General features: G+C 41.1%; 6 protein-coding genes across 26 annotated transcripts; 4 read left to right on the forward strand and 2 right to left on the reverse strand.

Moving 5' to 3' along the window:
* The first annotated feature begins 8,638 nt into the window (after positions 1-8,638).
* Positions 8,639-100,002, forward strand: LOC134535403 (uncharacterized). The gene is made up of 10 exons (XM_063374477.1): positions 8,639-8,785; positions 18,658-18,829; positions 30,545-30,813; positions 49,256-49,425; positions 60,864-60,926; positions 71,087-71,276; positions 75,905-76,049; positions 83,694-83,837; positions 88,681-88,845; positions 93,360-100,002. Exons 3-10 carry the CDS (start codon positions 30,585-30,587, stop codon positions 95,485-95,487), a joined length of 3,234 nt encoding a protein of 1,077 aa, XP_063230547.1. The 5' UTR covers positions 8,639-8,785; positions 18,658-18,829; positions 30,545-30,584; the 3' UTR covers positions 95,488-100,002.
* On the forward strand, positions 85,489-88,220 carry LOC134535147 (piggyBac transposable element-derived protein 2-like). The gene is made up of 2 exons (XM_063374104.1): positions 85,489-85,520; positions 85,773-88,220. Exon 2 carries the CDS (start codon positions 85,773-85,775, stop codon positions 86,907-86,909), a length of 1,137 nt encoding a protein of 378 aa, XP_063230174.1. The 5' UTR covers positions 85,489-85,520; the 3' UTR covers positions 86,910-88,220.
* A 1,797-nt stretch (positions 100,003-101,799) lies between the features above and the next one.
* LOC134535150 (uncharacterized) lies at positions 101,800-108,884 on the reverse strand. The gene is made up of 3 exons (XM_063374123.1): positions 108,788-108,884; positions 107,449-107,842; positions 101,800-104,151 (listed from the first exon to the last, which is right to left on the reverse strand). The coding sequence occupies exons 2-3, from the start codon at positions 107,607-107,609 to the stop codon at positions 103,830-103,832; spliced, it is 483 nt and encodes a 160-aa protein (XP_063230193.1). The 5' UTR covers positions 107,610-107,842; positions 108,788-108,884; the 3' UTR covers positions 101,800-103,829.
* Positions 108,885-117,032: 8,148 nt separating this feature from the next.
* LOC134535149 (uncharacterized) lies at positions 117,033-119,094 on the forward strand. Its single transcript, XM_063374122.1, has 2 exons — positions 117,033-117,727; positions 118,681-119,094. The coding sequence occupies exons 1-2, from the start codon at positions 117,606-117,608 to the stop codon at positions 118,928-118,930; spliced, it is 372 nt and encodes a 123-aa protein (XP_063230192.1). The 5' UTR covers positions 117,033-117,605; the 3' UTR covers positions 118,931-119,094.
* Positions 119,095-121,587: 2,493 nt separating this feature from the next.
* On the reverse strand, positions 121,588-189,086 carry LOC134535148 (uncharacterized). 14 transcript variants are annotated; one of them, XM_063374116.1, is made up of 11 exons: positions 188,964-189,034; positions 165,871-166,167; positions 163,968-165,168; positions 163,716-163,881; positions 163,047-163,124; positions 162,224-162,339; positions 150,636-150,726; positions 126,528-126,706; positions 126,337-126,447; positions 124,701-124,850; positions 121,588-122,357 (listed from the first exon to the last, which is right to left on the reverse strand). In XM_063374116.1, the coding sequence occupies exons 2-11, from the start codon at positions 166,097-166,099 to the stop codon at positions 122,216-122,218; spliced, it is 2,463 nt and encodes an 820-aa protein (XP_063230186.1). In that variant the 5' UTR covers positions 166,100-166,167; positions 188,964-189,034; the 3' UTR covers positions 121,588-122,215. The 14 variants fall into 14 exon arrangements, with proteins under 14 accessions (XP_063230186.1, XP_063230187.1, XP_063230178.1 ...); XM_063374117.1 differs by having other exon boundaries at positions 188,936-189,021; XM_063374118.1 differs by having other exon boundaries at positions 121,595-122,357; positions 188,951-189,052.
* Positions 189,087-206,106: 17,020 nt separating this feature from the next.
* Positions 206,107-276,055, forward strand: LOC134535152 (PC4 and SFRS1-interacting protein). Of its 8 annotated transcripts, none has more exons than XM_063374130.1 (16): positions 206,107-206,335; positions 215,439-215,517; positions 224,372-224,445; positions 224,988-225,129; positions 229,764-229,925; positions 239,589-239,763; positions 246,061-246,128; positions 251,273-251,360; positions 251,463-251,590; positions 255,005-255,189; positions 260,249-260,423; positions 262,404-262,457; positions 262,634-262,699; positions 262,805-262,928; positions 266,370-266,518; positions 275,585-276,055. In XM_063374130.1, the coding sequence occupies exons 2-16, from the start codon at positions 215,446-215,448 to the stop codon at positions 275,594-275,596; spliced, it is 1,674 nt and encodes a 557-aa protein (XP_063230200.1). In that variant the 5' UTR covers positions 206,107-206,335; positions 215,439-215,445; the 3' UTR covers positions 275,597-276,055. The 8 variants fall into 8 exon arrangements, with proteins under 8 accessions (XP_063230200.1, XP_063230203.1, XP_063230196.1 ...); XM_063374133.1 differs by having other exon boundaries at positions 255,026-255,189; XM_063374129.1 differs by lacking the exon at positions 206,107-206,335 and adding an exon at positions 206,415-206,774.
* Positions 276,056-280,081: the final 4,026 nt, after the last annotated feature.

Raw genomic sequence — 280,081 nt, forward strand, 5'->3', positions numbered from 1 at the left:
GTCCCCTCGGTGAGATGTACAGCGGCCACTGCGAGAGTCCAGCATTGCCTGCTGTGTACTGCTGTGAAAATGCGGGTTTTAAAATTTTCAACAACACCTACGGAGTGACCGCGGCGGTGAAGTGACCAAGGGTCGGGTCTAGAGTCCTCTCCAGTGGGACACAGCGCGTTGTGTCTGGGAGCGCCCGCACTTATTCAATCCTCACTCCACCACGGACCTCTTTGTCTGCTGCTGAGGCAAAATAACACAGTGAGTTTCAGACTTTAGGTTGGAGTCCTTGTGTAGCGTTTATAGCATTCCTTCCTGGGCAGGATGTGTTCGCTGTTGTTTGCAGTTGGAGTGGATGAGCGTGGAAGTATGCCAACCCACAAGACAGCCCGTGTCTCCGGAGAGAGAGAGAGAGAGAGAGAGAGAGAGAGAGAGAGAGAGAGAGAGAGAGAGAGAGAGAGAGAGAGAGAGAGAGAGAGAGAGAGAGAGAGAGAGAGAGAGAGAGAGAGAGAAGAGAGAGGAGACTACACCCCTTCCCTGCTCGAGTGGACGAGACGTTAAATCAAACCATTTCATTTGATTCCTTTCAAAAACACATCTGTGATCTGACTGAAATATTGTTGTCTTGACAACCAAATCGACTTGAAGAAAGCAGTAGGTAGCTCACGGCAGATAGCGATGAAAGCCTGCGCCGCAGCGGCTAGGGGCGATGTTGTCTCGCCGGGTAGTAGCGGCAGTGTCGCGTGCCCTCATGCCGGCTGGGCTGTGGATGCTGGTCACAGCCTGCCCCACAAGTCACTACACTGCCGGCATGCGCGTCGAGCTGTGTTCAGCGCTGACAGCCACACAGCGCTGAAGCTTACACGCATCTCTGCACACGTCTCGGAGATTTAGCAAATGTTGGTGAAACATTGTATGCAGTAGCAGAAACTTACGCAGAATTTCTATTTCATTTCGGAAAAGGAAAATAAAAAAAGGGTTGGGGGAGAAACAATTACTTTGTTGGTGGGGATGATAGATTTGTTAGGATTTAGAATATTATATGTCCACTCTCCACCTCACCCCCCCCCCTCCCCTTTCCCAAATCATTTTACTTACGTCCCTGTGTAATATTGTGCGATGCATTCTATGCTACTTTTGTATTTTTATTTTTTTTTTTCAAATGAAGGATTGAGTAAATAGATTCTGCAGTTCAAGACTTCAGAAATGTGGCTATCATTTGTATTGTAAAAAAAAAAAAATAGGGAGTTTCAGAAGTTAATTTGTTGACAAAGAAGACTTCAAAAACGAACACGATCAACGTTCCTTTCGCGACTGTACCCTGACTGAAGACTGACAGCTGAGTCCTCGGAGCTGACAGTCGGGTGCGTGCTGATAACACGCGTCTGCGCTGATAACGGCCGCGCGACCACGCACAAGGGCTGCCCTGTCACAGCCTCGGCTTCACGCTGCCAGATTCACGAACCACTTTCAGGTTCGGTGCAGCCTGTGAGGTGCGTCAACCATTTCAAGTTTCTCAAATGTATCCTATATGTTTAGGGAAAAATAAACAAAACTTATAAAGTTAAATAGACTATGCGGTACAATTAGCAGAACCCTAAAACACAAGGCAAACAAAACTATGCTTATAGACCCTCTGGTTTCCAAGTGATTTTTGTAGCTCAAAATGTTATATTTTGCTTTGTTAAGGGGCATTAGGCCTCGCTATCTTGCACATTTCATATTTTGATACCGCTTTCAATAAAGCTGCCGTGCTATTTGTTTTGTTTCGACATAGCACAGGACTTAGCTTTGGCTACTGGTTGAAAACAACAATTGTGTTCTGGTGTGATTGATATGATGGCTGTAGTTACCCACGTGAAATTGTGTTATTTCCTCGCGGCACTCACATAGCAGAGCCGGTTAGTAAATATGTGGTTGCAACAGGGGCGCGTCGTTTTGCCTAAAATCGTTTTGCCTAATCGTGTTTCCCCGCCTTCGTTTTGCCTAAAATTAGTTTTTCTTAAAGTCATTTTGCCTAAAGTAATTTCGCCTAAAGTCATTTCGCCTAAAAGTCGTTTTGCCTAAAGTCATTTGGCCTAAAGTTAGTTTGCCTAAAGTCGTTTTGCCTAAGTCATTTTGCCTAAAGTCATTTCGCCTAAAGTCGTTTTGCCTAAAGTCATTTTGCCTAAAGAACATTTTAGGCTAAATGACTTTAGGCTAAATGACGTGTACTCGTTGCAACAAGGTATAAAAGGCTTGAGAGATATGATTTATGCCTTGACATGCCAAAATTTAGGATAAATAGTTAAAAATTAGAATTATAACAAACTTATGAAAAAATACAATATGGAGGGGTCTAATGCATCTTAAAGCAAAGCGCATAATTTAATTGAGTACCTGAAGTTCTTATAGACTGGCTGCGACAAATAGTTTTCTATGTGAAGCCATTGGTTTTAGTTTTAAATTTATTTTTATTAATGACTTCAACTATAATAGTTCCGTATTACATACACGCTCTACCTCAATGAAAACAAATTTCGCAATTTTAAAAGATAAAGAATACAGTTGAAACCAAGATGGCGCATCTCTCCCCTGAACCGTGTGCTGCCATGTTTGTGCCGACCAGCCTGTGTAATGGCAGCAGTGCTGGATCCTCACCAGTGAGGCACGAGTGAACCAAGGCCTCAGAGACGTGGTTCTTACTGATCTACTTGAGGTGTACGAGGAGAGGTACAACTCTAAAGAAAACTTGAGATTTACAAAACAGAGCTGGAGAGATGATCGCCCAACAGTGAAAACGACAGACGAATCGGGCAAGTATTTTGTTGGGATTTTAACTCTGAACGTAGCAAATACTTTTTTTTATCGGAAACATTTGGAAACGGCATTAATTTAATGTAATGTCGATTTCAAGGCTCGAATTCAACCACGTAGTTTATGTGCGGAGCGAGGGTAGAAATGTATTCGGAAAAAAGGAAAGGGTGAGGGTAGCAGTAAGTCTGAATTTATAATTTCTTAAAATATTTAAAGATATTTGACAGTTGAGTTGACGTGGCGACGCCAGACGCGACGGTGAAGCCAGCTTGCGAGTGCCCCGGTGCAGTTCCCACGCTACGCTGCCCCCCCCCCCCTTCTCCCTTGACAGGGCTGATAGCAGCTGCCGCGCTGTTGTACAGGGGGGGAGGGGGGGGGTTACCTGCCCTGCCAGGCACACACTCGCTGGTCGCTGCCCGCATCTGCATACACCGCCGCCATCTTGCACTCCGCCACACGAGTACCCTGTTTCCTTCAGATCAACCCTACTTAGCTCAGAAACACTGAACGCCGAATCACACAATTTAGAAACGTTTTAATTTAAATAGTCATAACTTAGAATGATTATAACTTAGAAATATAACCTTTTTTATTTGTAAATATTTTAGCTTTCTGTATACAACATTAGGTATGTGCAATTTCATGAATGAAACGGAAGTCGATTGGAACGGAAATGTGTAAACACGGTGCTGCCATCTGCGGAAGACTCAGAAATCTCGCAAAGATGGCGTACCCGCGTGATTCATCCGTGTATATAAACTTTCGCAAAAATAGCGGGGGATGAACTAAGCGTATTGGTGCGCCTAAATAAACTGTATGACAGTACAACTACCCTTTCATATTAATGTTATAATTTATATTCACGAAAATAAGTAATTACAACTTCAAACATACGTTAAAATGCTGGCATTACAATTTTGACAATTCTTAGTTAACATTGAAATGTAGGGACACAATGAATTGTTGGCCTACATATATTCGCAGCCATGTTGAATAAAAGAATTTCGTGATGAAATATTTTTTGTTAATTTGTTAATTTTGAATCAACACAGCATGGTTAAGGTTTGTTTGTAGAAAGTATTTACAACCTGATTTTTATCGTTTAAGGAAAAAACAACTATACATACATATACTTAGTTTAATAATGTATTTTAATAAATGTTTCAGGTGTAATATTGTTTTAATGTATCTATTGGACTGGACATTTTAGTTTGAAAAATATTTAAAAGATAGCACAGCGTTCATATTGCCTTAGAGAACTAACAAAATATTAAATATCTTTTACGCCATTTTCGTTCCAACCCAATGTTCCTGGCTAATAAGTTATAGGTATTTTTAACGTTTCGATTATATCTTGCTATGATTATTCAAGCTTACAATATGTATTCCAGGGTATTTTCACTACCATAAAGTTTAATTTGGCACACCAATACGCTTAGTTCATCTCTCGATGTTTACGAAAGTTAATAAATACGGGTGCATGTTGCCCTACGTAGGTCCACAATCTAGACAACCACGGCTCATGGTTATAGCAATTTATGCATGCATGAACATTGGGCTTTAAACCTGTTAAACTTCCATTGTGTTATGCACGCTTATTTCATTTAATACTAAAATTTAACCCTCAACTCGCCCAAACATTATAACTTCTAAAACGCAGGCGATGATAATGGCGGTTAAGGGAGAAATGTCACAGGTTCGGCGTTGAGGCGTTTACTTGCGCCGCGCTCGGTTCTCTGTTGATCGGCTAGTCCTGAGAAATAAATACTTAATACCATCTTGTTAAACAGAATTATAGTTATGTTTTAAAAAGGGGAAAAGTTTTACCATTTTACCCTAAAATGAATACTTTTCGTATATTTATCACACACTGCATAATTTTAAAGAATTCACCGTTAAATTTTGTGTCTGAGTTTCGCATTGAAAGTTTATTTGCAACGTGAGAACACGTGAATTTTCTAGCGACCGAGGTTAGATGTTTATACTCACTGGCGAGTACTGAAATGCTCGCTCGCAATTCCCCCCCCCCCCCCCCCAATCATTTTGTGTATGTTTCTGAAGGCCCTGTTTCACTGTAAAACTGAAAAACTTTCGCTTCCAACACCTTCCAACATTTTGTGTCAAATAAAGTTGGAGGGTTATGACGTCACAGAAAACGCCACTAGCGCAGCCATGTTTGTTTGACAAGTTGGATGACTCGAGTTGCCATATAGAACGTGTTCTTCAATAATGTTGGATGCAATCAGCCAATCAAATGCATGCCTAGCGAAAACGGAAATTACACCCGTTCCCGTTACAACGAATCTTCAAACTGTCGAGGAACACGGGTGATTAAAGAGGTTATAAAAGCGAAATAACTAAAATAATGTTAACATGAATGTCGTATGCGAATTAATTTATGTGTAAAAAGAAAAAAAAAGTTATAACTTAAAAAAATCATTGAACATTTCTTTTTACCAAACGAATATTATTCTGAGTAAAATTGATAAATTGAAAAAAAAAAAAATAAATAAATGCCCAAATAGCGCGACAAGATCAAAAATTTCACGCAGCACTGTGATGCCTTTTTAAATTTCAAAATGAGGTTAAACTTGAAAAGTTTGAGTTAGCTCAGACCAATAATAAACTTTGATAGTGTAGCATGATTTCAAACATATTTGAGGTTATCAGTACAAATTAATTTATGGACACAATCGGAAGCCATTTTCCGTCCAATACTACCTTTCAAACTCTATCGTGAAATATAGTTGGAGACAAATTATTGACAGTATGACAGGGCCTTAGGTTAGGACAGCAACTCCAACCCTTCAATGCTTACACCGAGAAATTATTTCTTTATTACCCCCTCCCTTCCCGGGTACGACCAGGCCTGAGCGCCAGTCCACCACGTGCTACGCCCTCATGCGAGTCGTTAGCACAGCTGCGGGCGAGTGTACTAGTCGCCAGGGTGCATACTTGCATACTTGCATACTTGAATACTTGCACAGCGTGGCCTACTTGTGACATCTCGGCTACAACTTGCAAACCGATCTTTTGATAGCCGAGTGTGAAATCTGTTGTATCATTGGCTTACAAAGTGCATGTCAAGTTGTTTTTATCAACTTCTAATAATTTTAATGGCGTTATAATTATTTAAAGAGCATTAAAAATATCATATATAATTATTTAAAAACTTCAGAACCTTTTTTTATTTATAAAACAGACGGCTCATTAAATAATATCTACAACGCGCTGGTCCGCTAGACGTAGATTAGAAGAAAGTTTCAATTCTTCACAGAGCTAGGTGAAATTAAAACTAACTGGCAGTTCTTCACTTGGAAAATTCCAATCGTTTAAGGTTGCGTGCATAAAAGTAGGTTATTTTTACTTTTGATACAGTACATTGGAACAAGTTATATTTATTATTGTTAAGATTTTAATGATTATTTTGTAAATATTTAAAGAGTAAATAAACACGAATATAAGCCTACAGTTGTTTTTAACAATGAATTTAAGTACTATCATAGACATACATTATGCCACTATAAAAATGGTAAAATATGAAAATATAGATAAAATTATGATTGAATTTTGGCAGTTGTATAGTTCTTTGATTTCAAAACAGAAATTATTTCGAAGAACATATTTCAAAGTAAAATATACCAAATTTAAAAACATTGTCAATTCAAGTTTTATAATTATGTGAACCACGGGCGTCGACGGAGGAGGGGGGGGGGGGGTAGGGGCCCCGGCAACTAAGAAGCCCGGCCTGCCCTCGCAAGAGCGTGACAGTGAAACGGGTTTGATGTACAAACTATGTCTTATTAAAAACTTTCTGTATGTACTATAGTTTTCTGCTTATTACATGCATAAGGACCAACATACGAGCTCCCTCGTGTCTGTTAAAACCCACGTGCAACTCCCAGGCAGCTCGAACCATACCGATTTGCGCCTCTGATAAAAACTAAAAGTTGTGTTCGTTTAATAGTGCACTATTCCAAGTATAAACATATGGCTCCAGGCCGCGACCAGCAGGCCTCGCAGGACGCAAGACGCCCCTGCAGAACAGACGGCTTATGGCGGCTTGTAGATGCGGACTGTTCATGCCACTGGCATTTTGGACGTCTGACATTGGAAATGTTCTCTCAAAACGGGAATTTTCCCCTTTAAATAGTGAAATTTTTATTTTCCGTGGTTTTTTTGGAGATTTTTTAGCAGATTTTTTTTCTAAAACATTACATTTGTGCGAATTTTTCGAATTTGTGATTCATTTTTAAGAATGTTGAGTCATTTTTGGCACATTTTGGCCAAGTAAAGGTCAAAGGTCAAGGTGATACAAGATGTCCGCCGTGACGTCACGATCTAAGATGGCAGGCACCACCACCGACACCACACTCTGAACCCTGGGCCAGTATGTCCATTTGCATACTACTAGAACTACTTATCTGTTCTCAGCGAATTCCTAAATGCTTTTCGTAAACAGACCCTACTCCGATGTTGTCACGTGGTTTGTTCTGAATCTCTGCACACCGTGTGACGTGTGCGTCGTGCAGGCGGGGACTTGGCGGGCTCCAGCAAGTCAAGGTCACGACTATTGGTCATCCTCGATCTTGATCTGTCTGTCCACAACACAGCTGTCACGTGTCCTCTTAGCTTCACACGCGCTCAACACGTGCTTGTGTTGTCATGCAGGTGTCGTCATGCATGGGAGTGGGAGGGAAGAATATTACATTTTTTTTAAATTCATAACCAAACAATTTTTCACATTCAATACTATTTAGAATACAACGAACAAATTCAGTAATTTTCAGCAACGAATGTTGCTTTCATAAGTCAAATCTGTCAACTTTGATTTGTTCTAAACAGTTCAGTTCGAAAATAAACAATTAATAAAGTCTGACTAAATTTTTTAATACTGCAACGTACTAGTAATTTCTTTTATACATGTGGCATGTGAGGTTATGATTGTAACTGATATAGATAATACTAACTTATTAAATGTTAATTAAATAATGTATTCAGTAGGTATATAAAATAGCGCGTGATTGTATCTATTATCAATCACCTCTCGAATACTCCAGTTGCTAATAGTTTATGACTTCTCTAGTTCAATGCTCTCTACTGTTGTGTGTATTTTATTTTCATGGTGATTAAATCAGACTCTCGCGTGTTTTAATATACTAAATATAATTTCTGGTTACTAAATCCTTTTCTTTTCTTTGATTTTTAATTCTAATATATTCACGGCTCTAGCGTTAATGTTACCAACCAAATCAGTCAGTTTGAATTGTGCGTGTTTTCCTTGTAACTGCCAAGGGCGCCGCCATGTTTGACAGGCGACCGCCGCGCTGGTTCCAGGAAACATGGCAGCGCTGTGTCATCTCTCGGGCTGTGTGTTCGAAACGTCAAGTTGTTATATACTTTATTTAATATGTTTCATTGTGATTATTGTCTTATAATTAGTAGTTAATTACTTAACCCTGTCGAATAATTTAGAATAACTAAGAAACACTTACTTACCGGTATTATCTCTATTGTTGTGTTATATATCCATACACAATGTAAATAATGTATTAATTACTAAATTTATAGAGACGTCACAAGTTGACAGGTTTTGAAAATATGGGTCTGTTCTCATCAGGAGAGTGCACTATAACTGCCATGCTATCAGCTGTAGCACTATGTTCGCGCCTGGGAGGTATGCAACTGGCAACACAGCTCTGTGCAGCGGGACTGCAAGCCGCGGCCCGCCAGGCGCAGGCGGGAACAGGTTTGGGAGCGGTCTGGCGTGTTTGTGATGCGGTCTGGAGGGGGCAGGCCCCCTGAAGGGGGAGGGAGGTCGCATTCCACGAGTCCGCCGGCCGGGTTCAACGTGTCGGTGTTCAAGGCCTGGCCGAGCGCGGCGCGCAGCTACAGGCATCCCTCGCCAGTGGGGGTAACACAAGCACAGTGCGTGACGTCAGCTCGGCACCGGCGACGTCTCTGGTGAACAGTCTGCGCTCCGAGAGCCGGTCCCTGACAGGTAAGCCCGGCGCTGTTCCCTGTCGCCTCGCGAGCTCTGGAAGTAGGACGGTCACTTTCCTTTGTGGCTGGCGGATTTCACTTGCAATGCCCTGCCTCGGGCCTCTGTCGTCGCCCTTCCCAGTAGGCACGTTGGTGCTGGTGACCGTGGTTATCGCCTGCAAGAGCGAAGCATCGCACTCGTCAGACGTAGCACGTAAAACAAATATTGCCATAGAAAATTCCTTCTAAAGTATCCCATATCGATTTATGAAATGAAGTTTGGGATCCAGTTGCTGCAGCAGAATCACTCAAATCAGACAAAAGTCAGACGTTGCGTACCGTGAGGTCCCGTGTTCAATGACATGGAAACAAGACTGTCAACTTTGAATTGTTCTAAACAGTTCGCTTCGTAAATGAAATATTTATTAAGTCTGATTAGATTTTTAAATACTGCAACGCTAGTCTGAACTATCACTAGTAATTTATTTTATACGTGTGACACGTTAGAGTATGATTGTAGCTGATATAGATAATACTAACTTATTTAATGTTATTTAAATAATGTATTCAGTAGGTATATAAAATAGCGCGTGATTGTATCTATTATCAATCACCTCTCGAATACTCCAGTTGCTAATAATTGATGACTTCTCTAGTTCAATGCTCTCTACTGTTGTGTGTATTTTATTTTCACGGTGATTAAATCAGAATCTCGCGTGTTTTAATATACTAAATATAATTTCTGGTTACGAAATTCTTTATTTTTTAATTCTAATGTATTTACGGCTGTTGCGTTAATGTTACCAGCCAAATCAGTCAGTTTGAATTGTGCGTGTTTTCCTTGTAACTGCCACGGGCGCCGCCATGTTTGACAGGCGACCGCCGCGCTGATTCTAGGAAACATGGCGGCGCTGTGTCATCTCTTTGGCTGTGTGTTCGAAACGTCAAGTTGTTATATACCTCCCTTTTCTTTCTGCCTACACGTTTAACATTTACTTTATTTAATATATGTTTCATTGTGATTATTGTCTAATAATTAAAAGTTATTAACTTAAACCCGTCTAATAATTTGGAATAACTAAGAAACATTTAAGTACTGGTATTATCTTTATTTCTTTATTTTTGTGTTATATATCCATACCTAATGTAAATAGTATATTAATGACTAAACCTATAGTGACGTTTCAAGATGACAGTTTTTGAAAATGTCATGGGCCTGTTGTAATATCGAACGTAACAAAGGTATAGGTCATTGTTTGAATCACGCTCTTTGGCAGTTACACTTGCAAATCACGAGGCGTTTCTTTCTACGTCACGTTTGGCAACATTGCGAACATGCGAGCACTTTTTGTTCATAGTCAGTACGTCGAGCTTTTCAGTATCAGTTATCAGACGCTCAGATTGTGTGTAGAGAATTGATAATTGCTATTGCAGGAAGACAAATATTGAATTAAAAGTATAATATCTTCAGAATAAATACACATAGCTTGAACGCCTGATAAATGTAGAATGTGAAATCAACCAAACAATTCCCGATCACGAGCCATTATTTACGAACGGGTAGGGCCAACTGCACGCAGGCAACATGCATAACAAAGCTGTGATGTCATTCAGTGAGAAACACTCACCATTTAAGTAATCTATGTCAGGAGTATAGAGACGTGTCCGATCCGCGGACAAATGTTTTCTAGTTTTGCGCGCATACGTCACGTTGGAGGTACTGCAGACGATATTGGAGCATTGGAGCTAATATAGCACGGGTTTTAATGGTAGTTTGATAATACGAATTCTCAAAGTGCAAAATTGTGTGTAATATGGTTACCCAAATAATAGAACCAAAGTGAATTAAATAAAGTATTACCGTCCCTTAAATGAGAGTGGTTAATGTTTTTTTTTTATAGCAACTGATCTTGAGAATTTTCTTTTTGTGTAGGCCTCGGCTTAAACCATTGGGCAAAATTTACTTTAAATAAAAGAATAATATTTAAATGATTGGTTTATTGTTAACTGGCTTTCTAAATTATAACCTTGTTACAATTTTTTATGTAGGATACAGATACAAGTTCATTGTCAACTGAATTATTAGTATTAATGTTTACAACGTTAAATTTAGTCACCAAATGTATCTCATATAGCCACATTAACACACATACACACACTTTTATTATTGTATAAACTTACAATATTAGTAAAAATTATAAGCGTGTCCCAAAGTTTTGATTGGAAACGTAAAACAAATATTTGCAGTAAATTAAATTTTAAGTGTCTGTAATAATAATAATAATAATAATAATAATAATAATGATGATGATGATGATGATGATGATGATGATGATGATGATGATGATGATGATGATGATGATGATGATGATGATGATGATAATAATAATAATAATAATACTAAATTTCCCATTTTCTTTTACACTTTGTTAACAATATTCACTTAATTCACCAGGAAATTTAGCACTCACGAAAGCAAGCTTGTATGTGAGTGCATCTAGTCACTTCAAATTACATGCGGTATTTTGACGATTGTAAACATTTGTAAATGTATAATAACTGAGAAATAAATATATAAAATATAACCTAAGAAACTTTACATTAGTTATATAAAGATGAAAGTTAAAAAGAGCAATTTATTAAAATTCAATATTATGTATAAACAAAATAACGTATAAATTATTATAAATTATAACATTGTTACATGAATAAATGAAAATATAATTAAATAAAAATTAGTATTTAAGTAAAGTACAGGTATAAAGTTATAACAATATATAAAATTTACTTAAATACTAAAGCCATCTCTTCATCAGTTAAATTATGTAGCCAAATATTAACATATTTTTTTCATTTGAAAATAATTTTTAGTTTTTAGTTTTGCAGGAAGAATAACAACAATTTTTGGAAGCAAAAATTCTAAAGATCTCTGAGATATTGTTTTATGAAATTGAGGGATTTGTAAATTTATATTCTGTCTATGCCGTGTAGGATAGTTATGATCTATATAATTTAACTGATTATCCCTTTGATATATATTAATTATTACAGCTCCCTACCAAAAATTTACAACAGAAAACAACAGAAAATACAACAGAACTTTACAACAGACACCAACTGAAATACAATAGGATACAACAGGATTTTCTGTTGTATTTAATGCGGGAATTGGCCGATTTCTGTTGGTTTCTGTTGTAAATCTTAGTGTATTTCAGTGGTTTCTATTGGTTTTTGTTGCAAAACATTCTAATGGATTCTGTTGTTTTCTGTGGGTTTTATTGTATTATGTTGGGTCTTGTTGTTTTATGTTGCAAAGAGTTATGTTGGTTTCTGTTGCATTTCAGTGTTATTCAAAGTATTCTGTTGGGTTTTGTTGTTTTATGTTGCAAAGAGTTCTGATGGTTTCTGTTGTATTCCAGTGTTATCCATTATATTCTGTTGGTTTTTGTTGTTTTCTATTGCAAAGAATTCTGTTGGTTTCTGTTATATTCTAGTGTTTCTCATTGTATTCTATTGGGGTTTTTCATTGTTTTCTGTTACAAAGAGTTCTGTTGGTTTCTATGGCATTTTAGTGTTTTTGACTTTATTCTGTTGGGTTATGTTGTTTTATGTTGCAAAGAGAGAGCTGTCTAGGCTTGTTTAGCCCGCATGATATATACATTTCCCTTCTACAATCGTTCATGTTACAACTTTACATATTGCTATCCTTTTGGATGTTTTGCATTTACAATATTATTTACAAGGCTACGAAACATACTTACACTACACACTTAAAAATCTTCATAAATATTTACAATCATAACATGTCTTAACATAACTATAATACATTGTCTGTTCATATTTTACAACTGCCATCTGGTGACGAGTGGTTTCACTACAATGGCCATGGCCGGAAAATTGTGCCGCGGACAGGACTGTGACCCGGGTTTTTGTTTAAATAAAGAGGAGGTACAACGTCAATCTGTTGCAAAGAGTTCTGTTGGTTTCTATTGTATTCCAGAGTTTTTCATTGTAATCTGTTGGGTTTTTTTGTTTTCTGTTGCAAAGAGTTCTGTTGGTTTCTGTTGTATTCCAGTGTTGTTCATTGTATTCTGTTGGGTTTTTGTTGTTTTATGTTGCAGAGTGTTCTGTTGGTTTCTGTTGTATTCCAGTGTTATTCAAAGTATTCTGGTGGGTTTTGTTGTTTTATGTTGCAAAGATTTCTGTTGGTTTAGGTTGTATTCCAGTGTTTTTCATTGTAATCTGTTGGGTTTTGTTGTTTTCTGTTGCAAACAGTTATGTTGATTTCAGTTGTATTCCAGTGTTTTTCATTGTATTCTGTTGGGTATTGTTGTTTTCTGTTGCAAATAATTCTGTTGGTTTCTGTTATATTATAGTTTTTTTCATTGATTCTGATGGGTTTTGTTGGTTTCTGTTGTAGTCCAGTGTTTTTCATTGTATTCTATTGGGTATTGTTGTTTTCTGTTACAAAGAGTTCTGTTGGTTTCTATTGCATTCTAGTGTTTTTCATTGTATTCTGTTGGGTTTTGTTGTTTTCTGTTGCAAAATGTTCTGTTGGTTTCTGTTGTATTCCAGTGTTTTTCATTGTATTCTGTTGTTTTGCTGATAATTTTGAAGCACATATGTAAAGTCTAATTACCATCACCATGTATCGCGTACATTAATACTGATATAATATCAATAGGTAAAAGTTCTGTATCGCTTATCCAAGATTATCACTTGGCCCTGTTCATTTTGATCCCCCGTAACCTGAATAAAGATTATAATTTCTTTTATACGTCACATTACGTGCTATCGGACGTAACACGTTGGCAATTCGCGCCTCCATACTGCTAAAAAAAATCCCTGCAAGGATTAACGCTTGGGCTTGGGTACACAGTAGGGACTCACATATTTTTTTACATTGCATCAACTAAAACAACAAAGCATAATTTTTTATTTGGATATATTAAAGCAATGTAACATAATAACAACAAACAAAAATTTACATTATTCCCTACTGTGCATCCAAGCCCAAGCGTCAATCCTTGATGCAAGCCTTAATGTTTAATAAATCATATCTATAACCCCTAAATATATATTAAAAGAAATCATAATTCTTGCCAATTTCTTCATTCATTTTCGTAGCAAACAAATGTCACATTCGTAACCTTGCAGTGTGTCCCAGCCTGTACAAAGAGAGTGAGCGATAAAAATGGTTAAATAGTTAATGAAAAATGTATTTAGAGAAATGTTATTATCCAATGGTAATTTTACACTAATCAAACTCGGTAAATAAAATATGTAAACGATAAACAGAAACGTTTTTCTTAAATGCCAAAAATTATTAGGGTAATGCCGATCAGTGGTAAGAAATGTGATCACTGAGATCGGCATTACCCCCGAAGACATCCGCCATGAAACAGGTTATGTACAAGGAAAAAAAAAAAAACAATTATACAAAAATCACTAATGAACAGCAAGAAAAACAAAAAAAAAAAAAAAACAAAACCCAACAGAATGCAATGAAAAACACTAGAATACAACAGAACTCTTTGCAACAGAAAACAATGATAAACACTGGTATTCAAAAGAAACCAACATAACTGTTTGCAACAGAAAACCACTAAACCGAACAGAATACTATGAAAAACACTGGACTACAACAGAAACCAACAGAACTCTTTGCAAAAGAAAACAACAAAACCCAACAGAATACAATAATAAACACTAAAATACAATAGAATCCAACAGACTGCTTTACAACAGAAAACAACAAAACCCAACACTTTCTGTTCCAATATCTTTCACAACAGAATCCAATAAAAACCAATGAATTCAGTGGGCTTTGACAACAGAACCCACTAGAATACAATGATGTATTTTTTTGTGTGTGTAAATTTTCCCCAACAAAATACACTGAAACCCAATGAAGTCAGTGTGTTTACAACAAAACCCAACAGGATCCAATAAAATACACTGAAATCTATTCTGTGATACAACAGGATACACTGAAATTCCTGTTATATTTTATTGGTTTCTGTTGTAAATTTTTGGTAGGGCTATAATAAACAATCTTTTAATATCAAATACATTTAATAGTTTAAAAAGTTCCTTGGATGGGTACATGTAGTTTTTTTTGAAAATAACTCGTAAAATAAGTTTTTGAATTGTTATAAGTGGCTTAATTGACGTTTTACTCATCCCTCCCCAAGCCAGAATGCCATACTGCATTACATACTGAAAAATAGCAAAGTAAACCATTCTAATACCTTCAATAGATAATATTGTTCTTAGTTCAACGAATTTATAAACTTTTATACACATTTATATAATGGTATGATGAAAGCATTAGTAAAAATGGGTGAAATATATATTTGAAGTGTTAATATCCATGCTTCAGAGTAGGTTTTGCTTTCTTGTTATAAGCATTTATTTTGGCAATTTTCTAGAGTTGAAACTCTTCTAAAAAAAAAAAAAATCTTAAAATTGTATTTTTGAGTTACCTTCATTATATTTGATGATTCTGTAAATCGTCGTGTAGAAAGTAACCCATTAGGGGGAATCAGAAGAACCGAAAGACGCCATATTTGTTTCAACACTTGTTGGTGTGTATCTTAGCTCTCGGTATGCAGCATTTGGTGGGTGTTATTTCGTGAATGGAACTAAAGTCAAGGAACTGAAATATGTAACAGACGGTGCTGCAATCTGTGGCGTGTGTGCGAACCAAAGTTCATAAAGCCAAATGAAAACTTTTTACTATTAACAGAACTGTTTAATGAATTTTAATAAGATGTTCAGTATTTTAATAAAATAGCTTGTCGAAAATCCAAAGATGGGATTTAGTATTTTTTTCAAGTCTTTTCCGCTTTAATCGGGGCAATTTCATTCCTAAGGTTTAAAATTTCGCACTGTAAATGGAATGATTCGTTCGATAGTCAACGTAGCTATTCCGGCAGCGAATTATAACGGGCGTGCGGAAACTACGTGTGATTCGCGTCCAGAAATGTAGTTGAAAACACGATTTGCGTATATTTATTAAGCTCAGCATTATTTTAAGAATCCTACGTTAAATTTCGTGTTCGACTTTTGCATTGTGATTGTATTTGCAACCTGATTACACATGAATTGGCTCGTTACCAAGGTTAGATGTTACACATCACTTGTCAGATAACTTGAAAAATCTAATTTAAATAATTTAGAAAATCTAAAATGGTCCGGAAAAGATGTTGGGTACAAGTTATAAACATACACCTCACCGAAACAAAAGACTATTGAGAAATACAAGCATATGTGGCAATGCACGGCCGAAAAAAATAAATTTCTTGGTCATTTAGTTATACGAGGACACATAAATTAAAATAAAAAGTTTCCAGAAATTTCTTAACTTCAAATTATTCTGTATGTAGAGTAATTAACAATTATAATTTAATTTGTGGCTTTTAATGAAGTTACACACACACACACACACACACACACACACACACACACATATATATATATATATATATATATATATATATATATATATATACACACTTTATATATAATCTTCTAAAAAATACAAAATCTATAAACAAAACTAAAATCTAATTCCAAAGTTTATAAACTACGCAAGAAAATCAAAAACCCAAAACGTTCAACAACAAAGTTTTCAAAAACAAAAACCCATTTATAAACTACACACGACGCAAAAAGGCAACGCAAGCATCGAACAACTTTAAACTTCTTGCGTTTCGTCTTGGCGCTTACGCCTTCCTTATTTGAAGTGAAGTGTTCCAAAAACTGTTAAACACGCAGGCGTTATATGCATAGAAGGCTACGATTGTAAGTGTGTCTATATATACACACACATAAGATGTTTTCACGTGTGTGTGAAACGTTTGTATAGTGAAAGAAAAAAACCCTTTGAAATCAAATTATTGACGATTTCTTATGTTTTCATTACAAATATGAATTATCAAGAGAAGCCCGTGGAAGCAAATTTGTTCTCAAGCGTTTTAAAATTTCAATTTGTAGGATTGCAGATGTCTCGCAACTTTCGCGCTTTATAAACGACAGTGAGTTGGCTGCGTCGATGCTCGTCGGGAGAGTTCGGCGGGACTCGGAGAGAGTCGGGGAGGAGGGGCAGACCACCGTAGTGCCGCCGCTCGCCGCTGCGGGCAGCACGTGCTGGCTCTGGCCAGACAGCTCCACAGCTGGCACGTAACCCGTCTCAAGTATCAAGTAGCTAGTATCTTTCTGCCACTGTTATGTCGACAGGGTTTGCAAACCATTTTATTGCCAGTTGGAGAACGTACCACGGGCACCTATCGGAGGAATAAAGAATAAAGTACATGTTACTTAATTTTGAGTCGAGCCATCATCTTTGAAATTTGGGGGGGGGAAATTAAACTTTTAAACTGTAGTCTACCAGCATTAAGAAAAATTCATATTTCGTATAAAACTCACCACAACTGAACTATATACACACGCATTTGCATATTTTACTGCTATTTATGTTTTATATTTAAAAAAATTCAAGTCATGCAGCCTCAACATTATAAATGACCTCTCAACTTTGGATCTTACAAATTACTCTTAGAAAGGGGGAGGGGGTGCCCGAAAATAAATTATGTTATAAATAACTCTTACGTCGGGTGTATACAGTAGCGGATCCAGAGGGGGCTCAACCCCCCTCCAAAAGCATCTGGGTCCACTATTGTTTTAGTGTTTGCCTTGATAGCCTCAGCTGGGTCAAGCCCCTCCCAAACCAAAATCCTGGATCCGCCACTGGGTGTATAAACTACGCAAGGGACGAACACTCAACCACAAAAAAAGTCAAGTGTATCCTATTAAAAACGACATTCGGGCCTTCTATGCACATAACTATGCATATTCTCTTTAAAAGTTTTGCAACACTTCAATATGAAAGGAGGAAACGAAAAACTTAACGCAAACAGTTTAATTTTGACCGACGCTTACTTTGCGTTTTTGCGTCTTGCGTTGTTTTAAAACGGGTATTTAAAAAAGTCGTTATTGAACTTAAGTTTGTTACGTTCTTGCGTAGTATATAAATCCAGCCGTTTGCTATTGCAAGTCAAACAAGGACCGAGTCACCGCAGGTAAATGCTACCCGTCTTGACTGGTTATATGTACTATTCGTCGCAAGGCATTCTGGTGCCCGTAGCTTCGTTTTGAGTTTTTGCAGTTATACCTACTTCTTTAGGCGCGTTATGAAAAAATGATGAGCGAATTTTACGATGCGCACGCACCATCAACGAAATTTTCACAAAATGAAAAAGAAAAGAAAAACTTCATACAAAGAGTTACATACAAATAAAAAAAAAAAATATGTGCTTTTAAATCTTATAAGTACTTTAGTTTTTTATACTGAATAGTGAGCCATATAATTAAAAACCTTAATTTACTGTGAATATTAGTGGTAAAAATTGTGTTTATTAACTTTTTCAAGTATATTTTCAAGTGTATTTATGTAAGTGAGGTTACATTCCAGTATGTATTATTTATTTACATTGTAAATAATAACATTATAATTATAAATAATTAAAATTAATACGTTAGAATTATCATTCACCATATTTATTTTTTCATTATTAATTGAAATTTATCTCGATTAATTTACTAAATTAATAAAATTATATGCGTATTTATGTTGAGTATTCATTTTAATTTTTAAGTTGGATTTAATTTATACCTTACCAAGCGTATACATAATATAAATCCAATATTTTTATGATTTTATTTATTTTTATTATTTGCGAGCAAAATTAAAGTTAGTTTTTTAATGCGTCAAGTAAGCATAACTTATAACGCGCGTACTCGCATCCATTTTTAAACGTAAGTATATGTACTGTAATTGTACTGTTATCGTGTAAAACAAGAGTAAGATTGAATGCCTCTGTTCCCCAGATGTTTCAGGTGCGGGGAGAGAGTGGGGGCTTGTAGGCAGTCCTCGGCGGGCCCTAGCAGGCCCCAGCAGGCCGCAGCAGGCCCCAGCAGGCCCCAGCAGGCCCCGGAAGGCCCCAGCAGGCCTGAAGGCTGACATGCTCAGTTCCTCGGTGGCGGCTGTACACGTGGCCAGGTCAGTCAACCGCGCCATGACTCCCAGATTGCTGTGTATTACAAATGCTCGGAGACTCGTTCGAGGTTGTAATAAACCAACCCTTCACAATTTCATCGCTTAGGCGTGTTCCACAATGACTCGTCATTGGACACGGACCCGTACGGATTGGTTCGGCAATGCTCAGCTCCACCGTTTACGTTACTCCGTGCGACCAATAGAAGCTGAGCATTTCCCCACGGCGGTAGCCATGTTTTTTACATTTTAAATATGTTAAGTATTGTTTCAAGTACAAGAATATGCAGTGTTATATCATTACTTACTTTTATATATGTTTATTTTTATTTTACATGTTTTCTGACCGTGCTGTTAATTTAATTTATCGTAAACCGTGACTTTAAATCTCATGGGTTGCCATTAGTTACGTTTCAATGCTTTGTGCATGCGGCAGACACGATAGTGAAACAGGACTATCCTGCGGATACGTGATGCATTCCGTTTTTACGTTTCCACGTCGTTGTGAGACGGGCCTTACGAGCTGCTTGTTTCCCACCACCACGGTACGGGCAGTGATGCTGCGCATGTCCTCATCTCGACACGCGAAGTACCGTGGGCGACCGCAGCAGAGTCTTCCCTTGTTCGATCGTTGATTCACAACATTGTCCTCTCTTGCATTTCCTACCACGATTCGGACACTCGCGCCGGATGTGTCCCAGTTCCTTGTAGACGAAGCACCGCTGTCATCTCCTTGCTCTCCGAAACTGCGATCCATTCAACAGCTTCCTTAGTGTCCCGAGTATAATCTCTTCGTTAGTATTCGAGCGGCCATTCACTTGGTGGTAAGTCTCTATCACGGCTTGTCTCTCTCTGATACTCGTGTTCCTTGAGGCAATGCAGGCACCTTCAGTTTCCAGGGCGTGGACAAGCATCGCGCATATTTTTGTGGCGGGAAAAAACGAAGAGTTGGATGAACCTCCACATTTCTGAGTCCGTCTATAACCGCACTGGTGGCTAGCTGCTGGCGGAACTCTGTTGGTGCTTCTGGGTAGGCGAGGTGCCGATGTCGGCTTGGAATTATTCGCTGTTGATGTGTATTCTGTGCTGTTGTATACACCTCGTCCATGTGTCGGTCGCCATACCTCAGCTCAAGGGCCTCTACTAATAACCCATTTTCTTCCTGGTCTGTGACTGGTATGGTCTGCAGCAGCTCTAGTGGAGATCCTCGCAGGGCCAAGACGAGTGCCGTAGCCTTTTCTTCCTCGCCCCAGACATTCACTTCTGCAGCTGCCTCGAACTGTCTTCTGTACACTGTCCACCACACCATCGAAGGTGGGTGGCTTGAATTTTGTGTGGCTGCTGGAAGTGCCCTCCACATCTTCGTAGTTACTCTTTCGGGTTGCAGCAGCTGTAGCTTCCTTTATAATCCGACGGCACTCGTCGATCACAGCTTCTATACGCGCTGTTCGTTTGCCTGTTCAAGTTGAATTAACTGCTGTTCCTGTCGGGCAAGTTGCTGTTACTGCTGTACGAGTTGCTGTTCTTGATGTGCAAGGTGCTGCTCCAAACTCTGCACCTTGCCTTCCAACTGCGTGCTGGTTTCATCGATCTTCTTCATTTCTTCTTGGTTATTCTTGATTTCCTCTAACTCGGTATTCACGGCATTCTTCACCTCTTCTTGGCAGTTCTTCATTTTATTGTTTTCATTTCTTCTTGGCTATTATCAGTTATATTCTTCATCTCTTCTTGGTCATTCTTCATTTTATTATTCATTTCCTCTTGGCAGTTATTCATTTCATTCTTCATCTATTCTTGGCCCTTTTTCGTTTCCTCCTGGCCCCTCGCTATTTTATTATTCATTTCGGCCAAGAAAGTTAATATGTTTTGAAGTTCGTCAGCAGCCATCTTTCTTGACCACACAAACTACCAGTCTGTGACTAACATAACTGTCCTCCAATCTCCAGTGTAATTTGTCCTACGAGCTAACCTAAACTTCTACTGAAAACAACACTAACTTTACTACCACTACTACTACGACTACACTCAAAACTAACTATAGTTCTTAAACTAACACAATTCTTAAATAACTAAATTGTTTAAAAATGTTTTATTTTTATATTTTAGTTTAAAAAATGTACACTAAATATATTAATTAAGGCTATCCCACTTCTGACAACAAAATGTTACGACTTATGTGGGGATAACTGGGTTCATAAGAGATAGCCTAATTAATTTTTATTAATTTATAATATTTACATTATAATAAATAAGTGTATATAAATAACGTCCGATCACCAATCATTTACACATAAAAAATGTTTATTCGCAAGTCACTCAATGTCTGTCCAGTTATACAGTTCGCACTCCTCACTGCAGCCAGGCTCGACAGTGGTTCGCCCTGAGTCGTCGCTCGGGAGTCTGTCACCCTCTCCACAGATGTCGCACTTCCCTTCACTCGCGCGGAACTCGGAGCTGTGGCGGGACTCCCGCGGAGGCCGGCGTCGCTGCTTGAGTACTTGGGCGACCTTCTCGAACCGACGAGAGTAGCTGTGACGACCCGATGCCCGAAAGATCTAGAAAGGAGGTGTTCATTCACGCCACTCCGCGCGGAGGCCCGCGGAATTCCCAAGGCCACTCAACGATGGATCACAGCGCCGAGGAAGGACGCTGCGTGGGAAGAGGAAGGGGAGGGTGTTAGCGACGACCTTTGTATACCGGCCAGGCGCGTGTGGCATGTCTATCACCAACATAAATTACGTTAATGACGGCATACCAAATTCCATGTGCAGCGCAGTTCCGGCAGCATGGCGGTGCTGTCTTCATCGCAGAGGCAGTCAATATCAGGCTTATATACTCCTCTGGTCGGATAGAACATTCTTCAATGATGTCCGACCAGCTGGCAGCAATGGCCGCACCTCTGTTGACGTAACAAGCCACGTGTGTGGGGGCTGGAGCATTTCTTATATGGCGTACTGCCGGTTGCCTGCTCCACAGGCGTCAAGCACCGCCAGCAAGGCGTCGGCTAATACTCCCGCATAAACAGTAGGATAAAGGACACAACAAAGATGGTCTTGGGAAGGGGGGGGGGGGTGTTCAGGCCACAACACGGTTATGTCTTTTATGGTTTGCTTGCCTGCACCTCGCGAACCTCACCGCCGCCGCTTGCCCTCTTAACCTTAACTACGTAGTTGCTTGAGCACTCAACTTTAGTACACAAACGTACATTACCACTCTATACTCCTTACTGCCACAGTCTCCAATTTACTGAGTCGTTTCTGCAACCACTGCTTCCACTACCAGTGTATTTCTTGAACTCAACCAGGGTGTAGTCGACGTCACAGGCGGAGCGGCGGAGGGCAGCTCAAGGAGCATGTAAGAAGATCTGGAGTGGACATGTGTAGGGCGAGAGCGAAGCCAGCCGGTGTCGAAGAAGGATTGAAAAGAAAGAGGAGGAGAGCGTATTTCTACTGCAAACACAGCCCCAGCCCACTTGTCCTTGAGGTTTGAGTGGCGCTGGTGTGCGGCTACAATGGTGATTTCCTGTAGCGCATATGGCTGTACAAATCGATGGAATTCCAAGCCGGATGGGTTGCTTTTCACATGTATTAAAGATTTTTTTTTTCATTTGTTAACTAAATTAATTCCCAAAACTTCTGAAGCATCAGAAAAAAGTGGCAAATGTTTTAAACAGAAGTAACTAATCTTCGAACTTTTCGAAAAACCTAAGAAAACTATTTAACAAAGAGAAGTAGTTTCAGTTGCATAATTCTTTACTTTTTTCATAGATTTCCAAAACGTGACGATCAACGACAGATCTGGGAAAAAGCGACAAAGCGGAAAAATTGGATTGCGTCTCCGAACCATGCATTGTGTACAGTGCATTTTGAAGACAAATGGGTCTTAAGAAGCGAAAATCTAACTCGATTAAAGGATGATATGGTGTTCGGTATATTAAGGTTTCCCTCAAAGGAACGGTTTCACAATGCTTTTAAGATATTAGATAAATCCCAACATAAGTTTAAAACATTTCTCTTAAGAGTGTGCTTCGTAGCATTAAAAGACGTGCCTTAATTATTTTGCAAATTTATCATTGTTATGGTGACGATGTCAGGGGTTTTCGTATTTTTTTAGAAATATAGTACAGTATGTATTAGCAACTACGTTAAGAACTGTTATTTTATTCACACAGAGAAAAGAAATACAAAATGCTAAAATTTGGCGTCTGTCTTTTTATATCCTATATAGGCTTGTTATTATATGTGTGTTGTAACATGTATAAAAATGTTAAATATATTCAACAATATTTGGTAATTATATATATTTAAAAACTTTTATGTACGCTACTTGAAACTACGTGAAAGGTTTTCAGTCTATAAAGGCCTATTCTATGATTTTTTAAAATTATTAATTCTTATGCAAACAATTAATAAAATTGAAAGTTTCTTACATTGTCAGTATATGCATAGCATTACAGTTATTATAAACAATTCTCTACCAGTGTTTAGCTAAGGTTTGCATGTTACGTTGGTTGAGTAAGTAGACTGGAACATGAACATGATATTGAAAAGACTTCTAACTTCTACTAATACACGTATATTACAAGAGATTTGTAATAGATTAAATGAAGTAAGTAAGAATTCGTTTTTTATAAACGTTGTGTATGAAATTATAAAATTTGAGAAGTATAATAACAAAAAGAAGTGCGTTACGAAGACATATGTCGGTAGTGTTACCCACTGAAACATTATTCCCACTTCAACTCTCTGTAAAAATAAAAGTATTGGGTTGAATGCGTCTAGAGTGGTATATAAATAAAATTTGAAGCTTCTTCCTAATTTCATTCGCAGGTGTCCCCCACCTATAGTTGCAAACAAAAATTTTTCCTCGATGTTGAAATTTACTCTGCGTATTCACAAAAAAATTTGGCAGTAAATAGGTATTTAATTTTTAAAAATGAAAGTATTCATGTTTCGAAAAAAATATTAAAGCGGTGTGGGGAAGAAAGTTTACAGATAATCCAGTAAAATTTTCAGTTTGATTGTTTTGATAGTTTCGGAGCTGTTGCGAGTTTAGTTTGGAGGATTTTTCCGCCGCGCGAGACAAGTTTGGCTCGTTTTCGTTTTCTTCCAGCGTAGGAAGCAGGGAACAAACGCCGATACCCGGCTTCACCTCGCATCCTTTGCTGGCCTTCCCTTGTCCTCTCCAGATGTATTACTGTATATTAGCTCCATGGGGCAGCTCCAAGGAGCATGTAAGAAGATCTGGAGTGGACATGTGTAGGGCGAGAGCGAAGCCAGCCGGTTGCGAAGAAGGGTTGAAAAGAAAGAGGAGGAGAGCGTATTTCTACTGCAAACGCAGCCCCAGCCCACTTGTCCTTGAGGTTTGAGTGGCGCTGGTGTGCGGCTACAATGGTTATTTCCTGTAGCGCATATGGCTGTACAAATCGATGGAATTCCAAGCCGGATGGCGTTGCTTTTCACATGTATTAACAATTTTTTTTTTCATTTGTTAACTAAATTAATTCCCAAAACTTTTGAAGCATCAGAAAAAAGTGGCAAATGTTTTAAACAGAAGTAACTAATCTTCGAACTTTTCGAAAAACCTAAGAAAACTATTTAACAAAGAGAAGTAGTTTCAGTTGTATAATTCTTTACTTTTTTCATAGATTTCCAAAACGTGACGATCAACGACAGATCTGGGAAAAAGCGACAAAGCGGAAAAATTGGACTGCGTCTCCGAACCATGCATTGTGTACAGTGCATTTTGAAGACAAATGGGTCTTAAGAAGCGAAAATCTAACTCGATTAAAGGATGATATGGTGTTCGGTATATTAAGGTTTCCCTCAAAGGAACGGTTTCACAATGCTTTTAAGATATTAGATAAATCCCAACATAAGTTTAAAACATTTCTCTTAAGAGTGTGCTTCGTAGCATTAAAAGACGTGCCTTAATTATTTTGCAAATTTATCATTGTTATGGTGACGATGTCAGGGGTTTTCGTATTTTTTTTTAGAAATATAGTACAGTATGTATTATCAACTACGTTAAGAACTGTTATTTTATTCACACAGAGAAAAGAAATACAAAATGCTAAAATTTGGCGTCTGTCTTTTTATATCCTATATAGGCTTGTTATTATATGTGTGTTGTAACATGTATAAAAATGTTAAATATATTAAACAATATTTGGTAATTATATATATTTAAAAACTTTTATGTACGCTACTTGAAACTACGTGAAAGGTTTTCAGTCTATAAAGGCCTATTCTATGATTTTTTAAAATTATTAATTCTTATGCAAACAATTAATAAAATTGAAAGTTTCTTACATTGTCAGTATATGCATAGCATTACAGTTATTACAAACAATTCTCTACCAGTGTTAAGCTAAGGTTTGCATGTTACGTTGGTTGAGTAAGTAGACTGGAACATGAACATGATATTGAAAAGACTTCTAACTTCTACTAATACACGTATATTACAAGAGATTTGTAATAGATTAAATGAAATAAGTAAGAATTCGTTTTTTTTATAAACGTTGTGTATGAAATTATAAAATTTGAGAAGTATAATAACAAAAGAAGTGCGTTACGAAGACATATGTCGGTAGTGTTACCCACTGAAACATTATTCCCACTTCAACTCTCTGTAAAAATAAAAGTATTGGGTTGAATGCGTCTAGAGTGGTATATAAATAAAATTTGAAGCTTCTTCCTAATTTCATTCGCAGGTGTCCCCCACCTATAGTTGCAAACAAAAATTTTTCCCCGATGTTGAAATTTACTCTGCGTATTCATAAAAAAATTTGGCAGTAAATAGGTATTTAATTTTTAAAAATGAAAGTATTCATATTTCGAAAAAAATATTAAAGCGATGTGGGGAAGAATGTTTACAGATAATCCAGTAAAATTTTCAGTTTGATTGTTTTGATAGTTTCGGAGCTGTTGCGAGTTTAGTTTGGAGGATTTTTCCGCCGCGCGAGACAAGTTTGGCTCGTTTTCGTTTTCTTCCAGCGTAGGAAGCAGGGAACAAACGCCGATACCCGGCTTCACCTCGCATCCTTTGCTGGCCTTCCCTTGTCCTCTCCAGATGTATTACTGTATATTAGCTCCATGGGCAGCTCGCGAGGAGATCCGGCAGCGCTGCTTCTCCCGCTTGAACGAGCTGAGGAGGGGTCTATATGCAACCCTGCAGACAACTTCCATTCATTTGTTGAAATATCCGGCCTGTACAGCCGGCTTCGATGAGCGCCATTTCTGCGGGTTTGATTCAGCATATTGACCGCGCAGTATAACCACTGCTCAGTCAGGTTTGATTTTTGTTTTTATTCCTAACCTAACTAAAACTAAGTGTATTTTGGAGGGGTCCGGGTTAGGGAGGGACCTAGGTGCGTCTCAGGCCGAAGCCTATACGCCTAGTCATGCTGGGATTAGCCATGCAAGGAGAGGGTCGCATGCATCATGTGCTAGGAGGGGATTGGCCAGCCATGGCAGCGATTGGCGCCATGACTAACTCCCCTCACTCTTAAATCTAGACTATAACTAGAGATAGGTTGGGCCCAGGTAAAACCTGCATAGACACAGGGAAAACCCTGGGCACATTCATGCGGGATGCAAATTGGCATGCATTACGTGTAGGAATTTACAGGAGATAGAGGATGGTCTGGATGAAGTGTTGGACAGAGTAGAAAAGAGTCTACCATGCGGGGGTTGGGCACTTGGACTCGTGGTCCGCTTTGCTAATTGTCCAGTACTGGATTTAGTGACCAGGGACGCAAGCGCCCCTGGTGGTGAGTGGTTACACTGACCACTCACTCCGCCGCCAGTCAGCACCTAAAAAACTAAGAAACTAAGACAGAAAAAAGATAAATGACTTACAAACTAGGCATTTCGTTACGAAATATGCAAACACCCAACTCAGGGATGGACGTGCAGTGCTTAAGGCCGTTGACTGGTTGCCAAGAACTCCAGTAAAATATGAAAAAAATTGCCTATCTAAATGAACGGATGTATGACAAGTAGCATCTTCTGAATTTTCATTCGAATTTGGCCGTATAATTCACCTTTGTCCCTCCAGGCTAATGACACACCTTGCCGACCCTCGTCAACACAGCTGGGTGCTTCACTAATGGGGATTATCGTAATCCCCTGTTTGAAAAGAGGAAAGGAAGCATCTCATGCTGCTTGTCCTGGGGCGAGTCGAGGTGTTATGGGGAGCTCAGGAAAAACAAATGGTGGAATTTGTGAATTCAATAATTTAATTCAATAAGTTATAGATATCAAAATGCTACACAGAATTTAAAAATAAATACTTTGATATTGCGAACTCTGCAAAGTGGTTCATATAATTAAGTTTTCACAGTGCCATATGTGTTTATTTTCTCTTGCTTGTTTGATAAACTTCTCCGTTGAACATGCCTGTAAAAGGCGTCGTACACATTCTATGTGCGACATCATTTGAAACTAGAAGGTCTTTTAAAAATAAAACCGAAAGTTCGCGCAGCGAAATTTAGGCCCTGCATAGTCTGCCTGCCGATTTTGCAGTAAAATAAATCATAAATAGTAATGGAAGGCAACGCATACGTATATTTATTTATGTAGGGCCTATATCTACGCGTATTTACAGTTCACCTTCGGTATTTCTAGCATTACTGAGTATGTCTCCGTGCATATCTCCGACAAAAACAAGTTATTGTTTGAACGCAGAATCCCTGTGCGTAGTCGGGAAGTCACGTGGAGTCACGTGGAGTACACATTTGTACCACAAAAAAAATTCATTAATGGGGTTGGGATTTCTAATTTATAAATGCATCACAGTTGCTTATAATAAAAGCGTCGTTTTTAAGGTCATCCAGATATTTTTCGTAAGCCTATCTGTAAATATTAAGCGTGTGTAAGTATCGTTTAAGAATAAAAGTAAAGATCAGTACTTAAATAGACCCCAAATATATATATATATATATATATATATATATATATATATATATATATATACACACACACATGTATACTACTTGAATAGTTGAAGTCGTTTATGTTTCATTGCACATTATAGGCAATTGACTTCCGAAAGTTCAATTTGAATTTAAAGTGAAGACATTGAACAATGAAGCCTTCCTTAAATCCACAGTCAAGTTAATGACAACGTAGTTGGTTTGGTTACATCTTGTTGTTGTATATGTGTACTTGAACGTGGGGAAGGATACAAATGGGCAGGGACGCACTAACTTTCTTGAAGACTTACGACGAGCGAGCTACATATCAATATCCTACTATTAAAACGGCATTGTTCATGTTATAATTTGCTATTTGAATATGGAAAAACATCGTTTTCTAACTTTACGTTACAAATGAGACTTCTGTTAATCAAATAATGAGTGTATTAAATTAGTGAAAATACACAAATTAAGTGAGGATTTTTTTTTGTCTCGTGAAAAACAGTTTTAAATATTTAATACAATAATTTATTCAGAAATTAGCTGCCCTAAAATTTTGTACGGACGGAATTGCGATTATGCAATAGCACGGTGCATTTAAAAACCACATACAATAAATATGGGCAACGGTGTTATTATTTTATGGTTCAGTGGAGTAAAAAAATAATTTGGAAGCTGAATGAAATGTACAGTATGCAGCATACATATAATCTTTGCAATATTATTTTAACCTTTTATCATGATTATAATTACACAAATATATAAATATATATAATTATGTAATTCTTATAAATTTGCATTTATACTGATATTGTACACACATTTATAATACGAGCATATTTCAAAACGGTTTCGAAGGTCACCATAATGAGCAAGAAATTTCTTCGCTAGTAAATTTCCCTTTCGGTAAAATTTTTATGGCTTCGAAATAAAATTAAATACTCCAACGTATAACAAAGTGTGTAAAAGTAATTTTTAAATTTTTTTCATTAATTTTTCTGTTAAAAAAATTACTGTTCATTCCTGCAAGAAACATAAATCCTTTCTCTTACCACAGACATAATCTGAGCGTAATAAATAATTACGTAGTTTTCTGGCTGATTTACCTACAATCCTTGCTTTGCGCAATTAAGGTGAAATCATTCAAACATTGCAAAATAGTTTTCTCACTAACCCTACAATAACAGTTATGTATATGTTGTCAGATAACACGCAGGCCCAATGTATTAACGGTTTGTAAGCAATTTTTTTATTTGTCTGTACGCTCACTCGCCGAAATTGCGTGCGTAATCACACTTAATCTGCTAAATATAATAAATATTTCATTTCTAAATAAAGATACGAATTCAATGTAGGTATTTTAATGAACACTACTTACTATGCTTAAGTTTGGAAAAAATCCTACTTTACCAGTCCCTAGTTAAAAGCTATGACTATATATTTTTTTTCCAGATATTTAACATATTGTTTACCATATAATATTAATGATACATGTTTTCAATCATATTTAAGTCCGCGACGTGTAGATAAAGCAGTTAACGAATGTTTTGCTGAAGTTGTGATTCCTTTGGCTATTCATTATAACTGGTTTATAATCAGTGGCACACAAATTGCACACAAAGTCTATAGTAAATTACATAATTTTATTTGCATCGTCAGTAACATGGTAATATACACTCATAATTTGGTGGCCCACACTGAGATGATATGGTATACCAGTTCGCAAAATCTGCTTTAGGGTCTAGTATTCAAACTGAGTATTTGTCAAGAACGAAGGGGGGAAAATATACCAGAGTTTCGATGCCGTAGTGAGTCACGACCTACAAACTGTAAACAGCTCCAGGAAGGCATTAGTATCGCCCCCCCCCCCCCCTTCCAGGCGCCAAGGCAGCTACCTGACAGCTTGCCTCCCTTCCTTCCCCCCTCCCCCAACTAGCCATCGCTCATCTGAGATATTTGCCCCTGCACAAATTATTTCAATACAGCAAATATAACATTATAGCTTTCCTATTACAGATAGAGAAATGCGGTCTGAAACTTTTTTGATCTAAATAATTTGCATAATATGCCTTAATATTCATTTTATATATAAAACGGGCAGCCTGTTTACTATAGGGTATTGAAAAATGAACAAGTCATTTAAAAACTAAGTGAAAATGTTATTTAAAAAGTGGGTATTAACGCAAGTGTATACCTGCATTATCTGCGTTTTGGTTTTTATTTCACCTTTTCATCTTATTTATTTCCTACATAAAACGTACTTTAGTTAACATTGATTTTCCTATACTGGGAAGATGCCAGCGCCCAACCATCCAACAGCCTTAAGATAAAAATAAAATAATAACTATAAATATTATTTTTTGATTTTTTTTTTAATATGGGCGGGAGTTCCGAGGATCGCTGAGGATTGCCGAAGATTACCGAAGTTCCCCGACCCCGACAGGCAACGGCCCTCGTGCGTGGCGGGACAGTATCACATTTAGCAGGGGCTCACATGTATTTATATTCGGGTACACGGGTACCCGTTACATATTTAGAGTGAAAGGAGATAATCATGGAAGCAACATGGCTAGCCAATCCCCTCCTAGCACATGATGCACACTACCCCTCCTGCATGGCTAAAACCATGCATGATTAGGCGTATATGCTTCGCCCTTAGACGCACTTAGTCTTCCCTACCTGGACACTCCTAAATGCTCTAGTTGAAGTTAGGTTAGGAACAGACAATGCTTGTTGCGTCAGTGTAGCGGGAGCAGTGCTCGGACCAGAGAGAGAGGGGGTGAGTAAGGGAGCGGTGGGCGCAGGTCGCCGCAGCAGGCGGCCCCCTCGTGACGGCTCCCGGACATGGCGAGCACTGCGGGCAGGGACCCGCCCCCGGCCGCCCCCGAGCCGCCGCTGCACGACGTCATCATCGAGGCGGTGTGCGGGGGCGGCGACAAGCTGGAGGAGGCGGCGAGGGGCCAGCCGCCCGCACTGCCGCCCCGCCCCCCGCCGCGGCCCCGACAGCCCCCGGGGGCGGACCTGGTGGAGCAGTGCGCGCCCACGCCCGACGGGGGCGGAGCACCGCCCACAGGTAACCACGCCCCTCCTGCATGTCCCAGCTCGCCACTCCTGCATGTCCCAGCTCGCCGCTCCTGCATGTCCCAGCTCGCTCCTCCTGCATGTCCCAGCTCGCCCCTCCTGCATGTCCCAGCTCGCCCCTCCTGCATGTCCCAGCTCGCCCCTCTTGCATGTCCCAGCTCGCCGCTCCTGCATGTCCCAGCTCGCGTCTCCTGCATGTCCCAGCTCGCCCCTCTTGCATGTCCCAGCTCCCCCTCTTGCATGTCCCAGCTCGCCACTCCTGCATGTCCCAGCTCGCGTCTCCTGCATGTCCCAGCTCGCCGCTCCTGCATGTCCCAGCTCGCCCCTCCTGCATGTCTCAGCTCGCCCCTCCTGCTTGTCCCAGCTCGCGCACCCTGCATGTCCCAGCTCGCCCCTCTTGCATGTCCCAGCTCGCCGCTCCTGCATGTCCCAGCTCGCCCCTCTTGTATGTCCCAGCTCGCCGCTCCTGCCTGTCCCAGCTCGCCCCTCTTGCATGTCCCAGCTCGCCGCTCCTGCATGTCCCAGCTCGCCGCTCCTGCGTGTCCCAGCTCGCCTCTCCTGCATGTCCCAGCTCGCCGCTCCTGCATGTCCCAGCTCGCCGCTCCTGCATGTCCCAGCTCGCCCCTCTTGCATGTCCCAGCTCGCCGCTCCTGCATGTCCCAGCTCGCCCCTCTTGCATGTCCCAGCTCGCCGCTCCTGCATGTCCCAGCTCGCCGCTCCTGCATGTCCCAGCTCGCCGCTCCTGCATGTCCCAGCTCGCGTCTCCTGCATGACCCAGCTCGCCGCTCCTGCATGTCCCAGCTCGCCCCTCTTGCATGTCCCAGCTCGCCGCTCCAGCATGTACCAGCTCGCCGCTCCTGCATGTCCCAGCTCGCCCCTCTTGCATGTCCCAGCTCGCCCCTCTTGCATGTCCCAGCTCACCGCTCCTGCATGTCCCAGCTCGCCGCTCCTGCATGTCCCAGCTCGCCCCTCCTGCATGTCCCAGCTCGCCCCTCTTGCATGTCCCAGCTCGCCGCTCCTGCATGTCCCAGCTCGCCCCTCCTGCATGACCCAGCTCACCCCTCCTGCATGTCCCAGCTCGCCGCTCCTGCATGTCCCAGCTCGCGTCTCCTGCATGTCCCAGCTCGCGCACCCTGCATGTCCCAGCTCGCCCCTCCTGCATGTCCCAGCTCGCCGCTCCTGCATGTCCCAGCTCGCCCCTCCTGTATGTCCCAGCTCGCCGCTCCTGCATGTCCCAGCTCGCCGCTCCTGCATGTCCCAGCTCGCCCCTCCTGCATGTCCCAGATCGCCGCTCCTGCATGTCCCAGCTCGCCCCTCCTGCTTGTCCCAGCTCGCGCACCCTGCATGTCCCAGCTCGCCCCTCTTGCATGTCCCAGCTCACCGCTCCTGCATGTCCCAGCTCGCCCCTCCTGTATGTCCCAGCTCGCCGCTCCTGCATGTCCCAGCTCGCCGCTCCTGCATGTCCCAGCTCGCCCCTCCTGCATGTCCCAGATCGCCGCTCCTGCATGTCCCAGCTCGCCCCTCCTGTATGTCCCAGCTCGCCGCTCCTGCATGTCCCAGCTCGCCGCTCCTGCATGTCCCAGCTCACCCCTCCTGCATGTCCCAGATCGCCGCTCCTGCATGTCCCAGCTCGCCCCTCCTGCTTGTCCCAGCTCGCGCACCCTGCATGTCCCAGCTCGCCCCTCTTGCATGTCCCAGCTCGCCGCTCCTGCATGTCCCAGCTCGCCGCTCCTGCATGTCCCAGCTCGCCGCTCCTGCATGTCCCAGCTCGCCGCTCCTGCATGTCCCAGCTCGCCGCTCCTGCATGTCCCAGCTCGCCGCTCCTGCATGTCCCAGCTCGCGCACCCTGCATGTCCCAGCTCGCCCCTCTTGCATGTCCCAGCTCGCCGCTCCTGCATGTCCCAGCTCGCCGCTCCTGCATGTCCCAGCTCGCCGCTCCTGCATGTCCCAGCTCGCCCCTCCTGCATGTCCCAGCTCGCCCCTCCTGCATGACCCAGCTCACCCCTCCTGCATGTCCCAGCTCGCCGCTCCTGCATGTCCCAGCTCGCGTCTCCTGCATGTCCCAGCTCGCGCACCCTGCATGTCCCAGCTCGCCCCTCCTGCATGTCCCAGCTCGCCGCTCCTGCATGTCCCAGCTCGCCCCTCCTGTATGTCCCAGCTCGCCGCTCCTGCATGTCCCAGCTCGCCGCTCCTGCATGTCCCAGCTCGCCCCTCCTGCATGTCCCAGATCGCCGCTCCTGCATGTCCCAGCTCGCCCCTCCTGCTTGTCCCAGCTCGCGCACCCTGCATGTCCCAGCTCGCCCCTCCTGCTTGTCCCAGCTCGCGCACCCTGCATGTCCCAGCTCGCCCCTCCTGCATGTCCCAGCTCGCCGCTCCTGCATGTCCCAGCTCGCCCCTCCTGTATGTCCCAGCTCGCCGCTCCTGCATGTCCCAGCTCGCCGCTCCTGCATGTCCCAGCTCGCCCCTCCTGCATGTCCCAGCTCGCCCCTCCTGTATGTCCCAGCTCACCCCACTGCATGTCCCAGCTCGCCGCTCCTGCATGTCCCAGCTCGCGTCTCCTGCATGTCCCAGCTCGCGCACCCTGCATGTCCCAGCTCGCCCCTCCTGCATGTCCCAGCTCGCCGCTCCTGCATGTCCCAGCTCGCCCCTCCTGTATGTCCCAGCTCGCCGCTCCTGCATGTCCCAGCTCGCCCCTCCTGCTTGTCCCAGCTCGCGCACCCTGCATGTCCCAGCTCGCCCCTCTTGCATGTCCCAGCTCGCCGCTCCTGCATGTCCCAGCTCGCCCCTCCTGTATGTCCCAGCTCGCCGCTCCTGCATGTCCCAGCTCGCCGCTCCTGCATGTCCCAGCTCGCCCCTCCTGCATGTCCCAGATCGCCGCTCCTGCATGTCCCAGCTCGCCCCTCCTGTATGTCCCAGCTCGCCGCTCCTGCATGTCCCAGCTCGCCGCTCCTGCATGTCCCAGCTCACCCCTCCTGCATGTCCCAGATCGCCGCTCCTGCATGTCCCAGCTCGCCCCTCCTGCTTGTCCCAGCTCGCGCACCCTGCATGTCCCAGCTCGCCCCTCTTGCATGTCCCAGCTCGCCGCTCCTGCATGTCCCAGCTCGCCGCTCCTGCATGTCCCAGCTCGCCGCTCCTGCATGTCCCAGCTCGCCGCTCCTGCATGTCCCAGCTCGCGCACCCTGCATGTCCCAGCTCGCCCCTCTTGCATGTCCCAGCTCGCCGCTCCTGCATGTCCCAGCTCGCCGCTCCTGCATGTCCCAGCTCGCCGCTCCTGCATGTCCCAGCTCGCCCCTCCTGCATGTCCCAGCTCGCCCCTCCTGCATGACCCAGCTCACCCCTCCTGCATGTCCCAGCTCGCCGCTCCTGCATGTCCCAGCTCGCGTCTCCTGCATGTCCCAGCTCGCGCACCCTGCATGTCCCAGCTCGCCCCTCCTGCATGTCCCAGCTCGCCGCTCCTGCATGTCCCAGCTCGCCCCTCCTGCATGTCCCAGCTCGCCGCTCCTGCATGTCCCAGCTCGCCGCTCCTGCATGTCCCAGCTCGCCCCTCCTGCATGTCCCAGATCGCCGCTCCTGCATGTCCCAGCTCGCCCCTCCTGCTTGTCCCAGCTCGCGCACCCTGCATGTCCCAGCTCGCCCCTCCTGCTTGTCCCAGCTCGCGCACCCTGCATGTCCCAGCTCGCCCCTCCTGCATGTCCCAGCTCGCCGCTCCTGCATGTCCCAGCTCGCCCCTCCTGTATGTCCCAGCTCGCCGCTCCTGCATGTCCCAGCTCGCCCCTCCTGCATGTCCCAGCTCGCCCCTCCTGTATGTCCCAGCTCGCCGCTCCTGCATGTCCCAGCTCGCCGCTCCTGCATGTCCCAGCTCGCCCCTCCTGTATGTCCCAGCTCGCCGCTCCTGCATGTCCCAGCTCGCCCCTCTTGCATGTCCCAGCTCGCCTCTCCTGCATGTCCCAGCTCGCCGCTCCTGCATGTCCCAGCTCGCCGCTCCTGCATGTCCCAGCTCGCCGCTCCTGCATGTCCCAGCTCGCCGCTCCTGCATGTCCCAGCTCGCTCACCCTGCATGTCCCAGCTCGCCGCTCCTGCATGTCCCAGCTCGCCGCTCCTGCATGTCCCAGCTCGCCCCTCCTGCATGTCTCAGCTCGCCCCTCCTGCTTGTCCCAGCTCGCCCCTCTTGCATGTCTCAGCTCGCCGGAGCCAGAGCAATTAAAAAAATTATTCCACATCAAACTTTTTTTTAAGACAATTACGCAGATTATAATTCTTTCACAAATAAATACACTTGAGAAAAATGTTATGATACACTGGAAATTCATCACGAGGCAGCAACTTTTAATAATACTATTCGATGCTCCACAAGTCCTCTTCGAACGAACAAGAAAAAATGTACATAAATGAATTTTACAAAATTACTCCGATCATTATTCCCAGCTGAAACTAGGGCTTTTCGAAGGTGGTCCACTCGGCTCGAAGTCCTGTAGGAGACATCCAATCCCGGGTCTGTGATGAGTAGTTTTCCTGCGTCCACTCGCCCGCCGAGTAGCTCTCTCCGTCCACTCGCCCGCCGAGTAGCTCTCTCCGTCCACTCGTCCGCCGAGTAGCTCTTTCGGTCCACTCGCCCGCCGAGAAGCCTTCTCGGTCTACTCGCCCGCCGAGTAGCTCTCTTGGTCCACTCGCCCGCTGCTCCTCGGTCCACTCGCCCGCCGAGTAGCTCTCTCGGTCCACTCGCCCGCCGAGTAGCTCTCTCGGTCCACTCGCCCGCCGAGTAGCTCTCGGTCCACTCGCCCGCCGAGTAGCTCTCTCGGTTCACTCGCCCGCCGAGAAGCCTTCTCGGTCTACTCGCCCGCCGAGTAGCTCTCTTGGTCCACTCGCCCGCTGCTCCTCGGTCCACTCGCCCGCCGAGTAGCTCTCTCGGTCCACTCGCCCGCCGAGTAGCTCTCTCGGTCCACTCGCCCGCCGAGTAGCTCTCTCGGTCCACTCGCCCGCCGAGTAGCTCTCGGTCCACTCGCTCGCCGAGTAGCTATCTCGGTCCACTCGCCCGCCGAGTAGCTCTCTCGGTCCACTCGCCCGCCGAGTAGCTCTCGGTCCACTCGCCCGCCGAGTAGCTCTCTCGGTCCACTCGCCCGCCGAGTAGCTCTCTCGGTCCACTCGCCCGCCGAGTAGCTCTCGGTCCACTCGCCCGCCGAGTAGCTCTCTGTCCACTCGCCCGCCGAGTAGCTCTCTGTCCACTCGCCCGCCGAGTAGCTCTCTGTCCACTCGCCCGCCGAGTAGCTCTCTGTCCACTCGCCCGCCGAGTAGCTCTCTGTCCACTCGCCCGCCGAGTAGCTCTCTGTCCACTCGCCCGCCGAGTAGCTCTCTGTCCACTCGCCCGCCGAGTAGCTCTCTGTCCACTCGCCCGCCGAGTAGCTCTCTGTCCACTCGCCCGCCGAGTAGCTCTCTGTCCACTCGCCCGCCGAGTAGCTCTGTGTCCACTCGCCCGCCGAGTAGCTCTGTGTCCACTCGCCCGCCGAGTAGCTCTCTCCTCACCCCACAGCGCTCGACCCGGACTGGTGAGGCGGGAACAGCTAGCAGGGACACCTCAAGAAGCCCCTCTGGAAGGCTCGACCACTTGGATGAAGACTGGCCGCGGTTCTCGTTTCTTGACTCCGCAGCGAGTCTAGGCTCCACCTCGCGCACTCCTTCACAACTGTCTTACTTTGCGAACGTAACAACACTATCAACACCATGTCAACATGGCCAAAGGGACACTGCACGCATCAGTACACAACTCGTTGATCGTTAGTTATTGTCGATGTTTGGTACTACTGTCTGTACCCTACCTGCCCGTGATCAACCTGCCTCGTTGCCAGCTCGTCGCTGCTATTGACATACTTGGCCCCTTTATGCACCAACACTCTTGGCTTACTCCCTCGACGAACAAAAGATGTCAAATCGTTGGCGAGTCTTTTAAAGTACCAGGTGCTATTATGACAGCTAGCTGGACCCAAATAGGTCGAGCAAGTTTTTTGCAACTTACTCGCTGAGCGAGTACCAACTTGCCAGAGCGAGTTGAGTAAAACTGTCCTCGAGCGAGTTACCTTCTTACGCTGCAGCACTCCCTCTCATCGCCGCTGGTGCTTCCTCCGAGCTCAGTGGCAGGTGAAGTCTCTGTCACCCCAAGCCTCAGGCAGCATGGCGGCGAGACCTCACTCTCAGCCTCGTGCTGCCGGGGTCCCATGTATACCCTGCAGCTCGGCGCCCAGAACGAACCACGACGATCCCGCACCGAGCAGAAGTATCGCTCCGCGGAGGGAACTACTTGCTAGTCACATGACTGGCGCACAACCTTCTGACGCCCTTCGTCTTTACAAAGGGAACGGAAAGCGGCATCCCCTGTACTCGCTCTCTAATAAAAAAAAAAGCTAATCTAAAAAAATTATTAAACTTAACTTTTCTCTCAAAGATGGAGAGCGCCTATCAAAACAATCCACCAAACCAGTGCCGAGCCAAAAAGGTCAAATTAACTTAAATGCAAAGTGATGATTTGATAAATAAAAAAAACCTTAAGATTTAAAATTGGAAACATCCTTTTTATACAAAAGTTTTTACTTGAATGACAAAAGCGGTATATCTTGAAAACATGACGGTGACCTGGTAAAAGCTACACATTAAAAAAGGTAATTGATTTTATAGATACCAATAAATAATTTAAATATTACAACTAAAAATAAAATACACTATAGTCATTTTAACACAACAAGTGTTTATACCTTTATGTTATTGTAAATTGAAAAGGCCTTACAACAATTTATACTTAAAACCATCTAAAACTAAAATCACTACTAAAATAAAGATCATACTAAATGTTCTTTGGAGGAGAAAAGGGGGGGGGGGGGTTGTTTGCTATGTATATAGAGTTTTTCTTTATAATCGACTGCGCAAAATGTTCAACTGATAATTGTCCGCTGTGAGGAAAACTGTTCACGTAAGACGTTATTACAAACACGTAGCTGCTGATGTGCGTCACACACTCAGTTCGACGGCTGGTAGGCTCTCGGGGGTTGACAGGACTTGCGGGCGGCAACACGGCACATGCCTGGGTGGCTGCGACCTTGGTACGATGTACACGATGTGCATATCGGCCCTCTCTGCGACTGTTGCTTGCTGCACCGTCAGAGCTGTGCTAAGTCCTGCTGCACGCCGGACTGCTGGCTGCTAGTGCTCTGCTGTGTGAACCTCGAGTCCTCTGAGCTAGTGACGTAGTGCCTAGATGTGCGCGAAAGTCCAGTCCACGTCTGTAACTCGGCGGAATTTAACAATCATTCCAGAGCACCCATTATAATTATTACCAGGATTTCTAATCAAGCTGTATTTATTTATATTCCACATATCTTGATGAGAAGCCTTCAGTATATGACAACAATGACTCTAACGATTGCAGTACATGTGTCTAATAGTGTAGTATGACCAAATAAGTATGGCACATGCATTATGTGATTAAGGAAAAAAACAACAAAATAACATTGAAACATATAAAATAATTTACGAATTATACATGAAAATTAAATCCTAGTGTTTCAAGAACCAGATTCGTCATAATGGTTTTTATTAATATAATTATAATATTAATATAATTCTGAACATCCACATAAACTTGAAATCTTAATATCAGTTTGTATGTTGTTCAGGTTGCAGTGATGATATTTTTGACCTCCATGAAGTTAATGTTTTTCCAATAAAACAGAGCGGAGAACACAACGATCTTTCCACAATTTTCGTTTATGATAATTTTAGCAGCTACATCGTGGGGTGTGTGTAATTGTATAAATATGAATTCACCAATTATTACGATAGGACTAATTATATGTATTCACACTAGAGTGAACATCTACCAGTCACTGGGTCTGATAATCGCTCAGGTCTCTACCTGAGAGACAGCACCGTAGAGGGCATGTGACAGCCTGTGACAGCCTGTGACATGGACTTGTCGGGTGAGCTGCCGGTATTGATCTGCGCGGTCAGGTGTGCGCGCAACCTCCCGGATACCCACAGCTCTGGCCACAAGTGCCGCGATCACCCAGTGTCGGGACTGCGGTATGCTGGATCACCCAGTCATGCAGGTGGTAGAGTACCGGCTGCCCCAGGAGGCGTCCGTCCTGCCGCACGGTGAGTGTCCAGCACTGAGCCACTGCTGACTGGAGCAGGTATCCTCCAGTACCGCGGTCAGGAGTGCGGGATGCTGGGGTACCCAGTCATGCAGGTGGTAGAGTACCGGCTGCCCCAGGAGGCGTCCGTCCTGCCGCACGGTGAGTGTCCAGCACTGAGCCACTGCTGGCTGGAGCAGGTATCCTCCAGTGCCGGGGTCAGGAGTGCGGGATGCTGGGGTACCCCATCATGCAGGTGGTAGAGTACCGGCTGCCCCAGGAGGCGTCCGTCCTGCCGCACGGTGAGTGTCCAGCACTGAGCCACTGCTGACTGGAGCAGGTATCCTCCAGTACCGCGGTCAGGAGTGCGGGATGCTGGGGTACCCAGTCATGCAGGTGGTAGAGTACCGGCTGCCTCAGGAGGCGTCCGTCCTGCCGCACGGTGAGTGTCCAGCACTGAGCCACTGCTGGCTGGAGCAGGTATCCTCCAGTGCCGGGGTCAGGAGTGCGGGATGCTGGGGTACCCCATCATGCAGGTGGTAGAGTAATGGCTGCCCCAGGAGGCGTCCGTCCTGCCGCACGGTGAGTGTCCAGCACTGAGCCACTGCTGGCTGGAGCAGGTATCCTCCAGTGCCGGGGTCAGGAGTGCGGGATGCTGGGGTACCCCATCATGCAGGTGGTAGAGTACCGGCTGCCCCAGGAGGCGTCCGTCCTGCCGCACGGTGAGTGTCCAGCACTGAGCCACTGCTGACTGGAGCAGGTATCCTCCAGTACCGCGGTCAGGAGTGCGGGATGCTGGGGTACCCAGTCATGCAGGTGGTAGAGTACCGGCTGCCCCAGGAGGCGTCCGTCCTGCCGCACGGTGAGTGTCCAGCACTGAGCCACTGCTGGCTGGAGCAGGTATCCTCCAGTGCCGGGGTCAGGAGTGCGGGATGCTGGGGTACCCAGTCATGCAGGTGGTAGAGTACCGGCTGCCTCAGGAGGCGTCCGTCCTGCCGCACGGTGAGTGTCCAGCACTGAGCCACTGCTGGCTGGAGCAGGTATCCTCCAGTACCGTGGTCAGGAGTGCGGGATGCTGGGGTACCCCGTCATGCAGGTGGTAGAGTACCGGCTGCCTCAGGAGGCGTCCGTCCTGCCGCACGGTGAGTGTCCTGCACTGAGCCACTGCTGGCTGGAGCAGGTATCCTCCAGTGCCGGGGTCAGGAGTGCGGGATGCTGGGGTACACCGTCATGCAGGTGGTAGAGTACCGGCTGCCTCAGGAGGCGTCCGTCCTGCCGCACGGTGAGTGTCCAGCACTGAGCCACTGCTGGCTGGAGCAGGTATCCTCCAGTACCGTGGTCAGGAGTGCGGGATGCTGGGGTACCCCGTCATGCAGGTGGTAGAGTACCGGCTGCCCCAGGTGGCATCCGTCCTGCCGCACGGTGAGTGTCCAGCACTGAACCACTGCTGGATGGAGCAGGTATCCTCCAGTGCCGGGGTCAGGAGTGCGGGATGCTGGATCACCCAGTCATGCAGGTGGTAGAGTACCGGCTGCCCCAGGAGGCGTCCGTCCTGCCGCACGGTGAGTGTCCAGCACTGAGCCACTGCTGGCTGGAGCAGGTATCCTCCAGTGCCGGGGTCAGGAGTGCGGGATGCTCGGGTACCCCGTCATGCAGGTGGTAGAGTACCGGCTGCCCCAGGAGGCGTCCGTCCTGCCGCACGGTGAGTGTCCAGCACTGAGCCACTGCTGACTGGAGCAGGTATCCTCCAGTGCCGGGGTCAGGAGTGCGGGATGCTGGGGTACCCCGTCATGCAGGTGGTAGAGTACCGGCTGCCCCAGGAGGCATCCGTCCTGCCGCACGGTGAGTGTCCAGCACTGAGCCACTGCTGACTGGAGCAGGTATCCTCCAGTGCCGGGGTCGGGAGTGCGGGATGCTGGGGTACACCGTCATGCAGGTGGTAGAGTACCGGCTGCCCCAGGAGGCGTCCGTCCTGCCGCACGGTGAGTGTCCAGCACTGAGCCACTGCTGACTGGAGCAGGTATCCTCCAGTGCCGGGGTCGGGAGTGCGGGATGCTGGGGTACCCCGTCATGCAGGTGGTAGAGTACCGGCTGCCCCAGGAGGCGTCCGTCCTGCCGCACGGTGAGTGTCCAGCACTGAGCCACTGCTGACTGGAGCAGGTATCCTCCAGTGCCGGGGTCGGGAGTGCGGGATGCTGGGGTACCCCGTCATGCAGGTGGTAGAGTACCGGCTGCCTCAGGAGTCGTCCGTCCTGCCGCACGGTGAGTCTCCAGCACTGAGCCACTGCTGACTGGAGCAGGTATCCTCCAGTACCGCGGTCAAGAGTGCGGGATGCTGGGGTACACCGTCATGCAGGTGGTAGAGTACCGGCTGCCCCAGGAGGCGTCCGTCCTGCCGCACGGTGAGTCTCCAGCACTGAGCCACTGCTGACTGGAGCAGGTATCCTCCAGTGCCGGGGTTGGGAGTGCGGGATGCTGGATCACCCAGTCATGCAGGTGGTAGAGTACCGGCTGCCTCAGGAGGCGTCCGTCCTGCCGCACGGTGAGTCTCCAGCACTGAGCCACTGCTGACTGGAGCAGGTATCCTCCAGTGCCGGGGTCAGGAGTGCGGGATGCTGGGGTACACCGTCATGCAGGTGGTAGAGTACCGGCTGCCCCAGGAGGCGTCCGTCCTGCCGCACGGTGAGTCTCCAGCACTGAGCCAATGCTGACTGGAGCAGGTATCCTCCAGTGCCGGGGTCAGGAGTGCGGGATGCTGGGGTACCCCGTCATGCAGGTGGTAGAGTACCGGCTGCCTCAGGTGGCATCCGTCCTGCCGCACGGTGAGTCTCCAGCACTGAGCCACTGCTGACTGGAGCAGGTATCCTCCAGTGCCGGGGTTGGGAGTGCGGGATGCTGGATCACCCAGTCATGCAGGTGGTAGAGTACCGGCTGCCTCAGGAGGCGTCCGTCCTGCCGCACGGTGAGTCTCCAGCACTGAGCCACTGCTGACTGGAGCAGGTATCCTCCAGTGCCGGGGTCAGGAGTGCGGGATGCTGGGGTACCCCGTCATGCAGGTGGTAGAGTACCGGCTGCCTCAGGAGGCGTCCGTCCTGCCGCACGGTGAGTCTCCAGCACTGAGCCACTGCTGACTGGAGCAGGTATCCTCCAGTGCCGGGGTCAGGAGTGCGGGATGCTGGGGTACACCGTCATGCAGGTGGTAAAGTACCGGCTGCCCCAGGAGGCGTCCGTCCTGCCGCACGGTGAGTGTCCAGCACTGAGCCACTGCTGGCTGGAGCAGGTATCCTCCAGTGCCGGGGTCAGGAGTGCGGGATGCTGGGGTACCCCGTCATGCAGGTGGTAGAGTACCGGCTGCCCCAGGAGGCGTCCGTCCTGCCGCACGGTGAGTGTCCAGCACTGAGCCACTGCTGACTGGAGCAGGTATCCTCCAGTACCGTGGTCAGGAGTGCGGGATGCTGGGGTACCCCGTCATGCAGGTGGTAGAGTACCGGCTGCCTCAGGTGGCATCCGTCCTGCCACACGGTGAGTGTCCAGCACTGAGCCACTGCTGACTGGAGCAGGTATCCTCCAGTGCCGGGGTCAGGAGTGCGGGATGCTGAGGTACCCCGTCATGCAGGTGGTAGAGTACCGGCTGCCTCAGGTGGCATCCGTCCTGCCACACGGTGAGTGTCCAGCACTGAGCCACTGCTGACTGGAGCAGGTATCCTCCAGTACCGCGGTCAGGAGTGCGGGATGCTGAGGTACCCCGTCATGCAGGTGGTAGAGTACCGGCTGCCTCAGGTGGCATCCGTCCTGCCACACGGTGAGTGTCCAGCACTGAGCCACTGCTGACTGGAGCAGGTATCCTCCAGTACCGCGGTCAGGAGTGCGAGATGTTGGGGTACCCCGTCATGCAGGTGGTAGAGTACCGGCTGCCTCAGGTGGCATCCGTCCTGCCACACGGTGAGTGTCCAGCACTGAGCCACTGCTGACTGGAGCAGGTATCCTCCAGTACCGTGGTCAGGAGTGCGGGATGCTGGGGTACCCCGTCATGCAGGTGGTAGAGTACCGGCTGCCTCAGGTGGCATCCGTCCTGCCACACGGTGAGTGTCCAGCACTGAGCCACTGCTGACTGGAGCAGGTATCCTCCAGTACCGTGGTCAGGAGTGCGGGATGCTGAGGTACCCCGTCATGCAGGTGGTAGAGTACCGGCTGCCTCAGGTGGCATCAGTCCTGCCACACGGTGAGTGTCCAGCACTGAGCCACTGCTGACTGGAGCAGGTATCCTCCAGTACCGCGGTCAGGAGTGCGGGATGCTGGGGTACCCCGTCATGCAGGTGGTAGAGTACCGGCTGCCTCAGGTGGCATCCGTCCTGCCACACGGTGAGTGTCCAGCACTGAGCCACTGCTGACTGGAGCAGGTATCCTCCAGTACCGTGGTCAGGAGTGCGGGATGCTGGGGTACCCCGTCATGCAGATGGTAGAGTACCGGCTGCCTCAGGTGGCATCCGTCCTGCCACACGGTGAGTGTCCAGCACTGAGCCACTGCTGACTGGAGCAGGTATCCTCCAGTACCGCGGTCAGGAGTGCGGGATGCTGGGGTACCCCGTCATGCAGGTGGTAGAGTACCGGCTGCCTCAGGTGGCATCCGTCCTGCCACACGGTGAGTGTCCAGCACTGAGCCACTGCTGACTGGAGCAGGTATCCTCCAGTACCGTGGTCAGGAGTGCGGGATGCTGAGGTACCCCGTCATGCAGGTGGTAGAGTACCGGCTGCCTCAGGTAGCATCCGTCCTGCCACACGGTGAGTGTCCAGCACTGAGCCACTGCTGACTGGAGCAGGTATCCTCCAGTACCGTGGTCAGGAGTGCGGGATGCTGAGGTACCCCGTCATGCAGGTGGTAGAGTACCGGCTGCCCCAGGAGGCGTCCGTCCTGCCGCACGGTGAGTGTCCAGCACTGAGCCACTGCTGGCTGGAGCAGGTATCCTCCAGTGCCGGGGTCAGGAGTGCGGGATGCTGGGGTACCCCGTCATGCAGGTGGTAGAGTACCGGCTGCCCCAGGAGGCGTCCGTCCTGCCGCACGGTGAGTGTCCAGCACTGAGCCACTGCTGACTGGAGCAGGTATCCTCCAGTGCCGGGGTCAGGAGTGCGGGATGCTGGGGTACCCCGTCATGCAGGTGGTAGAGTACCGGCTGCCTCAGGAGGCGTCCGTCCTGCCGCACGGTGAGTGTCCAGCACTGAGCCACTGCTGACTGGAGCAGGTATCCTCCAGTGCCGGGGTCAGGAGTGCGGGATGCTGGGGTACCCCGTCATGCAGGTGGTAGAGTACCGGCTGCCTCAGGAGGCGTCCGTCCTGCCGCACGGTGAGTGTCCAGCACTGAGCCACTGCTGGCTGGAGCAGGTATCCTCCAGTGCCGGGGTCAGGAGTGCGGGATGCTGGGGTACCCCGTCATGCAGGTGGTAGAGTACCGGCTGCCCCAGGAGGCGTCCGTCCTGCCGCACGGTGAGTGTCCAGCACTGAGCCACTGCTGACTGGAGCAGGTATCCTCCAGTGCCGGGGTCAGGAGTGCGGGATGCTGGGGTACCCCGTCATGCAGGTGGTAGAGTACCGGCTGCCCCAGGAGGCGTCCGTCCTGCCGCACGGTGAGTGGCCAGCACTGAGCCACTGCTGACTGGAGCAGGTATCCTCCAGTGCCGGGGTCAGGAGTGCGGGATGCTGGGGTACCCCGTCATGCAGGTGGTAGAGTACCGGCTGCCCCAGGAGGCGTCCGTCCTGCCGCACGGTGAGTGTCCAGCACTGAGCCACTGCTGACTGGAGCAGGTATCCTCCAGTGCCGGGGTCAGGAGTGCGGGATGCTGGGGTACCCAGTCATGCAGGTGGTAGAGTACCGGCTGCCTCAGGAGGCGTCCGTCCTGCCGCACGGTGAGTGTCCAGCACTGAGCCACTGCTGACTGGAGCAGGTATCCTCCAGTACCATGGTCAGGAGTGCGGGATGCTGAGGTACCCCGTCATGCAGGTGGTAGAGTACCGGCTGCCTCAAGAGGCGTCCGTCCTGCCGCACGGTGAGTCTCCAGCACTGAGCCACTGTTGACTGGAGCAGGTATCCTCCAGTACCGTGGTCAGGAGTGCGGGATGCTGAGGTATCCCGTCATGCAGGTGGTAGAGTACCGGCTGCCTCAAGAGGCGTCCGTCCTGCCGCACGGTGAGTGTCCAGCACTGAGCCACTGCTGACTGGAGCAGGTATCCTCCAGTGCCGGGGTCAGGAGTGCGGGATGCTGAGGTACCCCGTCATGCAGGTGGTAGAGTACCGGCTGCCCCAGGAGGCGTCCGTCCTGCCGCACGGTGAGTGTCCAGCACTGAGCCACTGCTGACTGGAGCAGGTATCCTCCAGTGCCGGGGTCAGGAGTGCGGGATGCTGGGGTACCCCGTCATGCAGGTGGTAGAGTACCGGCTGCCTCAGGAGGCGTCCGCCCTGCCGCACGGTGAGTGTCCAGCACTGAGCCACTGCTGACTGGAGCAGGTATCCTCCAGTACCGCGGTCAGGAGTGCGGGATGCTGAGGTACCCCGTCATGCAGGTGGTAGAGTACCGGCTGCCTCAGGAGGCGTCCGTCCTGCCGCACGGTGAGTCTCCAGCACTGAGCCACTGCTGACTGGAGCAGGTATCCTCCAGTACCGCGGTCAGGAGTGCGGGATGCTGGGGTACCCCGTCATGCAGGTGGTAGAGTACCGGCTGCCTCAGGAGGCGTCCGTCCTGCCGCACGGTGAGTGTCCAGCACTGAGCCACTGCTGGCTGGAGCAGGTATCCTCCAGTACCGCGGTCAGGAGTGCGGGATGCTGGGGTACCCCGTCATGCAGGTGGTAGAGTACCGGCTGCCTCAGGAGGCGTCCGTCCTGCCGCACGGTGAGTGTCCAGCACTGAGCCACTGCTGGCTGGAGCAGGTATCCTCCAGTGCCTGGGTCAGGAGTGCCGGATGCTGGGGTACCCCGTCATGCAGGTGGTAGAGTACCGGCTGCCCCAGGAGGCGTCCGTCCTGCCGCACGGTGAGTGTCCAGCACTGAGCCACTGCTGGCTGGAGCAGGTATCCTCCAGTACCGTGGTCAGGAGTGCGGGATGCTGGGGTACCCCGTCATGCAGGTGGTAGAGTACCGGCTGCCTCAGGAGGCGTCCGTCCTGCCGCACGGTGAGTGTCCAGCACTGAGCCACTGCTGACTGGAGCAGGTATCCTCCAGTGCCGGGGTCAGGAGTGCGGGATGCTGGGGTACCCCGTCATGCAGGTGGTAGAGTACCGGCTGCCCCAGGAGGCGTCCGTCCTGCCGCACGGTGAGTGTCCAGCACTGAGCCACTGCTGGCTGGAGCAGGTATCCTCCAGTACCGTGGTCAGGAGTGCGGGATGCTGGGGTACCCCGTCATGCAGGTGGTAGAGTACCGGCTGCCTCAGGAGGCGTCCGTCCTGCCGCACGGTGAGTGTCCAGCACTGAGCCACTGCTGACTGGAGCAGGTATCCTCCAGTACCGCGGTCAGGAGTGCGGGATGCTGAGGTACCCCGTCATGCAGGTGGTAGAGTACCGGCTGCCTCAGAAGGCGTCCGCCCTGCCGCACGGTGAGTGTCCAGCACTGAGCCACTGCTGACTGGAGCAGGTATCCTCCAGTACCGCGGTCAGGAGTGCGGGATGCTGAGGTACCCCGTCATGCAGGTGGTAGAGTACCGGCTGCCTCAGGAGGCATCCGTCCTGCCGCACGGTGGGTGTCCAGCACTGAGCCACTGCTGAATGGAGCAAGTATCCTCCAGTACCGCGGTCAGGAGTGCGGGATGCTGGGGTACCCCGTCATGCAGGTGGTAGAGTACCGGCTGCCTCAGGAGGCGTCCGCCCTGCCGCACGGTGAGTGTCCAGCACTGAGCCACTGCTGACTGGAGCAGGTATCCTCCAGTGCCGTCGTCAGGAGTGCGGGATGCTGAGGTACCCCGTCATGCAGGTGGTAGAGTACCGGCTGCCCCAGGAGGCGTCCGTCCTGCCGCACGGTGAGTGTCCAACACTGAGCCACTGCTGACTGGAGCAGGTATCCTCCAATGCCGGGGTCAGGAGTGCGGGATGCTGGGGTACCCCGTCATGCAGGTGGTAGAGTACCGGCTGCCCCAGGAGGCGTCCATCCTGCCGCACGGTGAGTGTCCAGCACTGAGCCACTGCTGACTAGCAGGTATCCTCCAGTACCGCGGTCAGGAGTGCGGGATGCTGAGGTACCCCGTCATGCAGGTGGTAGAGTACCGGCTGCCTCAGGTGGCATCCGTCCTGCCGCATGGTGAGTCTCCAGCACTGAGCCACTGCTGACTGGAGCAGGTATCCTCCAGTGCCGGGGTCAGGAGTGCGGGATGCTGGGGTACCCCGTCATGCAGGTGGTAGAGTACCGGCTGCCTCAGGAGGCGTCCGTCCTGCCGCACAGTGAGTCTCCAGCACTGAGCCACTGCTGACAGGAGCAGGTATCCTCCAGTACCGCGGTCAGGAGTGCGGGATGCTGAGGTACCCAGTCATGCAGGTGGTAGAGTACCGGCTGCCTCAGGAGGCGCCCGTCCTGCCGCACAGTGAGTCTCCAGCACTGAGCCACTGCTGACAGGAGCAGGTATCCTCCAGTACCGCGGTCAGGAGTGCGGGATGCTGAGGTACCCAGTCATGCAGGTGGTAGAGTACCGGCTGCCTCAGGAGGCGCCCGTCCTGCCGCACAGTGAGTCTCCAGCACTGAGCCACTGCTGACTGGAGCAGGTATCCTCCAGTACCGCGGTCAGGAGTGCGGGATGCTTAGGTACCCCGTCATGCAGGTGGTAGAGTACCGGCTGCCTCAGGAGGCGTCCGTCCTGCCGCACGGTGTGTCTCCAGCACTGAGCCACTGCTGACTGGAGCAGGTATCCTCCAGTACCGCGGTCAGGAGTGCGGGATGCTGGGGTACCCCGTCATGCAGGTGGTAGAGTACCGGCTGCCCCAGGAGGCGTCCGTCCTGCCGCACGGTGAGTGTCCAGCACTGAGCCACTGCTGACTGGAGCAGGTATCCTCCAGTACCGCGGTCAGGAGTGCGGGATGCTGAGGTACCCAGTCATGCAGGTGGTAGAGTACCGGGTGCCTCAGGAGGCGCCCGTCCTGCCGCACAGTGAGTCTCCAGCACTGAGCCACTGCTGACTGGAGCAGGTATCCTCCAGTACCGCGGTCAGGAGTGCGGGATGCTTAGGTACCCCGTCATTCAGGTGGTAGAGTACCGGCTGCCTCAGGAGGCGTCCGTCCTGCCGCACGGTGAGTCTCCAGCACTGAGCCACTGCTGACTGGAGCAGGTATCCTCCAGTACCGCGGTCAGGAGTGCGGGATGCTGGGGTACCCCGTCATGCAGGTGGTAGAGTACCGGCTGCCTCAGGAGGCGTCCGTCCTGCCGCACGGTGAGTCTCCAGCACTGAGCCACTGCTGACTGGAGCAGGTATCCTCCAGTGCCGGGGTCAGGAGTGCGGGATGCTGGGGTACCCCGTCATGCAGGTGGTAGAGTACCGGCTGCCTCAGGAGGCGTCCGTCCTGCCGCACGGTGAGTCTCCAGCACTGAGCCACTGCTGACTGGAGCAGGTATCCTCCAGTACCGGGGTCAGGAGTGCGGGATGCTGGGGTACCCCGTCATGCAGGTGGTAGAGTACCGGCTGCCTCAGGAGACGTCACTCCTGCCGCACCGTGAGTGTCCGTGCTGCTTGGACACGAGAACATTTCTGGGGTACCGATCGTTGGGACGTAGTGAACCTGTTAGACGTCTCCGGCTGGAAAAGGTTACGTGCAGCCCAGTGCGATATTGTGGTTGAATGTTTCGTGGGAAGAGCCTGAAGAAACTCTGCTCGTCCCACCATGTCTGTGAGCTGAGGCATACCGCTTGGCTAGTTAACAAAGGCTACTAGGATGGTTCTCACTCCGGTCAAATATCACTCACGTTCTTCTAGGACGAAACAGTTTTTTGTAGTAGGTAAACGGCCAGTGATTTGCGCCGATGTAACAATTCTCTTCAGCCTCCTGTAAACATTAAATGAAGAATTTTTTTTTATTCAAACCGAACCGGGGGCACTTCCACATTGTTCTCAGCCTACCCAACCAACATGGCTTATCACTACGCGTGCCACCACTACAGGACAAAAAAGAACTGGAGTCAAAATGGTAGGAGACTCGTGGAGGCCGAGTCGAAAACTTTTTAAGAAGATGAGTTTTTTAATTGTGGCATTCTAGAATCTATTACTGCCAAAGAGTTGAATGACTTGAACACTTTATTTAAACAGAAGCGGTGGCCAAGTGGTGTCAGTGACCGAGTGAGGTTATGTTGCAGTGCTGCGGCACTCGTGCTGGCTGCGGAAGTACGTGTTCCTGTGCACGGCGTGCGGCGGGTTGGCATCCCTGCTGGGCGCGCTCTTCCTCACGGTGTACTTCATGCTGCGCTCCTACACCTCTTCGCTCAGCTACTTCGAGACCGTCCCCACCTACGTGCCGGCCGCCATGGTCAGTCCGCTCACCACAACCAATAACATTCAATCTCATGGTCATGTACTTGTTCGCATGCCACATTTCCGCAGACGCTTCTCTCTGATGTCTGACTGGGTTGTTCTATCAGGCTGTTTCATTAGTTTCTGTAGCAGCTTGCCGCAATCACTTGTCTGTTGCGCCTGGTTCACGTGATCCTACGTAGCATGCAGCAGGGTAGATTGCTATAGATATTTATCTTGGTTTTACTCGAGAACTTTTTACAAAAGAGTGATAAATGATATATTAATTTATTTGCTATATTTTTAAAAAATGTCACCTAAAGTTTTAAACTAAACCTGTTATATTCAAGTCTTCACTTTTACTGTTTTAATTACATTTTCAGGTAGGTACTTCGTTTTCCGTTTCAAAGCAAATTGAATGGAAAACATATTAAACAACATGCTGTCCAGTACAAAATTATTTAAACATACTATTTATAAAAGTGTTCTATAAATAATTATTTTCATTCAATTTTACAGTTTTGTTTTACCTACTCCTCATGCTTCTCATTGACGAATATTGTTCATGACGTCGGATGCTGACTCAAGTTCGCCAGCTCCGGTCAGACTGTGCCATCAGCACCTGATGTCACGGGTCACGTGAACCAATCAAATGCCTTATCCGCATCAGATCCGGCACATCAGTTAGACAAGTTTGCACGATTGTGGCAGGACCTCTAGGAGTTATACTTCTAAGGCAGTACTAAAAATCTACCTGAAACATTTTAAACACTCATACAGTAGATATTTGTTTGTATATATGTTTTTGTTCAAATGACTTAAATCAGGCTGTAAATACTTACTACAAACAAACCCTAACATTAAAAGCGGATGCCCAAGTTTGCATGATTACATGTAGCTATGTGAAGCTGGTTTATTTTCTTCAGCTAACGTTTGCAACATATTGGTTAGACATTCAAAACATTGGCTGAAGTGTAGTGTTTGAATTGTGGAAACAATTTTGAAATACTTTTTTTTATGAAAGTAACTGTTTTTAACGATGGAGATTCTAATTTATATTTACTGACCACTATCCGCAATGTTTTCAACGGAACAATATGGCGATGGCTTGGTTATAAAGTGACTTCAGCAACGTCACAGCATATCGTCTCTGACAATCCCAAACGCCATGAATATAACAGTAAAAATTTCATAATGAAATTCTTTTATTCAACATGGCATCAAATTAATGTAACAATTAATTATTCCGGTAATAACTGTCAGGAGACAGCATGTTGTCTGTCACGACAACTGGGTGAGTTAGGAATAACTCAATGAAAAGAGCAGATGCGTTGAGCCAAAGACACGTGTTTATTCATTAAATAAGTGAAACAAACTCGAAGATATTACATACTTAGGTCAACAAAATTGGCTCTCACTTCACTAAACATTATACGAGAGACTGTGGCTGTTTGCCGGTCCTCGGGAGACACTGTAACACAGTTGGAGCTCAATTTGTGTACAATTAACGTCCATTAAAGCGTTATTTCAGAACGTTTTTGAACACTATAAAAGATAAAATATTTAAAACATAAATACAAAATTGTAACATTAAAATCATTTAAACTTTAAATTTATAAATTGGAATACTATTAAAGTGCTTAATTTAAAAATTTGAAAAATTTATAGCGCACTATTTTACATCATAAAAGATTAATTCCATTCTAGTAATGTAGTCAAAATCACAAAATTACCATAGATAAATTTATAATGAATTGCCTGAACATAATCCACGTAAAACTCTGATGTTACGATGAGAATGTTAACGCCACACGAATGCATATCGTAACTTGCCTCTAATAAGCCCGCAGTTGGCTGCCACTCCAGGCTCGCCCGATGACTTGTGTTGTGGAACAGCGAGTTGGCGAAGCACGGACTCCTCTTCCCAGCTCGCCGATACGAGTCTCCAGAACACTCAGTCGCAGTTCCGGCAGCATGGCGGTGCTGTCTTCATCGCAGAGGCAGTCAATATCAGGCTTATATACTCCTCTGGTCGGATAGAACATTCTTCAATGATGTCCGACCAGCTGCCAGCAATGGCCGCACCTCTGTTGACGTAACAAGCCATGTGGTGTGGGGGCTGAGCATTTCTTATATGGCGTACTGCCGGTTGCCTGCTCCACCGGCGTCAAGCACCGCCAGCAAGGCGTCGGCTAATACTCCCGCATAAACAGTAATAAATAATACCCTGGACCCCTCTTGGCCATTGATGGCCCTGCCGAGGTATCAATTTTATTTTTTAAAATTTATTTAAACATTTTTATATCTATTTAATTAATGAAACCATTTGTGCTTTTTGACAAGATAATTTAAAAGATATTATGTAGCATTTAGTTGGGTTGGAAATCCCCCTGAGGTGCACCCTGGGCGGAGAGCATTCGGCCTTCGTTGGAAACTCGGTTGTTTGGCTTGCACGGAGCCCACCGGGAGGCTATTGCCCGGGGTCCAAGCCCCTCGGAACAAAACACATGTATTGTTATCAATTACATATTTTTGTTTAAAATCAGAAAAATAAAAAGAATATAGAAAAAACATCAGTTATAGAAATATAAAATATCAAAATTATCGAAATCATTTATAATTATTGACATTACGAAAATCCAAAGACAGTATGATATAAATTCTTATTTGATTAAATTAAATAGTAAAATTAAGAGTTGTTATATAAAAATAATAATTATAAGGGCATATATCTATGAATATGTATTTGAGACATTTTAATGTTATTATAGTTGATTATTCTATTTCAACTAATCACCAATTCCAAACATGAAGAGGCTCTTATCATTTATTAGGTCAACTCCAGTCAGTACACATAAGTCAATCATCTAGATCATCATTTATAGTTTTCATAATGTTTTACACAGTTTTCATAAAATTTTCAGCACACACACACACACACCTACACACACACACACACACACACACACACACCTACACACACACACACACACACACACACACACACACACACACACACATATATATATATTTCATTAAAAATTTCATTAGAGTGTACAGGCCATTCTTCTCCATGTTCTTTCAAAACTTCCTTGAGGTTGTTACGTTCTTGTACAAAAAAGGGACAGTCATACAATATATGATACGTTTGCTGCTGTCCCGCACCGCATCGGCATTGGTCTTCATCACTTTTGTTTACTATGTTCTTCAAGTAATATTTCATTTGGCTGTTGCCTGTTATTAGAGATATAACCTCCTTACAAAAATAGATTTTACTGGCATGCCACTCATTAAGGTTCCTTATGATATTCTTGATATTAAATTTACCTTCACTATTACCTTTGAATATATATACTGTATAGAAGTCGCCAGCCCAGGTTAACATTTCTAATACAGTTTTGAGGTAGTTGGTTAATTCACCGCCGCAATCGCCACCATCTCTAGGGCATCGACTTGTGGTGGTCCCTAGCGGACAAGTCTCGAACTCTTCAAACACCCCTTCCCCCTCCTGTTGAACGACGTTGAGCTGCAGTGAATGATGGATGAGGGGAGCGGGGAATGACAGCGGGCGACAGCGCTGCGCTCTAACGTGTAAATAACAACTAAGACGATACAGGGCGTTACGGCAGCGCACTGCAGCGGTGAAGTTCCCAAGCTGCTCATCATAAGCTTCTGAAAAACGTAGAGTAAATCCTATCCACTCGCGACTTCTATACAGTATATATATTCAAAGCTATTACTGACTATTTGAATCCATTCTTGTTGACTGTTTTCTTTCAAAAATTGTTTAAAATGTTTTTCGGACACTGGTTGATCTTTGTTCCTTAGGGATTACAAAAACTTTCCATTAACTAATTTAGCTGTATATTCAACTCTTCCTTCAACTAGGTAATGTTCTGCCTTGTTTTAAGTTATAAACAATATTCCTATTTTTTATGCTATATTCAATAGGTATCTCCTTATTAAGTACACGAGTAGCCATATATTAAGTTATTGAGCACATTCTTGTAATTTTGAATAAAATGCATCTTTGTGTTGCTATATGTGTTGTCAAGTCTTAGAGTAAAAACTATAGTGGCATATTGAATTGTATTAATACAAAGTGTCATATATATTATTTTCTGTTTTTATTATAATTTTTCATATTCCATATTTGCTGTCTTAAATAGAAGAAAGTTTTTTTTTTTGCTCTTTTAGTAATATATTTAACTTGTGGCAAAAGTTTAATTTAGAGTCAAAATAAGTTTTTTTAGGTATTTATGATTTTTAACAAATTTAATACTATTATTGTTATATTTCATATGAGGAGGTATTTTATATAGGTCTCCCTTAACCTGTAGTGCAACTGTTATAGTGGTTGAAATTTCCAGATCATATCTACTCATCCATTTGTAAGTAATTAAAAACACTTGATGATATATTATTTCCAACTCTTTTCTACTATTGCCTTGTATAATTACTGCTGAGCATCAGCAAACGCAATAGATGTGGCTTTATGATGTTGTGCACCCTCATTAAGGAATTTATCCATGACTAAATTCCACATAGTGGGGCCCAAAATGAAGCCCTGAGGGCAGCCTCTATCCTTCTTTCGACTAATGGTGAAATTTTCCTTTGTGATCTGCAGTTTTCTTCCACTCAAATAGCTCCATAAGATTTTCTTCATAGTCGTTGAGATTTTTAGTTGATTTAATTCTTCTTTAATATATTAAGGTAGAAAAGGCATTACTAATGTCCAAAAATATCACTATATTGCATATTTGTCCTCTATGTTACTAATGATTTCTAACAGTTCATTTATTGCTTGCTCAGTGGTGATGTTCGGTCTAACACCAAATTTGAATTTGTGTAGATATTCTTGAATATTAGGATTAATTCTTTTGAGAATTAATCTTTCTAATAGCTTTCCCATTACCGGGAGTAAACATATAGGTCGATAATAGTTGGGATTAATTTTAAATTGTTCTGACCTTTATATAGAACAATTTCAGTATTGTTCCAGATACTAGGGAAGATACCATCCGTTAAGCACCACCTATTCATAATATATGTTAACTCATCTTTTATCTCCTCATAAGTATTTTTTATAACTTATGATGTTATTGAGTCAGGTCCAGGTGCTTTATTATTTCTTGAAAGTATAATATTGCTTCTTGTATTTCTGCAGTAGTTATTTCTTATTCCATATCTTCAGTTATATTATTAATTGGGATTTCTCTTGTTGCTGTTTTGTCAACAGGAAGTAAAATATCAATAATTTTTTTTATAGGTTTCTTGTATTCCTGTCGTAAATTTATTATACATTCTTATACTGCTTATTGGTTCAGTTCTAAATTTTTTTCCTTATGAATTTATCTGGAATGTTCCAAATATCCCATTTTACCTCTGCTTTAACAAACTCTTGCCACTTATTATTAGTACAGTAAACTCCCGGTATACCGCGCCCCGATAGATCGCGGAATCGGGTATATCGCGGGTCAAACCATGTCCCCCAATCAGAAATGAATAATAATAATAATAACACAGTAGAACCTCGTTAATTCGTGATGGTCGGGACCGAGATAATCACGGATTACCGAATTTCACGGACTAGCGATTAAAGCCCGGAAGGGCTTGTCAAGCTTCTCAGATACCGGCGTGCAGCTGGGTTAAGGCCAAGGTCATGTGACGTAACATCTCCCGAGGCTTACTGCGCCTTGGCAGCAGATGGATAAAAAATAGTAAACTCTCCATTATTCGTGTTAATTGGGACCCGCCGATGCCCGGCTAATTAAAATCCTGTAAAAAAAAAAGTAATAAACCCGGATAATCCGTTCACTGTAAAGACCGCCTTCGAATTAGTCTCGGCTTAAAAAAATACGGCACTGCCTAGCCATTAGTTCACGGTCATTTACAACAGCCGAAGAGAGAAAGATAAGATCGTGCTGACCTTGCACCCTCCACCCTCCACCCTCCCCCTCGTACAGCCGAATGCCAGCCAGACACGTCACTCGCCAGGCGCCTGCCGTGCGTTGGCGGGTGGAAACAAACAAAGGGAGACGGGAAGCAGAAGTCAAGACATCCCCCTCAAGTTTAAAGAGTGACAAATGTGACAGCTGAAAGGGGGACGACACAAAGGGTCGGTACAAACAGCGTTGCAGAGTTTGGCGGCCCATGCGAAGGCTTGCAGTGTTTGCCGGCCGCCGGCCCGCGTGACGTTAATTTTAAGCGCTGACAATTTTTACTTCTCTTTTTTTTTCTGCACTTTTAAATCGTCCCGGATTATCCGATTCCCGAATTAGCGCGTCACGGATTAACGAGTTTCTACTGTAATAATAATGGAATAAATGATTGACAGCCGATTAGGATAATTTTGCGTTGTAACTCACAAACTAAGCATCGGGCAGAAAAAAGCCTAGGCGTAGAAAATGTCCGCAGTGAAATTCTAAACAAGATATCTCCGTACATTATTTCTCTATCTTGTAGTGTTTTCAAATTATGATCCAATCCAGACCAGTGTTATTTTCTGAAACATTAGTTCTTAACATTTTTTTTAACCCACAAATAAATCATCGGACAGGGGACCCGATAAAGCCTACCGTCCAGCGACATTATCCAGCGTGACTCGGCTGGGGATTGATTTTGGATAGGTTTGGTTGACGGCAAGCGCTGGGAGGGGAGAGGCGAGCCGAGAATATGCGACCAAGACACCCGGGTAGATGGGAGGAGTGGAATATAAGCGCCAGTGATGAGAGGGGCGATTAAGCCGAAAGGGGGAAGTCTGGTGACCTTGAGTAGTTCACTCATGTCCGTCTGCACACTTCTCGTGGTCATGTGTGTTGACAAGCGGAGACATATAAATGTTTTGTTACAACTTGAACCTACAGACGTAATATTATTCGTTGTATTATACACGTTCATCTTTTTACTTTGGTATAATGTTTTAACATTAAATAATAAAGTAAATCAGCTAGCGTAATTTTAATCTTTGCCGAGGAATTCCCAGTGGTCCAATACTTACGTGAACCATACTGTACCACGTTTGCCGTGAGGTAGTACACAAGCCCCGGAAATGTTTACGTGTAGCGGCCTCCCGACCTTTAACCAGAGGCTGGGGAATATAACACTTGCCGATCCGAGCCACATACACTCAGCAACTCGACACAGCGTTTGATGGAATAAGTAAAGACAACGTTTAACAGACTTTTTAATACGGCGCCACTGATTGCGCTAAAATTATTTTGGCGCAATTTTTGTATCCCACATGTGACCATTTATAATTTACTGTAAGCATGGATAACAAAGTTTAACCACTTTACACGATAGACGATTCTTTATTTTATATTGTACGAATGCTAGAATAGTTTTTCACGTATCTGCTGCATACTTCTGCAAAAGACACGCTATTTGTAAGTACGTAAATCTAGAATTTTTATTTTGTCAATCAAACTCGGTACTTTGCGATTCATATTCGGTTTGAAGTATTACTATGGCCTTTCTATTTAGAAGACTTTGACCACAAAATCGTGTGTAACCGCACACACTGCACTTACTTTGTTACGGACACTCAGACGAAGCAGATTCTGTGGCTGACACCACGAGACTGGCAGCAGCTTGTGTGCCGCACGTGTGTATGGCGGCGTGTGGCGCGCTCGTAGGCCGTGCGACAAACTGTGCGCGGCATGCGGAAAAATAAAAAATAAAATTCAACATTTAATAATTATATTTACAATTTATTATTTTTATTTTTTCACCCGCGTTTAGTGAAAACTGCGGATGCAAAGTCCGCACAAAGGCGGGCCGTCTATACTGTGCGTGCTTGCCGACCTATTAGAACACAGGCGGTGTTTTATGCCTTTTGACCTTGGTCACATCGAAACATCGCGGTTATGCAACAACGCGGGTAAAAGTTATGTCCCCCGACAACCGCGTTAAATAGGGAGTGTACTGTATATTTAATAATTAGGTAACCAGAAGGAAAAAGGACACAGCACAAGGGGAAAAGGGAGGGGGGGGGGGGGTTACAGGCCACAACACAGACTCGAGAGGGATTCCCCATTTCAGCTCACACATTTACATCAGAGCTGACATCATGTGATGCAAACAATTATAACAATAATGCAAGTGTTTTTTCACATTTGGTATTTCATTTTATATTTGATGTGTTCAAATTCATCTTGTAAGGACTCTAGAAAAGTGCATGTAATCCCAGTAGTAAATTTTAATGCTTAACAGGAATTGTTTTAGTTCAAGTCCATGTTAGTCCCCTTATTTCTGTTATTGTAATCTGAACTTTCTTGAAAGTTTATTAAAAGGACAGGTTGAATACAAATATAACTACTAAAATAAAGTAAAATTATAAAAAACTTTCGATTTTTTATCAGATCATGTTTTCTGAACACTAAGACAAAAGTATATTTATGTACAGTATTTCTTTTGTAAGTTATTACCCATGCAATAATTAGTATTTTATTGTTATTTGGATTGTCAGATGACATTATATAGTTTATTTGTGATGGGAAGCCTACTATTCACAAAGTCTTCCATCACACCCGAATATTTACCTTCGTGTAACTTGGGTGGCCAAATAGTTGCGAAGTTTACCGAAGTTCGCAGCTTGCTCGGAAAGATGTTGAGGTCGTCTTTCATAAGGCAACTACAGAGACTCAGTGTTAGAGGCGGTCATCTTTGGTCTCGTGGAGAAGGGACACACTCCCAGCCAGCACAGCAGTTCGCCGGTAAAATTGACTCGTCACTGTGAAGAAACCAAAAAAATCTAACCCCACAAAATTGTAATATTCTGCTCCTTGAGGTACAAAGCCTCCAATGGTTCAGATTTAACACTGTAGTCGCTATAATACAGCAGCAAAAAAGATACATCGTGAAGCGTCTTTGAGGTTTGCAAGGTGATTCGTTCAACATGAAATGTGCAGTAAAGATCAAATATCACACTCACATACATAGTTGTTACTTCATAATCTGTGTGTTCTCTCGTGGCACAGACACTACTCAACACATGGGGAGATCCACACGGAGCCCCAGACATAACGAAAGAAAAGGTGTAAAGAACATTTGGATGACTGTGACTATAACATCAGTTACAACAAGCAATCGTCGAGGACTCTGTGAGACTGCCGGACTACCGGACTGTTCGCAAGGACTACAGACGCCGCTTCCATTACGCGGAGCGGAAGTCATGTCGAAAATAACACTTATTTAAATATGAAATGCTGCCAGTCAGTATCTGGGTGGTTGTAAAAGAACAAATAAATCACACTTGAATTAACAACGCTGTCCGTATTGCTGCCTAGGGTGTTCAAACCAAAACAGCACGGGGTGGCCGGCTATGACGTCACAGGGTGTGCTCCTACAGCGGCAGGCCTGGGCTTCGTACACTGATCAGGGCAGAACCACGTCAGATTTGCGAATATTGAAAGTAATAAATTAGTTATGATAATTTTCTAAATTTATAATTAAAAATAGAATGTAGGCTATTTATATCATTTACGATTTGGCATGTACTTTAATGAAAATTTACATTATTTTTTAAATTTAAAATGAAGTAGTGAGCCATTTCCAAAACAGATATCATACAAATTTATTGTAATAAAATGGGCACTAAGGGGTATGCCTACACGGTTCTGTCATTGTTTTTTATAACTACTGAAACAAAAAGCACTAAGTGAGACATTGCCTTGTGCCCAGTCACCTCTGTGCACTGTGCAGCGATCAGCCATGTAATATTTCCATAGTGCTATGAGACTAAGCTGTGGTCTACAACATTATTTAAAAAAAAAAAAAAATGACGATGAAACTTAAATGCTAGTGGTTTCATAGACATTCAGTCTGGAATATTTATGATATAGCCTTATGTCTACTTTGGTCATCTTGAAGGGCTTTAAATAAATAATTATTCACTCATGCTTAATATCGTGAAAGTGGAAATACTGCAAAACGGATTACAATTACACATTTTAGTTTCTGAATAAACAAGTATTTCAAACACGATTCAGTGCAATCTTGTGCCAGCTAAGTATTTTAAAGAAAATAGAAAAAATTAAAATAGCACATAACATTATTTATCCCTTAGTTTACAACTTTGAGTCAATACAATCTCATTAAATGAAAACTCATATATAAAATTATAATAACAATGTACATATAAAAACCCTTAATACTTCTCTTAAAGTATTATTGATACATAACTTTTATTCATAAGGTAAGCAACAGTAAATAAGTTATTGTTTTCACACCATAGGCAGTGCATCTGGGCATCCTGAGGCATCTCTGTAGCTATGTCTACTCAACACCCGACAATTAAAATAGAAGGTTTGTTTTACTCACAGTATCTTTTGCTCTCTAGGAGTAATAAAAATTAGGACCAAATAAACTTAGATCAAAAAGTGTTGATAACTCTCATATTGGTAGAACAGAATGACTTGTGGTTTATTTTTACTTTTTTTTTACATGGCACAAGAGTAGATGTCTTGAAAAATACATTTGCGAATTAAGATTCATCTGAAGTCGAAACTGTTTAGGCAATACTTGATATCGTGCCACAAATAATGAGAGCTCAATCAAATTATGTTGTATGTGTTTTAACAAAAGATCGTCAATACGGATATACTCCACATAACCTGTAATAATGAAATAAATACATGTTAACATTGTGAGTTGTAATGAGATACGTAAGTTATTCATTTCCCTAAAAATCCCAACAGACAAAACTTTAAGAATAAGAACAAGCAGATGACTTGCCCTCGCAACTCTTCCTCGAGAGGAGGAGGAGTATTGAGGGCATGTCCTGAGTGACCTGAGTGACCTGATGACATGTCCTGAGTGACCTGAGTGACCTGATGACATGACCTGAGTATCTGATGGCATGACTTGAGTACCTTTATGGCATGACCTGAGTGACCTGAGGGCATGTCCTGAGTGACCTGAGTGACCTGATGACATGTCCTGAGTGACCTGAGTGACCTGATGACATGTCCTGAGTGACCTGAGTGACCTGATGACATGTCCTGAGTGACCTGAGTGACCTGATGACATGTCCTGAGTGACCTGAGTGACCTGATGACATGACCTGAGTATCTGATGGCATGACTTGAGTACCTTTATGGCATGACCTGAGTGACCTGAGGGCATGTCCTGAGTGACCTGAGTGACCTGATGACATGACCTGAGTATCTGATGGAATGACCTGAGTACCTTTATGGCATGACCTGAGTGACCTGAGGGCATGACCTGAGTGACTTGAGAGCATCTTGCTTTCTTGAGTAAAATGGCCATCCGCCATACTGTTTCCGGCAAGTAAACCGTGCAAGGACGCCCCGAGAGTTAATAGGTCAAAAAGATACTTTGATTAAAACAAACCTAGAGTGTCTCTCTCTGGCTGTTTTGTTTGTAAACAATCATGTGTTGATGCAAATGCGATCTGATACAACGTTGTGGTTGTGGTTGTGGTTGTTGCAGTTGATTTCCACAGGCATGATAGTCATGTGCCTTGCTGGGAGAAGGAACCGCTTCGGCTACCTGGTGAGCACCTTCGCCCTCATCTCCTCTGATGGACTCTTCACGACTTCTAGGTTGCAATCTGTGGATATTATTAGCTTTTTTCTTGCTCAAGTTATTAAAGAAGTGATTGATTCGTGTTTCAAACTCAACAAAATTAGCGAAGTGCCTCTCCAGGCAGTGATTAGCTGAGGATGTCGTATGCAGTGTTCGCTCATCCGACAAGAAACTAGCTCAGAGGGTGAGGTCCGCATGGCTTGTCACCACTTCCAGAGGTCTCGGGTTCAAGTCCCGCCTCAGGCAGTCCTTCTGCACATGGGATAGGCAGGGTTAGTTTGTGATTCGTCTCCGAACAAGGTTTGCAGCATTAAAGCAGGGATGTTAAAGAAACTCAGATATGAAAATATCAAACACTCTTTTATAAATAATTGGTGTAACAAATATGATAAAAATTATACTGAAGCAAATCATATTCATTAATACTTCACATAGGTCCTTAATTACAACTTCAATGAAAGTTGGTAGATTGGCATCCACTGTTTCCGCACATGCTCTAACCAGCGCCAGTGAGCCACCAGCCGCTCCTTGGCCTCCGAGCCGACCGCCTGCCAGCGACGTTTGTTTGCTCAGAGATATTCATTCAGTACGATATTTGCTGTTTACTCACTTCACAGGTACATTTCCATTACAAACCTATTATACTTCTTTCTATAGAGCACTTTATTACAACTTGTTTTAATACCATTGTGCTGTACATGAATTTTTCTTTGTTGTTCCTTTTAAAATTATATTGACATTCAATTATCTTGCAAATCACTAATCCTGGCATTCCATGGTCCTGGACTTGTCAGATCAAAGATTTTTTACTGTACAAGCATTGTTACATAAATTGAGCTATAGTCTGCCTCACGCTTAGACTTCAGTAAGAGTTGATGGCACCCACTGTTGCCAGATTGAACCATCCGGCTAGTTAACATTACAATTATTTTTTACACCTTCATTAATTGTAACAAGTATTATTATTTTTTTAAAATTTCACTATTTGTTGATTTTTGAAGACCATAAAAAATAGGATCTTTTGACAGTATTATTAAAGATGTGTAAATACTGAAAAAATAAATAAATTATGAACATTAATTATTATTTCACAAGAGAAGGATTTTGTGGTGGTTGGTCACTATCAATAATTATGTTGTATGGGCAAACACTGTCAAAATGTTTAATATTAAGTGACATCAAATATTTGTTGTCAAAAAAATATTTTTAAAAATATATCAGTTAAGGCTAAGATCCTGAGTTTCTCGCGAGCGGGCAAAGACACGCGTAGTTATCTTTGTCCTCAACAGAGCGCACTAGCAGTACGGTTGAACGATATAGCGACGCGCGGAAAAAAGAAGGGGGGTGGGAAAGAGGACGCTGTTCTCAGAATTCTTATCGCCCAGCGGGGTGTCATGTTTACGACCGGTCTGGAAGAGGGGGGTGGAGAAGGGTGTACTCTTCCTCGGTGAGCATTTAGATTTCCAATCCCTTTGCCTCTCTGTCCCTTTCACACACATCCATCCAAGACTACTCGATCCTCAACAAAGCGCAAGAGAATAAATATTACTATTTTTGGTACATTTCAGTTAAAACCCGTACGTAACCGAGTGCAACCCAAGGTAATTATAATAAATATTAATTTGGTGCACTACACATATACGATATACAAATTGTATGTTTTACTGCGGTGATTATGTGGCCAAAACTATCAAGGTTTTGTATCTTTTCCAAGAACGCTCGTTCACAGCTAACTGCTACATTCAAATAAGTTGGCCAGTAATGTAGTTTTCCTGCCCCCGTAAAAAAAAAAATAATAATTTTTAACTGTGTACTACAAAGGTTTTGCGCTCCTACATATTTTATTTCTTTACACATTTTGTCACAGGTGTGTGCGTATGTGTATTACACAAACAGTTGAACGTTGACCATCTAATAGCATGACGTTATGTTGCAAAGCGGTATTATTTGCTATATTTGATATCTCATTAGGACTGTATTTTTCTTTGCAACTATATATACAGGTGAACTTTTTATACTATCGGAGAATATTTTGTAGCTGAATAACTGTCTTCAAAATATTGCAGGTTATTGCATTAATTTTAGTGTTTTAAATGTATTATGTTTTTAAGCATGTATACATGAGGCTAGAGCTAGAAAAATGTTTGGTTTCCGTTTTTAGCTGACCTGCAGCTTATGGCTTTTGATTACACTTCCTTTTTTTATATGTGATGTTAAAAAACGATGTTATTTGTAAATGTCCTGGCATCCGTACTTCTTGTAAAAAAACATAATCATATTTTCGAAAAATAAGCTATCATTTAGTAATTTATTATTGCAATATAAATACGTGTGTATGCCAGTCGCGTCTGGCGAAATGAGGAGCTCCTTCACGCTATCCCTACTGGTGACGTCAAGCATCACTGGTAGTTCGTCTTTTATGTATGAACTGGAAGTCAAAGAGGCTCGAAATAAACATCAGTTGTAACTAATAATAATAATAATTTATTCTGAAAGGGCCACATACTCGAAGAATCGCTTTCTCTACGCAATCAAACGTGTTGGAAGTAAAATATCTAAGGAGTAGGCTACACGTCATAGGTTGTATAAGAATATTTCGGAGGGAGCTACCCAAAGGATATTTTATCAAGCATACAGATAAAGTGATATTTTAAGAGTAGTAATTTCCCCCCCCCCCCCAACACCACCCACAAACTGACGGATTTATTGACACATCCGTACATAAAAAAACACTGCTCCAGAATCTGCACCTGAATCGTCTTAGTGGGGAAAAGGTGTACATAAATTACGATCACTGACTGAGGTTATACAGAAGGTAATCAACCAGAGTAAGTGATTAGGAGCAAGGAATACTAATCCAATAAATATGCCATTGATATAATTTAATGATAATTTTTACTCACGTTTTAGTATTTGATATTGCTGAATAGCAAATTTACATTTTAAAATATTATAACAATGAAAAATTGCGAACCAATAAATATTTTTTGCTGAGTGTATAATTTGATTATGTCTTAAGACAAATAGAAACTAGATATTATGAGTACAAAATATTTGTAAGTAATAAAAATTTACATAATAAAATACTTACATTCATACAAAATACAAATATTTTTCTTAGATATACAAGTATAACTTCAATTCATTTTCGGCCAACGAAAATAAAGTTATGCTTTGGGCCCTGATAATAAATAATACCTACATAATTACATTTTCACTTTTCACCAAAAGTACATGAGGTACAAAAGTCAACAAACCTTAAAACACAATAAAAATATACCCGGTATACATTATATTTTAATACAAACACCAATACAATACTAATTTTAACTGAACATTTTTTGGAGGTATGCATAATTTTATTAAAATTAATCAGAAAGTAATGCAGTTACATGTTTACAACCTTGCGTACTTCACTTGCCTTTGACGAATCCGGATATGTTCAATGTTTAGCCAGCCGAAAAGGATGTTTGGATTTTATTTTTAAACACATGTGAAATTAGTCCTTTCTTTTAACACTTCATCGCTGTCACGTGAATTTAAGGCATCTTACATTATTATTGTACTTTTGTTTTGTAGTAACGATCGGTAGGCTAAATATATACATGTGTTTGTTGAAACTTCGTTTTAAACATCCATAAATTAATTTTGTCAATTTATTTATTGATACCAGTAAAATACAAAATAAATGATATTTATTTTACGACCTCTTAAATTATTTAAATGATATATAAAATATGACCAATTTTTTTTCAAATGAAGACGTATTTTCAACTGGAAGTACACGAGAATTACACAGATACATTTACTTGCGTATTGCATAGCATACTTCACGTCCATTTCTGACAGCCTTGCGAAGTCACTTCCAAAGTATCTACAAGTATATTCTTCAGGCGAATTCGGACACGGCATTATAATCTTCCATTATATCTAGAAGACGTGTTCTTACATTTGCTTGGAGTTTTCAATTATTTTTTTGATATAATAAAGGCAATTTTAAAGTTTAGCTCCATTTCAGAAACACTTACGCAATATATTTGGTGGTTCTCTGCAAGTGTATTTTGTGTTTTGTTCTATTTCGATAATAAAGTCAATCTGAATTTATTGCCTTTTTTTTCAGATTTGTTTATACATTAGATGTATATAAATATAAAAATGTATGTAACAGGATGAATCTAATATGGTTTGAACAGTTATCTATAATGACTTAGTTGGTTTGTTCATTAAAAGCCTTTCTTTTTTACTGTACAAGTTGGATTCCTTTATAACTCAAAATAAATTATCACGTAACTAAAAAAATGAATAAAAGAGCAAACTTCTGTTAGTATAAAGGTGTTAATTTTATGAACATAATGTAATACAATTTGTTCTCTAGATAAGTAGATTTAGAAGTAAGACTTCATATTACAGTCGTTACCGTGGTACGACTTCTGGAAAAGTTTTACATATATATATATATATTTTTTTACAGAAGGTACCGGAGCTTGCAGGTTGCGCAGTAAGTAATTGTATCGTTTGCGAGAGTTCTCTGTTGGCAGTAACACCTATGATATATGTTTGATGTTCTGTTTCCAACTCATCGTTAAAACTAAATTTTACAGACTGATTATTATCCTTTGATTTAAAATCTAAGTTATTTACAGTGTTTAAAATATGCTTTCTTGCGTTTAAGAATATTTCGTATTGTTTGTATGATGTTTGAGTTACCCGCAAGATAATGAGATAGTTATTTTATACTGCTTCTTTTGCGTTTTTTTTTAAATTTTAGTCTTGACAATAGGGAATGAATTATTCAGGCTGTGCTAAATAGATAGCTTATGCTTTATGTCATTAAGATCAAACTCTTCTGTTTTTGTGCATTGTATAGTATTCCTAGTTTAGTTAATTTATCCAACAATATATTTATACAGTCAAGGGCTTAGATGCTTTATAAAAAAACTCAAGTGATTCATAATCAGTTGCCGTGTATAGATATAATTTGTAGAAAAAAAGCAGTATATGTTTTACTACTTAGAGTTGATATAAAACCATGTATAAAATTTGAAAGTATTTTGTACTTTTCATACTTAAAATTATCATGCAATGTTCAAATATTTTTCGATATAAGTAAGGACACATGTATTTAGCGAATACATCTCGTGTCAGGCTATTTCACACATAACTGTAGCTTTTTCCTTAGAGGTTTGGCGAATTGCGGGCGTGCAGCAGTACGGTAACTACGTCCTCATTGGCCCCGTCAAGTGCGGGAAAACAGCCTTCACCGACCACAGCCAATAATTACAAGAAAAATCTACAGTGTTTTGTAAAATACCTTGACACGAAATGTATTCGCGAAATACAGGTTTCCCTAGATATAAGACGTAATTGCTCTCTGACGATAATTTTCTTTACTGGTATTTGGCAGGAGAATAGTTTTTGTAGTCTTGTGATATCCATTATGAAAGAATTCCAATAATGGAATATGTGTTTATTATAATTAATGGAGAAGTGTATATACTATTAACAAATGGATCATTAAAAATGTGAAAAGAAATTATAAAAAAATACAAATTAATCTACTGCACATAAATCACAGATTTTAAAAAACCTAATTTACTATAACATTCAAAATATTACAGAGCGTGCCATGTAGAAAACACGGACGCATGTTGTTGTCTAAATTAAATAAATAAAATACAAGTCTGCGGCTTTAAATATCAAAGAAATAAAATGTTTCATAAATATTCAACGCTTGTGTAAGGGTACAACCATGCATTACACTGATAGGACATATTTTTTCTAGTACATCATACTGATTCCTAACCAGACACACATATATAAGTAATTTGTGTTACACTTCAATTAATTTGGCCATGAATTAAACCTGATAAATAAACAATGCAAACAAGCGAAACTCTACAGAGTATCGTCAAATAAAACCTGGGCCAAAAGTAAATCAATATTTTAGTGCTCAATACAATTCGAAGGAAATGGAAGATTTTTTGTAGTATTATAAATGATCATACAAGGATTGCTGATTTGGTTTTGTATTAATTTTGAGCGTAAAACTACCCCGAAAATATTGAATAAATTTTTCAGTTAAGCTGCATATAAACTGAACTGGTTTGCTAGCTGTCTTGCCATCGTAAACATGACTATGAGTCTGATTGGCCATGTTGGTGATAGGCACGATTTTCAAGGCAGTCTCCCGATATTATATGAAATGTGTTTTATTTTTATACAAAATGAAGCACGAATATGTTTTATATTTCTTGTGTGAGATACCAGTTGCAAAGACTTTGCAGTTTGATTTTATGGGTAGTGAATCAGTGGTATAACATAACTTCATTTTTTTTTTCCCGATAACATCTTTTTGACATTAGTATAATTTAATCACTCGCCAAGCAAAGAACCTTATTTTTTGTAGTCACGAAAAAAATTGTTTGTTTTCAATATCAGCTAATAACTTACTATTGCTTATGTCATCAAATACATTTACAGTACTGTTCAATTTGTACAAGCATGAGAAGTAAACAATAATTTCTGCAACAACGTTCTTCCGAAAGAAGGTATAAACCGATTTTAAAGGTGCGTCCCTATTTCTTAATTTTATTTTTTGACGTGACAACGTCTAATAAATCGATGAACGCCGGCTGCACGCACGAAAAAGTGTCCCACTACGGATGTCCCACTACGGATGTGTCCTATTTGCTCATTGTATGCATGCGTGGCATCTCTCTTCATGCTTATTGTAGGGCCTACGCATGCGTGGCATCTCTCTTCCACTCGATTGGAACGACCATCGATTTGACTTTTCAATCATATTTTCGTCGTTTGAATTATTAATATTATGTAATTTAACAATTGTCCACCGATTTTCAGCACAATCGGTACAGTTATTTAAAAGTAATGTTGAATATAAAAAATACGTTTTGAACCAACAATGGTGTTTTACAGTTACACATAATAATTCAAATTACAACTGGGATCTTTTGCACAATGTTTTAAAAAATATTGTAACACATTATAAATAAGTTTGGTGTATTTGGGATGCGTATTTGTTATAAAATCGAGTTATAAAAACGAAATAATATTATTCCCTTACCGTGAACAAAATTTTTATAAATATATATATATATATATATATATATATATATATATAACATCTGAAACTGTTTATCATCGAATATAGCCTCGTGGGTGAGCGGTCAACGGCCCTATCTTCTAATTGTAAGGGTTGTCAGTTCGAATCCCGACAGGTGCGAAGCTTTTTTTGTACTTGTAAAAATAAATACGGTGCATGTGACATTTCAAAAGTAATAAATATATTTGAATAATGAATGCAAATATAAAGTAAATTTATTAATTAAATTGTACAGTTCATTTCACTCCTTTGTATCCATACAAAATAGTGATAATTCAATAAAAATGATTCAATTTTATTCATAAAAGTATGCAGAGGTAGATTTTAGCATACAAAAGATAGAAAAATTTAAAAAAAAAAATTCTTCCTCAAAGAATATAATATTTTTAATGCCTAAATGGTTTGGTTGCAAAAACCTATTACGGCTCAGTCTCAGGCCGAATATGATATTTCCTTTTCTTCTGGATCCATTTCATCAATGTTTTGTTATGACGTTGTCACGTTAAACTATCGTCCGTAAACCGACTTTACAGACAACCAAATTTTTTTTAGTAATTAGAAAATAAAAATCGGTACTTTTCCGAATTTACTCAGTGAGGCTGCGACCCAAATTTCAAGTTTCCAGCCCTTTTGGTAGTGGGTTGGAATTTTTATAGGCCAGTGTGTGAGCGAGTGAATTACTTTTTGCATATTCGAGCAATTCAAAACTTAGGCAATAAAGTTTAATTATAACAATTTCACGTAAGCTAGAAAGCTCAATCAATGGCTGGTAAAACAATAGAATTTTATTTCATATAATTCTAGATCAATTTCATCTAAGTATAACACACCCATTTAAACTCATTTTATATACATAATAATTTTACTTCAGCAAGGTCTTCGGTTTCTTGTAACACAAATAAAATTACCTAAAAAAATTACTGGACATACTTACAAAAGTTTTTAGATTGTAATATTTGCCAAATAATTTAAATAAATCTAACTGCAAATGTCAGAACACAATATAAAGGTCTTTAAAATTGTATTTTGGAAAATTACCTGAATGTTTATTTGCTAAAACTCCTCATTTCACTTGTTCAAAAGTATTTAAATGTATGTATACATATGCGTGCGTGTGTGCGCGCACTTGGAACTTATGTTTCTTTGATCATTTATAGTTGCAAATAATGTAGCGGAAGTTAAATTGAAAAATATATACCTAATTCTTTCTGGCCAATATTTGTTTACAAACATAATTTTACATGACCCCAGAAGAAAAATAAAAAAAAAGAAACGCCACTGCTTTGTAATTGTGTTTATAACGAACTTGTGTAACTAACGAAAATGTTTAACTGCTCAAGGTTAGTGATACAATAAATGCTTGGGTAGTGAAAAATCTATTGTTAAAAACCAAAGGTAATTTTAAACGACTTTTAGTTAACCATTGTTCAACGACAGCATCGAGAGATTGGCCCTTATTTTTGTATCGTTATATACATAACTAAATCATTACGGGAGGAAGTTGCCATAGGCGGCTGGTCCTTCAGTTACTATTTTTTTTTAAACATCTCTATAGAGTTGCAATAGTAACTATTAATATTTTGATCATAACTCATTTATGTAACATTACACCCAGAGGTATAGCCCATTCTACCAGAGCTAAAGTCGAGGTACAAATATAATTAAAGAAACACAATTAAATAAATATAACTAAAGAAATATAATTAAATAAATTTATAGAAAATCATTGTCATTTTGCAAATAAATTTTTTTTACAATAATTGAAATATTCTAATAAAATCTTAAACATTATTTATTTGTCTTGAATGTACGATTCTTGAATAGAAGTATAAATAATAATTTAATAATTTAAATTGATTTTGGAAGTTATATTATTATATGAAACCATTTTGCTATTATTGTAATACACCGTGATTGCAGGATTCATTCATGTGTTAAGGTAAAGAGTCATATCAAAATACATAATGAAGTCACTAAGATAACATGTGAAATAATGTTGTAATGTGCGACGTTCACGTAGATGCCCGTAAACGAAACAGGTTAGATATTATAATCATATTTAGCACTTAAGTATTTCCAAAATAAGTTTTTTTTAAGACGCCCAACTATTATAATAAATCTCTACTAAAACAATTCAGTAATTGTAGTTAGATGATTTTAAATAAAAAATATTCTATGAATAAATTTGTCACGACAAGTGAAGAATATTAATAATAATTTACATCACTGAAAAGCTGACAAATATATCTATAGAAATTGTCGACAACGTGAGACGGTTTTCAATTCATTGATTACTATTGCTGATACTAGTGTTGTGTTTTGACCGTTTCGAAGCGATAATATTCCCGCCTGAACTCCTGCGATATTAGAGCCATCTAGTGAGTAAACTCGGAACTAATCGGAGCTCTAGCGGCAAACTGTTGAACTCGTTCCTTTCATCAGCGGCAAGTGACAGTTAAATCACAGTATTTAATACTTTGATTATTTAAATTCTGTACGTTGTATTAAAAAAATTACTAGACAGAATTGTTCATTGTACCTCCTTTAAGTTGTGTGCAAAGTAACAGCCGTGTACCGTTAAAATATATACCTAATATTTAGTTTTGAAAATTTCAAAATTAAAATTAAATAAGAAAGCATTTTTTGAAAATTTTTATCGTCATATTTACAAAATTCAAAGTTTTATTTACAATTCTGTCAAGTATGTATTTTTTATCTACTACGATATTCATGGGAGAAATAATTTTCTTGGAGGCTGCAAAACTAAGGATCTTAGCCTTAAGTTTCTTTATGAGTAAGAATTGAATATTTTCATGTAAGGTAATTAATGAAATACAAGTAAATGTATTTTCAAAACATACATTCCAAATTTTCCTTTAAAGTGTATAAGTATTAGAAAGTACATTTACAAATTTCCTTTGCTGTAAAGTTGCGCTTGTTGCGGTTGTTCTGTGCGTACGCACGGATGGGCGAGCAGCGGAGTGCGCAGACGCGTGCGTTGCAGATCAAGGTGTGCGGGGGCTGCTGCCTGGCCTGTGCCGTGCTGTGCGTGGTGGTCACCATCACCACCACGGTCATCCACATGAGCCGCCTGCAGACCCTGCGCCAGTGCGTGTACACCCAGAAGACACAGACCTGCACCTGCTCCTCTGTCGACTTGGACGCTGTGGTCAGCCTGGAGACGGGCAACGAGGGTGAGCTATCTGCTCTTCTCTTTCTGCACAGGAACACTTATTGTACAAACAATCATTTCATTTTACATTATATCAATGAAAGATGGAGTTTGTTTGTAGCTCGCGTACATGCAGACCGTAGAGCCTAGAATTTTGGTACTTGGTTCCCCTCAGGGGCGTAGCCAGGGGAGGGTTTTAGGGGTTCTAACCCCCCCCACCCCCTTAGCCATTATTTTTTTTCTTATCTGAAAGCAGGTTAGCTAAAAGCCTGGGTGTCTTACTGCTATCACCGGCTACTGCACTGGAGGGGAAGAGTAAGCGAGCCCTACCGATTCTCCTTCCCTTCCCCTACCCCTGCCACGAGCAGAAGCTATAAGGTTGTGACGGCATGACGGGTCCCAAGTTTTCAAATATCTTACACCTATTGTATTTAACCAGCGCGATAATTATAAGCAGGTGGTGACTGGATAACTCTCCAAGCTAAAGCTAATTGTTTCCAGGAATAGGCCAGTTCTGCCGAAACCCAACCATTTTAATTCCTTTTTTTTTTGTATTGTGGAGCTTCAAGCATGATTTATGATTTTGAGTGGGACGTGGACAAGGCACTTGGATTGATTAAAATATCTTTAATTAATTTCTTAATTCATCACTCAAACAATTTTTTTATTAAAAAATTAATATTTTTACCATTACAATATTTAAAGTTAAGTACCGAAAACTGCTCAAATAGCACTATTTTACACCTTAAAATCCAAATTTTTCCGGGGGAGGACCCGGACCCCGCTGTAATACGGTGGGACCATGCTTCTTAACCCCTCCCCCCCATACACAAATCCTGGCTACGCTACTGTTCCCCTATAGGGAGTTTGTTTGCACCTCCAAACAAATTTTCAAAAAAATTGATTTAGATTTTTGATTTAATTTTGCTAGTGATAGACAAAACATATACTCAATAATCTCCACGGCAGTGGTCAGGATTGTCAGTGCTTTATTTATTTCCTGGCACCAGCCATTCAGCCATTACATTGTGGGTGTGTTGTTTATCTCCTGGCACCAGCCATTCAGCCATTACATTGTGGGTGTGTTGTTTATCTCCTGGCAACAGCCATTCAGCCATTACATTGTGGGTGTGTTGTTTATCTCCTGGCACCAGCCATTCAGCCATTACATTGTGGGTGTGTTGTTTATCTCCTGGCACCAGCCATTCAGCCATTACATTGTGGGTGTGTTGTTTATCTCCTGGCACCAGCCATTCAGCCATTACATTGTGGGTGTGTTGTTTATCTCCTGGCAACAGCCATTCAGCCATTACATTGTGGGTGTGTTGTTTATCTCCTGGCACCAACCATTCAGCCATTACATTGTGGGTGTGTTTATCTCCTGGCACCAGCCATTCAGCCATTACATTGTGGGTGTGTTGTTTATCTCCTGGCACCAGCCATTCAGCCATTACATTGTGGGTGTGTTGTTTATCTCCTGGCACCAGCCATTCAGCCATTACATTGTGGGTGTGTTGTTTATCTCCTGGCAACAGCCATTCAGCCATTACATTGTGGGTGTGTTGTTTATCTCCTGGCACCAGCCATTAAGCAATTACATTGTGGGTGTGTTGTTTATCTCCTGGCAACAGCCATTCAGCCATTACAGTGTAAGTGCTTCATTTCTTTTCGGATCTCAATCCAGTCAATCTGTAATGAACTTTTCCATCAACAACATAGTTTATGTTAAATAAATGTGCATTTAAAGGCCTTTAGAAGCTGTTGAATCCAAGATGGTGTCTTTGCTTGATTTTTATTTTGGTTATCTCAGTTGTAAGAATTTTTTTTTCATAAATTGATTTCCCAAATTTGTTTTATTTATTTTCTGTTTGAGAAAGTGCGGCAGTAGATACAAGGAGAGGCATGCATAATACGTAAGCAGTGAGAGTGTTCTGCCTGTGGACTTATGTAGTAAAGCACGGATTCATCAACTAGTATTAAATAATAAAAAAAAACAAATGTTGAACTGGCTTTCTACATAATTTCTACCCACATACTCCTCAGGACCTGGGTTGGAACACCCGTCCGGCCAGCCTGGTTTCCCCTGGCTTCCTGTAGTCACTCCAAGTCCTGGCCGAGTCGCTTCTAAATTCCTTCCACATGTCGTCTCTGATAACATTCCTTGATGAACAGCCAAATCTTGTAATAATTTAATTTATTTAAAATTATAAATATTTTTAGTTTTAATTGTGTGTTTAAGTTCAGGGTATAAATGAATTAATCATAATGCTTATGAATAAATTTGAAGCACCAACAATGTAATGGTTGAATAGATAGTGCCAGCAGATGAACAAAGCACTGACAATGATGACATAGCCGTGGAGATTATTGAGTATATGTAGAGAATATCACTAACAAAATTAAATAAATAAATCTAAATAAATTTCTTTTATATTGTTTGTAGGTGCAAACAAACACCCTCTGGGGATCCGAGTGACAGAATTCTAGGATCTAAGGTCTCCATCTAAGCGAGCTACAAACAAACTCTTTCTTTTATTAATATAATAGACATACCTATAAAACACAAACTTATTTAGACAAATGGTCATGAGTCATGACACTGGTGTGATGAGGGAACGCAGGGCAGGGCCCCCACATGGCCGGTGCTACTGTTGCTATGGCAACGGGGCCCATGGGTCTAGGGGGCCTGCGAAGGAAAGAAAAAATAAATAAAACTAAAAAAAAGTAGACAATTTTAAATAAATCATAGAAAACAATTAAACAGTAAGGCCTAAATTTAGTTACCGATGAAATATTACACCAGAGTAATATTATTCGGAATATGCTGTGCTTACAGAACGTGTCTGAATCTACAACTGTGAGTAACAAAACCACCACCAATTGATGTGACATCATGTTGACAGTGCAGAACACTTACACTCATTTATTTTCCATTATTTAAAATAAATTTACGTTGACAATCTGTGGCGCGAACGTGTGTCTCTGTCTATGACTATTACAACTGCGTTTGACACAGTTAACACGTCACAGTTACTTATATTTGAGTAATTACAAATGATAGTACAGTGTAGTGTATGTTAAGGGTAATGTATGTTAAATGGCTGGCAAAGTATGGTGGTTGGCTGTACTCGTGTACGATTAATACCAAAACTGATAACATTAAATAATTAAAGCAATATCAAATGGTATTAATTGTATTGTAATATTATAATTGATATAATTTCAACACATAGATATGTACAACACTGAAACTGAAAATTATTGATCTGAATAAATTTGACTAGGAAGATTAGGTTCAGATTATCCTAACGTTGTACCAGCTTTTAAATAACCTACCAAATACAGATAGCCAGACATGAATGGATTTGGGTCCAGTTTCGATACTACACCGTCATTACTGAATTATCAAGGTTTGCAACTACCGGTACCTACTAGCTCAATTTGGGGTAGGGCAGGTTCTTCGGCCATTCAGGACTGCTGGGTAGATCGGTGTATGGTCGCAGGAACTTGTAGAAAGGGACGCTGCAATAGAGTTCTAATCCACTACGACTGCCGTAGGCTACGACTCATTGACTGGATCGGCGACACCAAAATGGTCCTGAAAAACGTGGTACAAGGAAAGTTCTCACCACGAGATGGTAGGAATCAGATGTAGAAGTCGCGATGCTGGAAGCACTCGCGAAACGCCTAGTATGTCGTGTTAAGGCGTATACCCTGTATTCTGAGGTAGATGAACTCAGAATTCTCCTATCTGAATACTCCGTTTACACTGTAGTATCTAACTATCGTAGCGGACACAATCTTCTTGTTTCCTTTGCGGGCACCAGGTTTTTGGCAACACATCGCAAGGGAAACGTCTTCTCTCGAACATGGCGTCTTAGAATCCTCCCTCTATTCCTTCCTTTTCAACCTCAACTTCCCCGGATTGTTGTAGCAACCAGCGAGCTCGCAACTAGCAGGAAGAAATACTCAGCAGTTGTAGTAAAATCCAATGTACGGTAATTAAACCTGTGTTTAACTCATGTAAAGCTTGCAGAAAAAGGAATAGGCGTCCAAAGAATAATTAAATGAAGACAATAAATTATTAAACTGCTGCAATTTCCAAAGACTAAACATACTGGCTGGCCTTAGCTATCCATATTAGTGTGATTGCTGGTACAACTTATAATACAAATACATATTTAAATATAATAATTAATTTACAATAAACATGAGATAATGAAATCAATCTGTAAACGGTTGACTGTTTACAAATCGAAACGCTGACTTAAAATTAGTTTTAATGTGTTTTAAAAATAATTGAGAAAAGGTTAAAAAATATATAACTAAAACATTGTACATAAAGAAAATTTTTTTTTTTATCTCTGTTAGAAACAAAATAAGGGGGGGGGGGGGCACTTCATGACTTCTAGCAACGGGGCCCACATAATGATGTGGGGGGCCTGACGCAGGGTGAGTGTTACCCACAGAGCCTAGACAGGTATGCCGCCCCTATAGCTACACATGAGACACTAAAGCAAGGCAGTTATAAAATGGGTGAGTGAAGGACAATAACAGCTACCTGAGAAAACCCTTCAGGCATGGACTCTTGCTGGACTGTGGGATCTAATGAAGGTGTATGTGTTTCTAGACCAGGGCATGTTTGTATAGGGGTGCACTACGTGTTCAACTCGATACCTGACTGCAACGTGGTACACGGCGCGCTCTACTCCTGCCTGCGTGCCATGTTTGGACTGTCCGTGATCGGCATCATGGTGTGCCTGTTCTCGTGTATGCTCGTCTACCAGCTGCTGAGGTAAGTGTGCCCTGTCCCTAGACCTCCACTATCTGAGCCTATTCCAGCCAGGAGAACATTCTGCTGCTGAGGTAAGTGTGCCCTGTCCCTAGACCTCCACTAACTGAGCCTAACCCAGCCAGGAGAACATTCTGCTGCTGAGGTAAGTGTGCCCTGTCCCTAGACCTCCACTAACTGAGCCTAACCCAGCCAGGAGAACATTCTGCTGCTGAGGTAAGTGTGCCCTGTCCCTAGACCTCCACTATCTGAGCCCATCCCAGCCAGGAGAACATTCTGCTGCTGAGGTAAGTGTGCCCTGTCCCTAGACCTCCACTAACTGAGCCTAACCCAGCCAGGAGAACATTCTGCTGCTGAGGTAAGTGTGCCCTGTCCCTAGACCTCCACTATCTGAGCCCATCCCAGCCAGGAGAACATTCTGCTGCTGAGGTAAGTGTGCCCTGTCCCTAGACCTCCACTATCTGAGCCCATCCCAGCCAGGAGAACATTCTGCTGCTGAGGTAAGTGTGCCCTGTCCCTAGACCTCCACTAACTGAGCCTAACCCAGCCAGGAGAACATTCTGCTGCTGAGGTAAGTGTGCCCTGTCCCTAGACCTCCACTATCTGAGCCCATCCCAGCCAGGAGAACATTCTGCTGCTGAGGTAAGTGTGCCCTGTCCCTAGACCTCCACTAACTGAGCCTAACCCAGCCAGGAGAACATTCTGCTGCTGAGGTAAGTGTGCCCTGTCCCTAGACCTCCACTAACTGAGCCTAACCCAGCCAGGAGAACATTCTGCTGCTGAGGTAAGTGTGCCCTGTCCCTAGACCTCCACTATCTGAGCCCATCCCAGCCAGGAGAACATTCTGCTGCTGAGGTAAGTGTGCCCTGTCCCTAGACCTCCACTAACTGAGCCTAACCCAGCCAGGAGAACATTCTGCTGCTGAGGTAAGTGTGCCCTGTCCCTAGACCTCCACTATCTGAGCCCATCCCAGCCAGGAGAACATTCTGCTGCTGAGGTAAGTGTGCCCTGTCCCTAGACCTCCACTATCTGAGCCCATCCCAGCCAGGAGAACATTCTGCTGCTGAGGTAAGTGTGCCCTGTCCCTAGACCTCCACTAACTGAGCCTAACCCAGCCAGGAGAACATACTGCTGCTGAGGTAAGTGTGCCCTGTCCCTAGACCTCCACTATCTGAGCCCATCCCAGCCAGGAGAACATTCTGCTGCTGAGGTAAGTGTGCCCTGTCCCTAGACCTCCACTAACTGAGCCTAACCCAGCCAGGAGAACATTCTGCTGCTGAGGTAAGTGTGCCCTGTCCCTAGACCTCCACTATCTGAGCCCATCCCAGCCAGGAGAACATTCTGCTGCTGAGGTAAGTGTGCCCTGTCCCTAGACCTCCACTAACTGAGCCTAACCCAGCCAGGAGAACATTCTGCTGCTGAGGTAAGTGTGCCCTGTCCCTAGACCTCCACTATCTGAGCCCATCCCAGCCAGGAGAACATTCTGCTGCTGAGGTAAGTGTGCCCTGTCCCTAGACCTCCACTAACTGAGCCTAACCCAGCCAGGAGAACATTCTGCTGCTGAGGTAAGTGTGCCCTGTCCCTAGACCTCCACTAACTGAGCCTAACCCAGCCAGGAGAACATTCTGCTGCTGAGGTAAGTGTGCCCTGTCCCTAGACCTCCACTATCTGAGCCCATCCCAGCCAGGAGAACATTCTGCTGCTGAGGTAAGTGTGCCCTGTCCCTAGACCTCCACTAACTGAGCCTAACCCAGCCAGGAGAACATTCTGCTGCTGAGGTAAGTGTGCCCTGTCCCTAGACCTCCACTATCTGAGCCCATCCCAGCCAGGAGAACATTCTGCTGCTGAGGTAAGTGTGCCCTGTCCCTAGACCTCCACTATCTGAGCCCATCCCAGCCAGGAGAACATTCTGCTGCTGAGGTAAGTGTGCTCTGTCCCTAGACCTCCACTATCTGAGCCTAACCCAGCCAGGAGAACATTCTGCTGCTGAGGTAAGTGTGCCCTGTCCCTAGACCTCCACTATCTGAGCCCAACCCAGCCAGGAGAACATTCTGCTGCTGAGGTAAGTGTGCCCTGTCCCTAGACCTCCACTATCTGAGCCCATCCCAGCCAGGAGAACATTCTGCTGCTGAGGTAAGTGTGCCCTGTCCCTAGACCTCCACTAACTGAGCCTAACCCAGCCAGGAGAACATTCTGCTGCTGAGGTAAGTGTGCCCTGTCCCTAGACCTCCACTATCTGAGCCCATCCCAGCCAGGAGAACATTCTGCTGCTGAGGTAAGTGTGCTCTGTCCCTAGACCTCCACTATCTGAGCCCAACCCAGCCAGGAGAACATTCTGCTGCTGAGGTAAGTGTGCCCTGTCCCTAGACCTCCACTAACTGAGCCCATCCCAGCCAGGAGAACATTCTGCTGCTGTGGTAAGTGTGCTCTGTCCCTAGACCTCCACTATCTGAGCCCAACCCAGCCAGGAGAGCATTCTGCTGCTGAGGTAAGTGTGCCCTGTCCCTAGACCTCCACTATCTGAGCCCAACCCAGCCAGGAGAACATTCTGCTGCTGAGGTAAGTGTGCTCTGTCCCTAGACCTCCACTATCTGAGCCCAACCCAGCCAGGAGAGCATTCTGCTGCTGAGGTAAGTGTGCCCTGTCCCTAGACCTCCACTAACTGAGCCCATCCCAGCCAGGAGAACATTCTGCTGCTGAGGTAAGTGTGCTCTGTCCCTAGACCTCCACTATCTGAGCCCAACCCAGCCAGGAGAACATTCTGCTGCTGAGGTAAGTGTGCTCTGTCCCTAGACCTTTCTGCTGCTTATGTAGCCCAAGCCACTGTTTTACTTTCCTAGTATTACAATGTCCATTTTACAGATCGCATATCTGTGGTACGTACTGAATTCTTTGAGAAGTATTTGTTTCATTTGCTGTGTTCTGAAATATGTTTGTGGTACTCAAAAACACCAAGATATATCTATAGTGAATACAAATTTCTTCTTTGATACTAGAAGTATGCTTTTATTTATTTTATTTTTATGTTTTAACTAATTGAAGGTAGCCCCTATGTGTTATGTGATCACTTAAGAAGATTTTACAAAAATTTTCTAGTTTTTTTTAAATTCTTTTTGAAAAGTGAATAATTCACTGGTAAACTCTTTAATAGGTACTTGTTTATCTTGTAGTGATTGCCATATACAATAGTCAAAACTTTTGGCCTGCAAAGGGTTCAAGTAAGAAATAACTGAAAATGGAGTTTTTTTTTAGTCTAAATCACACACATGTATAAATAATCTTGTTCCCTCTCCTATGAGCCCATACAGCCACCAGGATGACTAGCTGCAGTACCCAAATTCACACCATAACTATTTTTTTTGTAGAAGATGTAGGTCTTATATTTTGTATTTATAGGTACTAATCAGATGAGACAGTAATCATCAGGGCCATTGAGAAAATGAAAAAATACCTGGGGTCAAGTAATTTTGTCAGGCCCCTTAACATGATATTTAATGTACAAGTTTTTAAAACCCCACAATTTTATTTATTTTATTTATTAATTAGTTTACATTTTTATGACATGCTCACCGACTGTAATAGAACTGAACGGTGGGCACAGACATACTAATGATCAAAAGAAACATTTTCATAAGGTAAACAATGACAAACGAGATGAAGTCGGCACCACGTGTAGGTGGGCACTACTTCCAGGAAACTAACCATGCAGGTGGGCACTACTTCAAGGAAACTAACCATGCAGGTGGGCACTACTTCCAGGAAACTAACCATGCAGGTGGGCACTACTTCCAGGAAACTAACCATGCAGGTGGGCACTACTTCCAGGAAACTAACCATGCAGGTGGGCACTACTTCCAGGAAACTAACCATGCAAGTGGGCACTACTTCCAGGAAACTAACCATGCAGGTGGGCACTACTTCCAGGAAACTAACCATGCAGGTGGGCACTACTTCCAGGAAACTAACCATGCATGTGGGCACTACTTCCAGGAAACTAACTATGCAGGTGGGCACTACTTCCAGGAAACTAACCATGCAGGTGGGCACTAATTCCAGGAAACTAACCATGCAGGTGGGCACTACTTCCAGGAAACTAACCATGCATGTGGGCACTACTTCCAGGAAACTAACCATGCAGGTGGGCACTACTTCCAGGAAACTAACCATGCAGGTGGGCACTACTTCCAGGAAACTAACCATGCAGGTGGGCACTACTTCCAGGAAACTAACCATGCAGGTGGGCACTACTTCCAGGAAACTAACCATGCAGGTGGGCACTACTTCCAGGAAACTAACCATGCAGGTGGGCACTACTTCCAGGAAACTAACCATGCATGTGTGCACTACTTCCAGGAAACTAACTATTCAGGTGGGCACTACTTCCATGAAACTAACCATGCAGGTGGGCACTAATTCCAGGAAACTAACCATGCAGGTGGGCACTACTTCCAGGAAACTAACCATGCATGTGTGCACTACTTCCAGGAAACTAACTATTCAGGTGGGCACTACTTCCATGAAACTAACCATGCAGGTGGGCACTAATTCCAGGAAACTAACCATGCATGTGGGCACTACTTCCAGGAAACTAACCATGCAGGTGGGCAGTACTTCCAGGAAACTAACCATGCAGGTGGGCAGTACTTCCAGGAAACTAACCATGCAAGTGGGCACTACTTCCAGGAAACTAACCATGCAGGTGGGCACTACTTCCAGGAAACTAACCATGCAGGTGGGCACTACTTCCAGGAAACTAACCATGCAGGTGGGCACTACTTCCAGGAAACTAACCATGCAGGTGGGCACTACTTCCAGGAAACTATCCATGCATGTGGGCACTACTTCCAGGAAACTAACCATGCAGGTGGGCACTACTTCCAGGAAACTAACCATGCAGGTGGGCACTACTTCCAGGAAACTAACCATGCAGGTGGGCACTACTTCCTGGAAACTAACCATGCAGGTGGGCACCACGCACAAGGTGTCGTAACATAGGAGCAGGCACCGCACATGAGCAGGGACCACAAAAAAATTTTAAAAAAGGGGGTAGTCTGTAAAGTCGGTTTACGGACGATAATTTGAAGTGATAACGTCATAAGAAAACATTGATAAATAATTGCATACTTTTTAATTTTCAAATATTATTTAAAGATTTTGCCAGTTTAATTTAAATAATTTGTTTGAATATAATCACGAACAATTATTTAAAACCTGTCTTAACCTGTTTGATATTATAGAAGCTTTTCTCGCACGGTAGTTGGCCGGATCATGTACGCTCGGCTCAGGCGAAACGTGACAATTTTTCGTGCGTTTAGCCGGCGTTCATCGATTTATAAGACGTTATCACGTTAATAAACATATATAAATCACAAATGTGTAACAACATACAAGCCATAAACTACAGTTTAAAAAACTAGGACAAACACATATGATTAAATATTTAACAAACATAGTTAATTTAAAATACAAAATTTTGATCTAATTTATTAAATTTTAACATCAATTATTAGATTATTTCATTGTCGTTGTGCTCTTCTCATAAACAGGGTACCCTAACTAATTTATGTAGCTGATAATGTTTTAGACTTTTTATTTTGAGTAAGTACCTAATATGTTTTGTATGGATCATATTTGTTCAATATCAGAATTTTTAATGTTATTTCAAATTTCTGAACAGTACCTATCTTAATTTTTACCATCTAGAGTTAGGTAAAGTATAAAAATGGAATCAATATATGAGGCATACGAAGTTATGTAATAAATTTAAGTTAGGGTTCTACTGGAGTTGGAGACTAGAGAGTTGACATGGAGATTAAAGAACAATTTAAGTCCAAAAGGACACCAAGATCTTTTATACTAAGTGATATAAGGATCTGACTGTTATCTAGGTTATAAACATACCTGATTAAGTTAGTTTTTTTAGTAAAAGATACAATTTTAGTTTATATGGTTCAGAGAAACAAGATTAAGCTTACACAAGCTATCAATTTAAATAATATAATATTGAAGTAGGTAACACTGATTTAAAGAATACCTATACATTTCTGTAGATTTTGTGGTCATTGGCAAACAATAGGCCAGTAATGATAGAGTACCTGAACTATATTATATATATATACACACACATATGTGTGTGTGTTTTTGTGTGTTTGTGTGTATGTGTGTGTGTTTTTGTGTGTGAGTTTGTGTGTATAATATAATCAATGTTTTTAAAAAATTTTCTTCTTTAAAATTTGGCAAAACCATTAAATAATGAATTTGGTATATACAGTAGAACCCTGTTATAATGTTCCTGCATATAATGTTTTCCTGCTTATAATGTCATATTTTTAAAGTCCCAATATTTCCCCCATAAGGACAATGTATTTATTTCCTGCATATAACGTTCATAAATAGTGTAATTTCCTGCTTATAATGTTTGCTTTCTAACATTCAATAAATGTGGAAAAAATGTTTTAAAACCAAATTATTCCAACACTTACGATAAAAAGTTTCCTTTATGTATGTTTATGTTTACAATCACTGCCATACAATACATGAAGTTTGTTAAAATACAATTTTATGCAATATACTGAAGGTACACAATGTTCATAGTTACGTATCAGTTGGCACCCTTAGTCAACTCTTCTCTTCCTTGCCATTCCAGTGGGTATTCAGATGCACGTACATAGTCCTATGATATTTAAGTTGCCAACCATTGAGCGAGGGCATAACTAAAAGTGTTTTCTATTGCTTACAAATAATTTATTTTTTCATTCATACGTAGGAACCCCAAATTAAACATTTTCAGGTGGTTAAGGAGTAGACGTTCTTACTCTTAATGTTGTCATCATGAATCGTGAGACAATTTTACAAAAAATGTGTCAGTGTATCTTTAAAGACAAACAAAATTTAACCAGGGAACAAGATAAAGTTGAAAAACTGTTGGCTTGTTTCAGAAAATTCATGTATCAAGTATACTATCTTTGGTTTTAACATTAAAGTTGTTTACATAGCTTGGTGAGTCCATTGGTACAAAGCTCGAACATTGTTAAGTGCTAAATTGAGATTTCCTGCTTATAACGTTTTCCTGCTTATAATGTTTTTTTATGGTGCTCCCTTGAAAAACATTATAACAGGGTTCTACTGTAGTCTATGAGATTCAATTTATTTATATCACAATAACCTTAGACATTTTACAATTAGAAGGAGAAACTTGAGGTTTTATTTGTGTGTTAAATATATATTGCAGAAGCGGTATAAGTAATATGAGCATTGTTTCAAAATGAAATCGGTATACCATCAGGGTGTGCTGACAAAGTAATTTTTAAGGATTTAATGCTCCTAGGATCATACTCTCAGAAATGAATGAAAAAAGGAATTGTGATGGGGATAAAGATTGTTAACATTACCATAGCCATAACTGTAAATGTTAACTATGTGCATCACAGTACTTGTTACAGTTTTCTTTCAATTACTTATATCAACAATATACTTGTGATATTCGTCCTATCAGGGTGAACCCAAACGCAAACAATAATCTCAACACTCAATTTTCCCCCTCGATGGCTCTGATAATTGTATGAATTTTTAAAACGCTAGCCCTTTGCTTTGAGCATGTACAGCACAGACACTGACTACGTGACCACGTGACTGTGCTTGTTGCAGCCACGAGAAGAAGAAGATGTACTGGGAGCAGCTGGAGATGCGGTGTCGCTATCTGTACCGGCAGCAGCGCGGCCCGCACCACTGCAGCTGTTGCGACGAGTGTCGCTACCCGGAGCCCTTCCCCTGGGAGCTGATGGAGGACAGGTGACGGCCACACACCTCAACGAAGGCCAACAGATGCCTACACATCAGTTTTATTTACATTCATGACATTTCCATTAGACGTTTCTTTTCTTGTAGATATTTTATTTTCCCTAGTTGAGTGTCGTGTTGCAGTTTACGTTCGTGTAATGTTTAACACATTAATAATTTGCTTCTTCATTCAATCTTTATTACTGCTAATTGCGTTACATTCATTCCTATTACATCTGTTCCACACTTCCTCACAACGTTGTGCAGTGCATTGCCAACTTCACCACACACTATGTCCCTCACACTCTCTCTGTCCAACCTTAATACTATACATATACCACAGTCGTGTTTCCAATTTCTGTTGTCCCTGTTTGAAGGTTATAATGAGACTGTCTTATTTTTAATTTTTTTTAATATGGTAGTATTTGTAGTATGCCCTGGGCTCGGATATTTGAACATGGATCACATGGAGAAGTTCAAGACTCCAATTCGCAGTAGAACCTTTATCAGAAGATACCTTTCTGCTTGGAGATCAGCAGAATGTCACTGACATTAGCTTTCTGGTTTCATGGATTGTCTTCTTCATGTTGGGAAACATGTATTTTGTTATCTTTATGTAGGTACATTTTAAATGGAAAGGAATTAAAGTGAATTGGTTGATGGACTTTTACTTTAATTAAACCCAAGATAAGTCTCTAGGTACATGTATTGGAATATTACACGTTGGGACCTCAGACCAAAATTATTTTGTTAAATAAGGCAAAAGTTGGTGCAAAATTCAGTATTAAAACAGAAGCAGTGCAAAAAATTGTACAAAAAAAATTATATAGGCTTTGTACATATGTAATTCAGTACCTACCTAGCAAATGTAATTTATGGCTTTTATAACCTCAAAATTTGTATTTGTATTCTGAGGCTTATGCATTAGCACTTAAGATTTTTTTTTTTTTTTCATTTGTAAAAACAGTTTTAAGATTTAGAAATCATCAAAAATCTAGTTTAACCTTCATGAAATTAAAAAAAAGCTAAAATAACTTTAAGTTAAAAAATGCAGACACATGGGTAGGTTCTAAATATAGCAGTATATACAGCAAACTCCTATTTGGCATAAACAGGTTACAACCTACACATGTAATAAAAACAACTAAATCAAATGTAAAAGGACAGGGGCTAATGTAATAGTACACATTGTAAGATGTCTTTTCATGTATTCATACCATGAAAAAATATTTATTAGTGTAAACTATAAAACGACAAAAATGCAAAGTGTAAACAAACACGAGGATATGTTGATTTTGTATAATTCTCCCTTTTGTTCTGATATTTTCTAGGGGGAAAAAAATTTTCCACCACTTGTAAACACATTTTTTTGTATGTCATGTAGGTAATAAAAAAAAATTATGTACAACCAGATAAAAATATAACATGTGTATAACTTCTCTTATTAACCTCTTACTGCCTACTGTATCATATATGATACATACCAATTTTCTCTCAGTCTTTACCTACAAAATGGTGCCAGCGTGTTTATTTTTACTTTAATACATTTATTAAGTACATATTCAACATTAAAAGGCATTTACTGCACTCTGTGGGCGTTTCTGAGAATTATTTTTTGTATGAATGTTCGCCATATTTTTTGTTACCACTGTGTTTGGAACGACAAGAAATAGTATTTTTTTGTTATGTTTGAAGGTAAGATATGGCTGTAAATAAATATATTCCTTTTAGTTTGATACATTTACCCTAAATTTAGTATATTTTAGTTTAAGTATTCTTGTACTGGTGTTTATTACATTGTTTTTGTTGTATGTATCGTATTTGTTACAACAGGAAACAATGGAAAAAGTATTGAAAATTATAGGTTATGTGTGTTTTGTTCAGTTATTTATTTTTATTAGTACTGCTTATGTTATTTATCACATATATTTATTTCTGTTTTTGCAGATGGAGGAAAACACAATTTCCAGGAAACTGAGAACTGATTTTGCTGTCCCTGAAGATAGCGATGATAGTGATTTAGATGACAGTGATGCCGACCCAGACTATTTACCTAGTACATCTGGACAGCAAAGACAAGCCCTTAGGAGTACATCTGGTAATGTATTGTCTGATAATTCTGATAGTTCTGACGTTAGCAGTGATGAATCAACTCCAGTGGGTGCAACAACTGCAAAGATAGCTCAGTCATCACTGCACTGGGAAAAAGTTTCTCAAGAAAACAGTGAAAAACAATCTCCATCATGTAATTTACGTGAGGTATATAGTGAGGTGGAATCCCCTGTTTACTATTTCAGGATGTTTTTTGATGAGGATGTTCTGGACAATATTATGGAGCAATCTAATCTGTTTTCAGTCCAAAAGAACCCAAACAGACCTTTGAATGTGGATACAAATGAAATTGAGGTGTTCATGGGTTCATGCATATTCATGTCTGTTTTTGGGTTACCTCGGTCTCGCATGTTTTGGGCAAACAACACAAGAGTTGAGACAGTTGCCAATGTTATGCCACGTGATCGTTGGGAGTTTATAAAATCCTGTGTTCACTTCAATGACAACACGAAACTGCCATCTCGAAATGACCCGAATTGTGACAGGTTATTCAAAGTTCGCCCTCTAGTTGATGAAATGCAGAAAAAGTTCAAAAACTTGCCTTTACGTCAGATGTTGTGCGTAGATGAACAGATAATTCCCTATAAGGGAAAATCTGCTCTAAAACAGTACAATCCAAAAAAGCCTCACAAATGGGGGTACAAGGAATTCATCTTGTCTGATTCCAATGGCCTTGTTCACAATCTTGAAATGTACACGGGGAGTATAGCTCCGGTTGAAGGAATACCTGACATAGGCCCTAGTGGAAATATAGTTTTGCGACTGCTGGAGAATGTTCCCCGACATGAAGGATATCTATTGTACTGCGACAATTGGTTTTCGTCCTTGAAGCTGTTTTCTGTGCTCGCAGAAATTGGTATTGGAGTTCTTGGTACAATCAGAGTGAATCGCTTTCCTGGCCTGCAGTTCCAAACTGACAAAGAAATGAAGAAAGAGGGAGAGGAGTATTTGACGAAGTTGCCACAAAAGTGAATGGTGTAGAGATAAGAGCAATAAAATGGTTCGATAATCGGGGCGTTACGCTGGCATCAACTTTTGACTGTGCATACCCTCTAGGAGAAGTAAAACGTTTTGACAGGAAAACCAAAACTGAGGTTACAATACCTTGCCCAAAAGCAGTAAACACAAATAACACTTTCATGGGCGGAGTTGATTTGCTTGATGGACTAATCTCGTACTATAGGATTCAGCTTCGCTCAAAGAAGTACTATCACCGTATATTTTTCCATTACATAGACATGGTATTAGTCAATGGATGGTTGATGTATCGTAGACACTGTGATGTACAGAACTTCAGTCACAAGGACCGACTGGACCTTTTGGGGTTTCGATGTGAAGTCGCATCAGCTCTTTGTAAAGAAGGCAAGTACAAAGGGAAGAAAAGGGGCAGGCCTTCTTCTGATTCACTCGAAAGACAATTCGAGATGAAAAAACGAAGAGGACCAACAGCACCTATGCCAGAGTATACATCAAGGCGAGACCAAATAGGTCACTGGCCCAAAATGGAGATCCAGCGCCAAAGGTGCAAGTTCCCAAGCTGCAAGGGCCTAACTGCTGTAAAATGTGAAAAGTGTAGTGTACATCTGTGCTTTACTACCCAGAGAAATTGTTTTAGTGAATTTCACCAGTAAAAATGTTTGCATTGAAAATCAGCAACAATGAACTTACTATGTATTTTATTTCTGCAAAATGTCAACAATGATTGGAGTTTTGTATTCAATTATATTGTTGAAAACTGAAATAAGTTCCATGGCAATAATAGTTTCTTGTAAAGCTCTATTGCTATAGTTGGTTTCTAAATAATATGTAAATATCTGTTTTTACCAACCAGGATCTTGTTCAATATTTATGTTTATGCATGTTCAGTATTGCAGTTGTCTTGTAAAGTTATAATGCTATGTTTATTAGTTAGGTACAACTGTGTAAATAAAAACATGTAAAATAATTTTGTTACTGACTATAAGAGCTTTTGTGTGGAAGTGTGTTGTATGAGTATTGCAGGCTTTTCGTAAAGTTGCATAACTATTACTTTGTTTCGAGCTATGACTATATTTGCATTTTATAATCTACTGTAATAATCTGCATTAACAAGTTTTATTGTTAACCATACAAAAATATTGGTTCTTGAATAAAATATGCTTTCTGTAAAGACTTATTCTTATAACTGTGACTGTGTAACAATTGAAATCCAAAAGACTGATAGTATAACATTGTGGCCTGGTGTATCATATATGTTACAAAGCTGAATATTGTATTAAATATGCTTCAATTTGTTTGATATTATATGTGAGTGTTATTTATATCCTAAACAAAATGAAAATCATGACAAAAAATTTTTTGGCTTTATTTTTCATAATTCAGGCATTAAGAGGTTAATGCCATCCTTTCCGTTTCACTAAATAATCAAGATATAAGATGTACAGCTGTATAACTATTGTGTCACAAATCTATGACATACCATGTGATGTTTACAGAAATTAAATTGATCAAAACGTGGAAAAAGTTGTACCTATTTCAAGGCAAAATTTTTTGTTTTTTCAAAAACGTAAAAATTTAGCAAATAACTTTAATATATCCAGAATTCCAAAGTTTATTTAAATTTCAAACTGCGCAATTTTTTGGGTGCCTATTTACAGCATCTGCATTGGCAAGTATGTATGAGCACTCCACTCTTTAGCACAATAGCACAAAGCCAGCTGTGGTGTTGGACAGTGGCTGAGAGCAAACAATGGCATTGTTGCAGCCGCTACTGGACACCGGGCCGCGTCGGCAACTTGTACTCGCCCAACCCGGGAGAAGAGGGCTCCACTCGTCGCGCTCCTTCTGGCTGGAGCTGGCGCCGACTGCCCTGGGCACGCGGGACGCCCCCTGCAGCGGCCAGCCCCCCCACCCCCGAAGCCTTGCCCAGGTACCACTCTCCCAGTAGCTGCCGCTCAGAACCTAGTAGCTGGCAGGCCTGCCCTGGGCACGCGGGATGCCCCCTGCAGCGGCCAGCCCCCCCACCCCCGAAGCCTTGCCCAGGTACCACTCTCCCAGTAGCTGCCGCTCAGAACCTAGTAGCTGGCCGGCCTGCCCTGGGCATGTGGGACGCCCCCTGCAGATGCCAGCCCTCCCACCCCCGAAGCCTTGCCCAGGTACCACTCTCCCAGTAGCTGCCGCTCAGAGCCTAGTAGCTGGCAGGCCTGCCCTGGGCACGCGGGACGCCCCCTGCAGAGACTTCCCCCCTCCCGCGCAGCCTTGCCCAGGTACCACTCTCCCAGTAGCTGCCACTCAGAGCCTAGTAGCTGGCAGGCCTGCCCTGGGCACGCGGGGCGCCCCCTGCAGAGACTTCCCCCCTCCCGCGCAGCCTTGCCCAGGTACCACTCTCCCAGTAGCTGCCGCTCAGAGCCTAGTAGCTGGCAGGCCTGCCCTGGGCACGCGGGGCGCCCCCTTAGGCAGACAAAGCCACCTCCCGATCAGCCTTGCCCAGGTACCTCTCTCCCAGTAGCTGCCGCTCAGAGCCTAGTAGCTGGCAGGCCTGCCCTGGGCACGCGGGGCGCCCCCTGCAGAGACTTCCCCCCTCCCGCGCAGCCTTGCCCAGGTACCACTCTCCCAGTAGCTGCCGCTCAGAACCTAGTAGCTGGCTGGCCTGCCCTGGGCATGTGGGACGCCCCCTGCAGATGCCAGCCCTCCCACCCCCGAAGCCTTGCCCAGGTACCATTCTCCCAGTAGCTGCCGCTCAGAACCTAGTAGCTGGCCGGCCTGCCCTGGGCATGTTGGACGCCCCCTGCAGATGCCAGCCCTCCCACCCCCGAAGCCTTGCCCAGGTACCACTCTCCCAGTAGCTGCCGCTCAGAACCTAGTAGCTGGCCGGCCTGCCCTGGGCACGCGGGACGCCCCCTGCAGCGGCCAGCCCCCCCACCCCCGAAGCCTTGCCCAGGTACCACTCTTCCAGTAGCTCCCGCTCAGAGCCTAGCAGCTGGCAGGCCTGCCCTGGGCATGTGGGACACCCCCTGCAGATGCCAGCCCTCCCACCCCCGAAGCCTTGCCCAGGTACCACTCTCCCAGTAGCTGCCGCTCAGAACCTAGTAGCTGGCCGGCCTGCCCTGAGCACACGGGACGCTTCCTGCAGCGACTTCCCCCCTCCCGTGCAGCATTGCCAAGGTAACACTCTCCCAGTAGCTGCCGCTCAGAGCCTAGTAGCTAGCAGGCCTGCCCTGGGCACGTGGGACGCCCCCTGCTTGACCCCCCCCCCCTTCCTCAGAGCCTTGCCCAGGTACCACTCTCCCAGTAGCTGCTGCTCAGAGCCTAGTAGCTGGCAGGCCTGCCCTGGGCACGCGGGACGCCCCCTGCAGAGACTTCCCCTCTCCCGCGCAGCCTTGCCCAGGTACCACTCTCCCAGTAGCTGCCACTCAGAGCCTAGTAGCTGGCAGGCCTGCCCTGGGCACGCGGGGCGCCCCCTGCAGAGACTTCCCCCCCTCCCGCGCAGCCTTGCCCAGGTACCACTCTCCCAGTAGCTGCCACTCAGAGCCTAGTAGCTGGCAGGCCTGCCCTGGGCACGCGGGGCGCCCCCTGCAGAGACTTCCCCCCTCCCGCGCAGCCTTGCCCAGGTACCACTCTCCCAGTAGCTGCCGCTCAGAGCCTAGTAGCTGGCAGGCCTGCCCTGGGCACGCGGGGCGCCCCCTGCAGAGACTTCCCCCCTCCCGCGCAGCCTTGCCCAGGTACCACTCTCCCAGTAGCTGCCGCTCAGAGCCTAGTAGCTGGCAGGCCTGCCCTGGGCACGCGGGGCGCCCCCTTAGGCAGACAAAGCCACCTCCCGATCAGCCTTGCCCAGTTACCTCTCTCCCAGTAGCTGCCGCTCAGAGCCTAGTAGCTGGCAGGCCTGCCCTGGGCACGCGGGGCGCCCCCTGCAGAGACTTCCCCCCTCCCGCGCAGCCTTGCCCAGGTACCACTCTCCCAGTAGCTGCCGCTCAGAGCCTAGTAGCTGGCAGGCCTGAATGGGCACGCGGGGCGCCCCCTGCAGAGACTTCCCCCCTCCCGCGCAGCCTTGCCCAGGTACCACTGTCCCAGTAGCTGCCGCTCAGAGCCTAGTAGCTGGCAGGCCTGCCCTGGGCACGCGGGAAGCCCCCTTAGGCAGACAAAGCCACCTCCCGATTAGCCTTGCCCAGGTACCTCTCTCCTAGTAGCTGCCGCTCAGAGCCTAGTAGCTGGCAGGCCTGCCCTGGGCACGCGGGGCGCCCCCTGCAGAGACTTCCCCCCTCCCGCGCAGCTATGCCCAGGTACCACTCTCCCAGTAGCTGCCGCTCAGAGCCTAGTAGCTGGCACGCCTGCCCTGGGCACGCGGGGCGCCCCCTGCAGAGACTTCCCCCCTCCCGCGCAGCCTTGCCCAGGTACTACTCTCCCAGTAGCTGCCGCTCAGAGCCTAGTAGCTGGCAGGCCTGCCCTGGGCACGCGGGGCGCCCCCTGCAGAGACTTCCCCCCTCCCGCGCAGCCTTGCCCAGGTACCACTCTCCCAGTAGCTGCTGCTCAGAGCCTAGTAGCTGGCAGGCCTGCCCTGGGCACACGGGGCGCCCCCTGCAGAGACTTCCCCCCTCCCGCGCAGCCTTGGCCAGGTACCACTCTCCCAGTAGCTGCCGCTCAGAGCCTAGTAGCTGGCAGGCCTGCCCTGGGCACGTGGGGCGCCCCCTGCAGAGACTTCCCCCCTCCCGCACAGCCTTGCCCAGGTACCACTCTCCCAGTAGCTGCCGCTCAGAGCCTAGTAGCTGGCAGGCCTGCCCTGGGCACGCGGGGCGCCCCCTGCAGAGACTTCCCCCCTCCCGCGCAGCCTTGCCCAGGTACCACTCTCCCAGTAGCTGCCACTCAGAGCCTAGTAGCTGGCAGGCCTGCCCTGGGCACGCGGGGCGCCCCCTGCAGAGACTTCCCCCCTCCCGATCAGCCTTGCCCAGGTACCTCTCTCCTAGTAGCTGCCGCTCAGAGCCTAGTAGCTGGCAGGCCTGCCCTGGGCACGCGGGGCGCCCCCTGCAGAGACTTCCCCCCTCCCGCGCAGCCTTGCCCAGGTACCACTCTCCCAGTAGCTGCCACTCAGAGCCTAGTAGCTGGCAGGCCTGCCCTGGGCACGCGGGGCGCCCCCTGCAGAGACTTCCCCCCTCCCGATCAGCCTTGCCCAGGTACCTCTCTCCTAGTAGCTGCCGCTCAGAGCCTAGTAGCTGGCAGGCCTGCCCTGGGCACGCGGGGCGCCCCCTGCAGAGACTTCCCCCCTCCCGCGCAGCCTTGCCCAGGTACCACTCTCCCAGTAGCTGCCGCTCAGAGCCTAGAAGCTGGCAAGGCTGCCCTGGGCACGCGGGAAGCCCCCTTAGGCAGACAAAGCCACCTCCCGATCAGCCTTGCCCAGGTACCTCTCTCTGTAGCTGCCGCCTCAGGGGAAGACTAAAGACATACACGTGGCTTATGAACTCTTAGTTGGTGTTTACTTTGTTTTATAACACTATTTTCCAAAACCTTAATTTTTACCTTTATGTTTACTGAACAATAATTCAATTCTTGAAATCACGTAATTTCTTTTATATGATAAAATCAATGGTTATAAATAATTGAGTAAAATGTTTTGATGAGTTGAACAACTTAATTTTTAACAAAGGCAAATATTCCATGGAACTAAGATATCCTTTGGCTCTCCACTTTTAGAGTAGGTATGGAATGTTTATTTAGTTAGTTTTTGATACTCTTAGCCTAGTACCTACATTATTTTAGCATTATTAATTATTTTCAAACTCACTAAATATTTGAGTATTTATGATAAGCAGATGTGGATTATTCACCAGCACACAAACATGATTATAAAAATAACTCTTTTTTACTTTTCTGTTTAATGTCATTATCAATTTTTATGAATAGTAATAGTTTAATAAAACATGATTATATATCCCTAAATTCCAAAAGCATTTACCAGTTTGAAAATTTTGATACTAAAAATTCTGGTTCCAAATATGAAAATACCCTTCACATCTGATTCTCATATTTCTGTATGCAATCTCTGGTATTCACTGCAGTCTCTCTTTATTCCAGGAATAATCCTGTGACCTCTTCATAAGCCTAAAATGTAGAATTCACATGTAGTGAGTATGATTCTGAATCCATTGTTTTATGTACGTATTTTTTTTTTATTAGTAGGTTCACTATTGTAGCCTAACGTATATTGGTGATAGTATCCTACTTACTTGAATGTTTGTGTCAATGTACGTCCTCTCTGTTAAATGTACGTAATCAAGTCTGTAGTATCATATCCTACTGATGGGACCATATTTGTTTGATAGGATCACATCCCTTTGATTATATACCTGCAAGAAATGTATTTTTTTTTTTACTGTATTGTGTATCTTAACTGTAAAGTACATTTAATGTAACCACTTGATCCTTTATGTTTTATGTTTACACAAGGTGAAGAAGACAGGTGTTCTCAGAGAACCAGTGTCTGGGGAGTGAACGATTGAGGAGAGTGATGTGCCGTGCGTGCAGGGAGACTCCGGCGGTGCAGCGCAACACGGCCAGCAGCCCAGACAGCCAGTACGGGTTCAGCAGCCAACCCGCGCCTGCCGAGACGGCAGACAGCGCAGGTGGGCGGGGCGAGCCACGCACCCCACAGACACCGCGCCCCTTCGTGACGGAGGGCAGTGCCAGCTACGGCCAGAGCTACTACATGTGGGGGCCGCCACCCCCGTACTCCAACCCCCACTCGCACTGCGGCAGTCCCGCGCGCACGGCCGCCCCCGGGCTCGCACGCCTGCACCACCACCACCACCACCACCACTGCAGCCACGGCGACTACCGGCACCGAGCCGCCCGGCCCCACTTCGACGACTTCTCCTCAGGGGAGGGCGTGGTGGGGCCCGACGACGAGAAGACGGTGCGCCTGGAGAACTACGTGAACACGGGCGAGGTGCAGGTCACTGCCGGCAACACCACCGGCGACAACACCGACTCCTCGGAGGGCAAGGAGCGCCTCAATAACACCCTGCCTGCGAGGAAGGCCAAGAAGAGGATGGACATGTCTGCCTTGAAGACCGGCAATTTCCCGTACGGTGCGGACAACCAGGGGAGGAGTCTGAAGAACTCCCCCGGCCACTTCGCGGGCACCAACTCCGACCGCGGCGTGCACGGGCTGTGCAACCAAGGCTGCCGGATGGGCGACCGCTGCCACGACCAGCTGATGATGGATGATGGCGAGCAGTTCCAGGTCTCCTTGCCGCTGAGCGTAAACGTGGCGAGGACGGGCGAGGGCTGCATGTCGCCGCGTGCACGGTACGTGGCGCACCTGCAGGGGCACGAGGTTCAAGGTCACACGCTGTGCGGCAAGGTGGAGCCCACCGAGTCGGAGGTGTACTTCGCGGACGTGTCGTCCTGCTGCAATGTGTCGGTGCGCAATGACGGGCAGGACTCATCGCTGTACGATGAGGCGGTCGACCCGAGGAAGCAGCGGTCGGTGAGCGTGGCCCCGGGGACGGCTGAGGCTTTCCATCACCATCACCACAGGCAGCTGCACGAAGCCTCGCACGGCAGCACGCCCGGCACGGGGCACCATCTGTTCCAGCAGTCCGTGCTCATCACGGACAAGGATGGCCAACACAACCATCACCACCACGCCATGCTGGTCGAGAAGAACATCAACAATGCAGATCTCTCCGGCAATGCATTCAACTACCAAAGACAATCGTCTACGCGAGGGCGCTTACAGTACCCGGTTGCATTTCACGAGCACGTCGGGGAGCATGAGTCCGTGACGGAGGAAGAAGTTGCGGAGAGCGTCCACAGGAAGAACTCCATCCACGCCTGCAGGGAATTCATGGAAATGGATATCAGAAAGGGCGTCGGCATGACCTGTCCACGGCCGGACATGTCCAAGGACTGCTTGCAGCACTTGACGCTGGCCACGAACTGTCCCGGGAGTGATGCAAGCGACGGTAACTTCATTTCCCCCATGTCCATCTCCACTCCGTCGTCTGATGGATTTACCAAAGAACAGAGCGGCTGCAACAGCAGCTACTACAACAACCAGAACTCCCCAGACATGACACCGTGTCCAGCGCAGTCTCCGGGTGGCCCCCCTAACACCGTGCATAGAAAAACCTACGAGCAGAACAGGCTACAGAACAATAACTTCCAGAGTGGCGCGAATTGCGATTTTGCGCCGTTCTGCGGGCGAGACCAACTGTTCCTTGCGCCGGACGCTCAGTACGAAACAATAGCGCAGCAGCCACGCCTGCGCGATATGAACGGGAACGGGAGCACCGGGTGTACAACCACGGCAATGTCCCCGGGCCGCAGGCGACCACACCCAGCGCTGCGCATCACTGCGGGAAACAACAACGGTGCAGAGAGCCTGTACCAAGCAGCGACCAGCACGGAGGACGAGTCGGAGAGTCAGCAGCCACAGTCCAACTGCTACAGCGATGCCACCATGGACTCCGGCTGCCACAGCGGCTCAGAGTTTGCTGCTAGTGCATCTCGCACGCCCTGCGCCCAGGAGCCAGAGGAGGGCGTGCCGGTCTCAGCCATGCGCTCTGTGAACGTGTAGAGTGGCGTGCGTGACTCTGACTGCTGCCACAGTGGCTCAGAGTTTGCTGCTAGCGCTCTGTGAATGTGTAGAGTGGCGCCCAGGAGCCAGAGGAGGGCATGCCTGTCTCAGCCATGTGCTCTGTGAACATGTAGAGTGGCGTGCGTGACTCTGACTGCTGCCACAGTGGCTCAGAGTTTGCTGCTAGCGCTCTGTGAATGTGTAGAGTGGCGCCCAGGAGCCAGAGGAGGGCATGCCTGTCTCAGCCATGTGCTCTGTGAACATGTAGAGTGGCGTGCATGACTCTGACTGCTGCCACAGTGGCTCAGAGTTTGCTGCTAGCGCTCTGTGAACGTGTAGAGTGGCGCCCATGACTCAGAGGAGGGCATGCCGGTCTCAGCCATGCGCTTGAGTTACAAGAGGTTGCGAGACTGGACGTCAGCCACAACTCAGCGTGTCATGGGCGGACATGATGCAACAACATGTGCTGGAATGTTATCAACTTTCCTTACCATTAGATATCCATTCCAGCAACTGTACTCACCAGGAGTCGGAAGTGAGATACCAACGGCAGGAAAGCACCACGAGGCAGTCTGGTAGCTGTACTGTGTGAGGCCTCACACTTCTCCAGGTCCAATCGCTACCCCACACTTAGGTGCTGACTTTGTGACGTAACCTCTGCTTCTGTCGTGAACCATACAACTAGGTGTATTACATATAACATTATAATTAAATATTAGTTAAGTGAATAGTGCAGCTAAGTATCAACCATGGTAAAAGAGATATACTTGTCAGTAGTATTTTTTTTTTTTTTTGATTTAATGGTACAATACCCAAAGCATAGAAGCCGTTCACCATTATGTGTATTTCAAATTTAAAACGGAGGCAGTCTTCACAAATTATCATATGGCCATGATAATACATACCAAAGTACTTTAAATTTTCCTGGTACACACATAAAGGGATCTGTAAATAATCACTGGGTGAATAGTTCATTCATCACTTGGTAAAGTCCAAATGCTAACATAAAATTACATGCTGGTTTTAGCTGGCTACAAGAACAACAAATTGTAACACAATAGTCTAGATCGCTTTTAATGTTGACTGCCATCTATCGGCATTAGGGGCAACTTCCCGAGTCCATTGACTCCGGTATGCCTGCTGATGGAATTTTTAATTTGATTGAATTTATACTTTACCAACCGTATTTACAATATCACTCCATTCCTTTTATTATTGTATTTCTATTAATTATTTGCTTGCAAAATTAAAGTAAGTTTTTTATCATGCCAAATAAGTATAACTTGTAATGCACGTACGTAAGAACACACACCATAAGGGAGAAGTGTGGGCCCCAGGTGCTGGCCAACGTCGCCACGCCACTGGTCTCCAAGGACCTCAGTGGTAACCGCGGTGCAAACAAGTGTCATGGCTGATAGTAGGCTGACCTGGCCACAGGCTGGATGCATGTGATGATGATGAGTTTAAAAATGTTGTGAACCACAAGATTTATTCACCAATATTAAAAGATATATGGAATGGGACATCTTGGAAATACGTGTTCTGCGACTGTGTACTACGGTGTCAGCGCTAGCTCTGAGGAGAAGTGCTAGTTTCTGGTTTTGTGTTTGGATGTGTTGGTGTTCTGTGTCCGTAGTGGCTTTCATCATGACCGTGACTAGATTGGTAGTCTGGCTTCTTGTCGGGATTTGTAATTTGCAATATAAATTTGTGTTTTGTTTCTTAGTGAACTAAATGCTGTGCCCTAACCACTGCTCGTTCTAAGTAATAGTAAATATGTCATCCATTCCAAGCTGTTTCATGTGTTAATGGCATTGTAGTTTTTGCTGTGTTAGTTCTATGTTCATGATTTGTTAAAGCAAGGCTGGAGTTAGTACATCAGGAGGTGTCAGTTGTGTGATATTACTGTACACTGCAGGTTATTCTGTGAAAGATACCAGTATGAATGCCAATTTATGTATTGAAATATTTAACCACATAAATAAATTTAAACTGCAGCAATCAAGCAGGTTGTAGGTAGACTTCACATACGGAGTTGCTGCAGCTACTGAGACAGTTTCGTTTGACGTAAGAAAACAAGATCACCCAACAAGGCATCTCAGTTTGACACAAGCTTTACTACGTAATACAGTTAGTGTTCTGGAGCCGTTCTATACGTAAGCATGCCGGTACATATGTATTATGTCCTTGTAGGCAAATGAAAGCCAAAATGAATTAAACATTGTTACTGGAGGTATGCTTGAAAGTCGCTGCTGTTGCTACCTGCGAGTGACTTTCGTCCCCACACCCACACTGACCTTGCAGCTTTCAACAGCATCGTAGCATTTACATTTGAACGTAGCCAAGGAGCACCTGTGCATTGAGGAAGGCTCCGGCAACAAATGGTGTGAGCCCAAAATGAAACTAACAATTTCTTTTCAAATATCAAAAGACAAATTATTAGGGCAATCACAAAGTAACTTCCTGTGCATTTAATAGTAATTTAAAAGATAAATAAATTTTTACAACACAACCAATATTACAAAAAATTCATATGGTAACCGTGTATCTTTTTGGTTTAAAAAATTTCTTTAAAAAATATTTTGAATTAAAAATGTTTAAAATATAACACATACATACGTGATAATGTATTATATAGTATACAAATAAATAAGTAAAAAATTATATAGTATGAAAATTTTCAGTATTTTACAAACTATTTCCATAAATAAGATTACTAAAAAAATTATTTCTGACATGTGTGAGCGTACCAACCTAAATTTTAAAAACTATTCCTTTTAACAAATTCACTCAAAAGAATTTTAAAATTGCACGCAATTTAATGGTCTGTTGCGAAAAATCACATTTTCACTCCTGCAGGAGCAAAGTTTAGGATACTTCCCGAAATCATATAAGAGAACACGCTTGAATTTCTCACTAAATTGAACTAACAGTCGTCACAGTCTTCCGACGGTGTCCAGCATGCCGAACGGGAAGGGGCAAGATTTACAAGTTTGTGCAGATGACGATGGTACTCCATTTGCATGTTTGTTACTCACGCCCAAAATTACTGTGTTGCTGAAATAACGAAAAAATATGTACGATAATTAATATGTAAGTGGGAATGGCAGAACCATGCCGCATGCTGTTTGCCGAATGTTTGAAAATTATCTTTCTTTTACATACATCTGTTAGTAAACTGAGTGAAAAGTATTGGTCTATACTTTGCGATGCAAAGCACACCAGTTTTTAATGAGAAGTCATAGTTGGCCAGTAATCAGCGAGGTCATGAGAGAAGCTAGGAACGCACACTTGGCTTGTGCATGTGTGAACACACATTGCAGCTCGTGCTACACGTGCCGTTGGCTGAGACAAGAGTTCTGCCTTACCTTGCAGTTGTTCACACCTGAAACCTCCTTCCGCAGTTTGAATAGTTCTGTGTAATATTACCTACAGTTTGCTAAAGAAGGAAATTATTTTTATCTTGCAATTCAGTATTAGTGAATTCACGGTCATGAATAGAGCTAAAATTAATTAATTTTGTGCTCTACACAGAAATGTGAGATAAAACCAGCTATTTAACAGGAAATATTACATGACGTCACCCTATAAATTGAAGTTTTTAAACAGTAAAATAATTTTGTGCCCAGGGCTTCTTTTGAGAATTAAAATAATTATATAAAAAAAGAAATTGTCAATAATTATATGTAAAGTGTTATTTTCTTTTACTGGTTTAATGTTTAACAAGTGTAAACATGATGTTTCTATGGTCTATGCACATAACGTCTGTGTCTTTAAAATTTTTTGTAACACTTCTCTTAAAGTATGGCCACGGAAAAAGCAAGCCAAAACTCAATGAAATTGGAAGTTGAACAATACTGGCATTGCGGTATTGAACCTTGCGTAGTTTATAAACCAGGCGTTGAACAGAACAGTTGTCATATCTGCAAACAACTCACCACTATTTCCCATATTTGTGACATGGACCACAATTGAGCATTATGTGATAAAAAGTGTTAGTATTTGCTATAGGTAAGTTTGGTCCATGTTAATTTATTTGTTTCATGGTTCATAGAACTGACTGTACACTTATATGTAATTTGTAGGAGTAATTATCCAAAGTACAATACATTTTTTGAATGAAAACACACTAATTAAAAATATATATATTATTGTTACATTTGCAATATTCAGAAAATGGAAAGACTGGAGATTCTAAATTATATTTATAATACCTACTCTAGTGGAATTGTTAATTTATTTTTGAAAAGTATATGTTTGAATACTTGTAAATTGTAAACTCTGTGGTAGTAACTGTTTAATTTTGTGTTGTAAATAAATTACCATTTTCATGTAAAGAGATACATATATTTAAATTTGTCTGTTTACAGGAATATAAGATATTTTGTATATTCAGAATGTTTACACTACCTAAATTAGGACTATATTTTAAATTAAAATGTATCAACATTAATTAAATGTTACTTCTTATGTTTGCTGTTATTAAACTGTCCTTAATAAATAGTGAAATTTAAATACTTGCATTTTTTTTTGTTTTTAAGTTTTTATTTGGTTCTTTAATGCTTTTATAATACCCTGAAAACATAGCACATGCTACAATGCTAATCCCAGCACTTTTTCCAGATAATACCATTTATCACTTGTTTCTAAGAACAAAGCTATTTTGAGGTAATTGTTTATTAATTTATTAATTAAGAACATTTACTGAACAAAAATTAACTTAAATTGTTTCAAAGACAAACATATCAGATCATATGTACTACTCATGAATAAACCTTTAAAGTATAAAATCCATACACTCGTTTTACATTTGGTACTTTTTTGTTGCTGCAACATGTTTGCAACACTGTGAGCTACGCCATACCAGGGCCATCAAGAGATACTATGGGTAGAAAGAAAAGGGTGATTTTTCAAACCCACAAATTAAAAAAAAAAAATTAAAAACGCTAAACATTACTGGCCACAACTGTAAATGTGCCTGTGCATATTGCATAACTTGTAAGGTTTCCAATGAATTAGAATAGCAAAGACTTGTAATATCGTTGCACTCTCAGGGTGAACTCATCGGGCCACCGGGTTCCCCTCCCCCTCCTTTCTCCGCTGGCCTGCGCCACTCATACAAGAGTGTTCCCTTTTAAGAAAAAAAAATTTGGCAATTAATAGTTTTTAGTTTCTTTCACAAAAATTTGCATGTTTTTAAAATCTCTTTAACAAAAACCAAAGAATTGGGTGAAAACTATCTTTAAAACATGGGTAGGGATGGATCTAGGCAGTACTTTGCCTGCAATAAACATACGAGCTATAGTTTTGTGTCCATGTAAATTATTTGCAAATTTTTAAATTTAATTTTTTTAAACCCAGTGTACTTACCAGTGTTATAAAGTATATTTTATTTCATGTACTATATTCATATATATATATATATATATATAATATAATGTTCAAGGTTCCATGGAAAAAAATATGACATGGTACTGCCCTGGGGCCAGTACCATCCACTGATGTAGGAGCCACCCTGTGATGTCACGGCAAGCCATGGCCAGGGTTGTCTCTTAAAAATTTTGCTTTAAAACTTTCACCAGCAAGACAGGCAGCATTATATATTCCAGTACAATTTAAATGTTCTCTTTTAGTCACCCAGAAACAGACTAGCAGAATCTAATATTTGAATTAGTGATGATGCTGACCCGGAGCACGGAGCGGAAGCCGTGTTCTTGTAACCCTTACTCCAGTCTTATGGGACGCACCGCAGACACTGACCTTGTCTCACGGAGCTCCCACCACTGCCTTGCCTGATGAATAGTAAACACTAGTTCTTAAGTATTGTTTTTAACCTCATTTCTTATTCTGGAGCTCAGTGCACATCTCACCGTATGCTTTTTTGAGCATGGGGACTACCCCCCCCCCCCCCCCCTTGCGGGGCCTACACCCCTACCCCCCCTTCCCCCTTGCAGTTCTTCGCCTTACACCATAGGGCATGGAGGGCATGCACTACGCTTACGGTACGGCATGTTCTTCAAGTACCAGTATCAGTACATGTATCAGCCGTGATGTTTCAGATCAGGAGTAAGTCCTATCATAGATATACAAGTTACAGTTTATAGAGAAGAGTAAATTTGGGGCTGCATTAAAGCAGACATGACTACTGACATGGTCCCGGGCTGCGCCCTTCTGAGCCCGATGTGCCACCACCTCCCTCCCTCCTTCCACCACCACCCTCTACGACCGCCCGCCGATGTGACGTCAGTGCTCCGCTCCCGAGAGTTGCCGAGCGAGGACGAACGGGCAGTGAGTCGCAAGCGCTGCGAGAGGAAGGAGCTTCATGCATCTGTCATCGTTCTCCGGTTGTTTTGAGTGCTACAGGGGGAAACGGGCCTCGCCTCGGCCCTGAGGACAGAGTAGCCGGGTCCACATGCCCGTCATACATGTGGTGGCGCCCTAAACTTCTACGAGCACTTCAACCCCCATTGCGGTAGCACTACTACCCGACGCGTGAGTTCTGTCGACTCAAACCATTTTCCTGTCCCAGAAAGTGTTCACTGAGTGTCTAGCCTAAGGGAATGTCCACGGGCCCGGAACACGTGGGTCAGTGAGGGTTCAGGCTAGGCTGCATAGCATTGTTCTCCAGCGAGGGTGACATGCATCTGTGAGCCACACAGGCCACACCTGCTGAGAGGGTGCACTGGGCAACCACATCCAGCCACGACACTACGAGAGACACCCACCACGTCTCCGCACTCCGCAGGAGACCGGCCCATATCAGCATTTACATGCAACATGTAACCCAAATTTTATGGTTTGTAGAGATTAAGATAATTATTAGTGTTTTATATTTTGATGTATTCATATTGGAACAACACTTAAAGGATAGTAATTTCTTTCAGAGCAGATTTTATTTTGTGATACAAATAATAACAACAGTCGTACAAATGTATATTGGTGGTACAATTAATTACAATGGTCATCACGTTCCAGTGATAAATAAAGACACGGATGATGTTGAAACTCTGTGACCTAGGCATTTGTGTTTGGATTGCCACCCAGGCAAACCACAGTAATTACAACTTATAGCTGTCTGAGGGGGTAGGTTCTGAAACAACACAAATACCTACATATTCCTCTCTCTGGTTCAGGTGGCACGGGAAGCTGCCTTAAACTGCTTGTGTTCACATCTTTACTGGCTGTTGGCAATGTGGCCATTGCTGGTTGTTCTTAGCTCAAAACAGTAAAAAAAATACATATGTGAGAAAACTATTGTCCAAGTATTAAAGCCAAAATTAAGTATAGGTACATAGCCTTTGACTAAAAATATTCACAAAAATGCAGAGACCATTGAACACACTAGTAGAGCTGTGTTGCTAAACCAATTGTCATTGTTTATTATATAAATTAATTACTCAACAATTACTGACATGCTGTAAAAGTCTTTAACTGGTCATGAACATAGAAATTGGACTGAAAGCAATTACAGCCTGACTGAAAAGTATGTTTCCTGAAGAAGCAAACAAGACTTTAGCTGACAAGAGATTTTAGTCATGTGAAGTTCACAACAAGACTTAAATGCAGCAAAAGCTCTGTAACTTAAAAGCAAGTCTTTGATTACATAAAAACCTTACTTAATTATTCTTACCTGAAAGTCCACTGAAAAAAGAAGCTAGAAGAAGGTGTGACTTGAAAATCATTGTTACTGGAGCTGCCCAAAATAAGTTACATTAAAAAAATACTGATGTCCTCTGTGAGAAAGTAGTACACATGGGCACCAAAGTATTTTAAATCACAGTGATACAGATAATTATTGGCACCAGCACTAAGTAACGTACAGTACCTTCAGGACTGATTGTGCTAGCGGCAATTGTACATCGGTACTACTTCAACTGGTTTCACTTTCCTCGGCACTATTTCGATCATGCAAGTACGAGACAGTTAAAATCATTTTGGGTTGTTTTCCTGTCAACTTGCTTTCCGCCCCAGATCTGGCGCGAGAGCACTTTTTCAGGGCTTCAATCCACTCGCTCATCACTCATTCATCCGCTTGGCTGCAGTGCGGCCCCAAGGCGGCGGCATCATTTGAACCGAGACATGTCTTTCTTCCCACCAATCATTCTGCCGTCCACTTGACTCGGGTCTGAAGCAGGACCTTCGATGCTCTGCTGGACCGTTGTACTGATGTCCACCTGCTGACTACTGGCTTTCCTGCAAGTGAGTGTCATCAGAAACGAAACTCTCATTGATTTGGTGGTATATTGTTTTGTTGTTCATGTGGTGTCTGAGTAATGTGTTGGTGTCATTTGGCACAGAAGTTTAGTTTCCTTGCGGGTCTGCTGGTTTGGCTTCTAGGTTGGTTAACCTTCCACGCTCGGCTGGAGTGATGTCTTGACGTCCAGCTGACTCGTGGCGGGATGGTTGACGGAGACCGAGTCGTAGGCGGGCGGCGGGCCGCGGGGGCTCGGTGCGTGCACGCCACAGAGCGGGGCCTTGACGGCGGGCTTGTGGTGCGTGGTGCCGTGGTGGTCGCTGAAGGAGCGTGGCGCCTCCTCGCGGCGACCGCAGCACGCCAGGCGCCCCCTGCGGCGTGCCACCAGCAGCACCTCTCCCACCACCCCGAACACCACCAGGCCCAGCATCGAGTACAGCAGCGCCAGGTAGTCGTAGCCAATCTCGTTCCTGCGCACACGGCTCCGCCTCGCAACACACTGTGTATCTACACAGCATTTTCGACAGCGTGGTTCACAAGTGCAACTCATGTTTCCACCAAGCAAAAAAAAATTGTCCAACATTGTGATAATTCTAAATCATGAAGAGCAAAGTTCTCAGCTTTGGTGAGTTACAGTGAAGGCAATCAAGGAAAATAAGTAAAAAAAAAAAGGAGGGGGGGGGGATTGGGGCCTCGTTGATCTTCGAGACTTTTATCAATGTCTGGGATAGCCCTGACATGACGATATATGCAGACCACGTTTACAGTTATTGCCATGTTAACATTTATAGTTTGGTTTTAAATTGTGGGGTTTGTAAAGGTATACACTAATTGACGGGCAGGGATTACGTGGTGGTACTCGGTTACTCTCGACAGCTCTGGTGCAGTTAAATTAAATGTTTGCAATCAACTTTCAACCATCATGGCAGTCATAAAGTTCACAAACTTTAACATAAACCTTTCGTGCCTCATACATTTTCGAAATGACAAATGGACTATTGTTGGCTGGCTCTGTATGCACACAGTTTTGCAGATGGCGCCTACCACCGCGAAGTCGTAGGGATGCTGGACACGTGGCGACCATTACGAGCGAGGACAAGGCACAGTTCACTCAGTAGTAGTCTAGGACAGAACTATGCTTACGCTAGCCAGGGAACAACTTGGTGTAGTCCGAGCTGACAACTCAACAGCGCGCCTTACAACTCTTACAAGCAGGAGCCGGGGGGGATGAGGGGGTAGGAATATAACTTCTTGTCCCATGTTTGCTTTCAAAGGCTTTCCTTTGTTTGGTGGTAATGCTAGATTTCTAAAGAGTTTTTAGGATTTTTGGAGGCGGGAGGGTGATGGTAGTTATTCCCCCCTACCCCCTGCATTCGCACTTGAACAAAGCTCGTATCAAATATACCCTGTCCTAGGCAGAGTTTATAAACTACGCAAGAAATTGAAGAACGTGAGACGCAATAAGTTCAACATTTTCAAAAACTTTGACGCCAACCGCCGGTGCTCCCTCTGGTCCGCAAAAGTCGTTATATGTCTAATTGTTCAATAATCATATATTGTGAAATATGTCATTAAGTCCAAAACTGGCCGGATCTGTTTTCCCGCGCTACACGTGTCGAGGCGCGAGGCCGCAGGGCGGTCTCGAGTTCAGTTACCGTCGGGAGCTCGCAGGGGTCGGTCGCTCCGCGCGCGCAGAGCCCTCAACTTTCACGCTACATCCAAGTCTCAGCAATAGTGTAAGTTCTTCAAATCCTTTTACCAGCTCTGCGCCGACCCCACTCAGTCGCACGTCTTTTCGTGCGACTCTTTAACTAATCCTTTTTATCCCAACAGGGAGCTTTGCATTTATTACGAAATTTCATGTCCAGAGTTTAAGGACAGCGTAATTAGGTTACGCAGTTTTCGGCTCCAAAGCCAAGTAATCGTTATCGTCGAAGACTCTTAGCAACGTGTGTCGAGTTCTTACTCGTTAAATTACGTCTCTTAACTTTCATCGTATGTAAATGTGTAACTTGTAACGTGCAATCTAACCGAGTAATAACTGATTAATAAGTGACTGTAACGTGTATGTTTCCATCTTACCGGGTCTACGTACTTTTCAGGACTTTAATATTTTGCCACAGGTTAGATTGCAAATAACTTTGGAACATTCGTTTGCATGTGCCGTTTTCCATGTTAACGTAAATGCCTGCATACGCTGTTGCAGCACAGTAGCTCCGCGACCATCCACCGCATCTTTCACGTTGATAATCGGCCACTGTGTTAGTCCGAACATACCACTTTGCAACCTATCCTGGTTGCGCGCACCGTCTACGCATAGAGACTTGCGTGCCGCAGCGGTCAGACAACAGACGCGGCCAGTACTTGGACCAGTATATGTAACGGTTCTTAGTAAAGTGCAGTGTCGTGTCAACCAGTTTACTATTCATTTATAAGGCGTCCTGGGTGGCCTGAACAGCCCAGGTAGATTCCAAACCGCGACGCGCTCCTGCCTGCAGCCACGTTGCCGAACCCCCGTTAAAACCCCCGAGATCACTTTTTAAATTAATAATTACTTAAAAAACTTAGACAGGCAGCGGGAGTGGCGTCAACTTTACTTGTATATAAACTATGTACAACGCAAAACTGCAATGCAAGCATCGGCCAACTTTCAACTTCTTGGGTATTGTTTTTTTTTTTTTTTTCGCCTTCCATATTTGAAGTAATTGTTCTGAAAAATTGAACACATTGGGTTCATGAATGGAAGGCAACAATGTTGTTTTTAATATGTAGGTACATTACAAACAATATAATAAAAGAGAAATTAACTTTTTTGAAATAAAATTCTCGATTTCAAATGTTTTCACGAGTTTTATCCAAATACTAGCCTAATGTATCCCTTAGCTAAGCTAAAAGCACATCACAGTGGATGCGGGCATCTATGCGTTACTTTCGAATCCTAAAAAGGGATGCAGTGACATCCACATGTGTCCACTTCGAGGCTTCTAGGAGTGCGACACTCGCATCCATTGATGCATCCCAACATCCATTAGCTTCGGAATCGTTTTTTATTTTTGTTTGTATATTAGTTAGGTTTTTTGCATGAGATTTGTTTACAATGTTATAAGCGTAAGGGATAACTCAAACAGAAACAAATGAAAACGTTAATAAAAATTACCGAAAGGTGAACTTTAAACTTATAGGTATATTAAATGCTCATTTTAAGTATTTTTAGTATTTTGTAATACATAAACTTTAAATTTTGATTGCGAAAATTTATCACTGCTACGGTACATAAATTCTTTTTTTATTGGTTTTATTTATGTTTTGCTGAATATTCGTAGATATCACTAAACGGAATGTTTCCATGCACATTAGTACTCCCAATCCTCAACAGGTGGTGCTAGCAGTAAAAGTAGGTATGTGATTACTATATATCCATTAGAAATGTGTCCTTTCTACATTGCGGCTGAATTTGCTAAGGGACGTAGGGACGTATGTACCGAGGACGCCTCCCTATGTATTCGGACACAGCTATGATAAATATGAACTATCAAAGGAAGCCCGAAGGGAACAAATTGGTTTTCGATAGTACCTACCTAAATCAATTTTAAGTTGTAAGGTTGGTAGTGTCTTGCGACTTTCGTTCTCTGGAAAAGACCACGATGTGTTATATTATTGCGACAGAATAGTTTTTAAACTTGGCTTAACCTCTCCTGTTCCCACTGAAATACGAATTAGGCCAGTATATTATTAGGTAAAACAATAGAGAGCGAGCGGTGGCTTGCCTGAGGCGGTAGAGCAGCAGCGGACAGCAGCAGAAGCACAGCAGCAGGATGATGACGACGAAGGAACACGTGACACATGGGAAGGCCAGTTCCAGCGCGCCCAGGCCGTGCCACGAGACCACGCTGTCGCGCGAGGCGGCCATCTTGTCGACCCGCGCCATGCCGTCGTCACCCCGGCGGGGTCTAGTCGCGCACTGCGGCTCTCCCGACGCACTGTCTCTCCCCTCTCCCGCTACCAGCTCGAGGACAACTGCCTGTCGCGCGAGGCGGCCATCTTGACCCGCGCCAACCCCGTCTAGTCTCGCACTGCGCCTCTCCCCTCTCCCGTTACACGCCTCGAGGACAACTGACCGCAGGCTAGTCAGCTGGTCGTCTGTGGAACTGGGGGAGACACCTGGAAATTCCCCGGGCACGATGACGTGCAGAATGAAGCAGGAAAAAATTATTTTCTTGGTGGCAAGGGCGCATCCAGCTCAACACCAAAGAGGGTAATTTTTCAAAATTTGACATTTTTCAAAAGAAAGAACATACTTCGTTAAAAAAAAAAAAAAAAAAAAAAAGAGAGAGAGAGAGAGAGAGAACTTGTAATTCAGTACATTTGATTGAAGTGAAACCTCTTTGGTAGTTCAAACCTCGACTCGTAAGTATATTGTAAGGCGTAAAATGGCAGAGAGACAGACAGAGAGAGAGAGAGAGGACAATTTTCTAAAGTAAAACTATTTTCCACTGCCAAGTTTTAAATTACGTTCCTTTAGCACTATAACCACTGCGCTACAAAGACTGACATAGAGGTGTAAGGAGAATATATATATACATACCTATTATATTGGTTGTAATACCAATACTCTTACGCATAGGTACGAATATACTTTTCCTTGTACGGTGCGCTTAAATAAGTATAACTTCAAAAATCGAACATGTTTATGAGAATTAGTTACAAATTTTATAAATACAGCTCTCCCCCACAACCCTCCTTCTTAGGAAGGGTGGCAGCTTTTTTCCCTTGCCCTGGATTCGCCCTTGCATTTCAGACTGTGTTTTAAAATCTTTTAGCTCTGAGAGTACAGCGGAGAAAGACCATTTGTTATCCAGGCGACACCGCAGCAGATGTGCCGCCCATTAGTTCTACTGATAAAGTAGCAAAGTTAGTTTATCAACTGGTTAGCTATTGTTTAGTAAAACGAATCTTAGCTGTATGACTGTATAAAAGCTAATATGTCATACGCTTGTTTAAAAGCTAAAAATGATCCCATGATAACATTCCTGGACGGTATTAGCATTAAACTTATTGATAACCAAAAATTGGTTTATTATTCAAATCAACTCCTTTACTTCTTACCTCGATCCTCTAGACTGTCTCGAAATGAAACAGCGTATTCTTCCTGAGTATGGACTTGTTGTCCGAGGCGGCCGGCAACACGTCTCTTCCTGGTGGAGTGGCCTTGAACCGCGCTACAGTCGCCGCTGCGGTGTTATCCCGCTCGACCTGGCCCAAGGCTGTGCGTGACGCGCTTCTCCGAGGTACAGTACTGTACATAGCGCGCCTCTCGGAGGTACAACAATAGGCCGGGCGCGCTTCTCGGAGATACAGCACTGTGCGTGGCCCGCTTCTCGGAGGTACAGCACTGTGCGTGACGCGCTTCTCCGAGGTACAGTACTGTACATAGCGCGCCTCTCAGAGGTACAACAATAGGCCAGGCGCGCTTCTCGGAGATACAGCACTGTACGTGGCCCGCTTCTCGGAGGTACAGCGCTGTGCGTGGCCCGCTTCTCGGAGGTACAGCGCTGTGCGTGGCCCGCTTCTCGGAGGTACAGCGCTGTGCGTGGCCCGCTTCTCGGAGGTACAGCGCTGTGCGTGGCCCGCTTCTCGGAGGTACAGCGCTGTGCGTGGCCCGCTTCTCGGAGGTACAGCGCTGTGCGTGGCCCGCTTCTCGGAGGTACAAGGGTGTGCGTGGCCCGCTTCTCGGAGGTACAGCGCTGTGCGTGGCCCGCTTCTCGGAGGTACAGCGCTGTGCGTGGCCCGCTTCTCGGAGGTACAGCACTGTGCGTGGCCCGCTTCTCGGAGGTACAGCGCTGTGCGTGGCCCGCTTCTCGGAGGTACAGCGCTGTGCGTGGCCCGCTTCTCGGAGGTACAGCACTGTGCGTGGCCCGCTTCTCGGAGGTACAGCGCTGTGCGTGGCCCGCTTCTCGGAGGTACAGCGCTGTGCGTGGCCCGCTTCTCGGAGGTACAGCGCTGTGCGTGGCCCGCTTCTCGGAGGTACAGCGCTGTGCGTGGCCCGCTTCTCGGAGGTACAGCGCTGTGCGTGGCCCGCTTCTCGGAGGTACAGCGCTGTGCGTGGCCCTCTTCTCGTAGGTACAGCGCTGTGCGTGGCCCGCTTCTCGGAGGTACAGCGCTGTGCGTGGCCCGCTTCTCGGAGGTACAGCGCTGTGCGTGGCCCGCTTCTCGGAGGTACAGCGCTGTGCGTGGCCCGCTTCTCGGAGGTACAGCACTGTGCGTGGCCCGCTTCTCGGAGGTACAGCGCTGTGCGTGGCCCGCTTCTCGGAGGTACAGCGCTGTGCGTGGCCCGCTTCTCGGAGGTACAGCGCTGTGCGTGGCCCGCTTCTCGGAGGTACAGCGCTGTGCGTGGCCCGCTTCTCGGAGGTACAGCGCTGTGCGTGGCCCGCTTCACGGAGGTACAGCGCTGTGCGTGGCCCGCTTCTCGGAGGTACAGCGCTGTGCGTGGCCCGCTTCTCGGAGGTACAGCGCTGTGCGTGGCCCAATTCTCGGAGGTACAGCACTGTGCGTGGCTCGCTTCTCGAAGGTACAGCACTGTGCGTGGCCCGCTTCTCGGAGGTACAGCGCTGTGCGTGGCCCGCTTCTCGGAGGTACAGCACTGTGCGTGGCCCGCTTCTCGGAGGTACAGCACTGTGCGTGGCCCGCTTCTCGGAGGTACAGCGCTGTGCGTGGCCCGCTTCTCGGAGGTACAGCGCTGTGCGTGGCCCGCTTCTCGGAGGTACAGCGCTGTGCGTGGCCCGCTTCTCGGAGGTACAGCGCTGTGCGTGGCCCGCTTCACGGAGGTACAGCGCTGTGCGTGGCCCGCTTCTCGGAGGTACAGCGCTGTGCGTGGCCCGCTTCTCGGAGGTACAGCGCTGTGCGTGGCCCAATTCTCGGAGGTACAGCACTGTGCGTGGCTCGCTTCTCGAAGGTACAGCACTGTGCGTGGCCCGCTTCTCGGAGGTACAGCGCTGTGCGTGGCCCGCTTCTCGGAGGTACAGCACTGTGCGTGGCCCGCTTCTCGGAGGTACAGCACTGTGCGTGGCCCGCTTCTCGGAGGTACAGCGCTGTGCGTGGCCCGCTTCTCGGAGGTACAGCGCTGTGCGTGGCCCGCTTCTCGGAGGTACAGCGCTGTGCGTGGCCCGCTTCTCGGAGGTACAGCGCTGTGCGTGGCCCGCTTCTCGGAGATACAGCACTGTGCGTGGCCCGCTTCTCGGAGGTACAGGGCTGTGCGTGGCCCGCTTCTCGGAGGTACAGTGCTGTGCGTGGCCCGCTTCTCGGAGGTACAGCGCTGTGCGTGGCCCGCTTCTCGGAGGTACAGCACTGTACATAGCGCGCCTCTCAGAGGTACAGCACTGTGCGTGGCCCGCTTCTCGGAGGTACAGCGCTGTGCGTGGCCCGCTTCTCGGAGGTACAGCACTGTGCGTGGCCCGATTCTCGGAGGTACAGCGCTGTGCGTGGCCGCTTCTCGGAGGTACAGCGCTGTGCGTGGCCCGCTTCTCGGAGGTACAGCACTGTACATAGCGCGCCTCTCGGAGGTACAACAATAGGCCGGGCGCGCTTCTCGGAGGTACAGCAATGTGAGTGGCCCGCTTCTCGGAGGTACAGCGCTGTGCGTGGCCCGCTTCTCGGAGGTACAGCGCTGTGCGTGGCCCGCTTCTCGGAGGTACAGCGCTGTGCGTGGCCCGCTTCTCGGAGGTACAGCGCTGTGCGTGGCCCGCTTCTCGGAGGTACAGCACTGTGCGTGGCCCGCTTCTCGGAGGTACAGCGCTGTGCGTGGCCCGCTTCTCGGAGGTACAGCGCTGTGCGTGGCCCGCTTCTCGGAGGTACAGCACTGTGCGTGGCCCGCTTCTCGGAGGTACAGCGCTGTGCGTGGCCCGCTTCTCGGAGATACAGCACTGTGCGTGGCCCGCTTCTCGGAGGTACAGCACTGTGCGTGGCCCGCTTCTCGGAGGTACAGCGCTGTGCGTGGCCCGCTTCTCGGAGGTACAGCGCTGTGCGTGGCCCGCTTCTCGGAGGTACAGCGCTGTGCGTGGCCCGCTTCTCGGAGGTACAGCACTGTACATAGCGCGCCTCTCGGAGGTACAACAATAGGCCGGGCGCGCTTCTCGGAGGTACAGCACTGTGCGTGGCCCGCTTCTCGGAGGTACAGCACTGTACATAGCGCGCCTCTCGGAGGTACAACAATAGGCCGGGCGCGCTTCTCGGAGGTACAGCACTGTGCGTGGCCCGCTTCTCGGAGGTACAGCACTGTGCGTGGCCCGCTTCTCGGAGGTACAGCACTGTGCGTGGCCCGCTTCTCGGAGGTACAGCACTGTGCGTGGCCCGCTTCTCGGAGGTACAGCACTGTGCGTGGCCCGCTTCTCGGAGGTACAGCACTGTGCGTGGCCCGCTTCTCGGAGGTACAGCACTGTGCGTGGCCCGCTTCTCGGAGGTACAGCACTGTGCGTGGCCCGCTTCTCGGAGGTACAGCACTGTGCGTGGCCCGCTTCTCGGAGGTACAGCACTGTGCGTGGCCCGCTTCTCGGAGGTACAGCACTGTGCGTGGCCCGCTTCTCGGAGGTACAGCGCTGTGCGTGGCCCGCTTCTCGGAGATACAGCACTGTGCGTGGCCCGCTTCTCGGAGGTACAGCGCTGTGCGTGGCCCGCTTCACGGAGGTACGGCGCTGTGCGTGGCCCGCTTTTCGGAGGTACGGCACTGTGCGTGGCCCGCTTCTCGGAGGTACGGCGCTGTGCGTGGCCCGCTTCTCGGAGGTACAGCACTGTGCGTGGCCCGCTTCTCGGAGGTACAGCACTGTGCGTGGCCCGCTTCTCGGAGGTACGGCACTGTGCGTGGCCCGCTTCTCGGAGGTACAGCACTGTGCGTGGCCCGCTTCTCGGAGGTACGGCACTGTGCGTGGCCCGCTTCTCGGAGGTACAGCACTGTGCGTGGCCCGTTTCTCGGAGGTACGGCACTGTGCGTGGCCCGCTTCTCGGAGGTACAGCACTGTGCGTGGCCCGCTTCTCGGAGGTACGGCACTGTGCGTGGCCCGCTTCTCGGAGGTACAGTGCGACGCACAAGTGGACCGCGTCCCGTAGCCCGCACCCATGCCATCCTGTACGTAATGCATGCTAACTCCAAGGCGCGTGTTACGTGTTTACTACTTTATTCAATATTTACACGAAATAATTTTAGGGGCTCACATAGTGAGGGGAGTCTTTGTGTTCGTGAGGCGGGATGATAAGTGCGACGTTCCTTGGTGCTTCTATCGCGGTGTCGCCTCTAAGCGCTAGGCTGTGGACTGGCGCGCAATCTTCTCGTCATGCATAGGGCGGAGAAATGAAGATAAAGGAGAAAGGAAAGTCTCTGTAGTGATTTCAAGAATCTGTACCAGAATTACTGTAAATGATTCTGAAAATACTTGTTTCAGCCATTTTCACTTTTCTAAAAATACAGTTTGAAAATGAAATACGGAAACAGAACTACTCATCCGCCCTCAGAGCTTTTCGTAAACAAATACCACTCGCATATCTTGAGCAGTTTTTAAATCGTGTGTTTCTTTCTGAAGTTATGCACACCGTATGTGTGCCCGGGTAACTACTTAAGTGACACAACGCTCATGAAATAGAAGAATCGGGTCTGTTGCAATTTTTTTTGCAACAATTTCTGCTTAAGTCCAAATTTTTCTATTTTTTGAGTCGTACAAAAGTCGATGGTACTGGCGATTTTATTGAATGGTTGAAATATATTAAAGGTTTATTTATTTATTTTAACTTGGTGGCATAAATGTTTCAAGATTTCAAAACTTCAGATCTGCAATTTAGTTGAAGTTGATTTTTGGTTTTACGTTAAAAAAAGAGGAGAGTAGGCCTATGAGGAGGAGAACATTAACCTATGTGCTTATTTACGAAATGGAAATGCCTGCCGCGGATGTGGTCTGGTTCGCTCGTCACACAAGGTAGGGCTTGGGGGGGGGGGGGGGGGGGGGGGCAGGAAGCCGTGACGCCACCTGACTTCCGGACAGCACTCGGACATCCTGACTGCCGCGGAGTTAGGGCTTCTCAGGAGACGGCATGCCGTGTGTCGAGATGCAGATGAAGTCACTTCTTAACCTCGCCATCGCCATATTGTTCCACTCAAAACATTGACAAAGTATGAATTAGAATCTTCGTTGATAAACACAGCCACTTCTATTAAAAAATGGTATTTAAAACTGTTGTCACAATGCAAACACTACTCTCAAACCAATGTTTTGTACGTCTAACCAACATGGCGCAAATAATCTACTAAAATAAATAAATTAATTAATCCCTTGTTACTATGTAACCACGCATACGTGGCCACTCCTGGCTGCGTACGAACTGACGTAAACTCTCTCTGTCTTCCATACACGAGGCTATCATTGGCTTACAGCTCACCAACAGGACTGTTAGACTAAACTGATTTAAACCATTCCAGGTTCGTTTGTTTACAGATCAGTTGAAAGGAGCGAGAGACAGAAATGTTCCACAGTATCAACAGATAAGCTTTTGTAGGTACAACTCACTTCCAAACTAATACATAAAATATAGTAATGGAAAAATCCCACCAAAAAGGTAGAAATTAGGTTATTTTAAAAAAAATTCGCTTTAACTCCTATAATATGACTAATATAAAATCAATTTAAATGTATTAACTCGTAAGAGTAATACCAAAACCTTTTGTCAAATTAATTTTTGATACGACCAACCATAACTGCAAGGGGTGGAAGAAAACAAGAGTTGAAGGACAAAAAAAAATCTTAACTCCCTTATTATGCACGCTATAAAATCCGTTCAAATTTTTTAACATAATAAATGTTATCTAAAACTTTTGTCTGAAACAATTCCTGCAAGGAGTTGGAAAAAAAAGCGTAGAAAAAAAATCATAATGTCCATGCCATGTACACTAGTAAATCTGTTATTATCCAATGTTAAGCCTTACTATATTATCTAAAACAGTAGTATGTTAATGTCGGTCCGAACCCTGGGTTCTGGGTGTGGTGGCGGTGCTGATTTCTGCTATCTTGGATTGTGACGTCATGGCGGCCATCTTGGACTCGAAATTCCTCACAAATTACTCAAAATTAATAGAAAAATCACTATTTCGAGGAGAAGTTCATAAGCGGGCAGAAGCTGTTTTGGTAATTTTTGTACTTTCTATTTTTTAATGTATTTATTTTATTAATTTTTTGGGTTAATTAATCTTCAGTTAGGAAAATGTGCGTTAGTTTTCTCCGTGTGCTGCAGGATATTTCTGACAAGATTGGTGTTGATGTTCTCGCGTGATTTTGATTACTCATAGAGAGACTTGCTGATATTCTCCGAGTGTTTCTGGTTATTCTTGAGAAAACAATCTATTTTTGTCGTTTTGAGAATAGCAATTTTATTTAGAGTTTCTTTAACTTAGTGAATTTCTGTTACCAATTCAGCACTTACAATATATATTTTTTATATTTTGTGGAATTCGAACAAAAGTGATTCATTACCAGACGATTGCTGTGTCTTTCAACTGAGAAACACTATCATGTAAGACGGACTTTCTTCTCCTTGATGTCTAGCGAAACCCTCTTGCGATCAAAAGAGACAAGTGTCTAGCGGCAGCACCACTACTTACTGCAACTGGCTGCAAATGCCGAGCCTTTCCGAAGTTGGCCGATCGGGAGCGCCTACCCCCTGGATGGTTTTTTATTTTTACGCGCGCGTTTTTTCTCCAGTATAAAAAAGCCACAGACTGTTTACCTTTTTGGGAAACCTTCATTTCACAGACGAGAGAGCCACACCCGAAGTTCCCCGAAGTTCATGCTAGCTTTTTTTTCCGTACCACACAAAGTGTATTTATTTGGGTGAAAAAAAAAAAAAAAAAAATTCGCGGACATTTATTCTCCAAATGTGCGGGTTTAACTTATAAGATGTAATTTTTAAAATTAGCAAGAAGTAATTTAAAGAATTATTCAGTAGGTTAGCTACATTATAAATACTTTAAAACATTGTGGATGGTTGGTTATATTAGGTTAGTATAGCTACATTTAAATTACTGTAAAATCATTTTATGGTTGCTTAGCAAATAACTTTTCAATATGTAGCCATCCAAGGCTAGGAAACCTTTTACATGATTTCACAGTATCTTTAATGTAGCTATCCTAACCAAATCAACCGTCCACAATGTTTTAAAGTATTTATAACATTGCTAACCTAACCTAATTGACCATTAGTTAGCAAGAGTTGTCCAAAATAAACATTCACGGACACACGGCAAACGAAAAATATGTCGGCGGCCGCACCAATGTATAGATATATGTTAATGAATAAACGGCAATTTGTCGTAAACGTGTTGGAATTTCGTATCTCCGCAAGTTGTATTAAATAGAGGAATTTTTGTAGCACAAAATAAAAGTATTCCCGAATTTTTAATATTATTTACAATGAACAAAAAAAAAACTGAAGATGCACGATCTGGCGTTTGGCTCTCTCGTATGTGAAAAGAAGGCTTCCCGTGCTTTTCACTACACTGGTCAGTGTTTGACGAACCTAAGTAAACTAAATTGTAAAGACTACGGTAATAACATTTCATATGCAAGTGGTTCTCAGTATTGTTTAAAGTTTCAACTTTCTTTTAAAGTAATGTTTTAAATATTATTCAATTTACTAAAATAAAACTTTAGAAAACAATATGCTTTATAACGTTTTTTTCACCACACTGGTCGGTGTTTGAATTAAATTGCACTAAATTGAAAATACTTCAGTATAGCGTCAGATCCTGCATTAACATCATTGCGCTCGCTGAACGTCCGAGCACGCCGCCGGCCCCGGAACGAGCGTGAGCGGTGCGGCATTTGCAGCCGGTTGCAGGAAGTAGTGGTGCTGCCGATAGACTTGTTCAAAACAACGTCCCGCATCCCACAAAAAAAAAAAAAAAAAAAAAACACAATGAAACAGGTGGCGCCATCTGTTGTTGAAAAGCAAAACTACTTTCGCAAGTTACTTGTATTAAATAAATAACTCTCGCTGATGAAAAATTAGCAATAATAATTATATTTAAGTAATTTTTCAAATTTAAAACACTTAGTTTGCATCTGGCATTAGTCACAAAAGCTAACATGTATCCTGGTTCGTTGCCTGTAGCCGTATCAAAAAGACGTCGCTGTAGATACAGCAGCAAATAAATTACCTTGACAAAAATGCTAGACGTCATTAGAGAAGCGAGTGTATTTTGGGTCCTTGCCCAAAATCATTATTAATGCAGTCACCGCGGGACAGTCATCAGGCCAGTCGGACAGCTCGCTGGTAAGGCGGGGTTCTGCTCACGTGACTGCAGAGGCTGGAGCAGAGAGCATGTCCTGTCTGCTGTGACCGCAGCTTCCTGCACCAGTCACCACGGGACTGACTCCCGTGGCAGTCATCAGGCCAGTCGCTCCCTCAGGCGCCAGTTGTAGGCTAGGTGCTGTGTTCGCCCGTGCTGTTGAGTAGTTCATATTATCTGTTTATTAGTATCATCAGTGAGTTCGTCTTGTCAGTCACAGTGTTGCCCAAGGTGGTTGTTTTTATTTACTGTTTTTGTTCTAGTAGTTGTCAGCCCATTGTGTAAGTCTGCAATACTGTTCTCTGTGCTGTCTACCTATTTTTCTTTGTGTGCTCTGGTTTTCTCTATTTATATAGTGCAAACTAGCAATCACGTGTCCAAAATTATGATTTAAATCATCTGATTACAATTGCACAATTTAGTTGGAGGAATAGCTTACTAAAAACCATTTCCACCTTAGTGAGAGTAAATGATCCAACTATTAGTTTCTATGTCTCAGCAATAATTACAGTTAGTTGGGGTGGAGGAATAGTAAAAAATAAAATGTTTCACTAACATCTGAAGTAGCTGAGTAGAGTGACCACCTCCCAGCCGAGGACTGCCATGGAGTGCCTGCTGACGCCGTGGTGTCTGTGCTGGCGTGCCCGCGCGGGAGAAGCCAACTGCCCCGGACCCCGGCAGGGGTCAAGCACCCCCGCGTGCGAGGCTGCACCAGGGAGCACCAGGTGGGTTCACACCCACAATTACAATATTAATCTACCGGCCAGATGTGTTTGGAGTTAGAGTTAGCATTTGAAGTTGTAGACTGGCCTGCCATGTTGTCATCCACTCCTCGCTGCTCTACCAAACATTTCAAGAAGCAATATCCTTAGGGGTGGGAAGGATAATGATCTCTTCATTACTGACCAAAAGATTGAACAAGAGCTGTATACTTGAATCTACACTAGTTCCAGGAAACATATCTACTGTGGCACTTTACAATCAAGATTTGTTAAGTTAACTTGGTCTATTGATCATTTATACAATTTCTCACTCAGCACTTTCTGAATCAAGATTGGAATGTACTCAAAACTCTTCAAAGAATCTAAAAAAAAAAAAAAAAAATTAAGACCATAAATAAGCAATAGTAATACAAAAAAAATTAATTTTTGAAAAAATGTTTTTAAAATTTAAGAAAGTTAAGAGTTGCATTGAAGTCCTGTGCCACCTGCTGTAAGGCTCCAGGCAGTAGTTCAGCAGCCGTGATCTCAAAGGGACGACTAACAAGAATGCTTCTCTCTACTTGCTGCTGTATTGAAGCCACTAGCTCTTGGAAGCTTGGTGCTACTTCTTGTGGCCTCGAGTGGAGCAAAGAAGTGCAGCCCTGAGAAAACACAGGGAGAAATGAAATGTGCAGCACCCATTGTTTCATAATCTTAACACTGCTTTATTCTCTCCTACTGTGCTCAGCGGGGACTAATTTGGAGAGACATATTGCCCAGAAATGTTCAACAACCAACAATCTCCAAGTCGCTCTCTGTGGATAAACTGTGCAATAATACCTAACTTGACAGGTTCACAGGGAAGGCATATATATATTTCAATGTCAACATTAATTCAGGCTCACTCCAAACCTAATTTAAATGTTGTATTATTACTTCTAAGTGAGGGTTGTAGCTAATAGTGACTCCGTGTTCAGCGAGGCCCGGAGTCTGCACACGGCAGGATCCACGACGGACGACACGGACATAGAGACCATGTGCGACCGGCTGACCGCAGTGCTCGAGGAGTCCTTCAGCCACGCTGCCCGCCAGAGAGACCCACCTGCTCCGCTGCTGAGAGACACATCCTTCCAGGAGCTGCCCCGCGGCCAGCCCTTCGGCTCCTACCTGCACCTGGTGGAGGTGCAGACGCCTCTGTCGCCGCGAGAAACTCCTCTGCCGCAGTGACTGGCCCCACTGTGCACTCGTGTCGCGACCCTAACCTCTCCATCACCACACATGTGGAAGCAGAGAGCAGTGTTAATGAGCTCAGCTGGAACTTTACGATCTGTAAAGTCTGGAAAGATCAGCTTCTTAGATTTTATGAATTATCATTTATTATTGAGAAATAAGGTTTTCTTGAAACTTATTTAAAACTTAATATTTTCATGTACATATTCCTGCTTATTTTACTTAAAACAAATTGGTAGCGCAGTGGTCGCAGATTTAATTTATACCACTTCACATCAACTGGTTTTATTGGAGTGGGCTTGTATTTTGTATGTATGTACTGACGTCCCTCGGCTTCTGGTCCCTATTTCCCCGTTTACTAGAAATTCCTGTTGTGCCCGTACTGCTCTCGTCGGAGAGGTGTGGGTCCAGGCCGACGTGGCCGGGACCGGGGAATACGGGACCTGGAGGGAGGGTGAGGTGAGGAGGAAGAATGATAGGCAGATTTAAAGGACCACTCGATGTTAACAGTTCCACGAGCCCCTTTATTGTAATTCTGAGGGCCTGCCGCGGCCTGGCGGATCCGTCGCGGAACGAGCGCCCTTTCCACGAAGACCCGAACTCCCGAAGACCGTCTCGTGCAACCAGCTCGTCTCGACACGAACTAGATATCCTCCCACGTAACAAAGTTCCTGATTGCAAACTGCTCCACAAAGGTGTGTGACACGTGCGCGGTTCTTTACGTAACAGACTCGTAACGACGGCGAAAGTTCGGCGGTGTATAACTACGCTTACGCGTCCTATGATGTTCGACTCGTGACGTAACTCGTAACTCATATGCTCAATCGTGTGAGCGGCACAGCGAAGGCAGCTCAGCTGCCGCAAAACCCGTACAGTGGCGCTGTCGCCGGACCGCGAGCTCGGTAGACGCGCCTCGCGATCAGCACGGAGCGGCGTGCACGTCTGCCGCTGAACGAGTCCTGAGTGACACTGCCCTTCCCCGCCCGCCAGCGGGCCGAGACCCACGGGCCGCGGGGGAGGGGAGGAGAAATCGGCCGGCGTGGGAGAGCGCCACCCCTCGCGACGCGGACGAGCGCCAGGCCGCGATTACATATTAACACTGCGAGACATTTGCGAAAATTACAAGATCAGACCTGCCAACATTCAAATTTAAAAAATCATGAGGTCCTCGATAAACATTTTCAGGCCCATAAATACAGGTTAGATTTAAAAAACAACAAATGAGAATCTTTAAATTTAAGTGACATTCCTGTACATATGTGGTCTCTGCTTCAAAATTTATTTCAACAAATTATAGGTTGCAGATTTAATTTAGTTGTAATTTAGCGCTGTCGTGTAGTGATCATGCAGGGCCGGAACTAAAAAAAGATGTAAAATTACGTTTCTGCTCGTGTAACACTATTATCACTGTTCACAGCAAAATTAATTTTTTTTGTTGGAAGCAATACACTTCACGTGTTAGTTATGTTTTTTTGTAGCGACATGTTTCATAATGTCTCCTCTTCCACTATGCGAGATAGAAAAATCAGCACGGCACACGCTACAAAACGCAAAATTGCTTCCTTTACGTGACTCGAGTATTGATGGAAACTCGTTTCTGTAAGCTTTCGTAAAACTTGTTTTGTAACTTTTACAAACAAAATCTTGGGGCCCCGAAAAAACGTGAGGAAACACTATTTTGGCGTGAGGGCGTGAGATGGACCTTAAAATCGTGAGCCTCACACCAAAATCGTGAGAGTTGGCAGGTCTGCAAGATTATTTACACAATAATTAATACATTACGGTTACATTATTTACACACTTATTAAAATTCACGACCATTTGAAAAAAATATATACAACACAGAATTATTTACACACTAACAGTGGCCCACTGGCATGCTAGGGCGCACGCAGGTGCGTCCCTGGCCGATGCACTACACTGATGGTGCACTGGGGAAACAGACTCCCTCAGGCCCGCGTCGGTGGCCAGGTACGGCCTCTGCATCTGGGAGGGTACGACTGTCGTCAGTACGTAGCTGGCAGCATCACAGACATGTGACGATGTCATGAAGCATGCTGGTCACAAAAACTAGTGTGGAGAACGATAACCAGCAAGCCACCATGTGGTTCATTTGTAGCATTTGGAAGAATGCCAAGTTCCTGTAGCACTGCTGTGATTTACCATACACCTTTCATCTTGTAAGACAACAGAAAAATCTGTGGCAAAGGTGATGGACCATGTATGTGTTTATTGCTGTAAGTGTTGATAAGTCTTGAACTCTGAAGAGACTAATAGATTTTACAAATAACTTAATTATACATGCATATGTGTCATACAAATAGTATATGGTGAGTCATGTCACTGGAAACCTAAGAGACAGTTTTATTTTTTTATTAAGTGTAAAACAATATTATATATATATAAAACATAATTTATAAAACTGGTAATAAAAATGTAGCACTTATGTAGCATTTATAATGGTATTTTACAATTTAAAGACAATTTTAACTAATACATTTATTTCAAAAATAGCATTTAAAGTGTAAATTAAATGCAAGTGTAAATGGAGATTTGGAAAACCACAATAATCCTTAGTGGTATGTAACCTTTATCTTTATTTTAATTGTAATTGCAGTCAAACCAGGAAAGAAGGAAAAAAAAATTGTCAAAAATGAATTAATTATATACTTTTTAATAAGAAATGTTTAATATTACAAATAGTTTACAACTGTGAATGATACAATGCATCAAATAGCAAATATAATGATTAAATCTAAAATCCAACCTGTCACTGAAGTACCTTTGGAAAGTTATTGGAATTACCAAATAGCAGAGCATTTGTATTCCTTAAACTATAATAACACACATCACTTAAAGCCTCTTATTCTCATCCATTAAAAAATATGTCTGACTCAACATCAAGTTTAAGAGTACCCAATGGGAACTAAAAGTTATGATTAACATAGGTACTTTAAAGGTAAGTTTTTTGGTTTTTACAAAGAAGTGACAATTTCTTATTCATACTGTATATACATAACATTAAACATGTTTTTTTCATCAATTATACAGAAGATTGACAAGATTTTTCACTCTGCCATTTAACATCATAATAAAAAGTGTAAACTTGAAAATGCAATGCATCCTGTTCACATAGTACTTAAAACTAACTGTAATCACACTCTCATTCATGTAACAACAAATCTCCTTCGAGTATCAACATTTTTGTATGTACACACGAGTCCTAAATATTACAAAGGCACAATCTTGAAGACTTGTTTCTAACTGATCAGCTGAAGGGCCTCAAACGTGCGGCAGAAGCCGGGTGGGGTCGCTCTTCAGCTCCAGGCCCGGGTTGCGGGCCGTCACCTCCGCCTTGGCGCGCGCCGCGGCCGTCTTCACCTCCTCGTGGTGGACCACGCTGTCGTTGGTGAACAGCGGGCACCTGCTCACCACACACACTGCTTCTAGCTACACACCAACATGGACATTCACCTGAACTACCTGATCATGTCTTTTACTATGTTTCTCAATCTCTATTTTACGTTTTTATTTAAAAATCCATACAATTATGTACTGAGAAAATTAATTTATTTAGTTGCTATTGCATATTTTTATAGCTAAAATGGAAAAGCGAAGACAGTAAAAAAAAGGTAGGTACGTGCCGAGATTCAAACACTCAAGTCGAGTGGGGGTAGTGGCTTGAGCTCGACTCAACAGTAGAGTTCCTCATTCTTCACACGACAAGACTTAATATTTTTCTTTTAGTTTGATACATGACATATGCAATGCACATAAAATCACGTACCACTATTTTGCAAACACTTCACAGTATATGATATTTACATTTTCACAGTTTTCTTAAAGTACAATTAATTTTTATAAATATACTGTCAGAAAAAAGAGAAACATATATTCCACTATCTATGTCTCGAAACACAAAACTAAAAAAAAATAAAATATTTTAAATCTGTAATTTACATTATTTTCTACTACAGTGGCAATAAATAGAATCACAGTTCAGCTACAAAAACACAAAAGTGTTACACCAGTATTGTGATTTTTCGAAGAAAATTAAAAGTAATACTGAGTTAATTCTTTTTACATTTTTGTTTTTGGTAAAGTTACAGTCTATGGAAATAACTTTGGCATAACCATTTAATGATGTTACAAAAAGTACTTTGTTAAGGTGTGTACAGCAGTGATGTTTAATTCCTCATAACTGGTGTAGTTACCCCGAAACATGGGTTAGTTTAAGTGAAAAGTGTGAATTGCTTGCCTAGTGCCAGTCCCAGGTATCAACAGTAGAGTGGGGGGCAGTGACAGACGCAGACAAACATCTCATGTATTCGCTGCTGACAGGAATATCAATCCGTCCAGTTACCAGAGCCAGGGAAGGCAGACAAAACTACCAGGACAACAGAGAGAGTAAGTTCTGCCAACTGAAAGCTGACTCGGGTTGCTACTTGCTGGGCGACTACTGGAGAATCATCGCTACTGAGCGAGTGGAGACGCGCTGGTAACCACGAAGAAACAAGATGAGACTCTTGGAGACTAAATGTATAAACAGAGGTGTAACTTTTCCCTGAGAGAGTTATTAATGTATGCTAATCAGAAGTTGAATAACATTTTAATAGTTCCTAATTTTGTAGTGTTCTGCAGAATTGAGCACATTAGCTTTAAAGGCAGTTTGATACCATTTGAACTGAAGTTGAGTGAGTTTCATACACAGGTATCTCTCTGTTATTAAAATTTGTTTTTATTATTTGAATCAATGTAAATTAAAGTTAAATTATTTACAGTTTTTTACATTTAATAATGTGTGCAGTTATGTAGGATTGATAGAGAGACTGTGAAATGAAGGAGCAGTCTATGTCTAGCTCTAATTGGCACAAGAGTACATATGATTGTCATTTATAATGTTGCGGGTGTAATTATGAGCCTCGCAAAGTGGACAGAAGGAACCCCTGGTGACAGACCCAACGTCAAGACTTCAAAGCTTGCCCTCCTGGCAATGCCTCGTGCAGATAATGTCACGTGATACGCACGTGACCTGTTCTGGAAGGTGAAGGCAGTTGGCACCAATGAGTATAAATACGGCTCCCCGCGAGCAATACAGGGCAGACGCACCAACACACCCAGAGAGTGAGCCTAGACCACTGCCACCGCCCTGCAGGACGTCAGAGCACCGATGTGTGTTTGGTAAGACAACGGGAGTGAAGGATCTTGCTACGAGTGTAACAGGAACAGCGAAGCAACACTGGCCAATGAGACGAGCTGCAGTCATCACAGAAAGTGTCCTACAGGTGTTCCTCGCCGCCAACAGCGAAGACCGAGTCTAGTGCTGTAAAAGGGTGAAAAGCACTACAAGGCAGACTGGACAATGGGAGACAGCAATTCGCCGCGCGCCCAGGACTGGACGCTACTATGCACACTTTGATGCGAGTGACCACTGCGACTAGTCCCTACACTTCCAGCGTATGAACTAAGGCTTGACGTCTGCTGTACATCGAGATGATGAGGGATGGGAGAGAACTGATGGGATGAAAGATTGGAGAAAACACACCATCTCATGTCATCGTATGGCGGGAATTGAACTCGGATCTTCTCTGAAGAACTGATGGAATGAATGGGCGGGAGAAAACACACTGGCTCACGTCATCGTCTGCCGAGAATCGAACTCGGATCACCTGATCACTCGACCACTGTTTCTTGAGAAGGACTCAAACCCGCGAGGCCTCGTGTGGGAGGTCGGACGGGGATGGCACATGGCGGTAGTGGCACGCACTTGTGGAATTCACTGCCGCCCATGCCGTTGAAGTGCGTGTAATCACGCACTGTCTTACGGCAGAGGTAGCACATGATGGCTCCGCACGGACACACCATCTTGTTGCAGCCGTCCGACTTGATGAACTTCTTGCTGCAGCTGTTGCACTTCCTGCATCACACAACATAGCTTCCCATCACGTGACATGTCACACACTCCTGGAATTATTATTATTTTTTTAAATATTAAGTTGTAAATATTTTTTAGTTTTGGTTCTGCATAATAAATTTGGTCTTTATATTTGATTCTGTCTGATACAGTCTGAAATATGTTCCCTCAAGGTTTGTAAGCGATCTGCTAAACACCAGGGTTCCGAGGTTCTACCCGCCTTCAGGAGCGGGTAAAATCCAGCAACATGTAAAATAATAATAAAAAAATTGTTAAAGGATAGTTCAGTGGATCTGAACCGCAACACAGATCCACCACTTTACTAATATTTTGATATCTTAAGAGTAGAGCTGGGCAGAATCTCAGTTTCCCTCAAAAAACCGGGAAAATAAATTTCCCGAAATACTGGATGGGAAATTACTTTTCCCCGTTTCCAATTTTATTCTGCTAGTATACAGGTCCACGTGTCAAACTTATTAAAAAAAAACTAGTTTCAAAGAAATCACTGCTTTCTAACCGCAATTTCAGTTGCGACCACGATTTCAGTAGTAACAGCATTTGTCCTCGCAACTCTTATGTCTTATGACAACATTATATATGTAATAACATGTATATCATGATGCAAGGAAAAAATTAATTAAATTTGTTTACTGCCGTGAAGCACTATTACTACCTCGGCCACGAAAGAGCTAAATAATGCTACGTTAAAAAGATAAAAAACGAAATAAATCGGAAAACTACTGGCAAAGAACATGCAACAAATGTTTCATTTCCCAAATTAAATTTTTATTGCAATAAACACCACCATTACTTATAAACAACTCTTTATTAATTTCCTCCAGTCAAATGTGACATTCTGCACATTCTCCCATTTCCTTATCATTTTGAATCATTTTAGCATTTTTCAGCAACCACAGATGATTGCAATTGGAAACCTCCAATAAAAATTGCAATATCATTCTCACAAAAACACACTTATTCAAAACACGAGCAAATGTACGTGCAGGTTCACCAGCCTTGGAGATTGACGGATTTGTACTACACAGCGTTGCCATGCTTTCTCAACACACATCTATTGAAAAACTGTGCATGGATTATATTGGTGAAACAAACTGCATATTTGCTCTTGATGAAAGTCTTTTAGAACTCTAATTCAAATTAGATTATTTCCAACAATTTTTAACATGCTTAGTTCTAACATCACAACTGTAATACGAAACAAACTTTTTACAGCAGAAAAATCATAAATTAAAAGTTAAAACATTTGGTTGCAAAAAGCAAACACTTGCCTTTAAAGCCACAATCTTACACTACTCAATACTATAATATTAACCAAAACTACGTAAAAACCTTTCATTAGCACTTCACTTGATATAATTAAACTTAATAAAATAAATAATAATTATCTGTCCTTAAAAAGTTCAATGTCGTGGAACAATAATTACAACACGTCACAAATAAGTTTCGAGACATGCAGTGCGCTGCCCACCTGATCACAGCGTCGGTCATCCTATCCTCTATTTCCGTCCGCATCTTGGTCTCCCCTTCCTTCTCCACCTCACTGCAGCGCAGTGGGATGTGGTTGGGCTCCTTGCAGTACCTGCACACGCCACACTGGTGCTAGTCCCCCTGCTCTCCGGGCACGGACCGCGGGGAGGGGGGGGAGCACGCCGCGCTCACCTGCACGTCTCCTTGAGGCACTCGGTGTTCTCGCACACCAGCACGCTGAGGTCCGGCGGCAGGATGGCAGCGTACTCGCAGAAGGGGCAGCGCACCAGGTCCTGTATCTGCGCCGACTCCACCTCCTGCAGGGAGCGCTGCTGCACCATCCTCGTGAAGAGCGTGTGGTTCAGCAGCGACTGTCGCAGGCACACGCCACGTCACACCATGCCCCCGCTAACACACCAACATCAACGAAAAACACAGCAACAGTGCAAGTTTCGTTTGCAGCAAGATAAAAAAAAATGTTTGATGTCTAAAACTATTTGAGTGGAACTACATTTTGATACTGAGTTGAGTTGACAGTCTCGGAGAGCAGATGAGTACTTTAGCATCAAGTGATTAGCAATCAATCAGTAGCGTCAGGCATGGTTCTTTTACTCGCCACTGTCATAGTGATGATGTGTCTCCGTCACGATGGCTCGGTTATGATGGTCGCGTGAAAATGCGAGGACTGATCCCATCATAACTCTCCCATCACCGCTACAGTGTTGTACCTAAGAAGGCTTGGAATTCAATAATATGCAGAGGTTGGCAGTGAATTTGCAGGAAGGATTTTTTTTGGCAGTTGGTGTATCTGCTAGTAATTTAAAGCCAATAGAAACTAACATAACAAAAACAAGACTATGGAAATTCATATAACTTAGGTTTGAAGTTTCTATCAATTATATTTATATCATTATGCATTGTATACCTACTGGGTTTTGGTGCAATGTAAGTTTTATAGACAATTATTTGCACCGCAATACATCAATCGGACCCAGAATATAATGAAATCATTTAATCGGTTATGATCATTAAATACTATCTAATAGGCTCAATAAATGTTTTGAATAACTGTGGAAGTTTGTAGTTTTTAATATGACTACATTATTCAGCCACCTACTGAAATAAGTTGTCCGTTTCTTAATTTGGTTTTCAATGGTCATTTGTTACTTGTAACATTATGATAAAACCAAAAACAAAGTACTAAATCTCTTGCTACTCAATGTGAAACGATTTTAGACTTACTGCTTTAATAATAATTGGATTATTTTCATTACCAGTTGAAGTTAGCTTGCAGATTTGAAAGAGAAAAAAACCATGTCCCGTTAAAACTGTTAAAAATTAATGCTGTTATTAACTTACATTTTGAAGTGGCTTATATAATTTTTTTTGGGCACTACAAGTATTATTAAACACTGTTTTGTACCCCAGCTCACGTATTGGGCGGATATGCTATTATTACAGTAAAAGCCCATTATAACGTAAATTTATAACGGCGCCAAAAGTTTATGTTATAGCGAATTTTCGTTATAGCCAAAATTTAAAAAAAATCTTATTTTTGTAGCATTTTTAAAATATATTATTTTCTCATTTATTTTTACTATGGAAATTCACAACAAAAGTAAAGGAAATACACATAAAACTTACTAAAATAACATTTTTAAGCTATATCAGCACTTCCCGACTGCGAAATGAGACCGCGTGGCCGTGATAAGGCCGTCACGCACAGCTGTTTGTTTACATGGAGACGGGCGGGCGAGGTCACGCAAGGTCATGCCGGCCGCTTCCTGTCGCTTTGACCGCAGCTGGTTTGCTGGAGACATGTGCGCTAAGCTGATGATATCGGGTGCATATTTGCGGAGTTTGAAAACTTACTAACAATATGTAAACTCAAAGATGTAGTGAAATTTATTTTAAAATTTGTCACATTATTACTCACATTGACACAACATATGAAAAATATCAAACACAAAAAAAATTTTAAAAAGTCTCTACGTTGGACAACCATACAAATTATATAAAATAATTTTCCGACAATTGGTCAGTAACACAAAGTTAAAAATCACTTTTTAAAAAACGAATCAATTTTCGTTTGCCTTGATTTCACTAGACTTTCAGACAAAATAAATGACTGGACCTCTTGGAAGTTCATCAAATCTTTCGTCGAAGCATTTGTATGCTGATAAAAACAACTGATTGTGTCGAGTGCCTCCATCATTGACGTTTTCGACGGAACAGATATGTCACTTGGTTCGTCGTCATTATTGTCATCATCTTCAGACGCCGCTTCGTTTTGATTAGAAGAGACGAGCTTGACAAGTTCCGTGTTCGTCAACTCCCCGCACACGTCAACATTATCATCAGCCGTGACAAATTCGTGGAACGTGCATGGCACATGCCGTTGTTCAGCAAAGGTAGGCCAAACACCAGGCTCATCTGCTGAATCATCCGGCAATGCATCGTCAGATGTAGAAGCATCAGTTTCACACTCACGGAAACCTGCATGCCCGAAACACGCAGCTATCACTGTCGGCGTGATCTTCTCCCACGAAACTGCCATAGCCTGAATAACTTCCAATACGTTCCACTTGCAGACAGTTTTCCCAGCAGCAAGTTTCCTCATCACCACGTTCACAAGCATCTTGCGAAATTCCCGTTTCAATAAATTAAACACACCCTGATCCAGGGGTTGCAAGATGCTAGCACAGTTAGCTGGCAAGAACACCAACTCCACATTTTTCAGCTGAATGTCTGGATGTGCCGGACAAAGATCGATAAATAAAACAACTTTACGATTTTTCATCCCCATTCTGGTGTCAAAGCTGTGAAGCCACTGCGTGAAGAGCTGCGACGTCAGCCATGCTTTTTTGTTTGCTTCGTAAACACATGGAATGTTGTGTGCACCTTTAAAAGTCCTGGGATTCTTTGACTTTCCAATAACAAAGGGCTTTAACTTGTCACTTCCGTCCATGTTTGCGCACAAAAGTATTGTCAGTCGTTCCTTGCTTCGTTTTCCCCCTTTGCAAGGATCATTCCTTATTGCCAAAGTCTTGTCAGGTAGTAAATTATAAAAAAGCCCAGACTCGTCGGCATTATAAACCTCGGAAGGTTTGTACCTATCCAGTATCGATGCAAGAATAGGTTTCCAGTTGTTGACTGCTTCTTTGTTGACACTTTCCGACTCCCCAGAAATTTTGTGCAGTGTTATTCCTCTTCTTGCCTTAAATCTGTTCAGCCAACCATCACTGCATTTGAAGTCTTCGTCAATGTTCAGTTTTAAGGGTTGTTGCACAGCTTTAGCCTTTAACATAGCACACCGGCAACCAGAATACCTCGTGCGCGATTTTGGGAAAACCATGTAAACAAGGCTTCAAGATCATTATGTTTTGCAGCACGTAATTTTTTTGTTTTACCTGGTGTGCAATCTTTTAAAGCTGCAGCCTGGATTTTTTCCTTATTTTTCAAAATAGTGAATAAAGTAGATGGAGTCAAACCGTAGCGTCTACCAATTTCACTTCTGCTGACGGACGGATTTTCACTCTCTTGTAAAATTTTCAATTTAGTAGATAGTTCGAGAGATTTTATTTTTTTATCCATGTCTGAAGATAAGTACGTAGTTACACGTGTCGCGTATAATTAGACGTAAACAACAATGCGCATAGTGCCGTACACTGAAACTACACCGTACGCAACGCTTACGATGCGTGAGACGAGTTATGCTCATTTACGGGCTACAGTCTGCGTGATTCTAAATAAGTAATGCTCGCAGCGGGGCCCTGTCGCAGTGGGTCAACGACACTTGCTTTCGTCGCCGCGAGGCAAGCTATGCTCGCTGTGGGGCCTCACCTTGTGTGGTGTTGCCAAAACAGCCACATCATGCGCATTGTTTCATTTGCCAGACACGTGGAAGTGTGCGAAGCTGTTTCTCATTTATTAAGGAAATTGCAGATGTTTTCTCATTGTTTTAGAGCAAAATTACAGGTGTTTAATCTATCGCTATAGCGAAAATGAGCGCACGCTGCATTCGTTATTTCCGAAATTTTTATCCTACGCAGCATATGCAAAACTGACGGTGCCGATGGCAATTATCATTATAGCGGACTTTACATTATAGACGGTATTCGCTACAACGGACTTTCACTGTATTTATTTAGCACTTGAAATCTTGAAACAGTAGAACATGTAATTGGTGTTGTTAATTCATTGCTTAAATATAACTTTAAGAAACTGTAGTACACATTATTGTGACTGCATTGTGCAACAACCAGAAAATTAGATGAACAAAAATACCTTTTTCTGAATTTTATTACTTTCTTTTCACAGAAGCCTCTACTTTAAAAAACTAAAATTTTAATATTAAGGATAAACACAGAACCTCTTATTTCTACGTGAAACACTGTTCCTAAATAGTTCCGTTTTATCATACTCCAAAGTATTTTTTGGAAGCCTTTGTGTATAATATATGTGGTAATATGCAATACAGCAGGAGCAAACCTAGCCCCCTATAAAAGTGTGGAGTAGGCCAAACTTAAAAGTCACTAAATCTTGGGAGGAAATGTTTAATGTTTAAAATGAGATAAAACAAGGGTGTAAAATAGCCAGCAGCATTCTGGTGTATTTTCAACCTTATCAGTTCTCATATTCTATTTTTACGAGTGAAAATATATTATATCATAAGGAAACCCAAAGGAAATTTCCAGTATTAAATGAAAGATACGTTGTCGCTGTATGATGGGGTTAAATACACATTATACGTACAACAGGTATGTCATAGTGACGACATCTTAACGAAAGATGATTTCCAATCCATTCTCGCTTTTAGTGGTGAAGCATCATACCAATAACGTTCGCTCTGCTGGTGGCACAGACTAATCAGTACGTGTTTTCTGTGATTTGTTAAATTAATGTTTGTAGAAAAACTGACATGAAAGATTGAGTTCAGGACAATGTGCTATCACCAGTTCAAGTCCACATATATAAAATAGTGTTAAATTAAGATTTTAAAATAATTTTAGTCGAAAGGCAAAATATTTTTGTTTGAAATAATTATCATTAGAATTGATAAATAACAATAAAGGTTGTTAACAGTTCTGATAACTTTCCAGTTATTTTTGTTTATTCTCCGTTCACTCTTAGCTGAGTTCTGAAATAAACAAACACCGTCGTATCACTGCGCCGCGTCAGCAAGTGATAGGCTGACTTCATCTTGTGCGCCAAGCACTAGTTGCAACACAACACACTTCAGTACAGTCGGTGCTAATAAAATAACGGAAAAGTAATATAACAGGAAGCACCGTAGCACTTTGTTCAGCGTAGGTGGTTCATTTGCGAAGAAAAAACTATGCACTTTACGACTAATAGCTGTCTTCACAAAATCATCACAAGTTTTGATAACAGGAGATTCACGTTTCCTTTTCTTCCCGGGAGTTGTTAATGTCCCAGTGTCCTGTAATTCTTTCCTTGCACGATGCACACTGCTCTTCGAAACACCCGTAAATTCCGCAGTTAAACTCGCGATATCGTTCACACGACAATCCGGATATTTTTCGGAAAATGTTTTAAAAACATTTAACACAATAGTTTTCTGTGCACTTTTCAAAGGCTTTCCCGTTCTGTGCTTTACAAAACTCGGTCCGGCGTCAGCCATAACAAACCGTGCGCGCGCGAATCCGAAATACAATTGTTGTGCCTGGCATAGAGGTGGGTCGAAAAGTATCATCCTGATACATTGTCACTGATACGCGCCTGTATCAGGCTCGGCAAACGAGTACACTTGAAAAGTATCAAGTACTTTAGTATCAGTTCAGAATTCGCCTGAAACAACACCACGGCCAATGTGCGCAGAACCCGATCGCAGATGACGGTCACTTGGGCGGAGCTTGTGAAAGGGGAGGGAGCAGGAACGACGAATAAGGGATAAAGAAGGGAAATAATGTAGGGGAGGAAGCGCAGGGGAAGGCGTTGAAGGAGAGGCGCAAAGCGAAATTGTTACGAGTCGTTTGGTTATTGTCCCACATCAAAGTACGCTCAGTGCGCAGCGCGTGCACAGTCTCGTTCAATAATAAAACTAATGAAATTTTAATATTAAAAAGTACATTAATACAAGATATAATATTTATATTTGTGCACCTAACAGCTATGAAAATGCAAATAAATTCTCAGTTGACACTAATAACAGATGTAATCAACATATGGACTTTTTTTTTCCGAAAACAATTAGTAACTAGTGTTTTCATACATTAAAAGATTACGATTTTATCAAAAATTAAAAATAAAAAAAACAGATACGTACATTAGTGAACATACTATATCAATGTTACGTTTCAAATGTTTCTTCAGATTAGTCGATGATGATTTATAACTCAGTTTTTGTTTACACAAATTACAATTAGCAAACTCATTATTTTCCGTGAAAAAATTCCACACAAATGAAGTCTCTTTCCTGCACTTATCCATTCCTTATTTCACTATAAAGATACTAACTACAAAGCATGACAGCCCGCAACAATGTACATGGTGGTAATTAATACACGGCCAGGACGAACTGCAGTGAATGTTGACCTGATTGATACTGGCTGTATCAGGCGGGTATGAGAGTAACAGAAGTAGAGAATTACCGGGCGTGATGAATAATGTATCAGAAACACAGATACCTTTTTACGCTGGTGATGACGGCATGGAGGATGTGTACCCTGTAACGAGAATGCTGATACCTTGTCGCTTCCTGGGACCGCTACTGCTCTGATACAAAAGTATCAGAGACTTGTAACTAGGTACATTACTGTATCAGTATCAGGTTGGAACAGATACCGAAAATTGCTGTAACAACCCACCTCTACTGGCATCAACTGTACACTGTACACGTACACACTGCGTCTGCTAACATAATTGTAAGTAAATACATGCTGATACATTAAACTATATTGGATATTAATGGTGAAACGCTATAATGCTATAAAACAACAATTGTTATAAAAAAGGCAGTGTAAAAATACTTGCGAATGGTACGTAACCAAGGGACTATTTCTTGCGCACGAATAATGTGCGCGGTGGCCGGCAGCCAATGAAAATGTTTGTTTACAAGAGGCTTTGTTTATTCCAAAACTCAGGTAAGAGTGAACGGAGAATAGTAACTTTTACATTAAGTTGGTAACCAAATTTATATCCTTTTTTTGCTATTTTAATTTATTTTTGTACATTTTTGGAAATGGCTATTAAGATTTGTAATTCAACAATAACTTTTTTATGAATAAAATGTTTTTGATATATTTTCAGGAGTGTAAAGTTTTGTTATAAAGAGACTTTGGTAGTTAAAACAGTTATCGGTAGAATGTGTAATGTTTGCTTTCAGGTGTTCTCAGAATGAGCCACGACGGGACTCTAGAAACAGCATGGCGACGCTGCAGCAACTTGTGTTTTGACCACCGCAGTGGACGGAGCACAGAGATCCGACTGCCGAGCGCGGACGACGACAACCTGTGCCGCCTACATGACAGAGTGGAGTCCCGCACTGCCATGCAAGGGAGTTGACTTAATAGCATTATGCCTCAGCAGCTGAAGTTTGATTGTTTTGGTAGATTAACATTTAGTGGTGCTTACGAAAGTAACATTTTTTGTGGTGCAAAATGTTTTTGGTATTGTACTTGCACTTTTTTACAACGGACACGTCCATACAATATATAGTTTGCGGAAAAAAATGCAGCAAAAGATATGAAGGAAGCAGAGGCACCTGAGAGCGTAAACGTAAAGAGGTAGTAAATCAGGGTTCATACACAAATTGAAAAAAAAATTTCAAGGACAATTCCAGGACATTCCCAGGACATTTCACACATTTTCAACATAACATTTATTTGATTTTATGTTGTAATCGATAAAATGGCAAGCACTTAATTCAAAGATAAACACTAATAATAATAAAAATGCTGTTTTTCAATATTTTTCCAGGATTCTGAACTACAACAAAACAATTATTACCCTTTTTTAACAGTTTTTAGACAGTTTTTCAATCTCTTCACTTAACTTTGCGACTTAGGCTGCTGATTCAAATGATTATTTTCCTGTATGCATTAGACTTTGAAATAAGAGTGAAATCAATTCTTTTCTCAGCAAGTAATGATATTTAGGGACCCCAGAAAATGGTGAACCGTGAAATACACGAAATACCGCGAAATTGGGCACAATTTCACTGTTTTCACGAAATCTGCTATTTTTCTCACAAAACACGAAACTTTGCGCGCAATTCACGTAATTTCCGTTACCAAGAATGTTTACATTGGTCGGATACTGTAAATAATCTTACTATTGATTGTATTGATATCGCGTAACAAAATCGATTGCAGTTCCAACATGGCGGCAAACGTGTATATTTACGTTGCCACTATGTAGCAGCGTTACGAACACAATTTTTGTGTAGTTGGTATTAGTTCTCAAAAATTCTAGCGCACAGAAGCGAACACAATATTTACGCTTACATAATAGTTTCATTCTGGCCGAACACAATATTTTTTCGTGTGCGTGCCACTACGGCATAAATGTTTTTACGGTGCAGCTTGCAGTAGTGTTTTTTTTATGACGTCTCGGTTACTCGGTATTAATTTCCAAGCATCTAGTTAGTAGTGCTTATTTTCGTGTTAAGATGCAGAAAATAGTTACGGTTTTCGATCGAGAACGAGAGATGAAGCAGGAAGGATTTTATATATTTGATGTTAAGGATAAGATAATAATGTGTAAGTTCAGACCATACATTATTTTAATTTCCAAACATAGTAATATTACAACACAATTAAAAAAAAAAAAAAAAACATTTGGTTAGAAACAGATGGAATAGAACAGGCTAGGGGAACACAGGGTTGCTGTAAAGGAGACAAGACCAAGAAGAAAACTAGAAACACTAAAAACTTTTTTTTGTTTGCCAACTGAGTGCATTTTATGTTTAATATTAAAATAATTTTAATATTAATTAATTATTTAAAAAAATTTGAAGCAAAACAATCCTCGTTTGCCAATTTAAATTTTAATTTAATGTATCTCACCAAATTTTTACACCGATTTAAGCACCGCTTGCTTATTTTTACACCGATTTTTTGCACTGCTTTTGTCATTTTTTTACACCGAAATGAGCCAGTTTTATTTACCATTTTCTGGGGTCCCTAATGATATTGAATCAGCTTCTTTATTCATTGAATCAATTGATTTCTCAATTTGCAGCTTCTTCTTCTTCAGTTCTTGGACAATTTATAACATGTGTGACCTCTTTCTACTACTTTCCTCTCTAGATGTTTGTTTCTTTTGTTCATCCAAAAAGTGCTGATAGTGCATTCTTGATGATCTAGCATTTTCCAACAGTTCTTTACTGAAAATAACATCACTTACTTTTTTATCTTTAAATTCATCGTACACAATCCTCATTGCTACTACAGATTTTTCTGTTAAATTTTTCACAAGCTTTTCTCTGTTGACGGAGAAACCACGTTCTACAGATGCTTGGCCATGAGACAGAGTCAAAATAATTTTAAATACTTTCCACAAATCTGCATACTGTTTGTTGTCCAGGAAATACTTACAAAAAAAGAATCTAACCTTTGAGTATTTCTATCAAAGTTTGTAAACTGTGAAGGATCTGGTGACACTTCTCTGAGGAACAACTTGAACTGTAGTAAAGTTGCATCACACACGCCTGCACTGATCAGTTTTCTATTTTCAATTGCTGAAGAAACTTTTTAAATGTTTCAGTGGTTTCAGTTTCATTTCATAGTAGAGTTCTAGGGTCAAGACACCTGGAAAATCTCACTACAGGATATTTCAATGGATTTTTATCTTGAATTCTTTTAACCAATACTTTCAATAACTGTAGACATTCAGATTTGAACACTAACACATCCTTGTCTGTGACTTTCTTTTGTGTAACACACATAATCAGTTGTTTTAGTTGTTTTCTTGTTGCAAAACCAGTTTCGATACTCTTCGTAAACACTGTGTTATCCTTGCTATTAGGATCAAGTGCACATAAATATACAGTAAATTCTCTCTAGTACATCCCTCTTGTTAACGTACAATCCAGTATAACGTATAAAGCTGCCGGTCCCTTGAAACGCCATGCAAATGAACAGGCATAATAAATATATAACGTACGTTATTCAAAGCCCTGGACTGTAATTTCTCGTTAATACGTATTGTTTTGCCGATATTAATACACATAATATTAAACATTTTCTCATTTCATTCACAATTCTATAGCTTTGTTTAACAACAGGTCTTGTGGAAATTGTTTACAGACATTTTCTTTATTTCGTTGAGTAAAATGGCAGTTGCAGTGCTGGTAACCGTGTGGATATTGTAACGCTGCCCTTATTTATTATGCACTCTCAGGTTTCATTAAATCATGAAAACACTTTGAGGGTTCTTGTTGCTGCTCGCGGCATTGAGTCGACTTTCTTATCTCAGGGTTCTCGTGGGGTTCGCGCCGCGGAAATTAAATAAAAGGAACTAGATATTTAAATAAAATAATGTTGTTACTGGCATTATTTTATTTTATTCAGGAAGCTTTCACTTTCAAATAGGCACCACGCTCGATCAGTCAGCTTTGATTGTTTCTGTTTTACATCACGCGAAACTGAAATAAATATCTCTACCGCCAACTTCAGATGATACTCCGTTAAAATAAAAGGAACTAGATATTTAAATAAAATAATGTTGTTACTGGCATTATTTTATTTTATTCAGGAAGCTTTCACTTTCAAATAGGCACCACGCTCGATCAGTCAGCTTTGATTGTTTCTGTTTTACATCACGCGAAACTGAAATAAATATCTCTACCGCCAACTTCAGATGATACTCCGTTAGAGGGCGTCCCGATATTACGAGCCACGGTTAACAAAAAAACAAAGAAAAGACCTCGTCGAATCCGTGCCAGTCTCTTTCGCCATCCTCCATTTTCTACCCAAATTCCACCCTCGCGCACCAAGCCAAACGCACTACTTTTGAACCCTTCGCAAAATTCTCCTTTAAATACACGATTATGCTAGGCGCACTGAGTAGTAAATTACACCTAAATCACTCTGCCATATCGGACGGTGATTGCCACCAATCACCTGCTCCTCTTATTAAAAAAAATCCTTTTTTCAAAAAGCCTCCCCTCGAGGCTCGGTCGCGGAGTCATACTCACTAAACAAAAATTCTCCCTTCGCCTTCTCGCAAACCTCCACAGCCAACCAGCGACGAGCACGCCGAAACAGTTATACGAGCCGCGTCGCCACACAATTCTAAGAAACGCTGACCGGACGCACCGGTGCCAGCCTGTCGCGACTAATAGAACCTTTGTCCCAGATTGCTTAAATTCAAAAAGAAATTCCACATTAAATATGTCTAAAACCGCGGAAGTTACAGAAATTTACTAAGAGAACAAAAATGTACCAAAATAGATAAGCTTCAAATAGATACCCGACAACCTATATTTTACTTTTAATCTAACTTACGTTAAATTTATAAATTACCTAAACTCTGCTCCTCCATTACCAGTGACGATCGCAAATTATTTAAAGGCACGTTAAATAATGACTACAAAGGGTTCAAAAGTTATCATGTTGAAAACAGATTAATTATGGCAAAAAAAAATGTTAAACTTTCAAAGCTAACCGATCTTTTTCATTACTTGTCACTTTAAACAAATTACAATTATTTTACAAGGTACACCAACTTCAAATATTTATGCTTTTCTTCTGCGGGATCAAAATTCCGACATCTAGGCATTTATTTGCTTGCTTGATGCGTCATATGTTCTTCAGGCAACCATACTTCACAAACGCATCAATTTATTGATTTAACACGTTATGATTAAAAATTCAAAAAAAAAATAAAAAATATACATGTAAACATATAGATATTTATATACTTTACTTAGGTAGCGTGGGCCACGAGATGGTACACCTTACAACCCCCCATTAAATTTATACAAGAAATTTGCATCAAAAAAAAATTTATGCTATGAATTTAATCTTATCCATAAGGTTGGCAGTACCTAGTGAATGCTTGTCAACAAATTCGCATTGACTTGGTACAAAACGCTAACATATACACAATAAACAACACTAAATCCACCACTTCATTATCATATAGTAAACACCTGCAACACATGTTAAATTTTCTCCATGTAATTCCAACATGTAGTTGGTGAAACACATCCTTATGTACAGTACATTGCTATAGCCACCTAACTTCACCCTACACAATAAATCTCACTTGAGCCAGATTTAACAAACACCCCAATGCAAAAAAAAAAGAGTTACATTATTAGGTACTATGCGATGCTATGGCACCAACGGCCACATCGTTGTTCGCTACATTCATCTCTCGCATCCCCGACAAGTACTTTACCATCACATCTCAACAACTTATACATGACATTTACAATATCGGTTTACAAGCAGCTTGGATCTTGAAGCTTTATATACCTCTCAAAATTTTTGCCAGTGATATTAGAAATTCTTGGTGTTATGCAAAACATTTTAACATTTAACTAGGTACTTATGTGTGTATTGTCCATAACATTTACAATGTAAGATCAGATGTTAATTCACTCAATTTTAGTTTCCCTACCACATTTACCTAATTTTGCTTGTCTTTAGGGGTTACACAACTTTAATCTCACAAATGTAGGTATTGTTTACTTCATCTGATTTGGATCACATGAACTTCAAATTACATAACATACACTCACACTTGAACAAAATACCAAATATTTGAAATAATGTACTGTGGTGCCCTTATACAATTACTTATAATAAACAACTTGTTTTTCTTACTTAATACATCATTCATATGTTAACCTTATTTAATCTTGCCTTGCTTTATACGGTCTAAAAAGGTACTGATTGTACCTTCCCTTGATCTGCCCACTGTCAACATTTATTAGTTCCCATGCATTTTTACCAACTGAGCGGGAGATGCGATACGGGCCGTCAAACAACAAAAATAATTTTTTAGTCTGTCGTTGCAGATAATCACTGGACTCACAAACCCTGAGCAAAACTAAATCACCCACACTAAATTCCGAATATGGTTTATTCTGCTGCTGAGCCCTCTGAATAGCCTTGTGCTTTAACCTCAACTTAGCCTCTGCTATCCTATCAGTTGCTGTAGGGTATGTATGTGTAGGAAAGGTGACACCCTTAGCCAAACCATCTCGAGAAATCTCCTCTGCTATCAGTTCCTTTGGGGCAAATCCTGTACTAAAATGCACATTGGCGTTCATAAACTCATTGATCACTGGTATAACCTCAACCCACTTGCTATGTTGAGCATGGCAATATGTGCGAAGAAGCCTACCAATTTCCCTCATGCACCTCTCACTAGGGTTGCCTTGAGGATGCCTAACGGAGCTGTAAATGACATCAACCCCTATCCATGCCAATTCCCACTTCCACAAACCTGCGGTGAATTGTGTGCCGTGATCACTTAGAATTCTTTTAGGTGTACCAAATTTAGGACAATAGTCATTCAAAAGTTTATTGACACAGGCAGCTGCGGTGGCTCTCTTAAGAGGATAGCAAATAACAAGTTTCGAAAAAACATCCAATACAACAAAAATGTATTTAACACCTCCTTTAGATTTAGGCAGTGGCCCATAGATGTCTACAGCTAACAAGTCACCAGGTCCTTCCCAGGATCGGTTAGGAAACTTGGCCTTCTGGCATATATCGCACACATCTAACACCTTTCTCACTGACCTTTCCATATTTGACTAGTAATAGCTGTTACTGAGAAGCCAGAAAACCTTCTTCACACCAAAATGACCCGTTGTGTTGTGGACATGTAAAATGAGTTTATCAACCAAATTCTTAGGGACACAAATTTTCCACCCCCCAATTTCCAAATTCTCCCTACGAAATAGGATTCCACTATTCAAACAATACCATTTGAGGACCTTGCTCACCCTTGGGTCAGTTACATCTCTGTCAGGATCTTCTAAAATCTCAAAAACTAAACCTAGTACATCATCTTCCCTCTGTTTTACGCTTATCTGCCTGAATTCAAGCTCGAAATCTCTGTCAGCTTGCAAATCGATTTTTGCTATTAGGAAACCAGGCCTGGGCTTATTCTCTAACATGACTCCATTATTACTGACCACTGTCCTACTCAAAAGGTCTGCATCACAATTATTTTTACCTGAAACATACTGAATCTCGAAGTCAAACTCCTGTAACGCCAGACTCCACCTGGTCAACCTACTACCTAACAACTTGCATGAGTTTAGAAATGCTAAAGACTGGTGGTCAGTTAGTATGATGATTTTTTGTCCCAAAACCAAATTTCGAACCTTCCCTAAACCCCACACAACAGCTAGACACTCCCGCTCTGTTACCGTATAGTTCCTCTCAGCAGCATTAAGTGTTCGACTAAGAAGGGCAATGATCTGTTCATCTCCCGCATCACCCTTCTGGTACAATTTCACACCTAGGCCATAGCCTGAAGCATCACAACTCATATAAAAGGGCCTCCCGAAGTTAGGATGATGTACTACACACTCCGAAACAAACAAAGCTTTTGCCTTCTCGAAACAATCCTGGTGGTATGATGACCAGTTCCAAAAACTATCCTTCCTGAGCAGATCCAACAAAGGTGCCACAACATCTGAAAACCTCTCTGCGAACCTCCTATAGAAATTGCAAATACCCAGAAACCCTCTCAACTCCCGAATGTTCTTAGGCGTTGGGTACGAATGAATGACTTCAACTTTCCTAGGGTCAGCCTTTATTCCTTCCGAACTCAAAATAAACCCTAGAAATTCAACTTCACTTCTCAAAAATTTAGACTTGTCCAACTTAAGTTTCAAATTAACCTGCCTAAGACGAACTAGCAACTGCTCCAACCGTTCCATATGTTCAACAAAAGATTCGCTAGTTATGACAATATCATCAACATAGGTTTTAGCAAACGAACCAACAGCAGGTCCCAAGGATGCTTCCACTGCTCGATTAAACTCTCCCACGCTATTTGTCAGGCCAAACGGCAACACACAGAACTGGTATGATTTCCCCTGATACAGAAAGGCTGTAAATTTCCTATCTGCAGGGTGTAGTGGAACTTGCCAAAAACCTTTAGTCAAATCAGTTGTTGTGATAAATTTTGTTCCTTGAAATAACGTAAACAAATGATCAGGTTCCATAGGACTTTCTCTGTCTGGAATAATTCTAGTGTTCAAACCACGAGCATCAAGACAAACACGAACACTACCATCTTTCTTTCGAACGCAAACCAGCGGGTTAACAAAAGGGCTGTTGCAACGTCCTATAATTCCCTTCTCCTCCATATCAGTTATCTGTTCGTGGACTTCTACTCTACAGTGCCACGGGATGGGGTACGTCCTCTGTTTGAATGGTGTGCTGTCAGAAACAGGAATCCTGGCAACATACTCTGTGGTAAGCCCTGGCTCATCCGAAAATACATCACCATATTGGTGCAGCAACCGTCTCAGTTGTGCTTTCTGCTTTTCATCCCCTACATCACAATCATCAACAACCGCCTTCACTTCACCATCCCAATCCTGGGTAGTAACTTTGTTTACAGTAACATGTGGTGTGGTGTCCATTAGTTTGCATAAAGCGACTTTACTGTCCTGATAATCTGATTCACCATTTAACAGCATCCTAATTGATTCAACCTCAAGTTTAGCATGAGAGTCATGGTGCATCATATTATGCTCCTTACCCCTGATCCTTATGCAGCCCTTAGTAAAATCCATAACAACACTGTTCTCCAACATGAAATCCAGTCCAATAATCATCTCTTTGGTTAACTGAGGAATTACCAAACAAACAGCACGATAAACTTGATTACTAATTTTAAATTCAAGAAACACTTGTTTGTTTACCTTCCTGGCCTTGCCTTTAGTTGCACCTATCACAGTCACTTGGGGCACTGGAAGTGTAGGAACAACATATCCTTGCTTATTTAACTGTGACACAAAGCTGTCTGACACACCACAAATTTCTGAACCAGAGTCGAAAAGAATGTTAACATGTTCACTACCTATGGTACAAGTTAATTCAGGTATGAGTCTACTACTTTCAGGCTCCTCCACTTCACCGAGCAAAAATTCTCTTTCATCAATAAAGACTGCAGCCGTCATATGTACCGGTCTACCAGTACCACCCACTTTCCCAACACGGCTGCTACAGTTGGGAGTGGCTATTAGTTTCCCTGGTTCTCCCTGACATCCTGTAGCTGTTCCCTCCTAAGTGGTCTCCCATCTCTGTTCTCATTCCTCTCATTCCACTGCCTTCTATTCCTCCAATCACCATTGTTTACTGGAAAACTATGCTGTTGTCTCTCACGGCTCTCCCGAGAGTCATGTATGTCTCTAGGTGGTACATGATAGTGGATACTGTTGATGTTGCTCCCCTGAGCCTTTCCACATTAACTCCCTGCCTTCCCTCACACTTCCTAACCTGTCTAGCTCCTTCAACACCTTACGCAGTTGTTCCACTGTATGTATTTCCTTCCCAACCAATGCTGCTTGCACTTGTGTGGGTACCTGTGAATATACCAGTGTAGTTATTTCATCCTCACTCAAAGGGTTATCATAAAAGCTGGCCCTCTCCACCACTAGACTCAAATGTTGTTCTAAACGACCTATCTCGCAGCGTCCCTGATACAATTTAGCGCGATCAATGCCCTGAATCCTACCATCCCAGTATTCTTCAAGGAATGCCGTCTTGAAATTTGCAAATGTACTAATTCGAGGTGATGATAGAGACAACCAATTCATGCTCATCCCACCAATGGACCTTCTAGCTACCATTAATTTTTCTGGCTCAGTACATTCAAAAACAGTAAAAAACTCCTTTAACTTGTCCAAATGTTTCTTTGGGTGTTCATTCTCTGATCCATTAAATTTAGGTATATCCTTGGGTGTATACATGGAGTTTACCCTAATAGCACCCCCCACTGGTCGAGCTCGTAAATCATCCACAGCCTTACCCTGCATGCTCAGTTGTATTTCTAAATCTCTTATTTTTGGTACTACGTTCTGAAGAATATCTACACTATCAACACTCAATTGTTGCTGCACCTCCTGACGAATAGACAGTTTAAGGTTATCACCTAACTCATGTGTTACAGCTTCCTCCACTGCAACAAGCCTTTCCCGTAACAATTCAGCCTGTTCACTTTGCGAGTGCACTGTAATTTGCAAACATTCTAACTGCCTACTTGTGTCTTCCCGTTCCCGACTTAGTGCACAAACAAGAGTATGGTTATGCTGTACTTGTTTTACAGTTTCCTCATGTCTCTGTTCAAAACTCACCAGCCTTTCGGTTAGTGTGCTGAGAAAACGATCCTGTTTTTCTAATAAAATCGCAGTCTGCTCTGCTACTAGAGCCGCAGTTTGCCTAGCCAACATGTCACAAAACGAACCCGTCAACTCTACATTTCCTATGGCAGTAGGCAGATCACTCGGGCTTAACGTTTCATTTACAAAATTTGGTGTGCAGCTACTTAAATCTAACAGGGCTTCTGCTGCCATTACCTTAGGTGTTGCCTCGGTCATCTTACTATTTACTAACAGATTTCACGTCTGCCAACCTCAGCTAGTGTACCAACTTACATGTACTCGAGTTTAAATTAACAAATAACATGCCCACTCTACCAACTTAGACACTTTACAAAGGTAAAAAAAAAATTCATAATACCTGTTTTTCCTATTGCCCATGCCCAGATACCTGACTAAATCCACGCGGCCAATGTCTTTGGATGTTGCGTTGTCCCACGTAACGTAGCGATGGTAGGAGATGCGTCAGCCACGCACTTTCTTACTGCGGCAGTATGTCACGATACACGTGACCGCCGGCACCGTTTTTCCGCTGGGTTGCCATCTGCTTCTCAGTAAGAAGAGTCCTGCGATGGCGGCTGTCATCTGTTTCTTATCCGCAGGAGTGAATTTGGCATCTGCTTCTTCTCTTCAGTTCTCCCTTTCCGCTCCGAGCAACTGTTAGTTCACTCAGCCACACGTTGTTGCGCCATTTATGTAACGCTGCCCTTATTTATTATGCACTCTCAGGTTTCATTAAATCATGAAAACACTTTGAGGGTTCTTGTTGCTGCTCGCGGCATTGAGTCGACTTTCTTATCTCAGGGTTCTCGTGGGGTTCGCGCCGCGGAAATTAAATAAAAGGAACTAGATATTTAAATAAAATAATGTTGTTACTGGCATTATTTTATTTTATTCAGGAAGCTTTCACTTTCAAATAGGCACCACGCTCGATCAGTCAGCTTTGATTGTTTCTGTTTTACATCACGCGAAACTGAAATAAATATCTCTACCGCCAACTTCAGATGATACTCCGTTAGAGGGCGTCCCGATATTACGAGCCACGGTTAACAAAAAAACAAAGAAAAGACCTCGTCGAATCCGTGCCAGTCTCTTTCGCCATCCTCCATTTTCTACCCAAATTCCACCCTCGCGCACCAAGCCAAACGCACTACTTTTGAACCCTTCGCAAAATTCTCCTTTAAATACACGATTATGCTAGGCGCACTGAGTAGTAAATTACACCTAAATCACTCTGCCATATCGGACGGTGATTGCCACCAATCACCTGCTCCTCTTATTAAAAAAAATCCTTTTTTCAAAAAGCCTCCCCTCGAGGCTCGGTCGCGGAGTCATACTCACTAAACAAAAATTCTCCCTTCGCCTTCTCGCAAACCTCCACAGCCAACCAGCGACGAGCACGCCGAAACAGTTATACGAGCCGCGTCGCCACACAATTCTAAGAAACGCTGACCGGACGCACCGGTGCCAGCCTGTCGCGACTAATAGAACCTTTGTCCCAGATTGCTTAAATTCAAAAAGAAATTCCACATTAAATATGTCTAAAACCGCGGAAGTTACAGAAATTTACTAAGAGAACAAAAATGTACCAAAATAGATAAGCTTCAAATAGATACCCGACAACCTATATTTTACTTTTAATCTAACTTACGTTAAATTTATAAATTACCTAAACTCTGCTCCTCCATTACCAGTGACGATCGCAAATTATTTAAAGGCACGTTAAATAATGACTACAAAGGGTTCAAAAGTTATCATGTTGAAAACAGATTAATTATGGCAAAAAAAAAATGTTAAACTTTCAAAGCTAACCGATCTTTTTCATTACTTGTCACTTTAAACAAATTACAATTATTTTACAAGGTACACCAACTTCAAATATTTATGCTTTTCTTCTGCGGGATCAAAATTCCGACATCTAGGCATTTATTTGCTTGCTTGATGCGTCATATGTTCTTCAGGCAACCATACTTCACAAACGCATCAATTTATTGATTTAACACGTTATGATTAACAATTCAAAAAAAATAAAAAATATACATGTAAACATATAGATATTTATATACTTTACTTAGGTAGCGTGGGCCACGAGATGGTACACCTTACAATATTAATTTCATTTGTATAAAAAAATGTCCGCTTTTTGTGTGATTGGTGTAGCAACATAACATTTATGCGGGATAATCAAGAGTTATAAATAAAAAATGCTTAACTTTTTCAATTAAGAATAAAAGATTCAATTATAATATTTATCCTACAAAATGCGTATTTTCGCGTTTGAATTTGTAGCAATGCATATTGGCCAATGGCGGCCATATCTGGCTAAGTACATAAAACGTGGATTATACGATGGCCAACGACTACTAATGCGTTTTTTGTTACCGTTTGTTTTCTGTTACGATGACCTAACCTATAATTTGTTTGTAAACATCATTTCAGATTGACATCTTTCACAATTGTACACAAATGTAATACGTATACAACATTTATTTAACAGATCTAGTGGCACACAGTTTCTGACGCTTGTGAACATTTTGTGAAGTTTCGTGAATGTAGTAATTAGGCCTACAATAAAAAAGCCATCAGGTTGTTGAAATTGGCGCGAAGTGACAAATTATAACATTTCTTCTGGATGAACCCAATATAAAGTACACCGCCATTAAGTAGTGTGTAATATTCTGGTCTCCTCAAGTACTTAATAAAGGGAATTTACTACCTTGTGCACACTAGCTGAGAACTTACACCCCAGAATCTAATGATAATATCCAGTTGATCTCGTTGGAGAACTTTATTAACACTTCCATCAAAACACACCACAAAGAATTGTGACTTACGAACACAGTGAACAAGCCTATTCTTGATGTATGGAGCTATACCAAAACACAACAAATAGGCATTCTTGTCTGCTCAACAAGAATATTTTGCTGCAATAGAAAATATGGTGAAAATATTAACGCTGCAAAGAAACACTACCAGTAAAAATCACTTAAACATTTTCGCGGTTAATTAAGCAACGGCTTATCAACATATTTACGTACAGTAAAAGTCCATTATAACGTAAATTTATAACGGCGCCAAAAGTTTGTGTTATAGTGAATTTTCCTTATAGCCAAAATTTTAATAAATCTTATTTTTGTAGCATTTTTAAAATATATTATTTACTTGCTTGTTTTTACTATGGAAATTCACAACAAAAGTAAAGGAAATATACATAAAACTTACTAAAATAACATTTTTAAGCTATATCAGCACTTGCCGACTGCGAAATATGAGACCGCGTGGCCGTGATAAGGCCATCACGCACATAGTGGCTAAGCGCACAGCTGTTTGTTTACATGGACGGGCGGGCGGGGTCAGGCAAGGTAATGCCGGCCGCTTCCTGTCGCTTTGACTGCAGCTGGTTTGCTGGAGACGTGCGCTAAGCTGATTTTATTGGGTTTTGCGGAGTTTTGAATACTTACCAACAATATGTAAACTCAAAGATGTAGTGAAATTTATTTTAAAATTTGTCACATTATTACTCACGTTGACACCTATGAAAAATGTCAAACACAAAAAAAATCTCTAATTACGTTGGACAACCATACAAATTATATAAAATAAATTTTCCGTCAATTGGTCAGTAGCACAAAAATAATCACTCGTACAGACCCTTGGAAAATAACACAAAATTAAAAATCATTTTTTAAAAAACGAATCAATTTTCGTTTGCCTTGATTTCACTAGACTTTCGGACAAAATAAACGACTGGACCTCTTGGAAGTTCATCAAATCTTTCGTCGAAGCATTTGTATGCTGATAAAAACTACTGATTGTGTCAAGTGCCTCCATCATTGACGTTTTAGACGGAACAGATACGTTACTTGGTTCGTCGTCATTATCATCTTCAGACGCCGCTTCGTTTTTATTATAATAGACTTGCTTGACAAGTTCCGTGTTCAACTCCCCGCATACGTCAACATTATCATCAGCCTTGGCAAATTCGTGGCAACAGTAGGCTAAAGACCGGGCTCATCTGCTGAAGTGTGAGACGAGTTATGCTCATATACGGGCTACAGTCGGCGTGATTCTAAATAAGTAATGCTCGCAGCGGGGCCCTGTCGCTTTCGTCGTCGCGAGGCAAGCTATCCTACGGATAACACTACCAACCAGTAACTCAATTTCATGACTAAAATTAACATGTCACCGAGTACAACTTTGGGATATAATTTTGGAGAAAATAAGAATATTAATTCCTATATTGGGCCGAATGTGAAAGTAAATAAAGATAAAATCATTTACGTGTAGAATGCGGCGTATATAAACACTTTTTTTAATACCTTCGGATCCATTGGAAAGAAAAAGGAAAATATCAACTTGAAAGCTTTGCAGCTGTAAATATATTTTTATGATTTGTGACAAGAAGGAAACTGTGATTTTTTTGTTACGAGTATTACTAAAAAATTTATATAAAAGTTAGAATTATGTACAGATCTGACTATAAGTAAATAATAATTTACTCATTTTAATGGCTTTAAAAATGTTTTTACTAGTATCTCTTTATTAATATATAATGTTCATATTAATTTTGATCATTAATTTTGGGAATCCACAAAAAAAATCACATTGGTGAAAACACCGAAATGAAAAAAAAAAAACAGCTTTAAAGTGCAAGTTCGTGTATTATGCATTTTTAGTTTATAGATGAACGTCTACTTCACGACATGTTATCTATGAATTTATGTTTGTTTACAATACATGCTGCACGGACGGAGAATTTACTTCAGTTAAAGGAAACTTAAGTTATTTAATCAAGTGTTTTACTGTAACATACTGTGTGCTAAATAAAATTTCAAGGATACTGATAAAATTTCCAGGACAATTTACAATTATTTGCGAAATCCAGGACATTTCCAGTACTGGAAACAGTTTTTTGAAATTCCAGGTTTTCCAGGACGTGTATGAACCCTGTAAATAGGACAGCATATTTTTGTCACAGAGTTTGAGACTGCTAGTCGAGTGTTTCGACGATGAATTTTTAATGGCAAGAAAGTAGGCAATATCAGTAATGGGTCTTGAAATATACATGTATTATGCGCATCCAACGGACTTTAAATTCTTTAACTCTGAACTGGTTTAGTACAGTTAGCATTAGAGTCATGCGAGAATAGGCTTTTTAGGTCGAGTCGAGTTCGAGCGAGTATTCAAGAAATGTTTCGAGTTCGAGTTAAATTCAAGTCGAGTAGTAAAATCCAAAATATCCATTATTTATATAAAACTGTCATGTTTAAAGACCAGCAAATATCAAGGCCCTATACCAATCTTGGGTGTTAGGATTCTCATTGCTGCAAATATATTCATGGTCTTAAATAATTTTGTTTCTTTTTAAAATGCAGAGTACCGTATAAACCCACGTACCACCCGCCCCCGGGTAAGACCCGCACCCTTATTTTTAGAATGTCATGGTGGGAAAAAATGTTTTTTTGCAAATTTACATGGAAAAAAAATAATTTAGTCGTGATTTCTTTTCCTTTCAAACAGTAACAAATCGTAAAGAATTACCAAAAAAGTACTATGCTACTTATTACAGCCTCGGCATTCGTGTTAAAAGTGTACAGAAGGCAGGCAACTGCAATGTGGCAACATCGTGCGAGTAGAACGTGGCATTGCCGCGCGCGATCGAGAACAACACGCCGTGTGTGCACGTGACCTTGCCCAGCTCCCAGCTGTTTACAGTTACAATCTTCCGCGTCCATTATAGTGCGCTAGGCAATGACCTTGTTCAAACAAATAAACGATAAAGCACGCGAGTCCTAGCCACGCATAATAAAAACTATTTTTATTACATGCATAATAAAAAACCTTGGCATATTCTACATAAAAATATAAATTAGATTAACACAAATACTGCATTTATTTAGGCTTAAATAAAAGTGACGTATAAAATCACACAGACAATAATATTAACAAAAGAATACACCCACGCCAAGTTCACGAGCAATTTGCAGTGCCTTTAGCGAACACATTTCCGTGCTTACAACGTACCCGAATTGCCGTTTGTCCTGTATGTAGTCGTAGAGTTTTTCCTCTACCTCCGGAAACTTTGCTATCGCACCACGGAACGCACATCTGTCAGCACTGGACGAAAGCAGTTTGTCTTTACTTTTCCTCCAATCCCTCACACATGATTAGTCGACATCATATTTTCGCCCAGCAGCACGGTTACCGATTTCTTCCGCTTCACAGATTATTTTTAATTTTTCCACAGCTGTGAAAGAACGTAACTTTTTACGATTCATTACAATACTTGCAGCCAACACACGTGTAAAACCACTGGGTACTTTGCAAATGAGGATAGGACAGTGCGTGGGAGCGTACGTTTGTAACCAGCGAAGCTGCAGTGTGACAACGCTGTGAGAAATGTGACCTTGACTATCTGCCGCTTCCTTCCCATCCTTTTCCCCTCCCCCTCTTGACTATCGCAGCAACCACCAGTCGCGCCGGCGTTATTTCGTCACCGTGCAAAAATGGCCCAAGACCCATATAACACCCGCACCCTACTTTTTCAAACCTGATTTTTTTTAAAAAGGTGCGGGTGGTACGTGGGTTTATACGGTATTATTAAAATTTACTTGTTAACCAAAACAAAGTATAAAGGCATGTTTTAATCACTGACACCGAGCAAAATTTTATTCAAAACCATAGCATAAGTGGAAAAGTATTTGTCAACATTATTACCAGCCACCTAGCTGCAGGGTATATTAAGGATTTCCACTGTTCCAGGAAATTTTTGTAGCCATACAATAAATATAAACTTTTTTTTAGAATAGTTATACTGTATATATTTTAATATACATGCCTAAGCCTGAACATAACTCAATATTTAAAAAAAAAATGAATTTCTAGTGTTTGTCTTTTTTTAAGCAATGTTAAGATTTCAACCATCTTGGTGCGAGGTTGGTTGCAGAGACCGGGGTAGGGACATGGTGATCACGCACCTCCAAGGTCCGTGTGCCGAACTCCGCGGTGCAAGAGTCCTCCAGGCACGGGAACGTGGTGAGGCCGTCCCCGATGCGCGTCTCTGCACTCCTGACACGCACACACCACAGCAACACATCATTACTCATAGAAATTACATCATTTTGTAGTACTTTGAATACTCTATACAAACCTCATTTTTGTATCACATGTTTAATAACTATGAAGTTATACTATATTGCAATCAATCCCCAGGTACAACTGGTGATGACTTCCCATGACACAAACCTAATCCCTGCTAGGGATATAGGCAGGAAGACCTGTGGGGTCCAGATTAAAAAAAACACACAAGACAGATTAAGAAAATTAATTCAACTTAGCTACATTAAGTTACACACAGATTATTTTTGAAGGATTACTGTAATCCTACACTAATGTATTTTCTCTTCCAGCATGCCTCAAACGTAGAGGCGGCGGGATTTTTTTTTTTTTAATGCCGATGTAAGCATTGAGAATACTTGCATTACAGTGAAACCTCATTACAAAGTACCTTACTATTAAGGATATGTCACTTTAAAGTAAACTTTTCAGCTGCCGAAGGAGTTGCAGCCATCTGACCCATGGTTCTAGAACAGCTTTGGTAGAATAGTTTTGTTTGATAGCCTTGCACAGCTGCATGTTTAGACAATGCATCCAGGTAATTTGCAAGAGTACCACCTCTGTTTTACAACTGTGAGCTGTCGAAGACGACTGACGGTATAACCAAATATTTTACAAAATTCAAATTTCCTTGTATTACAATGGGCGATCTCAGCAAAGATTTTCTCTCGTAGTTTGAAATCTTTTTGACAGATTAATGAATTTACACTTCATATGTTTGTATGAAAACAGTGTATTCACAAACAAAACCAGTTTTCCTATCTACAGAAATATACTGATTCAAAGACCATGAAAATGACCAAACTTTGAACATGAGACAGATCATACAACTTTTAACAATAAAACATACTTAACTTTATAACTTTATTTTTTGTAAATCAATTATTACGTAGGTAATAATTTTGTGAAAAATGGTAAAATTTATAAATTTATTATTTCCAAATATTGGTGCTCAACTGATAATTTTATTTTATATATTTAAAATTATTAAACGTTGCATGTATGTAACTTCTTTACTACAAACTCAGTAATTTAATTTTGATTTGCTTCTGTAGAAGTTGTTGACGATTTTTTTTTTTTTTTTTTTTTTTTACATTTAGATGTAACCAATAATAATATTCCTCTTATTTTAAACTTTAGTTGTACAACATTTCACCAAGAAGTACCAAAATTCAACTTTAAGGGGTGGGAAAGGGTAATAAAGATGGTTTTTAGGAATCTTATGTAGACAGTGACATTCCTCTTGTTTTAAAGGTCGAGAGCGCAAAATATCATCAAACTCTGAATAAAACTTTTAATTTGTATAAAAAATGTAAACAAACATAAACTCTTCTTTAAATGTATGTATATACACAAATTCACATACACCCAATCAATCATTTTGAATACCGTATTTAATCGCATAATGTCCGCCATCGCATACAGTCCGCACATTTCTTTTTAAATACTTGAAATGGAATTTTTAAAAATCTGCATAAAGTCAGCACCAGACAAAGCAACCTTGGCCACCCCTGAAAGGCACAGTAACGGGATGGAAAATTACTGACGCTGTCAACAATGCTTTGACCTTGAGTTGTTCATTTCTCCGGAGCGGTCGCTGAGAGGGTTTGTAGTGTGGTGAAATCGTCCGGACTCAGAAACTCGCATTCCACTGCGCAGCTGCCTGCGACGTCACGCGAGTTGCAAGGGGATGGGCTATATATAGCACAAGCCAGTACACGTCAACTCACACTACGTCACAAAGTAGGGGAGGTAGCGGAGAAGTGGTGGGGGTACATGCGCACGGTTGTTTTATACACACAGTGGGCAAGGGACAGGGAGGAAGGCTCGCCGGCGCCGGCTAATGCAGACATTAGACATCTGCCCCGTGCCGTCAGTGGCCATCTCAATGAAAGATTAAAAAAATATCTTTTCACGCAAAGCATTTATTTTGTGAAGGCTGGCTGTGGCTTCTGAACGTAAGAGCGCACACGCGAGTGAGAGAAGAAAAAAAAAAAAAAGAGTGGCGTCTTCCACTAATCGCCGGCACCCAATTATCTCGACACGTCTCATTTCTCACGTCCGCTGCTGAGGGTCGCCAGTCACCAGCGCTCTGCTAGTAAACTAATTATGAGAGAACAATTTTTTTACTCTACACAAAACGTAAAATTTTGAGGAAAAATTTTTTTTACGGACTTTACCTCATAATGTCTGCACCCCATTTTTTTTTGTCAAAAATGTAGCCAAATTACTGCGGACATTATGCGAGTAAATACGGTATATTTATGATTCATTTTTATTGTCAGAAAAACTTAATGTTATGTATATGCCTACCTAGTGTAAAGTAACCAATACAATGTACTGACCTATGTTTTTAAAGTTATTATTACAACATTTACTTAAAAAAATAACAAGTAATAATATGGTTTTCTTCAATTACGGTGTTAAAATGTGATAAGTCGTAAAAGAAAAGAAAAATTTTTTTGGTGGTAGATTGGAATTTGAACCCAAGAACTTTCAATTATCAATTACACACAATACCACAATGCTAATTACAACAATCTTAAATAGCAGTAAAATATTGAGCTATTAATTTTGTAATAAAAAATTAATTTACTACTATTTCTTTGTGTGACTATTAAGGTCTGTAAAATTTATTCCAGAATATTTTTGCTATCACAGAGATTTATTTGGTACATCGATACGCTGGTATTCATGTAAGAGAATATAAAAAAGGTTATTGCCGGCACATGCAGATGACTTCGGCACCAATGCGCCATAAGGGGCCCACCTCATCAAGGGTGTATGTGTGTTAGTGAGGTGGGACGATAAGCGCGACACTTGGTATTTCTAGCGCGGTGTCTCCTCTGGACTGGCGCGCAGTCTTCTCGTCGTCACAGGACAACTGTGAAATTTGAGCAGTGACCGAAACATTATATGGATGAGCAATGAAGATAAAGGTGTAATGCACGTCCCTTAAGTACTTTTAAAAATCTGTACTGGTTGTTTTACGCCTAAACATTACAGTAGAATCCCGCCGATGCGACCCCCCTCTGATGCGTCCATTCCGTTTATACAACCGTTTTTTGAGAAACCGTGAAAAATTTGAGCAGAGAAAGTCTGTTACACTTTGTTGGGCACTGTGTGTTCACGTTTATCTTGGCGAGCGCTGTACTGTAAGCAGGCAGGCATACAAAAGACGGCTAAAAATAGATACCACCCCTCTAGACTGTCCACGCTAGCTAATACCGGTAAACTGCGCGCATCACCTGATAGCATCTACGTGCGCGTCTATTGCCGTCCCGTTTGACGATTGTGACTTGTTTTAGAATTTACCCGGACTCGTGGATTCGTGAAAATGAGTATAAAGCGAGCCAGTTTGTCGCTAATGAAAAATTATGAGATTATCCAGCAAGTGGATAAGAAAACAATTTCCAAGACGAAGATAGCACAGCAATATGGCATTACGAAGTCTACTCTCTTCACGATTCTTAAAAAGAGAGAAGAAATTATAAATGCAGTACAGAAGGAAGGCAGCAATTTACAAATGAAAAATTTGAGGGGCGCGAAGTATTAGGTGCTTCAAGTGTGCATGAGAGATAAGATAAAGAAGGTGAAGAGGGCGAGACCTGCCAGCCAATATATTTGTGGGAGGGGGAGACAGAGATAAAAGAGAGCGAGCCCTGCAGTAAGCGGAAGTGGTCAAGGTTGACATTTACCGTCACACTCTCGCTAGCTAACGATGCTGCTGGTCGCCAGCCTCACACGCACACACGCACATACGTGCGCGCGCCGCCGCCAGACAGTGGCGACTGGCGAGTAGATGCGTGAGCAGCCAGCAGTTCCGCTCTCCTTCCCCTCACTTACCCGTCCACACGTTTTTTTTCTCCTTTCTTTTTTACGCTGTGAAGGGCCGTGGAAAAGATAATTGCTTGAGCTGTCAAAATAAACATCACTGACTGCAACGGCGGGAGCGCATCCTGTCGGTCTGTCGCTGTGATTATCTACTCCAAAATATGTCACAGCATTAATTTCAGGATAGCATTGTTCTTATATCTTTCGTTTATAGCCGAATGTTTTCTACCTGATCCACACAAGTTACTTCGCCACGTTTTGAACGAAAATAACAACCAGCCGGCTAGCATAGCCGAACTCACGTGACGTGAATTCTCTTAGCGTGAGTACAGCGAAACCCCTTATTTACGTTACCGTTATTTACGTTTTCCCGTTATTTGCACTATATTCTTCAGGTCCCGTTTGGTTCCCATATAGTCCAATACAATACTTTCCCGCGAATTACGTCTCAAAAATCGAATCAATCCCGCTATTTACGTCACGTAACAACCATAAACAACCAGAAAATACCGTGGAGCTAGTAGGCAATGAACATTTTAAATAGCAAAATATACATATTTTATAACATGAAAAGTTGCTTTTATTTCTAAACATGTAATAATTTAAGCCTAGGCGTGTAAAAGTACGAGTAATTATAGCAGGAGACAATCTAAAATGCACGAGGGAAAAACGTAAACTCATGAATGTACAAACATGGCTGCTTGTAAGTTCCGATACTGTATTTATGTCACAACTTAGCCGAAATACTGGTACGAGACATAAACTTCACAAGATAAAATGAGCGGTGTCTTGGTAACTGTTTTATACGTCTTTTATAATTTGGGAAGTGTTGTACAGTTGACGCCATATTTTTTAAACTAACCATTTATTTCTGGGGATCGTAAATAATTAATTATTGGTATCAAGACATCATGATAAACGTAAACTTGAACATGTCACGGCAGCGAGAAAACTGGTGCGTATACCAATAAACTGGTATTAGAACTGGATAAAATTGGTACACGGGAGGTGGAGCTTATATTTTTTTCCGCTAAGCTCGCATCTATTGGTTGGCGGCTGATGGCGTCATGAGTCTGGGCGGAGCATAGAGTGCGCATGCGCCGCCGCGTCGTTACAGCAGCTGACCGAGTACAATGACCTTTCTCCGCGTTTGGCGCGCTATTGACGGTAAATATTCAACAATTTGCGGCCTTTTCTTAAAAAATTTTTTACTGTGAGCAATGTGTTGAGGGCTGATCGCGCATTGCCGGTGATTTCGAGATGTTAACTATGGGCGCCACCACGTGGAAGGGCACGTGGACCCGGCGGAGTCTCTCACTCAGGGCGTGACGTAGCCCAAGTGGGGACGAGTTACCAGCCCTTTCTATCCTAGCTACCCAGACCTGGCCCGCTCTAGGCGTCGGGCACGCCACACTCCTAGACTCACTCACCACGTGATTAAATAAGTACTCACTTTATATTTATTCTCCAGATTTAATTTCACTAACACGTCTCTCTACACGCCCGTTACACGTTACACATTACACGGTTAAAAAGCCTGAGGCACGAATCGGTTTAGGTGAGGGCATGGTCCACACACGTGGCCATGCTGCAAAGTATACTTATTACACGGTGATGAAAAAAACTCGACTGAGACAATTAATTAATTAAACAGCCCGCTGACCGAGAGCTGCCCCGAGGATGACGAACGAAAGCGATTTAAAAAGAATTAACGATACAGAAATTACTTGGTCAGTGATGAACAAAGGTTGAGGTCCCCGGGGTGCTGGCGCGTCTGCTCTCGGTCAGTGATGAAGATGGACTGGGGTGAGCTCATCGCTCGCAGGTGGCAACATGGCGCCCTTCGCGCCAACACAATTACCGTTACTGTATTCTACGACTCCGTGCCCCGGCGAAAGTTGAGTAAATTACAGATAAACATTAAAAATATATAAAAATTACTGACAATGGAAAGTTTGTTACTATTTACTTATTTAATGATAATTCATATAAAAGCATTCCTATCCTCGTCCAAGTCCGTGCCTGTTCGGGTCCGCCCGGGCAACGTCTATAGTTATTTAAGGTAACCTATTTAAATTACAGAAAACACAAGTAAATTGCACAACACTGGGGCAAAGACGAATGAAAACAAAAAGGGTTTACAAATAATATTAAAACGTAGCAAATTAGGGGTGCGGCGCACTGCAGCTAAGCGCCCTCTTGCCGGGCTAGACACACACGCACACACGCACGCACGAGCGGGAGGTTTGAACTGAAACGGTGGTTGGGCGGTGTCATATCGGGCTCAAAGGGGCCGCAGGCCCGGACGACGTCAATTGCCCCCTCCGAAAGTAGGCCGATATGATAGCGCCGTTTGACAGATGGTTGGGGGGCGTTGCCTGTGGTGTTTACGTCGCGCACTCCCACGTGGCAATGTTGATGTTTATGTTTGTGCGGGCAGGTGGCAATGTTGACATGACGGACGGACAAGCAATGTTTACACGATGGAAGGGCGAGCAATGTTTACATGATGGCGGCGAGCAATGTTTACAAAATGACAGTTGAGCAATATTTACACTATGGAGGACGATACACACGGACAGAATGGGCGCTGGCTGACTAACCTTGTGGGTGGTGACCCACCAGTTGTCCCGAGCCCCAAATCTGCGTCAGCTGCGGCTGCGGCGGCTGCTGCGTGTGATAGCGTGGCGGTGGCCAGGGCGCCGGCCGGCAGGGACGGCGGCGGCCAAGGTCAGGCGGCTCGTGGCAGGCGGGCAGCAAGCGCGGGCGGCGCTCGGCACGGCCCGGCTCAGCCTCGCCGACAGGCGGGCGCTTCGCGGCCCGTCGTGACAGACGGGTGACAGGTGTCGAAGTCCGGGTGGTGGTCACGTTCGGTGGTGGGACGGTCGGGCGTCCCGGCGTCGTGGCGTCGACCTGCATCGCGACAGGCGGATGTAGGGAGCTCAGGCGACTCTTCACGGTGCGGCGTCCCAATGTTGCCAACTTGCGACATTTGGGTGGCGTCTCGTGCGGCAGGGCACTTGACCGGTGTTCCGGTACTGCGGCGATCGGCGTCGGAATCGGGCGTCGTGGCGCCTCGGTCGATTCTGGCGTCGTGTCAGGTGGGCATGTAGGCGGCGTCAGCGTCGGCGTCGCGCGCGTCCGTCTCTTTCGGTCCGGTTCATCCGTCTGTGCCTCGAAGCCAGGCGGGCACAGAGGAGCAAATCCAGGCGGCGGGGCGGCGCTCAGGCGTCTCGGCGTCATGGCCCTGGACATCGTGTCGCAAAGCGTCCTGTTTGCGACTGCGCACTCTGGTAGCGGTGACGACGGCCGGATGACGTTGAAGCCAGGTGGTGGCGACAAGGTGACACGAAGCGTCGGCGTCGAATCTGGTGGCGTCCGTGGCGAGTCGTGTGGCGGAGACGATGCGGGTTTCGCCGGAAATGACCTTGGTGGCGTCGGGACGGCGGTTCGGTGCGGTGGCGAGGTCATTCCGGCGTCGGGAGGTGTCTCCGACACGAGGCGGGTGCTGGACGGCGTGGCAGACTGCGGTGGGACGGTCGTTGTCGGGCGTCGCTCGGTTGGCTTCGGCGAGTCAAGCGTCATCATAGTCGGGATGAGTGGCGTCAGGTCGGCGAAACGAGGTCTTGCTGGCGATGATGCGTTTGGACCAGCGTCGGGAGACGTCAGGTCGACGAGAGGTGCCGAGGTTGGCGGCTCCAGGACAGGAGGTGGCGGAAGCGGAATTGTCGGCGTCGGGACGGCGAGCGTCGGCGTCGGGATAAGTGGCGTCGGGTCGACGAAACGCAGTGTGGCAGGCGGCGGCGGGATCGGACTTGTGTCGGGAGACGTCAAGTCGATGAGCGTCGGCACGGCGGGCGTCGGGACGGCGGGCGTCGGCGTCGGGACGACGGGCGTGGGCGTCAGGACGACGGGCGTCTTTGTCAGAGCGGTAGGCGTCGGTAACGTAACACGTGGCGGTGCGGGTGACGTCAGGACGTACCTTCGTGGTGCTGGGGTCGGCGTCGTGCGTGAGGAGTCGGCTTGGTGCGGCGGTGACGTTCCGGCAACGGGCGGCGTCCTTGGCACGGGCTGCGTCGGCGAGTCGAGCAGCGTCTTTTCCGGCGTGGTTGGCGTCGGCGTGAGCGGAGTCGTTTTCGGCGTGGTTGGCGTCGGCGTGAGCGGCGTCTTTTTCGGCGTGAGTGGTGTCGGCGTGATCGGAGTCGGTGTCGGCGTGAGCGGCGTCGGCGTTTCGGGAAGCGTCGAGGCGTGTCGTGGAGGATTTTCCAGCGTCTCTGCCTCGTACTGCGCCTGGGTGGCTAGGTAGGCAGTGCACCGTGCGCACGTGAAGGTAAAAAACTTGCGCAGTACGGTCCATTCACGTTCGCCGATACAGCCACGATGCCACAGGCCGGCACATTCCTGGCAGCGGTATCCCTCGCTACTACCTCCGGGACACGACCTAGCTCCACATTTCGTCACGCCGTGTATGCGGTACTCCGTACAGTAGCCACACTCGTATCCGGCGGCGGTCCTGCCATGCAAGTCCCAACTCGGGCGGGGAAAGTAACACCCGATACACTCGTCCGGATACGGATACATGTCTACGCACGTGGTACTCTGCACACGAACAGTCCTCACGAACACATCAGCACTGTGTTACTTACTGCGCTCGGAGTCCGTTGTTTGTGCGCGGATTCCTGGAAGCGTGCGCTTGGCTGATCACGTGGCCGGCGCGCCAGAGTCCCGCTATGCGCTCCGCGCGAACAATAGTTCCGGCGCGAACTTTAGTTCCGCGCGCTCCGCGTAACAACCGCCTATCTCACACGCTCGTACAGGTCTGGTTTTCGCGGAAGATGTAACTCGCCCCACGCTCTTGGGCGCCATTTGAGGGCTGATCGCGCATTGCCGGTGATTTCGAGATGTTAACTATGGGCGCCACCACGTGGAAGGGCACGTGGACCCGGCGGAGTCTCTCACTCAGGGCGTGACGTAGCCCAAGTGGGGACGAGTTACCAGCCCTTTCTATCCTAGCTACCCAGACCTGGCCCGCTCTAGGCGTCGGGCACGCCACACTCCTAGACTCACTAACCACGTGATTAAATAAGTACTCACTTTATATTTATTCTCCAGATTTAATTTCACTAACACGTCTCTCTACACGCCCGTTACACGTTACACATTACACGGTTAAAAAGCCTGAGGCACGAATCGGTTTAGGTGAGGGCATGGTCCACACACGTGGCCATGCTGCAAAGTATACTTATTACACGGTGATGAAAAAAACTCGACTGAGACAATTAATTAATTAAACAGCCCGCTGACCGAGAGCTGCCCCGAGGATGACGAACGAAAGCGATTTAAAAAGAATTAACGATACAGAAATTACTTGGTCAGTGATGAACAAAGGTTGAGGTCCCCGGGGTGCTGGCGCGTCTGCTCTCGGTCAGTGATGAAGATGGACTGGGGTGAGCTCATCGCTCGCAGGTGGCAACATGGCGCCCTTCGCGCCAACACAATTACCGTTACTGTATTCTACGACTCCGTGCCCCGGCGAAAGTTGAGTAAATTACAGATAAACATTAAAAATATATAAAAATTACTGACAATGGAAAGTTTGTTACTATTTACTTATTTAATGATAATTCATATAAAAGCATTCCTATCCTCGTCCAAGTCCGTGCCTGTTCGGGTCCGCCCGGGCAACGTCTATAGTTATTTAAGGTAACCTATTTAAATTACAGAAAACACAAGTAAATTGCACAACACTGGGGCAAAGACGAATGAAAACAAAAAGGGTTTACAAATAATATTAAAACGTAGCAAATTAGGGGTGCGGCGCACTGCAGCTAAGCGCCCTCTTGCCGGGCTAGACACACACGCACACACGCACGCACGAGCGGGAGGTTTGAACTGAAACGGTGGTTGGGCGGTGTCATATCGGGCTCAAAGGGGCCGCAGGCCCGGACGACGTCAGTGTATGTAGCCCGTATTTGTTATAAACCCTGCCGGTTGCAACTGTATTTATAATTTGGAGAGGCAAATAATCTTGAACAGCCAAAAAAGCAAGCAGAAGAAAATTTCAAATTTATTTTTAGGAAGTAATCAGAAAAACATTTTGGCTTTCATTCTTTTTTTTATTTTTGTCAAATGTGGTAAATTAATAATGGATTAAATACTAAAGTAAAATTTGTTGTTAGTGTGTTTGTACCTGCATTGTAGTATGTGCTATTAAACAAAAGGAAAAAAATTCTAAATAAGGTAAACTGTACTCCTTTTTATACTTTTCCCTTTATTTACACTTTCCCGCTTTTTACACTTTTTTTACGTTGTCCCCATGAAAAGTGCAAATAAGGGGTTTTGCTGTATTTATCGGAACCCATTGTTCGGGGTATGCGAGTCCGAGGTGTAATATGAATTTAAAAAGTTGTCTTTTTTACACCATAGACTATTTGAATATGAAATCTATGCAAACAAAGGCGATTTTTATGTATTTGGATTTTTTTTTTTCGGAAGGGGGACGGGGAGGGGGGGGGGGGGGGCTGGGGAATCGGCCCGAATTCTCTATTGCGACCATTCTGTTTATAAGTCAGTTTTTCCGGAAACCGTTAGGGGTCACATAAGCGGGATTCTACTTTACTCTGAAAACATGTGTTTTAGCCATTTTAACTCTTTTAAAAATACAGTTTAAAAACTTAATCTGAAATCTAAAGTACTTTTCGGCCCTCAGAGAACTCTTAATGCTTTTTGTAAGCAGACCCCACTCGGATATCTTGAGTAGTTTTGAAATCGCATTGTCTTTCCTGAAGCTCTGCACACCGTGTGTGTGCCCGGGTAGGCAGAGCCCTTAAGAAATTTAACTTCACAAAAAAACTTAAGAGCAGTTAGCAACATCGTAATTTTTGTAACCTAACATTGCACTAACTTTTCCAGCCAAAATAAATTATTAAAACTGTATAAAACTGGGTAAAAACGTACATTCAAAATTGCCAAAACACCCAATCGCAAATGCACTAATGGGGTAGGATCAGGCGCTGCCGCTAGAATACGCTGCGTAACGCTGTCTCCCGTTTTTTCAAAGACTTTTCTATATTATCCTATTTGGTATAACGATCTGTAGCAATGTGTGTGCAAATGAAGTCTTCAAAAATTTTTACTTTTATATTTTTTTCCGCAGAAATCTCATTACTGACATCAGTGCCCTAGCACTACAGTACAGCAAATGGCTGGGTTGTTTAAGAACTGTCACTAACTCATAAAATATTAGCATTCATGTCTATCATACAAAGTTAATGAATTTTTTTAACAATACCATAAATAGACTTAAAAACAAAATATAAAAAACAATTAATTAAAAGCTAAAAATATTATACATATGTTCAGTTTTCTTTTCTCAAGCAAAATCATTACCTACTTACATTTCTGTGAGTAAAAGTTGTAGTTCTCTAAGTCTACTATTTGCAGAGATTCTAATGTGAAAAATCATTTTTTTTTTAAATTTGATTATAAAAAAAATTTACTCATAAAAAATTATATAATGGTCATATTGCATTTCTTCCTTCACAACATCCTGGCTACAGCCTACTATGCCTGTTCATTGCACGGCCATGCTGGCACATGCTGGCACGGGACTCGCCTCTTGACGCAGGCCTTGCAGAACAAGTGTCCCTCCGCGCAAGCAGCCATCTCCACGATCTCCAGCTCCTCGTCACAGCAGATGGGGCACTCCAGCTTGGCCTCGATGAACCTCGCCTGCAACACGGCCCCGCGCTGCAACACGCTCCCGGCGCAACACTGGGCGCTGGCGGGGCACGGGTCCACTGCATATTGCGTCTAGATCACTGGCACAAGTTTTGGTGCACTTCTACTCCTGCCGAAAATTACAACTCTTGAACAAAACCACTTCGGGTGCACGACGTGCCACATCTGTTACCACAGATGCATGATTGTAAGGTCATTCCCAAAAACCCAAATACTTCAGTTCAATATTAAAAACTCAGGCTTTATAATGCAAAACAACGTGTGTTTCAACCGTAGGCTTTAGTGGCCAAAGTTTTAAACAACTTCTTGGTTTTTTTTGGATTAAGACTGCATTGAATGCCCAACATTTCAGCTTGACATATTGCAACCATTCTACTCGGCAGATCTCGATTGGCCAGACCACCATCCAAACGGCCACTTGCAGGGACCAATCACAGCTTGGCTGTAATTAGCACTATATAAATACTTTGCCAGAAGACCGGGCCTTCGGTCATTCATTGTCCTTGAGAATGGCTGCTAATTTGGCAAGCCAAAATGTCGAGCATCTTAAGTGCTCAATTCAGAGACACTATACATTCATGGCATTAGTTATCATCAATTAACAGTGCATTCTGGATGAAACAAATACACTAAACAGTCATGTCTGATGCAATTCCAAAGTAATATTACAGCCGGAACGTCCCCAGCGAAATGCTCACCCTGTCCAGGACAGTCTTGCGGAATCCCTCCAGCTCCAGGTACTCCCGCAGCTCACGCTCGTTCATGATGAAGAACACCTGCAGCACGGCAGTGATGTGCCAACACTTCCCCTCCATGTTTTGTATCATCAAGAAAACAAAACCTACCTTTTAAATAAATACTACTGAAGTATAGTTTTGGATTTTGTTTGGTTGGGATGAATTTTTTTGAAAGGTTTAGAAATATTTTTATAAATCAATGTGAACAAACCTGAAAAACTAGTGTAAAAAGAATGGCCGGGTAAGTTTGCAATTTCTCAAACAAAAATTTTAGATTGAACTAAATAAACAGTTTTGCTTCAGTACAGAAAAGGTTTTGATTCTGTATTCAGCAGAAAACATGAAGTTAGCATGATTGTGCTCTCATACACTGTTACTTAAATTAGATTCAACTGATGTTTGCTACTGTGCATGTAAATTTCATGTGCAATTTTGTCATGATCCATTTGGAATATTATTTTTGTAATTAAGGCTATGGCAGGCTTTCTGAAAAAAAAATTAACACTCGAATTCATAACTGAAATGGTTTCAATGATTTGGCGCAGGTTTCCCTGACTGTCAGCGTAGTGTTGAAACCACTAGCCTGTACCCCTGCCACACATCACTGTCCAGGGCTGCCGATGCACGCACCTCGTGGACAAAGGACATGTTGACGTGGGACGGCAGCTCGCACTCCCAGTCGCCCCGCGCATGCCGCCTGGCGGCACCGCTCCACGAGTCTAGCTCCTTGCACGCCAAGGTCAGGTTGTGGTCGCACTTGTCCAGCACCGCCTGCAGGTCCCGGTTCTCCACGCTCCTGCACACAAGCACAGCACAGCCGTGCCACACAAGCGACGAGCAGCAGCCAAGCTGGAGACACGTGAGCACGGCCGTGTGTCTCACCTGTACCGCCGCTGCAGGAAGCCTAGCTCGTGCTGCGCCTCGGCCGGCTCCTTGATCCGGCTGCCGTAGAAGTACTCGAAGGGGTTGGCGTGCCCCTCTAGGAACCCCGGGATGGTGAGCTGGTCCAGTGTCTCCCTGATGAGGCCCAGGGTCTTCTGCCGGCACAGGTAGTCCTCGAACGTGGGGTAGCGGTTCGACTCCAGGCTCTCCTGGACCACCGCCTGCAGCTGGGTTTCATCCCCGGCATACCACTCGCAGATGTCCTTCAGGTAGCTGGGGTCTGCATCCGGCATGAAGTTCAACAGCAGGTTTATCTTCTCCTCTAAGGGGTCGCATTTCCAGGGCGACTCATCGTCCTGCTTGCTTATCATCTTGGCCAGCTCGTAGTCGTTCGCCGTGTCTGGGTCCACTTCGAACAGTTCGGGCGGGAAGTCATCGTCCAACTCTCGCGATGCTTCCGGCAGTGGCATGTCGACCATGTGCGTTTGAACGGGAGCCTCGGAGTCTTCAGAACGGCTCAGGACCTCATCGACACCAGAACCTCTGTCGCTAGGCATCGCAGCTTCATCTGAGGAACACTCCCTTCCTGCAATATCTTGATCGGCAGACTTGCAAGAGCTACAAACAACTTCCACCACACTGTCCGTGGGTAACTCGCCACTTCCGCCCCTCACCTCCAGGACAGAAGACTCGTCACAGGCAGGACCTACCGGGGCGGGGGCCGGAGCAACTTCAGAGACAGAGCAGTCGGACGTGTCAGACCCCAGCTCCAGAGGCTGACACGACTCATTCCCACTCGATGCATCAGCCAGCTTCTCCAGGGTTAGCTCAAACTCATTCTCGGAGCTGACTGCGCATGGAGCCCCGGCAGCATCGTCACAATCCACTATCTCGACGTAGCTCGAGTCGTCGAAGCTAGATTCCGACAGTGATGCCTCAAAGGGGTGAGTGCAGTCCTCCACCTCAGCTGGAAAACCGAGTGTTACATCTTGTTCTACAGGCACCAAGTTTGGGCCCGATGCATTGCCTTCATCACTAGATGCTGATGTTGCTGAGACACACAGTTTCTCAAGTAATCTTGGATCTTCACCGCCTGCAAATGCTCCATTAATTTCCAGGGTTCTCTCTGCAGGGTACACATCACTGGAGACATCTTCACACACAGCAGGCAGAGACTTCTCCATAGACTTATCTTGCAAAACTGAAACAGAAGAATTTTTTTCATAGTTATCTAACGTCAAAGCCTCTACCACAAATTTCTGCAGCTTGCTCACGTTGCCATTTATTTCTTCGCACTTTCTGCGTATGAAGGATGGGTCAGAGTCTGGCAGTATTGTCACAAGCGACAAGTAGTGAGATGCAATGGTTGTTTCGGAAGACCGACAGCTGTTCGCCGTGTCTTGCTGCACGATGCTCCCAGACTCGCGTGCTTGTTCCGGCGGACCATCCCCGTCACGGCCCAGCAGTGGCTGGCTCGCTTCCCTCAGGTCTGGCATCGAGTTGAGAACCTTCTCCTCCTGTGCCTCTTGCCGAGGCCACAAGCTTGGCTTCACGTCCCCTTTACCCGTGCACCCCGCCTGCTCGGGCCTATCGAGGCAACAAGGCGCTGACACGTGGCCGATGTCAGAGGGCAGGAAGTAGGGACAGGGTGCCCCACGGGTCGGTGGCCACAGGGGATACGGCGAAGTGTAGAACGGCTGCAGGTAGTGCAGTGGCACCGGGGGCTGATGCTCATACGGCACGGAAGCGTAGTGCTGCGGTTGTGGGAAGTATCTGGCTTGATGCGGAGCTTGACCGGCAAACCAGCGTTGCACGCTGCCGGGCGTCGGAGGAGCGTTCCCCGACAGCGTTGCGTCACAGGCCTTGCTCTGCGTTCCCTGAGGGGTCATGTGTGGATACTTACCTCTTTCCCTGGCGTGAGAGGCAGAGTTGGCCGCGAGGGGAGGCCCGGGTGCTTGAGGCACCTCATGGTCGCGACTGCCAGTTGCCCCCTCCCTGCCTGTCTCCAGCAACGAGGCCACCGCCTTGTGCACTTCTTCGTCGCTGCTGATGCTCGCACATATGTCCGACAACACTTCCCGGTCCATGTCGGGAAACATTTCAACAAGAAAGTTGAAGCCTCTTCCAGACATCTTGCTCAACTGACACCCCTTACAACCGGACGACCCTCCACCTTGGCGGAATCAGGATGACCCGAAACCTGAAACCACAAGACACTAAATTAATACAGCTTAAGAAAAAACACTATACAAACACTAAAATAACAACTGCAAACAGCTGAAATCTGAAAATGATCTAGGGTCCATAAAAGCCTAAACTATAAAGACTATAAAGTTCCCTCACTCTCGCTCTAGACCATTTCCGTGAGTTTTCCTATTTATGCTGTCATCAATCAGTCTGGGAAGATAACATTCATATACTACAAATACTTATCAAACCACATTTTTACCACAGGTAACATGTCAACCTGACCTCACAGTGCTAGTTTGCACTGTCATGTCCATCAATACTACCAAAACACAGCTGCCAGTCCCTAGTACAAAACCACAATATTTCATCAAACTTTAAAACAATACATTACTGATTATGACCAGGTGACTGTGCTTATCATTAAATTAATACACAGTTGAGTCATTAAATGATCTATTACAAAACAAATAATAGGTTTTAAACTACACATTAATTTGTGATTAAAACACAGACTTGTTGAAAGACATTAAAAGAAACACACAAATATTCAAAATTTATAATCTAATTTGGAACTAATATTTGGTTAGTTTCATGTGTTTTCCATGTTTTGAAGTTCCCTTTTAAATTTCTTTTTGGTGTCCCCATTTCCAGATCTTCCATGTCTGTGGGAACACAATATCTCATAATTGGATGACGAGATAGAATATATTTGAACGGGTGAGATTATAAAAATAAAGAATTTCACTTTTTTGCCAATATGAGTTGAAAGAGCCATTTTGTTCCTTTATTTAAGACACATATTTTAACATGAAAAAGGGAAAGGATCCTTTCATAATTATGCTTGTAAGAGCACATGAAAGTTTTGACTGAGGTTAAGAAAGGAAACATCCCAGGAATCTTTCTCTTCTTATTCTCAGCCCAGTTTAGTTCTTTTTCCTGCCAACAGAACGCTCAGTGATGTAAACACACCTGCTTTTCAGTTGTATGTTGCTTTTGAGGTTATGTTAGTTAAAACGTTTGTGATCAATAGCTATATTTTATTTGTTATTGTGTCATCATTTAATGAGTGTTTCAAACAATGTGTCAGAACAAAGCCCCATAAAAAGAGAAGAGGATCTGGAAATATCACAGAAATAATGAAAATAACAAGATAAAAAGGAAGTGTTTGTGACATGTGAAGGGAAGAAAATGTGCACTGTCAGCTTTAATAATGATCAAAATGGAAAGATAATTCAATCTATTTAAAGTGGTAGACCAAAGAATGAACATCTGATAGGTGTTAGAACGACATGATGTTGAACAGCATCAACCGAAAAGCCCTGATTCAAAAAAATAATTTAATCTTTAAAATACTTTGCTATGTAAGATTCCAACCAAGTAGAAGTTTGCCGGAAAGCTTTCATGAGCTTGCATGCTGTTTCCAATAAGGTGGTTTATCAGCTAAAACAAATTTTAGCAAAAGGCGAGCAACCAACAGTGATTATACATGATAAAAATAACAAAATTCCCCATGATGTTTTAATAAAACTAAAGGAACACACTGATTCTTACCCCAAAAATACCTTCCACAATTTAACTCCTGTTACATATTAAGAGGCTGGGCTGACATGCACAAAGATGCACGAAATGCTGCTAGAAAAGCATCAAGAACTCAAAGACATCGTAAAATATAAGTACTTTTTAATGAATTACTAAGAAGGATACCCACTTGGTAGGCCTCAAGTTGATGTGTGTTCAATGCATTAAAACATAAATACAAAAAATAAATCATTAACTTTGAATTACAATGAAAAGGAGCTGAATAAGGCTCATAAAGGAAAGCAAGTACATTTTCCAAAAAAAAAATAATGAAGTAGCTGAGCTATGCGATAATACAAATAATGTACATAGAATCTGCTTTGATTTTATGCAAAATCTTTCTTTGCCATGCATGCCTGTTCAGGAACTATTTTATTTAAGGAAGTTATAGCATTAGGTGTTTTGTGTCATAGTTTAGGAGATAAAAAATATATATGTTCACCTACCACGAAGGAGTGCCAAAGAAAGAATCAAATGAGGTATGTTCTTTATTGTATGACTATATTTGTAACAGTGTTGACACTCAAATAAAAACTCTATACGTGTTTGACTAGTTTCCCGGGCAAAACCAGAATCACTCTTTGGTGAGATTGTTAGTATCTCTTTACCATTACAAGGCAACTTAATGAAGTACATGTATTTTTCCTCATTGGAGGACACCTGTGACCGAAACTTTGGTGTTATTAAGAAAAGCATGAAACGCTACGATAGGATTTATTCCCCTGATCAATATCATTAGCCCTGCCAAAACTAAGCATCCTTTGTTTTGAGGTGAAAACTGTATTTGAACTTCAAAGACTGGTGGCCAACTTCTTTCAAAAAGACTTGTGCTGGTGTTCAAACCCAACAGCCTTTTAAAATAAGTACCTACAGTCACTTAACATTCACAGCAGCGACATAGGTGGTGAAGAAGACCCTCCTGTTGAAAAGGCATACCATGGAATTGTTTCCATAGAAAAAGAAGAAACTCCAGGATGTTGGCAAAGTGGTTCACTATGTGCTGGAACAATCAAGACATTTTAGAGTGGCCTCCAATAATGTAGTAGGACAATGTAGCAAAGTCGTCAAAAAAACGTGAGACATGTTATGCAGTGCATTCTAGCAGCAGGGCCTGGTCCTACGGTAATAGTGTATTTGTGATACTGGTATTTTGCACATCTAGAATGTTCATTTTCCCTTTCTGCAATTGTGGTTACTTATTATGGCTGAAACAGTTCATGCAACGTTTCGTTGTAACAATTACGATGTTGCTAACTGCTCAAAGTTGCTTTTGAAGTTAAAATTCCTTTGATGCATTGGTGCCGAAGTCATCTGCAAGGACGATATAGAGTAAGGCTGGTAAGTCAACGGTTTATCGATGTTCCACGATTGAACTGCGCGACTCTGCTGCCATCTACCAGTTTCCAAATTACTCTTTTACTGGTCGTGCGATCTAGTGGGAGATTTACGAACTTCGTTCTACTGTCACCGTGGTGGGCTATTTAAATTTGAATTTAGTAGTCTTTATTTTTTTATTGTTGAAATGCTATTTTTGATACATCCATTGGGAATTTTTTTTTTTCCTTAAACAATTCACATGAAATAGTATAAAATCCATGTTCAGTAATTAATGTTAACTGTTCAAATTACAATTTCAAAACTATTTAGTAAAAATGTGTATCATCTCATATTATTTGCTTTTATGCAAATATTATTCCCATAAACGGTTTCCCACATTCTTACCTCACCTTTAATTTTTTGAAAATGTAAGACTTGAAAGATAATATTTTAAAGATGAAACTAATGCATATACTGTGTTATTGGTGCTTGATTTTTACCACAAGTTTTCCTATACATTTTATAATCCCAATTCAAGGTTAAAGATAAAAGTTCTTCTATATCCAAGGTTTACAAACATGTGAAAAATCAATTTTTTTTATATGTTCAACATTTTTGATAAGAAAAAAAAGCACTCTACACGAAAATATGTATCCAAAAATGTTATACAGATACTCACCTCAACCCATTTTACTGAAAATTATTGCAATTGGATAATATTGGACTAATAAATATTCAACACGTTATACAATATTATGGGAGCTACAATGTAATCGTTATATATGACATTCTTTTATGTAAATGTTTTATAAAGATGTCACACCTTTACCTTTCAATGAATTTAATTAAGTTCCACAATTTATAATATTTAACTTTTTAATGCACCGCAATTCACTTTAAAATATACTGTTTGCAATACCAATAAAAGTGGAATATTGAACCTTCTTGTTAAAAAAGTATACTTGACCGAACTATGGATAAAAAACTACAAACAACAGTTGAATATTACATCTTTATTTCTTGAACATAAAGTACACACACATAACACAAAATGATTCAATTGAGAATTATCATGTTGAATGACACATCACTAGAACCATATGAATAACAGCCTATTACGAAAATGCACAAATTATATTACAAATTTCAGCAAGATATACACAGAGCTGAAGTTATTATTTATTTATTTATAACACTCAGAATACACAAAATATTTAAGAAAATCAGGCAAATACAGAGGTCTGAACCAGAGGTGAAACAAATATACTCTACTATTGAATTTACACATGAATGTTTGGTAAATGAAATAGTTACACAAGGCATAATAAGAAGTAGTTAAGAATCATAATAATCACAAACACTCTTTATTAAATGTGATTTGAAATATATAAAAATGTTTTGTTTTACGAGTGAAAAATTGTTTATTAATACTAAAGCTGCAAAGCAAAGGCTGGTATTAAACAAATCAGTTTTGTGGGGAATCACTTGAATATCTGTGTAATGCCTGGTGTTATAACAATGAATGTGTTGGTAAGGTACATGAATTATTTGGTGAAAAATGATTGGAGTTGACAAAAAAAAAAAAATTACCCATACACACTTTAATTTTCAAGTTCTTCAACATCAAAAATGGTAGATTTTCAAATGCCAGCATAAATACTGAAAACACGTTTGCATTGTCCAACACGCTATGATGCAGTCCGAAACATAAGCCAAACTGTTAGCAGGTCGCTAGTCTGTATGACAGTTTCACACTGACAAAATTAAATCTGATTATTATTTAGTGTGCATGGCTACGTGAAAGCAAATCCTGGAAATTTACTCATTAATACATGCATTGTTGCAGATTATATTTATTAATAAAAAAAATTTCACTGAGCAGTGAAGACGGCAATATAAAACTTAGTCCCACAAATCTCGCTTTTCTTTTTTTACAGTATCATATGTACAATATTTGATTTTAATTTCAGTCTAATAAAAACTTACTACAAAATCATTTTATTATTTTAGATTCAATAGAGAACCCTTCATTTCTGTTTATAAAGTCAGCTCAAAGAAATTCATATTACCAGTATCTGCAGAAGGTGAGGTGGGGTTAGTCATTTCAAGTCTACATCGAGCTCTTGGTGGACACCTGGAGTAGATGAGGAAACTGGTATGAATGTACTGAATTATTACTAGAGTTCACAAATGAATGGGCACAGCAGACTCACTTTTAAGTCCCTCCGCAACTTGCCGTCGCAAATACACTCGATGGCCAGGTTGAAGATGTGGCGAGGATGGAGACAATGTTGTCAGTTGGTTGACAGCTGATGGCTGCACCAACTTTTCTCGTTTCTTCTGGAGAGGAGACACCACTGCGTTGGAATCAAAAACTGATGGCACTAAGCAAAGCACTGAGCAAAATCTGAAGTAACAAAGTGATTTGCACAAACTTTGTGTAATATTTCAGAGTTTCGTCGACATCAGTGACAGGTAGAACTCCTGGAGCAAATTCAGTAATAGCTGAAAGCCATTTCAGTATTCTGAAACAAACAAAACAGTTACGTTAGACACGAAACCTTCGATATAAACTTTGAACCTTATCAGTCAAAATAAAGACATGATATAATTACAGTACACTATTTGACTGTCAGAATAACTTGTTCTGTGCAAAAGAGAAAGTAAACTGTGAGATACAGTAAAGTTAATAAAGGTTGGCAATGGTTATTGTTCTACAGCTAGTAAATCATTCTGCACAAGTACCTGGAATTTATCAACTACATACACTGAAAATAGTGGGTTTAAATAATTTGCTTTTTATGCTTGCCATTTCTTTTGAAAAACTAACTTAAAATGTTTAAATGCACTTTTTAACTAAAATGATTGGTACATGATGCTTGCTGTTTTAATTTCGGTCATCAAAAGATCCTGGATGTTAAAAAAACTTGTGATAAAAATGAATTTTGATCACAAGTTGAATAAAAAAAATAAAATTACTCAACATCTGAGATACCTTCTTTGTATTGTGATATTTTTGTTATGTTCAGGATCTGTCAACGTACTGAATTAAAACAGCAAGCATCATGTACCACAGGATCAATTGTACAGGATCATGCCATCAGGATCAAGTGATTGACTGGATACGTGATACGGAACTTTTACCGAGTGATATGATCAGGCCTAATGCTTTTGGACAAAACCATAAAATATCTGATGTGATACCACTTAGGCCTGGACTACAATGGACATAAACACATACATGTTTATTGATATAAGTGTTAATTATAAAAAATAGGAATTTTTTGCTTAGAGTTGTGAGGTAATGTGACTATATTTGGTGACACTCGTAAAAATAACATTATTATGGTGCACTTAAAAATCACTACCAGCTTTTACATATTAAATTGGTTTCATCTCTGCTGTGGCAATTAGGACAGAATCATGACAGATGTGTTCTGTAAAACCAATTCCAATGCAAACTATTTATTTCATGTGAATTTTGTCTTTCATGTGAGAACGTAGCATTGCTTTCACCATTTCTAATAGGCCAAACCTTCTACACAGTATTTAAATGTTAGGGTCAATTCTAATATTTGATCCAGCTTTCTGATTGGTTGAGAATCACTGAGGGGAGATGTAGTGACATCATATAGTAGCGATAAGACGTCAGAATATTGTCATGTAAGTGTGGGAGTTGAAGAGGTTATTGTTTGATGTGAGCATGTTTTGTTGGTAGTGTTGGTAGAGGAATGTTAGGCTGTTAAAGCGGGAATGATGTAGGCCTAATGAACGTTTGGTTAATGAAACGAAGAGAGTTTTGAGGAACAATTATGTACAGTAAATGGATATGGGAGTATAAAAAATAAATGTTATGGATTGATAATAAATGAGGATGTAGGAATAAATGAGGACTGTGTGAGCAGTCCATTAATTTTATTATATGCTACCCGCCGCTAGGTTAGAAGTAAATTTTGCAGCATTTACTATTAGTTGTAGAAATGAATATAATTAGAAATAGAGCACGAAGGTAATTGATCAATACTGCTAAAAGGTGTAATGAGTATAGACGTAGTGTTATTGGTAATGAACACATGGTGTAGGAAAGTATAAAGTATATAATACAATTGTATTGTAGTATTAGATAGCTGTAAAATGTGTTAACAATTTACCTTACATAGCACAGTAATTTTCTTATATAGGTACACTTCATTCACTGCTGAAAATTACTTTACAGCATAAGGCATTTGTTTATTTTAGTTCAGCCAACATATCCGATCTCAGCTTACTGAGCTTAATCAACTTAACCACTCACAAATCCATCCAGCAACCTGAAATCGATCTCTGGATAAATTAGTTTTCAAAAATGATTGGCCAAATTTTAACCAAATAGGCCTAGAACTTTTCTTAATACTATCACCTGCATTATTTTATTTGCTTATCTATATGAATTTGTAGTTAGAATGTATTGCATACAAGTTAACTCTTTGAGGTTAATACCATGTAAACGTATATGTCCATCGTATTCTCGCCTTTACATAAATCTCGGCATGATACCCTTACGAGCAGTATAGATTTTTAGATTAACCTTTCACAACAAAAAGCTTATACACCTATGCCATGTCTTAATTTTTAATATACAGAAACATTTTATATTTCGAAAAATCACTTACCTTTCAGCACGTTCTGGAAATCAGAACACAATAGCATCAGGGTTCACACAAACGTTATTCGCACACTGGGGCACAAAACAATTGTGCTTATTTTTTGCCATGATAATGGCAGTTTTTATGTACAGAAATAGCTATCACCGAAAGATAATCTTAAAGAACTCAGAACAAAGCTCCATTTACTATCAAAATGCTACACTGCCATTCCTCTTCCAACTAACCACGCTTCCACCTGAGGTCAGTTTATGTTTTTAAAAATGATTTTGTTTTACTACAAGGTTTTTAGCACATTCATGTTAGTAGTTAAAATTTTAGTATGCAATTATAATATTCAAAAATAAAAATAAATACAATTTATTTAAAAATACTAGTTATGAGCTTTCATTCAGTGGTAGTTTGCTGCTGCCATCTTACGGACCGCAACTCAACCCGATGAAGGAACCACTCCGGCTATCCAAGATAAACCACCCTGGTCATCTGTGTGTGGCGGCATTAATATATATATATATGTAATATATATATGTAATATATATATATGTAATATATATATATATATATGTAATATATATTATATATATATGTAATATATATTATATATATATGCATATATGAACACTGGGGAACATATCAAGCTTATAAGCCTATCTCTGTGATAGCAAAAATGTTCTGGAATACATTTTACAGACTTTAATAGTCACAAATATTTGCAACCATAAAAATACGTAATCATTTTAGGATTGCATAATTGATAACTCAAGGTTTTACATTAGGATGAAAAAAAATGTATTTAGCAAAGCAGTATTATTCATGGCTAGAAATCACTAGTACATGTGGTCGTATCCCGTCTGTTTCAATTTATATTTTACATTTTCTTATATGATATAATAACAGCTGCTAACTAATTATTTCAATGGTTAAAACCTATTTATATCTATATTTATATAGTTGAAATAAAACATTACATCTTCATTGTAAAATTATAATAAAATATTTCTTAATAATTCTAATAAAAACTTCTTCCATAATATCTTCAATATTAAACTCTATAAAATAAATTAATATTAATAAAATAAACCAAAATTAAATATAAAATAAATTAAAAATATTTTTAATAGTTGGATTATATAAAGACATCTTTCATAATAAAACATATAAACCCTGACCTCCCATAAAATCTTATCAACCAAACTCCCTGTATCGATTAAATTTTAAACAAAAAGATAAATAAAATGAGTACTTTGAATAGTAAAAAAAACTAAATCATATATTAGCAAATAATAAACAAATGTTATACATATAATAATTTTACAATAAATCAAATAAATAAAAATTATTTATAAAATATCCTATTAAAAAACCATAAGAATTATTATTTTCAATATAAAAGGCATCAAAATCAAACAAGGAAAAGGAAGTAATATTCATCTCAATATACAACCACCCAAAATAGAAACTACTAATAAAACAATTATACCAAACAACATAACTTTCATCAGAAACTGAATAGGAAAAAAAAATCCCTATTCAAATAATAAACTAAACAAATTCTATAACAGTTAAACCAACAAAAACATAAAAAAAATTATACGAAATTTTTTTAAATATAATCAACAGAATAAATATCTATAATTAAATCCTTAAAATAAAACCCTGATAAAAAAGGAGATCCACATAAACAACGACTAGCAACAGAAAAACATAGACGTCATGGGTATTGGATTGAACGATTATCTTGACACTCCTTAAATGAATTAATAATAACCCTAGAACACATGAATAATAAAGCATTAAATAATGTGTATCTCAATAAATTAAAAAAAAAAGTTAAATAAAAATACCAAATGATAAAATTGATATTATCAACCGAACTGTCTTAATATAGACAAGGCCATAATACTCTTCAAATCATTTTCAAAATTAGCAGAAAAGCCAGAAATAAATAAAGTAGGTAATTAAGATCTATAAACATATATAGGATTAAATTAAATGAATAAATACACCCCAGCAGTATAACAAGAGTTGCTGAATGTACTAATGATACAGGAGTAGGAGCTGCTATAGCTCAGGGAAGTCAAGGAGAAAACGAAGTTTAAGCACTCTTAGTTATAGCAGCAAAAACAATATACCAATTAATTTAACATCAAAACTAAACGATAAAAATCAATGTATATAAAAAATTCCATCTATCATAGTTAAATATTCAAGCAATAGATATAAAAGTTATTCGAGGCGACGATTATCAAGGGAAAGTTCAAGGAGAGGATATTTTGATTCCGCGCCTCCCGATGATTCCAACGGACTTGCCATTCGATTTTAAACGGCTGCAATTCCCGTGCCTCTGGCCTTCATGATGACGATCAACAAATCACAAGGCCAGTCGTTGGAAATTTGTGGAATTAACTTGGAGTTTCCGAGTTTTGCTTATGGAAAACTGTATGTCGCATTTTCGCGTGTCGGAAAGCCATCATCATTGTTTATTTATGTGCCGAAAAACAAAGCGAAAATTGTAGTTTACCAAAAAGCTTTACATTTGAATGTTAACTGCATTTATCTTTCATGTAAATAAAATACATTGAATTCTTTAAATTACAAACGAGTTTCATTTAATAACCAAACTAAACTCAAACCGTACACGATGCGGCTGAAATTTTCCATCTCAATCAATTAGAGTTGGCTGGTTGATATAAGGATTGATAATCTCTTATGAAGAGTTACAATCAAATTAATTTTAGGTGGTACGAAGTTCACTGGGTCATCGGAAATAATAATAAACATAAACATTCTAAATAATAAAACACTCCATATCAATAATGATAATTATTATACAAACAACACTTATTTCAATAATAACAAGAATTTATAAATCATTTTGATTAATATGAAATATATTATTCTCTTTAACTAACTTGCAATCAACATGACTTCAGCTCTAGTATGTCCACATCCAATAATCTAATTACTTTTCTTAATACCATCTGTAATGCAGTAACAAAAGGAACAGGCTGACGCCTGTTATTTCGATCTAGCAAAACTTTGATACTGTTAACCATTCGTTGTTGCTTGCCAAGTTAGCAAATTATGGGAAAGATTCCACTAATTTTAAACACAGCCATTATAGGCCTAACAATATAATGGTAAAATAAATTTGTGTGTATGTTACTTAAGGTTATAAGGAGCAACTTTCTAACAATAAGTTTCTTTATTCATTATTTAGTTTGGTTGCTATGGAGTTTTCTTGTTTCACAAAAGTTTGGTTATGTGGTATCTTGTCCTTTTTAAACTCACCCATTCATTTGTTATTCTTATAATTTAAAGCTAGTGATAAATCTGGGTGCCAAATATCAACTATTTTACAAAATATTCCACACAAATTACAAATTTCTCCTATATAAGAAATAGATTCATGTTACATCACTAATTTTTGACAGCCATTGTAAATATGGCCATTTGTAAAGTATTGCATCAGGTTGTATGTTCTTAGATTGCCTGCGAGCAAGAAGAATATGGTGCCTAAAATCTAAATTTATTACTTAATTTTTACAGAAATATATTTACTATCTGAAAAATAGTAATGCGTAACAGTACAGAGGATGAGTACAGTGTATTTATGCAAAACATTTTTTTGAGGATGTAGAATATTTGTAGATATGTAATATTTTATAGCTAATAAAAATATGTAGCCTACATATGTTTAGTTCCAGTTCATTCAGAATTAAGATATAAATTATTTGAAAAAAAAAATAATAATAATTCCTACATCAACAGGAAACACAAATGTACCAGACCAATATGTTTTGTTTGGAACCAATGAGAGAATGAAAGCCGGTGACTTATGAGTTTTACTGACAACAGCTGATGTGCACTACTGTCAACATTTAGTGAAGTTTTGTGAGCAGGCAGACAGCAGACTAACACATACTAACAAGGTAAAATATCTTGTTTTACACAAACCAGAGCCTTAATTCCATTTTTACCAAATCTTTAAGAAAAAAGGTATGCCGAACAATACGGTTAACTACACTAACACATCTAGCCAACTGTATAGTGTTCACAATTTTCAAAATACCCATCAATAACTCTAGTTTTCTGAATATTGTAATTGATTACATTGATAACTTATGGAAATGACAACTGTATCGTAATACGAGGGAAGTGGCAGATGGAGAGACAATAAAGCAGCTCGCACAAGATGGGACAATTGCTGCACATTATTGCAGTGCGAAGAACACAAGATGGCCTTGTGAGTCACTTGGGAAGTGACGTCGCTGCCCGAGATAAGACACAGAGTGTCGCAGGAAGTCAGTTCTCTCGTGTGTGTCTGCAGCTGTAAGCTCAGCCTCGTAGTAGGAGTAAGAGGTCCATACACTTACACACCACGTCTTCTTGCACGCTCCACTCCGTCTCATTTCCATCAAGGCAATGGTTCACCCACCGACAATCGTCACTAACCCAAATTTTAATTTTGATAATATATTATGGTATGGGTATCAAACTCTAAATCCCCCACCACTCAGCTGGTCTGTATATAGACTGCGTTGGCAGTAGTAAGCAATCAGTTGCGAGTTGTCTTAGGACAAACGCGTGTTTAAAAGCCTCCCGCTTCCACAGTCCCTGCTGGGTGCAGACCTTATTGAGCATCAGCGTTGTCATTTGTGCTGGTTTTCCCCTCGCCCCTAACACGCCCTCCTCAACTCGGAGGCCGAGCCGGCCACACGAGCGACTCAGCCGCTGCTCTGCTCACGGCCTGTGCTCCCACTAACCTCCAAGACTGTCTCTTACTAGCATTATGTGTATACAATCCAAACAAAACTCTTCATAATGAATTTTAATTTAATATAATTATTTCATCAAAATTTAATATAATTTTGAGCATCATTTATTTTTATTTGACAGCTATGTGTAAGGATTTTAATTTTTGCATCTGAACATTTTGGGAAATAGCAATGGGAGAAATGATAAAAATTCACAAATTAATTTAATTTGAACATAATTGTAATGTTTTTATAATAACATAAATCAGAATCATGTTTAGATGAAACAAGTTCGTTTAAAATTTTTCATATTGCAAAGTTAAAAATACACACAAATACTAACATTTTAATATTAATATGCATCTGTTTTCTTTATAATTAATTGAAATTGAAAAAGTGTATCTTAATCTATATTTATTACTTGATGGCGAGTTACTTTGTTGTATTAGAGAAATTGATAACTTTATCATTAGTCAAAAATACGTTATCCAGCATAATTATAGTGACCAACAATTTAAAAGTGTTGATGAAAAAGTGCTGTGCTGATAGCTAGAGTACTAAGAGTTTACAAAAAATTTTAACAAAAACTATTAGGTCAGCATAATGCTTCTAACAATACAAAATGAATATGAAAGCATTACAGCCAATTTTTGACTGTCGTGTTTAAGAATTGAAAGAAAATGAATACAACAGTTATTTTCTAGCAATTTATTTATTTATTTATTAATATTGTAACATGCCCACCAACAGCTGAGGGCTTTAGCGGTGGGCACGACACATATATACAAGGACAACATATAAACTATACAAACAAACAAATAAAGTTTAAAATATAACTACGTATTAAAAATTAACATCAAAATATAAAATGCATAAAAAGAAATACAAAACATAGACATTATAATGAAATTACTAATTGCAGGCTTACATACAAAAAAAATTTAAAAACAAAAATACATTATATAGCTACATTTTTAGATTAAGATGATAAATTTTATTGAAATTAGAAATGAGTCAAAAAATTATATCATTCTTTTTATGGTATGTACATAGGGTAGATGTTAAAAGGCTGTTAAATTGGGGAATTCTAATGCCAGAATTATCAAGAATGAACTTACAATTCAATTTTGAACAGTAACAGTTTTTAATAAATACATAATCCAGATAGATACGGCATTCAGAAAGAGAATCTATTGTAATCTGAGAGAAGTTTTTAAGTTAAATTATTTTATAAAATTTATTCTGAATGGAATCTAATTTATTGCTATCGGAAGCATTGGTGAATGGTGTCAATAGTTATAAAAATTTTATTGACATATATGAGTAGAAGGATTATCATTTCGATAATATCTTAAAAAGCACCCCTAGCTTTTTTTTTAAATAAAATACATTTTTTCTTATATACAATATTATTAATTTATATTTATTAAAAAAAATTTACACTATTCTTAATTCAAATTTATTAAAATTTATTTTCTATTTTTTGGTTTGATATATTTATAATTTAAAGTGATACTTCTTTATCGACGTATGAAAGAAATTTTATAACAATGTAAAAAAACTTGATAGTTATTACATCAATTTACTATTAAAGTAGATATTCAATAGATATTGGCTGCAGTTAAAATAATATTGATAAATATTGTTTTATCTCAGAAGTGTCTCTAGATGTGGCTCAATTTTTTATTTATTACATGACTTTACTATTAAAGTTAATTTGAGTAGATATTGGGTGCTCTTAAAATATATATCCAATTTAGCGTGTTGAAGAACTACAGTAGTCAATAATTTCAATATCCTGCTATGAAAATCAATATATTCGGGAAGTCATTGATGTTTATTCTAAATCAGCATATCTGATGGGTGACCATCCTTTGTTTGAAAATGTCTCACAAAAAATTTTCTCCCATTTGTTCCAGTCCGATTCCACTGTAAGTTTCATTTGCATGCAGTTGTACCAAACTACACTGGAGTATTCTAAGAAATGTTTTAAAATTTCTATTTTCTTTTTGTCTTCTTTGATTAGGAAACGTTCACATTCTTTGTTGAAATCTTTAATCCACTGGTAAGCATTTTAGTTTCTGCCCGTGAATTTCTCAATCATAAATAAAATCTTTTGCAATTTTCCCTAAATTTTGAGTTTCAGATATATTTTTTTTTCCTTCAAGAAATTTTTCTAACAGTTTTTCCAATTTTTTATTTGATCCACTAGGTATAGATTCAGCACTTTTTGTTTTTTCCTCAATTTCTTCCAGGTAAAAATCCTAGAACTGTAAGTTATGCTCTCTATCCAAATACGTTTTTGATATATCATCTGTCAAACTTATCCATATTTTCCGTGTTTGATGTCTTTTATTTAATGATTTACTGACTTTGGCAAAGTTTGGAGTATTTGTAACTGCTTGGTGTAGATTTTCAGGTTGGTGTTCGAGTGTAATTTCAAAAATCTGCCCATCAGGTGTAGCTATTGAGGTTATGCATATGGTGTTGGATTTCCCATCTGCTGTTGGTTTCACAGCAAAATCAAACTTCAATTTTTCCATGTTTCGTGAAATATTTACAGAAAATGTTGTTTTATAATAATGTTTCACTCTTGGTTAATTGGTAAAATGAAACAAAGACGTAATTGTGTTTCTCTATTTAACGAAAGAAACATTTAAAGCCCTTATTTCAGGTTTTTTTCCCTTCATATTTTTACAAATATAAATAATATTCTCTTCAAGAAAGTATATTGTTCACAATAATCATAACCCACTCTCACTTTTCATTTAATTAAATGTCACAATATTTAGTAGGCTTTGTTTATATCGCGCCAAAGACAAACTGAAAGAAAAGAGTTCGCACATGAACGAAATGGTTTTCTTTACAATGTGTGAACTCTTTTCTTTCAGTTTGTCTTTGTCGCGATATAAACAAAGCCTACTAAATATTGTAAAATTATATAAATTGACAAAAATCTTATTTTGCAAATTGAATAATGGAATAATCTTATCAAATTAGTGTATTGTCATCGGTCCTCGATAAATCTACAAAGTTTGAATGAAATCTGGCAGTTTAAAGTGGGTCAAAATCACACCCAAAGGGCTCCGTTACAAACATACAAACAAACATACAGGTGAAGCTAATATAAAGCGTGTAACAAAAATGGCATCTAAGAATTTTTTCTAGTTGATAATGAACCAAGGAGGGAATTTAAATCTATGTTATTGATGGTATTTAATTTTTTGTTAATATAGTCAGATACTTTAGATTGAATCCTATCAAGCTTTTCAATGTCAGTGTTATTGATGCTATTCCATATAATAGAACCATATTCAAGTTTCGAACGTATTAGTGCTGTATAAAGAGAGAGAATAGTCGATATTTGAGGTGTTGAAGGTGATAAATTTAATTAGACCAAGTATTTTGTTAGATACCGAGATAATGTTTTCAATGTTAAAATAGTTTTTGATCAAGTAAAATTCCTAGGTCTTTGACATGTTGAGATTTTGTAATAGGTGAGTTATCAAGTTTGTATTCATATTGCAACGGGTAGATTTTTCTAGAGAAGGTAATGATAGCAGTTTTTTCCATGTTTAGATTGACCTAATTATTTGTGCAGCAATTAGCCATTTCTGTAATATCACATTGTAGTAGATAGTTGTCATGATAGGAAGTGATTTTTCTATATATCTTTAAGTCATCAGCAAAAAGAGTGCCAATTGAGTTCTTTAATCCAGATATTATATCATCAATGTAAATATTGAAAAGTAAAGGAGATAGTGTGCCACCTTGAGAGATGCCAGAAGGAGTTGGTGGAGATCTGAATTTATATTCTGTACTGAAACATAAAAGTTTCTGTTATTTAAATAGCTTGTTAACCATGATAAATATTTATCACTTAGCCCAATTTTAGAACATTTGCTTAGAAGTATTTGATGATTAACTGTGTCCAAAGCTTTAGCTACATCAAAGTAACAAACATCTGCTTGACCACGTGTGATGACTTCAGAATAAATGGGATTAAGAAAAGAGACTAAGTTTGTCATGGTTGTTTTACCTGTTATGAACCCATGCTGTGAATCGGACAATCTATTATTTACATTAAACGCTAAGTGCTTAAATATTATTTTATCAAATATTTTGGCAAATCCATTTAAAAGGAATATAGGCCTGTAATTTGAAACAATAGAATTTTTGCCCTTTTTGTGTACAGGGATAGCCTTGGCAATTTTCCATTTTTCGGGGTAGATGCTATTTACAATACTCAAATTATATATTATGCTGTAAGAGAGGAGCAAGTATTAAGGAGCAACCTTTGATAATAAAATTTGGTATGTTATCAGGTCCTGTGGACAATTGTACTGATTTTAAGGTTTTTATACTCCATAGGAGTAGACTAATCGAGATATTAGACATAGGGATATTGTATGAACTACAAGGGGAAATATATTGGTTATTTATGTTTTTTGTAGTTACATAGACACTTGAAAAATATTCAGCAAAGCAATTCGCAATTAAATTATTATTATCCGTAATTGAGTCATTAATTTTAATTTTAATTGAGGGATGCTGACTATAACCTTTTCTCATTGTTTTAACATAATTCCAAAAAATTTTAAGGTTTTGCTTAATTTTATTGTTAATATTACAAAGCCAGTTTGATTTATCCCTACACAGAAGTGATTTAGTTTCCTTGCGGTAATCTGCGAATAATGAATACTAAAACAGATTCAGATTTTGGTTATATAATTTATGATAGTGCGATTTCTTCTTAAGAGATTTTATTAGCTGGTTAGAAAACCATAGGGGATATTTTGTAGACTTTTTAATAGTAGTAGGTACATATAATTCTATGAAATCATTCATTGTACAAGTTAAGTAGTCAACCATGGTATTAATATTTTTAGAATTGTATAAAATTGACCAGTCATGGTCCCTAAGAGCAATAAAAAGGCCGAGATAGTCACCAATCTTATAGTTTTTATATGAAGACGATGTATTATTGTTTATTGACATATCATCAAATTGGAAGGTTATCTCTAATGCAGGATGAAAACTATCTTCTTTAACTAGTGGTTCCAGAGCGATGCTAACCAGACATGATTCAATATTAGTGAGACATAGGTCCAAGAGTTGGGCCGAAGGTTGAGTATGATTAAGCTGCAGACCTGCTAACATTCATATTTAAAAAATCATGAGGTCCTCGATACAAATTTTCAGGCCCATGAATACAGGTTAGATATAAAAAACAACAAATGAGAATCTTTAAATTTAAGTGACATACCTGTACATATGTTACATGGTCTCTGCTTCAAAATTTATTTCAAAAAATTATAGGTTTCAGATTTAATTTAGTTGAACATAATTTAGGGCTGTCCTGTAGTGATCATGCAGGGCTGCAACTAAAAAAGATGTAAAATAACATTCTGCTCGTGTAACACTATTATCACTGTTCACAGCAAAATTAATTTTTTTATTGGAAGCAATACACTTCACGTGTTAGTTGTGTTTTTTTGTAGCGACATGTTTCACAATGTCTCCTCTTCCACTATGTGAGATAGAAAAATCAGCACGGCACATGCTACAAAACGCAAAATTGCTTCCTTTACGTGACTCGAGTATTGATGGAAACTCGTTACTGTAAGCTTTCGTAAAACTTGTTTTGTAACTTTTATAAACAAACTCTTGGGGCCCCGAAAAATCGTGAGGAAACACTATTTTGGCGTGAGGGCGTGAGATGGACCTTAAAATCGTGAGCCTCACACCAAAACCGTGAGAGTTGGCAGGTCTGAAGCTGAGTTAAACCTCTTGCTGATACAAAGTTGATTACTGATCTGGCTTCCAACTTAATATTTGATTGAACTATATTTTGGGTATGCAGTTTAGGCCAGTCAATGCCTGGAACATTGAAATCGCTAATAATTATTAAAGAGACATCAGAAATCACAAACTTATCTTCAAGGGCTTCAAAGTATGATGTGAAAGCTGAAGGAGTTGTTTGAAGGGGAATATAAATACATATTCCCAATGATTTAAAGTTTATCATGTATTTTCTATTCCTGGGTAGTCATATTTGTGCGTAGATGTTACATTTTTAAATTTTGTTTATTAACAGCAGTCAGGACACCACCACCTCTACTCTTCAAAGTTAATACAGGGTCCCTATCAGTTCTGTAAATAAGGTAATTATTGTTGAAATAATGAGAATTCAGACTATTATCGGTGAACCACGTTTCAGTTAGACATACTAAATCATTATCACTACGCGAGATATTTTCAAAAAATTCAATTGCTTTGGTTCTCAGGCCTCTTACATTCTGGTAAAATAGAATAAACTCCTTGTTGTTAAGTTTCACACTGAACTAGTGAGAAGCCCCTCCAGGCGCTAAGGAAGAAGTTGGAGCAGATGTAGGCTTAGCAATAGCAGTAGAATTAGATGTGATGTTGCAGGTAGAGGTGCTTAGTTCCTCGGTAGTGGTTGAGTTACTCAAGATTTGTTCTGGGTGTAATTTACCATAGAAGGGGCTTATTAGGCAGCCGCTGGGCCAGAAAACTCTTCTAAAACCTAAACATGGAAGGAGGCATATGAATTAAATTTAGTTTTCAACTTCGTTACTTTAATTTGATCTAAGTTCAGTTCACTTGAAATGTATTCTACAATTTCTTGTTCTTGTACACTTGGGTCGAAACGAGTCACAAAAAGAGCTTTCATTCTTTTAGGTGCTGGTTTGGGTAACATTTTAAGTGTGGAAATGTTACGAATCCCAATTTTAATAGGCGTTTTCTTCATTTCCGTTGAGCGTTTTGTGTCACTGTTATCTCTTGTGTTGGACTTGCGCCTGTGTTCCACTAACGTGAAGGGTATACTGTCGACTCGTTCTTTGACATAGTGTAACATGACGCAGCGGGATTCCTGCTGACTGATAAGTAGGTCACGCGGCTGGCTGCGGTTCCCCGTGTCCCGTTGAGAAATTACACGTTCAGCTGTCTTGTGATTGGAAGAATTCTTAATTACTTGACTATACGTTGTATTATGGTCTTTGCATGATGATAAATGTTCCTTGATTTATATAATTTCTTGCTTAATTTTGACAGTTTCTTCTCTGGAATCAAAGAGTGGCATTTTTAGCACAAGGTTCTCACTTTTTAGTTCATCAACTTTGACACTTAGTGATTTCACTAGATTATATAGAACTTCCATATTTATTTGATCTGACTTTAATGGTTCGATACGCAGATCATACATAGCTTTATCACATGATCCCGACGCATTAGTAGTTTTTTTCGTGGGTGATCGAAACATACTCGGATGAGTTAGATCGTGATTAGTACACGCATCACTTAGGGTCGAGGGGAACCCCAAGAAGTCAAGTGAATTATTAATACTGGTTTGACACAAAACTACCGTAGGTATCACCCGAACATAGAGATAGGTACACGGAGCGCGATTGCACACACATGTCCGTCCGCTTTGAACACACGGCGGCAATGCTTAACTTTATATAAGCAATCCAGCGCCTCCGTTCAGTCAACACTGGGTTCGCCCCTGGTTTATACTTGTTAACCTTTTATACAGTGAAAAAAAACCAACACTTTTAAATAAAATTAATGACAATTTCTTTTGTTTTCATGGTAAATAAGAATAATAAAAATAAGCCCAAGGTAGAAAATTGTTTTCTATTATATAATTATTTTAAGTTATTAAGTTTGTGACATCTGTGACTTACAAGTTTTAAATGACCTTGATTTTCTTGCGTTGGTTGTGTTGGTTGCATAGTTTACAAATCCAGCCTTACATGTGTTTTACACATTATTTATGGTAACAGGTGAATATGAAGGTGTCTGTAGAAGTTTAATGCAAACAAGTAGTGTGTCAGTGCTTTTTTTTTTTGTTTGTGAATGCATAATGTAGTGGTGCATGTGCGTTTTTTTTCATAATTTGACGTATTACCCATTTTGTTATATTGCATTAAAATTCTAAAGTTTCACAGAATTCATAGTTTAGGTTACTTGTGTGAGCGTGCCACTGGAGTATTAAGAGTGAGTCCAACGAAAAGGTGATTTTTTGGCATTATGTGAAATTACGTTTTGCTTTGCCGTAATGTGTAGTATTTTCTAAAAAGGCTAGGTGTATGCAGATCTAGATTATTGTAACCAAAATGAAGGGTAGTTTAGGACTACAACATTTAAAATACGAGGGTTGGAACTTGAATAGTGGTAACACTGATGCAGAGACGCTATGCAACAGAACCAAATAATGTCGCTAATACCACACATTAGTTACATAGCCCACCTACTTTACCTCAGAGCAAATAGACTCTCCCTTCCCACATCATGCGCATGCACACTGACGAGAAGAACAGTCTCGTGTAGCTCGCGGTCGAATGTAGTGTTGTCACGTTTTCAAAACAGGAACGATGGCGTTGGATAAAGATTGAATGCGCCAGAGGTCATACAGCACAATAGTGTCAATAAAGTCTTTGAGAGACTTGCGAGGAATCTGCATTGCCTTACTGAAGCGGCGACACTGTCTGCAGAACACACTCATCATCTTGCAGGACATTGCTCAGCCGCACGCAGCGCACGCTGTGGCTAATTTGTTTGACTGCCGGAGCTGAGAAGTGCTGTATCATCCATCATGCTACACCTTGCGACTTTTCACTTGATTCCTAAAATGAAGGAACCACTTAGTGGCATTCGCTTCAGAAATGTTCCAGAGATTCTTCGGTCAGAAGACCGCTCCATTTGAAATATCAAGACAAAAGGCGCTGCTAAAGGTATCATACAACTTCCACATCGCTGGAAACGGGTTGCACACAATGCTGGTTGACGTCGACCCAAGTGTCGACCCAGCTCTCACTGCCCGTTATGCCACGCCAACGCCTTCTCCTGCCCTGTGTCATGCGTGCGCCGATTTGAGCAGTGCGGCTAGGGCAGGAAGGGGGGGGGGGGCATGCGAGATTCGCACGCGCCAGGGGAATCAACGGTGAATACGTAAAGACTGGACGCTGTGTTACAGCATGACATACCATTGTAAATATTTATTAACATTATTTTTATTGTAAATAATTAATTCTCTCATTTGAAGTGCTTATGTTTTGTTCTTATCATGTTCACTGGGCGACTACGTCACACCCGCCTGCGACACGTCAGGGGCGGCGCGGGACGCGAGGGAGGGGAAGGGATTAGCCGTCGCGCGCCGTGCCGCAGCGCGGAGGTGAGTTAGTCATTGCCAGGCAGGCGCGAGGAGCGGTCGCGTCACGAGAGAGTCGTGCCTCGAGACGGTCGCTGAGCTGTGAGCCAACCAGGAGTAAGTGCATCGCGACGCAGGCATAGGGGCAGCTAGGTGTCAACTTCCTAATTATAGCTTGTTCTTTTATGTGGCGAGGAATAGTGGCCTCTGCGGAGCATATATTTTCTGGCGGGGCATTTAGTACTACAAACAGTAGCCCGTGGCGTAGTGTGTTAGTATCGCGCCACCTTTCCGTGTGCCTCTGAACTACCGGACATAGTACGGTGCAGGTTAGCCAGGGCGTAACGCGGAGTATCAGGTCAGGGGATAAACTCTCGCGTCGCAGCGCGCCAACCAGACTGTCGCAGGCGGTGTGGGGACAGCCCCATGTAAAGAGCCTTGTATCAATAAATCGGGTGATCGTCGCGAACTGGTGGATATTAATTCTACGTCTTAGCTTGTCCCTCCCGGGTCACACTGGCCGAACCCCACTCTACCTAGTACAACTGAGCAACCGGGCGTCGAGCGACGAGGGAGGGCGAGCGGAGCGACGACATGGTGACTACATTGAAGAACAGTAAAAACATTGTAACATGTATCTCTTTTGAATCAGTTGTAAATACATATAGTTGAAACTGTTAAAAGTTCCAAACCTTTGTACTTTTATGTCAGTCAACAAATAAAATCTTGCAAAATAGATTTTTCTTTTTTACTATAATCTGTATAATTATTAAGTTGTGAAAGTTTTAGAAGTCAATCAAAACTGTGTAGTTTATTAAACAGAACAAGGTATGCAAAATTATAAACTAGTTGAAAATAATGTTAGAAGTCAATCAAAACTGTGTAGTTTATTGAACAGAACAAGGGATGCAAAATTATAAACTAGTTGAATATGTTAGGGTAATCTAAAAAATTTCCGGATGATAGCTAAAAGTAGATACTACAGGGCTATAGGGTTCATATTATATTTTGCAAAAAGCCCTTTCACAACATAGTAAAAAAACATGACATAAAAGTACTCTTTTAAGTTTTTTTTCCAAGGATTTTGTAGCGAATACGCCACGACATTTAAAATGTATCCTTGCAACAATAAAATATTAAGTCCCGTTTAAGACCAAATATACAAAATTTAATTAAAACTAAATCAATCACAGCCCGGGAATTACCTCATGCAATTAAAATTAACGCAAAAATTAAAGAATAGGCTTCCAAATGGAACAGTTACAAAATAAAAACTATATTTTAAAAACCATCTAAAATCAACTTAACTATAGCTTCACACACCTTCCACACTTACAATGCACAGTTCACAATAGCAACTCGCATAATATCTGAACGAAGGTTATGCCCCGCCAGATACAATTCGATGTAAAAAAAAAGAATAATGAAAAATATGTGTGTCTCATATTAGCCAAAGAGTAAGGAAAACTAAAACTGTTTTATAAACTAGGCTTCCATCCTATATTAATTTTTTGAGCAGAAAAATTATATTTAAAGGTAGCTAATAAATAATTTGGAATTACGTTTATCGGCATCTCTGATAAAGCTACTGGAATGCAGAACGTCAGGCAGTCTCAGCAAAAGCCAACTATATACTGAATAAGATTATAATAACTTGAAGTACGAACTCTGGGTAATTGAAAACTCGCATGCGTGCCTGATTACAGAGTGCCTCAGTAGCCCGACTCATATGGTGCCAATAGTTTTGGCATGCTCCTCTCTCCAACCAATAAAAAAACCAACAATCGTTAAGGCAAAACAACTTCTGGCACTTTCGTAACCACAAATCCACTCTACTGTCGCCCGGCCCTAGTGTCACCATTTAGGTTGTTGCAAAGCCTGCCTTCTTTTTTTCTTTGATACGACTCAGCGGTCACTACCACTAGAGTGGGCACAGCGCGTCACCTGTCAGACACATGATTAATTAAAATAAGACCCCATGTAGTTCTTGTTTTTCTCAGCTATGAGTACCACATCTCAGGACATCTACCGTATGACCGTTCCTCTCTTTCAAGCCATCTCATGGAATCTATTTTCCCACCCTACGCCAAATTATGAGCTCTAGGCGTAATCTACTGCCATTTTCAAAACTATATGTTAGAGCTTATTCTAATTACTAAGTTTGGCATTCAGCGCCCAGGCTGTAGACCATTCGGGATTTACTGAGTAAGGATGGTCTGGTAAGTTGTCAGGTTTATTACAAGTTTGTAAAAAATTACCCCTCTTCCGTAAATTTTCGTGGCGCTGGCGCCGATTCCTTTTTCTCCTGGGTACACCCCCTCTTTAGTCCATCCCCTTAGATTGCTGCCTCCCTTCTCCACTCGCTTGCTGACCAACAATCTCTGTATGTGCGCATGAGTTTTAGGCTTAGGGAGTGTGCTATGTAAGCCCCTAACTTCATTCGCTCGGAATCTTTTTAATTTTTAAACTTTCGGTATCCCTTTGTTATGAGCATGAAGCAGGACATGTTGTTCCTGAAAGTAAAATTAATACTGTAAATGTGTGGCATGAAATCGCGAAGAGACATGGCATGTGTTTGTTCATAGTTTTGGGCATTTAGTTTCTTCAAAATTGCTGTGGTTGGTCGGCCGGGTCTAACTTCCTCCTTCTTTTGGATTTAACTTTAGTATTGTCATTAGCATGTGTGCGACTTTGAAGACCCCTCGAACCATGTTGTGTTGTGAGATCTTGCATTTGCTAGTCTTTCAAAAGGTACTATATTTTCTTAAGTATTAGCCATGCTTGCCTTTTCATTTGTGTTAGGCCTCTGGTTTGTCATTCCGCTTATTGCATTTATTTAAATGCGTTTTTCAGCACACAATTTAGGATATTTATTTATTTATTATTTATTTATTTACTTGATTTATTTATTTGTATTCCATTGAGCCTTCTTTTGGTAGAAACCATAAGGATATGGAACATGTCATTTACATATTTACAGTTATACATTGCCGTCACCCGCGGTCTCGTGATCGAGACCCGGGGCAGTCCTAGTGTTTTTAGTGGCTCTTAATGAAATCTCCGGCGGGCGCCAGGTTAATTTGAGTATTAACCGAGATGGTCGTGGGTTTTTGCCCCTGCGTGTTCCACTAGGTTCGGCGGCTGTTGATGGTGGAAGGGAGTCCCTGCTTTTAATACGCACTGGCCCTAAACAGTGTAGAGGACTGTTTCCTAACTGTTCAGGGGGCGTCTACGAAATAAAGAAAACATTATTTAGGTGCTGGTTTTTATTCCCGCATCTCACAAAGTGTGGATGGGCACAAGTTACACAATTACACTTGACAAATACGCTGACACTACACACACTCGCACTGAATAATTAATTACGTTTTACTGCCGAAACCCGCGGTCTTGGCTTCGAGAACTGGGCGGGGCCTAGTGGGAAGTGGTGGTGTGTGGGTATGTTCCGGTGGGCGCCAGGCTAGCACAGTCGCTAACCAATGGTGTTGGGCGTGGATACTTTCTGCCCCGGCGTGGCCCACTAGGCCTTCGGCTGTGATTGAATTTAAGAGGGAGGTTTTCGTAGAGCTAGTTATTCAGTGCTGACGTGTCCCAGCCAGAGACCGTAGGTGATGGAGGGTTGTGGGGTTGAAAACCCCCGAGGTGTAGCGGGGTCAGGCGCTACCGAAGAGTTCCTTCTTGTCCGGCTGATGATTTCCCTGCCTGGAATGAGAGAGAGAGAGAGAGAGAGAGAGAGAGAGAGAGAGAGAGAGAGAGAGAGAGAGAGAGAGAGAGAGAGAGAGCAGTAAAAAAAACACCAATCCAATATTACTGCTGTATTTCCCTAGATTTCTCTGGGGTAAGGATCCCACCAGGCCAACATTGCTGGAGTAATATATCCCCCAGCCTGGTACAAAGGTCAGTGGCATACAGTGGCAAAATACAGTTACCCATCTCGGCACACTTCCCTAATTTAACAAATACTTTACAACATTACTAAGTTACACATGAATGCTCATTGGTGCCACAGTTTAATAGAGGCCAAGACACACCATTGTTTAGTCTGTATGTGTATAAATTATAGTTGCCATCTATGGGCGCTGGCTGAACTAACATTCCATAGAAGCACCAGGTCGGAGACATGTACAATGTCTTTCAGACAAGGGTCTGTTCCGGAAAGAGGTGGGTTTACTGGCGGGCGGTTGCAAGTCGGGCTTGAATCGGCCTCCGGCCGGACGACGTCATTACATTGCGGCACTTGCAAATAAGATCCCTACATGGGTTTGGGGGTCGTCGAAGAGTATGAGTGGGTTAACGGCCACTCCCGTGATAAACTGGAACTAGCTTCGTGCCCGGGCTCACCTGTGTGAGTTGCGGGCTCACGAAGGTAATATTAAGAGACAAGTAATTAAGTTTGTAGTCGGCAGGCGTCTGCTCGACGAATTATATTAAGTTCTGTTCGCGGGAGTCGGCCCGGACCGTAAGGTGACTGCGTCGCGGACTGTTGTTGCGCGACGGGCAAAAATTAACGCGGCCGGGTTAAGCTCTGCACTGGAAAAGGGCACGGGGGCACGCAGGGAGAGGAAAAAGAGGTTTTAATGAATTATAATATTTACCAGTATGAAGAATCAGGAGCACAAAAGTTGAAGTCTCCCCGCGGGATAACACGTCCGCCCCGGCCCGTGAGTAAAACTCTACTGCCGCTTTGTGCCGGCTTGTTGAGTTGGGGGGGGGGGGGGGGGGCAGGAAGCGTCATGATGCGCCGAACTTTCTAATGTGTCGTGTCGTTATTCCAAATTTATAATTATAATTAGACATTATTATTTCTAGAACCCTCGTAACTTAATGACATCTGTCTGAATTAGTTGGCAGAAGGCCTATAATAATAATACATAATAAAATTGAGATTAATAATATTTGAAAATATAAAGTCAAGCTGGAGACTGTCTGTCACTTGTTGACTACTCCAGTGGCTATTTGCAGGTGAAAACGGGGAGGTTAATTAGGTTGATTTATGTTGTTGATAATTATTGTCAGAGGCCGCAAGGGATGTTCCGAACGTTTATTAATTGCAGTTTCCCACGGGGAAAACCGCTGCACCCCTACGACACACTTTCACTCTTAAGGGTTGTTTTGATAATTAAAAATCACTTAATTACTCCCAGTAATTAATTATGTATAAGAACTGTTTGGCGGAGTTGTCTTATGGGCGTAATCTGTTTAAACACTCACCGACGTCGACGGCTCGCTTGACTCACGTGACCTGGGCTAGGGTTGCGTTCCATTAGCAGGGTTTAATACTGGCGGGTAGAGCCCAAGCTTTATGGCCTTCGGACGGACGACGACAACATATACATACAGTTTTACATGTACACAGTTTTAAATACACATACATATTTAGTTTTACATACATATAACTTTGATGTAAAACAAACAATGATAATTTTTTTTCAGATAATCTGAATTACAAATATTACAATATTTTTGTTATACATACCCATAGACATGATATGTTGACGCCAACCGCCGGTGCTCACTCTGGTCCGCAAAGGTCGTTATGTCACAACAACACTTACTCTTAAGTGCACCGAACACGCCCAAGCGTGATGTCCGCCGAGTGTGTAAAAGTGCGCCGCGACGAACACCAAGGCGACGACAGCGCCTGGCCGGGTGTGGCAATGCGCCAAATTAAATTGACGTCCCTCGGCTTCTGGTCCCCGTTTTCCCGTTGAAATAAATGTCCTGTTATGCCCGTACTGCCCTCGTCGGAGAGGTGTGGGTCCAGGCCAACGTGGCCGGGACCGGGAAAGGCGGGACCTGGAGGGAGAGTGAAGTGATTGCGAGGAATGTTGGTAGGTTGTCGCAAGCAGAACACGGCATTAACGAATTTCACGAGCCGTCTTTTATTAACGCTTATAAAGTCCTGCCGCAGCCTGGCGGAACCGTCGCGGAACAAGTGCCCTACCACGGCGACACGGACTCCCTGATGACGGGGCGGTTCTCAAATACGTTTCGGCGCGAATCGTAAAGTTTATTAATGCTAGGCTGACCCAGTGAGAGAGGGCCCGAAGACGGAGCGCTGTACATACGCGGCCCGTTACGTAATGTTCCGTGGACGGCGAAAAGTTCAGAGACTCGTAGCACCACGTTCGCGTTGTAGAAACTGCCCGCTAGACACGTCTCCCGATGACTCGTAAGTTAACAATGCTAAGCTGATTCGCGGTGGCAGCTCAGCTGCCGTGACCGACTGCGGACTGAGCGAACGTTCAATCCCGAGCGCAACGTGCGCGGCTCGCGGAGCAACGAACACGTCTGTCTCCGCTCGAGACCAGGACGCGACTGCCTCTCCCCGCTCGCCCGCGGGCCGGCGCCCGCGGGTGGCGGGGAGGGAGGGGAAAATCGGTCGGCGTGGGAGAGAGCTCCGTCCCGCGGCGCGCCAGGCTGCAATTACATACTATGGCGAAACACTTCAGAAAAAGTTATTGAATTATTTACAAAGACATACACGAGACATTAATTACACAGCGAACTTGCACAATGAATAATAAATAAAATAAGTTAATTACACACATTCAAATCCCTTAATCGTTTACAAATATATACACACTGAAATAAAAGATAAAGTCACATAGAAAAACACTCGTTGGCATGCTAGGGCGCACACGGGTGCGTCCCTGGCCGTCGCACACACTGGGGTTCACTGGGGGGGGGGGGGAAACATGCCCCCTCAGGCCCGCGTCGGTGGCCAGGTACGGCCTCTGTATCTGGGAGGGTACGACGACTGTCGTCAAAATATGTAATTATTCTGTCAAAAAAAAAACAACAAAATTAATAACAAATAAAAGATAATGAATTCAAGTAATCATTATGTACAAGTTTTCGATAATCATATATTTTCAAATATGTCATTTAAGTCCAAAACTGGTCGGAGCTGTTTTTCCGTGCTTCACGTGTCTTGGCGCGAGGTCGCACGGCGGTCTCGCGCTCAGTTGCCGTGGGGTCTCACAGGGGTCGGTCGCTCCGCGAATGCAGAGCCTTCAGATTTTGTGCCTAATCCAAGTCTCAGGAATAGTGTAAGTTCTTCAAATCCTTTATTCAGCTCTGCGCCGACCCCACTCAGTCGCACGTCTTTTCGTGTGACTCGTTAACTAATCATTCTATCCCAACAGGGAATTTCGCATTTATTACGTAATTTTCATGTCAAGAGTTTAAGGACAGCGTAAATGAGTTAAGCAGTTTTCCGGCTTCGAAGCCAAGTAATCATTATCGTCTAAGGTTCCTAGCCGGCCTCGTGTGTCGAGTTCTAACTCGTTAATCTACGTATTTAACCTTCATCTAATTTCAATGTGTAAATTCTAATGTGTTGAAGACAGTCGTCGTACCCTCCTAGATGTAGAGGCCGTACCTGTCCACCGACGTGGGCCTAAGGGAGGTATGTTCCCCCCAGTGCACCGGCTGTGAAGTGCTACGAGCAGGGATGTACCCGCGTGCGCCCTGGTACGTCAGCGGACATCAGGGGTGTTGTAAATAGTTATGTTTTGTATACACATTTTAAATAACCACAAGCCTCCACAATTATATATAACTCTTACGTCTGGTATAGTGTATGTAAATTTTGTGTAAATAATGAGTTTCTCTTTAATCTGTAACTTATTAATTAATTCATTTGTGTTTGCATTTCATTAACTAATTACTTTTTATATCGTTGTAATAATTCTTTAATTCGTTCGAGTGCTATGTTAGTCATGTAAACGCAGCCTTGCGCACCGCGAGGCGGGCCTCTCCCACGCCGGCCGATTTCCCTTCCCCTCCTCCGCGGCCCGCAGGCCTCGGCTCGCTAGCGGGCGGAGGAGGGCAGTGGCGAACCAGACGCAGAGACGAGCAGACGTGCGCCCGCTCCGCTCGGGAGACGCGTTTCTTAGCTCTGAGTTCGCAGTCAGTGAAAACGTCATGGGACTGCCTCAGAAGTCGAGCTGCTCTATATCAGTATTCGTTGTACCGCTGGACTTTTCTAAGACATTACATATCGTTTCGGGACTTTAGTCACATACGTCATAGGCCGTGTATGTGCCTCTTCGAACCGCCGAACTCTCTCGGTCAGCACGTGTATTTACTGTACCATTTCCGCTTACATGACGGGTCGCGTACGTGCTGTGTAGCACTGCTGAACTTTCGTAACCGGTACGATTCGCTACGGAGTTACCTTCTCTGTCTTTTCGGGTCGCATCTTGAGGCCGAGACTTATTTCCGGGAGTCCGGGTCGCGGCGGGGAGGAAGCTCGTTCCGCGACGTGCCGGCCAGGCTGCGGAAGGATTCTTTACGGAATAAAAGGGGCTCGTGGAAATGGACATCATCGCATTATCCTTGGTACCATCTACCGTTCCTCCTACCTACGTAACGTTCCCTCCAGGTCCCGTATTTTCCGGTCCCGGCCACATTGGCCTGAACTCACTTTCTCACCGACGAGAGCTACATGGGCAAATCAGGACAGTTCACCACAGGAAATTAGGGACCATAGGCCGAGGGACGTCAGTGTAATCTAACCACGTCATAACTGTGTAATAAGTGACTGTAACTTGTATGTTCATCTAACCGGACCTACGTACTTTTCGGGACATTAATGTTTTGCACCAGGTTAGATTGCAACTAACTGTAGAACATTCATTCGTATGTGGTTTTTTACATATTAACGTCAATCTATGCATAATCTGTTGCAGCATAGCAACTCCGCGACTATCCGCCGAAACTTTCACGCTGATAACGGCCACAGCATAAGTCCGCATATACCATTTTGCAACCTATCCTGGTCGCGAGCATCGTCTACGCATAGAGACTTGTGTGCCGCGACAGTCAGACAACAGATGCGGCCAGTACTTGGACCATTATGTGTAACAGTTCTTTATAAAATGCAGTGTCGTGTCAATCAGTTTACCATTTATTTATAAGGCGTCCTGGGTGGCCTGAACAGCCCGGGTGGATTTCGGACAGCGACGCGCTCCTGCCTGCAGCCACGAAGCTGAACCCCCGTTAAAACCCCTGAGATCACTTTGCAAATTAACAATTACCTAAAAAATCTTACACAGGCAGTGGAAGTGGCATCAAAGTCATGCAATTTCTTATATTTATTAAGTAGGAAAGAAAAAAAGCAGGATTTAGGTTATTAGGATATTGTTGTTAGGCATTATAGCTATACAAGAGAGTCTAGCTGTAACCAGAATGCTTCCCCTCTTTCTGCAGTATAGTCCATAAATTCTTTTAAATTGTAAAATGGATTGCATACAAGTGTATTTTTTATGGAAGCTTTAAATTTGTCTATGCTGCTGATTTCCATTATTTTGTAAGGTAAGCTATTAAATAGCATTCTGCTAATGTGCTCTATTCCTATTTCAAATTGAGTAGTGGTGTGTTGTATGGGTCTCAATATATTGCAGCCTCGAGTATTATGTTGATGGATATCTTTGTTTTGACGTCGTCCGACAGAAGGCCACCCTAAAGCCCGACCTGCAACTGCCAGTATCCGACCCCGTTAACAGAACGTGCCCCTAGCCATGGCCCACCCGAGTCAGACGAGCGCCGCGGAACTTAGGTATTATCAACGCCCTTAACTTAATCGGCAAGACAAACCGAGTCATGTACACGGCAAATTCACTACACTTTAATGAATACGCCACTTTGAATTAACAACACCGTGCAACACAAGTGCGATGTAGGAGTGCCCGGGCCACTCATGTGTAGTTTTTTACTAAAACAGCTGTGAGTGCTCCCCTTGCGGCCTTCAGCCTGATTTCAATAGTGTAATATGTGACTTAACTAACACCACCCCAAATTAGCATTTAACATTCGCCACTGGAGCAGATATCAAGCAACGAACAGTCTGCAGTGTGACTCTGATAATTCAAACTTATTTTATACAAACTTATTACATGTCATTTCTAATATATATATATATATATATATATATATATATATAGTTAATCATTAAGTTTTATTGTGTGAATTTAGAGCCACTTGCTTTTTGTTATTAATATAATTTTTTACGAATAACGGAACTTTAGAAACTCTGGCGTGACAGGGAGTTCACCCCTCCCCTCGCGCCAGGGCCAGATGCCAGTACAGCGCGACTCGCAGACCGGGACGGACGCACGTCGCACGGGGAGCCATCATCTCTTTGTCTTCACTGAACTTCCTTCTGGTAAGTATAGTCCAACCTCGAAACCTTTTTAATCACTCCCCGTGTGCGCCTGGTACTTTTTCCGGTGTAGGGCCTATCCCAGCCGCGTAAATAATCACACTCCCCGCACAACACATTGCGCCGGGCAGTGCAGCATACGGCGACTCAAATTAAACTCTCTCCCTCAACCTCAACTGGCGTGAGGACGTAACTTTAGTAACGGCGCGTCAGAGCGCCCAGTGTTTAATTACAGTGTACTTTATGTAGGGAAATCGTGTGAATGTAATTGCAAGTGTAATTTGCCAACATAATTAAACGTCCACTCCGCACACTCCGTGCGCGGCATGTAAACGACAGTGCAAAGACGTGTACATTATTTCTGAACCTCACCAATCTAGTTAGGGATCAGCGTCCTATGCTGTGTAGGGCCAATGGTACAGTAGGCATTAGGGACCCCTAACATCATCACCACCACCGCCGTTCCTAGTGGGCCACGCAGGGGCTTTCGGACCTCACGACCCACCTCGTGGCTAACCACCGCGTTAGCCTGGCGCCCTCCCGGACACGTTTCCCCGCAAGAAAACAGCCTTCCCGCTAGGAACACCGCCGAGTCTCGAACACGAGAACCCGAGCGACGGCAGTTTCTCTCAAATTTGGTTTGGTGTTTATAGCAAAAAATTAATGCTCTGTATATGAATTTATTTGTAAAAGTTAGTATTCCTAATTTTTTAATTTTTTTTCTGCAACAAGATGTTTTTTTTATCTTTAGTTGCTATGCGAATGGCTTTTTTTTTTGTTGCAATTTTTGAAAAGTTGCCACGCAAACAAGACACTAAACCAGGGTAAAGTAAACAATATCAGGGGTTTCACCCCCTTTTCTTTGGTGACCCAGCGCTCTAGCCGATTAGGCCTTACCGCCCTGGGCCCCCATGGGCTTGGATGCGGATACGCCGCATACAAAACCAGGAAGAGCGTTAGAGCTTTTGGCTATGCAAAGGGGCTGAGGCTACCCATCCCAGCTTATGCACCACCTCCGGCCCCCTACTCCACTCAGCTCACCAGCAAGTTGAGGTAGAGGGAACAAGGAGGCGAAACGAGGTAAGGAAATAAGGAGGGGAAACAACTCATTCGAGGCGGATATCTAAAGCATTTTCGGCACGCCGTTGATGTCTTCCCTTGGCGACCCCGGTGCCGGCTCACCATAAAACAACTAAGGGAAAATCCATTAGGACAAAATTACTAATTCCCCGACATTAAACAAGTGCGTCTTAGCGTGTGTGCGTGCGTGCGGTCCTCGCATGGAGCAGACAACGAACCTTGACGCCACTCCCGCTGCCTGGTTTTAGCTTTTTAATTAATTATTAGTATTGTAAAATATCTCAGGGTTTTTAACGGGGGTTCGGCCTCGTGGCTGCAGGCAGGAGTGCGTCTCGGAGTTTGTAAATTACGTTCAGAAATTACCTGGGCTGTTTAGGCCACCCAGGACGCCTTGAAAATAATTAATAAACAGATTATCAGAACACTGCACTTTATTCAACGTCGATACACTGGATGGTCCTTTTACTGGCCGCGTCCGTTGTCGTACCGCTGTGACACACGTAAACGCCGGCGAATAATACGCGCGACCAGGATAGGTTGCAAAGTGAATCGACGGGCTGAAGCTGTGGCTACGTGTCTCTGAGTAAGATTTAGCATACAGTCACGGAATTGTGGACGCGACAAATTATACAGAAAAGTTAACGAGTAGCGGAGTCCCTGTGATCAGGGTGGTTTGCAGCCTAGCCTGCGACAAAACTACAGACTCGAAAAGTTATGCAATCACGTCAGTGAGCGACGTACGCGTAAAGTCTCAATGCGTGGCAAGATAGTCACTTAAAACACACGTTGCCAATTACACTAAAACATGAAGAAAGTTACAATATGAAAGTTATTCAGTCTTTCACAAAATTCTCGACGATAACAATTAATGGGCTACTGGAGCCGAAAACTGCGTGCCAATATTACGCGGTCCTTAAACTGGACATGGCCTTACGTATTACGTTAAAAATCCCTAAAGGGAATTAAATATTAAGTTAAGTGTCGCACGAAGTATCGTGCGACTTAAGTGGGGTCGGCGCCGAGCTAATTGAAAGGTCTGTAGAAACTTACACTATTGCTGAAATGTTGAAGAGAAACTAGAAGTGCTGGCCCGACGTTCGCGGAGCGTCCGACCCCTGAGAGCCCGCGACGAAGACTGCTCGAGACCACCTGGCGGCCTCGCGCCTAAACGCGTGGAACGCGGGAAAACCGACCCGACCAGTTTTGGACTTAGAAACAAATTACACGACATATGCTTATAAGACAATTAGACATAATTACCCTTACATGAACCCTTCTTTTAAATTGTTATTAATTTGGTTGTTCTGATTAACAAAATAATCAAGAGTTTAATTAGGCGCATTGCCACACCCGGCCGGGCGCTGTCGTCGTCGCGGCGTTCGTTGCGGTGCACTTTCTTACACTTTGTGAAGATCACGCTCGGGCGTGTTTGTCGCACTTCGGAGCCAGTGTTGTTGTGGCATAACGACCTTTGCGGACCAGAGGGAGCACCGGCGGTTGGCGTCAACCTCATTAACATTCACCGCGGCCACTGGCCTTAATTAAAGGGCCTGTGACAAAGATCAAGTCGGATTAGGAGAAATCCCACTAATACAGTTCACAGGGAGACAATATGTTAATAAATTTACAGTCGCCAACTTGATGCCACAATTCAAATAATTAAATATTCGAAAACAATTGTTAATCCTTAAACACCCAATTACCAGGTGCTACCTTTTAATTGGGCACCTGAAACATGTTTTTCGCTTATAATAGAGCAAATTAAGTTCATGTTTTGCCGTCACCCGACCTATGTGAAAGGCCCGGGGGTGGTACCTGACGGGCGCTACGGGCGTCGCGGTGCTCTTGTTTTCCGGAGGGGCGCCAGGCTAGCGGGCTGCTAGGCCGTTGGTGTTGGGTCGTAGGTACTCTGCTTCCGCGTGCCCCGCCAGGTACACGGCTTGAATCTACCCTGAATGGCTCTCCCTTGATTGTGAAGGCCGCTCGGCCGTGTGGAGGACGGGAGACTCCGGAAAATTAGTATACACGAGTTGGTGAGAATTACCTTTAATCTAGTCCCGCTACAAAACACTCTCACCAACACTTGGCGACGTCTAGCCGTTACACAATTAACACAGAAAAAACATAACACTACGCAACACTAATGGTTACCGCGGCAGTCTCGCGGGACGCGGGTCGATGCTCACTGGAGACGGCCAGCGCCGAACATTAACGGGTGCAGGGGGGGCTCTGTGAGCGGGCTCCTAAATTCGGCGAAACACTTACGTGAGTGATACGATCTGCAGCGTGGTATCACGATGAAGACGGTCGGGATAGGCCCGGTTTTGTAAAATACGCGCCGAGTCGACGTGGGCAGCTATGAATTAATAAGAGGTTTGAATTTAAATATTTAGTATAGAATAAAATAACCACAGAAAGAAAACTTGGATGCTGCCCACGGACACACATCTGTTCCCGGCGCGGAGTGGTTCGAGACTGCCGGACATGGCCGCCTCGCAAGGAAGTGAAACTTTCTCTTCTTTGTGAGTCGGCGTCAAAAAACTTATATTAACTTAATTTGCTCTATTATAAGCTAAAAACACGTTCCAGGTGCTCAATTAAAAGGTAGCACCTGGTAATTGTGTGCTTAAGGCTTAACAACTGTTTTATAGTAGTATTTAATTATTTGAATTGTGGCATCAAGTTGGCGACTGTAAATTTATCAACATATTGTCTCACTGTGAGCTGTTTTAGTTGGTTTTCTTCTAATCTGACACGATCATAATCACGGGCATTTTAATTAAGGCCAGTGGCTGCGGTGACTGTTAATGAGGTTTGTTGTCTATTGGGGTCACGCCCGGGGCGCTCGCCTGACTCAATCCGGCTGGGCAAGGGGCGCGCTCCGAAAACGGGATACGGTACTGGCGGTGCGGAGCACGGGCTTAAAGGCCATGGTCGGTACGACGTCAGTATTGACGCCAACCGCCGGTGCTCCCTCTGGTCCGCAAAGGTCGTTAGGTCACAGCAACACTTACTCTTAAGTGCATCGAACACGCCCGAACGTGATGTCCGCCGAGTGTGTAAAAGTGCGCCGCGACGAACACCAAGGCAACAACAGTGCCCGGCCGGGTGTGGCCTTGCGCCAAATTAAATATGTAATTATTCTGTTAAAACAAAAACAACCAAATTAATAACAATTAAAAGAGAATTAATTCAAGCGAAATTATGTCCAGTTGTTCAATAATCATATATTGTGAAATATGTATGTCATTAAGTCCAAAATTGGTCGGAGCTGTTTTCCAGCACTTCACGTGTCTTGGCACAAGGCCGCAGGGCGGACTCGCGCCAGTTGTCATCAGGGACTCGCAGGGGTCGGTAGCTCTGCGAACGCAGAGCCTTGAGATTTCACGCCTCATCCAAGTCTCAGCAATAGTGTAAGTTCTTCAAATCCTTTAACCAGCTCTGTGCCGACCTCACTCAGTCGCACGTCTTTTCGTGCGACTCGTTAACTAATTATTTTATCACAAAGGAGGTGAAAGTTTCCCTTTTTTGCGAGGTGGCCATGTTCGGCAGTCTCCAACCACTCCGCGCCGGGTCAAGACGTGTGCCCGTGAGCAGCCCTCCACTTTGTTTCACCGTTCGTTCATTCTGTAGTCACTTTAATATCTAAACCTTTTCTTTTACTTAATAGCTGCTCACGTCGACTCCGCTTGTATTTTGCGGGCCTGGGCTTATCCCGACCGCCTTTGTTAGTGGTTCCGCACCATGCCGCGGTCCACGCCGCGTACGTCACTTGCCAACTCCAGCCAACACGCTGTCGCTAGACCGCCGCGCATGTCGTAGTTACGGATATCACCCCCGGTAATGATGTTGGTTGCGTTCTATGTTCGGGTCGGGGTTCAGACCTTGTGGCAGGGGGAAATTATCACTACCTGTACTACAATCAAAGTTCGTCAGTTTGTGATACAACGATTTATTTAGCCTTTCACACAGTCCCTTTACATGGGCTGCTCGCGGCACAACACCCGTTTTCTCCCCGAAGTGAAGTTCGGCTGCACGTGTTTCGGTGGGCAGGTGCCAAGTGCGAGCTGCCCCCGTGGCCTTACGATATGTACGTTAGAAGAACTCTCTATGCCCCTTCTGAATGATAGCGAAAAAAAAAGTCAGTTTGAATGCCAGCGCCGGAGACGTGGAGCCCATCCCGTTGCGGTACGCACATGTCCGCCGATACGCACAATGTCTATTCTCATGGAAACAAGAAAAACCCTTATGTACAATTGAACTATTTACAAAGATGAATGGCCGCGTAACCCGTGTGGTCGTGAAGCCGCAATTCCCATTGACACGATCTCACCCGTCGGTGCTCTTGGCTCTGCGACACTAGTCTCGCCGTGCGACTGCCTCGTCCAGCCGCCAGATGCCAACTGCCCTTCTCCTGCCGTGCGTTTGCCTCTCCGCCCATCCTACCCCCACTTCGCGACACGTGCAGCGCTCGGAGTGATTCCGGGTGTTGGCCTCGGCTTCGTCGCCCGGTGACAGTTAACGTAAATATATCACATAATATTTTAGAAAAACATTTAATAATTACAAAAGTTTACGGAAAAAATAATACATAAAAATAACACATTACACATTATTAACTATAAAAGTATATTCCTCATAACACATTATCATTGCGTGGGACAGGCGAGGATCAAGTGTTGGCGCAGCATAACGGAATTTATGAGCAGGGGAGACACTTGGGTCGACGTCACGCATACACCTGCCGGCTGCAACCACAAGTAAGTGTAAGATGCAATTTAAGGTCACGCTCACTGAGCCACCCTAAGACAGTTAACTTTCGGTACTGGCTGTCTCCAGAACTCTCGTAACCGCGCCCCGCGAGACTGCCGCGGCAAATTCATTGTGTTATATTTGTGTCGTGTTTAGTTATGTAATCAGTGTTGACGCTGTCCGACCGAAGGCCACCCTAAAGCCCGACCTGCAACCGCCAGTATTCAACCCCGCTAACGGAACGTGCCCCTAGCCACGGGCCACCTGAGTCAGGCGAGCCACCAACAGACATGGTAGAATCCGGCCCCACAATAAACAGACTGACATTACAGTCGACCACTTTGATAAAACGCACACAGAATATAAACCACATTACGTATAAGTTAAATGTTCGCTTAATGAAAGTGCGACGTAGGAGTGCCCGGGCACTCACGTGTGAAAATGTGTCGATACGTGTGTGAGTGTTCCCCTGGCGGCCTTCTACCTAGATTAATTAAGTATTTCATGTGACATAATTATTACCCCCCTTTTGTTTCGTTATTACCCCTCATTGGAGCCGTCCGGCAAGAGACGAACAGTCTCTGGTGTGACGTATAGTTTAAAAAACATAATTCGTAAACATACTAACTCTTAATTGTAGAAGGGGTGAGTAATGTTAATTTAGCCTTAATAATTAATGTAGGAATTTAGCGCCCTTAAAATCTCTTGTTAACCTGTTAAATTGGAAAATAACGTAATGAGGTCAACCCTGGCGCGAGGGTCACCGAGCCTCGGTCGGACGCCATGACACAACGGCAGTACAGCGCGACTCGCGGACCGGGGCGGACGCATGTTCTATGGAGAGACATCATCCATTGTCTGCATTGAACTCACTTCTGGTAATTATAGTCACTTCCTCGAAACCTCTTTTTATTAATCTCTCCGTGCGTACCCGGTCCAAATTTTCGGTCCAGGACTTAATCCGGCCGCGTAAATTTTAAAACCCTGCACCACACTTGGTCTGCGGGGTAGTTTTTAGTATACGGCATGGGCCGCCTCCCGAATCACAGAACTTGGATTAAAGTCAGTCGCCCCGGCACTGACAACACCCCGTAAGGGATCTTGGACGAATTTAGCTGCGGTCCGCGCTCCACTACAGTGGACACGAACACCGCCTCGAGACATAGATATACGGGATTGGCCCCCTCGAATCGTCCTCAACCCTCTTTAGTGTAACCAGGCTCAGAACCGCCTAGTGCCACGCTAATACGTAACATTTTAGTAATTTTGTGCGACGCCATGAACCTGGGACATCCTTAAATAAACTTGTGCGCCGCGCCACCACGTAACATTTTTGTAAACTTGTGCCACGCCTTCATTACGGAACTTTTCAGAATAACTTTGTGTAATTGTGTAACTTATGTATTGTGTGACGTCACCCTCTGTACGACGTGGTGTGTAATCCACTGTATTACACCAAACCCACAGTCGCATGAATAAACGACGCACGTCATTTGCCGCATTAATTCAACGCCTAATCAATTAACCATACAACTTCCACCACCGAGTAGGGAATCCCTCATATCCCACGCAACACCGCCGACGGTCCTAGTGGGCCATGCAGGGGCAACCGACCCCACGACCCACCTATCGACTAGAAACAGAGCTAGTCTGGCGCCCACCCGGAAACACTACATCGACAACAGCCATTCCCGCTAGGAGCCGCACCGGGACTCGAGCTTGAGACCCCGGACGACGGCAGTGTATGTTAATGTAACTGGACAATGGGTCAGACACCGCATAGCACATTCACATAGTGTTTGTAGCAGTTCTGCCACCGCGTAGAGTATGCATAGGGAGTACCGAGTACCCATGCGTACCACCGGAGAAGTATGTTAATTAAACGCAAATCAACATAACTGGTGTCGCTTACGATTATTTCGCGCCACCCCGTCCTCCACACGTCCGAGCGGCCTCAGGGAATTTCAGGTTAGATATCAAGCCGCGTACCTGGAGGGGCACGCGGGGGCAGAGTACCCACGACCCATCATCAACGGCCGAGTGTTCCACTAGCCTGGCGCCCCCCGGACAACAGCAACTCTTCGATGCCTGTAGCGCCCGTCAGGTACTTCCCGGGCCTTTTACAGAGGCCCAGTAATGGCAATTTGTGTCAAAATTGCGACAGTTTGTTTCTTGCCTTAAAATTAAGTGACAAACTAGGGTGCGATTAATATTAAATAATATTGAATGATAATTATTCCTTTTCACTCTGTGCAGTGTACACAGCAACCATACTTATCTGTTTTTGTCCGGGCGTGATGGTTACAGGCTTAGCTGCTACAAGAGGTACGATACAAAGTTTTTATGGTGAATTCTAGAAGTAGGAGGGAAAATACTAGGAAATTTTTAAGAGGTAAATAAAGATGGAAATGCGAAAAAATTCTATGGCTTTGAGAACAATAGGAGATTTGAACTAGTTTAAAAGGGGTGTGTGTTGGTTAGAATTCTAACTTCGTTTTCTGCGAAGAGGGGTAATGCTTGGCCCAAATGCAACAGTAATCAATAATAATAATTTTATCAAACATCCAACAAGTGGCAAACTGTTCCTTAGTTTTGGTAAATTTTCCAATATTATTTCAAATACTTAATTCAACTATTTTTTGAAAATGAGAGCTTGAAATTGACAAGGATTTTACCAATAATATGTCGACTTTCGTTAGACTTTATGTGTAAGTAAAAGTCTGTTTATATTATGATTGTTTTTAAAGTCAATTAAAAATATTCTTATCGATACAGACATTAAACTTTCATTCCAAATTAAACTTTTCCTGCATTTTCATAAATGGTTGATGGCCAGTTAAATAATAAGCGTTGATAAGTAAAAAAAGTAATAAAATAGTTGTGTATTCACATTTTTCATATAAGGTGTTTTTCTGTTTTAAAGCGCATACGTTTATACACTAACTTTTAATACTTTAATTCTTTAATTAAGTTTTAATAGAAAACTCATCTTTATGTATCGGTGCCACTGCTGACTGCTCACTAACCACCATCGTTTACTTCCGTGATACCAACGAACGAGTACCGCCATTTATGTTGTAGAGTAAAAACATTTGTTGGTGATTACAAGATTTCTTCGTTTGTTTGAATGAACTGTGCAGTAAAAAAGTAAGTTGTGTTGAAAAATATATTGTTTTTAACTTTGAAGACTGTATGATTTTGTTTTATGTTCGGGTTATTGGAAGTTTTGAAATGTGTTCTGAGCCCGTAATGTCAGCTGGGCTCTATAACAACTTACATTTACAATTTCACTTGGCATCCGTAAAATCTTTTGTTAATACTGTTTTTCCTTAGTTAATTTCTTTATAAATTTTTCTTGATTAAGTGTGTACGTTATTTACCTGCGATCGCACTTATATTACTTTACGATGGATTTTATGTAAATAGGTTTTATAGATAAAAAATTGATATTTTTTAAACTTTGCTTTGTAAATTCTTAAAATAGGTGTGTGTAAAACTGTATATATTGAAGCCCTGTGTATATAAGAGAAGTGTATATATTTTTGTGACGTTGATTTTAGACATTAAAAAACCTTGTTACTGGTCTCAGTGTGGCCGCCTAGTCGGGCGCACTAGTTCTAAGGATTTCATTGGCTCACGTATCACACGCCTTCTTGCTACTGGTCTCAGTGTGGCTGCCTAGTCGGGTGCACTAGTTCTAAAGCTGGAATCACAATGTCCCGACGGGTCCGACACGACAGGCCCGACAAACTGTCGTGCAGCATCTCAGCACGACAGATTTAAAAGCGTAGGGTCACAATACCACGACAAAAATAACCCGACGATTTTCAATTTGGACTTCGACAAATCGTGCCAAGCTAATTACTTCAATTAAAATGCATTATAGAATGCGCTATAAACAAAGTAGGCTCTTTTATTTATTATTGACAGTTGAAGTGCTAAAAAACATTTAGTCATCTGCAATACGAAATAAGGTTGCCCACTTTTCGTTTTTGCTGCTCTCTTTTCTCTAAGGTAGGAATCTCTAAGATGCCGCCATTTAGTTTTGCAGAATGATGCTGTTAAAGTGAAACATAATTAGTAGTAACAGCTAGGTATCCATAAAATACTATCATAATTATCTTGAAACAATGACAAACAAGGCATTTATTTGGATTACTTTTTTTTCACAGGTTTATTTTTAAAAACGAACTCTTTATTTTACTACTTCCAATACCTCATTATTAATACAGAAGTATAAATTATTAACTTCACTTCGTAAAATGGAGCGAAATAATTTAGTGAGCTGGTTTTACATTTGCTTTAAACATACCATTCACATCTTCATCAACAAATTGGTTGGCAATTTCTGTCCACGCCTTATCTTTTTTTGATTGATTTTTAAGTCCTTTCCATGAATGTCATAGAGCTCTGGATAGCTCTGTACTTTATAAATTAACTCTTCTTCACCAAAACTTTCCATTTCTTTCTTTACAATAATACAATACACCAGACCTGAACCACCTGATGCAAAGTTTACAAACAAGTAAAATTTCATTTTTCTCTGTTTGACTACAATGTACCACAGTAGGGACATTTGAGCGAAATTTCATTTTATTCAGTTCACATTTCTTTCGTGGCATGCGTCGTGCACACCCCGACATGACGCAGAATAGAAATAGATTCTATTTTTGTCGGGCTGTCGGAACTGCGTTTTCGTCGGGCTGACGTCACTACAGCCTTGTTTCTCATTGGTCGCTGCTTAAATTCTGTTGTTGTCGGGTTGTTGTGTCGCACCCGTTGGGGCATTGTGATTCCAGCTTAAGGATGTCATTGGCTCACGTATCACACACCTCTCGGACTCTACGCTCTCGGCACTGACTTGCGTGCAGTATTGCGTCTGTAAAGGCCTGTCTACTATTTCATTTTCCTAAATTGTGTTCGACGGATACTGATCGCCGATTGGTCTACATGACCCTTTGACGTCGTGGATGGTGTGGGCAATGGTCCGAATCTCCCTGGTCCGAATACATTGGTGAACTTGTACTTTTTGTGATAATTGCTGTTTCCGGTTCCCGTTTCGAAAAAGTATACAGAAAATAACTGGGGACTGTATGGTAGGAAGCCAAGTAGACTGATACAAAATATTGATTAGTGCTGTCCGTTTGTGACCATCGCTTTAAGGCAGAATACAATATTATTTTTGCAGTGCACTTGGAATTCATTTATTGGAATTTACTTTTGCAGTATGAAATAAAGAAATATTATTGAACTCCCACAACTTTCACAAGTTAAGTGAATATGCTTAAACTTAGCTGCATACTCATTTACAATGCATTAAACTAATAAACAAAAACAATGGAGAAACATTTATTTTGCAGCTCTATATACTGCGCTGTGGTGACTACTTTAGAAAGAAGTAGTCAAGGGTAACTTTGCATTGATATTTAGTTTGTCAGTGAAATTACTTATATTACATGACAGGGTGAATAAGAATAAAGAAACACTTAAGGCAAAGTAAATTTTGAAAGCAGCAACTTTTAATAAATATCTGAATATATATCATATTTATTTATAATGGCTTACCTGTAGTGTTATCAAATGCTAAGCCAGATATGGTTGGTTACAGTGCTATTTGTTTATGTATTGATGGTTTTATTTAGCAGGTTTTATAATTCCAAATCAATCGTAGATTGACTCAAAGGATAAGAACTCAAATGGAAGTCCGAACCCGTTTGTGGGTGGAATAGAACAAGATACTGCGGATGAGTTGTGCTATGATTGTGCGCCACAGTGATGCCTTGTCTCACAGACTCTCGCTCACTCGGCAGCCAGCGCCTTGTCTCACAGACTCTCGCTCACTCGGCAGCCAGCGCCTTGTCTCACAGACTCTCGCTCACTCGGCAGCCAGCGCCTTGTCTCACAGACTCTCGCTCACTCGGCAGCCAGCGCCTTGTCTCACAGACTCTCGCTCACTCGGCAGCCAGCGCCTTGTCTCACAGACTCTCGCTCACTCGGCAGCCAGCGCCTTGTCTCACAGACTCTCGCTCACTCGGCAGCCAGCGCCTTGTCTCACAGACTCTCGCTCACTCGGCAGCCAGCGCCTTGTCTCACAGACTCTCGCTCACTCGGCAGCCAGCGCCTTGTCTCACAGACTCTCGCTCACTCTGCAGCCAGCGCCTTGTCTCACAGACTCTCGCTCACTCGGCAGCCAGCGCCTTGTCTCACAGACTCTCGCTCACTCGGCAGCCAGCGCCTTGTCTCACAGACTCTCGCTCACTCGGCAGCCAGCCAGCTTGACAAGGATGAGAGGCTTCTTTCCTTGCCTTAATTCATCTTTTCACATTACTATTGGGTCATTGCGTGTCAAACCAACCAGTCACTCAACCTGACCATTTTAGATTTCTATGAAACTTACAGGAATCTGTCTCCATAATTATGCAAATATGAAAATATTTTCAAAACTTTCCTATCTCATTGCATTTTTGTGTGATTAATTTTCAAAATTTTGAAAAATCATTTAGTGGATCACCGATACATTCTCAATCTTAAACATCTTAAGTTGTGTAAGACTTAAGGAACTGTTGCACCCCTTATTTTAAAGAGCATCTTACAAGATGCTATTTGTCTATGTTGGTAAAAAATTTTGTTTTGAAAATCTCAAAAAATCTTTTTGAAAAATGTTGAGATTATTATTATTATTTTTTTAATTTTGAGGAATATCATATGATTTTGAGATATTATAGAAAAGAAATCCTGAAAATTTTAGAGTGGTATCTTTATGGGATCAGAGATAAAGTATGACAAGAGGTTATGTTCATGTTTATAATACTGGTTTATAATAAATTGTGTTTTTACATGTACATAACAATATAGGTTCTGAGTTATAAATTAAATTACATATATAAAAATAGTATATAGTCAAACAAAAGAAGAAAAAATGAAGAATGTTGCCTTATCACTGTGTGTGTGTTTTTTTTACTGTGCACTTACAAAGAGAGTCCGTTCAGACTTGTTTATTCGTGTTACTGCAGGAGTGTATGGCTTATCCCCACTCTGTTTTGGTTTTAGCTGAGTTCCCATTAGCTCTCAGTGAGTGAACAGTGGAGTAGGCCTAGCTGTCAGTGAACTTGGCAGTTTTTTGTATGAATGTGTAATTCTATAAAATTATTATTATTTTGTGGTAGTGAAATAAGTGTGTCATTTAATTACCATACATTTTGACTTTTATTTTGAATAATTGACTATATTCAGTCCTATAGCATTGTTAGTTATATTTCAAGGCTGGTTAATTAGTAAAAGGACATTATATTAAAGCCCATATTTATTAATTTTGATAATTTATACTAATTTGGGTTATTAACTATTTTAATCAGGGTTAGAAAAAAACATTTTTTTTTAAAAAAACCAAACATTATTTGTTTTGTTTTAAACCAGTTTTTTTTGGTTTAAACCAGGTTTTTTATTACATTAGTTATTTTAGTTCTCAGCATGTACAAATGAAAACCATACAACATCCTGCTTTCTGCCACTCATGTTGAACCAGAAAAGTTATAGCATCAAAGAACTGAAACCTGCACATCTGACTGGGACGTTACCACAGAAGGGGTATTTCCCCACAGGAGGAGGATTCTTCATAGAATGGTGTTTCTCATAGATTGGAGATTTGCAGTACTGTAACCATTCGAATGGTTTACAGTTTTTGTTTTATTATTTATTATTTTTTTATTATTTTTTTTTATTATTTATTATTTTTCATCATTTTGTGATTTGTATGTTAGGAGGACAACCTATTTTGACCTATTTAATTTCAGGGTCTTGTGAATTATAATTCCTTGGAATTTTATTCATTTTGCATAGCTTTGCACACACACATTGATTTTTTCTTTAATGGTTTCATTTTCTAATATTTCACCACTGAGGAAGGACTGGGAAGTCTTTACAGCTCTTAGGTTGCTGTTAGCAAACAAATTCAACAGCGTTGTTAATTAGGAGGAGGAACTAAAGAGATGCCGTCGGCACTGCGGAAGGAAGACGTTGCTCCAGCTGTGGCTGGCCAATTCCTTGGTCGATCGCTCGAGGAACAGAAGATGTGCGTCCGCTATATAATTGAATAGATTCATCTTCTGAAAGTTTGTGAATAGTATTTTCTGACTCTGCACGTCAGAAAATAAGTTTTGACGTCTCAGTGAGATACTTCATTGTCTTTCGATTTTGAATATTTTGTGCTTCACGATGGAGCTTGCAGCATCCTGCAACAAACTTTCTCGACGTTTGGTGAGACCAAATTTAACTACAGACTTTACAGGACCAGAGGGACGCCGATCTTCGCTACAGTTCCTGATAGCATCGTCATCGCTGTAGTTTGCAGTATCAGTAGAGCCCTCCTGTTTCCAGTGTTGCTGCATACCACCTAGAGGTCCAGAGAGAAGAAGATTTGCTCCCGACTACAGCAGCTAGTTTCGGCATTATTTTATTGTGTCTCCTGCCACATTACTAAGCTTAACTAAGTTGTGAACTACGGTTGTCCTCTAACATATCAAGGTCTAGAACAAATATATGCATGGTAATGATCTTTGCATTAGCCGCATTAATAACCTTCAGTCAATGCTAATATTTAAATAAAATTAATATATCATTATCATTTGTTTATTCTTGAAGTATAGATGGAACCGTATTGAATTGAATTAAAACATAACTTTTATGCAGCGATACCAGAAACACACAATATACACAATATGATATTCAATAGTAACATCCACACTTTTCCTGTCGCACATTCAGTGGCGTGCTAGCGGGGATAACCGGCTGCTAAGTGCACCAGCAGCATCCAATCCTGACGCCTACGAGGGAATATTCCACTGTTTGGCCCGACACGCACAAACTAAACAGATTCTTCACAGAATTGGCGCCCAATGCCACAGTATAAACTGATCTCTTCACAGTGCAGTCTGGTATTTTCCTCAATTAGTTTTTTTTTAAAATAATACTTTTTTTGATGACTATTCACAAATTTAATTTTAGAGAATTATTTAGCTGGGTATAATTTACTACTTATTCAGATAATTTAAATTATAAGATCTATATTAGTATACAAATTTTTGTTCCTGTAATTCACAAGTAAAATTAATAAGCAAATTATTGTTATTAGAGTGGAATCAGCTTTTTAATTAAAAATATTAAAATATTCTATTTAAAAATACATTATTAAATTTTTTTCTATAAAAACATGGTTTAAACCATTGTGGTTTAAACCATTGTCGTTTAAATCAGCCAGCCCTGATTTTAATAGTACATGATTTAATACTACTTATATGATTTTAACACAACATGGGTGAACCTGCTACTTGAAAACATTTGTTTGTTTATTTTTTTATTTCCGTTTAGGAAACCTGATCATAATTATTATACTAAAAACTAAGCTATGTAAATGCAAACATTTTGAGTCTTGATTCCAGTTTACATAAGGATGACAAAATTTATGCTGGGTCCAGTGAATTTAACCAATTCAGAAAACTATGTTTCTGATAACTCTGAACCACAATATATTTTGTATGCTTCTGAGAGAGTAGTACAAGATATTTTTCAACTCGAGAGAAATTACAGGCAGTTAATGCTCTGAGTAAAAGTCTTATAGAAGTATCTCCTATTAAAAAAGATGTTTATATGTGAAAACCTATCCAGATGGGAAAATTAAAGAAGTTATTGAAACTTTTTGAACCAAAGTATTTAATTTAAGTCAAGGTAGTCTTGCGTCTGTATTGGACAATTAAATAATTAAAAGAAAATTTTAATGCTACTACAGTCAGAAGTGTTAAAATGCAGATTTTAATAACACTTCCAGAAAGTTGGACCAAAAAAATTGAAATTCAAATTTGAAGTCTCAAACTTTATAGCAAAAAAAAAATGGCTGAAAAAGGTATAATGTCATTTCCGGATCCAACAGTGACTCATTCTGGTCAGAATGTTTGTTTTGGCAGGTACCTCCTAATTATAGTTTTTAATTTTCCTGTTTGGCTTTGAGCCCTGCTGAGTTGATGCCATGACAATCCTTGAGCTTGAGCGGGACAGAACGTCTTGTGAATTGTCATTAGATCTTCTGACTTTGTTTGCTATCAGAAGCCTTCCTCACGCTTAGTATGAACTAAGTCCGTGAATAGCAAGCAGCACTGTGTAGCCTTTTTTCTGCTGCTCTCGTTTGGAAAGTAATGTTTTTCCTATGATAATCAAGTTTGTAGCCAATGCATGTAGTGTAATAGCTCCTGTTCCTAATAGTTGGTTTAGCAATAAATTAGTTGTGTACGTCATCAATATTTTTCACTTCTTCATTTTTTATTTGATTCCCGCTATGATGTTTACAGCTTCGTGCAGTATGATTGTATTTTTGGTATGATGATTTATGCTATTCTACGCAGTTACATGTTGAGTCTGTTTGTACCAGATAATCTGCAGTTTTTCAACTGTAAAGTTATGTTATAAGAATAAATTGTTTGACGTAGTTTACTGGGACTCCCAGCATGCTTTGATCCAAATGTTTTGAGCAGAATACTTTTATAATATTTCATGATTCTATGGTTGGGGCACAGGGTGGGATAATAAAACCCTTAGCAAAGTTTTAGAACTATATTGTTGGCATAATATATAAGAGGACGTGGAAAGGTATGTCAAAGGTTATGATTTATGTCAGATTACTAAGTAACCTTGGAATAGTAAAATTGGGTTATATTTGGTTGAAAAACTTTCAGGGCCATGGGAAACGAGTGTTTTTTGATGTTTTTGGGCCCTTGCCTAAAATAATGAGTGCGAGTGGTTTCGTAAATGCTCAGGAGAGATGTGGAAAGTACGGATTTAATAAAAGCTTTAGTAGGTTAAGTTTGGATTTTCTCTGTTCACTGGTTCCAAGTTGGTTATTTCAAAGTTGAGGGTATTTTTTGATGGTTGATCCTGATTTATTGAATATTTAGAAGTTGTTTTCTTCATCTGTGACCAAAACCCGATCGTGCTAACATTGTTGTCTAGATCTAATATAGATTCATCAGTACGGGGGTAAATTAAAACCAGCAACATCCAATTGATCAAGTGCTAAGGAATAAATTGTTAATAATTCTGAGGTAATCACTTAGAAAACATCAAGACTGGGGAACGCGTCTTAAAAATGTCCGTTAACTCTGAACACTCGGCCACGACTGAATAAAAGGGTGAAGGTGTTTTAAAGTTTGATTCTGCATCAATTTATGAAAAACAAATTTTCGAAATGTGTCTAAAATGTAACATTTAAAGTAGGCTGTAGTGATGTCATCTCAATCTTTGTGTGACTGGGTGCATCAAAAGCCTGTTCACCATTACATGCAAACTACAAAACTAGCGAGCATAACACTGCTGTGTGTGGCAATGAGTGGTGACTTTATAATTTTTTATTAAAATATTGAAGATGAAGTTCCCTTTTCCTGCTAGCCCTATTATATTGCATATCTAATTTTTCATTTCTAAAAATGTCTGTTTAACACACATGTTAGAGTTTTTTCTCTGGCTAAATACTAATATTTTATTTGGAATTTGCTTACGTGTTATAGCTGTTAAAATATTTTTTGAGATAACTTTCAGAAATATTGAGCAGTTTTTAAATGGCACAACACCAGAACAAATTCACATTTTGTGACCGGTCTTGCAATAAAACATAGTTTAGGACATTTCCAAAAGGCTAGCGTTACTTTATCTAGCATTCATGTCTACTGAATCTTTACCGTAATAACTGTCTAATTTAGAAGATGGAGTTTTGAGTTTTCTTTAATAATTCAGCTCAAAGTTTGCAAGTATGTTGTTTGTTTGCAGATTTTAAATGGCGAAGAAGTTTTCTTCAGGGGACAAGGTGTTTGCGAAGGTGCGAGGCTACCCTCCATGGCCGGCTGTGGTGAGTACAAGTGTGCACTTATTCATGTTGCAGCCGTTACCATGGTACGACTTCTGGAAAATTTTTATCTAGTTTTTCATTTTATGTTTCATAGACCACAAAACTCAAAAGGTTTTGTGTGTTGTGTGTGTTGAGTGTGTGTGGTTTGTTTTGTGTGTGTTTTGCATTTTGTGTGTGTTTTGTGTTGTGTGTGGTTTGTTTTGTGTTGTGATTGTGTGTTTTTTGCATGTTGTGTGTTTGTTTTGTGTGCATGTGTAAACTTTTTATGGACCATGAAAACTGCAGTAATTTTTTCACAAACTACTTCGAACCTGATACATAGAATAAAGCAATAGAAAATCTCGGTCGAGTTTGTTAATGGGCAAAATCCAACCTAGGGAAAATTTAAAAAAAAAGCACTGTAACTCCTAAAATATGATGAATGTGATATGTTCGAATGTATTATAACTCGTAGGAGTAACCAAATTCTTTTGTCTAAATAAATGTTTGTTACGACCAACCATAACTGCAAGGGGTGAAAAAACAAGGGTTAAAGGACAAAAAAAATTCATAATTCCCTTAGTATGCAAACAATTAAAGCCATTCAAATTGTTTGTAAACTTTATAAATATTTTAAAGAGTATAATGTGTGGAGGAAACTGGGTTCGTAAGGCTTAGCCCAATTAATTGGTTCAGTTTTATTTATTACTAATGTCTACACCATAAATTTAATTAATGCACTGGTCATTGAAACATTAACACTTTCCCCTGGAGCTTGGCTGGACACTGGCTCGCTCTTCTGTCCGCCTCTGTCTGCTTCCTTTGCACACTGGCCTACACCGTGCCGCAGTATAGTCCCCAACCATCGCTCGTCGCACCCGACTGGATCGCCAGGCCGTCACGCAGGTATCGCCTCCCGATAGGTCCGGTTCGCTCAGCAGGGGCCACTTGCCCTCTTCACCTCTTGCTGATCGCATGGGTATCGCTAGTATCACTCTCTTATCTTCGCTTGGAACTTGCTCGAAACTCTCGCTGTAGCCGGCGTCGCTGCTTTTTATACTCTTGGCAGGCTTTCTGAAACTGACTTGGGGGGGGGGGGGGGGTTCGAAGTGTCACGTCACCTTGGGCTGACCCAACGCTCGAAAAGTCCAGAAAGGTGGTGTTTATTCGCGCCACTCCGCGCGGCGGCCTCAGGAAACCTGCAGTATTGCCAGGCTGCTAAAAGTGTCACTGACAATGGCCTGAGGTGGGACGGTGTGATGGTAGCAGAAAGGGGGAGGGTTGTAGCGACGACCCTTGTAATCCGGCGAGGCATGCGTTGCATGCCTTACATCGCTGTCCTGTCTGCATTTGTAACAATATTATCTAAAACTTTTGTCTGAAATGGTCAGAATTATATAATCTCAAGACTTTAGTTGTTTAATGTCTCTGTCTGTCTTTAGTTGTTAATGTCTCTTTGGTTATTGAAAACTTGATATCCTTTTTTGGTATATCAAAAAAGTTGGTTTGGTCAGAAAATGTCACTTTATTTCTGGTAAGTGCTAAAATAAAGTTAGATATGTGATTGTGATTGCTCAGGTCAGTGTATGAATAGGTAAAAGTGTGTAATCTGCAATGTTTTGTTGGTTTTTAAGTAAGAAATTTCCAAGTTAGATTTTTTATTTTATGTTTGAGTAGCTAAACCAAACTAGCAGCATTGCAAGCTTGCATTCGTTGCCATTGGAATTGTACTTGGCGATTAGGACTTGTGTTTTTCCATCTGAAAGTGCTCCGGGAAACTATGCGTAAAAGGACCAAAAGGTAAGGGCTAAATTCTGTCTGATGGTACAACCACACTGTCTCATATATGTACACTCTTCAAGAACATTTAGAAAAGCTTGGGACAATCTACAGAGAGCCTACGAAGACAAAGGTCTCACATGGAGGTTTGTTTAGTTGCGGAAATTGTTTGGCTACAAAAGCATGAAGAGTATGTGGTTATGTCACTTGCACAGCAGTTGACAGAAGTCAGCTCGCCGATTGAAGATGAGTTTTGGTGTGGTTCACCTCCAGAGTATGACCCAATGGTGATGGCCTTGGAAGGCTCGGGAGTTGACAAGCTTCTTCAAGAGGATGTCAAGCATTCTGGAATGCTCCAGTGATACAGCACACTTGTCTAGTAATAAAAGTAATACAGCTTTTTGTATACCAGATGATACACAAAAACAAGAATAAATTAATTTGAGATGCTTTAGTTGTAATGAAACAGGACATATAGCACATGATTTCCCGAAGAGACAAGGCAAGGAGAAGTCCAGAGGACGTAACAGGTCATTGCTGACAACATTATCTGCAAACGAGTGATGGTGAATGGTATGTAGACTCAGGTGCTAGTTGTAAGGACTGGTTGGAGGACTATCATATGATGACTAGTCAGTTAAAATAATGAAAAACTATTTAGTATTGGTTTAAGAAATGTAAATGTGTGCATGGGTAAAGAAGTCTTCCAAAAATATCAAAAATATTACATACATACCAGATTTATCAACAAATTTGCTGCCTGTTAATTGAGTGATTAAGAAAGATATGGAGTTATATTTATTGCAGAAGGTTGTCGAACATATAGAGAAGAAAGCTGTTAGTCATAATCAAAAAAAAATATGCAACAAAGAAAAAAATTAGAGGAAAATATTTTTTGGGGGTCAACAAAAAAATATCACCTTTGTTTAGCAAGAAGTGGAGAGAAGCTATCCAGCAAGAATTTCATTATATGGTATCATATTGCACAACTTGAGATATAATGCACCAGTTGGTGGAAGAGGCTTTACACAGTGATTTCAGCAGTTCCCTGCTGGTAAATAAGGCATGGATATGAAAGGTCTTGCCTCGTTGGCGCGACGCTCGCTGGTATTTCTAGCGCGGTATAGCCTCTAAGCGCAAGGCTCTGAACTGGCGCGCAGTCTTCTCGTTGTCCTTCTCGTTGTCGCAGGATAACTGTGAAACTTGAGCGGTGACCGTAACGTTATGTGGCCGAGAAATAAAGATAAGGTGTAATGCAAGTCCCTTAAGTGCTTTCAAGAATCTGTACCAGTTGTTTTACGCCAAAAAATTACTCTGAAAACATGTGTTTTAGCCATTTTAACTCTTCTAAAAATACAGTTTAAAAACTTTATTCGAAATCAAGAGTACTTTTTGGCCCTCAGCGAACTCTTTAATGCTTTTTGTAAGCAGACCCCACTCAGATATCTTGTGTGGTTTTGAAATAGCGTTGTTTTTCTTGAAGCTCTGCACATCGTATGTGTGCTCAGGTAGGCGGAGCCCTTAATTACTGTCATAAACACAAAAAGGTGGTAAAAAGCAAATGGGTTTTTAAGATCAGCAAGGAGCAGATGGGCGTGAGTCATCACAAAGCTCAGCCTGTTGCGAAGGGATTCACACAGCAGTGTGAATAGATTACAAAGAAACATTTTCACCAGTGATCAGGAATCCTACCATTAACATACTATTGGCTTTATCAGCAGAAATAGACTGGTACATTGATCACTTGGATGTCACAACAGAATTTTAAATGTTGAACTTGACGAGGAGGTATTCATGGAACAACCAGAAGGCTTTATCGTCAAGGAAAAAGAAATTAATATAAGTCTACTTAAAAAGGCTCTATATGGGTTGAAACAGTCATCTAGGATGTGGAATAAGAAGCTGCCTGCTACACTGATATAGGCTATGAGGAGTCGAAACATGAACCATGAGTGTACCAAAAGGTCGGTGAAAAAGGCAATGTAATGGCTGCTGTTTATGTTTACGATTTTTTATTTTAATTTTTCCAATGACAAACTGTTTAGATTCAAATAGAAGGACCTTGGTGAAGCCAGCTATTGCTTGGGAATGAGAATTCGGCATAACAGGAGTAAGGGAGAGATTATGTAGACCAGACAAATATGTGCTAGGAGTTTGAGGTAAGTTTGAAATGGCAGTCATTACTCTCCTCGATGTTAACCATAAGCTCGGAAAAGTAGCTGTAAACACGGATAAAAAAGGCTTCTCACACCTACAATATCAAGGTCTGATAGGCTGATAGGTTCACCGATGTACCTGGCTGTGTGCACAAGGCCATATGCGGTAAGTGTTCTCAGTCAGTTTACACACAATACAAAAAAGAGCATTCGAAATGTGCCAAAAAATTTTTGAGGTACTTGAAAGACACATTGCATCATTGCCTTGTGTTTAAGAGAACTGTGAGAGACTGGGCAAATGAGCAGGATAGGAAGACCTATTCCAGTGAGCAGTAGCTGCTGTCTCATGGAAGTCGAAGAAACGTGTACTGTAGCTTTGTCAAGCACATAAGCAGAGTATATGGCCCTAGCAGAAGCTACGAAGGAGGCCATTCACTTTGTGTACATGAATATTTGTAGTATTTAAGATGGCTCACAGTTAAATGATTTAATTTCAAATTTGACCACAATCAAATAATAAAATTAATTAAAATCACTATTTGCTTGTAGTTATTTTGATGATTGTAATTAATATACCCAAATGACCTCAGCAACATATTTTACAGTACCACATTCATGAGCTGATGTTCAAAGGGTTTCACAAGTATTTTTTTTAAAATTAAATAACTGGTTGGTATTAATTTGCATATTAATACTATAGTAATAAATATTAAAAATTAATATATACATATAGCAATACATTAACATGCAAGGCAAGTTTCCCATGTAAAATGTAAATCATTGCAGCAGCATAACACAATTTTTTTTTCATTTAAAGTAAAATTTTGTTCCCTTTGCAGCACTCAGACATGTGTATTTTGTACTGAGAAGATTCTGATTTGCTGAAACCAATTGGATGAAAATGGCTGCTATCCAGTTCCATCAAAGAAATGATGTTTTAGTGACATTACACAATGTCAAACTCTCTTGTACGAATCAAATTGGGAGCAGTTAGGTAGTGTGAGAGGCCCTCAGTGGAGACGTGTAGCAGAGGGGTGTACAGGATGAGAACATCTCTCAGCAGGGTGTGCGAAGGTGTTTGCAGTCATGACCGTGGGAACCAATCACAGCCCTGCGCCAGAGTCTGGCGCAGGGAGGTCTGGCATCCCTAGAGTGAACCGTGGTTTTAGCCGATGTGGTTGTGTCGAGAGAGGCAACTGCATGCGATTGTACCACACATTCGTGCACATTGACAAATGTAAAAATTTTTCAGAAGCCAATCACTGACTATAAAATGTTTACTCAAACTATGATTGCATTTAATCATTATTTGTAGCAATTTGAATTCAGAGAATAAAATATTTTTTATAACTAAAAAAAAATATCTGGGCACTTAGTAAAAAATTTTTTCAAAGTCCTAATGACCAGAAAGATGTTCAATGTATTCATATCTGGTTGGGTCATATGAAGCACACATTTTGTTGTGTATGTGACAATTGTGGATGAGGCCCACTTCTTTTCTTTGTGAACTTATCAAATTTTGTAAACAGTGTTTCTTTATTTGTTTGAAAACTCTTATGTATTGAGGAGGCACAGTGTTAGGCCACAGGACTGGCATTCCAGGCCGGGGTGGTTTCCTGCTGGAGGCGTGGCCCATTCCTCCTCCGATATCAGCCACCTGTCTACAACATAGCATACCTTATTTTCACCAGAAATATTTTAAGTCTATTTTTCTCTAACTTCATCATATTCTACCACTTTATCAGAAGGTTGCGTGGTCAGATCATGTTGGGGTCATCATCCTTTCACTGCCCGTGCTTTCCCAGTTCACACTTAACCTTCAGGTGATAAAGCAGAAGGCAATAACAAATTAAAAAGGGGATGAAAGTTAAATTAGTTAATTTTAATATTATCAGCAAAACTTCACAAGAATGTACTTTGAACAAATCACAAAACAACATTATTATAATAAAATTCAAACAAATTAAAAAATATAAAAAATTATGAAATCAAAACTTCCTTCACTGAAGTTAGTCTTTTAGCAACAGCAGTGCAGACAGGAAGTATCTCTCATACATGTAATACTAACATGCACAACTTCATCCCATATACAGAACACTTCCCGTAGATAACTACTATTTCTCTCCTGCAAATTATCAGGTACACAGCTTCTTCCCCTTACTAACCTCCAAGTTGGCCTCCATGTTTTTTTTACAAAAACCAAAATATTAATACAGATTCATTTAAAAGACTATCATTCATGGACTCTCATAATATCAAAGTTATTAATGCTATTACCTGCCAGGTAACATTCCACATTAGAATATCACAGTTAGCTCATTACTTAATTATATTATGAGGATATCGGGACTAGCTTATCACTCAATAATCTTAGCACCATAATATTATAATATTATTTTACAATCTTAATAATTTAAACATTTAATTTAAAATATATAATTAAGACGTAATACCAAAAACATCATACAGGATAATATACTAGAATTTGTACTCTTGTTCTTAATTACAATCAAAGTTTATCAGTTCTGTGAGTGCATTCAATGCCACCAGTAATATATGTTGTGTGTGGTATCCCTAACCAATATTAAGGAATTCTCAAAGAATTTTCCAAAAAACTCTAGATAACATCACCTTTATGATCAACAATTTCCTACAGAGTTGCAAATTTATTCTGCTATCTGTGACCACACCAATTATCAGCAGACTCAACAAATGTAGCCTATTATAATTTTAATTATAGTTGAAAATAGAGTTTGTACTCAAGTCATAGAAATAATTTGCTTCTCCTACTTCATAACCTAGTGGTCCAGAAAAGTTTGTGTTCATCTAATTAACCATTTGTCAGGTTACTGAGTATTCTTGTAAAACTCACTATGATTAAATACATAACAACCCAGTAATTTGTAATAAAGCATTGGTTGCATTGCTAAGTCACCTTCATATTTATCACATTAATCTCTTAAAGAGATATTGTTGATAAAAGTGGTAACAGTGCAAACTGCATATTGTGCAGAACATTTTATAGGCAAATCTGTTATCTTAAAATGTGTTTTAATAATAAAGTGTATTTTAATAAATCTATTAATTTGCCAGCTAGACCACTTAGATAGGAAAAATATGCCAAATGAGACAAGAAAAACTGGAATAACTCAGAGAATTTGGCTGAAGTAGTGGGGGAACCCAGTGAAAACATGGGAAAGACATGTAATTGTGTTCAGGAAAACCTAGAGATGTCAGGAAAATTTGATAACATCCTGATGTTCTGTGGCAACCATGCGTGATGTGTGATCATGTCCCTTGAATTGAAGTGATTATAAGCTGTAAAAATCAATTTAGTGTTTTGTGTACATGGAACATAAAATGCAGCAAGATAATATGCTTTTAAATAAATTATGATCTTGCAATTTGTAACAGACACATAAATTTGAAGAATATATTGTATAATTTAGAAATTGCTTCACCCCTTTCTAGAATAACATACAAGAACTATCATAGTGTTTGTGTGCTGCCTTCTATTCCTGTTTTTTTTTAACAATCAAAGCTAATTTGTAATGGCATGGAGGGCTGGCATGTACGTGACATTGATATGTGTATTTTACTGTGTGTGTGCCAGTTACAAGTGTGGTTTTGTGATTGATTGTTGGAAGCAGCCCACTGCTTTTAAGTATCATTTATGCCATAGTTAAAATATAAGTTTTGTTTGGTATTGACGAGAATTTTATGGTTAATCGTAGATTTTTTCTCGCCTACTCTTACAACATTTAGCCGTGTTGTATGCCATGTTTTACATGTTTAGTTACTTGGCATACCCTAGTGAAAGGACATTTTCTTAGCAATTTTGCACAGTGGTATGCATTTACAGTGTTCTAGCCATCACACCTTTGAAATTAAAGAACTATGTGAAATTATTTTGGGCAAACAACTAACTCCATTTAGATCAAGCCTTTATCAGACAAGCAAATGGAATAAGTTTTGTACAATCAATGGCAAGTTAACACGACTGTCTGTTTTTCCTGCATGAAGTCAAATGTGACTTTTATTTTCATGATTTTTTTCCACAGAAAAATAAAGCCTTGTTTTTCACAATTTAATTTTAATGAATAATTTAAGAAATAAGACTGTTAATATCCCTATGATAAATGTCTAAAATCTTAATTAAAATTTTTGTTATAAAATTTTAAAGCCTAAAAAGAAGTTAATATTTAAAATATTTCATTAATATTTATTACTGTAGGAACAGAATAAAACCAATAACCAAAGCAATACAATAAAATCTGGTCCTAGGCGAAGATATGTGTCCCTTTTACCCCTACTGGATGGCTTGCATTCATGCTCTTGTATGTGCATAGTTACAGGCAGTGCTGCACAAATAACTAGTACACGTGCAACACCCATACTCGTGGGTGAGCGGTACCTGGGTACTACCACGACAGACTTTCCTTCCTTTTTACCAGGCTGCCAATGCTCTGATCCAGGATTGCCAACTTCCGGCACTTTATGTTATCGCACACCATGAACTGTCTTTGAGTGTTCATTGCCCAAGCACTTGCTAGATCGTAGCTAACACTACAAAATTTTACAAACAAGCATGTTCTGTTCACTAATCCATGTACAAAATAACACATCCAATCTGGTTGATTTAAAAAGTGCTCAAATTAGCATAAATGCATCAAAGTGAATCCATTGATAAGATTTTAGGGCAGAAACACAAACAGTTTTTGGTTGTCAACCAGAACCAAAAGTCTTGACGTAGAAAGGAAAAGAGGACAGGTTCTCAATTGGCAGTCATTCCAAAGTTGTTTATAATTACAGCCCCTAAGTTTCCTAACTTTTTGAAATGATAGTTTTAATAGTTTCTTCATATGGTTCAGTGACCTATAATCATGTGTACCTATGTAGCCTTCCATGCATTTTATTAGGTGGTTTCATTTTTTTCCCAGGTTGAAGAAATTATTACAGATCCCACACCATCAAAGACACGATACAAAGTTTACTTCTACGGCACCGCAGAGATGTGAGTAGCAATTCTGACGATAATTATTTGTGTTTTATTTCTAATTTTTAAGTTAATATCTATGTAATTGGTTGAGCAGTTTTTTATACATATTTTCATACCTTTTAAAATATTACTTCAATTGAGATTATTTTATTACATAATTTTTTATTTCATTTGTTAGAAAGTCATAATATTACTGTTACATTTGCAAAAATGCATATAAAGTGTAAGTCTAATGAGATACAGCTCAGGTGAGTAGCTTTGCACTGAAGCTATTGCACTAAGCTTTGCACTACAGTGGTGTACTACGACCGTGTACTGGAGGAAAGTGGAGCCCAATAAAAGTATGACACTGGCTCGGGGATGGATTAAATAAAGCAGACTGTGCACATGAATATGTGCTGGATTCTTGATCTTTGATTTGTGGCTGCTAACTTATCAGTGATTGTTGTGCAACCTTTTTTGGTACAAGCAGTAATTTATTTTTCTTAAATTGTCTGAGTGCCTTGAATGAGGAAACAAGTGATTGGGCTGGTTGAAAGCACGTGATGTACTTGCAGCGCACACCTGAAGGCAGACGACCTGTTCCACTACACGGAGAACAAGGGCAAGTTCGGCAAGCCGCTCAAGAGGAAGGGCTTCAACGAGGCCTTGGAGCAGATCGAGAAGGCCGTGAGGAGTGGCACGGGTGCGCCCACTTCAGTGAGTAGGATCTGTTCGCTTCTCAGGCCTTGTACCCACGTTTAGCACTTTCCTGACCCCACCAACATCACGCAAATGGCCTTTTTCAACCTATTTTTTTGTGGTGTAATAATTGTCAGAACTTAAGGAACTCACCAGTTGGACACGCCCTAGACCTCACGTTGATTCCTGAATTTTAACAGACATGCTGCTGAAAATTGTAATTGGCAATACTAGACGTAAACCGCTCGCCATCTCGTGGCGCCCTCTGTAACGGCCTGCTGGCTGCTTCCCCTCGCGCTGCGCTACAAGAGGGGAAGGGTGTCACGACTTTGTAGCATAGTTATCATGTCAGTTACGTCTCTTCTCGCGAGAGCTCGCATCAAGGTGTGCGATGGCAGAGCACGAATAAACACTGTGTGACGTTCAGTACCTACCTGTGTACACAAAGTTCATTTATGCTTATGCTTTATCTCTAATTTATTCAATAGAAAACAATGTAATATTACAATTATTATATTGTTTATATGTGGAGGTGATGGATTTGAAGATACGTTACACGAAAAAAGAGTACAGGAGATAGAATAAAAGTCAAATGCATCTGAGGGCATGCTGTGAGAAGAATAGATGGAGTAAAGGTAAGAAAAAAAATTAATAAATGGGAAGTTTTTACCATTATTTTTTTGTCAGTTAATGAAGTAAGTGTCACAGTTTCAACTTGCCTTTCTAGTTGTATACACATGCACACAAATTTTTAAAGGCATGGTAAAACCCAACATCATAAGACGTCACAGCTTCTCCGACTGGCCAAATGGAATCTACTGTAATTCTACTTGTCAACATCGGACTGACTAGCGTGATAATCAGTAAAACAAACACACATAAAAACAAAATTAATGTGGCTTTCATGATTGTATTCATTTTTCGCTATTAACTTCATCATTAATATTTAGAGAATTCGTTATTATATCGATAAGTGGTTACCAAATACGGAATTATTTCTCTAAGAAATATTAAAAAGAAAAGCAAATTATGATCAAAATATAAAAATGAATACTAACTCATTGTTGTTAAAACACAATATTTTTGATTTGCTTTGCCGACAGCCATACACATATCCACGCGGTTGTATGGAAGTCGTCGGGTCTTCAGACCATGGCAGTCCAGTTCAACACAAATTTGAGACGGATTAATCCACCATCCACCTGTACTCTAAATCATTCAATGCTGTACGACAATGAAATAAAACTTATGGAAAACTGAGGAATTGTTTACATGTTCGCTGATCTGTTGTAGTTGTCATATGAAAGTAGTTCGATTTGTGTAAAAAGTATCCCACCATATTTCACACGTTATTTGCTTTCTGACAGCCGCTGCTTTTCAACTAGTCATAGAACACAATTTTTTTTCTATCTGTTGCCCTGTGTTTCAAAAGAGATCATGTCAATCACTCTCCTGACAAAAATGGCTTCTGAGAGGGTCTAGTAAATATGGAATTGTAATGGAAGCATTGTGCTGGGTGAGATAAGATGCAACCTCATAAAGAATAGAGCTGGGCAAATAGTGCTGAAACACAATTTATTAAAAAATAACAAGCAATGAGCCATAAACTGATATTAATTAGTAGATTACGATTTTAAAATAACAAGACTCTTGTTGTGCTACCAATTTTGAAAGTGGGACTCGTTACTGCTTTGGGCTGACTACTTTAACATATTGAAAAAACAATATAAACACATGAACCATATTAACATGATTATTCACACAACTGTTGGGATTCTGGTTGTTAGGCTCTTACAAAATATATAAATAATTTCAGAGCTCCATGATATAATAAAAGGGCAAATTAAATAACTGCTGCATATTAAAATTGATTAAAAACACTGCAGATAGACTCGTGTTATGCGTTAATAACAAACAGAATTCCTTATATTAAAGCATCACATAAATATTCTCTTCAAGATTGTACTCTATGAGAAGCTTTCCACAATTTGTTCAACATTAAGCCACATCCACAAAGTTTACTTGCATAATCAATTCTAAAAGATAATTACAAATTATCTACAATGTCCTATACACATTAAAAATTAAATAAGGTAACCATTACAAAATTGAATAAGATTTTAAATTTACAAATTAAAAAATGTATTTAAAACTGTTGCCTTAATTTCTTGAAGTAAAAGGACCGCCTGACTACTGGTGGTATTGACGGGTCGTCATAACTCTCCTAATGTCACACAGTGTTGAGTCCATGCTTGTTGTCCGTGGGTCGAAGTCCAGAAGGCGGCTCGACAGCACCTATGTAGCGACTTGGCGGCTACCTCAGCTCAGCAGCTCGGGCGGTGTTGTACCCACCGACGAACACTCGCTTCACTTCAGTCGTAGGCAGTCGTATCAGGGGGGAGGAGTGCACTAGGCACAACAGAATCAAAATAATAATTGAAATAATTTTCAATTTTTCTATATTTGAATTGTGATTTCCAATCCATAAATCTTTTTCATAAATTTATAATCAATAAGTTTGGGGTCACATTATATTCAGTCACATTTTTTCAGGGAAATATTTATAAGTAACATGAAGTAACCTTAAGCTTTTAATGGTTTTATTTCAAAGACCTACCTGCGTTTCTTTGATGCAACAGCATCATAGCCATATCGTGAAGAAGCTATTAAACAATTTTTTAAGTTCCTCTAAATAACATGTAAGTTAGTAACAAATGTGGGGGAAAAAAAAAACTACACTTTGATTTGCTAAATTCACAATGCCCCTACAGTTGGGCATTATACTTGGACATACACAAAACAATGTTCGCAGGCTTTCACGGCCATTGTCTGAAGTAGCTTGGCTTCTGGGTTGTAGCCGTGTCCTTGGCAAATAATTCACCAACGTTTCGGTGATGATGGCAACTGCAATTTACACAAAACAGTCAATACAATCCAACGTAACTCAGACATAATTAGTTCACGTCTCCAACAGTCAATTTTCTTTTGAATATAAGCACGTCCTTAGTTTTATTACAAATGTGACTTGTAATTTTACTAACTAGAAACTTAACAAACAACATCTCTGTATTTTTACAGATATTTGTAAAAGTACTAATTATCCTTGTAGGAATACAAAAAAAAGTTTAGATTTCTACCTCAAGATCAGTTAAAACTTATGGTTTCCAAGGTAAAATAAAAAAATATACTAGCATAATATTAGTAGATTGTTAGTTTTACTCATAATATATTTAGTGAAGCATTGATTCGTTTGTGGTGTAGAGGGCTGTGTATTTTCTTCTAGTAAGGATGAAACAGGTTGAATCTCCGTTGCAGCAAAAGATATTCCACAGGTCGTAGTTCGGTAGGAATAAGCTCAAAATATAACTTGCAAAAAAAGTTTTATAGTATTTTATAATCAACTCTCTCTGGAAATCAAACAACTATGCATGGAATTGAGAACGAACCTAATGTGATTGCTCAGCTCAAACAGGAGCTGGGTTTAACCATAATTCTTTCAGAACTTTTTCTTTGATGAAAAACTACGGTTTCTAGTAGCATCAACCGATGGGTTAATTGGTAGTGATGGAATATTTGAAAACTAATTGCCTACATCCGACAAGACAATGCTTCCTCAAACTGTGATTGTGGGGGGAAAAGAAACCTTTCGCGAATTGAATGATGGAAAAATGCATCTGAAGGTTGGTCATGTGTAAATGTACCAAATTCAGTTAGAACTCCACATTAAAGGTTGCCAGTACTGCCTGCTTTTCTTTTGGACTCCTAAAGGAATGCTTGTTCAGAAAAATCCATTCATTGAATAAACCTATTAAGCATGAATGTCTTTAGTATTATAGATAATTATTAGACATTTTGCATGAAATACATCCATCGATAAACGAAACCTATGGTTGATCGTTCAAAGCAAGTTTAAAAATGCAAATTCAGACGGAGCAATGAGTTAACCTCAAGTTTCTTGTGAAACTGGGGAAAACTCCTATAGAAAGAGAGACACTTTTTCCGATATCTCGTATTACACAAGCATTGGGTTGACAGCCTCCCCTTAAACGCTGGTCTCAGATCCATTATATTCCACTACTGACACCGTCACTCCACTGACTTTGACACTGTTAATGGCCTATAGGAAGGCAGGTCCTATGTCGACAACAGATGGCTCTCTTCTCACTATTGATCCCTCTTCCAAACTTGGTCGTAGCTTGTCCGAGGGACAGGTGTCGCGGTGGGCCTTGAACTCGGCTGCTGCATGGCTTCTCCCCTTCGTGGTCCAGGGCTGTGAGGCTAGTGAGTGATGTAGGAGGAACTTCAGGCCACTGGGGCCAGGTGGACTCTGTGCGGTTGTCCAGGGCAACCGGAGATGCGGGCGTGGTCGCTCCTGTGGCAGACGGCGTGAGCTATCTCGCCCATCCGCCACAGCCCACACTTGTGCTTAGGAAGAGAGGGACTTTGGCTTGGTGCATGTCACATGCCAAACTTTAACTTCTGGAGTTTGACTTGATTTTTAATGACTTGACTAAAAAACTGAGTACTCTACTCAAATTCAAAATAGAAGTACTCGCACATCCATGCTGTAGAACGTGTTTTTCTGCAAATGCAATGTTTAAAGGAACTGTGCGTAGTGCAGATGTACGTGAGTGTGTGGTCGGCACTTGCAGTGCAGCGAGATACTGAGCGTCACGGCCACGGTGTCGCCTGAAGACCTGGACACGGACCAAGACGACACACTGGTCATAGACGAGACGCCCGGCAAGCAGGGCAAGAGCTCCAGCGAGGACAAGCCCACCACCAAGAAGCGCAAGTTGGAGAAGGATGCCGAGGTGAGCTCTTCTTCAGCTACAGCGGTCAGATCGCCAAGCTGTCATTCTGCCAATGCTTCGTTAGCATCTTGTCACTTTTTATTGCCGTCTAATGACCTCGATGTCAAGATATTAAACTGAATCTATTTTTAATTCCCATCCTGCTCCTCACTTAATTACCAGAGACATGCGTACATCTTTTTTCCGATTACATAAATTTGTTTTCGGAATTTCAGAGTTATTTGGCTAAAAAAAGTAAATTTTTAATTTAAAAAAAAAATTACTGATATATTTTTAAAAAAATTCAGAATACCGAAACATTAACACTTGAAAATGGTGTTACATAGATATAATAATTTGAATCCACAAATTGCAAGAAAACACTGAAAAATGTCAGCAAACATGATTGTACTTCCTGAGGTTTAATTTTTTTTCTATCTAAATCATCTTTTGTTTTGAAAACTGCACCGTTACCAAAGATAATACGCTTTAATACAAAAATATGTGAATACACACAGCCAGACACTGAAAGCTACACAATCAATAGTTTAGTCGATATTTAGAGTTCACTATGCTGTGTGGTTTTATTACCTGTAATAGTTTGACTAAGAAGTGCTTCTTCTGTACTTATGGTTCTATGGAATCTTTATTCTCATTTTGTGTTCTGTTCTTATTTTTTTTTAATTTTTGTTATTTTAAATAAATAATTATAATAAAAAGGACTTAATTTGTACTGGTAGTCAAATTTCATTGATGATGAAATTGCAAAATTAAAAAAAAAAGTCATTTGTACATAATAATTTATACTAGTGATGGGTCGAGACTCGAAAAATCGAGCGAGTCGAGTCGAGCCGGCGAAACTTAACTCGACTCGAAAACCGAGTTGATTAAGATCGTGTCCTCGAGTCTCGTCAAAGTTTAGTTTTTGGCTCGACCATAATGTTGCACAATTTCCAGTCGTGAAGGTACTTATCCGAAACCATGCACTATAAAATAAAATATAACGTGTTATTTAGGCCTACCTAGTGGAAAACCTCTGATCCAACACTGAAAACCTTGAAAACAAAGTCGGAAGATTATTTATTTTCGATCATGTATAACCGCAAACAGTGCATCCCATCCTTCAATATGCACTTAATATTTCTAATTGCAACAAAATACCTTTATTTAACTTTAACGGAATAAAAAAAATGTTCTGTAGATTCAGTCATGAATAAGACCACGAACATCGTCAATATTTGGGCAGCTTTGGAAGTAAATAATATTTACTACTAAACACTAGATAGCCGCCATTTTAACTCCGGGCCAATGGCCTACGTAAGTCATCATACAGCCAGGGAATGTTGCCACTTTGACAAATCGATATCAACAATAATTGAAATCTCCAACCAGTTTTCCATGGCCGAACGGAAAATTGAGGCTGTTGAAGTTTATGTTTACACTTGAAAGTAATGTTTGTGTCGCCGGCGTCGTATTAATCATAAACGGTTTAGTATTAGTGGAATGGATGTGTTTGTACGGCCTGGGACGTCACAAAGTGACGAACAGAAATCAAGAGCAGAGATTTGGGAATTTTTTTGAAAAAATTGATGCAAATGCTGCAAAAAATTACAAGACTCCGTCATCATCAACTTCAAGTCTGATTCGTCACTTGGATGTGCATTTTCACTTAGTGTCAGTATAAAGATAAAAAAAAGACAAAAAATAAAAATGTGTAGGGCAACCTTCAATAATTATATTATATTATATTGAGAAATATTTTACTTATATTTATTTCGCTCATCATTCTGCAACTTGTACCTCGCTAAGTTTGACTCATCTCGACAAATTTCCATGAGTTCGGCTCGAGTTCGACTCGAAGACAAATTTCTATGAGTTCGACTCGAGCTCGACTCGAAGATAAATTTCTTTGTTTAACTCGAACTCGACTCGATGCTGAAATAGGGTGACTCGACCCATCACTAATTTATACGAATATTCTTACTTGGTATTAATTAGAAGTTAATATACTGCATTTCGTTTTATCAAAATTTGCTGTGATGTGTAAAACCAATAATGTTTCACGAATTTTGACAGAATCACAATATTTACATGAAATTAACCTTTTCTGCAAAAAAAAATATTTAGAATCATTCTGAAACTTGTACAAAACGTTTACGATACTAAGCGGTAATGTGCCAGATACCATCTTGACCTATGTTTTCTGCCATGCCCATAGAGTAAATAGTGGCGATAAATCCCAGCACTTGTAGATGGCGTTGGTAGTTATTAAAAATATGAGACATCAAATTAGTGGTACCGAAATGCTATAAGAATTAATTTAGACGAGTGCACATCTGTTGACGTTAAGTTCTTTAACTTTTCCAAGCAGATGTATTATGTATCTCTTCGGCAATCTATGATCCTATTCGTTAATGTTTTTGCAGTGTGTTAATAAAGCCTACAGAATGCTGAAAGTTGCGATTGTTTTTGAAAGAGTTAAAAAGAGTATGAAAATGAACGAAAATAATGCTAGAAATAGGTTTCGGGGGAGACTATTTTGCAGCAGGTAAATGTAAGTGTAATGGAGTGTAACTTATGTAAATCTGTTGGTATTTTTAATAGAAAGATGTAAATAATTAATTAAAAATTGACTTAACTTTGAAAAATAACTGGGGAAAATACCTAACACTACTTTCCACTAAAAATAAAACCACTTTAAAGTAAAAATAATACCACTTTGTGACATAAAATAAAACATAAGTGCATGCCTCTAGTAATTACCCATGTCTTTCTGGCAAAGTAACAACAGACGTTCCTGCAGAAGATTTTCTGTTTGTTTTGGACCAGATGCAAGCATGTTGAAGCTTACCCTCTTTTATTGCATAATTGTCGCATTCGCGTAATTGTCGCACCCATATTTTTGGTCGTCAAAATTTGGATTAAAAAAAACTCGTGTAAACCTCGCATAATGTTTTTGGTCCCGCTATTTGATTCCGAGCGCTTTGTGTGGGTATTTTTTCAGTATAAAACAATGTATTTTAAAATAGAAATCTAATATTTATTCGGACATTACCTCTTATTTAATTAACGGAAATACGTACAGTGGAACCTCATTTTTACGAGTACGGGATACTACGAGACCTTCTTTGTTACAACAGTTTTGTAATGCACTGTCAGTTTGACTACGTAAATCATAGTAAATTAAACCGGTTATTACGAGTGCCTCCTTGTTGGCCCTTTGGTAAGTAGGAGTGATTTAAATGGCATCTTCAAAAAAGGAAAAACACCATCATTTAAAAAAATTATGTTCACGCAGTAAATACAGACAGCTATGTGGCTACGCGAGCGCGCGCCAGACCAGACGGACTGGGTGGAAGGACTGGTGACAAACAACATGCGCTCTCTCTCTTTCCCTCCCTCTCTTTTTCTTGACGGCACCAGTTGTTTCCCATCCTAAGTCCGCGGAGGGGTAAATCTAAAAATAGACCAGTCAACACCCTTCCTTTCTTCCTTCCTTTGCTCCCTTTTTTTTTTTTTTTTTTTTTTTTCACCGCTTCACATACCTTCCCTTCATGATCTCGAACGGCACCAGTCTTTGTATCAGGCCATTTCATTCGCGGTTAAATCAAAAACCGTTATAGATACAAAAAATTCCATAGAGACATTTTCTATTCGTAAGTCTATTCTCAAGTCGAAGAGAATTACTTGACTTTATTTTTATTAAAAAATGTTATACTAACAAATTAAACTGTAAATATATACTTGACAACACCGGTTTAAGAGTACCTACTTTTAACAGTCGTTTAACTTCCACTTTATGTACAGTTAACAGAAATAATGATATTATATTTAGGCTAATAACCAATTTCAATAAATTTGATAAAGACTTTAATTATTTTCCTTAGTTCCCAATGATCATACGTGTTTTAGTTCTGTATTGTCTAAATTGTAACGTTTGATTTTTGTTTTATTGTCTTTCGTTATGTGTGTTTTGTTTTTATATGTATTATATTGTATTGTTTTGTGTTTTTCATTTATGTTTATTATTGTGAGTGTATATGTATCTAATTGTGTGCCAACCATTAAAGGCTTTGTCCTGTTGGTTGGCATGTTACAATTACAAATAAATAAATAAATAAATTTAATTTGCTACAACTTTTAAACGACACTTTTTCACTATAGTGCACTGTTTTCAAGTTACGGTGTGAAATTAAGATTGTTTGGACGGTCCAGAATCTAACTTGACCTACATTTTTTCAGGGTGGCCACACACCGGGAAATCCTGGAAAACCGGGAAATTACAGGGAATATCATTTTGCAATGGAAAACCGGGAAAAATACAGGGAATTAGTGATTTGGCCCTGGAATTTTTTTTGCTGGTAGTAATTATTTCGTCAACTGTGAATATGTACATTATAGAAACATTTAAGGGCAACGTGCAAATCTCAGCGTTTTTATTAGTGCTAATTAAATTTTATAAAACACGCTATTTAATGTATACTATCTTATTAAAATGCAGAATATTCCACTCCGTACCGCGCATCGGCTACATGGAATTTGGTACGGTACCAACATTCCATTAATATAGTATTTGTACCATATTGCTGATAATAGCACCATACAACGTGCGTAAGTAAGCAGACAATAAAATTAACGTACTGTATTTCTGGCCAGTGTACCATATTATGGTCTACTGAATGTCGTATTTTTCGTGTATTTGCCGAAATAGCGGAACATTGCCGTGCCATTTGTTTTTGTGGCAAGGGCATGAATATCATGACCGGATTGTGCATGGTTTATTTGCTTAGTGGTTGTTGTTTGTTTTGCGTAATAAACCATTGAACAGCAATTTTTCACAAATTCCGAAGTGTATTTTGTGGTGAATTGAAACTATAACCATTTTGACGGTAATTTGTAGTCCATCGTATGTGAAAATACGGGTGCATAACCTGGATTAAATGGCGGGAGCGCGGGCCGTGAATGTATTATAGGCCTAGTTATGTTGTGGTTGATGCGTTTGTGTGAAAATTTGAATTTTTTGTGGAAACATTGATAAGGTAAGCTTTTGTTTTATTTGGTTTGTCAATTTTACAACTTGTCAGTTTATTCAACAATTACAAAGCGTTCCTAGTTAAAAATTTTCATATAGGTAGTAAGTCAAGCTGAAATCTCAATAGCACATAATTATATCACCGTGCGTCTTGGTAGATTAGGTTAAGAGTGCCGCACGAGTGTTTTTTTTTCTTCACAATAACACTGGGGAAAAAATTGCGTCAAACTGTGTGGTCGCCGGTATTCAGTTATGTTTAAACATTTTTAATTTTCTTTAAAGGTTAGGCAAGTTAGATTTACATTGAATTAAGTATAATACTTTTAGGATTTTTGAGAGTAATAGCAATAGGAAATTAATTATAATTTTTCTTTTTTTAGAGCCAAGATGTCACACTCAAAATATACTAAATCTGCATTTAAAGAAACATGGCTGCAGAATGAAGATTTTTCAGAATGGTTGAGGCCAGTTGTGCACAATCAGTATGCAGCAAGGTGTAGTTTTTGCCAGAATGTGTTCAGCTTGAGTAACATGGGCAAGAGAGCAGTTACTAGCCACATGACTAGTAAAAAACACATTAAATTTGTTAATGCTAAGAAGAGATCGCTGCTGATGGGAGTGTTTCTTAAACCAAAAGACTTACCTGGGACAGATTCTGAAATGATTAATGTTAATTCAGAAAAAGTAGTTGCTGGCACTTCTTCACAAGATTCAAAACCTGATATTCATTCTCAAGAAACTACATCCAAAAACATAAGCCATTTTTTATTGAATGATTCTGTTGTACATGCAGAAATTATTTGGTGTCTCAATATGATATTATCTCACAACTCAATGCGAAATGCTGCTAGCAGTGTTAATCTTTTCCCTATAATGTTTCCAGACTCTCAAATTGCTTGCAAAATGCAGCTACAAAGAACAAAATTGGCATACTCAATAGTGCATGGTCTTGCCCCACATTTTCATAAAGAGTTGATTCGGAAGTTGAAGGAATGTAAATACTGTGTTGTCGGTTTTGATGAGAGTCTTAATAAAGTTGCTCAAAAAGGTCAAATGGACATAACGGTTAGGTTTTGGAGTGAAAACAATTTGCGCACCCATTATTTTGGATCTGCTTTTTTAGAACATTCTTCAGCAAGTGATCTTGTCAAGGCTTTTGTGGAAGCACTTTCAGAAGTCGACATGAAAAAAATACTACAGATATCCATGGATGGACCTCATGTAAATTTTAAGTTCCTCCGGGATTTGAAAGAAGAAATAGTTACAAGTGAAAATGATCCATCATTCCTTGACATAGGTAGTTGTGGCTTACACACATTGCATTGTGCCTTCAAAGCTGCCATAAAAGCCACAGACTGGAAAATTGTTGAGTTCCTTCGTGCTCTGTATAATTTATTTAAGAATGTTCCAGCAAGAAGAGCAGATTATGTTCAATTTTCAGGGTCTTCAAATTTTCCAAAAAAGTTTTGTGCCATACGATGGCTGGAAAATTCTGGTGTTGCAGAACGTGCTGTTTTAATGGTTCCTCATTTGAAAGTGTTTGTGGAGAAGGCTACAGCAATGAAACGTGTTCCATCTTGCCAGAGTTTTTGTGTTGTTTAAAAACTATTGGGGACAAATTTCTGATTCCAAAGTTAGTTTTCTTTCAAGCTATAGCTTTGGAAATGGAGCCATTTTTGCAGAAATTCCAGTCTGATGCTCCACTTGCTTCCCTCCTTTACGAGTCTTTAAGTAACTTGTTGGAAAAGTTCATGTTGAGGTTTGTGGTAAAGCATGTTTTAGAGAAATCTAAATCCATCAAAGATGTTCCACTCAATGTTAAAGAAAGTTTAGTTAATCCAAAGTATGTAGATGTTGGGTATGCTACAAGAAGTGCTTTGCAGAAGGTAAAAGGTTCAACAGAGAAAGAATTACTGCTTTTTAAGGATGACTGCATGAAATGTTTTCAGGTTCTTTGTCAGAAGATAATGATTAGGTCACCCTTGAAATATTCTTTGGCAAAGGGAATTTCATGTCTGGATCCGTCTGTTGCTGTTATTCCTAAAGTCTGTGATGCTCGTCTTTCCACAACATTAAAACTGCTTGTTGAAAGTAAATGGTTGTCAGGAACAGTTGCTGATAATGTTGACAGGCAATTCAAGAGTGTGTGTAAATCATCAGAATTTTGTGAGAAAATGAAAACTTTTTCATCTGAAAGCACTTCTCTTGCTGAGTTGTGGCTAAGCCATATTCCAGAGAATGGAGACTATCAGGCATTAGTCAACTTTTTGAAGATGGTTTTCTGTTTGTCTCATGGGAACTCTAGTGTTGAGAGAGGATTCTCTATTAACAAAGAATGCTTAGTGGAAAACCTACATGAATCTTCAATAGTGTCACAGAGACAAGTTTATGATGCAGTTTCAGCGCTAGGAGGCATTCAAAATATGACCTTAACAAAAGATCTGGTAAAGTCATATCACTGTGCTCGTTTGCGATACTCAGACGCCCTCAAAGATGCAAAAGAAAAAAAAGAAGCTCTACATCATGCAGAAGTAGAGAAGAGAAGGTCAGTTTCCCTTGTTAGAGAGTTAGAAGAGAAGCGGAGAAAATTGATGGAAGATGCCATGAAACAGTCTGCTCTTATTGAAGAGGAGATAAAAGCAATTTCAAAATAAGAGTGCCTTTTATTAGTCATCATTTATTCAGTGTTCCATCTCATTCAACATTTCTTATTTAATTTCAATGTTTAAAAAAAATATGTTTTATGCCTCATGTTTTTAGTTTTGCTTTAAAAGTTTGTTTGTCAGGATGTCTTTTTTTAAAGTAGGACACTTATTTTAGAGTGTATGTTTATTCAATTTCCCATGAAAGTTTTGTGGACATGTTTTTCAACAAGCATTATTTAACTTACTTAAGATAGGCTGTAAACAAGTAACTCATTCTTTTCCATCCATAAACTTTGTTTTTAATTACTAGAATATTGTGGTTGCAGATCTGATAATAGGTAAGAAAATATTTGATAAAAATTTAGTTTATTATTATTTAGGATATTTAATCAGTCATAGTAAGTTTTAATTACGTTAATGATTACACCATTGCATAATATGTAATTTTTTTAAATGAAATTTAACTTGTAGCACAATTATCTCCTTCAGGGAAAAAACTTAGAATTTTCTGGAAAACAGGGAAATTGCAGGGAATTTCATTTTCAAAAATATGTGGCCACCCTGTTTTTACATTCGGTTATTACGAGTACTCATTACGAGAATTTTTGCCGCCGTTGTCAGCTCTCATAGTGACAAGGTTCCACTTAAGTTGTCTGATGTGTAAACTTTCTTTTAAAAACATTTTTAAACTTTATAACCTTCATCTTTTCGTCTGCGTTGCCGCGGTGTACCGCTTACAAAAATGTAGCCAGGGCTCGTTGCAATCATTAATGTTTGGTTATGTTGCTTCCCGTATAGAGCGCCCACACATAGCTGAATATCAATATCTCGCCGAGTGCATACAACGCACGCTCTCTGTCGAGTGCCGAGTTAACTACATCTGATGGCCCGCTCTCTTTTGTGGAGTGTGTACTTACTGCGCCAAAATTAAAGCGTTCGTTCGGCTTGCATTTGGATCACAGATTTTGTTTTTCTATTTAAAGTTGAAAGATTTTTTGTTGCATGACTTCTTAATTTAAATAGTTTGGCATGCTCTTTTATACTTCACGGTTTAAATAAACGTACTTTCCATGAATTGGTTTTGTTTTTATGAATAACTTTATCTAACTAAAAAAATTTTTTCTGCATAATCGTTGCACTCCTACTTCTCAAGCTTGATTTTAGAATAAAAAGTGTGACGATTATGCGAGAAAACACGGTATTTAGCAGGGAAGCATAAGTTTGTATTCATGTACTTTTGAAGGTTCAGTTACTTGTGAGGGTGGAAGGTTATGCGTTGTAAAGGGGCAGCTAACACCGGGAGGCCGTGCGCAACCCTGTGCCGTAGCCGTGGCACAGGGAGCTCGGAGCGTCCCTAGAGAGACTCGTGGTCACAGCCAATGCAGTTGTGTCGAGAGCAGCAACTGCATGCCGTTGTACCACACATGCACCTGCTAGTGATGCCAGCCGGAGTGAAGAAATACATTAGCTGAAAATATATTATTTAAAATCATGGTGAATGACAGTACGTTAAAAATATTACCAAACGGTGATGGTATCACTATGAATTTTTACATTTCTATTTGCCAACATATTACAATCAGTTTGTTGAAGTGTATTTGTTCAAAGTTTGATTAAATATTGGGGTTTTAAATCACACACTGACAGCATCGTTACTAGCATTGATGGACGTTTTAATGGAAACTGTGTATTGTGGAGAAAAAATGATGTTAGTTGTGTTTGAAATGTGTTTCAATTAGTATTAATTAGTATTTGTAGTTTTATATATAAGTTTTATCTTGCAACATTGATTTTTCAGACGGGGAAATAAAAGGAGTGATTGACCAGGAAATACAGGGATGACTCAGGGAAATGGTAGAGAGTAAGTGTGGGAAGCGTGAACTGGTAATTAATCAGCTCCAGGAAACTGGCTAGCTGGTACTCATGTTGTGTTGGGGAACGGAGGAGTGATGGATCCAGGAGAGCATGAGGGTCGACACAGCGAGCGAGCGTGCGTGCGTGCTGCAGGACGGGGACGGCAAGCCGGCCAAGCGCACGGCGGCAGCGCAGAGGAAGTCGTCTGTGCCCGTGGACCCGGTGACCCCCCCCAAGGCGGAGGTGGTCAGTCGCTCTGGCCGTAAGATCCGACCCAAGAAGTTCGCTGATGACGAGGCCCACGGACAGGAAGGCGGGGAGGCGATACGTGAGTAGCTCCTGTGTGTTTCATTCTTATTGTATATTTAATAAAGCCAAACTAGCCAAAGACCATTTAGGTCAACAATAATTGTTAAATTTCCCGCTTTTCACATTTTTGCTTTTTGATACCGGTACATATTATTTTAAATAAACAGAAAAGATAGGCCAGGATAATTAATAAAAAAAAAAAGTATTCATGAGCACTATTTGAATCTGTAGACAATATGATGTTAAAGGCACAAAAAAAAAGTGAAATTTAAGTGTGTATAAATAGTTTATGCTAAAGAGCATTTAAACTAACCTAAAAACTTCTACCAACTGATGAACAAATACTGGCCTCAAACATTGTATAAGATATAATAATATTTCCTACAGCCTTTCGAGTGGGCAGCCAGTTGGTCAAACTTTCCTTATGTTCATTTTTGTTAAATCTGAATATGGAAACTAGTTCTGATTTTTATGTTTCTCCTTTATACATGTCATGGACAAACCTCACTATAATAGCAGTTAATGTATGACAGAAATAGTCACTTATGAATCAACAAAATATCTTAATTACTTAATTACTATTTGAGTTTTGAATGGTAATATTTTATTTATTCCCTAGTGAGTGTTGAAAATTGTTTAGTATTTATTTATGTGTGTAAGCAGAAAATGTGAAGTTGACATCTGCGTGCCGTTAGCGCGGCATTGGAGGAGGGGAGTGCGGTGATACTGCTGTCGACCAGGACGGTCAACGTAGGTTGCAAAATGTTTTGAAAGTGTTGGAAAATAATTACCTGGGTATGGCGAGTGTTAGTTATGCAAGAATAATGAAGCATAAGTGGGAGTAATTGAAAGTGTGTAACTCAGGTACTATGCTTGGAGTTCTGCATGTTTTTCAACTGCGGCCGATGCAAAATTATTGCAATTGGTATCTGGCAGATACCACGCTTCGTTTGCTGTCAAGGAAGTTGCCGGCAATCAACGTGATTTGGCTAAGGTGTGGTTATGCCTTGCATTACCAGTAAGTTTGTGTGAGCCATTCAGTACCTGAGTCGACTTAGTCTCAGCCTGCCCATGCTATTTGACCCCAGCTGTATGCTCTTGGAATGACAGTTACTGCATGTCTGAAGAGGATCATGGCCATTGTTACCTTTTTTGAAATTTGCTCAAGAATTTAAACTTTGCTTAAAAAGAAACCCTTCAGACGGAAAAATTTAATGCTACGCTGCAGACTATTTATCTTGAACTTAATCAGGAGTTTTCTGTGATTATTTTTGTAAATTATTTAAGGAAATGTCTACAGTGTAATGTTTGTGAAAGACGTGAAATAAAATTAGTTTCTACACAACACATGTTTAAGAAACTTTTTAATAAACTTTCTTATTTACATCGAGTGAATGCAAATAATTGTTGTGCAGTTATCCTATAAGAGGAATATGAAAGATCCTAATTTAGATTTAAGAGTAGGTGTGTATGATTACTGGAAATGTTGAGTCGAGTTGAGTTTTAAGTACTCGATTCAAGTCTTATTTTAAGGCTCTAAAAATTTGAGTAATACACTGTTTGGTCTAGGGAAATAATGAAACATTCATGAAACATCACTATATAGTAACTAATAATGGTAATAATATACCAAATTTATTTAAAGTTATTTTATTTATTTATTTATTTATTATTTGAGATTTTAAAGATATATATTTATTATCTAGGTATTTTATTTTTGTTTAGTTTCTTAAGAAGTTAAGAAATGAGGTTTTTTTTTTATAAGTTTGGTTAAATTAACAAATACAAGTGTGGGCTAGTTATGAAACGTGAGGTTTAAGTGGGCAATTAACTTCATTGGAAAATACCTAAGTGTTTGACCTTAAACTTTTAAGAAGGCATTACTTTTGTTTGGCAATAAATTTTTTGAGGGATGTTTTTTAATAATATTATAAATGGTTACATGAATCGTTGAAAAGGAAGAAGAATGATCATTTAAAAAAATACGTTTGTGGGAAGAAGACTGTGATCGTTTAAAAAATACGTTTGTGTGTGGCCAGTTAGTGACGTCGGCGGTGATGCGCGGTGATGCGCGGTGATGCGCAAGGCGGGAGTAGGGGAAGTGTCATGGTGTTGCGGACGGAGGGAAGGAGCTGTGTGACGGGACTCGACTGAGAGCACTCGCTCAGTGCGTTTCACTCGGCCAAAATTATGTTTTCGGGTGGAAAGTGAAAAAGAGTGCCATGCTAGAGAGACGGGTCAACGAAGCAACTGAGGTGTGTTATGTGCGTGTCATGGGAAGCATTTTTGACAAGTTGAATGACCTACAAGAATTTCTCAGTATCCTAAAATACTGAGTTTTGGAAAATTGTTGAAGGTTTGCTTATTTTCTGTAGGAGTCTACGTTTCAAGTAAGTCTCGACTACCCACAAACTTTCCCCTGTGAGAACGTTGAAGCGAAGCGAAGCGAAGCGATGGTATTCACCCATTTAACCAGTATTTCGGCGCTGACTTGTGTTTTTAGGAATGTTGTCTGTAAAAGGAATTTATGCATTTTGAACTTAAAGAAGTTGTCAAAGCAGAAACTATTTTCTGCGTGGATTTATAAAGAAACTCCTCTAAAAACATCTCATGAACTCAATATGGACATTTTCGCGAACTGTGTAAATGGCTTAGAAATGACCCAGGTTTTGTTTGGCTTAGTTTAAAGTTTTTTTTTTTTGTAAAAAAAACAAGGATTTGTAATTATTATTTTTTCTAAGATTATTTGAATCATAGGAAGGTATTTTTAATGTAATTTTTAGCTAATAAACTTGAACTTATAATTGGAGGTTTTTTGTTATTGATGGATTTTATTATCTTTTTATTTTTTTATAATTTTAAATTACTATTATAAGGTGAATATCATTGTGCACTATTTTTGCCAGGTTGTAATGTACATTTTATTTGAATGTAGTCTCGCCAGGCTTAAGGCTGAAGTTTGTCAGTCAAGGAAAAATATGAAGTAAATAAAAATAACTTTGAGAAATTCAATACAATTATTTATACTTGTCTCCTACATATTTTTTCCTCTGCTAAATTTAGGTTTGGGAACATCCAGTGAAGTTGGGAGGAGCGGATTAAGTACTGCGCATAATTTGCACAAATTAAGTAAATTTGTTTGGATACTAATTAGCGATGCTTCTGGCTGGGTGTTGGTTTATGTTGTGGTCAAAGCCCATAGGCCATAACCATAAGGTCCAGTTTTGAGTCATGCAGCTCACTGCGTGGCACTTACATTGTTGTGCAACATTTCTCAGTGGAGTAACCCCAAACGAGGAATATGAATGACATCTCTGATGATGAGACTGATAATGTCTCCCTCTGTTAAAATATGCTTTATTTTAGTATTTTATTATTGTACACTATGTATTATTTAATGTATGGGTACATTACACCTTTAATATGTCCATTTTCTAAGTTTTGTTTTTGGTGAAACTCATTCGCCATATTTTACAAGGGGGAAAAAATGATTTTGCACACCAAAATTTGAACTTTGAAGACCATTTTTTCGGGAGCGGAAATAGATAAAAATAAAGTGAATGTACCATTTTGTAAATAATTTAAATGGCTGAAATTTGCTAAATACATATATGGTACACAAAATGTTAATTTTTGTTAGTTATTTAAAAAATATTGTACCTATAGTCCAAGATGGCAGTCCCAAGGTACTATTAGTATATTCAACAGGAAGTTCAAAGTAACTTTTTAGGCAAGAGAAAAAAACTTTCATATGTATTTTATGTTTTTCCAAAGTCTTGCATTGACTGGACTATAAGCAAGTCAACAATTTTTCAACTTCATCTTTTATTCCAGCTTATATTTTATTTGTTACAGTGCCACATTTCTTTCAAATTCTCTCCTGATTCGTGATGAAGACATTTAGATTGGGAATGCTTGTTTACAATTCCTTTGCCATTTGAAGAGTGTAATTTTGGGATTCCTACCTACGAATGAAATAAATTAAACTCTTTGCCAGCAATAGAAAACACTTTGTTTTGGTATCACGGAATAGTTGGCAACTAAAATATTGTAGAACTACATACATACATCTAAAACATACTAGAGTGGCAAGGAACTGAATCATTTCCCCCCCCTAGACAAAGGTGCCAACAGCCATCATTTGTGTGTTTTTTTGTTCACTTAGTACTTTTTTCTTTGTTTGTTGACCATATTTCTGTTTCGGAATATTTTGTGGTGTTTATATTCTTGTTGACAACAGCAATTGTTTGCTTAATTTTGTGTGTTTTTTGTCTTTCTTGTGTATTTTTATTTATTTTATGTATTAGTTTTTCTTCAACAGAAAACGTTCTTAGCAATGGCGTATGTCCAAAAACTTACATCAAGTCATGCACTCCCATTGCACAAATCTTTTAAAGATAACAGTGCCAACAGACATCTAACTTACTAACTACATACATTAAGTAGGTATTTTATTATATATTGAATACACAGCGTTAGACAGAACTAACGTGTAGCGTTAATATTCTGGTGCACTTACTTTTTTTTTCTGCGTACAATACTATTTGCACAATCTACACTAATGGTATAATAGTGATTGTAGACCAAAACATATGTAAAGTGTAACGTAAAACCTTTAACATGTTAAACTTCACTGATGGAATAAGTGTTGGAATAGTAAGGTTTTTAAAAATTTTTTCTTCATTTATTGAATGTTAAAAAGCAAATGTTATAAGTAGGAAATGCACCAAAATAAAACATTATATGCAAGAAATACATTGACCTCATGGGAAAAAATGTTGGGACTTGGAAAAAAAAAGATGATATAAGCAGGAATATTATAACAGGGTTCTACTGTATTCAGTTTTTTTTATTAAAAGGTACTAGTTGTTTAAAAAATTGTTGTAATAACTTTAAAATGGCTTAATTACATAGAAATATACAGTTGTAAAATTATTTTGTAAATATTAACACTGTAGATAGGTACGGACTGCAGGCTGTTAACACTAAGATAGTGAGTAAAAAATCAAGAAATTCCTAATGTACTCTTGTGCCATTATTTTCTAATAGTTCAGCTTGAAAAAAGTTAATATTTTGCACTACTTGACTCGACTCGACATTAAAATATGTTTCTTGTGCCCCCCTATATAAAGTACGTATTTAACACTGCAGTAGTGCTAATGATCAATAGTTTAAAAAGTTATGGTATCTTTTAAATATGTATGTTTGGTCCTTGTTGTATAAGATCGCTTGTGTGATACATGTGTATTTTGAGTTATTATTTTTAGTATTAATTTTAGTTGATCAATCATTGATATGTTTGGGCTCACACCCTTTTGGTGTCAGAGCAGCTCTTAATATGCATCCGGTTTTTAATGACTTTTATTATTTACATTTTTTTAAGCCACTATGATAGATGCTGTTCCTGGTAGGGTGTAGGGACAGAAGTCACTCACTGGTAGTGATGATAGTGACATCAGCCTATTCATTAATCTTATTGCCATAATATGATATTATTGTTACAATTTATGTGGGGAGAACTACTGGGTTCGTAAGGAATAGCCCAATTAATTAGTACAGTTGAATTTATTACTATGTAATGTTTACACTATAAATTTAATTACTGCACTCAAGATTTCTGTCCACAAAATTTAGTCTTACACTGATCATTGAAACATTAACACTTTCCCCTGGGGCTTGGCTCGACAGTGGCTCGCTCTTTTGTCCATTTCCTTCGCACACTGGCACACACCGCGCCGCAGTGCAGTCCCCAACTATCGCTCGTCGCACCCGACTGGATCGCCAGGCCGTCACGCAGGTATCGCCTCCCGATAGGTCCGGTTCGCTCAGCAGGGGCCACTTGCCCTCTTCACCTCTTGCTGATCGCATGGGTATCGCTAGTATCACTCTCTTATCTTTGCTTGGAACTTGCTCGAAACTCTCTTGGAGGCTGGCATCATTGCTTATATACCCCTTGTGTCCTTCTCGAAGGGACGAGAGCAGCTGTGACTTGTCGCGTCATCCCAGGCAGACCCGACGCCCGAAACACCTAGAACAGCAACAGTTATTCACACCACTCCTCGGGCAGCCTCTGTAAGCCTGAAATTCCCAGGTTGCTAAAGGTGACAATAGCCCGAGGAGGGACAGTGTGTGAGGAGCGGAGGGGGGTGTGTAGCGAGGACCCTTGTAACGCGTGGCATGCCTCACGTCAGTGGCCGTGCGGGGCCGCCAGCCAGCTCTTGTCTCTCGCGTTCGTAACAATATATAGTGAAGAGGGTGATGAGTTAGCTGAAGTAGTCGGTGTGCTTGGGAGTTACAGATGGTGATGTGTTCGCAGTGACTGACGAAGACTCGCCTGCCACAGACTCCAAACTAACCAGACGGCAGCGGCAGTCGACCAAAACTGTGAGTACTCACGTTCCTAGAGAGTACCAGCGGGTGTTGGGGATGGTGGTGGAGGCTGGATTTTCTTTATTTCTTTCAAGAAATTGTAGCATTGGTTATAAAATAAGGGAAATTTAAAATTTTGGTTAGTTAAAGGTGAGGGATATTTTATTACATATTTGTGAGGACAACCTGTTAATCTTAGTTTTTGTTTAAAATATTTTAAATAAAGTTTTACAAATATATTAAAATTATTTACTAAAATGTTTTTAATATTGTATTTTCCCAAAATAGGGTAATTAATTTTAATTTTTAAAAGTTATTTAAGTTTTATTGTAAATTTTTAAAAATATAAACTTTTGACATAATTTATTGATGCAGTAAAATTAAGATATTTCAGATTATTTAATTTAGGTCTTAAGTGAAGTTCTAGTGTCAAAAGTCAAATCTACAAGCTTAACCCATTTGCATCTACAGGTGTACTAGTACGCAGCTGTTTTTCTGGCCGATAACACCATAGGCGTACTGGTACGCAAAATGGCTAATCTGCCCGAAAAACTTGAAAAAATCCCTTTAGAATGAAAATAACCCCTCAGAGTAGCTAGTATTGTTATAACAAAGGTATATTATCGTGAAACTTAAACTATTATTAAAATTTTATTTAAAGAATAAATATATAATGAAAATAGAAAATAACTTTAATAATAGTAATATATAAAAAAGTTTATGGATTCCATGATATGTCTAACATTAAAGTGAGTGGATGCAAATGGGTTAAATACATGTAGAAATGAAATTATGTGAAAATCAATTAATTTTAAAATTAACAATATCATAGAAATTATCACTTGTATAAAAATTTTCATGTTGCACACCCAATGATCAAATTCAGTGTATAAAAAAATATGACAATACAGAGACCTGCCTTTCCTTTAATTTCAGATCTGGTGTCAGTTTTGTTTTTTACATGATCACTAGAGACTTGAACTTTTCGCGATCGCAAATTTTCGTCGCAGAAACTTGAATTTCATAGTTTTAATGGGTTTTCACGAAATGTTAACAGTTTTGGAATCTATTCACGAACTTTGAAGTTTGAAAAGCATTTCTGTTGAGGTTATTTTTTTTCATAACGGAACTGCTGCACGTAGATTATGTTTATTTAATAATCACAGAATACAAAAGCACGCCAAACAATTAAAATTAATGAGGCATTCAACAAAAACATACTTCATATTAATTGAATTGAAAATGGTAACCTTCACCCGAGTGTGAAACGTAACTATTTGCAGACTCTTTCATCTCTAAAAAATTGAAAGTATAGTTTTTTGAAAAATCCTGATAGTACTAAAATTAATTCACTGTGTGTTTGTAAATAACCTGAAAGAGCAAATTTTAAAATAAATTGTGCAGTTGTGAGATTTAAAGTGGTGTTGCCTTGAAGAGTACCAGTAAGGTGAAGTGTGGCTGGGCAGTTGGTAGTGTCATGTGGTGTTTCCTTGGAGGGTAAAAATGAGGTGAAGTAGGACTGGGCAGTTGGTAGTGTGGTGTTGTCTTGGAGGGTACCAGTAAGGTGAAGTGTGGCTGGGCAGTTGGTAGTGTGGTGTTGTCTTGGAGGGTACCAGTAAGGTGAAGTGTGGCTGGGCAGTTGGTAGTGTGGTGTTGTCTTGGAGGGTACCAATGAGGTGAAGTGTGGCTGGGCAGTTGGTAGTGTGGTGTGGTCTTGGAGGGTACCAATGAGGTGAAGTGTGATGGGCAGTTGGTAGTGTGGTGTGGTCTTGGAGGGTACCAATGAGGTGAAGTGTGATGGGCAGTTGGTAGTGTGGTGTTGTCTTGGAGGGTACTAATGAGGTGTAGTGTGGCTGGGCAGTTGGTAGAGTGCTGTTGTCTTGGAGGGTACCAGTAAGGTGAAGTGTGGCTGGGCAGTTGGTAGTGTGGTGTTGTCTTGGAGGGTACCAGTAAGGTGAAGTGTGATGGGCAGTTGGTAGTGTGGTGTTGTCTTGGAGGGTACCAATGAGGTGAAGTGTGATGGGCAGTTGGTAGTGTGGTGTGGTCTTGGAGGGTACCAGTAAGGTGAAGTGTGATGGGCAGTTGGTAGTGTGGTGTTGTCTTGGAGGGTACCAATGAGGTGAAGTGTGATGGGCAGTTGGTAGTGTGGTGTGGTCTTGGAGGGTACCAATGAGGTGAAGTGTGGCTGGGCAGTTGGTAGTGTGGTGTGGTCTTGGAGGGTACCAATGAGGTGAAGTGTGATGGGCAGTTGGTAGTGTGGTGTTGTCTTGGAGGGTACCAATGAGGTGAAGTGTGATGGGCAGTTGGTAGTGTGGTGTTGTCTTGGAGGGTACCAATGAGGTGAAGTGTGGCTGGGCAGTTGGTAGTGTGGTGTGGTCTTGGAGGGTACCAATGAGGTGAAGTGTGATGGGCAGTTGGTAGTGTGGTGTTGTCTTGGAGGGTACCAATGAGGTGTAGTGTGGCTGGGCAGTTGGTAGTGTGGTGTTGTCTTGGAGGGTACCAGTAAGGTGAAGTGTGGCTGGGCAGTTGGTAGTGTGGTGTTGTCTTGGAGGGTACCAGTAAGGTGAAGTGTGATGGGCAGTTGGTAGTGTGGTGTTGTCTTGGAGGGTACTAATGAGGTGAAGTGTGGCTGGGCAGTTGGTAGTATGGTGTTGTCTTGGAGGGTACCAATGAGGTGAAGTGTGGCTGGGCAGTTGGTAGTGTGGTGTTGTCTTGGAGGGTACCAATGAGGTGAAGTGTGGCTGGGCAGTTGGTAGTGTGGTGTTGTCTTGGAGGGTACCAGTAAGGTGAAGTGTGGCTGGGCAGTTGGTAGTGTGGTGTTGTCTTGGAGGGTACCAATGAGGTGAAGTGTGGCTGGGCAGTTGGTAGTGTGGTGTAGTCTTGGAGGGTACCAATGAGGTGAAGTGTGATGGGCAGTTGGTAGTGTGGTGTGGTCTTGGAGGGTACCAATGAGGTGAAGTGTGATGGGCAGTTGGTAGTGTGGTGTGGTCTTGGAGGGTACCAGTAAGGTGAAGTGTGGCTGGGCAGTTGGTAGTGTGGTGTTGTCTTGGAGGGTACCAATGAGGTGAAGTGTGGCTGGGCAGTTGGTAGTGTGGTGTAGTCTTGGAGGGTACCAATGAGGTGAAGTGTGGCTGGGCAGTTGGTAGTGTGGTGTGGTCTTGGAGGGTACCAATGAGGTGAAGTGTGGCTGGGCAGTTGGTAGTGTGGTGTAGTCTTGGAGGGTACCAATGAGGTGAAGTGTGGCTGGGCAGTTGGTAGTGTGGTGTGGTCTTGGAGGGTACCAATGAGGTGAAGTGTGGCTGGGCAGTTGGTAGTGTGGTGTAGTCTTGGAGGGTACCAATGAGGTGAAGTGTGGCTGGGCAGCTGGTAGTGTGGTGTAGTCTTGGAGGGTACCAATGAGGTGAAGTGTGATGGGCAGTTGGTAGTGTGGTGTGGTCTTGGAGGGTACCAATGAGGTGAAGTGTGATGGGCAGTTGGTAGTGTGGTGTGGTCTTGGAGGGTACCAGTAAGGTGAAGTGTGATGGGCAGTTGGTAGTGTGGTGTGGTCTTGGAGGGTACCAATGAGGTGAAGTGTGATGGGCAGTTGGTAGTGTGGTGTGGTCTTGGAGGGTACCAGTAAGGTGAAGTGTGGCTGGGCAGTTGGTAGTGTGGTGTGGTCTTGGAGGGTACCAATGAGGTGAAGTGTGGCTGGGCAGTTGGTAGTGTTGTGTAGTCTTGGAGGGTACCAATGAGGTGAAGTGTGGCTGGGCAGTTGGTAGTGTGGTGTAGTCTTGGAGGGTACCAATGAGGTGAAGTGTGGCTGGGCAGTTGGTAGTGTGGTGTAGTCTTGGAGGGTACCAATGAGGTGAAGTGTGGCTGGGCAGTTGGTAGTGTGGTGTGGTCTTGGAGGGTACCAATGAGGTGAAGTGTGGCTGGGCAGTTGGTAGTGTGGTGTAGTCTTGGAGGGTACCAATGAGGTGAAGTGTGGCTGGGCAGTTGGTAGTGTGGTGTAGTCTTGGAGGGTACCAATGAGGTGAAGTGTGATGGGCAGTTGGTAGTGTGGTGTGGTCTTGGAGGGTACCAATGAGGTGAAGTGTGATGGGCAGTTGGTAGTGTGGTGTGGTCTTGGAGGGTACCAGTAAGGTGAAGTATGATGGGCAGTTGGTAGTGTGGTGTGGTCTTGGAGGGTACCAATGAGGTGAAGTGTGATGGGCAGTTGGTAGTGTGGTGTGGTCTTGGAGGGTACCAGTAAGGTGAAGTGTGGCTGGGCAGTTGGTAGTGTGGTGTTGTCTTGGAGGGTACCAATGAGGTGAAGTGTGGCTGGGCAGTTGGTAGTGTGGTGTAGTCTTGGAGGGTACCAATGAGGTGAAGTGTGGCTGGGCAGTTGGTAGTGTGGTGTTGTCTTGGAGGGTACCAGTAAGGTGAAGTGTGGCTGGGCAGTTGGTAGTGTGGTGTTGTCTTGGAGGGTACCAATGAGGTGAAGTGTGGCTGGGCAGTTGGTAGTGTGGTGTAGTCTTGGAGGGTACCAATGAGGTGAAGTGTGGCTGGGCAGTTGGTAGTGTGGTGTAGTCTTGGAGGGTACCAATGAGGTGAAGTGTGATGGGCAGTTGGTAGTGTGGTGTGGTCTTGGAGGGTACCAATGAGGTGAAGTGTGATGGGCAGTTGGTAGTGTGGTGTGGTCTTGGAGGGTACCAATGAGGTGAAGTGTGATGGGCAGTTGGTAGTGTGGTGTTGTCTTGGAGGGTACCAATGAGGTGAAGTGTGGCTGGGCAGTTGGTAGTGTGGTGTGGTCTTGGAGGGTACCAATGAGGTGAAGTGTGGCTGGGCAGTTGGTAGTGTGGTGTTGTCTTGGAGGGTACCAGTAAGGTGAAGTGTGGCTGGGCAGTTGGTAGTGTGGTGTTGTATTGGAGGGTACCAATGAGGTGAAGTGTGGCTGGGCAGTTGGTAGTGTGGTGTGGTCTTGGAGGGTACCAATGAGGTGAAGTGTGATGGGCAGTTGGTAGTGTGGTGTGGTCTTGGAGGGTACCAATGAGGTGAAGTGTGATGGGCAGTTGGTAGTGTGGTGTTGTCTTGGAGGGTACCAATGAGGTGAAGTGTGGCTGGGCAGTTGGTAGTGTGGTGTGGTCTTGGAGGGTACCAATGAGGTGAAGTGTGGCACCGTGGCACCGTGCTGTCTGCAGGGGGACGCGGCCGGCCGGCAGCACTCGGAGAACGACAAGGACGGCCCGACAGGGGACGCCAGCCCCTCCAAGGAGATGCAGCCTGGCGGTGAGTGTCCTCCCGCAAGATGGCAGTGTGTAGACAGTTACAAAGTCTCTTGTCGAAGCTGTTGTGTGATCGGGCGAGGGCTGAGAGGTGGTTGGTGCGCAGGCAAGCTGGAGCAGGCGGAGGACGACGGCTTGCAGGAGGGACGACTACCACGCGTGCTGGTCGCCAGCACTCCGCAGGGAGACCTCATACGCATCAGCCTCACGGGCCAGCGTCCCTCCAGCTTTCCGGTGAGCGTGCTTTTTGCTGTGGCATTGTTTTCAGGAAATATCTGCAGTCTTTAATTAGAGTTGTGTTTTTTTTTGGGGGGGGGGTTGGTGGGGAGGGATTGTTTGCTTATTAAGTAAGCCTTTCACTGTTCTCATTAATTAAATTGTAAAATGTTCGTAAAAAATATTTTCAAGTGTAACATTTGCATTAAAGTAGCTGTCAGTTACAATTTTAATAATATTGAAAATCCTACCCGTTAATAATACTAAATGGATCATAAAGCTGAAACTTATAATGTTTATTCAATGTTATTGGCTTGTGTGTGGTCATAAAATTTGTATTACTTAATTTATTTGTCATATTTATTGAACATTTTAACATTGTGATACCTAAGTTAAATAATACTGTTTCCTCTTTAAATTATTGAAATTTAGTAGTATTAGTAGTAGTAGTAGTTGTGGTTTTAGTAGTACATAGTAGTTTTAGTAGTACAGTAAAACCCCTTATTTGCACTTTTCAAGGAACCCCAAGGAAAAAGTGTAAATTGCGGGAAAGTGTAAATTGTGGGAAAGCACTTTTATTGGCAGTTAATGCTAAATTTTAGCTTAAAAAAATGTATCAGCATTTACTGGTGCTACAAGACAAACAATAGTTGTTTACAACACATTAAAGTACTAACAGGAATATTCAGTTCCTTGGCCAAAACCACTCGGGTACCCACATGCTTGTCAAACTTCTCAATAATTTTAATTTTATCTTCAATAGATAAAGTATTTCGTGGAACTTTATACCTATCCATCTTCAATCAAAATCTTGCCATAAATAATATTGTGAACGATAAAAAAACACGTGCTAACCAAAACGGACGTTGACTAATGTAAACAATGAAAGCCATCATAGATATGTACTGTACATAATGCAGCACTACTAAATATACGTACTGTGTATGAGCGCTTTCCGGTAGTATCGATAGCTCAGCGCTTCGGACTATGCTCTGCTACGAGAGTGCTCTATGACACCATAAATACAACCGTTTGTGGTTCTGCTACGAAAGTTCTCTATGGCAGCAAAGATTAAAACGTTAGTAGAGGAGAGGCACCATAGAACTTGTCGATACATCAAAACGAAAGGTTACAGACAATAGGCGAACTACTTCAAACTTTTCACATCTATGACTAACGTGACGAGTATTTACATTTTTACCGTGTTTTGAAACGTACATTCCGGGTTTTTTGGTTACGTAGCGGTGTAATTTCAGGGAAAATGCAACACGAAAGTTAATGTACAATAAAACGGACCTACATAAAATGACGTTATTTGCGGGAAAACGTCAATAACGAAAACGTAAATACGAGGTTTTACTGTAGTTGTTTTTGTAGTAGTAGTTAGTAGTAGTAGCAGTAAGTAGTATTATTTTAATGAGCTGAAAAGTTTCAATGACCCATAATCTTGCTCAGGCATTTTTGTGAAAAAGTGTGTCCTTTGTGGTAGTAACTCAAGATATGTTTCATGGCCTTTAGAATCTCTTAAACAGTGCCCTAATTCTAAACTTTTATAATTTTTATTGTATTTGTTAAGGGAATTGGGAATTATGAAAATATTATGAAACAAAATCTAGCCTGGCTTTGGAAAATCTGTAGTTTGGTTTTATAAAATTAAGTAATAAAAAATTATGCATTTCAGTGTAATATTTTTTGTGAATTTGTTAGGTTTGACGGTAAATTGAAAGTTGCAGCATTGCTAACATCTATGTATTATATAATTATATTAACTGTGACTATTAGCCAATTTGTATTCATCATGGATCATGAAAATAAACTATCGCATTGATTAATGCCTAGTATTTTAGTTACTGCATTTGCAGTTAACCCTAATTTTTTAATGCCCACCTTAATACTTTGAATTGCTTACTAATTTGGTGAAATTGAAATAAGTATTTTAAAAAACAAAATATGGTTAAACTATTGTTCGGTGCCGTTTTAAAATAAAATATGTAAATAACATAAAACATAAATGTTAACTCACTTGAGCTAAATTATATTTTTAATGGTAATGTGACATGTGAGCATCATATAATTATCAAAATTATTTAATACTCTTACAGTTTATTAACTATGTGTATGGTGTAAAAACTAGCAAGACTCTAGTACAAAACAAATATCAGATGAAGTTGATAGTTACGGACGGTGACTTGTGACCCGCATGAAGTACCATGCCAGTATTATTTCAAACATGTATTAATCAGTCATATTTCAGGTATTATAATATTGATTAGACAAACATTATTTTAAACACTAAGTACAAACCTGTGACAGGAATTAATTTAAAATCAAATATTTTAAATTAAATAATGCATATGAAGCTAAAATAACCAATTGTAATACATGTTCCTACAATCAGAATCTTTATAAACTAATTATCTTGAAGTATTATAATTTTCAATGTCATGTTTAATGTACAAATACAGTCTTAATTAGACACTTCTTATTGCCAGTTAGAATAGGTTTTAATTAGCTTTCTAATTCAGATGTTTTTCTGTTGACATTACTTGTGACGGTGCTTTCTCCTAAATAAAACAAGTTGATCTGCCGTAAATTTAAACTAAACAACCAATTGTGATCTGTGTTACAAATTCATACCCGTGTAAATAGATAGCATTAACAAAATGGAAATTTTTCAAAAAACTTTTTCATTTGGTGGTTGAATTTGTTTTTTTCACAAAATCAATATCCAAAGATAAAAACATTGAAACATATAAAATAATTATGCACAAGATAAAAAAATTAGATGACAAAAGCATTTAGACGTAGCGGAAATATTGTCTTTAGACATGTTACATGGTCTTTGCTATGAAGGATTCTTTCCTTTATAATACAAAACTATCAACCTCAAATATAGGCTGACACCCACATTTAAACACCCACCTTAATGCAAAACTATTTATTATGATAAAAAGTATTTGTTATTTAAAACCAAGTTGTAATTGAATGACAAATGACAAATTTATCTATTAATGACAGGGCATATGATATCAGAAAGTAGCAGGTGAAGAGAAAAAAATTTACACCAAATTGAATTTTCATAAATGAATACTAATGGAAAAATATAATACTACATTGCTCTCTTCTCGAGAATTGTAGCCTCAACTGATTCTTCATGAGAGCTGGTAACTTTAAGATTGGAAAGTCTATCGTATTGTGTGCATCACATCTCCACTCAGTGAGTGCCAATAAAATAATAATAATTTCCCTCTCTCCATTTTAATGAGTTATAAATGGCTATAATAGTGAAATATTGATTTGTGTGATGGGGAAACAAATGCAGTTTCAATCTTTATATCTCAAAAATAAACTCGCTGCAAGTTTGTAAGAGCCGAGGTGCTTGTGTGTGCTGTGTTGGGACAGCAGGGCAGAGGTGTTGGCGTGGCATTGCAGTCGGACAAGGCACGTGTGCAGTGGGACCAGGCGGTGTGGCGCAACGCACTCAAGATGAAGGCGGAGATAGAGGCGGGCACGTACGTGCCAGAGCACCTCAAGAAGAAGCTGGAGGCCAAGAGGCGGGCCGTGCTGACAGACGACAAGCTGGACCGTGGTGCTGGCACGGCCGACCAGAAGCACAGGTGCCATATGACCAAACTTTAAATTAATTAACAAAAAAAAACATAACTTTAACAGGATACAGTGCTAACGTTGCATACCAATCTCAATAATTGTTGTAGTTCACTCTGACCACAAGAGTGCGCAGGCTGTCTCAAAAAATGTTTACTCTGCAAGCGACAAAGTACATGCGCTGTGTGCAATGGAGCTATCAATATACTGAATACTGTATTTACCTGCAGAAGGGTCGCCTGTGCATATGGATCGCACCTTTAATTTTGGGTATAAAAATGTAACATTTTCACAGTAAAGGTCGCCCAAAAATTTGTATTGCACCATATATCTGTCTCCAGTATAAAGCTTATTGTAGCGTAAGAAACATGGCACTGATGTTGACCCAGGTCTTTAATCTTTCCCCTTTTCATCCTTTATGGCTGTTCCTCCCTCCTCCTCCCCTCCCCCTTACCTCAACCCAGGGAGAACCATAAACACTGCTGCATGCACTGCTCAGATATTTTAACTAAACAATTTATACCTACTGGTAATATTATATATTATATTTCTTAAAAACCAACACAAACTGGTTATATTTATAACCACATTTTCAACCACAACAAATAAAAAAATTAAAATCAAAATGAACATTTACCATTATTCCATGCATAATCAGCTGTAAAAGATTACTATAAGCTGATAATATATCAATTAATTATGCTGTTTACAAAACATTTTTTTTCAAATACATTTTGTTTTTTAATTTCCTAATGCTATTAGGGTTGTGCGATTCCATGATTTTCAGTTCGATTCGGATTCGATTCTCACCACAAGAGTTGAAATTCGGTTCCGATTTCGATTCTTTGGGTAACTTTATCTACATAGTCATTAGTAGAGTCCCGTAAAAATGGTTTTATTTTTCCTTAAATTTCGTTTTGAAAAAATCAAATTTCGGTTTTATTTCGCTGTTTTGGTTTTTCATGTTTACTTTAACTTTTGAGAATGGTTTTATGACCTACAAGTTTTGCTTGGCTAAATAATAGTGGCACGGCGTATACTCGTATACTGCACTCTAAAGTCAACACTATTGGCAAATAAAAATTGTAGGCTTGAAACAGCTCGGCACGGCCCGGTGCCGCCTAGCGCGCTGCCTCGGCACGGCCCGGTGTCGCCTAGCGCGCTGCCTCGGCACGGCCCGGTGTCACCTAGCGCGCTGCCTCGGCACGGCCCGGTGTCGCCTAGCGCGCTGCCTCGGCACGGCATGTCTCAACTTAGTATTCTTTTAATATTTCTTGCTGCTGTTCTTTGTCCCATTGACGCCGTATTCACTTGCTCTGCGGTCGTATTGCATTTGCTGAGAAGTGTAGTTACGGCAGTTAAAGGTCACTGATTTTGCTTATCAATCGGCGTAGTGCCATGTGTTCATGTTTACGAGTAGTAGAGGTGTAAAAGTAACGAAAAAAAGTGTACCCGTATGTATTCGTTACTATAACAATTAGTACTCGTTACTATCGTGTCGCTACGTTACTCGTTACTTCTGATACCGCATAACATGCAATGTTATGTTGCAGCAACGAATCGAGTCGTATTGCGTACGCGTACAGTATGACGTCACGTAAATAATAATAAATAGAATATAAACAATTAACAATATTTGATAATTAACAGTTTTTGTTAACCAAGAAACAATTAAATCTCATTAGAGCGGTTTTATTATATTATCTCTTTTAAGATAAAAACAACAAAAAACGTGAAAATACGCGATAATAAATAACAAAAACATACATATTTCTAATTTGTAAAAAATACTTTCTTATAAACAGTAAAAAACTTGGACGACAAATTTCCATATTATACTTAATAAACAAACATCGTTCTTTGTAACGTAAATTCATCGAATATGCGCGCGCATGCGTAAAACATACGAAAAATGCGAGTAACGAAATCCAGCCGTGTGTAACGTTTCGTTACTCGATACTAGATGGCGCACCCGTTACTCAGTCAGTACCGAATACATACGGTTTGCTACACCTACAGCTCTAACGAGTAGGTTGCCAAGCCAGTCAAACGTAGTTGAAAGCATGAGGTTGTTAACTGTTCAACATGAAAGGAAGAATTAAAATTTTATATTTCTCTACAAGATTAATGTGTAAATACAGCGGGTTGAAAATCATGGCAGCTATATTGTGTTGAAAACATCGCCGGTATTTTTTATTAACTTTGTGTTGATGCTCAGGTACATTTTTCTCTTTTTAATTAGTTTATGATTGCAATTACTGCTTTCGTTTCAAATTGTAATGATTACGTGACGGGAATACTGTAAATCATTATTTACTTTCATTACTACAAAGCGGCCATGTTGAAACTTAGAAAAATGGCGATGTGCCGTCAACGTCGTGTTTACTTGTTTTTCGCGATGTCTTGCATGGGTGGTCTAATTCATTATTATCAGTTTTATTTCTCGATGCTGTGCGATTTCGGTGTTTTGTCGCGAATTAAGGTAAATTGCGGTGTTATTTCGCGATATCGCGATTCGCGAAATTTCCGTGTCTCTAGTCATTAGTCTGGTAGGACTAACTAAAAAAAAAATTGCATTTATTTTGAACCATATGTATTTAACTTAAATGAATAAGAAATACAATTCTGGAATATGACTGCGGCCCTTAAACTTGCCACAATTTTCATCCATTACTTATTTAATCTCTTCACCACTGTTTAAAGATGTCAAATGTTACCAACGGTAAAGTCAGCTGCCTCACTGGAGTCACCAAGATAGTGCGCTGCGTGCTGCGCTAAGAAGTATAATTTATTAATTAACCTACATTTGCACATATGACGTATGCAGCATGGCCTAGCCAGTAGGTTTATTTAAATTAAAACCAATAAGTAACATATATTTCTTTGTTTTTTTCAACAAGATCTGTTCCCCTAAAAATGGAAAAAAATACGTAAATATTATTAATTTATTAACTTCACGAAGTTAAACCACACAACAATGATCAGCTTTAATTAAGTTTTGTAAAAGGCAAAAGCATAAACAGTAAACAGTACTTCGATACTGACAGAATGTTACGATTCAGTGATTCGATTCCTTTGTGTCTCGGCACGCGCGATCTAAGATAAATGGTGGCCTGTCACGGTAGCCTACAACTCACGTAGTTTCGGTTCCCTACCACGTTCGTGCAACTTCGGATTTCTCTCAAAAATTGAAATTAAAAAAATTCGAAGGGTTGGGTTATTCTGTTAACAGAAGACTGTCACAGAATGGCGATCTTTGTAAATGTATAGTTGAACAAGGAACTATTTTAACTGTTAACAAAAAATTGTGCGTTGATGGTTGTAAAATTCATTTTTAATATGTGTTATTTATTTTTCAAAACAAATAAACCAACAATATTTTTTTCCCGTGCAACGTGAGAAATGGTCATGAGTAATATGCCGTAAGTAGGCAGAAATAAAAATGTTTGGGCAGATTGTTAAACTATTTCATAAACAAGCAGTTTTCGTATGGTATTTATCTTTGCAAGCCTAAACAGTTAGTGGTTCTGAACGTGTAAATTATATCATACACGATCTTTGAAAATAATTTAATGTTCGGCCTAACCTATATTTCATAACGTTATGAAATTTGCTTGAGTGAAAGTGCGCGGCAATTTTACGAGTTACATTAATGATAATTGATGAATAAATTTATTTCTAGCAATCAGTTGAACGGTAACGTCAATTTCTTCGATTTTTTTACTTTTGAAAAAATTGCCAGAATTTTTCGATTCCAAATTTTAGTTTCGGTTCCGGGTTCAAATAGTTGAGGAATCGAATTGAAGTTGAAATTATCGAGTACCCGCACATCCCTAAATGCTATGTTTTTATTCTTTCAGTAAATTTGTGTGAAAATATTTTATTTATTTAAATATTTTGGATTCAAATGAAATATTCACTTTTGTGTTTTTTTGTGTATTAGTTTTTAACAAACCATATTTAGTAACATTGTTCTTCAAGTAGGGGTGTGCGCATATTCGTAAACACGAATAGTAACTGACAAACTATTCACATTCATAAGTCGAATAGCAAAATTTAAAATTGAGAATACCGTATTGGCCCGAATATAAGGCGACCCATGAAATTTTATTCTGTTATTGTTTTATGAGACAGTAGTGAAATTAATTTGATTACATAATGCAAGTTTAAAGTTCAGAGTGTAATTTATTTTTTGATTGCAGTTACTTAAAAAGTTTTAAACATTAAAACTGGGTTTTTATATTGCAGAAATAACTTGACATCAACAGTGAAAGTTGGTATAGGATGAATTCACGATGTGTGCAATGTCAGATATTCGTAACAAATTGAGTATTCATTATTTGAAGTGTAAGTAATCAAAGTCGAATCAAATACCAATAATAAACTATTTGTATTCAAAATTTTAAAATATTCATGGGTGTAGAAATAAATGTTATGTAATGTAGCTTACATTTAACTTAAGTGACTAGCAGAGAAAAATAAAATGAATTTTAATTTTTTATGCTCTAAGCTTGGGGAAATTTCCAGTTGAGTAGATTCAAAAGTTAAGGGGCCCGCCTCGTCAGTGGTGTGTGTGTGTGTTAGTGAGACGGGATGATAAGCGCGACGCTCGCTGGTATTTCTAGCGCGGTATATCCTCTAAGCGCAAGGCTCTGAACTGGCGCGCAGTCTTCTCGTAGTCACAGGATAACTGTGAAATTTGAGCGGTGACCGTAACGTTACATGGCAGAGAAATGAAGATAAAGGTGTAATGCAAGTCCCTTGAGTGCTTTCAAGAATCTGTACTGGTTGTTTTACGCCAAAAAAATTACTCTGAAAACGTGTGTTTTTAGCCATTTTAACTCTTCTAAAAATACAATTTAAAAACTTAATCCGAAATCAAAAGTAGCTACTTTTCGGCCCTCAGCGAACTCTTGGATGCTCTTCGTAAGCAGTCCCCACTCGGATACCTAGGGTAGTTTTGAAATTGCGTTGTTTGTCCTGAAGCTCTGCGCGCCGTGTGTGTGTCCGGGTAGGCGGGGGAGGTATTGCAGGACCACGAGGAGTGCGTGAGGTGTGAGGGTGTGGCAGGTGGTACGCGACGGCCGCTCGCATCGTGGAGCTGGATAACTGCATCAAGTCGTCGCTGGGGCTGGTGGACGCGCGGCCCCAGGAGTGCCTGGTCTACCTGTCGGAGCTGTCCACAGTCGCCGTCGACACGCTGATGCTGCTCAAGTACCCGCACATCGTGGACACCATTAAAAAAGTACCTCCCGCTCTCTGTATACAGCATTTGGTAGCAGTGATTTTTGAATGGAAGTCGATTGGAATGTAAATGTGTAAACACAATTCTGCCATCCATGGAAATTTCAGAAATCTTGAAAATATGGCAGACCCACGTCATTCATCTGTATATAGTGCTTTTGTGAGCATAGTAGAATTTACACGTTGCATAGGTATTAAAAAATATAACTTTATAATAGTCATAAAAAGAAGCAATGTCAAACAGAAATCCCTTTTGGCACAGTCTGAAGGTGTAGGTAGATTTCGAAGTACCTTTTTCTTCTGGAAATATTTTGGAAACTTATGTAAACTCCTGGAACATTTTAAGAACTTAATGTATACAACATCCTATATGTTTGCCAATATTCAAAAAATTTTGATTAAACACATTCTAATATTCCATGGAATGAAAATATTTGGAAATTTTTTAACATCCTGCATTGAATGTCTTAACGAATTTCATATTCTGCATGCTAAGATAGTTATGCAATTATTTTTGAACTTTAAACAATATTTTTCGTCCTTTGCACTAATATGTGGTTATGTAACTTTTTTTTTTTGGACGAAGGTTCGATGTAATATTAAAATGGTTAAAATTACAGTGAATTTGATAAAATAAATTATAATGAATTTGATAGTATATATTTTTTATACATACAAAAAACTAGATAAAATATTTTTGGATATCGCACAATTTCTTTTAAATCTACTTAAAACCCTTGTTAATTCTACTCCTTGCATTAATGTTTTGTTAAATAAAAAATACTTTATTCAAAAGTTTTCAACAATATTTAAACTTTTAAACTGTTAAACAAAAATAAATATTAATTTGACAGAGTACATGGTAGGGAAGTTTTAATTATTTTCGTTTTTCAACCCCAGATTGTTTCAACTCCTTGCAGTAATGGTTTGTATTATTGAAAATTGTTTCAAAACAAAAGTTTTAGATAAAATTTATCAAATTTACGTACAATGTGAACGGAGGCGTACTAAGGGAATTGTTAATTTATTATTTGATTTTAACCCCTCTTTATCCCCCCCTTGCAGCAATGGTTGGTTGTATCAAAAATTATTTCAAACAAAAGTTTTGATAATTGTTATAAGGTGTATAAACAACTTAAACAGATTTGATAGTATGCCTTACTACTAAGGGAGTTATGAATTTTTTGTCATTCAACCCCTGTTTATTCTACACATTGCATTAATAGTCTAGTCTTGGTTTACAACAGTGCAATAACACTGTAACTCCTAAAATGTTTTACTAATCTATCTTAGTGTTCAGTGGCTAAAGCAGAAGAAGCATTCATCAAAGATGACTCGTAGCATCTTGCTCTTTCTATAAAATTACTTTGGACAGTTTTTCCTGTAAGATCTTTTATCTTGAGGAACTTCAGAATCGTTAACTATCTCTGCCTTTAAAAATTATGATTGGTCCAACTATTATAAAGAGTCGGATGTAAATTATCATGTTGATCAACTTACCAACTCCATATTTAAGAATATTAATGACTACATCCCCTCTGTTACAAAAAAAAAAAGCTTCCAGCTACCTCAGTTGGTTCTCTAGGGAGTTAATACGTACAAGCCCTTAAATCAAAGAAACAAAGAAACACCTTCATAAACATAAAAATATTATTGTGTGTGACAAACTGATGCAGATTTATCAACAGTAATATTAAGGTCAATCCCAAAAAATGTTGGTACTTTGTTAAAATAATGAGAAATGGTTTTCATGGACAACACTCATTTAGAGTAAATGGTGTTATATCTAGTGATCCAGATCTGTTATCTAATGTTTTTGCTGACTATTTTTCCAGTATTTATGTATCTTCTAATGATAAGTATATAATTACTATGGTTACTATGGTTGGTTGGCTGTTAACACTGAACACACTTCACCAAGCAATGGCACCACAACAGAGACCCCTGTTTGTAAAGTCTGTCTCTGGTTGGTTTGTTGCAGCTGCGGCGGTACGTCGGGAACGTGACAGAGTGGGGCATGGATGAGACACAAAAGGTAAGTTACTAAGTTGTGATGCGAGACATTGGTGGTTTTTTGATGGTGTAAAATGTTTGTATTTTTCTTAAGTATTAGTGTACTCCCATAAAGTTCAGTTTTTGTTACTTATAAATATAGTGTGTTAGTCCCCAAGTAAGCTGAAATGATTATGGTTTTTTTTTTTTTTTTTGCAGGAAACTTTTGAGAAGCAAGCAGAAGCCATTCGTAACAAAGCCTCATTTGTGTACAACAAGTTCAAGGTTGGTACGCACTGTAAGCCAGACACGCCGTGTGGTGTCTGTGCCTCGCAGTGACGTGACGTGACGTGACGTGACGTGAGGTGACGTGCTGTTGTGTGTGCGCAGGCTCTGTTCGTGGTGCCAGAGGGCTCGACATTCCTGGACGTGTTTCACCAGAAAGTGATGCGCTTCAAGGAGGCCACCAAGAACATGACTGACAATGAGTTCTTCAACCTGAAGACCGACCCCAGTGAGTGAAGCATGTCAAGTCTAGTTGTAGTTCTCTCTGCTCTCAAATGTTTGTTGTGATCTGAGTTTTTTTTTTATCCTGAAGGAGAGTCTTGTTTTTGTTAAAAATAATAATAATAAAAATTCTTATGTTTTTTTTTCTTCTTAACAATTTTTGGACCATCTTGTAAGTACTTCCAAGTTTATTTCGGTACATTTAGTAGTGTACCAGTAGTTTACCGTTTTAACAAGTATTTACACTGGTACCTTAAAATAGCGTACAAATTGTGAGGAAAGTTGATTAATGTTAAGAGTGAGATGCATTTAAAATATGAAAATGCTGTATAATTACAATTTCTTGTTCGTTTTCAATGAAACATGTACAATTTTAAATGTGCTTGAGAAATTTTTTAACTTGTCTATAGAAATGAATTTTGCACGGTTGACAAATCAAATTACATTTCGGGGGTATGAGTTTAACCGTTCAAGTCTCAAGACCGTCATTGTTCATCAAGATTCCATCATACAAACCAGCATTTGTTTGCGCCCCCCCCCCCCCCCCCCCCCCAATCCAACTCGGAATCTAATATTAGCAAGAATTTTTTTTCCTCCCCATGTAAGGAAGCGTGACGCTTGTTAAAAGAGAATTATAGAGCTGTGTGGTAAATTTCCCAGATTTTGAACATGTTACAACGACATTTGGAAGGTCCTTCGTTAAATTCTCAATAGTTTTTTGAACCCTTGGACCAAACTTTCCCATGGCTTCTTGCAAACACGTAAACACTTTTGGTAATAATTCACCAGACAGCGTCATCATATATTGTGCCGTGTATGAGTGTGTTACCGTGTTAATATCATGCCTTTTAACAAACAGTTTTTTAATTTTTTTTTCCATGTTTTGTCATAAGTTGACTGTTACTGGCAACCTGTCTGGTTGGTATCAATCACAAATTTTTGTCAAAATTTGCACTGATTGCCTTTGTCTGCAGTTCAAAATTTGTGTGGATTCAAGTGTTTCTTCCAAAGTTACAGATTCCCTGTTATTCACATATCGCGTGTTCTTCCTCTGCCGAATTCTGTTCCATTGTTTGAATTTTTTCACTTATTAAAGTGATGCTTTAAAGATCAATTCTTTCGGTTGAAATTGGACTGCAGCAGCAGCCAATGCCCTGCTGTAGGTTCCTTATGTTCACCTGAAAATTAAAATCAAAGTGTCATGTCATTATTGTAATTTGTTCTTAAAAAAAGTTACTAGTAAATTTGATGAAAATGTACACTTATTTGCTGACAATTTTTGTGAAGCAGCCATGGGTCCACAAATCAATTATGGAATATTTATCAATTGTTGTTCTCTTTCCATCTTTCCAAATCGTCCCTCCTTTTTAAATGTCGATATCCTTTTATCTGGAGAGTTTGTAGATTCCACGTGGGATATTCTTTTGCCAGTCTCGCTACTTGTATTTTTGTCTCCAACGAAATGTATCCGATTTAGTCCTTTTCTGCTAGATATACATGAATGCATCTTTTAACCATAATTTTGCAGCTGCATTATGCATTGAATTTTCATGAAATTCATAATCTGCAGTAGTCAAATAATCTGGACTCACCTCCATTTTTACAGTAAAGATGTAAATTTTGTGATGTTCAAAGAATTCGCACGTACACTATTAATTCATGTTAAATGAGCAAGCTCTCATCGCTACACAAGTTAACTGCTGAATGGGGCCTGTTTGATCGCATTGGCCCTGTACGAATAGAATACAGATGGAAGCCTATCCCTCCCCTTGTCCTTTCACATCAGATTCTTCAGGTTGAAGCATCCAGGTACAAAGCAGTTCCAGGTACCTTACCCAATCGTAGGCATAAGGAATGTCGCAAATTACGATAGCCATCAGCGGCCCCAATCGTACTGGTATCAAAGAAGGATGGCAAATAGAGGTTTTGGATGGACTACCGGAAGCTGAATACCACCAAGCACAACACACTTGCTGGCAGTAGGTGGTTCTCAACACCACATTTGAAGAGCGGTTACTGGCAAGTGGAACTTCATCCACAGCGGTAGTGCTAGTGTTATGCTCTGTGTACTGCAGGGCTGTTTCTGATGCCTTTGACGCTTTATAGAGTGGGAGATAGCTGATATGTGTTGTCTGCTTCATCAGCTGCATCTGATTCTTTATCAGATTCCCATGTAACAAAAGATACAATTACATCCGACATTACTTGGTCTTCTGGATCTATATCTAACCACTCGTTCAAGTCAGTTTCTGTTGTCTCTTCGCACCCAGGAATTTGTTGCTGAAGATGTAGAACATATGCAGGCTCATTGATGCTATTGATGTATGTTAAGATGGGCCGTAACTTTGTCCATGATTTTCTGAATTATTGTTGTGAAACTTTTTTTCAGTGCTTCAGCCACCTAGTAGATCACATCTTTGATATTGGCCTTTTTAAGGATTTGGAGTATGCTTTAGGAAAAGTCACACTCTCAATCAGATGTCTAAGAAAAAATTTTATGGTTTGAAGCACCTGCTGATCCATTGGTTGCAGCAGTGGAGTAACATCTGATGGCAGAAAAACATGCATTTGGAGTTTTTCAACTGGGTTTCTTCTGTTTCTCTGCCCTGTGGCTGCAGAGGAAGGCACCCCAACAGACCAGACTTGCCACCATGTTTCACACAGCATTTGCTTTCTGACATCCGTTGCTTTTGAACTAGTAAAAAAAAAATTTAAACAGTGGCTATGTGTTTTAAAAGAGACCATGTAAATCACTCTTTTGAAAGTGGCACCAGAAAGGGTCTAGTAAATGTGGAATAGATTTTATAATTTAAATAATTTTTTAGTGCTCTACTTGAATTGCGATTTCCAATCCATGAAATCTTTTTCATCAAATTATAATCACAAAGTTTGGGATCACATTATTTTCGGGTAAATATGGTATTAAATAAGAGAGGTGATAGGTTACCTTTTAGAGGAACTCGAGAACAAACTTGATGTATATCAGAATTGAAATTATTCATTGAAACAAAGAAAGTTCTGTTGATTAGATAACTTAAAACCAATTTAAGTATTTATCATTTAAACCAATGTTAGCTAATTTTTCAAGTAATGTATGATGATTTTCTGTGTGAACGGCCTTTGATAGCTCAAAGTAGCAAGCATCTATTTGGCCACGTGTTGTTACTTGAGACTATAGAGGATTGAGAAAATTTTGTCAGTAATAGTTGTTTTTCCAGTTATAAAACCATGTTGATTATTAGAAAGTTTTTTTTTCTAGTTAAATTGGTGTATTGATATTATTTCCCAAAGACTTCAGCAAATATATTTAACAGCGACGTGGACTTATAATCCATAACATTTGATTTGCTGCCTTAGCTACTTTCCTATTTCTGGGTCAAAGTTTGCTATCAATAAGATAGTTAACCTTACGGACAACTGGTGGAGTGTGCAGTGGGCGTGTGCGCAGGCATCTCGCCCAAGCCGGAGGAGGCAGCGGTGACGGGGGACGCGGCGCAGAACGGCTCCTTGCCGACAGAAGAGGCTGACCAGGACTTCTCGGGGGGAGCCGACGAGAACCAGCCCCCCAAGAAGAAGTTGCCCAAGAGCAGGAGCTCTGTGAGTGCCTTGTTCTATCACACATCAGTTTCAATATTTCTTATTCAAACAAAATATATTTGATGCACGTAATGAAAATTGTTGCAAATTTAATTATAAATATATTTTAGTTTTTTTTCTAATTTTTTATTTAATTTATTTTATAATTTTAATTTATTTGGCAAATGCCATGCCAAGTCTCTGTGTCCTACTTCTCCCACTCTTCTACAGGGACATGGCAACATACGGATTAAGTTTATCTTTTTTTTTTAATAAACCATTCACATTTATAGTCCAAATCACAAAAAAAAAAAGGAAAGACACACAAATACAAATAATAAATAACATAAAATATAATAAATACAAACATCTTGTGTCCTACTCTACTTTAAATTTTCATGAAGAAACACCAACTCTTCGACATGTTCAATTGTTTAATTTTTCTCTTTTGGCACTGACAATATTGCCAGCACTAGAAAAAACCCGTTCACTGGCAACCTCTTTTGCTGGTATGCCAAGATAATTCAAGACAATGTTTTTGAGTGTTGGAAATCGGGTTATATTATTTTTCCACCACAAACAAGGACCCTCCGTTATATCTATAACAGGTTCACACAGGTACATGTCCAAGTTCTGACCGAAGAGATTTGTTGAAGTACCAGATTGTTTTTGAGCTTGAGAAGCCAGCAAGCCAAACTTCTCCCATAGAGAGCCAGGATTCTGTGGAGCAGGCCTTTGTGAAGCTGAAACAAAAATAGATTGAAAACATAGTATAAAAAAATTGAATTTTTTATTACTGAAATACAATTGGTTATTTATTAATGGTTTACTTACTGGCATGGTTATGCTCAGTCTTGTAGGATTGTGCCTGGCTCTGCTGTGTAAGGAAATGGATAGCTTCATCCTTCTCATGCTTGTCTAGAAGAATGTGCTTGAAGCGGGAATCCAGCATCATGGCTGAAAAATATGGTTGCTTTGTTTTGTAAGCAGGAAACCTTGATTTAAGTGACAGTAGCAAATTGTGCCCAAATGTTTTCCCAGTTCCATGTTCATTTTCAGCACAGTACTTGTCCAGTTTGTTTGTTATTAAATAAATAATTGGAATAACAATTGAAATTGTCGGTGTCCTTTCACCACACACCTCCACTGTTGCCTGATAAAGAGGTTTGAGAATTCTCACATATGTATCAACCATTTTTCATTCTGAGATACTTAGATTGTCATGTTTTCCTTCTGAAAGCAAGTCCCTTGAAATAGCTTCCTTAATGGTCAGTAACCGTTCAAGCATCAGATATTCAGAATTCCAGTGTGTTTCGCAGTCCTGAATCACTCCAAGTTCTGGCAATCTCAATTGATTTTGAATTTAATGAAGCCTCTCCATGCCTGTAGTCCTATGCTTATAGTAACCAACTATAGATCTGCATGCGTTAACCAAATCTTGTATTTCTGTGGAACTCTTCTTTGCATCAGACAATACAAGCTGTAAAGTACTGTATTTACTCGCATATAGGTCGCGGAAATTTTACCAGATATGATTAGGAAAAAATAAAGTGCGACCTATATGTGAAGAAAAATTTTTTTAAATTTTTGAGGAATTTTGTTTGCAATACAGTAGAATCCCGCCGATGCGACCCCCCTCTGATGCGTCCATTCCGTTTGTACGACCGTTTTTTGAGAAACTGAAAAATTTGAGCAGAGAAAGTCGAAAATTTGAGTAAAATTGGCTGAAAAACAAGTCTGTTACACTTTGTTGGGTGCTATGTGTTCACGTTTATCTTGGCGAGAGCTGTACTGTAAGCAGGCAGGCATACAAAAGACGGCTAAAAATAGATACCACCCCTCTAGACTGTCCACGCGCTGCCACTATCGCACGAAAAGCTGTCTCAGATGTCATGCTATCTTACCCGCCCCCACGAAAAGCCACTGTGGTAGCTTCTGCAAGCGCATAAGAAACTCGACCGGCCAGGTTGGCGGTAGCGGCGGCTTAATGTCATACGTGACGTGACGCGACGCTTACCTCTCCCATTCCCTGCTAATTCTTCAAGGCTCATCCCTCCCAGAGCCACAAACCATGTAAAAACAGCCTCCCCCCCTTTTTCCAACTAACATTTCAACACATTCCCTCCCTTAATTCAACCTTCTGCATGAGAAACTGTCAGCAACCTCCTCCCCACCCACACCGCGTGCGGCAAAAGCCAGGTTGTATAGTCCATTCTCGGTAAAATAAATATTTTTATGGGCTTATACGACTGTCCTTCGCCGTTAATAAATACTTTATAAGTTTAAGTTATTATGATACAATTTGTTTATTAGTCACAGAAGTTTATGCTGAAAAATCACTAATACCTCAAATTTTATTGAATAGAAAAATTTAGCAGGGCCGTAAATATATTTATTTTACTGCATAGTTACTTTTCCATCTGCATTCGAACGTGTTTTTTTCTCCGCTGTGAAGGGTCGTGCAAAAGATAATTGCTTGAGCTGTCAAAATAAACATTGCTGACGGCAAGGGCGGGAGCGCATCTTGTCGGTCTGTCGCTGTGATTATCTACTCCAAAAAAAAAGTCACAGCATTTCAGGATAGCATTGTTCTTATATCTTTCGTTTAAAGCCGAATATTTTCTACCTGATCCACACAAGTTCCTTCGCCACGTTTTGAACGAAAATTACAACCAGCCGGCTAGCATAGCCAAACTCACGTGACGTGAATTCACTTAACATGAGTACCTATTTATCGGAACCCATAATGAAAACCGCTGTAGATATAAAAAATCATAACAGGCCTTTTTTATTCATAATTAAATTTACTACAACTTTTATTCTGTGCATTTTTTCAATACAAAGCCCTGTTTTCGAGTTATAGTCTACAATTAAGACTTTTTAAGAAGTCAGAAATCTAACTTGACTTCAATTTTCTATATTCGGTTATTACGAGTACTTGTTGTTACAACAATTTATCACGCCATTATCAGCTCTCGTAGTAGCAGATTTTACGTACCCGTTAACTCTTTCGTGCACGGCGCGCCGGCCGTTCGCGTCATTTAATTACCAGTGCGATCTATATGGGGGGAATTTTAAATACCAAATTCAAGACCTCAAATTATGGGTGCGACCTATATGCGAGTAAATACGGTATGTGCAAAACATTGCAAGTGACTGAAGGGTTTTAATAATGAGACTGCAGCCTTCATGTTCCTTGCATTATCAGTCACTAGAAATACAGGCAATGTGTTGCATGTATCACTCAGATTCCATTTCTGTAAGCATTCTTTGAATTTTTCGCATATTGGATAAGCAGTGTGGTCACTAGAGAAATGAAATGAACTTAGACAATGAGACTGAAGACTGAAATCTTGATCCATGTAGAGCATAGTAACTGACAAGAATGCAAGTATACTTCTCGACGACCACAAGTCTGTTGTGAACGCTAGCGGTGACACAGTGGAAATGGCACTCACTGCCTATTTTAGCATTCAAACTGTTGACAGTTTCTTCATACAACTCTGGAATTATTTCCCTGCTGAATGTTTTGCTCTATGGCAAGACTGTACAGAGGCTGAGCCAATTTTAAAACATTTTTTAGGCCTCTTTCGTCAACAATGCTGTATGGATGGCAACCATTTGCTAACCATTTACCTACTTTTGTCAAAGCCTTTTGCTTCGGGTGGTCAATACAATACCCCAGGTGACAAAATTAGCTAGCTTGGACTGATTTGTTGGTACATCTGATTTAACTGACTTTTTTTCACTTCTGCTTGATAATTTGAAAGATGTGTACAGTAAAACCTTTTTGTTGCGACCCCATTTATTGCGACCACCTCTCTATTACAACCCGATTTCGAGGAACCGTGAAAAAATTGCCGAAAATCGGACAGAACATAAGTTTCTTGTGGTGAGTAGCGTGTTACTGTGTTTCTCTTGCCGAGTGCTGTACTGCCGTAGGCAGCGCATATCTAAAATTAGATACCACTTCCTTTCGACCGCTGTCAGCGCTTGACAACCCCCATTCCACGAATCACTTTATCTGCTTCATTTTAACAAGAGTAAAAATATATTAAAACTGTCAGCAAATTGATAAAAGCTTTATGTGTCCGCAAAACAGGGCACAACACTAGCCCGCCAATTGTTTTCATTTAAAACTTGGCTAAAGAACTTGTATGGATCAGGCTGAAAACATCCGGTAATACGTGTAGTTTATAAGGAATCTTGTTATGAATTGAGATGTTATGTTTTTCGTGTAGATATACACAGCGACCGACTGGATGCACGCCCGCCTCGACTTGTTTTAACTGCCGCAGTGATGTTTATTTTGAAAGCTCAAGCAATTATCTTTTCCCGTGGGTTGACAGAAAAAGGTCGCTTCACCCAGCATAAAAATAAAGGCTACGCCACTTATTCCCCACGCAGGAAACACACTGGCTGCCGTCTGTCTCCCCCGCATTTATCTTTTTCTAACATTCCACGTCTCACCTCTCGCGCGAGCAATAACGAAGCGATCACACATTGGGTCGTTTTATGCTTTGTTTGGTGATAGCAGCTTGATTTTATTCAGTATATTCCTTTTCATAGGACCCTTGCTATTAAAATACATTAATATTTAATTTTGAAAGCTTGTAAATTCCTTGCCAGAGATGACTGAACTCTAACTTGGTGTGAAAAGTGATATATTTTGACATACTTTTTTTTGGGCGTGTTTGGTGGGGAGGGAGGGGTCCGAAAATATTTACAACAATTTTACCTCTCCCTCACCGCTTAAGTACCCCATTCATAATAGCCAAATTTTACGGGCGAAGAGAGGGTGAAAAGAGCATTTTCTCACTGAAGGTTTTTCAAAGGGGAGCGAAGTTGGGGTGTTATAAGGGAGGACACTAGATGGTTTGTGTGTCTGGGAGGGATGAGCTAGCCTTGAAGAATGTTAACGAGGGGAGGGAGGGGTGAGCTTATGCGTCATGAAGCCATTGCCGCCAGCCAGCCAGGCGAGCTTCGTGTGCGTCCACTCGCGTTGCAGAACCTACCGCTGCCATATTTTTAAAGGAAATGTCCCATTATTTTTTTTGTAATTCTTACATGAACATTATTGGAAGTATTAAAGCCGACATAAAACTATGCTGTGTGTTAAAATTAACAGATTTTAATAATCTTTCATTTAGTTTTTTTTTTTTTTTTTAAATTTTTTTTTCTTCTGATTTACACATTTTGGTCCAATTTTTTGATGGTTCCCGAGAATGTATTTGTAAAATCACTGCTTCGTTAAATCCGGGGTTCGTGACATCGGGGTTCTAGTGTATTTAACTACGGCAAGCAGAAAACGTACATGTAAACTAACACATATTTTCTTTAGAGGTGGCCTGTAGGGCGAGGGACTTGTCATGAAGGTTGAAGTGGGTTTAAAGCAAAGCCGTCTAGCATTATGAGTGACAGCATCCTGCCATTGAACGGCTGGTTTCTTAGCGAGTAGCGGTTTGGGAGGGGGGGGGGGGGGGGGGTTGAAATCAACTGGAAATTTCGGAAAACATCTATTACGACCCCCCGTCTATTAAGACCCTATTAATGGAAACCGTGAGGGGTCGTTTCAGAGAGGTTTGACTGTATTTTTCCAGAAGAATGGCCAACTCATTTTTTACATGCTTTATATTAGCTTCACCTGTATGTTTGTTTGTCTGTCCGTCTGTAACTCTTTCGACTAAGAGTGAGTGGCTCATCACTGTAAAATGTCCCACCAATTTCATTACGTTCGTTAGCCGAGCTGTCTAAGGCGCGCGACTTCTGTGACGTCAGCTTTCGGATTCAGCGATCGTGGGTTCTACTCCCGGCCACGCCGGAAAAAAAAAATGTTTTTTTTCCCGGTAAATTCTAAGATTATATCCATACATCTAACTGTAAATGATTCGGAGAGACTTTACCATTTCTTTGTGACGTTGCAACTCCAAATAGTTATCTCAGATGGTAATAGGTAGTGTCGGTAACTCATTTCCCTATGATAATTATACATAAATATAGTTTAAAAAACTAAAAAAAACATGCTTTTAAAGAATATCAAACTAAAAAGTTAAAAATATAGTTTAAAAAACTAAAGAAACATGCTTTTAAAGATTATCAAACTAAAAAGTAAAAAATAATTTTAAAATTTAATTTATGACAATAGTATATAAGCAATACTAGTATAAATGAGAAAAAAGCATGGGGCCCTTAATATACAAAAAAATATGGCACAAAGCGCCTCAAGCTTTTTTCTCATTTATACTAGTATTGCTTATATACTATTGTCATAAATTAAATTTTAAAATTATTGTTTTACTTTTTAGTTTGATAATCTTTAAAAGCATGTTTCTTTAGTTTTTTAAACTATATTTATTGCCTTCGGATGTTGTGTTGTGTCTGTGCATACCTGTTGTGGAAACATATTCCGTTTCCAGGACAGAAGGACACAAAGTACATTGCACCTTGTTATTTGGTAATTTCTTAAAGAACTTCCAAATAGGCGCAGAAGACACACCTGGTTCACTTTTGCTACTGCCTGGAATGGCAGGCTCCATCGTTCACTCAAGTGTATAAACTACCCTTTTTTATTAAATGAAATTTACCGGAAATAATTATCACGCGTACTTTAAAAATACCACTTGTTTTCAATTGTTCACTTTCAGTCTTACATAATGACCGACTACTAAAACGTAAAACCCTCTGATGTTTATGAAAGACGTTTATAATGCATGGTGTCTACTAGGTCACGAAAGTCACGAAAGTCATGAAAAAGTCACGAATGTTGTAAAAGGTCACGAAAGTCCCGAAAAAGGCACCATTTTTAAATATATTTTGGTAAAAGTCACGAAAAAATTAATTACAAGGCTAATGTGTATTTCTTGTGCACTGATCTTTTATATACCATATTTTTTGTGCTTTTGGCAGCTTGCATTTTCAGGAAAATCATCGCTTAAGATGTTCCCACACAATACATTTTCCTGTGTTTAACTAGGCCAGTTCCGCCATTTTCGCCATAAGACGTTTGCTTTAAAATCCTGTTCAAAATGTTGCTTACAGCTTCTATTCTCCTACGTGCAACGTCATAATTTTCACATAGAATGCAGAGAAAATTTTAATAATAGCGATTTGATCTTCTTTATTTAAAAACAAAAGTCCATTAGAATGCTGTGAAAACATAATTTATTCAATTCTTGTACCTTACACGCTTAAAAAAAGGATGGTATTCGTTCCGTGGCGGCCACGGCGTAGTCAGTTTCATTCTTACTCTACAGAGAGCACAACGATCGCACATAATCAATTGTAGCTGTCAAGGCGTCAATGCGCACGACCCGCGTCCATATCGATAAGTTGTTAGCCAAATGGCGAGCGTTCATAATCGAACTTATAGCGTTGATTTTGTTTGTTTACTGCCTGCTTGTGTGTACGAAACGGAAATTTATGTTTGGCTAGGATAAAAGAAAGCCAAAAATTTGTGCACAAAATGTGTGATGTATTTTCGTGTTTTGGTTTTGTTACCGACTATGTTTACAAATTACAAAACACAAAATCCCTAAATTGCCGCCACATTTTATTTTCAAACTGAAATCATTGTCGAAGAGGTTAAAGTGCTACGGAATGAAATTGTAATATTTTCTATGATATAATGTGCTGAAAATGTTTGCCAATAAATGTTAGTGTTTTAGCGCTTAAAGTGCGGCGAAAATTGGCATGCAGAAAATTAATTTTATTCAATTAAGTTTCAAACTAACCGTCATTTGTAGGCTTAACTTATGTCTTTTTTTTTTTCAGTACTTAGGCCTATACATTTTGATAAAGAAAAGTAAACGTCCAATTTTTCATTTTATTTTTTATGTAAGGTTAGGCTACACTTAATTTTATAACATTTAAAAATTATACCATTTTTACAAGTTTCGTGGTCACACTTCAGTAGAAATTTTCATGAAAAAGTCAAGAAAAAGTCACTAATTTTTATTTTTGTAACTCAGTAGACACCCTGTAATGGCATAAACATTTGAAACCAAGATGGCGTCTTTCAGTTTATTAGTGTTTCGAATATTACACGTTTGGCAACACTGCTTATTGTTTCTCTTGTTAATTTTCAAGACAAATTATAACCTAGAAATACTGCAAAGATGTTAACATTCGCCAAACTTAAAAATATATTCATTAAAAATAATATGCAACATTGAGTTCTTTATTTAGTCAGAAATTTATTTTAAACTATGTTTATGAACGAGTGTTGAATTTACATTAATGTTTATAAATTGTATTTTATTTTTTGTGATGTCTTTTTACTTTGTTCGTTTAATACGTATACGAAGTTGTTACGGGACGTATGTATACATAACGTATTTTTATAATATAAAAATTAGTACGACGAAGGTTTTTACTATTTAAAAAAATTTGTTTTCCCGAGGTATTATCCCGAAGAGAAAAATTATTTTCCCGAAGCTCGGGAATGGTTTTTTCCCCCCGACTTTTATCCCGAATTTCGGGATCCCGTCCACCCCTAGTTTATACGTTTACAGCTCTGGAACAGTTAATGTTGAAAAAAACTAAATGTTTTCTGTCACACCAATTTTAACCATAGTTGTTTGCTGCAGAAGTAGGGCACAGGACATGATGAATGACACTGCAGATAATGACGTGGAGGGAGGAAGGAAGTCCACCCAAGTTTCCTTTTTGCCCTCCCCACAGGGACTCCGGTGTGCAAGTGTTCAGATCACTGCCTCGTCCGGGCAGCCTGGGGTTGATGCCCAGCAGGTTCAAACCAGGATATGTTGCAAGTGGGAAGCGTGACGAACGTTTTTCACCTATTTCCTCTTACCCATTCATTCCAATTATCTTCAATTCTCATCTCAACACTTTAATGGTCTCTAATGACCCAGATGTCAATAACATGTTAAGCTTCAGATAATTCATTCCACATTCATTCATTCAAGTTTGTCGCCAGGTTTCCTCCTATTTCAGTGGCAGTTAGTTAAGACAGTTTCCCCCTCATCCAAGCTTCCTTTCTCACTTTTCTCAGTTTACTTATTGAAGGTATTCAATCTTTGTTGAACTTAAAAAATGCCTGATAAGTGATGAGATGTTTGTCTGTTCCAGGATTTGCTGTAACATATAGCTGTAGTGATCTACAAAAAAAAAGTGATATTGAAAAGAAAACCGTAGAATGTTTTATTTTTCTCCGTAATTGTGTTATGTTGAAAGTCGTACTCCCATCTGTGGTCGTAAGTAACTATACACTGTACTGATGTGTGTATGTGAACTGTGGGTAATGCTTTGTGTGTTTCGAGTTGCACACCGAGCAATTCTTGCATGACGAGGACGACCTTTGGCAAGCGAGCCGTGTCTCGGCCTGTTTTATGTCGCGAACATGTCGTTTTTCTCCTTGCTATCTTTTTTATAGTGTTCATTTGCATGTAGTGCCCTAATGTTTTGGCCTCAAAATTTGTAGTCAGAACTATATTTAAACTCGCAGGTATTTACCTGTAATATGTGAATTCTAATTGAAATCTTTTATTTTATGTAAATTAAAATACATTTTGTCATTAAAGAATATATTGGTGTGCAAAATGTCTTTGGAATTTCACAGATGTTTCCATTCTTCAAAAAGTGTGTGTAGATGAGCATCGATACAGATTGCAAGCTGTCTCACAGCACTTGTAGCGTTTATTCTTACAATGGCTTCAAAACTAAACTTCATTCCCTAATGACTTAAAGCTGGGTTTATAAACTATACAAGGCAAGAAATTGAATAACATTTTGAAATACCTGTACGTATATAAAGTAAGCAAAATGCAGAAATGTAATGCAAGCATCAACTTGAAACTTCTGGCATTTCCACTTTCAATATTTGAAGTGTTCCGAAAATGTTTCAAGATTAAAACAATTTTCTTTTTAACACTGCTTTTATTAGCTTCATACGTATGTATGTTATATGCAACGGAAACTTTGAACATGATTTTGACCCCTTAAAAACATTGGATTAACTCAAAATTTGCCATACTTATCAAGGACCGATGACAATTCAATATTTTAAACAGTTAGACCTGTTATCCTTTCTAGGATAATCAGGATTAGCGATTTTTTGTTTTCCTAAACTAGATAGCGCGGCATGTCTGTCCGGACTAACGTAGGATTCCCCATAATAGTTCATTTGTTCTATGTGAGTATGTTTTGTTATTTGATGTTGAATTTTTGTAATGTTTTACAAAAGGCTATCTAAGTGTATTTTTGAAAAATATTTGAAAAACTAAAAAAACAGGTAAGTGATTGAAATTTGGTGAAATCATAGCAAATATCTTAAGCTATTTTGTAGCACCTTAAACGTATTGGTTCTTTCTAACCTAAAACCTATGTAGCCTTAGGAACACAAAGAATAATTTAGGGTTTTAGGAGGAGATAATTTTGAATGGTTAAGCAGTGTATTGCTGCTTCATAATTTGTGACGATTATGTAAACACTAATTCTAATTATTTTAGTAATTGTACCGAAACTAATGCATGTGAGTTACACTTTGAACATATTATTTTCACATTAATTTAGGATATCACGAAATAACCAAGGTATCACTAAATTAGGTACCTATTGTCTTTTTTGTGTAGTGTAAGCACAAATGTAGAAATGACTAGTAAATTTATTATTTGTTATTTATTAATAAATTAATAATTTCACACTGACGATGACGGCAGGCTATGTGTAGCATGCAATATTTAAAATCGTTACTTATAACAGTGTTGGGACTAGCTCCCAATTTTAACAGCTCTTCCACAATATTAACAAAGCCTAATTCAACCGCTGTACAAATTAAGAGCTTATTATTGACACATTGATGTTTAATTGTAACATCATATTTTATAAATTATAGTTTAAAAAAACTAAAAAACATTCCTTAGTAGAAAATCCAACTAAAAAATATAAAATAAATTTTAATAAATTTTAATTAAAAATAGTGTAAAATAAAAAAAAAATGTATTTTATTTAAAAAAAAAAAGCGTGGGGTGCATGGTGTCAATAGTTATAATTATTTTGACAGATATGAGTAGAAGGATTATCGTTATCTTTAAAAGATTTGTGCAATGGGAGTGCATGACTTGATGTAAGTTTTTGGACATACGCCATTGCTAAGAACTTTTTCTGTTGAAGAAAAACTAATAAATAAAATAAATAAATAAAAATAAAAATACTAAAAAAAAAAAAAAACACAAAATTAAGCAAACAATTGCTGTTGTCAACAAGGATATGAACACCACAAAATATTCCGAAACAGGAATATGGTCAGCAAACAAAGAAAAAACAAAGAAAAATGTACTAAGAGAACGAAAAAAAAAAAATCCCCACAAATGATGACAACACAAAAATATTGAAACCCAAAATAATTCAGCACAACAGTTGAAGCGAGACAAAAAAAAACAAAACGAAAAAACAAACAAATACAATAGTTTTACCTAAACAGAAACAAGCGACGTTTCGGGAACTGCTATCTGCTCCCGTCCTCAGGCAGAGACGCACATGGTACGGAAACACAGGTGCGAGTCGCACCTGTGTTTCCGTACCATGTGCGTCTCTGCCTGAGGACGGGAGCAGATAGCAGTTCCCGAAACGTCGCTTGTTTCTGTTTAGGTAAAACTATTGTATTTGTTTGTTTTTTCGTTTTGTTTTTTTTTGTCTCGCTTCAACTGTTGTGCTGAATTATTTTGGGTTTCAATATTTTTGTGTTGTCATCATTTGTGGGGATTTTTTCGTTCTCTTAGTACATTTTTCTTTGTTTTTTCTTTGTTTGCTGACCATATTCCTGTTTCGGAATATTTTGTGGTGTTCATATCCTTGTTGACAACAGCAATTGTTTGCTTAATTTTGTGTTTTTTTTTTTTTTTATTTATTTATTTATTTTATTTATTAGTTTTTCTTCAACAGAAAAAGTTCTTAGCAATGGCGTATGTCCAAAAACTTACATCAAGAAGGATTATCATTTTGATAATATATTGAAAAAGCACCCCATGCTTTTTTTTTTAAATAAAATACATTTTTTTATTTTACACTATTTTTAATTCAAATTTATTAAAATTTATTTTCTATTTTTTTAGTTGGATTTTCTATTAAAGCATGTTTTTTAGTTTTTTAAAACTATTATTTATTTTCTACTTTTTAGTTTGGTTTATTTATAAAAGCATGTTTTTTAAATTTTTTTAAACTGTTATTTGTTCTAATCTACTATTATATCCTTGATAACTATAAACAACTAATTATTTTCCACATTATTAATGTTTACAGCTGTATTGATAGGCAAATCTCGATTTTAGAAGCCATTCAAAGATTTTAACGTTATCATTATATACAGTAAGACTTAATGGTATAAGGTTATTGACGAACAAGTGATATTGACCAGTCTTACATAGTGTACGAAATTAATGCTGTGAAGCAGGAAAGGATGGGAGTTACGGTTTAATTATTACGGGAAGTGTTCCACATTTACGTAACAGGAATTTTGGGAAGGATAAGGATTGAGAAAGGATGAGGAAAGGACCTTCTCAATGAGAGTGTATAGAATATGCGAGAAAAATTTGGATAGCCTGGACTGGGATTCAAACCCATAGCCTTCCGATGACATGTGGGCTGCTCTACCATCGGGCGCTCGATGTACGATAAATATGGAACAAAGCGCCCTATGTTTTTTCACAGTAATACTAGTATTTTTCATCATTGTTTTAAGCTTATTTTAAAAATTATTTTTCACTTTTTAGTTCAATGTGCTTTAAAAATGTGTTTATTAGTTTTTTTAAACTATATTTTTCACTTTTTAGTTTGAATAGAAGGATTGGCGAAATCTCAGACAAATTACAGTTGGATATACGGCACCAATCCCAAAATTTGTTGAAAAGAAAACAAATATTTTATTTCAGCCGTGGACAGGATTAGAACCCACGACCGGTGAATCCGTAGGTTGACGTCATCAAAGACCCGTGTCTTAATCCGCCCGGCCAACAAACCAACTGTCGAGGATATATTGTAATAATACTAATACCCCGAGTGCTCGAGCTGGAAAGTAGGTAGACGGTACGCATGCGCCGACTGCACGGTTGTCTCGCTCTCACACACAGGCTGGGTGAGGAAATTATTTAATCCTGTCGATCCTAATCAGGATAATGAGATAAACTTATTAAATTAGTTTATTGTCACTGGTCCTCGATAAGTGTAGGAAGTTTAGATTAAATCTGTCTGTTTAAAGTGTGTCAAAATCGAGTGCAAAGGAGTCGGATACAAACAAACATACAGGTGAAGCTAATATAAAGCGTGTAAAAACTAAAAAAAAAGCACGCGTTTATAGAAAGTCCAACTAAAAAATGGAAAATAAATAATAGTTTAAAAAAAACTTAACATGCTTTTATAGAAAATCCAACATAAAAAAATAAAATGAATATAATATATTCCAATGAAGAATAGCATAAAACCTTTTAAAAAAATAAATTAAGAATAGTGCAAATAAGAAAAAATGTATTTTATTGTAAAAAAAAAAGCTTGGGGTGCATGGTGTCAATAGTTATAAATATTTTATGGACATATATGAGTAGAATTATCATTTTGATAATATCTTAAAAA

The sequence above is a fragment of the Bacillus rossius genome, chromosome 8 (assembly GCF_032445375.1).
Source record: "Bacillus rossius redtenbacheri isolate Brsri chromosome 8, Brsri_v3, whole genome shotgun sequence".
In the NCBI taxonomy this organism is placed as follows: Eukaryota; Metazoa; Arthropoda; class Insecta; order Phasmatodea; family Bacillidae; genus Bacillus; species Bacillus rossius.

Bases quoted from the DNA above. Each gene is read 5' to 3' on its own strand.
- LOC134535403 (XM_063374477.1), top strand. From the start codon at position 30,585: ATGGCGAGCACTGCGGGCAGGGACCCGCCCCCGGCCGCCCCCGAGCCG. The intron at 49,426-60,863 runs GTCAGTCCGCTC...TGGTTGTTGCAG, and splicing joins CCTACGTGCCGGCCGCCATG to TTGATTTCCACAGGCATGAT. The intron at 71,277-75,904 runs GTGAGCTATCTG...ATGTTTGTATAG, and splicing joins CCTGGAGACGGGCAACGAGG to GGGTGCACTACGTGTTCAAC.
- LOC134535147 (XM_063374104.1), top strand. From the start codon at position 85,773: ATGGAGGAAAACACAATTTCCAGGAAACTGAGAACTGATTTTGCTGTC.
- LOC134535150 (XM_063374123.1), bottom strand. From the start codon at position 107,609: ATGGCGCGGGTCGACAAGATGGCCGCCTCGCGCGACAGCGTGGTCTCG. The intron at 104,152-107,448 runs GCAAGCCACCGC...CCGTGTGCGCAG, and splicing joins CTGCTGCTCTACCGCCTCAG to GAACGAGATTGGCTACGACT.
- LOC134535149 (XM_063374122.1), top strand. From the start codon at position 117,606: ATGGAGTGCCTGCTGACGCCGTGGTGTCTGTGCTGGCGTGCCCGCGCG. The intron at 117,728-118,680 runs GTGGGTTCACAC...CTCCGTGTTCAG, and splicing joins GCTGCACCAGGGAGCACCAG to CGAGGCCCGGAGTCTGCACA.
- LOC134535148 (XM_063374108.1), bottom strand. From the start codon at position 166,099: ATGTCTGGAAGAGGCTTCAACTTTCTTGTTGAAATGTTTCCCGACATG. The intron at 163,882-163,967 runs GTGAGACACACG...GCTTGTGTGCAG, and splicing joins TTCCTGCAGCGGCGGTACAG to GAGCGTGGAGAACCGGGACC. The intron at 163,125-163,715 runs GTGCGTGCATCG...GCCGTGCTGCAG, and splicing joins ACATGTCCTTTGTCCACGAG to GTGTTCTTCATCATGAACGA.
- LOC134535152 (XM_063374126.1), top strand. From the start codon at position 215,446: ATGGCGAAGAAGTTTTCTTCAGGGGACAAGGTGTTTGCGAAGGTGCGA. The intron at 225,130-229,763 runs GTGAGTAGGATC...CGGCACTTGCAG, and splicing joins GCACGGGTGCGCCCACTTCA to TGCAGCGAGATACTGAGCGT. The intron at 262,458-262,633 runs GTAAGTTACTAA...TTTTTTTTGCAG, and splicing joins GCATGGATGAGACACAAAAG to GAAACTTTTGAGAAGCAAGC.